The sequence below is a fragment of the Numenius arquata genome, chromosome 5, assembly GCF_964106895.1.
Source record: "Numenius arquata chromosome 5, bNumArq3.hap1.1, whole genome shotgun sequence".
Taxonomy (NCBI): domain Eukaryota; kingdom Metazoa; phylum Chordata; class Aves; order Charadriiformes; family Scolopacidae; genus Numenius; species Numenius arquata.
The window spans coordinates 54,343,150-54,600,982 of NC_133580.1; the positions used below are offsets into that span (position 1 = coordinate 54,343,150).

The 257,833-nt window shown below is 41.1% G+C and overlaps 3 protein-coding genes across 3 annotated transcripts; all 3 read right to left on the minus strand.

Annotated features, from left to right (window-relative positions):
* Positions 1–20,365: 20,365 nt before the first annotated feature.
* POLN (DNA polymerase nu) lies at positions 20,366–122,396 on the minus strand. Its single transcript, XM_074147885.1, has 24 exons — positions 122,264–122,396; positions 118,979–119,040; positions 115,514–116,002; positions 114,838–115,028; positions 112,898–113,010; positions 109,695–109,852; positions 103,931–103,999; positions 101,785–101,845; positions 101,517–101,581; positions 100,613–100,696; positions 100,096–100,185; positions 97,557–97,613; positions 96,690–96,743; positions 96,388–96,453; positions 79,148–79,205; positions 77,510–77,587; positions 76,965–77,079; positions 55,158–55,240; positions 50,865–50,996; positions 47,991–48,101; positions 43,712–43,790; positions 32,322–32,389; positions 23,348–23,409; positions 20,366–20,434 (listed from the first exon to the last, which is right to left on the minus strand). The coding sequence occupies exons 1-24, from the start codon at positions 122,394–122,396 to the stop codon at positions 20,366–20,368; spliced, it is 2,547 nt and encodes an 848-aa protein (XP_074003986.1).
* Positions 122,397–123,937: 1,541 nt separating this feature from the next.
* Positions 123,938–135,770, minus strand: HAUS3 (HAUS augmin like complex subunit 3). The gene is made up of 5 exons (XM_074148169.1): positions 135,558–135,770; positions 129,826–131,333; positions 128,267–128,703; positions 126,382–126,607; positions 123,938–125,265 (listed from the first exon to the last, which is right to left on the minus strand). Exons 2-5 carry the CDS (start codon positions 130,789–130,791, stop codon positions 124,999–125,001), a joined length of 1,896 nt encoding a protein of 631 aa, XP_074004270.1. The 5' UTR covers positions 130,792–131,333; positions 135,558–135,770; the 3' UTR covers positions 123,938–124,998.
* Positions 135,771–140,937: 5,167 nt separating this feature from the next.
* MXD4 (MAX dimerization protein 4) lies at positions 140,938–182,289 on the minus strand. The gene is made up of 6 exons (XM_074147512.1): positions 182,111–182,289; positions 181,377–181,476; positions 171,888–171,917; positions 147,954–148,068; positions 144,750–144,909; positions 140,938–143,741 (listed from the first exon to the last, which is right to left on the minus strand). The coding sequence occupies exons 1-6, from the start codon at positions 182,172–182,174 to the stop codon at positions 143,593–143,595; spliced, it is 618 nt and encodes a 205-aa protein (XP_074003613.1). The 5' UTR covers positions 182,175–182,289; the 3' UTR covers positions 140,938–143,592.
* Positions 182,290–257,833: the final 75,544 nt, after the last annotated feature.

Below are 257,833 nucleotides of genomic sequence, written 5' to 3' on the forward strand. Positions count from 1 at the left end.
GCTGCCTTTTGATTTGCCAGGTTTGCTGGCTGAGGCGCAAACGGGTAGGGACTGACTGCAGGGATCTCCGAATTGCCAAACACTCAAAGGCAGAAACCAGCTCCAGTTACCTCTGAATTAACAGTCTCATTTTCTGTGTGCTGGGAGCCTGTGTTTCATTAGCGCTGGTGTGATGCACTCTATTTAAAGCTTAATAAAGGCATTTTTAATTCCACGCTAACTGGAGTCATGCAGTGGAATATAGTGTACCGCGTAAAGCAAACAAAGGGATGCAAACTGTTAAATAAGCTTTAAACTGCAAAAGGATAATTTTCTCTTTTTTTCTCCCTCAAAATAGTTCTACACAGAATCTTGAGAAAAAAAATGTGTGCTCTTGCATCCTTCAGTAATGGAGACTATGCACAGAGATTATGCTTATCTCCCACCAAAAAACTGCTAGCTGAGTGGTCATTTGGAGTATTTTTCATTGAAAATAAAGTAAGAGAATGATTTGAACAACAGAGAGTTTAGTTAGAACACAGTATCATTTAAAACAACAGCTCTAAGTCAGCATTTGGAGTTTGATCACTGTTTAAAATCACTCTTCAGTGCTGTCTTTGTATAACAGGATGGTCAGCTGTGGGAGAGAATATACTTTTGACATCTAACTCGTAGAAGATTGACTTATTGAGACCAAGAGCATAACAAATACATAATGCAACTGTAAATTTATTTACAAGTAACACGTTTGAATGCAAAAGCAGCTACTGCTCTGTAAGCGTAATGAACATCTAGCTAACGTTGTTTTCAATTTCTTTTCCTCCAAAGCTTAGTCCTTTTGACTTGTAATATGTATATTTGCTTTTTTTTAAATATAATTAGGTTTAACAAAGCATCCGTTGCTTTGTGAGTTGTACTTATGATTGTGCTGGGCCGTTAGCTTTAAGCAGTTTGTGTGCTTGTGTTATTTTATTAAAGCAAAAGTCTTCTTGAGACAAATGCGGCAAAGGTAAAGGAAAAAAAAATATTTTTTTGGGTAGTGTTCAGCAGATGTGTGGTATGCATTTGGAAAATGTCCAGTGTCAGTTGAAAAACAAAACAAAACAAAACTGGGGCTAAATTGCTTACCAGAACTGCTTATGTTTATGGCAGTGGCTTTTTAGTTCATGGGTTACAGTCTAAACTCATGCCTAAACAGAAACTCAGATTCCCCCGAGCAGCCTCTTACTCTGCATCTCTTCACCGTTGTACAAGACCGATGTGAAATGAGTCTTGTGTTTTCTATGTTCAGCATAGTATGTACTGTACTTCGTAATGGGAAGTGGCTACAAGTCCTCAAAGAAAAATGAACATATTTTAAAACAGCAATAATTACCACTGTAAAGCAAATGAGCACGTGGGGGAGAGCCCAGGGAGGTAGTTAATGAAGATGATACCGTTAGGAACACGCTGGCGTCAGTGCTGCTGTTGCACCTGGGGAGCAGGATTAAGTACTAGGAAAGGCCGTGGGTCCCTGGGACTGGATTTCACCTTGGCAGAGAACTTGCCCACGCGGGACCGAATCGCTCTTCGGTGATGTAGGTCTCTATGCAGCGCAGGTTTTTCACCGTGGTTTTAAGGGCGAGTTTGTTGCAAATACCGTTCCTGGTGGGGGAGGCGGACACAAGGAAGAGCCGTCAGAGTCACACAGGGGAAGGTAAATGCTCATTGCCGCCGTCTCGTACCCCAGCGTACTCTGCTACTGCACTGCTGGGGCTCAACAATAGCGGGAAATAGAATGAACTAACCTAGTGATCCGATGGAGGGAAGCAGCATCGGCTCTGTTGGAAAGCTGTTTGCGTACCACCAGGGTGTACCGATACAGACCCGTTCCTCTAGCGTGGCAGGACGTGCTAAGACGTGTGCCCTTGGTGTGCTTTAGGCACTTGAGCCCCAGCTTACCCAGTGTTATCCCCAGGCGGCGTGGTCTCTCCGTCTCCCACCGGCAGAGCCCCGGGAGCCGGCCAGCTCTCCAGGGACAGCAGGGTGGCCTCGGGCAGGGCCGGGTGAGGTGCTCTGGGTGAATGACTTGTAGGTACTTAAGTTCTGTTCCTGATGGCCGCTGTAACTGTGAAAATTAACCAGACCTGCTGTGATAAATTTGGTTATATAAGGTTTATTTGGTTAATTTTTTATAAGTGAAAACTGAAAAGATGAAAGAGAATTGTAATATGAAAGCAACTGCTGTAAATAATGTACGAATGAATAAAATCTAAAACTTATGTCAGTTTTTTCCTAAACTGTATTGCTGTCGAGTTACTGACACCACGGTGCAGGCGGTGCCTCCATCTTTTCCAGCTCCCAATCCAGCACGGGCAACCACCGCTCATTCCTGTTTTCATTGATAAATAGGGATATCTTTATGTGTGTGTTGTGCATGTCCTTGCGTTTCCATGCTGTTCCAGCTCACTGCCTAATGCTAACACGTTTGGAAGCATCGATGTTGTCGGAGCTGCATATAGTAAATGTGGAGCCAGACCTGGTCCTTGCATTGCTGGCGCTGCCCCACGATGGGACTCTGCCCAGCCCTGGCCACCAGCCACGGGTCTGCCTGTGGTCACATGCCTCCGTTTGCACCCAAAATCCCACCTGAGATCAGAGATAGCTGAGAAGTGTCCCATTGGAGCAGAAGACAAACAAAACCAGGCCATGTCTTTTTTCTACCACCAAGACATGAAGTGGTGGAGCCAGCGTTATTGGTGAGGATGCTTTCATGGTGGAGGTGCATCTCTGGGGTGTCCCTGAGCCACACAAGCCCCTTTCTCTTCCCTACGTCTCACTGTTTGGACGTTAGAGCTGCATAAGGCTGTTTCTGACCAACTCTCGAGGATCTCCATGAGGCAGGGAAGCACTGGCCTCCAATGTGGGGAGGAGAAATGAGGCTCCAGCCTTTGGCCCAACTAGATTCAGTTGGAATAAACTGATGGCTGCTGAAATGGCCTCTGGGGACGTTTATTCCTGAAAAGCAGATTTTGGTGGCAGTCATAAGTGCTGCGAGGAGAGCCCTGCCAGCCAGACTCAGGGGCACTCAGGCAAGACACACACCACCAGCAAACTGTCTCTGGAGATGACCCAGGCAGCTCCCTCAGCAAGGGCACTGGGTGCTAGCACCTTCCCGGCGGTGCGGGCTGAGGCTTCGTAGCGTGCAGAGCTATCTGGCCAAGCAGTCAGGCAGCGGCATGGGGCACAAGGTTAATGCATTTGCCATATGGATCCAACCCCTGTCACTTGTCTGCTTTATCCAGATGTGCAGACACCCAACAGCAGTATCTAACTCAGAGGAGGAGTGTACAGTGCACCTCTGAGACGGATGGTGATGTGGGATTTGGGGGGATCTGGAGGGAAACAGCTGTAAGTTCACACATGCACACAAGCTTTATTTTATGCCAAAGCTACCAAAAAAATCCCAACCCACCCCAAAACTGCTTTAGTGAAATAACAGGAAAGTGGCAACAAAAGCTGTGTTAGTTTTAAAAGCTGTATTGTGGGTGTGCTGTGTGCCTTAAAGCACCTCAATTAACTGCTAATTGGGTTCTAATTCTTCACTAATAGGCTGCACATCCCTGTCCGGGTCTCCTTTTCTTTCCCTTTAAGGTGGCTTGCTTCAGATAAAAAATTTAAATTCCTGGGGATAAGGACTTTGCCCCCATTCCCTGCGTTCCCAGGCAGATGGCTCATGCTCTAGATAGACAGGACCTCATGATCCCCAGGACATCCACCACCTATATGCACATCAATGCCTCCTAAAAAGCCAAAGCAACCCAGCAACACAAACCCACCCCAAGCTCTCCCCCCTGCTGTGACTGTGGCCTCCCCTCAGTGACTCTGTGCTCTCCCAAGGACAGGAGGATGGCTGAGGCTGGAGCCAGGCAGGGAGGCCCCTGGGTCTAACAGTTGAGCCTGTCCAGCTCACAAAACTGCTTCTAACTTGGCCAAACAGGCACCAAAATGTTCCTTCTATCTACCTTCCATCCATCCTGGCCCACCTTTTGCCAAGAGACCGAGCTGTAAAGTCCCCACCCATAGGTTCCCAGCCACGCTCCACCACAAGCCCACTGCTCACCCAGGCAGCTTCTTAACACTGACTTGTTTTGTCTATCAGGTAGGCTGAGCAAATGGTGCTGTGGCAAGCTCTGAGGGCCTCTGACTTTCCTCCAGTCTTCCCTGTGCCCCGCAGCTGCAGGGGTTGGGGGTCATTTCATATCTAGGCTTCAGCAGGAGTCATAAACTGGACCTCCTTATGCTTATCTCAGCAGCCAGGGCTGATGAGCAGGAGGGAAGATTATGCGCCCCTGTTTTTGTTTCTTTTGGTGCAGGCTTACGTGTATTCTGAGTACATCAAGTGGGGTATATTTGGGATACGATGCACTTGCAGAGTGAATGTGGTGAGTGTGCTCACCATGGTTGGACACATGGTCTGGTCACATGGCAGGACATCCAGCCTCGCTGCTTCTGGCTGTCTTTCTACTCCATCAGCAGCTCCCCTTTACAAGCCATCCCACCACCACCTGCCAGTCTCACAGAAGGCACTCACAGGTCTACTTGGATTCAGCCAAAGGAGCCACTGCTAAATCCAGCCATAGTGCTTGGAGTGCTCCTGAGGGTGTGCAGGAGTCAATGTGAAGTTTCCTTCACTTGTCTGGAGTCTTTCACTCAACTTGCTGCTTCATTTCTTTCTCTAAGCCCTTAAGCATCTACCTTGTTCACAACACACAACTCCTACCCACACCACCATCTCTCCTACACAAATTTAAGTAAGTACCACCGTTACCAGCTCTTCTGTTTTAATAAATAGCAAAAACTTGTGTATTCCAGTGAGGGTGAAGGTGTCCCATCCCAAAGATTATTTTTTACTGCAGTTATTTACAACTGCAAAGAAGTTTGCAAAGCATTTGTCGTCTTCTTTGCAAAGAAGCAAAGCAAACCAGCTTCTTTTACTGCCCCATCATCTCAAGGTATGGTCACACTCCTCTGGGAAGCAAAGACCTTGGAGAAAGCTTCCTTTTGAAATGGACTGCTCATCAAGCAGGCGAAGGCACTACGGGATGTTTGCTTGGCTCCCCGAAGTCCTCACAGACCACAGTTTGGCACAGCACTTAGGTGTTACTGCCAGGCTGCATTCAGGCCCTGGCAGTTTTCGCCACCAAAGTTTTTCAGGTTGATCTTCCTGCGGGTTGAAATCTGTAGAGCTATCAGCTTTGTCAACAGCAATTGCATATAAAGTGTTGGAATATCAACTATTGATATGGGATGAAGATGGACCGTGTTTGTGGTCATTTGTGCTAATACAATTTCTTATAAAATTAGTCAAATTTGTCAAGAAAATAACCTGTTTCTTTGAGGTATGTTTTCATTCTTGACTGCATTTGCAAAGTCAATATAGTAAATTCAGCACCTGAGATAAGTTATAACAGAAGAGGAATGAGTGTAGAGAAATGAATCTTCTCATATGGATGTCGAAGGCAGGGTCAGATGAATCATGCTCTAGAAATGCTAATTTCTCTCGATTAATGATCAGTCCAAGGTGAGTCTAGACAAGCCCAGCCATAGATGTCCATCCTAGAAACTCCTAAGGTGAGATAAATCCTAACGTGGTGTCCCGGAGGAAAAGCTTACTTGTACCTGAGAACTCAAGGAAGCTGAAGGACACACAGTATCTTTTTTTTCAGCAAATATTCATTGGGGCTCTAAAGGTAACTAACTGTATCCAGTCACAAAAGCTTAAAGCCTTAGGAGTGTTTAACTAGGCTCCTGGTTGTTAAAGAATCAGAGGTTTGGTGCTGTGGTAAAGACAAATTACTTGCAAAAACTCAGTTGGTCATTAGTCTGGTCCAGTTCCTACTGCGTTGGTTTCATCTACTAGAGAGAAGTATGAAAATCAATTGCTCACCTCTAATATTACAATCTAATTACTTAGATTTTTTTTTCCCTAAACAGGAAAGAACTGGTAGAGTAGGAAAAGAATAAACAGCTGCTTTGTGTTTCTCTGCAGAGAGGTAGGTGGGATGGAGGAAAGGAAGACTACAGCAAACTGAATGACCTTTAATTCCTCTTTATTTGCTATATGTTATCACTCCTATTTTTTCTTGCAGCAACCCTGAATAATAGCCACTAAAAAATCAGGATCATTCTTTCAATTCAGCTGTTTAGGGACAACTTTGGTTTACGTCTTGTGGGCTTATTTGTAAAAACAGAAGCTCCTACAGCCTTCTAAGCTGAAGAGACCTTGTTTCTGAAGTACAGGAGAGAACGGTCTGTATGATGAGGTGGGCTTCCAGGATTAATCTTTTGTGCTCTCTTCTTTGTGGAAAGGTAAGGAAAACAAAGAAAAAAGTAGATACTTAGTCTTACAGGTTGGGACCTTTTTAGGAACATTTTAAGGAAAATAAGAAAAAGCTAGAAGCCAGTGGCCCGTTAAAAAAACCTTTAAGTAATTGTGCAGTAGGAAGGCATTTTGGCAGAGCATCAAGGGGAAGAGGAAGAAGGTTCAGTCCTGAAGCAGAACCCGCCAAGTGGGTCCCCAGGGAAGGCTGTCCTCACTAGCAGCATCTAAGAGTGTTTGAGGGAGGGATGAGAAAATGACTACAAATGCTTGTTCCTGGCCTTTTCCTAGTGTGTAAGGTGGAGAACCATCCGTTCCATTGTCCCATCAGTGATGAGCTTCTCCTCCCACTCTTAAAGGCTGGGAAGTCTCAGAGCTACTGCACTCGTTAGAAGGGGAAAGTCAAGCCTTCAAACCCAAGAAGCTTACACCAGAAAATGAATTTAGGATTGGATGTTTGCCTCAAATACGGATATTCTTTCCTTTTTTTTTTTTTTCTTTTTCTTTTTTCATGGATAGAGAGGAGCTGAGCAATCCAAGAGGTGCTTGCAGGGTAGTTAGGACTGCTGTGGTCTGTTTGGACTGCTTTGGTCTGACAAATGCCCCCTGCCTTGAAAAATGACCTTGTGCTACATGTAAAAACTGCACAAATAGCTTAATTTTTGCTCCAGCTCAAAAGGTAGGTGAGAGGAACCAAAACCAGGAGACTTCGTGCCAAGCCTCTTAAAGCTGACTGCATGGCATGTGCTGGGGGAGCAGGGTTACGTCTGCCACTGTGGATGCCCTAAGGCAAAGATTCTCCAGCTAACACTGTAGGTAAATCCCATCATGAATATACACAGAGACAAAAGCATGACAGAGAAGCAGTTGTTCTTTTTGTTTTAGTGCAGTATATCCAGCAAAACATCACTTAAAATAACTTTGAGGTTAACCACAGTGAAAAAAAACCACATTACATTGTCTGTGATTCTGCCTCACATTGCAAAGATTAGCTTTCTGTTAAAAATATTCTCTAATGCAAGAATGAGGCCTAAAACAGGCTTCTCATTATTATTAACCTATGTATGACAATTCATCTAACAAGTCCTAAAAATATGTGTATTGCTGTAAAAAAGATATCATTTTTTCTCTTACGAATGTATATTATATATACACCTCTCCCATTGAGTCCACTGTAAGGAAGAACCCAACTGGAGATATTCCTTTTGCATTGTGAAGCATGGTGAATGGGGTTCAAACGACAGGGAAAATCATATTGACCTGCCACCACCTCCATTCCTATTAAGTTTTGTGGGTGTTATACATAGAAGAAAAAAAATGAGCTCTGCTCATCAGATTCTATTTCAGATAATGTTGTGGGATGTCAGTGTCCTGGGAGCTGGGTGGGGAGCTGAAAAAAGGGTAAGCAAGTGCAAAGATGAAAAGCCTTGGGGGGGGGGGAAGAAAGAAAAAGAGAAAAAAAAAGAAAAACACACACTGAAAACTAATTTCTACAAATGCAATAGTGTGAAAACTTTCCAGTAGCTGTTGTGCTACTTTGGTTCCCATGCAGCAAAAACTTGCATGGCTGGCACTCGGGCACATTAAACTGCAGCAAAAATCTCCTTGATGTGCTATTGAATTTTCACAGGGCTGAGGTGTTTCTCACTGGTGCTAGATCTGAACCTTTTTATCATTGCAATATTAATCTCCTAAACATCAGCTCGTACCTGTGATCACAGACTCCTTCAGTCTGGCCACTGGGAAGAGGACTGCAATTCCCCTTCATGCTTCAGGTCTATGCAGTGTTTAAAACCAGTAGTTGAGATTTCGGGCATCCTGGCAAGATTCCCTCACTGTGACTTGCAGAAATAATGCATTTAGTGAAGGCAGATGCTGGTTTTTCACAGTCATTCTAACAGAAACACAATAGATTTTGATATGAATGGCAATGATCTCTAGAAATACAAAGGACGTGATTCAGCTGGCTAAACATAAGGATCTAGTATGATTTGAGACACCCTGTGTTTAGAGGACTTGAAGTGAGCCCAACCAGACTGTGTGCATTGCTTTGGGAAAGCTAATAAGCCGGAGAGGCGAGCAATATTGTTGTTTTCTCCCTTACTTTCACGCTGAGTCATTTAGGTTTATTATATGTTATGTTTGCATAGCAAATGTAACAAGTCACACAGATAGCTTGAGCACTTGCAAGTTATGCAGTCTAAAAAATAAATACCCTTTCCCCCTAAGGAATTGTTTGTCTTCCTAGACTCTGAATATGTCTGAAAAGCACAACTCAATCACATGATTATCTACTATTTTTACAATAGCCTTTTAATTAGTATCAGTGTCATGACACCTCTGGTCCTAGGTGCCCTAGGATTATGCCTATGCATAATTAGAAATTAAAGATATCTTTTAATAGGACAAATAATAGTGAAATGAGAATTGTACATGATAAAACAGTTCCTTTGTCATTCACTTAAGCAAAATTAATCAAAACACTTCAACATGCTAATAAACTGCAAAATTATTCATTGAGATGGTTTGTTCCTTCATCATGTCACAGTGTCAAAGGATTTGTCACCAGAGCTTCCGCACAGATTTTTCAGTATTTTTTGCATATGTAAAGAAGTCTTAAGGGAAAACAGCACAGAAGCTCAGGCCCTATAAAAGGCCATGTCAGATGTGTAAAAGCTGTAAATTTAACATACTTCAAGCATGCTAATATAGAATAATATATCTAACTCTGTCTTATTTTCCTTCCTGTACTTGAAAATTCAGCCTTAGAAAATTATTTTTTAAAGTTGTATGATTAAACTGAAGCAATACTTTTTCATCACTGTGCAATAGCCAAATACTCTTTGTATTTAAACCACTACATGTTTAATTGCAGGCTATAAAGCTCATTCTGTAGGTGTTCAGGTTACTGGCCAGAGGCTGCAGAGCTGTTGCTTGCAGTGTTGTAAATTACTGTATAAAATCCATATTAGGTGAAGAATGAGTTCAAGGTACGGAACAATGTTCGAGGTTGTTTCTTTGTTCTCCTTCCACTAAATTAGAGAATGTTACACACATATATTTACATTCACTTTAGCGCTAATAAGTTTAATAAAGGTTGCATGATTTACATGTCATAGAGCTGATGAAGACAAGTTCAAGCCACTTTCACTCTAGTGCATCCAGCTCTGAACAAGTTGCTCTAAACCAGAGCGGTCATAGCTGCGATGCACTCTTCAGAGCTCCATTCCCCAACACACGGTCAGGTTAATTCTGCCAACTGTACACATTTTAAGAGACAGGCCAGAGCATCTTTACCTCTCTTCCCTCCTTTCCTTCAGGAATACCCACCGAGTGCAGCTCTAAAGGGATTCCTCTGGGTCTATGAGTCCGAAGGAGGTGTTACAGCAGGGAGGTAACATGGTGCACAGCTTCCCACAGGACCTCTGCTGGAGTACTTAACCTTCAGGAATGGGTTTTGCAGCCCACCGCTGTGCTCCCTGCTGTTGCAACACCACTGAGCTAAGAATGAATTCTTATTATGAGCATGAGGGCACCTGTTGAAATTCAATATAATAAGTTTTTGGTTAGTTTACTGGAACGTGAAGGTCTTGGAAGTGAGATACCTATCAGTGTTATTTTTCTGGTAAAATGTTTTAATTAAAGCAAGCCATTTAGTTCCTACTTGGTTATTATTTCTAGGAGTGCTACCAGGCTTAGACATTTAAGTTGTAAATGCCAAGCATTTTGTCTATCCTGCTCAGTCTAATAAAACCTATTTATGACTTCTACCTGAAATCCATCCCAATTATTGCAAGTCCAGGTCTTCAAATGGGTCAGCTCATTTTCCAGCCCTCACTTATTTTACAAGGAGATGAAGCATTTGTTTGCCTCTAACACTGGAGTCCTTTGGAGGGACCATTAAAGGTCACGTTCAGTGCAGGTGGCTCCAAAACAGTCTCTAGAGACAGGGCATGTCAGAGTCTAAGGAAAACAAGAAATGTAGGACAATTTCCCATAAAGTCTACTTAATACAGCCTGCCTTGGTGATTGATAGCTTCATGCTTATGTCCTGGCTACCATCATTGCCAGTTTCTGCACTTGCACGGTCCTGTGCCATACCCTGATGGACCGAGAGAGCACTTCATCAGTCCACCAGGAACTGATCTGAAAACCTCAGTTTTCTGTAATCAAAAATCAAGATCTATCCCAGCGTACAATGGGTGAAGGAATGTCTTGACCTTTAAGCAATAAGGTGTCTGGAACAGAAGTAGTGTACAGACCTGATGGCTCAGATGAAATGCCAAACAACCTCAGGCAGAAATTGTGAAGCACTTCAAGATACACACTGGGAGGGCTGCTGTAAATGGTACATTGTGGTTCTTTTCTGAACCTCTTGCAGATGCTAAAGCTACAGAGCAGGCTAGAGACTTTGTATCCCCGATGTCCAAGTTCAAAGTTGTCAGTACCAAAGGGTTCAAAACCTCCCTGTTGCTTAATTATGGGAAGCAGAAATACAGGGGCTTCTTTAGCATCTTCGTGCTTTCTGAGTTGAGTCTTTTCCATGCAGGTTTCCTTTAGCCTCTGTTTTACCAGCTGGATTCTCTCATATCACTTGTCTTTGGGGAAGGGAACCCACACTTTTCAATTGCATCTCAAGAAGGGTTTTCAAAATTGACTTTTAGTCCAATAGCTTTATGAAGCAGGCAACATGATGGTTTGCTTCCCCTTTTCTCCAAGGCAGGGAAAGGAAATATCTGGAGGTTAAACACTTAATCTAAAATGCAAGGTTCATGTAGGCAGTAAAAGAATTTCAATTCCACTGTTTCCTCACTATTACTAATGTGTTTAACTGTGTCACAAACAGGACAATACATTAAGCTGGCAGATTTGGAAAAAAAAAAAGTATAAAAAGAGACTTTGCTGTTGCTGGGGAAAGAATGTCCTTGGGCTAACAAATAAAAAAAAAAAAAAGTAATTGGCAACTGTTAGGTACGGAAGTATCAATGAGCAAAGAAAGAGCAGGAAGTGGATTGGGACGGGAAGTAAATAACACCTACTGCTAAGATAATTTACTGAAAGAACTGAAATATAAGGAAACTAGAAATGAGTTTTAAGGCCAAGAGATCACACAAAACCAGCTTAAGTGCTGTAAAAATGATGTACATTTCACTGGCTTTAACCTATGGGCAATTACACAACAGAGTGTTAATTCTGCTTTGTTCTCCTTTACATACAACTACATGTTTAAACCGTGAAACATTGCCCAGATTGGAGAGTGGAGACAGGGTCTAGGCTCTTCTGTGGGATGCTGGGATGCAGTATTTTGGACAGCTGTGCCTTTTTTTTTTTTTTTTTTTTTTTTTTTAGCTCTCTCTGGCAGAGCAAATATTGATTAGTTCACATACAGTGGCCAGCCCCAAGAGGGAGCACAGAAAGCTCCTCGGCAGAACATCCCGGAATAGTGTGGTTTGGGCATTCCTGTGGGTGATGGATGTTGAAAGCCTTTCAGGGAGAAAGGTTTCCTACGCTTTGTAGGTAAATGGGCAGGAGCAGCAGCAACATCCATTGCTCTGGTTGCCTTTTGAATGAAGGAACTGCCTCCTCAGTGTTGGAACAAAAAGCCATGGACATCAGCCGTAAGGCGGTGAATCCCAGAAGGCAGCACTTAAATCCCGGAGGGGCAGAATCAATCACACTTTCCCGTGCGCGGGTTTTTTGTGCAGGCTACTTAAATGTTCAGAGGACTGGCAGACACGGAATAGGTCTTAGGCATTTTATGGAGTGCTAAGTGTATATCTGAGCCTAAAAATGCTACATGACACTAACAGTGTGCCAGCTCCTGCTACTCCTGCCAGGCTGAGTAATGCTGAGTAATCCTGTTATTAACAGCTGATAAAAAGAGGGGTCAGTAGTTCATTTAACCCAAGCTGGACTTCTAGATAAGCAAAGATAAACTGCCGAGCTCAGTAGGTCATTTACAAACCCAAATAGCTCCCTGCGTGGCAAGGATGGACACCCCAAATGCATCAGCAGGAAATAATGGAGTGCTGGGGCCAGGGAAGGATACAAAAATGCAGTTTATGGCTAACCAGAAGTGTAAGGTGGGCTGTATTGTGCACAGAGGAAGCAAAAGCTAATACATTTCAGATTGTGCCTCTCAGGTCCTGGTGGCTTTCAAAGGAGCCATCCTCATGCTCACCTTTGAAAACAAGTGTGTAGTTTTGCTATTTCCATGCTCCCAAAGGAAGTGACAGCAATAGTTCTGAATAGAGTCTTCAAACAGAAAAAGTTCAGTGTTTCTGGCTGAAAAGAGAAAAAAAATCAACATGTAGATGCCTCACAGTGATGTTATGAGTTCTACTAGGTGCAACACATGTAGTATTTGATACTATGCGCCTTTATGCTCATTTTGTGATTTGAGCTTGCAGAGGCATGTTTTTCTCAAAATTGAAGCAGGGAAAAAAAATATAAATCTCTCAAGTCATAATCATGTACCTTAAACACATTAGGATACATGGAAATAATATTTTAAGAAATTTTGGTGTTGCCCAACATTGAAGGAAACCCAGAAATTTCTAATGGAAGGCCGATGATCACAAATGTTACTCCTTGTCCGGTCTTAAAGAATCTGTCTGCAAATCAACCTGGGAATAGTGCTTTTTGTCTTTATGATTTACTGACCTTGTAACTTGTTTCCAGGGAAAAGACCCTAGTTTGTATTTAGATGTGTTTAAATAATTATATAGTTCGATGTTACATATGAAAGGGATGACACTGGGTAAGGGAATGTGTCAAAACCTCGACCAGCTGAACAGCGAGTCACGTACAAAGATGCAGAGAGAAGTTTCCAGTGCAGAAGTCTCTGGGAGTTTCACCTCACCCAGCTGAAGATGCCTCCTTGAGACTTGTGGAAGGGACTGTGGTCACCAGCCCTCAGCCAGTGACCACCCATCCTGTCCAAGAGCTTTTTGATCAAGATGTGCCCATTTCAGCAGCACATTGGTGCAGTCATTCCTGTAACACATTACCCATAAGGAACTGGCAACAAACAGTCACTGGCCAGTAGGGAGATGTACAGGGAAACAGGGAAAACACAAAAAAAAGAGGCCTGGAGAGCTTGAAAACTGCTATTTTTTGCTTGATCAAAAGCACAAGATCTTTTAAAGATCAATGGTGGGTCAGAAGAAAACCCTTAGTAATTACCATTAGTAATAAAGATCCAAAAGCTCTACTCAAGTCCATTCAAATGCTTAATTATTATTAGCATTCTTTGGAAAGGCTTGCTTAACATCTTCCCTAGTTATACCTTGCTGAAATTTAAGCCTCTATCTTCTCATTCTATCTCCAGCAGACCTGTAGAGCAGTTTATTACCATCTTTATGACAGCCCATTTCATACCGGATGACTGCTTCTAGATCTCTCCTCAGTCTTCTCAAGGTTAAATGACTTAAGTTCTTTCAGTCTTTCCTCACAGGTGATATTGTCTATAGCTCTGATCGTTCTTGTTGCTCTCCTACGGATTCCTGTTGCTCCACATCTTTACTGAAATGCAGTTCTGAAAATTGGGCAGAGACCTCAACTGAGCCCTTGTTGGGGCTGAAGTGAGTGGAAGGATCGATTATACTTGATATATTCTTGGTCACTGCTTATATTCTTGATCACTACATAAACACCTACAAATCCCCAGGTCTTTTTCTGAAATCAATACCTAAGTGGCTGTTCCCTACATTTTGGGAAATACGTTGCCTATCTTTGTGTAGCTAACTGGTTTTCCTTATCTGTGAAGCTTTGCACTCATCCTCACTGAATCACTTCTTTTTATTCATTTTATACTGTCATTCTACTGTGTTAAAATCCTTTTGAATTATAAACCTGTTGGCCAGAAGGATTTAAAGCAAGGTTTAAATTCTACAAAAGCAATATAAACAAGACACAGAAGCTTCCCAGAAAAGAAAGCAGTGACTCATTATCAGAAAAATATTTGGTTTATTGTGCAATTATAAATGTCTGAACAATGAATGGCCCAGACTGGAGGGGTAAGATGAATTGAAGAGGTGACTACCAGCCTGATTACCAGCGAATAGAACGTGCTAAGGCATATTGAGAATGCCAGGAGAAGGTTAAGGTTTAGGTCACATATGAGAAGAAGTGAAAGAACTAAAAAAAATACAGCTCCAAAAGAAAAAATCAAATGTATCATGAGCCATAGCATCAGAAACAGCACAACACAGTGAGAGAATTTGACTAAAGCCCAACATTTTACAACACTTTTTTAACCTCATCTGTGACCCACAGAGGCCCCAAGGGAAGATGTTGACTTCTCCCAGCTCATTTGTTACAAAAGCTCATTATATTTAAAGGAAAACCTCCCTGGGAAGCTTATTTAATTTAAGATCACAGTTCAAGTGAATGGATGGGAAGATAAACAGAGATGGGGATTGCTGGCAGGCAAGTAGTGTGGCCCAGCTTTCAAACTGCTGCCGGATTTATTCACTGTGAAGAAATGGAGTTCGTATAGGTGTCCCTCACATGCAGTTTGGAGTCAATCATCAGTCTGAGCTGGCTTTGGGGCACAACTTAGAGTTAAAAAGAGAAGGAAAAAAGATTCTGGCAGAAGTCCCAAGGAGGCTTGTCTTCCTCACCTATCCAGATACCAACAAGACATTTAGGATAAATCAGCAATGAACTAATTTCTGGACTCAGCTGGATGTGAACTAATGGATCAGTGCAAAGAGGCCAGGGAGATATTTAATTTTGCCTCAGCCAATTCTGTACAGAGATGCAGTCTAACAGGCAGCAGCCACTGGTGGAGAGGATGGAGGTTGATTCTCAGGAGCCTGTAAGTATAGTTCTCTGCTTAACACACAAACTGGAAAATGGGATTGTAATCTGATGCATGACACTTTCGAATAATTAGAAGTGAGAAATTCAGTGTGCACAGCAGATGAATCTGCCAAAAAATGAAGGGAGGAAAAAAAAAAAAGAGATAATTTCTACAGTCAATTTTTGATACCACAGACAAATGGATCATGAAATGAACAACTACAGTAAAAATACAGTTAGTCAGAAAATAGTCTCCAAAATGCCATAAATGCATAAATGCCATGCCAAATGCTAGAGGGAAGCAAGCTGAAGGCACAAAGGTTAGAGGTAGAAAGAAAGATAAGCAACTTTTTTTTTTTTAACTTGTGGAAAATTAATAGCAAGAGTTTTACTGCCAATAATAACAGTATCTATGAAGTGCAGGGGAAATATTGGTAATGGATTAAATTATCAGTGTAGATAGTAAAAAGTGAGGAAGAAAGAATCTAAAAAATATCCAACTAATTAGCCTTGAATAGAGAAGGTGACATGGAAAATGCACGAGAAAAGTGTAAACGTTGGCTGGAAGTTGGACCTCTAGAATTCAAAACATAAGCAGAGAGGAAAACAAATTGCTTGGACTTACCGTGGATAATAAAGACACACTCGATAACATGAGATGGTCTTACGAAGATGGGTGGTAGAAGTGCACTTCAAAGGCGTCTCAAGAGAACTAGCTGATTGTAGGCTGCTGTTTTGAGTAGAGATGAGCCGATCAGGCTGGGGAAGTTTCCCAGGAAGGCAAAGATAGGACGTGATTGAAACTTATTTTAAATCCCAGAGACACCCTGCCTACTAAAACTACTGCAGCATGGCAGAAATAAGAACTGATTCCCTTACATTCCCTGAATGCTTCTGACAACCTGCTAATACCAAAAGGAAGTGTGCCAGCCAAAAGTGAGCCCCTGAGCCAGGGAATATAGTAAATGCTGGCAGAGAATGAGGCAACACAGGTGGGAAGGAGGAATGAAATCCCAAAACATTTTTAGGGCTTCTGGTACGGCACCGCATATTTTAATGTGGTACAGCAGAATATTTGAAGGGAATTTCTGGTTTATCTTTCAACAGGATGACTGCTGTTGTCCAAATTCAGGTTGGATGGGACCTCAGGAGTTCTCTAGTTCAACCTCCTGCTCCAAGTAGGGTGAGCTATGAGGTCAAGACCAGGTTACTCAGGGATTTATCCAGTCTGGTCTTCTAATGGTAAAACGAGAAGGGACATTTTTGGCCATTGAGGAAATGTATCAGGAAGGCATAATACAACCTTCAGCACATTCTTTGGCTTCCTTTTCAAATCAGATTAAGCAAGAAAATGAGACATCAGGTTCTGTGAACTCCCAAAAATGAAATGAGTTTACTTTTAAGAGCTTTTTCTTAATCATTATCAGGGACAAATTATGTCCTAAATGCTCCAGCAGATTCATTCTCTTAATCTACTCTGTTTTCAAAAACTGAGGGTTTTTTTCCTTCCCTCATGTTTAAAATATCTTGCGCATAAAATCTGAGACCAGTGTTTGAACTATGGTTATTATCAAGTTGGCCCAACACTCAAGATCAGAGTCCTGCTGTTCCACAGTGGTATGTGGGTATTAAAAGATTCAAGTCCTAAACAGGTATGCATTGGTCATGCCATGTCCGTGCAAATGCCAGCAAATAGCTGTGCTGTTGCATTTCTCACAGACACCGAGTCAAAGCGTTTTTGAATAGCTCCCTTCCCAACTACTCCACATGGAAAATTAAAAGATTTACAGATGATCTAAGCAAAGATTCAGGCCACCAAAGACACAAATCAGTTCAAAAGGGGTTATTATTGAGTTCAGATAATCCATTAGTGAAAATTCTGCCCACAAAAAATAACTGAGGCTAAGCAGAGTCAGCTGTTCCCCATTCCCCATATATTCTGCGATCTCCCGCACGCATTGATCAGTACTTTTGGAGGGTTCTGCACTTCAAACAGAAATTTTGTTTCTTGCCCTTCCAGTACCTCTTCATAGGTTGTGAGGAAAAGGGAATAATTTTAGTGATCAAATTGAGAGTTTTAAGGACTGAAAAGGGCTGTTATGATTGCTTCCATTCCAGTCTACCCATGTTTTACAGTCTCTTTTGTACAGAACCAAAATAGCCTGAAAAGGTGGTCATTTATTATAATAAGGGTCTTGAATTCTCTGGTGTGAAATTATTGTGCCACCCAAAAGGAATTCCTGGCAGTCATCAAATACAGAATATTTTAACCTGTATTTATTTGGGAGGAAATTTGTGGTCAGGACTCGCCTTGCTTCCCTATAATGGCTCTTTAGATTCAGGCATGCTGCAGGGTAGCTTGCCTAGGGTTTGGAAAAACTGCACTGCCCTGATTTTATAGTTATACATAGATCAGCACACAAGTGTGGTAAAACTGATGCCTTGTCCTGAGGACCTCATTGGGAAATGAATTGCAAACACTACCTTATCTCAAGCAGCTTGTTCAAGGAAACTATTGCCATGCTAAAGAGATATATACTTCAGCAGTTCCACATTTTGAAAAACACAACTGTTTCCAAAACCTACATTGCCATGCAGGATGGAAGGCAGTGGGAATGGATTGCAAAGTAAAAGAAATTGCCCCAAAGACTCAGCACTCTTCTCAATATCTGTGATCTTACGAGGTAAAAACTGAGGAACTTTGAAGCCAAATCACTTCAGTCAGGTCTGAGAAATCTAATGTTCTGCAAAATCTATACCTTAACACAGTAGCACAGGGCAGATAGTGAAGACTGGATACTCACCTGGCTATCCAAAGAGAACAGAACCAAAAGATTGGAGAACACATCCCAGTATTTGTAATTCATAGTACAGCAGACACTGGTTACATGTACATCAAACCAAACTGTGTCATAAATCTATATATGGTAATTCACTCACAGGCTGCAATTAGAAGAAAACACAGTTTCTTTACTGGAGAATCTGGAGCACTGGAAAGATATCCTGAGTTCATGGTCTGCATCCTGCAAGTTGTGAGGACACAAACTGCACCATCTTGAGATCTTAGTCATCAACAATCCCCCAAAATTATGCCAGTTTGCCTTTTGCCCTTACACCAGTGTATGCAGAATGAGTCCTCAGACATGTGTGATAAAGCAGTGCCCTTATTGCTTGGTTCTCTTCCTTTCGTTAGCTGATGCTTTGGAAATTTAAAACCCGGAAGAAAAGCTGTAAAAGCAGCAGGGGCAACCCTGGTTGCTCCTGAGAGGAGCTCACAGTCCCTCTCTGGGACACAAGGAGAACAATATATTAATTTTGTCCAATGTATGACAACCGATACGAAGTGCATGCGTCTGGAGAACTATGACTGACGGTCTTTTGTGAAGGGCTGTGTTTGACAATTTGTTCTGTATGGTGACCTCTGCATTTCTGTAGCTTTGTATTTGAACAGATACCAGTTCTCAGGACAGGATCAAACTTTTTTGTATTCTTAAATGCGTATTTTTTTTTTGTTAGACAGAAGGGTATGCCCAGTATTGTTCAGGACTTGCAAAATACACTGTCTGTCTAGTTTAAAAGTATGCATCTTAAGAAACATACACAAGGTGGAAATCAGTTGGGAAACGTACAAAAAATGTTGACTTCTTTCATATAGTAGTAAGGTTAGCAATGTAGTCTTAGAGAAGCAAGGCTTAATTGTACAGGCCTCCTGAAAACAGCAGGTTTTCAAGACGAGTGAAACAGATGAGACAGTAGAACATTTCACACTTATTCAACACCATTGCAAACACATAAGGCTTGAAAATGGCAAAAAGCAGAAGAAAATTCATGCAACTTCTTTGTTGGAAAGGTGGAATCAGACCCTCTGCTCGCATGACCTGGCGCAGTGTCACAGCCATGCAGGCTGGACTCTCCCCCAACCAATGAGCTGACCCCCAATTAATATGCACAAGTTTCTGACTTTGTTTACCATGACCACTGCTAATTTTATAACTCTGTCACAGAATCACAGAATCTTCATGGTTGGAAGGAACCTTTGAGATCATCGAGTCCAACCATAAAGAATCAATTTTTAGAAATGACTGACTCACTTCAGCTGACAGGTTACGTATGATTAATATGCAACATAAGAAAACAATGTTTAATAGTTTAAAGCCCTTAAGCACAATGCAAAATTGTTTAATGATACAAATTAAAACTGCTGCAAAATGTCTGTTACTATACCCTTTTAAAATTTAAATTTTATTACTTTGATCATTTGAGGTCTAGTGCTGAAAGATACTGAACACCTCTTAAAAGTTTTGTGCTTGACTTCAACTTCTAAATAATTAGTAGACTTTGAGGACAGTTTCGTATTCCACAAGTACAGAGGCAGAGTGTGGCAACCAATAACGTTATGAAACAAACTCATATAAAGAATAAACTCTACAGAAAAGCAAAATATCAATAACAAATCCAAACATTAAAGTACAAACCTGAATCCTAAAAAGCAAAAAGATGAATCCTAAAATTTATCTAAACAATATTTAGCAATACATCGGTAATAAAAATAATAGATTAGGCAAAACTATAATACTTCCTCTAAAGGATGCTAAGGTTACAGTGTACAAACTGAGTTTGAAATTTATTGAATTCATAACAATCTGCTTATTTTTAATGCATTTAGGCATCCAGTTTTGTTTACCTGTTTTGCTCCAAAATCCTAAATGTAAATTAAGGTGGAGAGTCTTTAGTTCCAAAGAACTCTTTTTCTAAGTCTGTGGAACCTTCTACTCACAAAATATACAAGAAGCTGAACACAATATTTAAGCACTTGCTGATACAGTTCAAATAGTGCCAGATCAGAAGTATTTCTACACAAGCACTTCACAAAATATTTAACAGTAAAGTCTAAACATCCATCTAACTCAAATATATTTGTCATGTTCCCAAAGGGTTAATATTGTCTTGCTTCATTTCTTACATGTAGTAATTTAGCTCTGAACAAAAGCAGCTCCCTGCTGGTTACCTTGGCTAAAGGAAACACAATGAACTGGTAAAAACCAGTTTTATCTCACTGCTGTTGCCTAGGGTTACAGACGAAATGAAGTAAAAAAATTCACATGCAGAGTATTAGGTGCTTATGAAAGATCCAGCAGCGCTGTTGCCTAGTGATTCAGTGAGGAATCAGCACAGGCCAATGAGGTGTATGGGTACTGAATAACATCCCCGATGACTGCCTTACATCTCCTGCAATTCTGTCATACACCCCCATGATTTCCCAGTGGTAAGAATCACTTTCAAGGGAACCTGTCAGGAAAAAAAATTGAAAATTTAAACAAACAAACACATCACATATAGCAAGATTACTATTTTTGCTTTTCCCTTTGGATGTTGATACTGCTCTAATTGCATATCTATCCAATATGAAATGTTCTTCATATCTATTAATACTGAATTATCACTATGATTTTGATTAAAATACCTTAACAATTAAGACTAACCTTCAGTTTTGAAATGGCAAATACATGTTACTGAACTGCAAGGAATATGCTAAAACAAAATTGATCTTTTTACACTTTTCAAAAGAGCTACAAAATCAGAGTGTTTATAATCAGCAACTTTGTCCGTAATAAATAAAGATACCAGGTTTATTTTGCCATCCACTTTTCCAGTTCTGGGGTATTTTTGTTGTTACTTTGGTTTTATTTCAGTTTGGTTCAGTTACTGGTGCTCTCTTACACAGTAGATTTTCTGACATGAAAGCTACCTCATTAGCAAGGACTATATTTTGGAACAGAAGCTACTTCAAAGATAAAACACCCCTTTCCTCAAAGAAGAAAAATAAATCTCTCCCCACTAAGATTATATGTGTGCTCTACTTTAGTGACATTTTTCTTCCGTATTAAAAAATAGTATTCATATTAACAGAGCACATAATACATATTTAGTTGAAGCAAGTCTGTGAAGGACAGGAGGAGTGTTTCACAAAAATCTTTTCATCTTCAACATCTCTAATCCTAAAAGACATATTCTTTCTGTATAGAAGGGTAAACAACATGAACAAAAATACAGATCTTTTTTTAAAAGATCACTTTCAATTTCTTCTCTGAGATCAAGCTGTTAGTACTTTATGTTTTCTATCTGGCCTCTGCCATTGATCCATTCATGATGCTTCAGAGGAATATGAAGTATCTTCATGATGCATGTAGTCTAATGTGCAACAGGAGTAAAAGTATGTCAGGACTCCTACAGTAATTTGCTCAGGAAAAGGAGACCAAAACAAGGGTAATAAAACATGTATCTCCAAATACTTCTACTGTCTATTAAAAAGTCCTAATCTTTGAAAACCCCAGAAAACTACATATTGTCCAAGAATGTGTTTCTTTTCACCTAATAAAATGTAGCTGTCATTTAACAGAGAATTGCTATTTTCACAGGAATGACATACTGAATCCATTTGCTAATGCATCAAAATGAATTTGTCAGGGTATGATAGTAGACACTCTAGACAGATGTGAAAGAAACTGTGTGTTTCACAGTTTCACACTAAGATGGTGTGTCCCATTTTGTCCATAGGACATTAAAACCTTCTGCCAGTTAGTGGTTAGTCTGAAATGCTTAACACTAAAATGAAATTCTGCTCATGTAACTATGATCACTCTCATTAGTCATGTAAACATTTCTCTCTCTTAGAAACCTATTAAATTGTTCATATTTTATTTCATGGCAATGACTTCCTCAGGCAAAGTATGAACTATGTTGTCTCTGACAAACTTCCTAAAAAGAGTGTCCTAAAACTATCAAGGAAGGACTATAGTATTGCTGTTCACTTTATGTACTGCCAATAATACCATAATTGATTATTTTAATGAACCTTACACCAGCATGAGTGCCAGGTGTCTAATACTGTCATTAAAAATATTTAGATGAAGTATACCTTGAAAAACAGTCTTCCTTCTTTTTTCAAGGAATTTGTAACAAAAGAAGCCAGGCAAGCACAGGTGTACAATGTAGTCAACTGATAGAAATGCAGCTTATAAAGCTTGGGAGTGTCAGTGCAAGAGATGTATAATCCCAGTATGACCAAAAGGTCTCACTTGACCACATCTGTCAAATAGGAGTGCAAGTTCTTACAAGGGTTAAGTGAATGGCAATGGAGAGGGGTCCAGTGTGGGAAGAAGAAAGAGTAATTCAGATCTCAGATACCCCTCATTCTCTCCTCTCAGCTTTTGTGGGAAAGATGGACTCCACGAGGACCCAGAAATATGTAACTGCAAGACCTCCAGAGAAAACCTCACAAAGTGGCTGAGATGCTGAAATAAATATAGAACATCTGGAGGAATAAATACAAGCTAAAACTGATCTAGTAGTTTTCTTTTCAACCATTTCCATTAATGCGAGTGCAGTGTGTAGGTTGTAACCATTTCTGAAATAAATAGAATAAACTTTTTTCTGTCCCCAAATCTTACGTGAGTGATCTGGTAACACCAAGTACTCTGTTTCTCAGGAAACTGGAAACCCTTGGACTGTTGCTCACTTAATCAATTGGGATTCCCAGGAACTATAGTCCTTTATTAAGCAACAAAAGCTGAGAAGTAGACTAAGGTGAAGGAACCAGTCTTGTAGAGAGAAAAATATAATTATTTTATAAAATAATTACAATTAGGTCCAATACATAGACAGATACAATAGCTGTGTAGCTACCTACTCAGTTTTTACAGATGTTCTGGTAGATGATGTCCTACACTTTAAACAATGACCAATGATTTTGTCTGCTTTATATGTTAGGCATCCACATGGAAATGTTAAAAAGACCAATTTCCTAATTGAAAATTACTGAAGAAAGATCTTTTGCAATATTTTTTCAGCAGTAATGAATGCCTGGCGCATTTAGAAAGCCTATTAAAGGCACATATTTCTCACTCTACCACACCCAACAGAAATTTCATTGCAATGAATGAAATAGATTTTGAAATTACCGTACTGCATTGCTAAGACAAAGAATAGATAACAATCACACTTTCCAAAATGGAGGTTGAGTTTCTTTCAGTTATTTTCCTTTAGAATTTTTACAGTAATTTAAAAAAGCAATTACCTGCAAATATGAAAATGAAACTATTGAAGTGAAAGGCAAAATACTTGTCTCTAGATTCTTAGTATGATGATGGTAACATACAACGTATGCCTAGGACGCTAACGGAAATTCAGAATTGTCCCTACCTTTAGTGGCACTTCCAAGGCTGTGGTTTGCTGCAGGGACTCCATTGTTCTTTTCACCAGTACTGTAAGGTAAATTTGAAAACCTACAGCTTTATTTTCCATGTTAGAATTCTTATATAGAAAAAAAATCACATGCTTTATATTCTGTTATACAATAACTGCATTTCTACATAAAAAAAATTAACTGTTTATAATTTTTTCACTTTTTTTTTTTTAAAGTTAAATTTTATCTCTTGTGGAAGGTTCAATTTCTTATTTTAAATTGAATTTCAGGTGAAATTTGGATAATTATTTAACTTATATATTCTATAAATACAGAAGTACAGCACTAATATTTTATAGAGAGGTACAGCATGTCTGAGTGCTCTGTTTCTCAGCTTTCAAGTTCAGTACTCAACTCTATGGTTGGTGATATTTTATGTATTTTAACTTTCTCATGCAGCTGTCGAACTCAATCTAAAAAAAAAAAAGCTAGGAAAAAAATACTAGAAGTCTGAACTAGAAGTCTTATTCTTCCAAGTAAAAACATCAGGGCCAAATTTAAAAAAAATCTCTTCCCTGTGGGATAGTGGAGCTATCAAGAATCTAAATAATTAAACTTCAATATGATTTATCTAACTTAACAACTCATCATGTTGTTGAGTCTATGTTCACTATTATTATGAAAATGCATCTATAATTATTCCAAATCAATCATTTGGGACCAGATTTGTCATCCTTGGTCATGCCAATTAGTGTTTTGCTTGACAAAGCTTGCTGCTGCAACACAATATGGTTCTAATAAAAATCTAAGATTCAATGGATAAATTTTGGCTAGTGAAAGTGAAACAGGAATACCAGCCAACCCCAGAACAAAAGTTATTGATCAACCTCCATTGCTCTGACAGGACGGCTGACTAAGTAATATATGTCGTCACGTGTCTTACAGAACCAAGAAATATCAGGGTATGCAATATGTGGTGATAACTGCTAGACCAAAACCCACATGATTACTTAGAAGCTTTCTTTGAAGTTATCCCTTGATGCACATCACGGTTCTTTTGCAGCTGAGGTTAGATGCAAAGGAATGACAAGAGCTGTAAGAAGCTGCATATGGTTGTTTCTCTGGCTGCTACCGAAACCTTTTCTAATGATGCCAGCAATGAGGAGTAGTATGTAATGTTTTGTGTCACATCTGTGACACTGATGTTGGCTTGATAATAACGATGAGGATAACTAGCTTCTCCCTAAACAGAAGTGGAGCGCTCAGACTCAGAATTGTGTGCTAATGAGCTGTCATAAGATTTTTCATGAAGTCTGAATTATGCAGTAACTCAAAAGATCAGCGGCTGAAGTGCCAAGGCTGAGGAAAATAGAGACATTTGTTGACACATCTATGTACAACTACACCTATATAATTGCTTCATATTACCTCATTTGAGGTAGTTTATGGTCCAGCATAGGACACAGCATCATTTTTGGAGAGCAGAAACAAACACTGCAACCACAGACTGTGAAAGGGGAAGTGCTGGCCTAAATAATTATCCACTTAAAATCCAATCCAAGTTAACATGGCTATTAGTAGAGAAGTGTTGGACTGCCTCCGTCTTGAGAAGCCTACTCTGAATTTAAATAAGCTGCCAGCTCCAGGAGGTCAGCAAAACAGCAGACATTGGGGCACTCCAACCAGGTGGCAGGCCTTCAGAAGGCTGAGTGCATTGCCAGTCAGTCCCTGGGTAAACATTTTTTCCAGCAGTAAGTTCCCTACCAGGCTACAACTGCACAAAGCTTTTGTGAAAGCGCAACTGGACTCTGAACTTCTCATGCTCTGTATGTTCCACCAAAGCACTTATGAAGGGCACGCTCAACTCGGTGTGACTTAACATTTTTTTGAGCTGTTAGACAAATAAACAGCAATAGAGCATCAGGGCAATGGAAGGAATAGGTCTTTTGGACAAATAGAGCTCCAATGGACAACAAAAGATGGAGCACAAGTCAGTGGCATTGATTCATGGGTTGAAAGATGTGAGCAGTATGATAAAGGGCGCTGTTTGCATATGCACTGAGTCAGACCAGTTTTCCCCTAGTTCCCTAGACCTCTGAATCTGTCTGGTTCTCTCCCATACAACTGTTATCCCCAAAAGGGGACTCATGATGGCAGCGATGATTGCAACACCTTTCACTGTTGGTTCACAGAGTTTTCGCTTTGAGGCATCTGGCACAATCAGAATGCTGCTGCATTCTTTACTGCTCTTAATTTTAAAAAGCATAGATTAAAGTGGCCACATCAGTGAACAAACCTAATGGTTCCTCATTCACTTTGACAATCCATTAAAAACCTCTCCATGGTTTGCTCTGTTTTCTTCATTGTTTTTTTCTGTGTCAGCTCAGCTCTCTGTTCTGTTTCTCATGTCACACTGACTTCTTCTCTTCCCAGAGTTTAGTGGGTGGCATAGTAAAACCATTCATTTCAAGCAACCTGAGGTTGCTTTGCCTGCATTTCAGCCTTTTGAAATCATACCTTTGCAAGTGTCCAAAAGATTTGTCTACATTTACTTCACAACAGATTTTGAATGAAATAATAGATATATAATGATAACAGAAATATCAAGAAAAAGCAGCTGGATTACCATTCCTGTTTAGTAGTTTGCTAAGACAGTAAGGAACAAAGAAGGAAGCATTTAAACAAAATTACAGTCTTTGCACAAAAATAAATAGGTAAACTGGCTGAATAAATTTAGGCTGGAAATTTAAAGTTCTAGATTTTGGAGAGATGAAATTCTGGAACAGTCTCCCAGTGGGAGTAATTTTTCATATGGAGATGATAATTTATAAAAGAGACCATATGGCACAGTGGTATGTAATCACAGGAGAGGTCCCCTTCAGTCCTATGTATATAATATCTGATTCTCCTGCTACTCTCTCAAATCTCCTTGAAAACTCTTCCTTATTCTCAAGGCTCAAAATTAACAATCCAGACATACACAACTGTATCTTCTTTATCTCATACACATTAGAGAGTGCGGTCACTAACAAAAGTGACGACAATGCTTAAATAAATCTATCTCCACAGCTCTTAATTTTTTATTTCTTTTCTAAGATTTAGATTGGAGGCTTTTGGGATGATTATTTCTGTTCAGCCAAGAATCTAGTATATCTAGGGCACATAAATTATTAATTCGAAAATGTTTCTTTGCAGCCAGCCATATACTGCAATGGCATCTGTAAAATGCTGTTCTCCCAACCTTTGCAACTTATCTCTCAAAACCCAGAGTCAGCAATTAGGAGATTTGTTGATTATACTTATCCTGGAATGCTTTGTAAGTGCTAAATATGTCATGTTAAAATATTACATATAAGAAAAGTTGGTGACAGCAAAGTGAAGAGACCATACAGGAACTGAAATTTTAACAAATGCTTTAATATATATTAGATTTTCTTGATACTGACCAGAATAAATATCCTTATTGAAAGTGTTGTGAATAGGAGCAAAGAAAAGGCACGCATGCCTGCTGTGGAACAAAGGCTTATTTGTCCCTATTGAACTGAAGACATTTTTCAAGCTCACTCACCTATGAAATTATGAGTCCAGAAACATGTCAAAGCTGGCCAGGCATATGATCTATGGAATAGGGATTTTTGCAAACTGAAAGCTATCTGGAGGCATCTTTAGTTTATGCACCAGTGTTTTTCAAGTTAGAAAAAGGCAGCTCAGGGGACAGAAAATGTCACTAACTTGTGATGACCAGTTCATTCTTTTGTTCTTCTGTTACTTGAGTCCCCTTTTGAACATGTGCACTTTTTTATGCAGCTGCCTCAGTACCCATTCAGTGAGAAACTCTAGCAAAATAAAATGAAATTTCATGGAATTTGTACACGAGTCAAAAATTTGTATTGACAGATTTTAAAAAAATCTGAGATACTGTTCTTTAGGTAGCAATAATATTAATTTATCTCAATATCAAAATAAATAGGTTTAGTTTATTCTAAGGTTTTTTCTTAGACTGGTCCTTTCTGTGTTCTTATGTTTAAAGTAAGTATTTCGGCTGAAATATTTTATACCTGGTAAAAAATCAGAAAAATTGTTTCAAACTGTATGTTTTACACATAACAAGTATAAAAATGGATGCAGGAATTAACTTCTTTAATTCTATCAATAATGTACGATTATAAATGAATTCTAAAAAAACCACCTTTAAAAATTGCCCTAATGCACTGTGATATTCAGCACAAAGTAATGGAAGACACATATTTCTACAAAAATATGTTATTTCAAATACCAAGTGTCTTTCATTTATTTATTCTTCTCACTAATGGATGCAATTTAGCAGGCATAGTGACAAGGAATAATCCACAATAATCACCATTGGCAAAGTTCACCTTTCAAATCCACCAGGTATATATGGAATACACATCAGAACCCAGATCTTACAGTTGTAACTACAGGTATCTCTGTACTGTAAAAAAAAATAAAATTATTCTGCGTTTCTTCACCCCAAAGTATATTCCCCCTTTTAGCAGTAACATATTCAGAATAATCCAATGGCAAAGAGGCATTTCAAACAGAGCATGGAGAGGTAGTCTCAGAAATACTCTCCACAAAATGAAAAACTGGGTTCTGCAATTCCTGAATACACTTCCAGAGTCCCTGGACAGGTTCACAGCTTGATTTGGGGACAGTCTGTGTACCTGATTACACAGACTTCAGAACTCGGAGGTGCTGAGATCTCTCAGATCCAAGAGCCCAGTATTTGGCATTCCCAAAATATCATTTGCCTTTCTGCTTCCTGGGCTGCTGAGGAGCTCAGGATGTGAGGAAGCCAGACAGGCAAGTTGGCTGGAAACCAGGCAGATTATTGATGGTAAAGCTGACAGTCTTCTGCCAAAATCAAACCAACTTCTGCCAAATGTTTTGATTTGATCTTTCCAGGCACCCTCTAATAGAAATTGAGGAGTTTTGAAAAGCTCATTTGCTGTCTTGTTCTTGCCCTAAACAGAGAATTGAGGCAAATTATATGCCATATCTTTGTTGAAAATTACACAGTTCGGAGTAGTATATGCTTTATTGTATTTCAAAGTATGTCAAAGCTTGGACACTCAAAGCCTTGTTATAAATGATGTTTTGCCTTGTCCATTCAGAGCAAAGCGTATGCATACTATAAAACTGTGGGTGATGGATTCTGTTTGAAGGTATTCTGCCAAAACACAGACAACATCTAACCTAAGTTACATGCAGTATTTTGTGCAAAAGTAGATATTAGAAAAAAAGAACACTTTATAGATTGCCCCTTGCTTATCAAATTCAAAAGATTCAAAATCATCTGTTGGACATAGATTATTAGGCATATTATAAACTGGATTTCTGTATACTGAAAAGGACTGAAAATTCTTACTGTGGCCTGTGAGGGTCCTAAGCAGGAATAGAGAAAGCACCAGCATTATGATTGCCTTGTGGTAATTCTCAGCCTCCGCTCAGGAGAGCCTTAGAAGCAAATAGACATTTTAATGTTGTGAAATGATACAAAAGAGACACTTCCATAAGGGAAATGCTGCCGAGAAGGCTTATATTCTGTGCTGCGATCTAATTGAAATAACACTATTTACCTTTATGTTCTTCATTTATAAATATTAAAAGTATTTTAAGATTTCATATCTATTCTGCAAATAAGAAAACTGAGACATATATTTTCTTGTTGCTTTCCTGAAAAAGTAGATCAGAAGCATGACTGGAATCAGGATGCAAAGATGCTGAATAGTAGGTCACTGCTGCTTGGATCACATTAAATGCAGGAGACTAACACGGCACTGAAGTGTAGTCCATTAAAGACATCAAACACTACTCTTTAGCTTTAAGTCCACATCTTTCCCTTTTCTGAGCTTTGTGACTGTACAACTGAGATTTCTCTCTGGATCATTAAGCTGCAGTCTGGAAACTGCAAGTCAGCAGATTCTGTAATTTAAAGTTTCTGAATGGACAAAAGCTCATTAGGTATGTAAAGACAAAGCTGACAGCTAAAGAATATCAGCAAATAAAAGTAAGAAGAGTAAGGACTTAAAAAAAAAAAAAGGGAGAAAGAACTTTGCATTAAGGGATGAAAACCATATTTGGACTTCCAAAGCAGTAAAGTGAATTAGGAGTACACATCCTACTGACACTCCTTCTTTGGTTTAAAACTCACATACCTAATTTGCTACCTCAGTTAGCAGCTCCTGAAATAATTGGAAAAGATTAGGAGAAAAAAGTCATCCTATTTAGTTTCATCTGAAAAGAATTTAGGTCAACTGCTCTCAGACTGCTCTGTGAAGTGAACCAAAACTGTTCACACCATGGACTGGGGACAATAGGGAGATCTGCTTCATCATACTTCTGACTGGAAGTTACATCCCAGTGCAGATGCACCCTTTCTCTGCCTATTCAGATCAAGCAAAATCCTCACTAATGACACTGAATGAAGAGCCAGCTTCAGTCACTTTTAAGACAACTGGGATCAGTTCATTTACCAGTAGCAGCACTATTCACAAAACACAGAATCATGGAATGGTTGAGATTGGAAGGGATCTCTGGAGGTCAGCTGGTCCACCTGTGCCTGCTCAACAGGCCCATCTAGAACCAGTTGCCCAGGACCGTGTCCAGACGGTTTTGGAATATCTCCAAGGTCGGAGACTCTACAACCTTTCTGGGTAACCTGTGCCAGCACTTGATCACACTCACAGTAAAAAAGTGTTTCCTGATGTTCAGAGAGAACCTCCTCTCTTTCAGTTTGTGCTCATTGCCTCTGGTCCTGTCACTGGGCACCACTGGAAAGATCCTGACTCTGTCCTCTATGCCCCCTCCCTTTAGGTATGTATATACATTAATAAGATCCCCCTGAGCCTTCTCCTCTCCATGCTGAACAGTCCCAGCTCTCTCAGCCTTTCTTCATAGGACAGATGCTCCAGGCCCTTCATTATCTTTGTGGCCCTTCGCTGGACTTTCTCCAGTCAGCCCACATCTCTCTTGTACAGGGGAGCCCAGAACTGGAAGCAGCATTCCAGGTGAGGCCTCGCCAGTGATGAATAAAGGGGAAGGAAATGAATGAACAAAGAAATGAAGAAAGAAATTAATGTCTTAGGTTGGTCTTTAGTGTTAAGGAAAAGACATTTTTTCACTCTTCTGTTCTGAGGTGAGTATACCTGAAAGTTAATGTAATGTAGAATTTTCTTTTTTTTCCTTTGCCCCTTAGGGCAAAGTAGAGACAAACCTAAAAACCAATCTTCAGTCAGCAGAATGAAACTAGCTTCCGTCTTGATCACTCGAGCTCGACAGCCCATGTTAAGCCCATGTTACAATTTCCAAAGTATCTCAGACCTCTAGACTGCCCAGGTCCATTTCCTAAAGGTCACCTTAGCAACTTCAACTACATGGTGATAGCTCTGAAGCAGAACAAGGAATTTACAGGTGTGCTTGTTCTGCACACTGCAGCTAGACGTGGACATATATGAACTAGTTACACTGTGGTGTGTAGAGCAGACACATCTTGAGTATTTGAACTGGACTCTTTTTGTGTTTTCACAAAAAAAGCCTCTAATCATCGTGTTTCTATAGTGGGATGATTTATTACTATTATTCATACGATGGCTAGAGTTTTTTCCATTATACTGGAAAAGTATTGATTTTGTTGAATTTACTACAAATTCATACTTGTAAAGGAGATCAGAATTTGACCCGATAAGGGCAGAGTCTGTGATTTTCTATATGTATAAGCAACCATGAATAATTTTTATCTTTTGGGTATAATAGCAGCTCTATAATTAATGCAAATTGATATAAAATAAGATAATAAAAATAATTCTGTGATGTCTTACAGATCTTATTCAATATACTAAAACTATGGCACTTCTAGGTATTTGCCTTTTCTGAGTAGATACTGCAATCTCTGATAAATCGTATGGTGTTTTTCTAGTTTAAATCAGATTTGAACTTCTGTATTTAGAGGTCAAATGTTAATATATTAACCTAATTCATTACAATGCCCCTAATATATTGAACTTAAATATTTCCCAGGTTCTTTGTTTTGATTAGATGGAGGTTTAAGGTTCTCATTATGAACTAATACTCACAAGAGGGAACAGTGATGAAATGAGACTAATATTGCAAGTTGTACTCTTTAAATGAATGCAGTACAGGAAGGTGAAATTAGTTTTTTCTTAGATGTTTATGTTATAATGGAAGATATTTCTTGTATTGGTTCATTTGAACTATTTGTCACATTATGCTAATTGTTTTAGCCAAAGGTATTTTTGAGCTTCAAACAAGACCAAAGTTTGTGAATAACTGTTTGGTGCCTACAGAAAAAAATCCACTACTTACTGGAGAAGAGACCCAACAGCTTCCTATGTGCCCTCGTTTGCTAGCTAAATTTGTACCAGATGCTGAGACAAACTCTGGCTTAGGAAATAATGCCTGGAAGTGAGCCAGATAAGAGGACAAAAATGTAGGCAGGAACTTTTACTGACCCTTTGCCTTGAAAGTTCCATTATAAAGTTCTCTTCATATAAAAAAGCAGTAAACTAACTTAGAAATTACAGTACGTTATATTGTTACATTAAGAATTTCACACTTCTTTATGTAACAGGCCCTAATTGTAAGTATTTAGGAAGTTACTTTCCAATCCATTCTTTTTAAGCTGGTTTATTTCCTTCTTAAACCCCTTGAAACCTTGGAGAAAGTGTTACTATTTAGCTTTACAGGATTCACACAATGGATGAAGGAATCTTGATAAGAAAACTAAACACAAATAAGCATGTTGATGAACTCCAGATGAGAAGTGTATCATGTTTTATCTACATAAGAGCCAGTGGTGGAAAACATCCAGAAAAATCTGCTTAGTATACATTTTCTTAATCATGAGAATCAATGTGCTGCTTCTTGTTACATTAGTTCTTTACCCTCTGAGAAATCATATAGGGAGAAAAAAGGGAGTGGAGGACAAAGAGCAAGAGAGATTGTATTTACCTGAAAATTCCTGGATTTGAGAATCTTCTACTTCAAACAACAACTCATCATGAATCTGGGCAATTAACCTGAAAAATTTCAGAGACTTCAGATAACTTATGCAAGAAATTTTTAACAGTGCTCTCCATTCTTATCATCAACTAATTGTCACATGCACAATGGATATATTAAAGTGAAAATAAACATCCTAAGAACATGAAAAAATCATTAATGGAGTAAAAAGGATTGGCACTCCACATATTCTGAAAACATAAAGGCCATGGTCATAAACTCAAACTGTGCTTACTGGCTTATAAATGTCATTCAGGGATTTGATGATGTGACAGGGTATTACTTAAAACCAATGTAATTTGCAGCAAATTGCAAGAAATTATAGGGACAGGTTATGTTTTGTTAATACAGTTTGTTTCTTTCCAGTTGAGCCGGAATAAATGTGGTTGCAAATGGATGGTTTTACTAATGCAAGTTAGCTCAATAGTAAGAATATTTGGCTCACTAGTATATCAATATTAACTCCTAGTTGGCCAGTGACTTGAGTCCTTTCCACCACATAATCTTTTCACTTAAGTGTAAGGTAGATGTCCTCATGGAGACAAACAAGTGGGTTGAGGAATGAAAGCACAAAGATACACAACCTGATCTGTTGCCTCTGTGACCAGGACAGTTGCCTTCATAAGGACAGAGTGTACAGCTGAGAGCAGTTACATCTTGACAGCAACGCAACTACACATACCTGAGCTCTTCAGTTAGAGCTGTTTTGTAATGAATTTATACTGCTGCTTTGTTTTTCTCTTTGTCTGTATTAGTTCTATATTGATAGATCTCTTGCGTATGGACTGTGACTTAACTGTTCAGTGCTCACAGGAATAGCACCCTAAACTGTTCATTTGGGTGCAAAAGTACTTTCACAATGGAAATAATAAATGTATTTGACTGAATCAAGACCAAAATAGATATAATCTAACACATATAATCCATGCGTATAGTTCTCAGTCAGGAAGAAAAAATACTGCATATCTGATTAGACTGTATTCCTACTAGGTTTATTTTATTACTTCTTTAATTATTGTAGCTGGGAGTCTAAATCATGAAACTGTACCACCTATTTCCAAATCACTTTGCCATTTTTATATAACATTATATTAAATGCCCGTTGTACACTTCTCTTAACACCATGCATTTATTCAAGTAAATAATTCTTTACAAATGGCTGAAACATCAATATGGTTACTACTTATAATTTTTCACAGCTTTCAGGAAAATATCCTAAGATAGTTTCACACTGCCTTAAATTACAATGTGACATTGACTAACAGTGTGGTGAGCTCTAATAATAGATCTTAAATTATTAGTCACTTACAACACAGTCAGAAGCAGAGTGAAACAGATTAACATATTTCTAATAGGAAATTGGGACACAGGATACAAAAAGAAATAGATGAAAAGACCAGGATCATCTGTAGCAAGAGAATACAGTTACATGAAAAGTTACAATTTCCAATCCAAGTAAATTAATTAAAGCAGGAGATTCTTCATAATCATTGAAATGACATGTAAAAAGATATAAAGCAGCAAGAACTGTGAACATTAAATATTAATATAATGTGAATCAACGCAACAAGTGAAAATAATTGCATTGATTAAACCAGTTCAATAAAAATGGAATAGACTGGTTAGGAAAAATCCTTTCTTAGAAAAACTTACAATGTAGATTAAAAATTTTACCATAAATTTATCAAGATTTAGGAACAGAGAAAAAACAATTAGATTTTCAAAACCACTCAGCAGTGGATCAACTGATCACCTCATCTCCACGCTACAAGTAAAAAAGTTCAGGAGGAGCAGGGTTGGACCAGAGATCAGTGCTACCTTATGTGAACCGGAAAACCTGTGAACTGAACTTAAAATTTCTGCCTGGACACCACAATAGACTTGACACAACTCTACATGCTACAGCTCATCTACCAAAAGCATCTATTTTAGCTTGGTTCTCCACCTGGTCTAAAGGACCCTGTTTCTCAACATTTATCATCCTGAACAGCACAGCCTATCAGCTCCATTATATTGCCAGGTAACTGAGGAACTGCACAGTTGCAGAATTACATCTACCCCATCTTAAACATCTAGTGATTTATTTGAGGTTCAGGACAATATTCTGCCTGCTAAAACACAGAACTAGAAGTTAGCATTGCTGGTTCTCTTCTAGCTCTGCTACTCTCCTGCTAAGCAAGGCACATTCAGTTAGAAAATGGGGATAATATTTATCTCACAAGATATATCTTATCACACAAGATCTAAGAGGTAAGTACTTCTAACACACTTCTATTTTTGAATGAAAGATAAGTTTAAATTAACATTAAATATGAATTCCTAGCTTGATGCTGAGAAGTGGAATAGTATACACTATTTCCTCCTTAATGTTCGTCAAACAAGTTAGATTTTTTTTTTATGATTTCTTATCTCTTTTTCTTATCCATCTCACATCAACTTAATGTGTTCTACTCTTGCAGGTTTACAGTACAAGGACACCTGCATTTTTTCAGGGTTGTTAAATCAATAATACTTGCATGCGATATGCTGTTCCACAGAAGGAAGCATTCAATTTGACATCAATACAGATGAAAGAAAAAATCAAAGCAAATTATACATTCAAAATTCATAGCTTTCACCATTCCAGTGCATGCACCCATCTGCCCATTGCACACCTCGAGTGAAAGAAGTTTGAAAAAAACTCTACACTTTTGCTTAATAGCTTAACTGAATCATCTTCACTTTGAAGGAATATTTGAAATAGCAAGGCCCTCTCATTATCTCTTGCTAAAAGGTATGGCAAACTATACTAGAAACTGCAACCCAGGCAGAGACTAGTATTTTTGTTATTCTATGGATAAGAATGCCTTTGATTTACAAGCTAATATTTTATTAACTATTTTCTTGATTGCCTGCAGGTTAGGCATCATTTTTGATGAGTACACACAATTTCTTTTACTGAGAAACATGACCTGCATCTGAGTAGGACTGTTGTGTGGCATGGAGATACTCCTGTAATGTGCACCTTCAAATGCAGAAGTATTTCTGTGATTGCCAGTCTGAACATGGTTTTTGACATCAGTCAAAAATATCCTTCTTAAACTATTATGCTGCACTATAGAATTTTAAAAAGAAAATCTTTTTTATTCTCTTCAGCACTACAGTCACGATTCTTCCAGTTTCCTATGAAACAACACAGAGACTAAACTTCTCAGGCCTTTGATGCATTCACCTAGTTATCATTAGTATATCATAATCACATTATTGACTTATATGTGCCAAAACAAATTAAACTATCATCAAGACATTCTTTTTCATAGTATTCTATTTATGTGGCCATATTGCCTCATTATAGTATATTTTTTCCTAGTACCAGACCAGTTTGTCTAATATAAGAACAAATGAAGATTTTGTTTGTTACTGTAAAGCAATATATTCCAGGTCTGGACCTCTCTGTTCTAAAGTATAGAATTGCAAATTTTTCCATGACTACTTCAAATGCGTTGCCTAGAAATAAGTACACTATTGAACTGACTTCAGCAAAACAGCTATTACCTTATTGGTGAGCAACTGTATTTCTTTATGATTAAAGGAAACAACATTTTGTCTCAACTGCAAACGAGAGCGCTGTGGTATAACATGCTGCAGACTCTATTGTAGGAATATCCCATAGAAGAGGCCAGTGTAGGACAGGGAAAAAAAATACAAGATCATCATAAGTCTTTCTCAGAAGCTGTTTTTAACAGCCATGTGCAGTGTTTCAGGCCATTACAATGTGCCAAGAGATGCTCAAACTAATTAAATTCTTGCTCCTTCTATAGTCAAAGGACTAAGGTAGGCTCCGAGTTAGATGTTCTGAATTGAAATCTGGAAAACCCCAACTCTATGCATTAACTTTGCGGGGGTACCACCTCCTAAAACAGATACCTACATTGGATACCTGAAGTTAGAAAAAGAATAGCCTTCTGCACATTTTTGTGGTACATTTTTGTATCACCAGGGAAATTTTTACTGCTGTTAATGACACAACAAAGGCATAACATTGTCTAGTTTTCTAGGCTGGTCTGCATGAAGATAATACAAAACATAAACCACCAATGAATTCCTACTGACTAACTGTTGGTTAATTTACTCTGTTGTTTGGCAGCATGCAATCTGGACCCACCACACACCCATCCCAGACCCCTCAAAACTCACCTTAATCTCAATCACTGTCTCTATTCACTTCCCTCACCACAGCCCCTGACACTCCCATGCGAGGTCTAACTAAGCAGAAGCAACACAAAAGACGGGAATGAGACAAGCTAAGCCATGTCTAAGGTGCTGAGTACATTGCTTAAAGAATATCTGAGAGGAGCTGCCATATTACATCAAGCTGGCTGGTTTAAAGGTTTGAACAGAAAATAAATTAAAACAAGGTTTAAAATTGGGTAACTGGGAAGTTTTAAATAAGAGGGTCCGATTGTTATGCATAATGCAGTTGGACTCAATGATCTTATGGGTCTTTTCCAACCTAATTGATTCTATGATTCTATAAGGAATTAAGGGCACCTTATTCTGACTAAGAACCAGGCTGAGAGCCCAGACTAAAATAGTTGAAGATACTTCCTGTTGGTTAGCGCTACATCTTCAAAAAAAAATAATTCTGTGGCACCATCAGGTTGTCTGATTCTGAGCTAGAGTACTCAAGTGTAAAAGTTCCATGAAAAATTACACATTTTATTTCTAATTTGAAGACAAGCTGAGAATTAAATTGTAACTGAACAAGAGATTTCTTAAGTCAAAGAATTCTCTTTGGAGAAGGAGCAAAAAAGGTGAGTTATTTGGAATCCACCATAGCTTATTTGAGTAAAAATTCTAGTTAAACTTAAAAAAATCTTATAATGTATTACTTAAGAACATAAGACAATGTTAATAGCTAAGTTTTTACATAGGTACAATAAAAAAAAATGTATAAACATAAGAAAAGTTACTAAAAGCACACTACTTTAAAAGGGGTATTAATGATCACTTGGTAGTGCAATAAACATTTAGAAATACCTAAAAAAAAAAACCCAGTAATTTTCTATTTACACATGGTTTTCTTCTTATTGAAAAAACCACCATGTCTCTGATCATTGAAATTAATACCATTTTCTGATACAACAGCATCAGATTTTAAATCCCAAATATTAATATTGTCTGTCATCCTATGTCATCCCCTTTTTTGATGAATAAAATAATTATTTAACTAGTAACTCCACATTTTTTCATTTTGAATTTGAAACCTCTAAAAGTATAATGTGAGACTTCAAAATTACAGATAGGAAGGTACATGGTTAAAAGCTTTGTATATAATGATAAGCTTAAAAAAATTCCCAGAAGAGCATAAAAGCTGTTAAGTGGTTAGAAAAAAAAATGATAAATAGAATAAGATGTTTTGAAATCAGACAAATGGGGGCATGTGAAAAAAAAAAAAAAAAAAAACAAATGGAAAGATGTTTTATGTTCTGTAACTGAAAAACAAGAACTCAGTGACTTGAAATTTTGAGAAATTCACACTTAATAAAGTCATATTTAATAGAATATTGGTTTAAAAGGTATGTAATGAAACACATTGCCAGAAAAAGCCAGAATGGTTGCTCATGTAACAAACACTTGTATGGATTTCAAGAACAGTTAGAAATTATGACATACAATGATTTTGGGGGAAGACTTTTAAATTTTCTGTTTCAGAACTTAGACTCGTTCCCACAATGAGAGCAAGATAAAAATCTGCAGACAGACAGGCTATCCTGCTACAAATCTTACACCTTCCTCCTGAAGCATCTGCTGCTGGCCACACTCCGCAAAAAAGGACCAGATGGATGTTGGATCTGATTCTTCTTAGAAATCTCTATGTTCCCTACACTAAAGCTGTATTATATTTTTTCTGATACTACTAATACTACCTGTTAATTAATTGTGTCATAATTTCCCCCCAGAAGCACACAGATTCCAGTGGAGAGAATGCCTACTAAGTTGTCATATAACTAAGGAAGAAGGTTACAATAATTTTGTAACATTTTGTAGATTTTTCATCTTTCTTTTGAAGATGCATCTATAAGGATTTCTAATGTGTATAGTATAAAAGCTATAGCTTAAGATATATCATGCCTGCATAGATGTTACCTGCATTATTTGTTGTTACCAAGATATTTTAACTATAAAAATTCAGCTAACTTGTGAAATTTGTTCTCTCAGCAGCTACATCATGAAGAGCAGGAAGTTGAGCAGATGGTTAACTAAAGAGAATAGAATTTTCACATGTACCCAAAGTGTTTTAAAACATACCAATCTAAAAGGTGACCTACAAAACATTTCTATAAATGAAAATTATTTATTTATGTTGAATCATGCACATAAATGAACATTGAAAAACCTGAATGAAATACATCATGAATGTCCTTTTTGGCTGTGATATTTAAGCATATTAAATATATTTAGCTTTATCTATAAAGAAGAAATCATTCTGACTTGCTCTGGCTCACTATGCACGAAGCATTCATCATCTTGTGAATACATGCAAAATACTCCTTTGAATGCTTGAGGAAAGTAATGATCTTGCTAAGTCACAGCACACCTAGAATTACAATGTTATTTGGCTGCTTTGGGAAGCAAAAAGCTACATACTGGAATGGGACAGCTGCTATGGGGAGCTCACAGTCATTTCTGACACAGCGTATAGCTGTGAAACAAAAATCTTATTCTCCTCTCAAGCAGAATCCAAAGCTTTTATCTTTCCCTTGTGATTCTATTTCTCCAGTATTAGGCTAAGGCTAAAAGTTGGCAATCTTGCTAGAGTTAATCCCTTAAAGCAAATCTGCAACCATATACTGGGGAATTGTGGGCAGAGTACCAGAGAAATAAGCATTTTCTTGAAAATCCTGGATAACTGCTACAGAAGAAAGAGGATTAAAAACAATTATTTATTTCTTGAAGAAACAGATAAAGGGACAGAAGATTTATGCCCAGAATTAAAGAAAATCATCACACATAGCAGCAGCATTAAGCAGTTCACTGACTGTTGAAGCTATGATGTAATCAAGAAGCTGATTTTATTAGTATGTCCTTTTGTATGAGTCTGAGAAACAAAAAGCAGTCAATAAACTACTAATGCTTGAATCCCTACACACCTTATAAAAATACCTCTAAGTTCTCGTGTCTAACTAAAATTGAAGCCACTTCCAACAAATGAATTATTTGTGATTTATCACATAATTTGTATCTGAAAAAAACCCAGTTCACATAACACAATGATTGTTCCTGGGACAATTAGGGCTGTTTCTAACTAATGTAGGTATCTGTGAAGAAGCAAACTGCATTTACAGTTCACCAACTCAGAAAATCATTAGGTTGATTGAAGTGTTTGTTCCTTGAGGAAGACATACAAAACCTCCAACATCCATTGCTATTGAAAAGCAGCCGGGACCAAGCAAATAAGATCCTGCCTTTCCCTTTCATTTGCTGGTGGCTACTCCTTTTCGGATCATTCCTTTATATCTGGCCTGTTGCCAAACCTGTGTCTTTAACTAGGCTCCGGACATGCTGAGAAGTAAAGCTGTGTGTTTGTGGCACAGGTCCAGCGCTGAAGGAACAATAAATGGGTGAGAAAGCACAAATGCTGGATTCACACCAAATTACTCAGTAGTTCTGTAGACTTGTTAAATTTAATTTGCATGTTGTTGGGATATTATCATCTTTAATGACTTTCTGAGAAGTCCGTGTAGCACTAGGTAGACTTTGGGTAACATCAGTGCATCTTCAGCTTATGCAGTAATATACAGGCAGCAATTCTTCCACAATTTGCCAGCTTTCTCACCAAGTTTCCACGTGCCTGCCACTGCAATGATGTTTTAAACACTGAAAACAACTACAACTGTCCATCTGAGTTCATGGAATACCTTTCCACTCATCAATTCCATAAACCTTTCTTTCAGCTGCTACTGTATGCCTTGATCTCACTTCAGAAGTTTCTTTGCTATCAACTGCCTGCAGGAAACATCATATGGAGGTTCTGTGAATTGTATCAGACAGGTAAAAGCTGGCACTTGAATAATTTATGTCAGCAGCACATTTTCAGTAAGTAACTTGGCCATCAGCGGCAGAACAGCATCTTAACAAAGATCTAGGTAATGTGAAGGAAGTCTGAAGAAATCATTTTGATTACTCCTCAGTGCCACACAAAATGCAGAGATGTTAACACTGATGCTAGTAGCTAACCCATACTAATATCAGTTCCTTATCATATGTATTGCATCTAATGCTACTGTGCCCCATTTCTGTAAAATTATTTCCAAGTAACTGATTGACTTTTTATTATCAACAGCATAAATTGCTAGGCTGGCATTTGAATTAAAAGATGGAATACAAAATGAAAAATGAGACTGCTAGTTGACAGAACTGCCATTGATCAGTCACAGTGGAATACACTGTTTCGTCAAGAGGGCCTCTCTGATGAAGCATCATGATAATGTAACTTGATTATCTTTCCCCGACTTCCAAATGAACTATCATATGTGCAAGCAATAACTGAAAATATACTGACTACTAGTCCTACAAAAATGAAGCTTCATACTGTTGGGTAAGAGCTTGCTCACAGCTGAACAGCTTACAGCCTATGAAAAATGAATGCAGCGCTGTCACTGGAGATGACTGCAAACATACCTGCAAACTAACACTAAAAACTGAAAGCCTTATCTAGAACTTACTCTTTTTGTTTTTTATTTATTTGCAAGGTAAGGAAGACAAAATGCTGAGAGTTAGTCAATACTTGCCTATGCCTTATAGGAGATACTGTCTCATAGTGTAAACGTGGGGTTCATAATCACTTTTAAAGCACATATAAAATATATTTCTCTTTGATATGTTGTTCAAAGTGAAAACCCTGTTTCCAAAATTAGAAGTTCTAATAGGGAAAAAAAAAATTACTTACACGGGGCTGAAGATAGAATAGAAGAGAGTAGTGTGCTATCTTTGGAATGAATATGATCTGATGTGATGATAATAGGAGATTGATTATATTTTTCATTTTGGAAGAGCCAGTGTGCATTCCTACTGTTACAACAACAGCACCAATTATGTATATGCTTCCTTTTAACAATATTTTTCAAAGTGCTTTACAAAGGATGTTGGGATCATTATCCTGACTTGACTGATAAGAAAATCAAGAAACAGACTGCTGAAAAAATAACTAAACTGAATGTCACCTGGCAGACAAGTGGAAACATAAATTTTCAAGTTTCAGTCCTGTATCCTATTGGCAAGACCACAGTGATGCTTTCAAATGCCACAGTCCAACCAGGTGAGTGTTCATAGAATTTATAAAGGCATTGACTGTGCTTTTCTCACAAACCTGGCTTGTAAGTACCTACTAAATATTACAGCAAGGAGCCATTAGTGACTATTAAAACGTTCTCCTTTAGCAAAGCCATCCAGTTGTTTATGGCTGGTCGGAGTTCAAAATTCCAGTTTGAAACAGTCTGTCTCTCTTAGATGCCATTGCAGTCTTGGTCTGTCCCAGCTGTGACATTTATGATAGGAATAAGAAGGATAGGCAGTGCTACTTTTCTGATGTGTGGTGTAGCCATTCCCCTATGCTTTCACAACACAAGGAAATTCAACATGTAAAACTTCAGTACCTCCTTATGTCTGTGACCTCCTTAGCCATTTGGTGACACTACTTCTTTTAAAGAAATAGTTTTGAGAAAGGACAACTCAAGTAAAACCTTCTGTTGAGAGAAGAAAACATTGACGAGCTTTATCAGACACAGCATTAGTCGCAAAAAGTATTGGCTTTCTCAGAATTAAAATAAACAGCTAGTTATTGAACCTAAAGATCTGTGCGCTAGGTATGAACTGCAGAAGGGAGTATGTTCTTTGCCCTCTCACCACCTCTGCTTGCCCCTTCCGTTAAAGACTGCTGCCTGCTTGTCCCAGAAGACAGCTGCTCTATTGCTAATCTAACTCAAACTTACACCTGCTACGGAAATTTTCAACCAGGCCACAGCTGCCAGAATCTGGTCTGTTTGTACAACTCAGGCAGCAGAAAGAATTATAATCAGTGCAGAGAATCTGCCCCAAAATGTCCAATGCAGTATGTTATAGTACATCATCCAACATTTAACACATAAATGTATCATTGAATGCATGCAGTATCCCCACCAAAAAACCATTTCCTATTTCAGACTTGTACTAGCAGGCCACATATTTCCTTTTTTTTTTCGGTAATAATTCACCAGTATTTTCTCAAAAAGTTGCAAGAATACTTAAGAGTGTTACTCAGGACAAGTTTTATTTTTGGCATAGGAGTGACTCTACTTTTGAATTCAACACACGCAATTTATATTTGTAATTAAAAACTACATTTTGAAACATTGATCAAATAAGACAATGCTGCTGTGTGTAAATGACGCACACACACAAATATGCAGAGTATTTATAGGGTTGGATATTACACATAATTGTAAAGTACGTTTGGAAGGCCAAACCCTGTTACTTTGTAGTGACCTACACTCCCACGGAAGTCCTTAATACATGATTGCTACAGCTAAATTTTTATGATTTCCCCTTCTGGATGACAACAGAAACACTGATGTTCTGCACTACCTACTATTCCTGCTTTTATCAAAAGCAAAAATTCATGTTCTGCTGGATTGTTTACTACAGCATTACAAAATATGAGAACATTTGTTTGGGTTTTTTTCTGTATGGTTGCCTTCAAAGTATCTTTCTACTGCAGCAAATAATAATGCTCACTAACTCTCTGCACCATCCCCCTCCAGCCTTTATTACAGGAAAAGTAGACTTCATTCTTTCTGCCAGTGGCATAAAAATCTTGAGGACATTCTGTGATCTCCTACCCAACTACGAGCAGTCACAACAGAAGAGAAGCATGATGATCTAGCTTTCCTTTAGCAAAGGAAAGCCATCTATACAAGAATAAAAAAATGTTCATTTATTTTGCTTGAGCACTGGTTTCCTGATTCCTGTTTTTTTCCCAGCCCATTGAATGTTCAATTCCCATTGTACAATAGACTCAAAATACAGGAAGGATATGATCAGTGGGCTTGATTTCAAAGAGGCGGAACTACCACTGAACTCGATCTGAGTGAGTCTAAATGGCCCCAGGGCACTTCATCGCCTTGGGATGGATTTACAGATCCAACCATTTAAGCACAAAGATATAGCTTTGAATGTATAAAACCATCTCACAAGTCCTCACTTGTTAAAAGATTCAGAGGCATACATGATATTTCTACAGCTGCTTAAAATGCCAGAAACACATTAATTTCAACTAATTTTGTTTTAAAATCAAAGTTTTGCAGTTATTCATCACTAACCTGGCTGTTAATGTCGGAGAAATGACAACAGAGGTAAAAATCTCCACCATAGCCATTTTACAAAGATCAGCTGCAGATCCTATGAAAGCAAATGATATGCATTTAATTTAAAGCAAGCAGAAGGAAAATGTTCTTCTTGAAATTCTGGCATAGGAATGAAAAACATGAAAAGATTCTGAATTATGAAAATTTGCAGAACTAGCAGATTCAATTCATGTAATATGTGAAACAGATCATAAGATTAATAAATCACAAACTAAATAATTATATGTTAATTAAAACCAGAAAATAAAAATATGAAATTATGTGTTAATTAAATGTGAATTTTTCAGTTATGGCCATAAGTTAAAAAATTGCTTTTTGTAAAAAATTGACCTATAAATCAATTAAAATTTAAACGTCACAAAAGAAACTTAATTTTATGCTTTTTCATGTTTCCATGTGTATGCAATGTATATTCATCACATTACAGTATTAAGAGCAGTGGTGCATAAAACAGTGTCATGTTACAGAATAGATTACGCATTTCTGGTTATCAGAACAGAATGATTCTTTAGGCCTGCAATTTGGTGAAGGGGTCTGTTCTGAGCCATGCAATGGGGGATTAATAGATTTTACATAGAGATTTATCAGATAAAATACAGAAACACTCCTTTAAGTAAGGACTGGAAGCCATGATTCCCCTTGTCCCATCATATATCCTACATGTACTAGACTGTAGACATCTTCCTTTTTGCACCCAATGAATTTTCATTTCTTTCTTCCAAACGGTTCAGCTTCCAGAGCTAAAGAACAGCCAGGTAGGCAAATGGTAAGGGCACTCTACTGGGAGACAACCATAGAACCACAGAATATCTCAAGTTGGAAGGGACCCATAAGGATCACCTGGTCCACCTCCCTGCTCCTTGCAGCATTACCTAAAACTAATCTATACGACTAAAGAGCATCATCCAGATGCTCCTTGAACTCTGACAGGCTTGGTGCCGCAACCACTTCACTGCAGAGCCTGTTCCAGTGACTGACCACCCTCTCAGTGAAGAACCTTTTCCTAATGTCCAACCAGAACTTCCCCTGATGCAGCTTCATTCCACTTCCTCGTGTCCTGTCACTGGCCACCAGAGAGAGGAGATCAGCACCTCCTCCTCTGTGGCCTTCCTTAAGGAAGTTGTATACTGCGATGAGGGCATCCATGAGCCTTCTCTTCTCCAAGCTGAACCAAGTGACCTCAGCCACTTGTGAGTCTTGCTTTTCAGACCTTTCACTATCTTGTTTGCACTCTCTGGACACAGTCTAATAGTTTGATGTCCTTCTTATATTCAGATGCCAAAAACTGCACACAGTACTCAAGGTGGGGCTGCATCAGTGCAGTGTTGAGTGGGACAATCACCTCCCTCGATCAGCCAGCTATGGTGTGTTTGAGGCACCCCGGGACATGGTTGACCCTTCTGGCTAAGAGAGAACATCTAAGAGATCGAGGAGAGAGACTTATCACCTCTTCTTTCTTCATGGTTTTCTATCACAAACTGTCTCCTCTGAATTCCATACTGAGACTGTTTTACTAATTAACTATACCGAGTGCAGATCCACTGCTGATTATTGAGATGGCTATTGCAAATGTAGCCTCAAATATCTGTCCTGTTTTCCTTTTCAAATTATGTGTCAAACTGATTCAATACAACACATTAATCAACACATTGATATAAAAAGGAAGAAAGGATGTTTCAGCAAAGGTCAGGTAAACATCTTCTTAATAATTGTGAGAACAAAATTATATAATTGAGCATTTAGCCCATCACAATACATATATTCTGTATGTATTCTTCATAAAACACCACAAAGTAATAAAATATAAAAGGATTCTCAAGACATTTTTTTCTGAGATATAATTTTTAGAGATATTTTAATAGTTTATATTAAATAGTTTTCTGGTTGATTTTGCCACAATTATAAATAAAAAAAATTTTAAAATTATTTGCTCTATGCAGTTCAGTAGAGCTGAGTTATAACTGAAGAATATTATGCTGTACATTGGTAAAGACTGTTGAACTGGGAAATATTCAAAAATAGAATGAGCACTACGGAAGAACTGTGGAAAATCCAGTGGTAGAAAGTTAAAGCTGGAACTCTACGTTTCTCTCAATATTGTCATGCATCAGAAGTATTCTGCTATCAGTTGCTGCTACCATATCCAAAACACAAACTGCTTAAATTAATTAGACTATTAGATATAATTATAAAACACATATATTAAATGCATTTTAGTATACTGATAAAATGTTTTAGCATCATTTAGAAAGTTTTTACAGTCTTAAAATATTATCTCATATCTGAAATCCTGAAATTAAAAAATCGTTGTAATCTAGAATGATTTTTTTTTTTAAATTTGGGAATACTGAATATTTTAGTTTTTAATCCCTGCTTCATCACACCTTCTAATATTGCACATTTTGAATAATGGTTACATTACAGAGCGGGACTCTTTATCAGAGAATGTAGTGATAGGACAAGGGGTTATGGTTTTAAACTGAAAGAGGGTAGATTTAGATTAGATATTAGGAAGAAATTCTTTACTGTGAGGGCGGTGAGACACTGGAACAGGTTGTCCAGGGAAGCTGTGGATGCCCCATCCCTGGAAGTGTTCAAGACCAGGTTGGATGGGGCTTTGAGCAGCCTGGTCTAGTGGAAGGTGTCCCTGTACAGGACAGGGGGGTTGGAACTCAACGATCTTCAAGGTCCCTTCCAACTCTAACCATTCTATGATTCAATTTTTCATCAGATTTGTCCTAAACTATTATTTGAACTGACAATGAAATATTATAATCTTATTATTGTAGCTACATATAAGTGAGAGTTTCATAGACAGTCCTGTGATAGCTCTGCCTCCACTCCAAGCTCTTTGGACAGATGGACATAAGCAAGTGCTGCTCAGAAGGCCGTGTAGCTTTATTGATGCTACACTGTACACTCAGCAGGATCCGCTGGATTAGCTCAATATGTATGTGCCTTCAACTGTAGAGGGCTGCTGGCCAGCTGGACTGAAACCCAGGTAAACTGAACACAAGTCTCTTGAGAAGGTTGCATAGGCATGCCCAGTGTTACAAACATGCAAGCTTTGCTGCTGATTTTATCAGGGTATTTTAAAATCCTACATTTGGGAGCTTAATACAGCAAGGCAGCCATCACTTGAGCACAGCTATTATTTGAGCAACAGCATATATATCAGAATTCTAGATCTGTATGTATACTTGCAGAGACAGTACTTGAATTCAGTTACTAATTATAAGGATTGTCAAACATGACATAAATACTCAACTCATGTTTAAAAGGAAACCTTAAAATGAATAATTTTTCGAGAGAAAAAAAAAGAAAAAACAAACGAACCTTTCAAAAGGAAAATTCAAGTAACGTTATAAAAAGCACACCATCACTATTTCTAGAAAGCACTTTTTACTTGTCTGTAAATTGTACGCTTCCAATATAACTTAATGAAAAACCTGTTGGGATCATCCAGTTAAAAAAAGTAATTCTTCCAAGGGGTAGCTTAGTAAAGGGACCTCAGTCTTGGACTACCAGCTCAGTTTTTGGTTTTTATTTTAGGTAGTTAAATTCTGTACAAGACTGAACCCCAAGTGATTTAAACAGTTAATACATCAGATTAACTAATAACTGAGCACTTTACGCTGATTTTTACATTTCCAACCTATATGGCAAATTTGCAATGTTTTTCTCTGAAAAAACAGCTTTTTCTTGCTTTCCATAGAATTAAGTTTTAACATTCCTTACAAAGAATGAGTTGGATTTCAAAACAAATAATAACAATGCACAATTCTTGTGATATTGTATATTTCTTGAACTAAAGCTATCTGGCAAAATAAAAGCTGGAATCCATAAACAGCATAATCACAGAAACCCCTTTGGAGTAACAAGCTATCAAAACTAGGAAGGAAAATGTTTTAAGACAACGATACATCACTGAAGCACTGAATTCTAGATATTCTTTCTATATATAGTTTTTATCTATACCTATATTTAACTACCACACAGCACTATAGTGTGTTAGAACATTGTGTTTTATGATAGTTTACTGGCAACTTTCAAGGTACATAGAATACATCATTTAAACTTCTCTTTCGTAGTAAAACTCATGCCTCAGTAGTCTACGCTAGTAGACCACTAGAATATTCATTCTTTTGAGATTATCAGAATTGTTGTCCACCAAAGCCAAGAACAGATAAAGAGATAGGAAGGCAAGTGGGAATGTAGACAGGCAGTTTTTTACCTTGAACAACGAAATTGACAGCCTGCCTCTCCGCTTGAGTGCGTAGTTTGTAATCCTGTGCATTGATATTTGCCAGTGGTCTCTTACGCCCCATAATGGAAACCGCATAACCTTGTAAGATTTAAGTAGAAATTAGTATTCCTAGAGTGATTAAAATTAAATTTCAAAAAATCTTTTTTAATACAGATTTTTGTAACTATGTGCTGCCTGACTCAATTTAATATTTTGCCCTCTGAAAATAGTCAGAGCTTCTCTTATTTAAACCTTAAATGCTTATCGTATTTTTAGTCTAAGAATTATTTCATTCAGAGAATTGGTACTTGTTATACAAGGAAAATTTCTGTTCATTAAAGCTATATTTTCATTAGGAATGTCTACTGACATACCAGCAAACTCTCTCTGTGGGAGATGAAACTATAAATACCTAGCAGAATTAGCTATCTATTAGCAGCCAAATTAGAGCTTTCCATGCAATGAATAGTTTACTTGGGAATAGCAAAGAAAAACCAATTTGTAGAGCAATTAAATCACTAATGAATTTTTCCCAAAATTATAAAATAGTTATGGGGGAAAAAACCCCAAAGTTATAACCTTTTTTCTATTTTCCTTATGTGATATTTTAATGTCCCTTTCACAGCCAGACTTTCTTACGTCTAGTGTGGTGGATTTTTTTACCTTAAAAGAAACACGTGAAAACACAATAAAAGCCTTATGTTAGGCCTATTGATGTATTTTGCCAAAATAACTATTTTGGAGGGCAAGTGGGAGGAGTTGAGAGAGGAAAAGAGATGTGAGGATCCTCTTGTCAAAATAACACACACAAAACCTTTTCTCAGCTTATCTTCAAAACTAAACTTGTTATTTTAAGGAAAATGAAAAATCATCTATGTTGAAAACATATCTTCATAACATCTTTCATTATACTTCTGGTCACCTTGACTATCCATGAATTGTCATTAGACACCACGGAAATTCAGACCACCACAGAGGTTCATGTCCTCTTTGGCAATCAAGATACACAAGCACATGTGGTAAGGAGACCTCTCCAAGCAAAAAGTTATGACCTTGCTATGGACAACACGTACCCAGACTTATGTACAGAGGATGAAGATGGTTCTGCTGATTTAATACAGCTTTCTGCAAATTAGTGTATTTCCAGGAGTGCTGATACAAAAAGAACCAGTTTTGGAACAAGGAGCTGAATTATCTGGAGGTTAGGATATTCTTTGTCAAATCAGTCTTCCTAGTTTAAGTAAGGTTTTCTAGGAACGACAGTATCTAATGGATGGAATTCTTGAAACATTGGATTGTCAGGGAAAAATAGATTTACTGTAATATCCTTATTCCTGCGTAGTATGTTTCCACAACAGAATCACCTTTGCAATACCCATAGCTGATTAGCATCCCCAAACAAATACCATCTTTCATATAATAGCAGCAGAGTATGCTTCTGTGGTCAAAGATTAATCTGCAAATACATATTTGACTGAGGTCTTAAAATAGTCTTTTTATATGTTGATCACTTCATCAAATAGCAACAATATGATAACATATGTCCTAATAAAAATATTTTCATCACAAATGAATAATCTTTATCTGTTTATCATGTCTACATGGAGTATTGGACAATCAAAACATCTAAATAATATTAGTCAGGTGGATGCTGTTCACCTCTGAACTGCAGATAAGTAAAAAGAAGTTATCTTATAATGAGCTCACTGGGTTGGAATGTTTTTTGTTGGAAAGCTGAAATCTGAGGCAATGGGATTGAGAGGAGGAGTAAGTACTAATTAGACAAGTGTGTTTTGATGAGAATCAAGGACATTAGATATGACAGTCATCTCTACTAAACTCATAAACCCAATTCTTTTTCACCGAGGTTTCGTTATTGAAATTCATTCACCTTTAAGAAAAAAATGCTATGTTATTTTAAATAAATCAAAAAAATAAATAGTAAATGTGTAATATTTTTCTAGATATTCTTTATTAATATTAATAAATGCAGGAATGCAACTGTGTGACACAATGACAGTTCATGCTTCCAGGAGATTTTTTAAGCCCTAGAAAGAAGGAATGCTATTAATTTTCACTACTAGAAATCAGTTATAAGTTTCTATCATGACATTCACCCATACGATGATGGGTAAAACTATATTGCAAATTTACTTTCTTTCTGCAAAATGTCTTAGTACTGAATACCACCCTAAGAGACAAAACAAATCAATTTTGACAGTTCTCCTAATAAGCTTTTAAAAGAAAATATTTCAAGCAGCTATATTTTCTCTCCTCAAATTACTGCACTCCTAGGATTCACTAAATATAGATGAGTATGTAGACTAACAACAAATTTGATGCAAGAAGAGTTTGCAGCTGCTGGCTCCAAGCAGCACTTTGCACACATCTGTCAGCACAGATACCACCTGAACTTCAAGAACATAAATTCTGACTGATGCAAAGAAAAAATACTTTTAAAAAATTGGCTCTGCAAATTGACTCTCTGACTAAATGGCTGAACTTCCACGGTCCAGCAGTCATGTAGCATATTTATTAACTAAAAGATTCCCTAGTTCTTTGGGGGTTTTTTGTGTTGGAGTACATTATATGTCAAAATGATGCAGTGTAATTTGACATTAAGTAGGGTTCACTCTGAGAATAGATGTCTTATTTTGTTAGCATCTTTCTGAGAAAAGACAGACAGGTTTAACAAGCTCCTCTTAGGGTTAAAAGAGAAAAAAACCTGATTTACCACGAAATCATATTCCAACTTTTTTCTTTTCCTATAACTATTTGAATTTTGGTTAAGCTGAATCTTTGTCTTCACAGTCAAACAGTTCTGATTAATAAACAAAACTATGCTTACAGACTTTGGATTACCTTTATTTCGGCATTGCTCAATGGTTTTCTTTGTAAATTCATGTACTTTCTTATATTTTTGCATAAAACTCTCTATAAATTGACTGGCTTGAACAGGAGTAACTCCAAGGCAGTCAGAAAGGCGTTCTTTACCTGGTGGTAAAGAAATTATCTTTATTACACAATGAAGCAGACCAGAAATCCACTACATACAATAGCATTGTTACATTCACAATTAGTGAAATTAGTTAACTTCACTTACCTCTATGAAAGGACAGATCTGATATATTACAATCATACCTCAACAAAGCAGATGTTTAACTTTGAGATTGAATGTTTTACTGAAGTTACTAGATTAAGAATATACTTAGTAAGAGGTATGTAAGAAGTATATAATTAAGACATTCTTAGTTACAACTTATCATGTGATTGAAATCTCTTCCTGAAATCTCTATCCTGTTCACAGGATAACTTTGTAGCTTTAAGTATTGTCTTACTAGTTCAGCGTTGAAATCTGCAAATGTTGAGGAGCAGATAAAGAACCTGAAATCAATTTTAAATTAACACAAATGCGAATGAAGATCTAAAAAAGGATAGAGATGTGGATGGTTAAGCTAGAAGTCCTAGATTTGGTGTAGAAGTCACAGAAAAACTTAACTGCTGAAGCACTCAGACCAAGTAGCCTGATTTTAGAAAGGCCATTAGGAGTCTTAGTCCCACAGATTTCAAACCATCTTAGGCTCCTCAATATCTGTAAAAATTTGGGTCCAAGTTGTGAGATAAAAGCGTTGAAAAAAGAAAAACAGAAAAAGTGTTTCAACAGAGAGAGAAAGGAATAATAGCTTTCGGATAGGATATAGGTGCGAAATATATGTTATGTTGGATTTAAGAGCATTTATAAGATAAGGCGGGGAAAAAAATGAAGGCAATTCTCCAGCGTGAAAATATAAACTAAGAAATACAGTTTAAACACATTTATAAACCAAACAGTTCCAGTAAAAATAAAACATACATCAACATTAGTCATATGAGGTTTGAAAGACAGATATATTTATGTCAGCTGCACAGCAACACAAAACTAGCACTGTGTCTGCAGATAACATGAGAGGTGACGTCTCAAGGCACCCAAGGCATTGAACAGTTATTGCCACAGTTATACAGCCAAGAAAAATTATCTAGCATTTTTGAAAGAGAAGATTTCAGCCACCTAAATGCCATCACTGTCAGTCTGACGTGCATTTCAGAACAATTCTGTAGCATTTTGTTCTCAGTCATGCCAGGATCTGCACTGAGCTGCAGAAATACCAGTCTGGGCAAGGCGCTAGAAGAAGAAATCCACAAGACATCCAGGATGACTCCTGTTGAGCTATTATAGGTCTGTACTTTTATTTGACATCTAATTAATTTGGGGTTTCTTCCCGGGTCAGCAAATGACAAATCCATTTGCTAAAGCTCATATTGTTTACAGCTAGGAGACTGCTGTGGCTGACTCAGAGAACTGTAACATCTAAGTTTGTCCACGTCATCCAACTAAAATTTACTGATATACAGAAAAAAGTATTCCATACGACAGTAGGAAAATTAAGCCACGATATCAGTCAAGAAGTCTGAAAGGTTCCAGGGAAATTCAGTACCTGCGAAACAAAGAGAGGGGAATGTACAGCCATGTAATTGTGTTAGATCACGTTCCACAGTGCAGGAGCACAGGGCCATGCGAAGCAAGGCTCAGGAGCGCACTAAAGCTTCCCTGAGCACTCTGCATGAGGTATCTGTGCCAGGGGAATTGTTAGCAGCAGCCTGTGAGTTGCTGTGTTCTCCATTCCGTAATATCATCTTTCAAAACTGAATATATCATTAGTTTCTCTGCCTTTCATTTAAACACCTTGACATGCCTCTGTCAATTCAGGTCATACTGAACATTGAACATACTGCCATTGAATGGAATTAATTCCTTATTTTACAGATGTTTAAGCTGTCTTTGCTTTAGTTTTAAAAGATGATTGAGACAGAAGCAGGTGAATTGAATTTCTCCCAACCAAGCAAGAGACTGTAATACCATCATCCCTCTCAATATTTGGTGTATATATTAAAGTACCGACTCCTAGACATAATGAGACTCTTCTTTCTTTATTGTACTATTTTCTGTCCTCCAGAATTATACAAAAGACCTTGAAAACATGAACCAAGTGTAACCTAAAACTAAGAAAATAGAAAGGAACAAACAAAAAAAAAAGATTACTACATGAAAGATTTCCATTGACTCCAGTAAGCATAACACAGGCAAGCTCCTCAGGAAACGCTTCTGTATTTTTCAATCCCAAAAGAAGTGACATAAGTAAGTACTATTCAAACTCTTCAGTTGTATCAAAATGTCTCCTCAATGAAAAGTTACCCATTTCTTGAAGGGAGAAAAATGGTGGGTGGAATCCAGTCCATCAATTTCAGGTATCTAATAAATTGGTTTTTTCAGCCCAGTTTCCATTTAAGTAGCTTAGTGATAGCACTCCATGTTATGTCTTAATTAGGATCTGATCACACTGCCAATGAACTGAAGCATCTTACTATCTTTCAGGTGCTTCAGCTGTCCTCATTTGAGAGAGAAGGAGACAAAGCACAAACAAGTGGAGATACTTAAATCAAGCACTGCTGCACTGAAATTTTTAGTGCCTGGTACAGAGCAAGTGAGAGAGTGCCAATACAATCTGCTTAATCTAATCATCTGAGCTCTTTATAGCATGAATAGGCAGATGTAGGCTCTACTGAGGGAGGCTTTAGCCCCAGTAACTGAGGCGTTTCCTTTCCTCCACTGAGTGTATACAGACCTACAGGGCATTCAGCCTGTGGCGATTCAGTCTGATTAAGTCAGGTATCTGTCTATTTCACCCAGAGTGAAGGGAACAGGTAGGAAATGTGTAGCATCTGTATGGACTAGGGGTCGGGATGCTAATGACTGCATTTTGTAAAACAATCTAGTGATGAAAACATTAAGGTTGGAAATGGGAGATTTGATCCCAGTCTCGCCATAGGAAGGTCTGAATTTACATTGCAGGGAGCTAGTGCTGGGCTTTTAAATTCAGATTTTAAACACATACGTTTAAAATGCAATATAGCTTAATGTAAAAATGCATGTGTATATATATATTCTTATACGTGTGTATAGAATCTATAAACACCCCTATACATAAAATAGATATACTGGAGAGATGAAATTCAAAGTGTTTTTCTCCTTCTCAGTTGAATGCCCTAAACAATAAACTGAATGCCCTTGGCCACCTCTGCCTTTGGTTCAAAGACTATTGATGAGTCACAGCAAGAGAGGGTTTAGAAAGCCTTCTCACCCAAGAACTCAAGATGCAGTTTTAAGTTCCTCCAAGTTAAATAAAGTCTGAAATCTAGAGCTCTCGTTTCCTAAATGAGTTTTCCAAGTACTCATCTTCTGTAGAGCTTTTGGATTTCTGCAGAAGTTAGCTAATAAAGTTTAGTTAGCTCTTCACTAAAATAAATTCACAATAGCTTGTAGGCTGATGATACATATGCATCTGTCTACCCAGAAAAGGTAATTTTAAGCATGAAGCATAAGGAGAGTTAGGCATCATTTAGGAAATGGTAGGCAGTTTTGGAAAGTATGCAAACTGTCTTGACTTATCTAGGACCTGGGTGGGACTTAGGCAGAATGAGTAGCAGTGTGCATTTTTGCAGGTTTTCTGCAGCTGTGAAGAAATAGCAGCAAACATTGAGATCTAAAGTAAGGAAACATTTTCATACTGTGAGTGTGACTGAGCACTGGCACAGGTTGCCCAGGGAGGTTGTGGAGTCTCCATCCTTGAAGACAGTCAAAAGCCATCTGGACAAGGTCCTGGGCAACCGGCTCTAGACGTCCCTGCTTGAGCAAGGGGGCTGGATCCTATGACCTCCAGAGGTCTCTTCCAACCTCAGCCATTCTGTGGTTCTATAAATGTGTTTTGAGACAATATTGGAGTTCTTTTAATTTCATTGCGGTTATTCTAATCTCTATCGATATACCAACAGAATGCGAAGTCCACTCAAAATAAAACTCATTTTAGATAAAGACAAATGCTTCAGTTACATCAGCAGCAAATAAACAGGAAATCAGAATAATATTTGTACATGTCAATGTGGTTGCATTAACTTGATCATTTTGATACTGGGTGGATAATTTAGTAGTCCTTGATCAAAATAAAAATGTAATACTGACAAACTTTGACTTACCTTTAGAAATTCAGTCTACTTATATATAATTATGTATAAAGTACCAATCTACTGTAGCTGGGTTTTTTTCCTAAAAATGCCTACCTGCTCCATAAACCACTGAGTAAACTATACGTTTTGCTTGCTCTCTATCAGCGTGTTTCACTTGTTCACTTGGAATCCCCTTCCTAAACAAACAAACAAACAAACAAACATCATACATTTTCAGTTAAAACTAATTTAAGTTGCTATCCCCACAGAAAATGTATTTAAAGTCAATAGCCATTTAATAACAACAGAAGAGTTTAAGGGCCTTTCTCTTCGGCCAGGAACGCACAACTTCTTTACAAATTTTGGTGGTGATAGTCCATAGTAAATGAAACTATTTTAATCTTCATCTTCTCCTTTCCTATTCAATCAAGTTCTTGGCTAGGAGAAGTCCTACTACTATGTTATTAGTACTTTAGGTTGAAGGGGATTCATTATTGACTGATGAGAAAAATTAAATCTCTTCAGCAGTAGCATTTCTTCAAGACGCGACGAATATAGAAACTCAAAGCATAAGTCTGACCTAAAGCTTATTTAAACAAAGGTTATATCAGGGCTTCACTAATTGGAATATCCAATCTTTTATCAAGAATGATAACTGATAAAAGCATGCAACTGAATCTCTCCATACGTCTTACAGAGCTCCACAAGAGAGATGCTTCACAAAACAGCAGCACTGGCGGTTTCTTACACTAGAGAGTGTAGCTAGTTTACTCCCAGCAAAGCATCATCCTTCCCAGTTCCCATTTACTCACCAGCTGATGTAAATAGTGCTACAAAAGGGCTAATCGATTTAGCAGTTTGCAAATAAAAACCTAGGACTCTACAATCGTCAAGTACGTGCCACCTGTGCTTTCCTTATCCAAACATAGCTTCAGGAAGAATGACAATTGACAGCACTGAAGAATATTGATCATTTGGTTCAAATGGAAGTGCATCGGGGGAAATCTCAATCATCTAGTCACACTCTGAAAACAAATACCTACACAAATTATATTTGGAACATAGAGATGAATTCAATCATTCTGGTAGTTGGAGGCTCTTATAATTTGCCACCTAAGTTATGCCACGCCAAAAGTTCGTGGCTCTTGAATAAAGCAGGTTGAGATTCCCAAATGTACCCAAATTAGAGGACAAAGTGGCAATTGGAGTTAATAAGTGCAGAATTAGGAAACTAGACATCATTAAGGATTTCCTGAAGCAATTTCTGGAAGAAAGTTAGCAGGAATTTCCTGAAGAACCTGGCACTTGAGAAACATCTTGAGAAAGCATCTATCCAGAATCAGGAGGAAAAATAGAACCTGATAAGAGAGTAGATCTTACCTGAGGACCTTTCTGAGATGAAGAACCAAGACTGAAGAATGCTCAAACTAGGGAATCACTGCAAGATGTAATACTGCTTTGTTAATACAGCATTTATTTGAACTAGAGGCCTAGAGAAAGCAAGAGATAGAAGTACAGCAATAGAGTTTAGTTGAAGATTTATTCAAGTCTGAGGCTAGAGACAACTGAGAGCCAAGAGGTCAGCAAGGGGCGAGTATGTTAGCTGCTCATTTCTCTGAAAAAGGAGGACTATAATAAAAAGAACACAGTGGGTAAGAAGTCATGGAAATCTGTAGAGGAACATACATACTTATCAAATCACAATACTGAGGAAGACACAAGATGAGAGTCTTGCTGCGAAGGACTGGTGGTTCTACAGATGATTCAACAGCAAAAGAAGACACTAGAACGAACTTAATTATGTGCACAGGGAGACCCACTGCTAGGATTTTAAGAACGATTTTGCATCATCCAAGCCTTCAACTTGAAAAGGCTGACTGAGAAAAACAGAAATAGACTTATTGCTGTAATCACAATAGGCAGTGTCATGAGGAGGATCCTATGTTTCCATTGTAAGCAATCACAATAAAACCTTGCCTAACACAGTTATCAGGGCAGAAGTACACGCATCACGTGATCATGGCAATCGCAGTAGTCACTTAGCATTTCCTGATCTTTGGTTAGTCATGAAATACATGAGAAGCTATGAAAATTTTAGAGCTTAATGTCAAATATTTCTTTTAATCTAACGTTAAAAACAAAATGGTCAGTCAACACCTCCTAGTGTGTCAGAGTGGGAAATGTGAGCACTTGGCAGACTCATTACATCTAGCACTCTCTATATCTGTAAATTTATGTAGCACATTCAAGAATCCAGAACAAAAAAGTATGAAATTGCCATATAAATTACAAGTGCTTGAACAAACAGAAGTCATTTATCAAAACTATTCCATTTTTTTCTAATAATGAAAATGTTTTTTTCTGTTTGTATTGACAATGATTGGTTTCTATCTAGGATGCTTGATCCCTTCTGTAATACAGAGTGGCATTCCTGCAGTCTGAAGTGAAGGCTATTTATTCCTTTGAATAACAAAAGGGAGGCGGAGGGGGGGCAATTTCTCAGAAATGCAGCAGCTACATTAGAAATCCCCAGTGAGCTTTCTTCTTGAGCCTGTTTCCTCTACAAACAAATTTATATTTGTGATAATTAATTTTGTTTAGTGGGTACTGTGAGAACATATTTAAAGTTAAAACTTTTATTTTGGCTTTGGACTTATCATGAACATATCGCGTATCATGAACGTATCAAGAACATCATCACAATATTGAAAATTGATATTGATATTCTTATCCTCTTACTTGTGTAAGAAATTTTTAAGCTACAATCACTAAGCAAGCTACCTCATACATGAAAATACTCAGCACTGAATTGTGGCATGATGTAAAACAGATCTATAGTGGAGATGCATTGTTTTCAAATAAACTTGATTCTAGGAAAAAGGAAGCTAAATGGGCACAAGAAAGCCTTAGCTGCTGGACCCAGACAGTGACATGGAGGCAGACTTCAGTTCACCCAGTACTGTATGTATGTGTAGAGAAACAGGAAGAATGTTAATGCAATGTAATAGAAATTCATGCAGAAAAAAAGCTCAAGAGAAGAAAGAATTTGCTGCAGGTTTTGTTGTGGAAATTGAAGTCCTGCAGGAAATATATATGCAGTTATTAGTTCTACCATGAAACATATTTTTCCATGTTATGATATCTTTCTCATTACTCTCTCTCTCAAATATGCTATTTGTTCAAGTTCATAATCAATATTATCATCATCTTCAAATTCCTCCTGACTTACCATCTCCAAATGTGCAATATTTCACCTCCTACATTCTTATCCTTGCCTGTATACTTGTCTCAGTCTATTTCCACATCTCCAGTTTGTTTGTCCTTTACCTTTCTTCATTTAGTACTGCTTTGCAAGTACTTCACTTTATAGTACTTTATTAGATACACATCTATTAGGTAGAATGAAGAATGGACTTCAGTGCTGGAAGATGTGTACAGGTTAACAGAACTCATTATTCTTGGAAGGAGTTAGCAGAGCTAAACAATCTGGAAAGGTCTGTGAGGAGAGCAAAACAACTTACAGCTAAAAATTGTAGAAAATCTGACATACTGAGAGTAGAGATGTACAAACTCTTTGAAAAGGTGTTTCTGCTAAGAACTCGGTTGTATGCCTAAAAGGTAATATATGCCTAAATCTTAGAGTTTAAAAAAATGGAGAAAAATTTTCTAGCGAAAGAGTGAAAAAGTATAAGATCAAATTGTTAGTAAGAAACATACAGTGCAGATATAAAACTTAAAAGCAGGTATATGTAATTTTTTACTTTTTCAGAGATAGTATCTTGAATATTTTCTATAATTTCTCAAAAATTCACTGTATGTTTTCATATATTAATGGGGTCCAATGGACACCTCAAGGAATTTCTGCTGAATTAAGTCTTTAAAACATATCAACTTTCTTTATACCCAAGAAAAATATGGCAATCATATCTGTAATTTAAAAAAAGCTTAACTGTAAGCTAGAATAACACATTTAATACAGAGTAGAGATCTGGATAGATTTATTTTTAACCCTTACAGGAGTATTAAAAAGAAAGAATTAATGCAAATTTTAGTATACAAAAATGAGCACACACAGCATAAAGTATGTGAACACACACAGAAAATAATCAGAGGCCACAGGGCATAAAGTTTGAGCAATGCCAAAATAAAACTTTGAGAACAGGTAGAAATGGAAGGAAACCAGCCTTAAAAGAATGCGATAAGACATTTCAGCATTTCTGGGAAATGTTGTATGGTGACGGAAGTCGTCTGTTTATGTACAGGAAGAGGCAGAACAAACTTCTCAAACACAATATCTGGCAGACACGCGTTGCCTTGATCTGCATTACACTCCAGCCAAGCTAAGCTCAGTCATAACAGCCACAAAGCTCTTGGCCGCTCTCCTGCATCTGCCAATTAATCCAAGTCCTAGCTGTGAGTTGTTGATGCGGGAAATGAGATGGAGTGCCATTAAATTCATTTTATACATGGTCATCAGTGTCCAATAAATGAGTGGATATATGAGGGAGTACACATTCGTTCATCTGACTGCTTTTACAGCTTTTTTAAATTTCATCAGTGAACTATATAAATCTCTCATTTTTAATCACCTGTTGCTACTTAATAGTAGATGAGGGTTGTATATTTTGTAAGTTTGTGTCTGAAACTTTATGTTGGCATATGAAACTGGTACAGACAGTTTATATAATTAGTGACAACTGCAGCTTTAGAAAAGCTGAGTTTTACAGTGGTATCACCACTGGATATATCATGTAGGAGGTAAGTTCTGAAAGCTTACTTTTTCAATTACATTTGCCTTATTATACCTAAGGCAAGCAGAATATATACCACAATGTATGTGAGCATCCTAAACATACGGAAAAGATTGGCTATGCATAATCTAGTCTGCTAACTGTTAATGCAATGCACAAGAATAAGCACTTTTTTTTGAAAGCTGCTATTCCATGGCTAAAGGAAAATGCTGACAAGGCTCAGGCATAAGTTGTCTCAGACATTTTTAAGGTATCACGTGGAAGCGATCTTGGAACAGCTTTTGCCTGGCTCATCTGTGTTACAAAATACAGAAAAGGAAGATGATGGGAAACAGTTTCCCTGAAGCCACGATCATATCAAAATAGATCACTGCCTCATGTGTCAATCGAGAGCCAGGCATGAGGTACACACAATTAGCCCATCAAGATATATTTATCATACATAGTTTTAATGTATGGTTTGATACAGGATGTCCAGTGAAAACCATATATATAACCATACATATACACCTTCCGTAACTACGTGCCATTTACACAACTATGTTCTAAACAAAAAGCAGCTAGATTGTCTTCCTCATAAAAAGAGCAGAGACAACAGGATGAAAAATGTAATTTGTCTAGGCTGCACAGAAAAGTGGAAATAAAGTTAAGATGCTTTTCTAAAAAAAAAAAGGAAAGAAGCATCCACAAAGACTGAAATGCAGACTAATATCTTGTCAGAAGGAAAACAGCAGGGGAAACAGCTAACAAAGATAGGCCTTTTGTTGGTTGGACTCGATGATCTCAAAGGTCCCATCCAACCAAAAATATTCTGTGATTCTGATGTAACTTAAGTATACATTAAGTCATTTTTTTATCTATGTCACTTCTAAACAATTCTCATGTTAGGTTCAGATGTTATGTCAAATGCTTGTATTTGCATTTTTATCATAACCTGGTTTGCATAAGTGAGATATAAGGTTACAGAATAACACAAAGAAACTCCTTACCCAAGGATATGCACCAATAAATGAATCAACAAACATTGGGATATCTTAAGTAGTACACTGGATAAAGGAGGAGGAGATGTGAGGAATCTAAAGGGTAATATGCAGGGTCGGCATTTCATGTATATTTATTCCCACCCTGGCATTGGGAAAGGCAAAGCTGTCTTCCAGTGGCCACTGCATATGTTGGAGAATCTCTGGCAGGGATCTCTCATGCAAATATAGGGGTCATGTACATAAATACGGAGGGGAGAAAGTCACCAGCTCCCACTCAGGGAGTTTAAATTTGTGTTTTATTTAGTTTAGAGGTTTTTATAAGAGTTTTTAGTTGTGTTCAACTTCTTTGAATGAAAGACTACAGCACTGTCAGCTTGATGTCGTTCTTCCTACACTACAGCCAGCTCTGCAATATTGTCATCATGTCTCTTCTCCCTCTTAGTATAGTACCCTACCAAACTGCATTTTAATTTGTTTTATGTCTATTTATCACCAGTAAAAGCTTTATAACCCCTATAAAACTCTTTTGCAAGACTCCAGAAGCACTTTAGGATTTTAAGAGTCCTTCCAGTGGTTAATCATAAAATAATTTATTTTGTCTGAGTAACCTCTATAGTCCATTGCTTGAAGATTTATTTCATTAGTCCTCAACCTTCTTTTAAAGACCATATCTAGCTTTCATTTATTTTACAGAAGATAAAGACATGTCTTTGCAGTTTGCTCTGTGGGCCAGAAGTCTTCTGTTCCTACATTTTAAAGTAGCAGGGGATCAGATAAAGAAATAGTAACAAGGTCATGCATAAATTATAGCTATCATCAGTAACAATTTGTTGAAAGATTCATTTGGGAGTGAAGTGATCCATTATCTTTAGTAAGATATTTACCTACATGTTGATGTCCCAGATACTGGATATTGAAGAGCTATATTAGATAGTGATTATTTTCAGTGGTCTTAACAAAACAAAAGGTCACTTCAAGATTTTTCTTTAAAAATGCACAATCCTGGACATGTGTCAGAGCAGAAAGTCCCTGACATCAATGAAGGTGCTTGAAAGAGCACATCCTGCTCTGCAATCTGCACCTTTTCTCTCCTCCACTCCTACAGCAACAAAAAAATAAAGGGCTTTCTTCTCACATCCTCAGTCTCTCTTACACAGTGAATTACCACGGACAAGTGATATTTATTTCTGAGTTATGTGATTGCTGAAGGTATGGATTAACTAGAGGCCATTCTTATTCTAGGGTCTACGAGCACAGAATAAAAGGAAGTCAGGGTAACTAACTCCCAGCTTCAGGTGCCAGTGTGAACAGCAACAGCATGAACATCACTGAAGGAACAAATAAACGTAAACAGATTAAGGGGTCTATACAAATAGGGATGGCATAAAATTTGTCATAGGCCATTTGTATAAAACAATAACGTCAAATGCAAATGAATGCTCTTAGAGTTCTTCACTTATCACATCTACTTTTTAAGCTTTTCTGTAAGAGGCTTCAAATATCTAGGAAGGAACACAGTCCATTTTGGGAGATGGTACAGGTAGTTGTAGAGGAATATCAAATAATTACCCATCTTGAACTTGTTAGAAGTCTCATAACTTTATAAAGAAATAGATGCACCATCAGAGCAGCCTTTAGACAAATACCAGTGAAGTGAAACAGAAGGAAACAGAACTCTTAATATATAATCAAAAGATGATGTAGCTGCCATCTCAGATATCGCACAGAACAAAAACATGGAGCTTTAACACTGTTACAACAAGGTACAGTTTACTCAGGAAAAACAAGCAGGGAAAGAAGGGAGATGTCACACTACATTAAGCTGCATCTACATAGTTCAGAAAAAAGTAAGTAGCAGATTTTAAATATCTCGGTAGGGCCATCAAAAGAGGAAGAAATCAGTCATGCTATATATGAGGGTCTTGAACAAATGGGTTCTGCAGAGAGCGATGAGATACTTCATAGAATCATAGAATGGTTAGAGTTGGAAGGGATCTTAAAGATCATTGAGTTCCAACCTCCCTGCTACGGGCAGGGACACCTCCCACTAGACCAGGTTGCTCAAAGCCCCATCCAGCCTGGTATTGAACACTTCCATGTATATCCCATCTCTTTCAATCTTCACTAAAATCACTTCTTGCAGCTTAAATTTCTATTATGCCTAGGATCACAGTGAATTAAAGGCAAAAGTACAATTAAAGAATTGTCTTTGTATTCTTGATTTCATCAAGATTTAGCTTTACACTAAAGTTCAAGCTAATTGAGTTAAATGAAACAAATGGAAATATTTTATTACGCTCTGGAGTGTGGTCATAAAATGTAGCATTTTATCTTAGTCACTCTAGAAGGCGATGACTATTTGGAGACAGCTCTCCATGAAATTAGCCACACCAAATGTTATCAGACACCATAAAACAACTGAGGACTGTCCAGCCTCCTCAGGGCTTGCTTTTTCACTAGTTTGTGTGCTAGTTGTGGCGGTGACAATTCTAAAACTTTATTTTTCATTTGTTCTAGAATGCTAAGAAACCATTTAATGCGCAATAATAATAAGCTTCCAACGTGAGATAAAATTAAGCTGTCTGGTTAAACTTGTAGTTAACAACCTGGTTTATTTAAAGCTATTGTTTGGCTCTTCTAAAAACAAAAGCCATTATGCTTCCTGAAGACTTTATTCCCTCTGCCTTATTATCTGCTAGTCTAAACAAATGTCACAGCTGCACTTCTCCAACGGACTGTAAACTACAAGGTGAAATTTCTACAAGGTGCCATATAGACAGTTTGTCAGAGTGCAAAGCAAGACAAGTGTTAGATTTCATTAATATCCACTATTGCAAGTGAGCTTTCAAAACAGATAGAAATTGCTTTGCTGCAAAAGTAAAGCTGTTAAAATATTCCACACCAACACCCATGAGGCGTTGAACTCAAGAGCTTAAGATGTTTTAAAACTCTGATTCTGGGAAGCCAAACTGAACACCTTTGCTTTACTAAACTTCAGCATTTACAGTAGTTTTGTTTTGGTTTTTTTTTTGGAGGGGAAAGTGTGAACGGGACAAGGGAGCAGAAGGGAGTAGGTGGAGAAAGCGATAGTTAAACCACTGCATGAATGCTCGTTGAAAAAATATACTGCAACAATTAAACATCACAAGCAAAAATCTAGATCTGTCTCCTATATATCTCAACAGAAAAATTCAAATATATATACATATATATATTGAAATCCTCATTTTGGAGGCAGAGCTAGTTAACAAAGGTATTCCAAAGGCAAAACAAGAATGATTACAGCTATCATGCACATTATATTTGCAAATGCCATAATTTTCAAGTGTTTCCTGTCAGGATCTTTTGAGGAGTACCCTTTAGTACAATTCTTTTATTATGCAAAAATGTAACAGTTACTACAATCATTCATTAAGAAACAGACATATTTCACAAGTGATGTTTATTGAGAGAAGGATGAAAATCTCAATCTAGAATTTTGCCTAATGCAAACAAGCCTGATTTAAACAATGATGCTTCTTCAGAACAATGATTTAATCTTCTTTACAGAAATTTAAATAAAAATAATGAACTTCACCATTAGTGACATACCAGGCTAAATACCCCTAGGCCAAAACTAGAGACATAATCTGAAGATACAATTACAGCTGATTTCAAGATGTTTTCAAGCAGATATAAAACACTGACTAATTCCAAAGTGAGTATAATAATAGGACAGAAAAGAGAAACAGAAATGCAATATACAGAGATCTTAGAGCTTGTCTTCCAAGCTATTTCACAACAAACTCTTCTCCAACACAGCAGAGAGGAACAAAATTAGGTAGCACCCTGACACCATTTCCCCCCTCCAGACTGTACTAATTGTGAAGCTATCCCCTATGTGCTTACACTGCATGGGAAATAAACCCCTTCACAGAGTCTAAAGAATAATAGAGACTATTGCTTTTCTGCAAGCTATTTTATTTGCAAATAATTATTAAAGTACAGATTATTTTTTTTTTATAAAGTAGGGCATGAGGAATTAGAAACAGAGAAACAACTAGGAAACAGTGTGGTTTGGCTGAGGAAAAACAAATCCAACTTCAGGATGTGTCAAATGAGCTATTTCCAATGACAGGACAATATTAGTATTCCTGTACAATACACTGGTGAGATTTTATCTGGGGTAGTTAACATAATTTGGTTACCATGTTCAAGAAACATGAATTTGGTGGTGGTAAACTACCAGAATATTGAATAGGGGAAAAAAATCAACCATGTGAAAGGCGACACTGACTATTAATTTCTTAATATTAAAGAAATTAAAACAGCACTGGGACTAACTGGGAAGCAACACCACCTATCCATACTTTAAAACTCTCTTACCATCCAAACATGGTGCTGTATCCAGCAGCCTGGTGGAAATAATCCCCGGCGCATGCTAATTCAGTAACTCTGCCCAGGAACTGTTTGATCAGGAGCCATGACCCTGACCAATTTACCAACCCAAATTTTGAGTGCGAACAACTGAGAACATCTCTGGCACTAGATTAATTAGAATAAAGGTAGCCTCTCAAGTCATTATTTCTTTGTTTCATACATCACTCTGCTAGCTCAGATTCATGGCTGTTCCAAAATTAAGTTATGTTTCTGGACCATGATACAAGTATTCCTGAAGCTGTGCTCTGGTGCAGAGTTTTCAGACCTACCTAAAAGAGTTACCTTTGGTAACTAAAGCAGTTTAGTGAAACAGTCAGTGCCACAGAGGCTCAATTTCCTTGCCAAGAAGAAATACAAATTAATGTACATGGATTCCATGTAGTCATAACTAGCTGCTCCTAATACTAGCTCATTAAGGTATTTTGATGACAAATAACCTAAGAAAGCTTGTCTTGTTTTGTTAAAGAATGAAGATTGAGAACACAGTTGATTGCCTTCCTGAAGTATTTATACAAAGCAAACACTGGGGGGCAAGGAGAACTAATAGGCAACATTGGTAAGAATAATTTGGGTATATAAACTGTAGGAATTAATATAAGGTAGAAAGTAAAAGGAGTTTTCTAGCCAGAGGAGGAATGGGGAATTCAACAGCTCTTCAATAGCACTATGTAGGTTACAACTCGTTTTAAGCCAAGACCCTACCAATCTATAAAACGGACTTTATGACATTATCACCTGAAACTATTTTATGACCAAAAAGGTCCTTCTAGTCTCCTACTGCTGTGTCAGACCAGGCATACTCTCTTAGCAAGCATAAAGCACTGAGCAGCAGTGTGAGAGATTCTGCCTTACTTTTTCTTAGAGATTCTCTTCTGAATGCTTCTCTGTTTCTGCATAACTGCTGTCACCTTGTCAGCATCTTTTCCTACCATAAGAGACCACATTTATTCTCACAGGAATTCAAGCTCATACTATAAGTACCTCATAGGTTTAAAAAATTTCTCAAGAACAATCCTAAGAAACACATAAACAAAGAGATGATGGATAGGTACTAGTAATTATTCAGTCAAAAACACTGCAAAAATTGTTTCTTCAGAATCTATGTCACAAAAGAAAAATAAGCAGAAGCCTTGAAACTAATTAAAAATGATAACAGTATTACAAAACCAGGCAATCCAATGATAATGAAAGGAATCTTATGTTAAACCTTAGTGAGAGTCCCAGCAGGTAGCACCGAGTTTAGGAGCTCCAGATTTACAGCGAATCAATATTGGCTGAGTTCCATAGCCAAAATTCAGAGCTGAAAGATCACAATACAGTCATATATTTCTAAATAGAGATTCCAGCAGGGATATTCAGTTACACTTACTTAAGGGGACTGCCACATAACACACATGAAAACCTTTCTTCACTCTCTTCAAAGGCAGGATTCTAGATGTAACCCTAAGTACTAGATGGTGAAGAGCAGGTATGCTTGTAATGTGTCTTAATACTGCAAAACATAGTTTCAGGATCTCATATTTGGACATTGAGATGGAATGTCTCTTCTTCATCACAACTCCAAAACCCAAGGATTTCACTGTTTTGCAATGTACGAAGTGAACCACTCCAACCATTTAGGTTGCAAAAGATTTTTAAGATTGAGTCCAACTGTAAAACTAACACTGCCAAGTCCACCACATGTACATATCTTTTAAATACCTCCAGGGATGGTGAGTCAACCACTTCCCTGGTCAGCCTGTACCAATGCTTGATAACCCTTTGTGAAGAAATTTTTCCTAATATCCATTCTAAACCTCCCCTGGCACAACTTGAGGCTGTTTCCTCTTGTCCTATCGCCTGTTACTTGGCAGAAGAGACCGACTCCCACCTCACTACAACCTCCTTTCAGGTAGTTGCAGAGACTGACAAGGTCTCCCCTCAGCCTCCTTTTCTCCAGGCAACCCCAGTTCCTTCAGCTTCTCCTCATTTAACCCAAATTCATTTTAGACTTGACATTAAGCTCATAAAAAGGGGAGAAATAAATCCAAGAGACTACATGTTCTAATATCCGATTAGAAGTATATGAAAATGCCAGCCTGGACTACCTAAAAAGTCTTTAGACAGCAATGGAGTTCTAAGAGTCCTAAGCTGGTATATCTCATTATTTAAACAATGAACAAAACTGAGAGATCTCTAACTGGGGAAAAAGAGAGCTGTGTAACCCTGTGGCTGCACCTTGTAACCATATGTCTGCTAACAGGGACAGGAGGAGAGTTGAAGCTCTTCCTGTCTCCTCGTTAGAAGTCCACCTGGATAAGCATGATTACTTCATTATTCCTTAATCACCCAGATGACATATCTTGATTAATTGTTACTCTTTCAAGAGCTTGTTGATAGTATTTTCATAAAATTAATATAGAAGCACAAATATTCATATCTGTTTAAAAAACATTCAGCTACAGATGTGGTTTTCACTTCTAAAAAAAAGAGCCACTTCTAAAAAAAAAAATCTGTTTACCTCATTCCTAATTTACTGGCCTTTGCTCTTGCTATTTAAGGGAGTTGGCAGCTTAAGTCAACTCAATGTCTGCTACACTGTACATTTATATGAAGTAACTTAAAAAAAGACAGTGTTTTGCTGAGGATGAATCTTTAACCTATTTGATACAAAGAATGTATTTGAAACAAGGTTGTATAAAAAGGGTATTGTCAAGTGTATATATATTTAGTCAGTCTACCACCAGCATTTGTGCATACTTGACCTTATCTTTTTCAAACAGACCCAGTACACTATCTTTTTGTATAATTTAGCCCCTGAGGACTTATTTTCATTTATTTCAGGAATATTCAAAATACCTCTCTGCTTATTTCTGGGGTTTTTCAGAACTCAGCAGGATATCAACAGATAGAGCTATTGTCAGGAAGTATCCTGAATTGCCAAGTGGCTGGAAAAACAAGAGTCCCCATTTTGCCATAGTTCCTGCTGGACCAGTTGCCAGTGTGCAACAGTTTGGCTCACCTTGCCTTTATTAGATATAATCAGTTCTTTGAGTCCCCTGCGTGGCAGGTGCTAAAGAAATAACATTTCCCGCTTCCTGGAGGAAGATAGTCTGCAAAGAACAAAACAAACCTTTCTGCACTGTGGTGTTTTTATTCAAATCTGGTTAAATTTATCTTGTCCTTCCGATACAGCAATCCCAAGCAGTTCTGTGCTTCATTTCTCTCTAGGCTTTTTGTTGAGTAATTTCCAAAATTAGCATATCTGTCTCTTACCAAAATGGTTCAGAACAGATATTACCACGATCCCACATACACATCAGCTGAGGAAAGATGGACTTCTATGTTCAGTACATTTTGTAAACAGCCTGCGGTTTCCAAGATTATTGGAAATCAAGTGTTCAAGTTCCTCTGATTCTGACAAGGACAGTGTAAGCTAAAGACTCTTCCATGTCTTAAAGTGTCAGCCAACCAAGCCCACACTATAAAAATGGAAAGGAATGTTTTTCAAAGTCATGGGTGGTAAAGATATTTATAAATCCCTTGGAATTCCACGACAGCTACACACTTCCTTATTCTAAATAGTACCTGCCATTGCTACAAAGAAATAACGAGATATGTCCTATTATTCTGCAGCCATTTTTTATTAAACTCTCGGAAAGCCAGATAGACTAAGGTGAACAATTATTATGTCCAGTACTTACTAGAAGTTAAATTCAATACTTGGAAGAAGGACATGTATTCATGCTGTTCTCCATTATCACATAAAAGAAAGCACTAATAGCATGAATATGAGGAAGCAGATGACAGATGAGTGAGAAGGGAATATTTTGTGGTTTGGATTTCACAAAGCTCAGATCTCAAAGTGAGACAGGAGCAACTAGACTACTATAAAAATCTCCAGTCTTCTTTCAAGCATAGCCTTAAGAGTAAGTGTTGTACACAACTGTCACAAATTGTCCTTTCATTGGTATAATCAGAGTAAATATCACCCTTAAAGAATATCCACTAATTACCTTGTTACTTTAATTCACCATGAGAAGCTAATATGTACAGGTTAAATTATAGTTTAGAGGCAGAAATTAATAGTTTAAAGAGACTGCCTCTTTTCATACTGGAGTGGTGGCAGTTATCAGATTATTCAGGTAATTATCTTTTAATATGCAATACATCTGTATATTGAACAGTATTAGAGATATTCCTCTACTACATAGTAGTAACTAAGTATTTTTAGTAGAGATAATTAAAATTTCTCTTCTCTCTTATTCTTTAGCTGCAGAATATAACAAAAACTGATTGCATATGGGCAAACTTTCTGTGCATTCTCTGATTCATATACTATGATTTCCAAACTGAAAAGAGTTAGAGTACAAAAGCTAAAATACTAAGCTACAACTATGCAACAGTCTTATCCATAACAAGATTTTTCTGAGGCACAAACCAATATGGATTTCATTACACTGGTTCTACAGTGATTCAACAGACAACCTATGGCACAGAATATATGGCAGAAAATGCCTAGGTAATTTATCACTGCATGGAAAAGTTTGTGCACACAGACAATTATCTTTCTGCTTTCACAGAAATGGAAATACAGTTTATAGTAGTAATATGCTTGCAATTACATCATACTGTAAACAATTTACTAAAGACCCTTCTGAATTTCTCCCCTTCTCAAATAGTAAATATAAACTACAGAAAAGGTATATTTACCTTGAAAAGACAAAATTTAATGATGTTTCTATATTAAGTTTGCATTGATTTAATCTCAAAGAGATAATGTCATCAAGAATGACAGAATCACAGAATGATAGGGGGTTAGAAAGGACATCTGGAGATCATCTAATCCAACCTCCCTTCCAGAGGAGGTCCACCTAGAGCAGATTGCACAGGAACACATCCAGGTGGGTTTTGAATGTCTCCCAGAGACTGTTGAATGTTCTCCAGAGACAGAGAATGTTATTTGTTTCATATGCTAATATTGTTCCTATGCTAATACTCCTAGATACTCTAAATCACCCGGGTATTCCCATACCTAAATTTCTGGATATGGAAGTACTGGACTTTCACTTCAATCCATTTGTAACTAACCTACTTACAGAGCCTTTTCCTCTGAACCTCTTGATTTAGGAGGATATATAGTCTACATTTTTTAACATCTTAGTTCATAGTTACAATTTAGAAAGGGCAAAATTTTTCATTAATCTGCTGCGACATTTTGACACAAACATATCTAACTAGAAACTCAGACGACTACAGGCTGCAAACATATCTGTAATACCTTATGGGCGCTTGCCGATGTGTACCTTAGGAACCACTCACCAGATAAAAACATAACCCAGTAATAATCTTCTACAGACTAAAACATAAAGCAGACACTTGAAGCTCCATCTACTCACTTAGCTTAAGTGACTTGGCCACTGGGATGATGCTCACCTCAGAGCAGTAGCCCCACCTTTATTTTCTGGGCAGTTCTCTATTACATAATCTCAGCGGAAGTCCATCTCTCACGAATCCATACTGGCAGTTCCATAAGGGACTGCAAGACCTAAACAAAATTCAAGAAATGGATGTGGATGCCTATATCCAAAACTGCAAACCAACCCCTTTCACTCCACTAAGTGGCCCCTTAATCCGGGATGTCCTTGAATTCCCTGGGTACCTCAGGGAACAATTCCCTCCTGCCAGCTCAATAGGCTACCAAAATTCTACATTGTGCACATGCTCATCATAGACACACTCTGAGCACACCTGACCTCTGCGATTCCTGTAGGACCCAATCTAAGAAATGTAATCTGATGACATCATTATTCACGCTGATAGCTTCTGGCTATCAGGTTTGGATTTGTTGGCTTCTCCTTACTATAAAGTGGAAGAGGTACCACATCTTCTGCATCTGGAAGACGTACCAGCCTGGCTACTGAGGGACAGCAACTCAGTTGTCTCTTCACCTGATGGGATTCACAGCCACAACTCCCACTGATGTGCAATTAAAGCGTGCCACAAGCTAGGTTTGGCATTCTCCAAGATCACATGGAAATGAGACTACTGTGCAAAAAAGAGGCAACCAATCACCCAAGTCCCCACAAAACAAACAAACAAAAAAAGCATAATTCATGAGTTCAGAAGGAAAGCAAACATGAAAGTACTCACTATTCTCTTTAGAGTAGTCAGATGAGAGTCATAAATTTTTTACTTTTGTCCCTGTAGCTACTACTAACAAACAGAATTAAACAGTCACTACATAAAAACCAAATAATCACCCAAATGGGACTGAAACAAAGAAATCCCCTTTCCAACTGAATGCTCTACGCAATCTGCAATAAAATCATAGTGTCATAAAAACATGGTTGTGAGATACTGCAAAGTTACCTCAGCTATCCTTGGAAATATTTGTCTAATTGTGTCATTGTTTCCAGTGCCTTCCACGGCCTTCATGGGTAACCCATCATCATATTCATCTACCTTTAGTATTCAAAAGATTTCTTTAATTGAAACATCTCTTAGAACAGTGTAAGCCCATTCATTATGCTTAGCTCACTCTCTACCCGACTCTCTGCATTAACCTTTTCTATATTTGAAGACTTTTATCATGTTTTTCCTAAGTCATATCTCCTCTCAGCTACACAAATCCAATTATTTCAACTTTACAATATTTGCTGAATAGAATCTCAGCTGCAACATACAAATTCTAATCTTGCATCATATTTTCCTGGGAGGTGCGAGATGTAGAGTTGAATACTCTAAGATTTAAAAAGTTTCTGACAGGTTTCTAAGCACCTAGCTCTTACGTAACAGCTGGGCACCACAGCCACTTGAGAAGAGTGAATCCTGCTCACTTTTTTCAAAGAACACTAGCTATCTAGCAGGTATCTTCAGGTATGGACTTTGGACCACTCTCTGTCCTTGTCATTCTGTTGCAGCTTTCTGGAGGATGCAAATTTCTGTGATTAGAATTTATCATTGACTTCTCTTAGATGACTCTACGGTCAGCATATAGCCTTTTTCACCCTTTGAGATGCATACTTTGGCACAGAGAGCTTGGGTTTTGTATTCTATTTCAACTTCAGGAACCTAAAATATAGGAAGTAAATATAATTTGCAGATATCAGAGATGTCTGTATTAAACATTGGAGCACAGCGACAACATAAGATTAAAATGACCTAGTTCTGGGGCCATAAATAATATAGTTGCATTTGTATGGCTAGGCTGCCCTCAGGACCCTTGATGGCGGGTAGCACTACACTCTGATGGATGCAGCTGAACTCATCAGCTGATCTCCAGTTCTCTAAGGCAGATTCCAAAGAAGCAGGGGAAAGAACATATCCAAATATTTTAAAAGTATAGCTTAATGCTTGAGTCACAGGAACTCTGAAGCAGTACTATCGCAATTCAAAAAAGCACTCAGGCAGGAAAACAGGCATCAGTCAGATAGGATGAAATCACATATTTACGGTATGCTTAAGTGCTTAGCTAAATCAAGTTACTTTTCCTGGATTTTGACCCAATATGGTCAATATGAGCATATACTATGACAGAGGAACAACAGACTACTGAGAAGGGTGACAAATGAACAGTGTGAAAGAGATTGGTAGTCACTGCAGCTCTAATTAAGAAAGAAATCGCAGACTATCTAAAAGACTGTAAACTTATTTTTCGGCTTCTATCTTTGAAAGTGATTTTAAGATATGCTCATCAACAGCATTTTAAATATAATTATTTATTTTTCATTTATTGTGTAAAAGCTCGATTAAAGAAGTAAGAGTGATTTCATTCTGAGATTTGTTGTCATTTGAATGTCTTACGGCAGATAGGTCTCTTGGCTGGTCAGACAGCTGCCAAGACAGCTCTCATCATCTTCAGCACTGGGATGATGACTTGGCTTTCAAAAGACTATAACTGTCATAGGACATCAAGACAATATAACACAAGATGATCTTGCAGGTAGCTGGAATCCATTATATCATGAATTTTCAAAACTTCAGGCAAGCTTTGAAACTTTACGATGTGTTCAGTAGCAAGTAGGTCATTAATGCAATACACTCTTCATGTTCTTGTAATAGCAGGTGTTGACTTGTCATTTAAGGCTTAGGCTTCGTAGGCCATAACACAGTACTCGCTGTAAGATAATGTTGGCACTAGCGTATGATCATCATTACAGACTGGATAGGGTAAGAGTGGGAATAATACTAGGCATATACAAGTGAACACTGAGATCTATTTATATCATCTTAGTTTTAGCTGGGGTAACTATGTTAGGTGACCAGAAAATACAGTGGATGTACAAGGCAGCGATGATCTTGGACATTTCACTGACAAAAACAGCCAAAAGAAGCAAATATATTGCGAAGTGTGCAAAAGACACAATTTTTATTTTATTCCGTGAACTCTGTGGAATAAAATTCCATTAACTTTATTCCCATATGTAAACAGCACTTTAAAGATAAAACACATGAGACCAAGCATGACATTACCCAGAAACTCACATTAAGTGACTAGTTAACACCAGCTTCTGAGAGTTTTATCTGAATAAGAATTTCAAGACGGTTCTGTCAAAGAGAACACACAATACTTAAGAAACTATCTACAGCAAACAGGATCTACAGAATCTACAGTAAACAGTTGAGCACAGTGCAGGGAATCCCAGACTTGTGGAGGCTCTGTTACTTCTGAAATGAGCTATCTCTGTAAGGTAGCCATAGGAGTACACGATTACAACCTAGTCTTGCAGAGAGGATGGCCTCTCAGCCAGGTTTATTGGGTTGGGTATGGTGTTGCACATGACACTGAATTTTAGCATGAAAGTTAGTACCTCCATTCAGCCTTTTGCTGTAATGTATAGAGATAGTTTGGGTTGACACACACTTACACATCTCTACACTGCACTGTTGACCAGTGTGAAGATTCCATACGAATGATGTTTAATGGAAACATGGACCCAACAGGTTTCCAAGAGAGATGCATCTCTAGGGTCCCAGAGATACAGTGAGTCACAGTAGAGCATGCCTAATCAAATTACAAAAGGAAAGCTTTTATATATGAGAGATCTTAATTCAATCAGAAACTCATACAGCTAACCCCTTTGCAGAAACTGCCCACCACGTGTATTTGTTGCCAAATGCTATAAAAAGCCTGTAAAGGTTTTTCAAATGGCTGGATTTCAGATAGAAGGCTTTAGCCTGAAGGACAGCTAAGGAATAGAGGTACATTTCAGTGGAGAAGCAATGAAGCTTAAAAAAATAAAAGCGAACAAACTGGTATAAACCTTGGGTGGACTCTGGCATGTGACTCAGATTTTTGTCCAATAATATGTTATTTACTATTTATGATTTAATAGTCATTAGTCTAAGGATTTTTAGATGCAGAAAACCTGCTAAAAGATACCAACTAGCATGCATTCACAAGCTGGAATGCTATCAGACCCTGACATTAATGTCATTTTTTTCTTCCGAGGGAGCTTCAGAAACTAATTCATTCTTTATAGACCTCTTGGAGAAAAAAAAAAATTTTTCAAGGCTTTCCAATTGTCCAAAATGCAAGATTTACAAATAGCAACAATGTGCATGTGCAACTCCTTCAAACAAAATAAAACATACAGCATGCCACTTGGTATATCACTTGCACAGATTTTAAAGGATTAAGACCCAGAGAAAATCAGGAGACCAAGAGGAGATGAAAGGTTTGGTTTTCACTTTGCTCTTCCTTCTCATAATTCGTTTTAATACCAATGGTATGGAATCAACCACAATAAAGTCAATGAACTAATTGTTTGCCCTAAAGATTTTATTCATGAATAGTGGACTATGAGAGATGAATAAGTATTTGGAATGGGAAAGTATCTGTGAAGCTTGTGATTTTATCTTCTCTTTGGTGCTAAATAAATAAAGGACAAAATTCCAAAACCCAGGTGAGTTCACAAGGAACTGATCCACTAGGAGGAACTAAATTTGTCAGAACAAATACAGATGTCTACATGTGAGCTGGCCACTCCAGATCTACTTCGTTCTCAATGGTGAGAAGTCAATACTTTTAATGTGCAATTGATCTTATTACACAGGGGACATCAACAATGGGTCAAATTAATCTCTCCAGGTATATAACAGATACCCAAGGTTAGATGAGATTAAACACATTTTTTGTCTTTCTGTAGTTACTAACAGTCATATCATAGATTCAATAGAAAGTTACTTCCAAGCATTAGCCTTCCTGAAGCTTAAGAGAAAAGAGAATCATTATGTAATGATTTTGTAGACACACCATGACACTTCTGTCTGATAAAAATATTGCCTGTAATGTTTCATTAAATTTAATGTTACTGTGTAGCAACTATAAGAGGTTGATGGCTGCCAAGAGCTGTGAGGTTGCTGAATAGGATAGTATTTCTGGAGCCTTGCCCAGAGTTGAGACAAAATTTGACTCATCTTCATGCATACATTTGCAATATACCTCCAAACTAAAATAAGGATTTAACTCCATCACAAGGTCCTAGTGATATCATGTTAGAGCTAAGAATTGATTATAATATCAGTAGAAGCTTCTAAGTGACTCTGAAGAGAAAGGGGATCTTTCCTCAGCTAGATTCATTGGGATTTCGTGACCTTGAGTTGTGTTCTCCCAGAACACACATGCCTCAAGCATCAGTTCAGTTATTGGTAACAGGATAATTATAATTTGGGCTCCATTTTGTTTCTTTGAACTACTTCAGAGTATATTAGCAAATATTGCAGTTGGTAGGAAATACTGTGGTATGGAAGGCTATGCCTGCAAAAATTTAGAAACTGTAGAATAGGAATTGAGCTAGACCAGGACTGATGAATTCATCCTACCTATTTTTGCTTTCATTTTCAGCTAAGAATCTTCCAATAAAAAATAGATATAAAAGAGTGAAACAAAGAGAAAATACAAAAATTGCATGACATTTACATGACATCATTCTGTTCGATCTGGTTACGTTATAGCATTTTATTCCATCTTTTTATGATCTATCTGTTCAAACTGCAAGCTTCTTGACATTTATCCTGTCACTTATCGAATGTTCATGCACGTCTGAGTACAAGGGGTGTCCCAGTCTCAAGTAAGATTTTTAGGCATCAGCATTATACAAGCAGTAACAAAAAATACCTTCAAAGAGCTAAGTAATATTCCATCTTTTTTGATAGTTAATCTTTTGATCTGCATGCTGAAGAGATCAGTAAATAATAATCTGGGAATGGAGATATTTTTTTTTTTAATTACTGAAGTACCACTTTTTCCAAGTATTGCCCCACCCTTCAGAACATGGAAGCACTAAACTCTGTGAGTTTCAAAGGAGTCCCATGAGCTCTAGTCTCTCTGTTTCTTGTACATACATAATTTGATTCCAATACTTCTACTGGATAAACAAGCAGGTTTCAAAAATGCTTGTAGTTTTACTGAGAAAAGTTGTTCTGCAATTTTTCAGATGGATAACCTACTTAACTGCTGCTCTGGATTTTTAAAAACAACTGGTGAACAGCAAGAAAATTATCAGCATGCACTGTTACCAATATATTACCACACCAGCTTTAGTCACAAGGCTCATACTGGTCAGTTGGATTGCAAGGTTTTGATATATAGTAATTACCACAGTGGAGCAGAGAAAGCTTAGAAAGACAGAAAGGAATTCCAGTTCACAGTGTTAAAACAGTATTAACAATAGATACTGTAGCAAAATATTGTCTTTTGTTATCACTACACAGTAATACAATAGTTTAAGTCATACTTTCTATTTTGTCTAATTACTATCAAAAAATGCAACATTTACTCTTACCACTGAGAAGCCAGTGTGGAAAAGATATCAGTGGTTTCAGGTTCTTGGAACAGTTTCAAAAGTTCTGGTTCAGATGATAAGTCAGCAAGGATCCTTAACTCAATATGGGAAAAATCTAGAAAACAGAGTGTTAAAATAAATCTATTGCTCTAAAATAAAAACACACCTGCATTTTAACCAAACTATCACAAATTAAAACTTAAGCCTGGTCCATTCAGTCATTTCCTCATGCTCAAAAAAATCAAGATGCCTGTAAAAAAGGTCATCCTGAAGAAGTTATATTCCAGCTACAGATTGCAAAGTCTCTGATTCCTTCATTACCTTCAGGTGTCAATTAATCGTATTAGCTCATTGTTTCTACTGACAAGGCTTAAATATCATCCACTTCCAAAGCACGCTAAGGAGTATACATCATATAACAATATTAATTGACACTAAGGGATTTGACAGCCTTGTAAAATATGTCATCCAAAGGAGAGGAGAAAAAGAGATGACAGAACTGTGAACATTAATATGTATGAGAATAATTATACATACTATCTTACCTGCTGCTAAAAAGGTATATCCTTTTTTTGAAACAAATAGTGTTCTTGGGGAAATAGTTACTATTTCTTCTTCTTTTCCTAGGGAGGAGATAGACATTTAAGTCCCAAATCTCAGTCCAAAAATACCATGTTGCAAACCATAGGAGTTTGTAAACAACATACCAAACACATAATTAAAAACATAGAAATGGCAATGTAAGCAACTTAGCAGGGCATCAACCGCCAGCATCACAATTATTTTACTCTATCAGTCGTGCAACATCCTTATCTCTACTATCCTTGCAGTACCGCTTAGTTCTCCTTTTTCAAAATCCAAACCCTTCCCAAAACACTAGCTAACAAATATCTACAATAACTAATGTTATTCACAGATCACTTAATAAAGGAGGCATTCAGATAAGGAAGGGTTTGTAGAGATGAACTAAAAAAAGTACATTTTCTTATCTTTGAACATCCTGCAGCAATGTGTTAATAACCAAATTCTGAGTTACAGGTGGCAGGGGAATACAATATTGAGAATTTACAGCTGATATATGCATCCAAATTCTAATGACAAAAGTCCCCTATAATATCAAGGCAACAATGTACATTGACCAGGTATCAGAAACTCAGTGCATCCTGGGAAAACCACTTGTCTTGGTGTAGAAAGTGGCGGTGGTTTGAAATATAACAGAATTAATCTGATCAGCATAGAAGCAGAAAAAATAAGTGTGCCTTGATACAGGAACGAAAACCTTAGAAATACATTTTTGAGAAGCACATATTATAAGACCATTAACAAAATTGATTGGACTGTTTCGAGAAAGGCCTATATGCCACAGTTACGCACGGCAGCTCAGGTTTACACAGTCACTGCTCACACATTTTTTATAACAACTTTTTAAAAAAACTTATAAAAATTAATCAGGTAGATAAAATAAAAATGGTGTCAAAGTTTTACATTGTCTTCAATAGACTTCTGTTTTATGATCTGTATTATTTCAAACGCAGGCAGTGAATAGCTGCGAAAAGCCAAGCCAAGCCCGCCCTTATCTGAGAACCAAGTGCAACAAATGAGCAGCATTTCCCAGCCATGGCTGTAGGCGTTGAAGGAGAGTTGATGTTGGCAAATCTCTCTCTTATATTGGAGTCTACTATTATGGGTTTCTCTCTTTATCACTTGGGTCATGCTTTTCTAGACTTTACTTTGATTCTCTCTGAATCATCCGCCTTAAATCTGCTTCTGTTATCAAAACCAACACATCTAACTATCAGTTTTCAGTTGTGAGTTTGATTAAAACAACACAGCTTTAACACCTCCTCAGGAAAAGCCTTACGAGCTGAACGCACACAAATTCATCCCTAGGATATTTAATGGAGTTGAGATGCATAACTTCGTCTAGAAAAAGAAACAGTGAGACAGTCGAGGAAACAAAAAATATATAAAATTTTGTGACTATTTATATCAGTGCTGAAACAGCAATTTTTTTGCAGAAACAACCAACAAAAAGTAATTAGTTTAAATTATAATGTATAACTAAGCATTAATAATCTGTTCTATTCTTAAATGCTGGAGCTATCGGTCTGCTTTAAAATACTATAACTCAGTAAAATAATAAGATAAAATTGCCCTTTTATTTCAATAAAAATATAGTTTACCTTTTATGTACTGTTTCTTTGTAATTCTAATTGGATGTTTAGAGATACCTTGAATGTTCTAAAAATAAGAATAAAAATGCTTAGTAAGCTAAAGCTTATTAAAACATGCTTATGAACAGTTTATAAGCAGCATAAGAACATTAGTGATACTAATGCCAACAAGTTCTTCCCATATGAGATTAACCACTTTGCTTTTCAAAGGAATCTTCACACTTCTATAACAATAGATACTTTTGAATATTTGCTCTTCGTTGAAAATTGGAAGCTTGTAAGAATAATTTCTCACTGGCAGCCTTTCCAAATCCTGATCTCTGGATGCACCATAGAGCAAAATTAGTAACCCAATAGAAATAATTTTCTTCTGATTTTAACCTGTGTTTTTTATATATGGTGCATTACTTCCAAGACAAGAATACATGTGAACCCTCCCTTAAGCTAAGGGTACAGATTCTTCTTCAGCCTCTAGAAATTTTTCTTATATCTATTCCCACTTTTTGGAAAGGCATGATAGAATAAAGAAGGAACACATCAGTAAAGGTTAAAGGTGAGAACTAAGTTTATCAACAAACATGCAGGACTAGGAATAACAGAAGATTTTTCTTTAAAGATGTAGGTTCTTACACTTTCAGTAAAGCATGAAAGATGACACATGATAACTTCCTGTTATTTTATGTCATAATGCCTCTTCGTCTAGAAAGGTAACACATGACAAGAGATAATGTGTATCAAGCTCAATTTTCATAATTCCATGCAATTATTTTGTAAGTGGTTCAGGAATTAGATGAACATACTAATATTATGTAATACTGTGAATTCAGGAGACAGGAATACTGGTATATAATTTCCAAATCAGAATGATCATTTTCTATATAACTTCGAATTCAAAATTGTTATTTTAAACTTGAGGGATGTAATCAGACTGCAAAAGCTATTGAAATTTAAAGCAGATTTAAAAGAACAGAACCCCCACAGCAGAACAGTATAATTTTTAGTCTTAGTATCACCCTTAAAGATCTACCATTAAATGTATTAAAGTTGAACACCTGCCACACCCTCCCAGAGAGAGAGAGAGAGAGGAAACTACTACATAATATACATAGTATATTCACAACATGTGTAAACTAGGAATCCAGTCCTCAATACAAGTTTGACCCAGAAGATAAGCTTGCCATCCTTAATATTTTATTCTTCGGTTTCTAGAAATGTTTAAAAATACAGTTGTGGCAATGCTTATTGGAATGCTATTAACCATATTTTGAAATAAATGGTTATTTACCCTGTGCACAAAACTAAGTCCCCTTCTCTGGAGGTTTTCAAGACCCGCCTTGATGCAGTCCTGAGTAATGTGCTCTAGTCAATCATCCTTTAGCAGGGGGGTTGGACTAGGTGATCTCTAGAGGTCCCTTCCAACTCTGACAATTCCGTGATTCCATGATTTCTATTGATAACTACTGATTTCTATCAACAAGTTGAAGAGGATCAGAGCTTGTTTGTATGACTAATATGCAGTTTAAGTGGCCATGGAAGCTAATAGATCCTCAAAAGTTTAGAAAATTAAGTCATTTATTATGTACCTGGACACAAACGTAGGAGCGTGATTTTAGACACTTAAAAAACAAAATCACAACATTTTAATTCTGACTTGAATCATTTTAATGGTAGAGATCATTGTTTGGACTTTTCATTGTGCTCTATACTGGTATTGAGATATACTTAAGCTGATTATTGTTCCTTAACTCATTGACTTCAAAATCCTGAACAAAATGAAATTAATAAAAATTTATTTCAAAATCTACATACAATGGTAAAAATAAATCACTATATTGCCATCTTGTTTTCACAGACAGCATATGCAGAAAGCCTGTTTTTAATGCAATTGTAGAAGTATTCCTAATAAAACACTAGTAAGTAATTGCAAGTGCAAAATGTACTTTCACTTGTAAATTAGTTAACAACTAATAATTCGAATAAATCTTCAGAAAAGAAGTAACTCAAGAAACATGAAAGTGGTAAAGCTCATCTTTTAGCTATTTGAATAGCTTACTAGAATCCTCTCATCTAATTTTAGATGTCTTTAGGCTAATTTTTGGTCTATACTAGCTGTCTTGAATCCCTCAATAGTCTGTAGACAAAGACAGGAATCTCCAGTGGGTAGTTCAATCTATCTGTATATGACACACACTTACAACAAGTTGCCCTAAGATCCCCCTGGAGATGATGTTTTCTAAGATTTAGTCTATCAAGTTTGATGATCTAAATTTACTGTAGATATTTAAAAGGATGGAAAAATAAAGAGATAATCTCAGAAGAGTCTTCAAAATGGAAAGCTTTTCTCTGCTTGAGTTGGAAATTAGGTGACAGTTTTACTGTATCAAAAGTGGAAGATTGATGTGGCTTTGGTAAATGACTATTACCACCTTGGACTACATAACACAGCCTGTATTTTGCTTTTACATATTTATTTCAAGTATATTTCTGCAAAACCTTCACAGATCCAATCCAAGATGTGGCAACTACATCTTGTTAGAAGTTAGAAAGAAACAACATTGCGCTCTCTGAACAATTACACCTGAAGCAGTGTGATGGAAAAGTTGCTTGTGGAAGTTCACTATTAATACTTCTCCTCATTGTTTCTGAGTGGGGTGTGTGTGTGGGTGTGGGTGTGTCAAGTTATTCTAGTGATGATTAACAAGAAAATCCTAGCATTGGTTAAAAAAACCAAACTAACAAAGACATAAAAAACCAACAGCATAATCCAAAATTCATTTCCAGAGGTTCCAACGGATGAAGCCAAGGTCTCAGTCTGAATTAGAGTTGAAAGTTTGTGACAATCAGGGGAGGTTCCTCAGTGCTGGAAGAAAGTGTCACTGCTTTCTTCCAGGAGGGCAAGAAGGAAGATGTAGAAAACTACAGGCCAATCTACAAGCCTCTCCTCAATCCCTGGGAAGGTGATGGAGCAAATAATCCTGGAAAACATTTGCCAACGTATTAAAGTCAAGAAGATGATTTGGTGTAGTCAGCTCGAATTTCCAAAGGAGAAATCGTGTTTAACCAACAATAGCCTTCTGCGACGAAGTGACTAGCTCAGTGGATGAAGGGAGAGCAGCAGATGTTGTTTACCATGACTTTAGCAAGGCTTTCAAAACAATCTCTCATAAAAGCCTCTTAGACAAGCTGATGCGGTACAAGATAGATAAGTGGACAGTGAGGTGGACTGAAGACTGGCTGAACTGCCTGGTTCAAAGGGTTTTGATAAGTGGGACAAAGACCAACCGCAGGCTAGGCATTAGTGCAGTACCCCAGTGGCCAAACTGCTCAACACCTCCACTAATAACCTGAATAACAGGACTGAGTGCAACCTCAGCAAGATGGTAGACAATCCAAAACTGGGAGGAGCGGTTGATATATCAGATGGCTGCTTTGCAATTCGGAGGGACCTCAGGAGTCTGGAGAAACGGGCTACCATGGTCTCATAGAGTTGATAGTCTAGAAAGCAGCTTTGCAGAAAAGGACCTGTGGATCCTGGTGAAAAACAAGTTGAACATGAACCAGCAATGAGCCTTTTCACCTAGGAAGGCAAACAGCACCCTGGGCTGTATCAGACAGAGCATCACCAGCAGGTCAAGACAGGTGATCCTTCCCCTCTGCTCAGAATGCCTGATGGGAGAGTGTAAAGATTATGGAGCCAGATTCTTCTCACTGGCATGATTTATGTATCCCACTGCCTTCTCTCTACTTCACATGATTTCTGACTAAGATAGAATTGAAGCCTTCAGTGGTATGAAGCAGTGGAAAGCCATAGAAAGACCTCTGGTTTCATTGCCAAACAACTTAAAAATAAATAAATAAGAAGTACACTTCTAGCATAACACTTTAAAGATTAAAGACAGAAAAAAATATTTTGCAGAAATTAGTCAGTGCATCATGTCTGAAAATGCAAGCTCTGAGAAAAGGAACTGTATTGGCTTGATTAAGGGGAAAAGCATGCAAAAATGTACACCCAGGCTTCATAAAAAATTTTGGTAAACCTGTAACACAACGAATAAGAACTACTTGATCGTATAAATGGAATTTTCCATTTTTCATGGTTTTCATAGAATCATAGAATCATTTAGGTCAGAAAAGACTCAATACCATTGAGTCCAACCATAAACCTAACACTGCCAAGTCCACCACTAAACCATGTCCCTACGCACCACATCTACATGTCTTCTAAATACCTCCAGGGATGGTGCCTCAACCACTTCCCTGGGCAGCCTGTTCCAATGTTTGATAACCCTTTCAGTGTAGAAAGTTTTCCTAATATCCAGTCCAAAACTCCTGTGGCACAACTTGAGGCCATTTCCTCCTGTTCTATCACTTGTTACTTGGGAGAAGAGACCGACCCCCGCCTCTCTACAACCTGCTTTCAGGTAGTTGTAGAGAGCGATAAGGTCTCCCCTCAGCTTCCTTTTCTCCAGGCTGAACAACCCCAGTTCCCACAGCCGCTCCTCATAATCTTGCTCTCTAGATCCTTCATCAGCTTTGTTGCTCTTCTCTGGCACCTCGATGTCTGTCTTGTAGTGAGGGACCCAAAACTGAACACTATTTGAGGTGCAGCCTCATCAGTGCTGAATATAGGGGGGCAATCGCTTCCCTAGTCCTGCTGGCCACACTATTCCTGATACAGGCCAGGATGCTGTTGGCCTTCTTGGCCACCTGGGCACACTGCCAGCTCTTATTCAGCTGGCTGTTGACCAACACCCTCAAGGTCCTTTTCTGCCAGCCAGCTTTCCAGTCACTCTTCCCCAGGCCTGTAGCACTGCATGGGGTTGTTGTGACCCAAGTGCAGGACACTTGATCTTGTTGAATCTTAGGTCATGACTGGTAGAAATCTGAAAAACCCCACAACCTTACAGCTGCACCCTTTTCTTTTTCATCTTTTTGTTGTCAGTGAGACCCCCTCCTCCTCTCCCCAAGCATTAAATCATTAAGGATTAAACTTTATTATCAAACTTAAAAGAAAAAAGCACTGAAACTGATCTGTGCTAAAGTCACTTTGGATATGAAAACACAGACTGGCTGTCTTTTCCTGGCTGTATTCAAAGCTGACACCTTTCTTTGGCAGTGGACCTGCCATAAAGTGGTATAGCACTCCATCAATTCATCACTTCCTATACATTTTCAGTTACTTGACACATTTTCCCAGCATCTAGGTGGCTGTTGGATCTGTGTTTTTTAGATAAACTCTTCAGGAAACATCAGGCTGGAAAAGCAAGGAGCATACGCATGGCAGAAAAAATATATCACTAGGAACACCAGATTAAAACTGCACAAGTTGAATAAACGACTGCTCATTTTTTTCCTGCTACCTCCATAATGGTTTTTTTTGCCACTATAATCCATCCTGACTGATGATTCTGATGTGTTCCTTACTCTGGTGTTTTAGCACAGGTTAGAAGTCTGTTTTCTTGGTTCTGAAAATACCTCTATTAAAAGTTATTCTACTTTTTTCTGTTGTTTCAGATGAAGACAGTGTAGATTCTTGCCTGTTCTATTAGCTTCCATATATAGAGCCATTCAGAAACAATGACAGATTTCACTTTTGCAAGGAGACTCAGAATTGATGGACTCTTGATGTCTCTGTTAGAGCCTCACAAACACAGCTTTCTCATAAAGCATTCAAGCCTTGCAAAAAGGATGCTCTAATCCATAAGGTAAGTCATTGTATCAAAGAAGAGTAGAACTATCACTGAAAAAAAACCCTAATCAAAATCCAACAAGTAATATACAGTTCCCAGTTTGATGAATTTATTCTCAGTCAGTTACATTTTCTGTTGAACTTTCCATTTTTAGTATTCAGAATTCTACATCTATATTTGCAATTGACTTTTTATTCCTTTCTAGGTTAAAATCCAGTAGGTTATTTTGGTTCTTTCAAAGGATTACTGTATACAAATATATATTGGATAAATTACCTTTGAAGTCAGTATAGTTAGACCTAATCACAGAGGCTGGTGGTGCATTTTAATTACTTCTTACTCTATGTCAAGTAGGGTTGTTGATCATATTTCTTATGTTAAATTTCCCTTTCAGTTATTTATATTGATTCAGCTGACCCATACCTCTCTCTTCCTCTCTATATACACTTCCAGTAGCATAAATTGCTATTTTTTGAGCAAATAACCTCAGTCAACCCTGGTAACTCCCTAGAAACAGATGTCTATATATGCATATAAAGACATCTATAGCGATATGTATATTCTTTTTTACTAGAAAATGGCTCATTAATATACTAAATGTTCAGATATGCATTTCTAAATATCTATGGAATATGTCTGTCTGAAGACCTTCAAACTGCAGGGAGAGGAACAGGGGAAAAAAATGATCATTAAGTTACTGAAATAAATGGGAATGCACAGAGGTGGCTGCAGACCATTCTATGGACATTTGATTCTGAGCAATTCCTGCACTGATCTAAGGACTTTTAAGAACAAAGACAAAACTTACTACTGATATAAGAGTATCCATTCATGAATGTATACAGTATGAATGTGTCACGAGAGAATATCAAAAACAGCCAAGGAGTTAGACTGAACAGATACAAGGAAGCAGTTAGATGATGTACAGTTATAATGTATATATTCTTTGATGTGGCAACTAATCCACCTGCTGTTACAGTGAGGCATAGTGCCAAATACTAGAGCAAAATAAAGACAATAGAGGAATTAAGTATTGTTTTACTGTGGCTACCAACACCAGCAAATAGCAAAAACTAGTTTTTGCTTATAAGCAAAGAATATTTACTCATAAGCAAGAATATTTACTGGGATCATGACTTGTCAGATTTAATTACTCTAATAGCTGTTGCTTCAGGAAATCAATTATTTCATAGTACTTGAGCAAAATACAGGTTTTCTCTTCTGTTTGAAAGAAAGTTCAGAGCAGCAAAATTCTAGTTTATCTCATGAAATGTAGCACTAGAGCAAAAACAGAAGCATTATCAATCCAAAAGTTTCTGGTAGTTCTCTCAGTATCTTCTTCTCCAGAAAGTTTATGAAAACAATTAAGCCACAACTGTTCTCTTAGAACAAGAGCTCAGCTCTACACAATGAAACACAAAGTAAGCTTTTAAATTCACAGCATCTGTACAACGACTAGCATTGTATTACTTTTGAAGCAGAAGTCTTTGGTCTGTAGAATACTTTGGCCTGTAAGAACAGGCTTCATTACAATGATAATAGATACGTAGATGAGAGCTCCTTTGAGCTTTATATTTTATCTAATAATTTTTTCCTTTTTATTCTTGTAGTGGATTTTCCCTCCTGTTTATTTGCTTCTCAAAATTTTCTCACTTCTTTTGCCTCTTTTTCAGTTGTCTTTTCTTACTCTACATGGGACTGCATCTACTGATAAATTGTGCTCTCATAGCTCAGTTAATCAATTTGAGAAGAAATATAAGCACATTTTCAGTGAGCTACTTCCTTAACCATCACACTGTTTGCTCCTTTGTTAAAAGGCCAAAGCTGCTGGAGAAAGAGTGAGGAAAACTGCACACTGCCCCAAGTAGTATTTTTGCAATGCAGAATAACAAGACTTTAAGTCCTGAGGGCACTCACAACATCAAATTCACTCAATTTGTCTGGTACCTCCAAAGTTGGTGGCAACTCACTTATGAGAAACTACACAGCAGAAATAAAAAAAACCCAAAACACTTCATGATTTCTCTTTTGGAAAATTGCTGTATTAATCACTGTCCATAGCAGCATTTATTTATTATTGTAAAGGAATAAACAGTTATTTTCTGTGACTTCTATATGAGACAATTTCAAGAGAGTCTGAAGATCTATTTTTTAAAATACAGCATGTAGCTCAATAAATACAGAAAATATGAAAATGAACAAGATCACCATAGCAATACCAGCCTGGTATGTGTGTGTACAGGCACCCCTAAGCAAATCTTGACTTGTCTGCAATTGCCACCTAGTGGCTAGTTAAAAATTAAAGACATCTGTTTTCATTGTCAAAAAACCACAGAATCATACAGACTTCTGGGAAAGGATTTCTTCACTTTTGGTACTAGTTACTGTTTTTCAGCAGTGAACAATCATTCAAAGGTAATGCACTCCCCTCATGCCTTACCCAGCAGCACAGAATTATCAAGGCTTTAGATGTCAGTCAAGTGGGAGACTTGGAAGTAATCCATCACCTTCCCACAAGTTTAAGCAGCTTTCAAAGTGAATACGAGAGAAGAAGAAAAGGGCAACCAAAAATACTGACTTCTTACTTTAGAGAGTTGGCTGTAAGAATAATGTATTTGATTTCCTATTACTAATCCTTTCTGCCATATTCTTTGAAATTTATACCTGGCAATGACATCAGGTAATAATGGTGTAGGAGCACATGAGAAAGGACTCAATAAGTAATTTTTAAAATAACAAAAAATATTTTATTTTACTAACTTATTAGTTTGACATGTTCTGGGACAAATTATTTTGTCAAATCATGGGTTCAGCCAAGATGCGTGGTTATTTACTGACAGATTACTCACCTTTGCACAGCAAGGGAGTTTGTATATACACAGTTCTACTCATCTTTCAAAGAGATAAAGACTGCTTTTGTTTCCCATATATAAACTGGCTAAATTCAATTACTTATTTCATTTCATTTTCCTGAAAGAAAATTATACTTAGAACATAAGCTCTGTTAAACTAATGTTCATTGAGACAGGAAGCAACTCTGGGATGAACTCCAAGAAGAGACGATTTGGTTTTGGTGAAAAAACATTGCTAAGGCATAGAGATAACAATCCTTTGAGTGGCAGTTGGAGCTAGTAAATATTGTACTAGTTGTATATTAGCTGTATATTATAGCTTTAAAGTAAACAGTATCAAGGGAATATTGCCCAACGGTACAAATGCTAGACCTTTAAATACATGAAAACTGACAAGATTTCCAGACTGGAGGAATTTACTTGCTAAAGAAAAGGTATAACGGTTATTTTACAAAAGGGTAAAGTTTAGCATCTCAAACAAGACTGTTGCAGATACTGAGGAGCTTGCTGAGCATACGTTAGAGCAGAGAATTTCTCTTAAAAAGGCTACAAAAGACTGAACATGAGGGTGATTGAAGGAGTTAAAAGAAACTTAAATAACCAATGTCTCTTTCTTTGCACACAGTGAGGAAAGAGCAATTCTTGCTTTGATAGAAGCGGTCCTTAACTATAAATTCCTAAGAGTCACAGCCAGCAAATGATCATGTTAGTACAGGACAACTAAGGACAACAAGCCACGTGGGAGTCAGCAAGATGACCTCTGTCCTATTCTATCTATCTATCTTCAGTGACCCTTATACAAACCACTATTTTTTGTTGTTATTGTTCCAAACCTGAGCCAGTGCACCCAGCTTCATAACTCTGGGTGAAATTTCCTGAGGTTTTATGAAAGGATGCTGAGGAAATAAAGAATTGGCAAATTTCCACTCACTGACACAGAAAAAAAGAATCATCAGCAGAGAAAGCGGGATGTAATAGGGATGTAGAACTACAGAGATAATTTTTCTGAAATTCTTTGTGATGTCAATGACAAAGCTTTTGAAAATCAGTACTGTCTGTCAACTGGACAATTGAGACAAGAAATTCCTTTTGCTGTATCTAACTTTTGATCTTCCCCTATAATCCATTCTCTTTTTAACATTCTTAGTTTCTGTCTCCTCCATTTTTTGTCTTGTCAGAACTCCCAGTTTTTTCAAAGTAATTTTTGCTGATCAAGACACAGAATGGGAGAAGAACAGTGTACAGTAGAAGAACACTGTACAGCAAAATAAACTATTTAAAGACTTTTGTTATGTTAAAATATAATATAACCTATGCTGAGATCAGATATTTTGTCCTTGCAAAAAGGAATTCAGTCATTAGAGGAATATGCTGACATCCCTCAGTTTTGAGAGCTTGTAAGACAAGTCATAATTTGTGTGCCTGAGATTTTTATTAATTGTCCTCTCGGAACATAAGCCTCTAAGCTTTGAGTATTTCCTAAAAGCGTATATCTAAAAATCCGACTAATGGAATACTTCATATGAAGAATAAAAAAAAAAACTTCAAGAAGAATTTCTAAAAATCTTAATCAACTCACAAGGCGCCAACAGACAACCTCATAACAAATACGTACACAAATATTTAAACTGATATAAAGATCATGCATGCATTTCTGCACATTGCTGAAGATTCAACCTGAGCAACTGTCTTGTAGATGAAGACAGTAAAAATGAACTCAGTAGGACATGGGCTCTATTAAAATCCTCAGTACAGAGGTTGAACGACTGTGACCACGTTGAGACTTGAGGGGACGATAGCATATGCCAGTCTCAAGCATAAGAAAACTGCTCTGCCGGGACTTGACATTTGTATGGATAAGCAGCAGAACAAAGATTTTGATATACTACAAGTGAATTGCACTACTTGTTTCTTGTAACCAAAATACCATGCTAACATTGCTCTTAAACTGTGCTAGAATTACACGGAATCAGACTTAATGAAATTCCAAAAGACACAACACAGCGTATAGATTAACTTCTGTAACATTATGTTTCAGAATATCTAAGTTATAGATATTACTATAATTACTTCACTTTAAAACACCTTTTAATTTGTAAGGTAGTCAAAGCTACATAGCTAAAACAACCTACTTTTTTTGATCAAAGATGATGCCAATTTTGTTTCTTGTTAGCTATGTGCTCCAGTCACACTTATATTAGAGAAAAATAACCTGGCAGTAGCACTAACTATATTCGAGCATGGATTTCTAAAGCATGATCAGTGCCTGATTTTGGCTTCTACCTGCAACATTCCCAAAACATTGCTGGCAAAGGTCATTCAAAGGATAAAATGAATCAGCATATAACCAACTACCTTAACAAAGCCCACTCAACAGCAGTAGGCACTCAAGTGCTGACAATTTAATTTATACTTAGTGTATTGAAATATAGTATCTTTGAATTTTAATCAAACAAGTGGAAGTATGCATTGCCATCATCTCTCTAGTACAGGAAAGTTTTACAGGAACTTTTTTTCTCACATTTCTACAAGTCTAAGCTTCTGAGGAACTTTTTGCCAGAAACTGAAAGAGCGTAAAGGAGGAATTCAGCCTCCACAGTCAATATTTCATAATGTGCTAAAAATACTTTAGTTGATATTATTCTAAGTTCATTTTTGAGTTGTTAATTGTAATTGGTCTATATATTTCTGTGCTTATGTTAAGTTTGTAGAAGAATGAATGACAGACTCCCTATTTTATCCTGCATAAATAAAATGCAAGCATTTTGCATGTTGATTACTGCATAGAAGCATATTTATATTGGCTACACATTATTTTTCTTTAAATAACACACAAAACAATTATACATACAAAGATAATTCCAAATAGAAGAGAAGTTATATACATGATTGAACTGCTCTAGTTACTACAGAAATACAGCGCAGATGATGTTCCAAGCTTCACTGAGCCAAATGGAAAAGATTATGCTATAAAGCATAGTTCATGTATTGGATACACCACACACCATGAGATTAATGAATTTATACAAATCAGGAGCATTACTACAGAGAATACCAAAGACATGTATATATCCTAGAAAAGGGTACTATGTGTACTCGAGATGCTAAGAGAATAGAGGTCTATGATGCAGAAGCCTTACTTCTGCAGGTGGGTATTAAATCAATATGAATATGTTCTGAAGCATCAGACATGAGTGTTATGATATGAATAACAGTGACTTTTAATACTGTACTTGTCACACCAATAACTAAGAATCTCCTGTTGTAATGCTAACATAGTGTAAATTTTCATCATGAACACAACTGAACTAAACTCTCACTTATTTACGTATAATTTCCCTATCATAAAACAAACTGTGATAAGTGAGGAAGAGAGGAAATAGAGAACTTCTGTCTCCAATGCTGAAAATACAGAAAGCTAAAGCCTTCACTAAAATATACTTCTAAATAAATAAAGCAACAACAAAAGAGATTCTAAAAACATCAGAACTCTAAAATAAATGGGATACTATTTTAGTGCTATTAGTGCAGCCATAATTAGCGTATGACTCAAGAGTATCAGAATAAATATACTGAAAAGAAACAAAGAAACATGGCACAAAAATCCATTCTGAATGCAAGAGGGGACAGGGAACACAGACCAACCTTAACAAATGGCATGTGCGCTCCAACTTTCTCTAATAGCAGATCAGCTCATGAGTGACAGTTGTTTGTACTGACTAGAAAATGTGACACCAAATTGCTTTGATGCAAAGGTCCAAGAAAACACATAGACATTCCTATCTCTGTTAAGACAACCTACCAGTCCACAATCAAGTATACTTACGTAAAAATGATTTTTAGCCTAGATGACATTATATAGAAGACTTCTGACAAGATGTTTTATATGAACCTGTAATGTCTGACACTTCTCCATCCCCAGTGCTTTCCAATAAACATATTAAAAAAAAAAAAAAAAAGAGAAACCACACTCAAAGATCAATGAAAATGTAACCCATACTGTCTGTCCATTTTAAGTCAACATTTATTTCAGGAGGACAGTGTATGAAAACAAGTTTACAATAATTAGATTCCTAACAGTGCAGTTTCAAAAGCAGCCAAGGCATTGGTTCATTTCTGGGGGGGGGGGGGGGAAAAAAAAAAAAAAGGATATGATCACATCCCAGCTCCCAGACTCGGCATCTGGCTCCTTACACTGCATCAGCGCTGCCAAAGCCTTCTAAAAGATGTGAAGGAAAGAGACTGCAGAAAACCAGGACACTTCAAATTTGCACAGCAGCTCACCACTATTGAAATACCTCGCAGAACATCCTGTTTGTGCTGCAACCCAATTGTGGCTATAGACTATAACCTTTTTCTGAAAGAGTATTGGTAGTATCACAGATCACCCTGTGGCCTTAATGAGGCCTGGGACAAAATGCCTGAAATTTGAGAGCTGTCACAATAGTTCTGACAGCATGATTCTGACAGTCCATCTTGCTTGCTGTGTGCATGGCTACACCAAGGATGTAAAACCTACTGGGATAGAGTTATGAAAGGGAGACAAACAGGTAGCATCTCATCCACACTGTCCACAAGTGATCCCAAAACTATTCCAAAACTACATTTGAGTCTTATCTCTGAGACAATGAGTCCATTCAGCCCAGAAGACAGGGCAGAAGGGAAGTAATACAGATAAGTGTGGATAATCAGAAAAACTGGTTTGCTAAGTTAATTGACAGAACACATTCATTTTTGATGGCAATTGCTCAGAGGGGTCTCTAATTCAAGAGACTGTCACTCCCATTAGAATGAAAACCAGATAGATAATTTATTATTCATATTCCAAACACTATTAGTAACACACATTTTCTAATAAACAAGCATGCAATTCTCTATCACGCATTCACTGTCAGAAAATATTACTTATATCTGTTGGAGAGACTGAGGTAGAGTCAATATTCCAGGTTTTTCATGGTCCTTCTTTGAGCACATTGACATTCAACATACTCTAATTAGCTTCTCTTTCAAATTACATTCCTGCTTTCCAAATCAAAGGCTAATATACTTCTCTGATTGACAGGTTAAATTATTTTATTTCTTTGCCTTTTTGGACAAGCTGTTAAAAGCTGGGGAGAAATAGGAATGCTTTTTTTATTTATTTATTTTTTATTTATCTTCAGCATGACTTTTTGTTACTAAAAGGAAGGAAATGCCCCCTGAAGCCCACTACTTCACGCTTTTTAGTTTAATGATATCTGATAATGATTTATCTTCTGAAGTATAGAAGTGTACTCATTAGTAGCATTTCAGTTCTCTCTGTTGCAGAAGCCTGGAGGAAAGAAACCATAATACAGAATATCTGATTCTAGCACTGAAGTTTACATCTTAAACCAAGTTATAACACCTAATTATATGCAATCTTTATATCTTGAGTTAGGATTTCTTTCTGCTCATTCTGAAAGACACTTAATCTTAATTGGTTTTATGCCTTTCCACCTTTGTCATGACTTACTTTTTGCTCTAAAAAGTGAGAGGCTGGAAAGTGGTATTTCAAGGCAGGTTTGGAGAACATAAACAAGTCTTTATGAATGTAATAAATATATTTAATAGGAAAGTTTTCTATGAGCAATATAATAAAGGAACATCCCAATGCAGACAGGACTAATATATTTACACAAGAATTAATTAAAAATAACATATTCAAATAATAAATCTAATTAGTTTTCCCTAATAGTCCCCTAACAGTCATAAGCAGTCCATCACAGAGTGGAAAAATATAACTATCCTATGTATATATTACAAAATAATTTGACTGAAGAATTTTAGGGTTTATATTTACTTTTAGGTTTCAGATATGCAGGTTCTCAGGGAGTAGCAAATAGACAGTTACAATACTATAGCAGAAGACTACAGTATCAAATGTGTCCCTGTTTAATGACGTACTATATTATTCTATAACACTGTTATTTATGAAAAATGTATTAATTATGCAGCACACATTGTAGAAGAAACAAAATGAGAAGAAATGGAGTACACAGTTAAACTAAAATAGATATATAAAGGGAGAGCCACTGAAGTTCTACGAAGAGACCTGTTCTAAATTGCTGCAACACAGAAGTCATAAAAATTCATGTGAATAAGTTTATCTATTGGGAGAAACCCACATAACACCAAAAATATACATCATATATATATCAGATGTGGATTTGTCTGAAAGAAGATCACAGAAGAGTTTATCTGAAAGAGAAATCCTGCTCTGTACTTAAAGTCTGGTCATGTCCCCTTAAACCTATGAGTAAATCCCTCCTGGACTCCATTTAACAGAAAGGGGACAGACAGATCCATTACCTTTACAAAACAAATGAAAGATGAAACCTTTGTTTGGAACTCCTTCTCCCACAACCACTGCAGCAAATGGGATGTTTTCTTTATTTGAATCATCCCTTCATCCGATTTAAACATACATTTCACTTTAATCACTCCTTAAAGCATGTTAAAAATAAACTACCTCAGCAAATATTCAGCTAAAGTTTTACATAACATCATAGTAACTGCAAAAATATCTACAATATTTATGATTTCTGTTCAGAATATTCCCAATCCTTTAACACTTAGTAAAGTGACTGGGCACTGCAGTATATCTTCTTTATCAATAAATGATTCAGAAACAGATGGTATAAGTTCCATAAACATTTCACACAAAAAAAAGCCATGCCAATGTTTTTCCTTATAAGGAGAAGGCAGCCTTAGGCAACCCTGGATGCTAACTTTAGCAGCATTATTTTGGAGAAAAACAACCTTTAAGAAAAGTAGATTTTGTGTCGTTTTTAGCATGATGCATCAAAGGTCACCTTGTGTCATATGTGGCTGTTCAAGACAGCTGTCTGTTCAGCTCTGACTTGTAAATGCCTGTGCATCACATCAGAATATTTAGCAAACTGTGACCTTCGTCATCATCTTTTCCATTCTCTCCCATCACTTTCCCCCATATGGATGCATGAGAAACGGAAGCATCAGTAACACTCCTCCATTCCGTTGTTAATTCAAAATGCTAGATACTGTTTTTTATTCAGCAAAAAGCACAAGCAGTTCCTATAAATTGTTTGATGATAAATTGTATGGAAATATGTACCATGAGGGTAGGAAGATATAACTGATCAAGACTGATAAAAGAAGGGCTAAGGAAGTCACACATACAATGAGGATGAGAACCTCCCAGGACAGGTTTCTGTCAGAACTCCAAAAGTCACCAAATCAGTCAGGACTTGCAAGGAGCCACATAAGCCCACCCATGCAAAGTGGTCACAACATAACAGTTACGTCTAACATCTCTACTCCTAGATAGAGCTGTGGAAGACTGTGGCCTTTTTCCCAAGACTGCAGAAATCTTCTAATGCCATTTGTACCCATGAAGCTTAAGGCTAGTACCTGCATAGATAGATAAGCATTAGTCAAACCTGCATGGATAAGAACTGACAATACTTCTGGGCACAAGTTAAAAGGACAATAGCCTCATGGATTCCCTCTAGCCTTCACGAGACAAGTCAAACTTCTACATCTACTCCCTCTCTCCCACAGGGCCAGAGGTCAGGTCTTTGGTAAGAAAGGCAATGATTAAACCCAACCAGAACATTTCCACAGCTAAGGAGTCACTACTTTTCTACTGCTATTCATAGAATTGTCTAGGTTGGAAGGGACCTTTAAGATCATCTAGTCCAACCATCAACCTAACTGATAAAAAACCATCACTAAACCATGTCACTAAGCACTATGTCACCCCATCTTTTAAATACCTCCAGGGATGATGCTTCAACCACTTCCCTGGGCAGCCCATTTCCCTATTCCCTCACCTATGCCTTGACTTGAGCCCCTGAAGCAGTCTGCAACCCTGTCTCCTCCGACACCAGGTTCTGCACACTCATTCACGCAACTAAGGGCTGCGACAGAAGAAGAACACAAAAGGGCTCACCAGTCCCTACAGTCAAAGGTCAGCTTCCTAAACTCCAAGTAAAATGGTACAATAAAATATATTCAAATATACCCTTAAAAAGGACACTTTGGCAAAAAAAAAACAAAAAAAAAAACCAAAACAAAAAACCCCAAAACAACCAAGCCTCTAAAAAAGTCAAAAAAGTAAAATAAAACACATTCCAGCCACAAGGATGTACATGGAGATCATTATAGCCAAAGACAAGAGAGGAAGCACAAAGAGCCCAAGTGTCACAGCCATATAAGCATCGGGAAAGACTTCCAGAGCCACAGCATAGCCAGCTTAGACCTTTGCTGCTATGAGGCCTTAAGCCAAATTCCAGAAGAAAAGAGCTTCCTTTTTTTCTATAATCCCCAGGGTCCCCTCCAGGGCTCACCGATCCTTTACAAGGAGTGGTTCATAAATACCAGGAATTTATTACAAAGAAGTATTCAGTGGAAGTTTAGAGGGTGCATGCATGGCTCACAATGCTACCCCTCCACTTCAGGAAAACTTCAAGTAATAATATTAAATTATGATCCGCAAATAACAGAAAACATTTATAAGAATAAATGTTCTAGAGTAAAACACCCATTTAAATAAGCCTTTTCTGTCCACCATTTTCATAAAATATGGCAACTGCTAGGCTGATAAGAAAATGAACATTTTATATGTTAAAAATATTAGATATTTTATACAAATAATATTAAGTTTTAATTCTAATTAAAATGTAAATCTTTTAACAGGCTCACTTACTGGATGTTTGGCTGAAAGTCTGCCAGTCACAGTTCCTGTCTGATTCCACGTAGAGGAAATAAATCCCTGTAGTCACATAAAGTAAAAATCCCCCAAAAGAAAAGGATGAAGACATACATCTAAGTTGTATTTAATGTAAGTATCAGTAATAAAAAATGACTGCATCAGGACTACAAAATCAAAAAGAAATACTTTATAATTTTCTACATATAAAAGTTCTTAAACTGTAAACACTGCAATCATTTCACGTGCTTTTATGATTTGAAATACTATATTTTACAGGCTACTTTTTATATTTCTACCTTTCTCATGCATGTTCGTAGTCCATCCACATAAGTGGATTTCATCTTGTGAACCTAAATTACATAAGAGCTTGTATCAATACTTATTGATAAAAGAGATTTTTCAAATTAAAGAACTTATTTTCCAAATGTATATTAAATTGTTTTGTAGACTTTTTTTAAAAGACAGTTTTATCTTAGTAGATAATGGATGTATACTCACTAATAGCTTGACCTATTAGCATAAGCTAAGTAAGTGCTTGGTTATACCCTAAAGCCAGGTCTTTGCACATACTAGTAAATGAACTATTGGAATTTATTATTTTACAACTTGTATCCCCAGGTCAATAAACTACACAAAAAGAGCCACACACACAAAAAAATCCACCCCCACCAAAAAAAAAAAAAGCAACCCACACTTTTTTTTCTTTTTTAAATCTTGGAAACTCATCCACTGAAAACCCAAACATTAAGCTTGAGACTTAATGTTTGGTTGTTTTGGATTTTCAGGAGGCTCGTCACCTAGAAAAGCCCGTAACTAGTTATCTCCTTCACTTTCTGCAGAGTATTTCTTCAGAACCCAAAAAATAAATATTTTGCCCTACGACTGTGCTTTATAGCTCTAGACAAACTTAACAGTGAAGTTTTCCAATTGTTTTTGCAACTGAGTTGTTTGCTAGATATAATCTAACAGTGCAAAACAGAAGTATAAACATTAGATTTAAAAACTCTTAAGAATACATACAGTTTCAAAATTTAAATGAATGTTTAAATGAACTTACATTAGAGCCAGCATTTTTTTTTTAAATTTATTTAGGTGTGAATATGTTATATTTCTTACTATTTTTGCTTCAGTGCAACTACATTATGTGAAAAATATCAGCTTACCTGACGGTATTCTAAAATTATCTTAGGCAAAGGATGAAGATCTTGCAACTTACTTAGCTGTAAAATAAAGAATGTGAATTACTGGTATACTTTTCTGTTAAGTTATATTATTTAACAATCTTAAGAGACTAAGCTTTGGAGGAAGAAATTTTCTCGCAAAGCTGGACGGACAAAATATTTTTGCTACCAGGGAGAGCCAACATATTAACTATCTAGGTTTTATCCATTGGAAGGTTTCAGTCTACATTTCTCTAAATAACCAAATCTCAGCAGTTCTTGGAAAGAGAGTAGTGGACTAGATAAAAACATTCCTTTGATTACTGCAACAAACATGTTCCCACAAAAAAGATGGCATGCATTCCACTTCACTGACCCCTCCCATCTCCCTGTCACTCTCCAAGATTACATATTTGATCCGTGAAAGCTCCTTCTCCTTGAGTAGTGTCTGTTTCTTATGGTTATACTGTTGACATTACCTCAGAGATTAATTCTGGTAGTTCAGATACTTGGCCCAACAGTTGAATTTCCTCTTTCACACAAGAGAAACAAATACTACCTTTCTACCTTTCCCAGAGGTATTCATTCTCAGCAATGAGTTGTGTACTGTGACTCCCATTAAACTAGGGCAATAGAATTGTGGCAGCAAATCAGAAACAGGTGTAGCTACACAGAGGCTTCTTCTCTTCTAAGAAGGAAATTAATTACTATTATTATCTTAACAAAATGATCTATTAATGATCCGGACATGGGGACTGAGAACACCCTCAGTAAGTTTGCAAACAACACTAAGTTGGGTGGAACTGTTGATCTGCTTGAGTGTAGGATGGCTCTATGGAGGGATCTGGACAGGCTGGATAGATGGGCTGAGGTTCAACAGGTCCAAGTGCCAGGTTCTGTGCTTGGGTCACAAAAACCCCATGCAGCGCTACAGGCTTGGGGAAGAGTGGCTGGAGAGCTGCCTGGCAGAAAAGGACCTGAAGATGTTGGCCAACAGCCAGATGAATATGAGCCTGCAGTGTGCCCAGGTGGCCAAGAAGGCCAACAGCATCCTGGCCTGTATCAGAAATAGTGTGGCCAACAGGACTAGGGGAGTGATTGTCCCCCTGCACTCAGCACCAGCGAGGCCACATCTTGAATACTGCATTCAATTTTGGACCCCTTTCTACAACAAAGACATTGAGGTGCTGGAGCATGTCCAGAGAAGAGCAACAAAGCTGGTGAAGGGTCTAGAGCACAAGACTTATGAGGAGCAGATGAGGGAGTAGAGGTTGTTTAGCCTGGAGAAAAGGAGGCTGAGGGGAGACCTTATCGGTCTCTACAACTGAAAGGAGGTTGTAGCGAGGTGGGGGTTGGTCTCTTCTCCTAAGTAACAAGTGACAGGACAGGAGGAAACGGCCTCAAGTTGTGCCAGAAGTTTAGATTGGATATTAGAAAAAAAACAGCACTGGAACAGGCTGCCCACAGAAGTGGTTGAGTCACCATCTCTGGAAGTATAGATGCAGCATTTAGGGACATGGGTTAACAGCGGACTCCGCAGTATTATGTTTATGGTTGTACTCTATTTTAAAGGTCTTTTCCAACCTAAACGATTCTATGAAAAGGAACGGGCATCCACATTTTCCTTATGTTACCAAGAAGTCTGCAGTTTTGTCTTGACTTCACCATTTTTAGACAAATGTTTTTGGCAGGTTTCTGCCCTTGTATGGGATCTCACATGAATGTCTGTATTGTTGAAAATTATGTGCTCCAACACTAACAGAAAAAAGAACTAGAGCAGCTTTGTATGTGCAATATTTATTGCACTGAATCTAAAGATACTTTTGATCTCTTGTACAGATATATGAAAGTATCTAAACTGCTTGGTCATTATTGCTCTAGGGGAACAAGATTCTATCAAGATCCTGCAGCTCTGACTCCAAATGCAACCACTCTTACTGAAGACAAGCCTCTCCACAGAGGAAGAAAAAAAAGCCCGAGGAAAATTCATGCAGACAAGAAAAACACTGGACCACACAAAGAAACTGACAACTCCCAATTCAAACCACAGGTATCAAATAATTTCCTACAGACTTTTTTACCTAGCATGAATGAATGAGTCAAGGATCCATAAAAAAAGATGACGACATGATTTTAGCTCAAGTCTCCTGAGAGCAAAGAGAAAGTCTGGGTTGCTATTTTCTTCACCAGCAGATTTTACATGAATGTTCTTTCCTTTCACCAGTGGTCTCTTTCATCTAACCAAAATCTGACCAGTAAGAAAGTCTTCCTCCTTTGAGGAAGATGGTCATACAGGCATGCTGGTACTAAACTTTTTAATCCTGGTTTATAGCTAAAGTTTAGCTCCAGTAGCTAGTTTGTTTTTCCCCACCACGGACTGCAATTTTTATTTCTGGCATAAGTAAATTAAGTGCAATTCATACAATACAAAAATAAACCAGGATTTTTAGGAAAACTTTAGACAAATGACAATTTCACTGGAACATAACTTAGAAGTTTTGCTAAATTATGCAGATGGTTTTAAAACCCCTCTCCATCTCACCACAACTTCTGAGGTGGACACAAGTTGTTGCATTTCAGTTCTGTGAAGTTTCTCACACAGTGCATCTAGTTTCAACTTTCCAAATAGTACCTACAGTAAGAGAAAAAATGTAAGATAAATGTTTCAGTGTTTCAAGTGCTTAAACAGAAAGGAAAACTATTTGGTGCCTGAACTTAAGTCTAGAAAACAGATTTCAAGGAAAATAAGAGCATACCACAGCAAAGAGAACTAACACAGAATTGAAAAGATCAATATTTTTTTGAGCTATTGAAAAAGTAGCATATTTACTAAAATCAAATGCTGAATTTATGCGAATACATTCAAATACAGATTATAAAATATTGCCAGATTTATGAAGAATTAACATGTCCTCCATTAAAATCAGAAACTAAGATAATTAACGCAGAAAAAGAATTCTGAAGTTGTAAGGACAATTTTATATGTTTCATAATTCTTCTGTATCGATAACAATGTACAGAATTTACAATTTACATAATAATAGCAGTATAAATATTACCTCTCTGAGTTGACTACTGCTGGTCAAAAGGAATCGTTCTCCAGCAACCTGATGAGCTTCCTGTTCAAGCTCTTTGAGTTGCAACTATAAATTAGTACATCAGAATTATTCTGTTTACATTATTATTTTCTCCAAAATCGACACCTTCCCAGGTTAACAAGTATATTGGACCTCTATTTAAAAATAGGGTATTTGCTAATGTGTAATCATTGCTGGCTATGCTTGGTTTCGTAAATTGCTTATTTACTCTTTAATCTGTATTTCTTCATTATTCGAGAAGGGGATTTACCGCAGTAAAAAGGATCAAAATTTGTAGGAAAATAATTTAGGTTACTGAGGACTATCGAGATCTCTGAGAAACAGAGCTATGCAAATCATCCCAGCAAATTAACAATCTGTCAGACCACTATGATTATTTGGTCAGATTTTATGATATAAAATAGGATTCTCTTGTAGCTATTTTTATCAATGGGGAAATAGCAAACTTTGAACTCTCAGAACATATAAATTGTAAAGACTGTTTTATTTACAAAGAGAAAGACAGAAACATCTGTCTCTTCTCAGGAAGATGGTTACTGATAACTGTAGGTTCAGGAAGAGTCATTACAATTTTTACTCTACTATGCATAACCCAGAGGGACCTGTGCATTTTGCAAAGCAATCTCAGTTCCAGGGCAAGGCTAGTGAAGCAAAAGTCTGTTTGCTTGCCTAAATAGACATGGAAGTATCCTAAAACATAAATATCATTAGCTATATTTATAATAATAAAAATACTAGAAAACCCAAACTGTCATGTAAAACATAACAAAACAAGAAGATTCCTCCTCTTTTTAATCAGTTATCCTCAGTAAAAGCAGAGCAGTGTTATACAATATCCAAAAGAAAAAATAAAGACAAAATTTACCCCCAGAATCTCTGATGTTTTTTTCAGTTCTTGTTTGTTCACATGTATTTTGTGTGTTTCCATCACTGTGAATACAATTATATACTGAGAACACTTACAACTGACAAATTCGATTTTACATGCTTCTTAGACTGTAAAATGGAATCTCAAACTCACACAGCTGTTATGAGATAACATTCAGTATTCTGAGGTATGACATTCTACTTGAGTATAGTCAGCAGCTGTGCGAAAATAGGGAAGATTCATATTTTGAACTGAATTTTCATACCTGCCAGAATTTTGATAAGTGGAAGCTCTAATGTGCAAAATAATTTCCACAAACCTTGAACCTGTAAAGCAAGATACAAATAAATTCTTTAGTATCACCCAGTTTTATCTTAAAACATATAGCAGTGTCATTATGTGGATCTATTTTCTAGTAAGCACTATTTCACTTTCTCTATAAGCCCTTTTTATATGACAACACCGTTTGTAGAATGAAATACTATTTAGTGTGAATTATATAGTACCTAAATACCATAGTCCATTATCACTTCATTTTGTGGGGAACAGAAATAAGTTTTGTAATAGTAATCGCTTGTACAGGAATACTAATAAAGAACTATAAATACCTCATTTTTCTAAACGGTTTATTTTTAGAGCAAGCTCCATGATAATAGGACATACAGTTATCCCTCTTTCTTTATTCACTTGAATAATTAAGCAATCATTCAGAATTCACAATTTTGGTTTCCTTAGGAAGAAACTAAAAGATAATGGATGGGAATATGTACCGAATTTAGTTACAAACAACAGGAAGCCTGTTTTTTCTCTAACCACTGAAGCAACCAGACAGCAACACTCGTCTAACAGCTCCTCCTGTAGACTGGCTTTCAGTGTTTCTGTGCCTTTGGTGTTTCTCTCTTGCCTTCCTTAACAGATTATTTCATCATACTGCTGATCCACTTAGATACCCAGATTAATATGGCTCCATCAACTAACGGTCCAAGTCCTACACTTGCTACCACCAATTTTAAGAAAAACCTCGAGGATCCTATGATGTACCTTCCACCAGAACCTGTTATTAAGTTCTGACACTTCTCCATGGACGTGATTACAAGGAGAAAACAGACAAGAAAACCCACTAAAAGACTTCTTGAGATGCATTCTGAACTGCAATAAGGGCTAAATCAGGATAAAATAGTTCACTTGGAAGGGACATGCAACAATCACCTAGTCCAACTGCCTGACCACTTTAGGGCTAACCAAAAGTTAAAGCATATTATTAACAGCATTGTCCAAATGTCTCTTAAACATTGATAGGCTTCAGGCATTGATCGTGTCTCTAGAAAGCCCATTCCAGTGTTTGACCAGTATTTGGCTAATACAACCTATAGCAAGAGATATGCTGGATGTTTTTGTATGCAAGGAATACCAGGTGGCCAATAATGCCAACAGCATCCTGGCCTGTATCAGGAATAGTGTGGTGAGTAGGACTAGGGAAGGGATCATCCCCCTGTACTCAGCACTGATAAGGCCCCACCTCAAGGTGCCCAAAACTGTGTTCAGTTTTGGGCCCCTCACTACAAGACAGACATTGAGATCCTGGAGTGTGTCCAGAGAAGGGCAATGAAGCTGGTGAGGAGTCTAGAGGAAAAAGTCTTATGAGGAGAGGCTGAGGGAACTGAGGTTGTTTAGCCTGGAGAAAGGGAAGCTGAGGGGAGATCTTATTGCTCTATACAACTACCTGAAAGGAGGTTGTAGTGAGGTGGGGGTCAGTCTCTTCTCCCAGGTAACAAGTCATAGGGCAAGAGGAAACGGCCTCAAGTTGCACCAGAGAAGGTTTAGATTGGATATTAGGAAAACTTTCTACACTGAAAGGGTTGTCAAGCATTGGAACAGGCTGCCCAGGGAAGTGGTTAAGTCACCATCTATGGAGGTATTTAAAAGAAACGTAGATGTGGTGCTTAGGACGTGGCTTAGTGGTAGACTTGGCAGTGTTAGGTTTATGGTTGGACTCGAATTGAAAGGTCCCTTCCAACCAAGACAATTCTTTGATTCTATGAAAAAATCCAGCAACACTCTGTTTTAACTGTTAACACTTTTTAGACTGTTTCATACAGCTTTAAAATATCAAAAAAGCACAATATTTTGAACATTCCCTATTCTTAGAATTTTCATTTATATATTTAGTTAACTGTTGCAGAGAAAAAGTTTCTTCTAAAAATTAACCTTCAGACTAATCATTTTCCCCTTCTGAAAAAAAAATGACAAATTTGATGGACAACTTTAAGTGTTGATCAGCACTGTCAAACAGTAAGGATTCTATTTAACTTGAGTAGAGATTCTGATTTGAATGAGAAGCACATCACTGACTCTCTTTAATTCATAATACCTCAGAAGTCATATCTGAGTAATTACTTTTTATATCTTACCTGTAAGTCATGAGCAAGGTCCATCATTACATTATAAAGCTTCTCCAAGTTCACACCTAAATTTTGATACTGATATAAATAAATAAAACAACACCAAGAGTTTTAATGCTAACATAAAAATATCTAGAACACTTTTAAAAGAATTAAACTATATAAATATGTTTTTGTGTACGTCTCATATGTAACACTTTAGAAATCTTCTTAGACCTCTGACAAACACAATTCATGAACAGAACAGTACAGATCATGAATAGCCAAGATTTTACCCGTTCCTTTATTAACATTTTGCATAGACTGAGTACGGAGAAGTACTATACATTGCTATCCATTTGTTTGTTCTCCGTCCAAACACTGCCTTTGAAATTGAAGTCAGAACTACTCATAAAGTGAGGAAAAACGCCTCGCAATTTTCTTTCTCCTACCAGTACTGCCACTCTTGTGAACTATTCACTTCCTTCCCTTCTGTTCCAGAGGTGTTCCGCACAGAGCCATGCAACCTCATTCAGCTGGCTAGAAGACCATTTTGAAATGCATACAGACTGAGAACCTGATCCTTAGCTCCAAGAACATGATCTCATATAAAAATAAAATAAACTTAATAACAAATTTAATTGGTTGACATGAAGTTTGTTTTATCAGGCTAATACACAAAACGTCAACACTAAAGTCCTGCTTTTCATTACTAAATATCTATGAGGAAAGCTTAGAATGCAAAAAAAAGCTGCATACGTAAATTTTCTTTTCTGCAGCCTGTACCTTCAATGATGGCTGAACAATCAAAACTATGGAATAAATTTGCATCCAAGTCATTAAGTGCAAAACCACTGGCATTGTGTTTTTATTGTCGCGTAAAATTCCTGGGCCACAAACCATAGAACCTAGGAGAGCATTCCAGAGGACTAAAGTTATATGCTTGTCTGTCCATATACACTTCCGCAAGAATCACATACTGGTCTGTGTTGGAGGCAGGAAAACGTTACATGGAATTATGTATGATATGATGGTTCTTAGTTTATGTAAAACAGTGAAATTAAATGAAGGGTCATTTGTGTAAAAAGAAGCGTTCACTCTGTGTTGATAAATACTTCTGAGGATATAGTTGAAGTATTGGAGCAACTTGGCCACAAAACTTTGAGATATAAAGAAATGAATTAAGAAATGCAGAATGCAAGGTAATTATCCCAGACATGACGCAGTACTGACTGCAGATTCCTGTCCATGATAGTTTGAGGGGGGGGGGGGGAAATTAAAAAAAAAATTCCATAGCAAGTAGAACTGAAGGATGCATAAGCATACTATTTCACATTTGACAACATGAGTGTAATGTACATCATTGGAGGATTCATCAGAGCAGAAATCAGTCTTGAGGCCAATAGAATCCTAACCACTTTAGAAGATAACCTGGTAACACTGTTTCCTCTTCAACAGCCACATTGCTGGAGAATGACCTAGATCTGGCTAGATTCTGGGTGAAGAGGGTATTCCAAGATCATTTCTACTAAATTAATACACATAGGCATGGTTCAAAAGAAATTTAAGATCTGCTTCCCAAGTGAATTACATCTTTCTGTCAAGAATAGTAAAAACATTAAAAAAAAAAAAAGAATATACTGACAGTAAACCAAACAGCCATGAAATCACATTAAAGGCTTCTCAATTGAAAAAGCACAGAGAGCACCCCTGGGGCACCTTGTAAGCAATCCATCTTCAGTTTTGTCCTTCACCCTACATGTATTTTAAAGGAATCCTGATTAATCTATGCTTGCTTTATTATTTGCATTCTTATCTTGGAGCTGATGGAACACTAAGAGAGGCTCTCATGTTATGAGCTGCTGAAGTCTCTCTTTCCTCTACAGACCTGCAGCTATTCTACAGCTTTCTTACTTTACTGCTTTCATGAAGTACCTACAGTTGAGACAAAAAAAACGTGCTCCAAAAGAAATATATTCTGCTTTCTCCACTCAAACTGAGCTAGAAAGCATCTTCCTTCCCTGAGTAAGCTCTCAAAAGTTATGCTACCAAATTTGACTTTGCTGCCCATTTCACATTGTCATGGTTTTTGAAATATTCAGAAGCTTTCCTTTGGTCCTCTGTGATAAGAAGGAAAGAAAAGGATGATTCTACTTGTTATCAGGTATACGCCGTCCTCTAAGATTGCATAGAAAACAAAGACAATGCTTCAGTTTCAATGAAATGTCCCATATTTTGTGAAGAACAAAACCCAGATTCTATCATCTGGAAAAGCATATGCAATGTAACTAGATGTGAATATCTCTCTACTAAACTCGATGTCATTAAGCTATGAATTATGGACTAAAATAGAAAGATTGCCATTGAAATTTTTGCCAAGAATATTTTCTTAATAACAGGTCTGATGTCAGAATACTATGATCCTCCAGGGCTTTTAATTTGTCCAGCCAGAACAGTAGTTCTTTTGAAGCAAAAGCAGTTAAGAATAATCAAAGTGGTCGGGAAATCTTCAAAATCCTTCCTAAAGGAGTGTCTATACAGTCTAAACAGATCTCCAAATTAAGAATTTCTCTAAAATTTAAAAAAAAATAAATATCAAAGTTAATGGATAGGGAGCATCTTCCTCTCTCTTCAGGGAGGTAAGGACCCTTCTGAGTTTGAAAGAAGGTTTCTCTGGACATCTTTTTCCATCTGAACAGGGTCTTTTGCAGGAGTTGCTCCCTGAGCTGGATGCCATTATCTCCTCCTTGTCTTCAGGATGACTCTCAGAATCTCCTGGTTGTGTCTCTAGGGAGTGAGGGCAGGCATAGACAGAGACACCAGTAAAACTAAACACTTAAATCCTGTGTCCTCAAGTGCAAGAGTCAGCTGTAAATCAACAAGTAAACATAACCCATCCTCCAAACAGTGTATTAAAACCTGCTTTGTACATAAAACTCAATTTTGGCCTACTGTTTGCAAAACAGCCCGATTATCTGAAGAAAAACAGAAGTTTGGAACCAAAGCATTACAGCAGATGCAGACCGACAGGAGCAATGCTTCATCCATTATTTGATCCAAACAGAATGCAGAAGGAATCCAAATTACTTGTTGCTGCACAAACACAATAGAACCAGAACTGACTGACAATTAGTTTCTATTAAGACAAATTATAACACGTTATTGCTATAGATGCAAGCATTCTGGTATACATCTGGGGAAGAACCATCACAGGAACTTTTTCGTATTGGTCCAACTAATTTTTAAGATAAGTGCTGAGCATAACAGACCCATGGGAGACACCTAGTTACAGGAAGTTCGCTTCATGCTAAAAAGAGAATTACACCAGTTTTGGGGTAATCTTTGCTGCAAACACATTTTCCTACCACATGCCATAAACCAACGGAGGCACTAGTGCTACAGTCACTCAGAACACACTTAAGTCTGGACCATAGTTGCTTTTATCATGAAACGACCACATGACTCAAGGTAACTGCAGACAAAACTAAATGGATTGTACATAAGCCACTCTCTGTTAGAGGGAAGCATGTCCCAGCAAAGCCCCAGCAGCAAAGAGTTAAAATGGGGTAATGAATTCCACTGACAGCCCACATGGGTTCCCCATTTGCTCAAGAGCTACTAGTCTACACAACTTCAGCATTGTTTGTGTTGGTTGTTTGTGAGTAGACAATATGGTCACCTACTGTACAGGCTTCTCCCCTCTGCCTACATCAGACTTGAACACTGCAAGACTGAGAAACAGTGGGCCCTTGAAGGTAGGATGCAGAGGGCTCTCTTCAAAGCTGAAATATCTAGCTCCACTGGTGCCCATCCTTTGTAACAGTCTAGTCCTATCAGCAAGGACTTCTCTCTAGCCCAGACAGATTAATTTAAGCAGGCCCATGCTCCAGTGAAAAGCTATCAATCTATCTCCAAGAAATCTTGTTCATACCCACTGGTTCTGGAACAAATAAGCTGTCTGTGAAATACTATCCTTTCAGCAACAGGCAACTTGATCCCATTCGGGAGGTGGAAGTAAGCCCAATGACAGGCTTCAATTGACACCAAGATTCCCCATCAGCAAATGCAGCAATGACAAGAGCAGCATGATGTTTAGCACCTCTTCCAGCAAAGGTTTCAAGGTATATGGACTATGACCTCTTTTACTAAGCTTTTTGGCACCAAATATACAGACAAGAAACAAGTAGTACCTAGTCTGCGCTAGAACGTGTATGGGTGAGTAGTGGGTTACAGAATAAAACAGCAGTCATTCCAAGTACTATGCCGGGTGGACAAGACTAGCACAATACAGAAGGAGCTTAACTGAGGTAGTGAGGCACAAGACATGATATATCACCTGGCCTGGATCCATCTGGGAATACAGACAACTGTTAGGAACCTACCAGTAAAGTCAGAGCAAGAAAGTTGAAGAGATAAATCTGGCAAAGAGCTAAGATTCACAGGAAGAACTAGGACTCACTGAGCAAACAGAGAAGCCAAAAAGAAAGTGGGAAAGTCCAGGGAACAAAATAATTGCATAAGGAATAGAATAATCACAGGATGTTAAGAGGGAGGCATTAACGAGGACTTGGGTGAAGAAGTCAGCATAAAGGCACTGGAGATGGTTGGGACCAGGAAACAAACTAGACCTGAAATAGGGCAGGAAGGAAATAAGACTGCAATATTTAACTCAGGGCTGGGAACCAGCATGACAAAGTTGAGAAATTATAAGTAAGAATAGGTGTGATATATGAAGAACGAAAGACTGAGTCAAGCTAAGGAAAGAGACAAGATCAAGGATGCTGACTCACAGGAGGGGACATCGCATATAGAAATAAAAAAACAAGTTTGTAGCTTCTACCTGTTAGCCTGTCCATTCCCTACACTAATACCTCAATGCATGAAGTAACTTCTGAGCAACTGCAGTTTACAGTTAGTGTTTTAAAGTAAACAGGCTCTGTTTTCTCAGAAATGTCTGTACTGATGGGTGTGTGCTGATACAACTAACCTCTGTCCATACTCTCAACCCACTTGACATCAGTGGATTTGTATCCTAGAAGCCCTATAATCACATTACAATACTTGTGTCGGAACAACCAAGGCCTCTGAAAAGTTTTTAAAAAAATCCTCATCAGTTAGGTTGCTGCACATCTATTTTTACCATTCAAACAACCTCTGAAGGCTAATGTGGCCAGAGTAGATCACCACGGCTCAAAATACAAATACCGAAATTGTGTAACATTCAGTAAATAAGTTTCAACAGACATTAAGACATTTCTGTAGCATTGGAAATACTTCTCAAAAAGTTCATTAAGCATTCTCTCTTATTGACAATAAGAATTCACAGATTTTTCATATAGATGCTTGAAGGTTCGCATTTGACTCCCTACTGTTCCTCAGCCTACAATGTGGTATTTTTACCAGCTGTGAAATTCAGGAAAATTGTTAATTTTAAACTAAATACAGGCTACAAGTTCACAGGAATTAGAGAACAAGGCATTAGACAAGGAAAGCTGGAAATCAGTTTGCAGGAAGGTAGAAAGAAAAAAAGATCAGATTATATATTAATTAATATTGTTATTGAACTTTATGGTTTTGAAGCAGAATTTTACAGCTGTTCCTGGAGAATATGATCCCATCTTGGTAGAATGCAGCGAACCCTTCCATTCTCTCCTTTCTTTAGATTTCCAACAAATAGTATTAATATAATAATTTTCTTCCATCAAATAAGTATTATCTATGAGTTTTGTGAATTCTTTCATCATTTCTTTCCCCTTTTAACCCAGCCACAAACAATTTAAAAGAGACTACTCACTGATGTATTTCTCAAAGTGCCTGTATCTGTATTTACGGTTCCCATAGAAAAAGGTTTTTTAAAATACTTCTCTATTAAACATTCAAAAGAGGGAACCGTGTCGCTGGGGTTTATCAGCCATGCTGCAATCCTTGGATCTAACACGACGCTATCAGCAACTACAAAAAAAAAAGTTATTTCTGACAATCAAAATATTTAAATTATTTCCCATGAGAAATCCCTCTAAAGTTTTGCCCATCTTTCCTGTAGACATGCATCATAAATAGACAAACATTTACACTACGAAAATGTTACACACTGAATTTGCAGCTGTAACAAATGGTCAATACCATGACTACACAGGATTAAGTTCAATATTGAATATTTTTGAAGAGGGTTTTTTGTGGGCTTATTTTTTGTTTGTTCCCCCCACTCCCCCAAAGTTTTAAAATATAAGTAAACATCTGGTTCTTAAGATTGACTGTAAAAGCCTCTCTTTCTTATCACTGAAAAATTTCCAATTAAAGTTTTTCTTGTGTTTCCCTCTGATACAGTGAGATAATTTACTGTTGCTGTTAGCTTGACTGATATCCACAAAATTGCTACTGAGTGTTGAGGAAGATTTACTTGCTACCACCCTTCTGAGATCTTTAATGTATATACGAATTCACATATGGGTGCACAACACATTCTCAAAAATCAGAACCTTTTGTCCTATAGGATCATATGTGCTTACACTGCACTTTTTCTCCTGTTCACATAGATATATAGGATGGAGCATGCCTAGTGCTGTTTCTTTTCCCTTTTAACAACAATCTCAACATATGTAGAGAGGAGCAAAAAACTAGCAACTAGAATTCTTTAAGATATATTCAAAGATAGATCAGCAACCCCTAAATACATTCAAATGACAACCAATAGGTACAGTTACACAAAACTCCATGCTATGCAACTTTCCAGACTTAGTTACCTGGAAGCGAACTTTAATGTCCATAATGCAAGTTACAGCTGCAGGACTATTCTAAAGAGAACCAGGCTTGTTTACCTCCACTGATAAAACTGCTGCTGAAAAAAACTTCACATGGCTGCTCAGCAGATATTAGGGAAGGAGACATCTTGCCCCTGAATCATCTTGGGCTCTGCTGGAGTGGCCATATAACTGAAGGATACTTCATCTGCATGGTCTCATACCAGGATTTTATGTAGCTCGCTATCATTTTCTCTGAACACAAGCGGCTATTCACCTCAAAAGCTAAAAGATGTGAAGGAACAGCCTCAGAAATTGTCTCAAGGATACCCTCATGATAGTACTACTAAGAGACTTTCTGAGATTGGAAGGACAGTCTTAGCCTTAGAATCGTGCAGCTTAAGAAAGTATATCAAACTCCACATCCACTCCAAAACCAAACTTCAGACACATCCACAGGATTTCCACAGCTCTTTGCAGAAAATAATCCCTAGAGATATTAAATGAAACTTTGACAACTATAACAGATAGATTTGCCATGAACTTAAATGATGCATTGTGGAGAGGCAGACTAAGCAACGCAGCCACACTGATAGGCTGTAACATTCAGCAGCTGATGGCTGTTGGAAAACGCCCAGAGGCTGCAGGAAGGCTCTGCCTAGTGAGGTGCTGGACATTCACAAGCTCATGTGAAGACTGCATGAAATGAGCACCGATTTTTCTAATAACAACAACTGGAATTTACCAAGGATATATGGAAGAAGAGAATCCTGTTACCAAAGAGTGTCTGAGATACCTCAAAGATCCTTTTCTTACATATCTACTTACAATGAACTTGAGACAGTTTCTAGCTGAAAAAGGATAAAGAAGCAAAGCCAATCATCCATGCTTTCCTTCCCAACTAAAATTTTTACTAAAGGTGAGGGTAGCAGTAATGAGTTATAGCTACCAATTCAGTCTTGGAAAGATGATAATACCTTCAAGGTGAGGAGGCAGCATGTATGGAGCTGAGAACAAAGCTGAAAGGAGTGAAGGAAAACCATAAGCTGAGTATGAAGTGAAGAGTCTGTGCTGACAAAAGCATACTTTCCTCAAGATTGTGAAAAGGTACTCAATCCCTGTCCTCCTCCTACTCTGAAACATTAGTGAATCCCAATGGCAAAGCATGGCGTATTTTATGAGTCAAGGCTAATATATCAGTATGTATTCCACTGGTTAGTACACTAGTTTGAGAATGAGTGCAATCATTCAAAGTGATTGCAGTCAGTATGACATACAGAGACATTTCAGCTTTTGCTTGATCTACAATGATGGAATTTTTTTACCTTAAAAAAAGCAGGGGGGTTGTGGTGGTGTTGGTTTTTTTTCACCATAGCAGAAATAATGAGTGCGGAAGCATCAACTTCCAAAGTTTAAAAAAAACGTAGACAAGAATTCTTTTGGATACTAGTAACTTCAGATCCAAACCCTATGCATCAGACAGGATGTACTTCCTGTGTTGTGTACAGGTTACAAAATTGTCACTAGTGCCAGTGCCACCATGTTTCTTCACCATTTTTCCATTTCCAGGGCTAAGCGTCCTTTGTGTAGATCTCCACACCAGATTATGTCATCATCAGTTTACTGTGATTTATTGATGAAACTTGTCAGATGCTGAACACAAACTGAACATTCTCCATAGAGGGAGTCCTTCCTGAAAAGTCATACCTATTTTTGTAATTCACTTGGCAGTAATCCGATACATAGAATCAAGAAAATAAAAACCATTATATTTATATCTTATATCTTCTCTTTGAGGTTGCTTTTAAAACCATACAAGAGTCTTATTTGACCCTATCAAAAGAACAAGGACCCTTTCAAGTGATTCCTAATTCTGACAACTATGAGCACCTCTAGAATTCATTTCAGCCTTTCCTCTTGAGCAGAGAAAGTTTTTCTAGGGAACATAAAACATGAAGCAGTTTGACCTTTTCAGCTGTAGTCAGGACTGTGTTGAGAGCTTTTGTTTCCACTGGAAGCTGTTAAATTATTCATTGATACGGTTCCTACTCTGAGAAGAAATACATCATCTTGACATGTCAAGCCTCTGGTCACAACCTCCCTCAAGAAGGGTGTTCTTTTCCATGGTACTAAAACTCTGTTTTCCAATATGTTACTTAACCACCAATCTAGTTACTTCTACACCTAGTGATTTTAACAGAATCGTCAAAAGCACAGAGATTCTAGGATTAGATCATAGATTAGATCAGATAGTTACCTTGTTTCCAGCTAATTTCATTACCATAAATTTGAAGTACAGTCCTCAGGAAATCTTTTGCATTGAAGCAAATAATCGGAACTTTGCAATGTAGCATTTGAAACAACACTTGCCTGCACAGAAGTAGTTCATTAACACACACTATATTGCTACCAGATTTAGTGAATCTATTTACTTTCTTTATACGTTTAATTAGCACCTAATACTAAACAGTTAACATAAGACATTTCTTTATTCCCGTAAGAACAGAATACTGTATTTGAATATTAAATACTCAATTCAATAATACCTGAAGCTTCATTCTATAACAAATTAAATGTCCTAGCAGATATGCCTTATTATGCATTCACAAAGAAAACAAATCCTTGTTTGACACTCAAAAATTAAATGCAATCTTAATCCAAAACAGTAACTGGCATCCCTGTAATACTTTAATATACTCAAATAAGATCACAGAGGCTTCCTAGTTAATGTAGTATTGCAAAAATCATGATTTCAAACTTACTAGACAATCTAAATTGCCATTAATTGCCTAGTGTCAATATGCTACTTAAATCTAGTATGTTTCATCTCTGTAATATTTTTCCATTCCTTTTGAAAATGTTTATAGTTCCCACATCCATGCTATTTTACATATATTTTACCAGTTTATATATATTAGTATATAAATTTGACTAATTATTTGTGCAATTTTTGTTTATAAGCTCTATTTTGGGCAACATAGGAAAATAGTATTTTTTTATAGAGCTTTCAATTTTATTTATCTTTTGTGGTATGAAACCACAGTACCAAGTTTTGGACATAGTAGAAATTGTGTAGATCATAAGATATTATTGTATATGGTGTAGATCCACTATTAAACTGCACCATTCTTACAAGAAATAATTACCTATAGTTTTCATCTAAATGCTAATACACTTACCGTTCACTATTGAATTTTAACTGTTCATATGCACATGCTTTATTGATACGTTATTCTCAATTCAGAACAACCTATATTCAAATTAACAACTTATTAAACTAGTTGTCATATAACTCCAATTACAGTTGGAGAAGTAGAGACAAATTATTTGTTTCAAGTTGTAGTGGAGCAGTGGCAGAGATGCAACTAACAACCAAGTTCAGCATCTTGAAAATGAATGCTTTGTAATTTAATAACCCAAATTCAGCACCTTACAATAAAGCAGTTAGTACTGAAAGTCATAAAATATTCTAATGAAGTTTTAACATGCAACTACTATATCTAAGAACCAGATTCAGCTCTTATTTCTCCCTTTATGAGATACTATTTCAAAGTTAATAGTAAGAAATAAAAATGGATTCTGGTTATACTAACTGGAAGTTTAAAACATGATCCAATTTTTTTAAAATTTAGTCCAACTATTAAATGGATACATAAAGCATTCAGTTCAAAAATTATCTTGCAATTTTGATATAACGATATTACTGAATATTAGGAACACTTCATTTGGCATCTCAAAAGCCATTTAAAAAAGGTTATTGTTCTCAAAAAAAAAATGTTAGCAGAGCTCAAAAAGGATGGTTTACCATAATAAGGTCTACCAAAAATGTACTAGATAAGGAATGCAGTTCAGGAAATGGAAAATAAGATATAAGAAAGATAAACATGGTTGAATCATATTTTTGGTGCCATATAGCTGTAAGCTGTTCATAAAGGACTTCTAGGTGAATGTAAACAGCTCCTGCCAGAATGCCAACCTAATTCTGCAGGGCTGCAGTTAGTGATACACTGAGCCCAAAGGAATACTTCATTTTTATTTGGTTCATATTAGCCCAGGCTTGACACAGAACTAATACAGCTAATATGAAATTCAATGAGCTTGACATGAAAAGAGATTAAGTCTGTGCCATGTAACCAACATCACTGTTGCTAAAGGCATATGTAGAGCAAAACAGTATTTTTTCCTATTTACTCTCACCAAGCAAATTTCTTGTGAGCCTGATGTTCTTGTTCCCAAAGAGATGACGATTCCATTTTTAAATAAATTAATTTATCGTTTTCATTAGCAGCGTTCCAAGTATAGTCAGTTGAAGAGTAACTGGGGTGGCAAGGGTGATCAGTCTGACTCTTCAATAACACAACAACTCCTTTTACTGATGAGGTTAAGACCTGTTAAGTATAATTACAATAGTGTTTCCTCCCACAGATTTTATGCAATGCTATAATGAAAGTTTCCGAAATATTTTACAATATGAAACCTACTATGTACACTAGAGTTATTGCATACATACTTGACACAGTAGAGGAGCATGCAAGTTTCAAGGAGCATGCCTTGAAACAAAAAACTAGTGACAGACATGCTAGAAAGCAGGAAAAATAATCTAATTCAACAGTCTCACTTTTAAGTATAAAAATGCCTGTTTAGCCCGAGCAATTTCATTTCTTTTTTTTTTTAAGCTTTACTTGGTAACTAAAAATAAAATGTAGTCAGAAGTATTAAGAGTTTACCTCATTTTACATTTATATTTTGGTAAAGAATAATACAGAAAACTGGTCCGTATTCTAAGTTCCCAGTGAACATGGTTTTGCATTTATCAGTCATGTGCACAGTTCAAATGGTTCTACAAAACTGACTAAACACATCATTCACTAACCTGCTCTGAGTTGAGCTGTGAAGAACCGTCTTGAAATATCATAGTAGTTACAAAAGCCACTGCCTGTTCTATAGTTGCAAGCAAATCTCTTTTTTCCTCACATCCCAAACTCCTGATATCACAAGGACAATTGTCAGAAGACTCTGTTTGTCCAGAAGTACAGTTGTATCTTCTTTCGTGCGAAGAAGTGTAGGTCTTTACAGGTAATCTTCTTGTTTTTTCTGAACAACATGTAGGGACATCTTGCTTTCTTTTAAGGGGAGTAGCTATATTCTTTTCACCATCTTTCAGTTTTTTTCCTTCTACAGAAAGACTTCTTTCTCTGTATTTCCATGTTGGCAAGTCTAAATCCTGGTAATAGCTCACTATTTTGGTATCTTGACAGCAAGGCATTTCATCGGTATGTACTGTTCTGACTATCTGATCAGCAGTACTTTTTTCAGGGCTGGCAGATGTTTTTAGTAAGGCAATTGTGGAATCACGAATCTCCTAGAAAAATTGGAATTCTTTTAGGGAACCAATTATTCAACTTATTAGGAGAAATAAAAATAAATATATGTGAGCTAATTTAGATAAGCTTCGAAGGAAGTGATATTCTATGAAAAAAAAAAAACCACCAAAAAGTCAGTTCAGGGGGAATCACATTACATAAAACAAAAATCAAGTATTTATCAGTAAAGATTATACTGTTGATTTATATTGCTTACATCCAAAACCACCACTTCTTTTTAATCTAACACTATCTCATTTTAGTGTTTAGTCAAATACTAAATGTCACAAATTAACAACTGTAATATGCATCTAGTCCAGTAGCCCGTCTTCCATAGTGACTAGGTTATTAGTGACCTTTGTCTGAAGAGAAACCATTCGTTTTCATCTTTAGCCTCAGTATTCAGAGCTGTTTTTCATGACAGCTTAGTTTATTAAAGAACTTTTGGCAAGGGACCACAGTGACTGCTTTGGAAATTCAAGTACACCGAGTCAATCGGATCTCCACCAACTTCTTCAAACAACTGACAAGATTGTAAAACGTAACAAAAATATCTATGAAAGTTACACTGAAGAAGTATTATCAGGTACATGCAGAGGTATTATATTCTGTCTAATCCACTATGCCCAGGACAGCTTTCCTACTCCAGATAGTCCCTGGATCCCCTTACAGCAGCATGCTATTAAAAAGCATTAAGCAAGAAGTTGCATGGTAATATTATGATTCTATTCCTTCATCCTTGATTTCCTTCGGAAATTTCCTTGGTATGCTACCGGCCCTAGTATTTTCTTACTGTTCATTTTGCTGTGTCTTCTACAATCTCTTCAGTTGAGATAAATCCTCTATCTTGATTTCATAAACAAAGACTCTGGAATGGCAACTGGCAACCTTTCCAAGATTCCCCAAGGTAAACGTGTATTTAACTATTTACAAATACACAGTTGTATCCTCCCTAAATATTCCCCTTATGCCTTGCTCATAAACAGGTCTTACAAACGTTTTGGTTTTGGAGGGGAAATTCCATATATTTTATTTTAAAAGCTCCTTCACTTTTAGGTAATTTCCTTTTTTGAAATGAAGCATTACTGTAGTGACTTATCTTTTAATGCCTCGCAAAGATTAGTCCCTGTCAGAGCATCCTTCAGTATGAAGATTTTGAACCTGATCTCACACAGAATCAAATAAAAAAAAAAAAACCAAACAATTTCTCTTTTGAGTTCTCCAACTGTTCCACAAAGCAGTTGTCTCCTAATTTTTAGTCTCAGCAACATGCATACGCATAATATTCACCCACTCCATTGAAAAGGAACTGAATCCTCTCATAATTGCTGTATTTTCTGCTCTTGTAGAACAGCCAGTCTCCTTCAGTACCTCTGCTGTCATTACCATTCCAAAAACTACGGCCTCCTCACTTCAAAAGAACCATAAGTTACTGCCGTGCTGGGCTCCCATCCATTCCCTAAGACGACAGTTTTCACTGATCAAAGGATATCGTCCATGTCTATTCGATCTGTATTGACTAAGCAAGCCAGAATGACAAAGCCAATAAATAATTATTTTCTGGTTTTGCAATATTCCTCAACCCAGTTCCCATATTTCCAAACCTCAGAACTATGAAGTCAAAGGATGAAAAAGGCTTAGACTGCTTGAGATCATACTTCACAGGATCAACTCTATAGCAAAAGCACAATTAACAGGTTCTAAGTAAACAGAAAATAGGAGCTAATTAAGCTTTTGCTGCTACCAAAATGAAAAGTGGCTGTACTAAAAGACAACAAATTAATTGGACTTGCGTAATGCTAATCAAAAAGTGAACACTATAAAAAGTTACCATAAGTGGAAAAACAATATCACAGAAGGACCAAATGTTTAAAAGCCATAGAAAGACAACTAATCCACTCAAGTGTATTCTCCAGTCAAATTGCAAGTAGTTTTATTGTTTAACACAGCAGAATTTGAATTAGGACACTCAAGTAATTATAGAATCGGGAATAAGCAATTCTCTTTTAAAGGTTCAAAAATAAGAATGAAGCAATTTAATTATCAAGTCAGAATAATGCAGCTGGAACTACAATTAACCACAGAGAGAAGCAGCAGCTTCCAGGAAGAAGTCATCTTCTACTAGAAATAATGACATGGCTGGAAGTAGAGAAAACAACTCCCAGGATGTAGGATAATTTATGTGGATGTAGAAAGATTTCACTAGACGCAGCGAGTTCAAAATTTGCACCTCATCAACACAAAAAGGAGTTCCACTACTATCCATGTGCACCCACAGCTGCAAGTCTACCCATGAGTCAATTTAATTTGCAGGAAACTATCCCACCCCACGAAAGAAACCAAACCGTTTTCTGCATCTTGAGCAACTTGAATAGACTTGCTGAAGTGTGCAACATGCACCAGAGTCAGAGTAAGGAAGGCTGTGAAATTTGCAGCTGGGACAGAAGTACACCGGCAGTATCTGCAACTATTGGATCAACTGAGCGGGTCTTAAAACCACATCTGAGTCGTGGCTGCTCCAATTATCTACTCCCATTCTTGTACTGGCACATTAAACCAAATTCAGAGAGATGATAAAACCAAAAATTAAACTTCCCAATACAAAGTAATTTTTCACATGAGTAAGTACGCTTTATGATTATGTAATGACAAGTACCAGCCTATGGAAGGACCAAAACAAAAAGCAGAAAAGAAGGAACAGGTGGCAAGGCTGAGACTGATTTACAGTGCTGCAAACCCACAAATTAGGAGATTAATCATACAAGCAACACCCACAGAATAGAAAAAAAAGATGTGCCATTAGCAAGTCTGGAGAAGACTGAACAGTGCTGCTAACAGCCCTGGAAAGCAGCACAACCACCACGAAGAACTGTAGTGATATCTTACATTCATGATTTTTCATTTTTTTATTCCCAGACCATCTCCCTCCCCACTGCCCCTGTTGCTAGTGGTCTTCAATCTTATAGTATGCTTGCCTTTTCATTTTTCACATGTGCATCCTTGTCACCTAGTTTATTGTCCTTTGTAGTCTCTATACCTTTAAAAAAAGAATGGAAAACATTTTACAATACAAATGAATCTGAGAGCAGTGCGTATAACTTAAATTACATACAGTGTTACATTACTGACACTTCTACCAAACCTAAAATAATGGCAATAAAGTTTACCATGACAACCATTTTCCTCAAATTAATATCATTCACGCTTAAAAGAGCCCTGCAGGTTCCTTAATATGCATATGCAAAAGCATGCTCTGTTCCCATTAAGAAAAAATAAATTCAAATTTGCTACAAAGCAGACAAACATTTTCCACAGTATTCAGAAAAAGTGTTACTATAATACTGTAAATATGCACATTTCCTTCTTTCAAGAAAACACATCCCATCTTGGTCAAAGTAAAGCTGAGGGCACAGGCAAGAAGAAAAAAAAAAACACACCACCAAAAACCAAACTCTACATACTTCACAGAGTTTAGCTGTTTTCTTGGAATTAGGCAGCATTATTCCATGATAATTTTCACAGCACAGGTGTTAACCTGGGCCCACCACTGAACTACCAGTGATATTTAGCCTACCGCTCTGAAAGCGGACAGATGCTGTAGCTTAAGGAAGGCTTTGTAAATGCTCCTCAGGTCCCTGCACCATGCTAAATGAAATCGTTAAGACATGCTTCCTCTTTTCTGCCCTCAACACTGCCCAGTAGCCCCAAGAAGAGAAGCAAATGAAAACTGGAATAAAAGAACAAAGGGCAACAGGCTAGCAGCAATTACAGACTCAGTAGGCAGAGGAACAGGGAAAAAGAGAACTCCACTGAAGTGTGGGTGTCTTCAGAGTTTGCAATTAGTTAGGAATCCTTTATCTCTATATTCTTTTACTGCCTAGCCAAAAGACACCTCATGGGCAAAACATGTGTTTTGTCTTTTTCTAAGTCCCAGTCCATACCAAGTACAACACCCCACTGCCATTTTCAGCTATGAAATTTGCATTACCAGCAGCAAGACACTTTCTGAATCAGCGTTGATGACTAATGACAAAGCATAAGGTGATCTGTTTCCGTTTACTGTTTACCGAAACTGTTTGGGAAAAAAAAAAAAATGTCTAGGCAAACCACGATGCTGTACTTAAAATACTAAAAAAAAAAAAAAAAGCATTTTCAAAGACTAACTAGTTTAGTCTCCAGAAGAAACTAAGCTTATTGCTTTATAGTATTACATGCAGGTTCATATTTGTATATGTGTAAAATTTATCTCCAGCTCAGACTTCTAATCCGAGCTGTTAGAATAGCAAATATGACATAACTATATTTGTAGTTTCAAACATTTTAGGTTTGGTTTTCTTGACACTTCCTACAACAATAAAATTATAATTTAAGAATGACAGTATCCGAGTTTACATTCAGTGCTTTTAAAGTTTCACAGCTACATATTTTTTACTAAAAAATTCACCCTCCAGAAATTATGAGGATTACATTTCTCTCCTTCAGCACACAGTATTCAGTACAACAGGTATCTGAAAATCTATGTAACCTCAAATTTCTGGTTTATGAAAAAGTATCACCAGATGGCAGCAGAAACCCATCCCTGCCTTCAAACTCCTTCCTAAGACTAGATGGAACCATTACAAGCCCTATTACCAAGATACCCACAGAATTTCACCCAGAAGTTAATTTGTCCTATTCAAACCCAACATTTACCTTCTAAAGACTAACAGTTTTTCCAGTAAGTAGAATTTAATCTTCAAAGATCTATCAATAAAATACAGTTTGAAACAGAGTAACTGTTGTGCTCTGCACAGGTTGTGGTTTTTTAAGCAAGGCAAACTTCTTCTTTCCAGACCCAAGCTGATCAGCTAAAGCTATATATAGGGCAATGTCCTAAAAGCAATTTGTTCTTAAGCCTGTACAGTAGAAACAATTGTAATTACTACATGGAAAAATGAGAGCAAGAAAAGCTAGTCATGTGACCTGCCACTACTAAATGCTTACACTGTTCTTTCCCCGCAGTGAATAAGGTTTTAGTAGCATTACAAAGACAACAGCAAGCTCTTTTGGCTAAAGATACCAGACACCTTCATGATGTTTTTGAGAAGAGAGAATCTGTATATTTTACAGCATAACAGCAAGTGAACAGTAAAGAGAGGACATCATAACTCACTCTCTATGTATCACACAGTACAGAGTTCCCATCTAAGACAAAAAACATTACACAGGAAAATTAAGGAAGAGAAAATGACAAGGTAGCAAGAGAAGTAGAATGGCCATTAACCTGAGGCAGAAAAGAGATCTGATTTTCTTTAAAATAATCTGTGTTTTGTCCAAATGTACCATTTTAAAATGAACCCACTCCATATTTCTTCAAATGTGTACCACTGATTTACAGCAATGAAATTTCACTACCCTTTTCACTACTACCACTGATCCAAAACTTTACTACTGAAAGGAGAGCCTGAACTGTTTTTTAGAGAAAACAGGCCACAACAAACACCTTTAGTACAAGAACAAGTACTAGATTTAAATCCCATTGACCAGATAATGTTCCAGGATGCAGTTCTCAAAAGAAAATAGACAACTGAAATTGAGTAAAAACTTTAACATTCTCTTTACTTCTTTCCAGAGCTACAAGAAAGGCAGACTATGAAATACACAGAATTGAGAATAACAATTCCATCTTGCAAAACCCCCCTTGCATTCACAACATTCCGAGTAATATTTGCTCAACAGCGCCAAAGATCTACTAAAGCACTTTTACCATTACCTAGTTTGCTCTGCCACTGTGACTTTTGTTCACTCTTCCCCCTAGAATTTCACAAGGAGTGAGCTGCTAATGAATGTGTGTTTAAAGGACAGACATGAGTCTGGAGAGTTCACAGGCCTTCTGGCAAGTTCCTATTACTTCTAGTGATCTTTAACTTGATTCTGGACTAGACATTTAATGTATATATTTTAGTTTACAGTATTAGGTAACAAATAGTTAGAAATTCTTGTCTACTTCTATACCACATAGCAGGAACAGGAAGAAAAAAAAATAATGAAATTGAGGATACTGGTAATAATCTAGTTCCTTGCACTCACATAGCGTTATTTAATTAGAAAAGTCCCAGTAAATGTCAGTTACAGCTTAACTCCTGTTTTTAAACCTGGAAATCTAAACTCTCACCTGTTATTTCTTTTTAAATCAGGACTAGAGGTTTGATATTGTTTGTTTGAGTTTCAGTTTTTCAACTGAAAATAGAAACTAAAAAAATAGGCTAAGATTTACTTACTCTGGTTATTCTTTCTGCTAGTTTGAACTTCTCCTACAGGAATAGACTGCAAAGCTGTCATAATCCTCTGAGCAATATCAGATAAAGGCACTTTAGAAGTCTCACATTCTATGTATGATGCGTACTGTTCCATTTTTAAGATTAAGCCTAAACACAGAACACATAAATTATGCATTATATCAGGGCCACAGAACAATCTGCACTTACATTCTGTTGAAATTAAAGACAAAATATAGTGAAGAAGTTCAGTCATTCATTCTCCTTGATAGAAAATGACATCTCCTCCCTGACATACCTATCAGTATCTAAGCACTGCAAATAAAAATTAGCAAAATTGTAATAATTTACAAAAACCACTAAGTGAAACTTAACTGAAAGTGTTTTAATAGACCAGTAAAAAAAATATGAAGCAGTCCTATTAAGTAAAACTAGCTTCTAATAAAAAAAACCTGACAAATGAAACAAGAACTACTGTTTATGCCTGAAATACTTTCCCCCTCCTCAATGTCTTTACACTAGCGTATTTATATATTTACTGGTATTAGTGCTCCAATTTTATCAAGGAAAAAGCCTTTCAATTAATTGCCAAAATAGAGCCAAAACAAGGTGAAAGAAACAAGTATTACTATCATGACAGACAAACATTAAGGATGTGGTTTCAGAAAATATTGACCATAAAAGACCTCTGTACCCTAAGCTTTGCATAACTGATGTGCCCAATTACTATTCAATGTTAGTAACATTAAAATAGTTACTATAGTTTATCAATTTAAGAAGCAGGTCAGCAACATCTACAGTCTCTACAAGCTTTGACTGCAGCTATTGCTGTTCTAAATTTTATCTGTTTGAAAAATCAGTTGCTTTTTCAGTTGACCTGTAGCCATATTCTATAATACACAGAAGATACTTGGAGACCCCCTACGTTCCACATATGGAACAATTTTAAACAACAGCGTCCATAATCACGACTTTGTTGACTTTATATAGTTAAACCAGAACAATGCATAAAACTTACCACAAACACAAGATAAACACCCAACATTTTCAAGATATTTAAGGGGTTCAAGCTGTACAAGTCAACTGCTCTACCAAAAACTGCTGTTACGTAAATTATTCCTATACAAGTTAATAACTGGAGTCCTGTTACTCTGGTCTTTTCCCACTAAATCCAGTGCATGAGTAGACTTTCAAGTCAAGTTTAACCATCAAGTAAACAATATTTCCTCTGCTTACATGGAAATATTTTTCTTAGCTCAAGACCATAGGCAGATTGCAAGTTCAAATACTTACAAGTACAAACATTTGTATCCAGATTGGAAGAGGAACATCCGTCAAGCTGCATCAGTATTGGTTATATCTATCTAGCTCAAATTTTATAGTAAGCATGCAAAAGACAAAGGCACAGAATGGCTTCCTTTTCCATGACATTCCAGAAGACAGAAGTATAATCTTTCCCCATGCACAACTCCTCCTAACTTTTATAATTAAGAGCAACACTTCTTTCCTACACAGGGTAAAAACATTCCCTGGCTTCTCAGGGTGCGAAGGAGCAGTCTTAAACCCTCGGGTGCATATCAAAATGAGGACATAGCAGACTAAATATTAACAAGCCACTATGCATGAGAACACAAAACCAACACACAGATTCACCATAAATATTGACAACACTGAACTGAATTTATAGTGTTTGGCATTTAATAATAAACACAATGTACAGAGTTAAGCAGCATGAAATCCACATATAAAGACATCAAACCGCTAAGTTAAATTTTTTTTAAAACAGAAATAAGTTATACTCACATAAAAGTTATTTTAACACTACTGTTATTGAAGGTAAAGCTAATTTACTAACCTTCATCTATATGTACAACACTTGAAAGCAAGCACAGCTGATCCCATCAAAACATAAAAGACTGGAAGTTATCATACTATAAAAGTCTACTTAGTTCCACTGGTATATTAGAAAGCTATACAAAAATTTGATATACAGTCTAACAATTCACATGAAAGCAAGTATGAAAGCATCAGGACTCTGAATTGAAATGTCTATCATTATAAATTATAGAGCAAACTCAGAAGTCCAAAAGGTAAATATAAAATTATTTTTCTTTGAAGAGCTCAGCATGCACATGGCCTGGTTTCAACAGAGAAGACAGGCCATAAGTTAAATTAAGAGATATCGGAATGGTCTTAAAACAGATGGTCTTGGTACTCGAAACAGATTCCGGTACATATTCCAACACATTTCTAACAAACCCACATCTTCTTAACAGAGTATCTGCCTTGGAGACCAGTCCTCTTCAGAAGGAGCACATCACATTCATGTTCCAAAATCTGGAATGCCTTCTCTGCATTAATTTTTCAGTTGACATATCAAAGGTTCTTAGCATGCAAGAAAACGTATCTCAAGGGTAGGAAATGTTCCTTTTTGTGTTACACTGTGAGAAGTGGAAATCATAGTACAGGCTAGTAGAAAAGCAGCCTGAATGTAATTCATTCAAATAACCAATGTATTACTTCATATCAAAGGATTTTGACAGAATTGAGATTTGAACTTGTTGGGCAGATGCAAAAAGCCATAAAGCAGCATACAATCCAAACTTGAAATCGTGGCAGCTAAAGATAGATTGCAATGATAGATAAATGTTAGCCTCGATAAGCTAACACTTATCATTCCATAAACTTGTAGACAGTCTACATTAACATGCTTTCCTTTCTTAAGAGTATACTGAAGTTTAAACATTAAGAACTCCACTGGTGGTGAAATTCTGATCTTCCAGGACACTGGCTTTAGCCTCAGACTGCTGCTCAAGCTTCTCCACCATCTCTTTCAAGTGGTCTTCATCTTTGAAAAAATACACATACAAGTTTCTTTCCATCTGATGCAGTTTATTGGACTCTAGAAAGTTTCTCTTTGACTTCACATCAGCGATCAGATCCATAAGGAGTTGATTTAGTTTATTTAAATCAGCTTCCAGTTGATTAAACTGCTCACAAAGTTCCTAACAAAAAATGCAAGACCAAAAAAAATAAAAAAAATCACTTTTATATTGTTAATACACTAGTTGAACTAGAAATATAAAATTTTTTTGCTTTTGGAAGCCACTTTCATTTGTAAGTGAAAAGCCACCACAGAAAACTGAAACACAGGTAATAAGGGACTCCATTCAGTTTATGTAACTTTTGAGCTCCCTGTGACGGTGCTCACATCAGGTTATGAAAATGTAATTTCATTTACTTGTTTACTAAGTCAGATGAGTTAAGACCATAAGAATCTGGCTCTCAACTAATAGACAGTTGAATAACATTTCCAATCAATCACGAGTCTTCATAGCTAGTCAAATCTTAAAAGGGAACAAAAAAACCTCCACAACAAAAGAGCCAATTTAATTTAAAAATTAAATCATTAATTACCAGCTACAATTTTCCCAACTGTCATTGTTATGATAGCTCAGTGTAAGCAGGCTAGTCATCTACTTGCACATTATTTCCTTATTAAAGGAATTACTTTTCTTGATAAACTGTAGCAATAGAAAGAGATGTCACTGCATTGGAAGAGTAACTTGAATCAATAGCAAGGTATTTGATTGATTTAATAATGTGTAATCCTTAAATACGTATTGTTCCAATTACACAGTTTCAATTTTTAATAAAAACCGTTCTATACGTTGCAAATTCACTTGACAGATTGAAGTGTTAAATGTATTACACAGGTGTTACAGGGTTACAGGGAGGGAAACAGGTGTTTCAGGGAGGGAAAAAAGCCCATCTGACATGAAGAGAAGTTTAAAAAAGTTTTCCAGTGACACCATATCTAGATGACATACTTCCCACACCATAAACTTACTAGTAATACATGACTGTATATGCCTTTGAAAGAAATTAAGTTAGATGCAACGGTTTGCTCAGAAACAATAAGTTATTACCTGCCAACATTTACAAAATCCAACATTTGCTAGGAACAATGTAAATACTAAGCCCATTGTCATTATGCTAATAAATTTGTTCCTGACATAGGAGCCAGTTTATGCACCTACAGCCTTCATACTACATTTTTCTCAGTAAGAGAACTTGACACGCATTAATGTAATAATTCTAATAACTAGACATGGGCTTACCTGACTACTGAGTTGTATCTGATTTCCTCCATGATATAGAGCATCCTGAAGGGTACATACATCGCTTTCTAGCTTGGATAAAAGGAGAGATTGTTCTTGAGAAGATGCTGCTAGCTGATCTTGTACTGTAGCACAGTCCTGCTTTAACTTCTGAGCCATCTGCTCCAGCCTTTCATATGTTTTAAACAATTGCTGTGGTTTTTCTCCTTCCAGAAGCTGATATAGCCTGTAACAAAGTTAGACACACAAGCGTTTTTAAGCTAAGCACTCCTGTCACTATTAGTCAAGAGGAGATGTTCATGTTGAGAAGTCAGAGGACTAGTAAAGTACAGTACTCTTACTATACTGCTGTATCTCCCTCTGATTTAATGATTCTATCTATATATAGCTAGCGTGTGATTAATTGGACTCCAAACTATTTAAATATTAAATTAAGAGCAATGAAATACCAAAGTAACAATTAATAAGTACACAATAAATGCAAACAGAAGTTGACAACGTGCTTTCACCAACTATTTTCTGACACTTCAAGGAGAGCAAAGTAAGATCCACTTTTTTTAAGTGTTGAAAAACAGCGGACTTCAATGGCCAATGAGAAATAAGAGAAATTTTTGTAACATTTTCAAGCTTCCTGGCATATTTCCCATTTTCTATCTATTAAGAGTCTGCCAAGAAATTCTCCAATTAGTTATGAGTCATGCAAAAGACAGCAATACCTGCTTTACCAAACTGTACCCTTACACTGCATCCAAAAGAGTCAAATACAATCACAGATAACTTTGCTCGGTTGCTACTAGCACCTCTGCATATTAAAATCTTCAAGAGTTGAGCCCAAATAGAGAATAAGATTGGCTTTAATAAGAGCAGGAGTTGTATTTCAAAAGTAACAGTTTCTTTGAAGTGTCTTTTGCTTACAAACCCTTTAGGGTTTTTAACTTTTTCAACTTCCCTTCACAATCATGAATACACATGCCTTAAAAAAAAAAAAAAAGTGAAAAAGTAGCCAGACAACATTCTGATTCAGTGATTAGAGACTTAATAATAAACCTGAACAAAAATGTTACAAGTTGCCAATGCAAATGCACAATGGGAGCAAAATTAATGCTGCCTAATTCTTGCAGTTATTCACTGTGCAAGACCCTACTCAATTATCACTTAACAATTATTAAAAAATTCTTAAAGCATCATTTTAAAGAAGGAGGAAAAGTCTGACATTAACACATGAATCATTATACAATACACCTCATCAAAAGGTTCAGTCTTGAAGTGGCAGCAACACAGCACACATTCCTACTGCATCACCTGAGCTACAAGGAGACTTAATTACTTAGTCAGTGAAAAAACCACACTCCTACATGGGTGACAGGACATGGAAGCCAGATGGCAAATCAAGCAGTAAAAATGAGCTAAACACATTTCATATATTGAAGGAGTCGTTCCTCTCCTCTACCACAAGGGGGTTTTCGCAGGCTAAGCTGATGAGGCCATGCACATGATCTGGGAAATCACTAACAGCTCTCTACATCTATACTTCTAGAACAACTTTCAAGCCACTCTAGATCAGGACAACATATAACACAGGTTTGGCATTAAATATTCATTATATTCTAGATATTGCTTGGGAATGTTTCAGCAACACTAACAAGACTGATAATTGAACAGTTGTTCCTCAGGTAAACCTGAAAAGAATTTCAAAGGACAAGAAATAGGCAAATTTCGTATCTTGAAGGCTTCAGTTCTGGAGAATTCAAAATACTAATTAGCTATAGCAAGTAACTAGGAACTTAGCAATAGAAAAGGCTTAGGCAAGCTAAGCCCAATATTATTTCAAGGCAAGCTATTATTTCAAATTAAGTCAAAGTTCAATAATGACTATAACACTTACCTGCAAGAGAAACCATCCTTTGAACTAATAGTGTTCCTTGGCTTTGCATGTTGAGTTTGTTCAGTTATCACCTGTAGTCTCTCTTGCAACTCATTACTGCTCTGTTTCAGAGATTCTACCAAATTCTCAAGTTGAGAGCAAATCTCCTTGTGCTTCTTCAACTCTATTTCATAGGCTAGCTCAATAAGTTCAAATGATGCCTTCTGTCTTATCAAATGCCTGCATATTTCATCTTGTCTTGAAGCATAATAGTCCTGCTGAGCAATCTGACGATTCAAGTACCCTTTCACCACCGGTGCGCTCAAAATTTGTGCCTTCTCTTTCAGAAGGGGAAGCAGCTCTTCATTGTTTATCTGAGTTATTTCTTGTTTAATTGTTGAAATTTCATCGTTTAAACTAGATATTGTGGCGTCGAGGTTTTCTGTTTTTTCAATATCCTGCATTAAGAAAAATACTTGTCAATTTCTTCATGGTTCCCCTCCAAGTCATTTCCCCAACACATTTCTTCAGTTCACGCAAGGTTCATGTATTTATGTTACATTAAAAAAATCATTGCATCTCTTGGATCTACAAAATCAAATGAAAACTCTATAAAGCAGTTTTACAGAACTTTACAACATAAGGCAAATACAGATTTTAAAAGTAGATATCAAATAAATATATTTCAATAAATAGTAATTTCATTCCATTGCAGGACCAGAAAACAGTTTATTGTGGAAAAAAATAGAAGAGCTGTAATTTTACTTAGTATCCAGATTTCAAGCACCTCTAACTGAAATTTCACATGCAAAAATAATTTTTTTATATTCAGTCAGATGACTATCAGCACTGCTATCAGAATCAATCTTTTTCAAATTACTCTAATCAATCAAGCTCTATATGCTAGACATCTGTAAATGAAAATACACAAACTCACACTATGCCTCATGTTAGTCCATGACTGGAATAAGCTAATATTTTTCCTTCTGTTACAATTTCTTCACATTCTTAAAATCCAATAGTCATATCTGCCAGTCACTCACTTGTTGAGAGATTTCTGGGGCTTCAACTATACGATCTATTTATTTGATATTTAAAACACGTCACCATAATGTCACCATATTACAAATACTTGAGTTTCAAAAGAGTCAGTGAACTGAAACTTTTGAAGTTTATGCTAGGGAATATAAACAGGAATACATTTATCATATTAGCTACTCAATACCAGAAAATTTCAACCAAATTTAAGATTTTGTTTGTTGTACAAACAACTGATAGCCAGTTATAATTTGAAATTTCAAAGTTAAACTAAACTGAAAAGGTACTACTAAATTTTACGGTTTTTTAAGGCAGTAATTCTGGGAAGTAGAATTAAAGGCACTCTGCCATACCAAAGAACTTCTAACTACAGAGACTGGAGCTAGTTCACAAGAGTTTTGTGAGTAAGACTAAAACTTCATAAAAGCGCAATTTCACGATGTAAAAATAGTTGAAATAACAGACAATTCCTTTTACTAGATCCAGTTAAACACATCTGCCTGTTTAAAATTCCACTACTTCTATCACCTTTTGTGGCCTACCTTGTTGTTTAAGGACTGCAGCATGCTCTCCGCGCATTTTTTAGCTGAATTCATGCTCTCCTCTTTAGCTTGTATCTGAATTAGCTGATATTGAGCACAAATATACGCTGTCTGGAGCCTGGCGATCTCTTGACTCTCTTCACAAACTTCATTAGCCTCATCACAAGCGACTTGTTTGCTTGTATCTGCAAGCTGAAAGCTGCCTTTGTGTGAATTTTCAACCCATTCAGATATACCTTCAGAAAAATGTTTATTTACAAATGAGGTAAGTGCTGCAGTGTTTTGTTCTTCCTGAGACAAATACTTGTCCAAAGAAAGCTGGGAAAAAAACACTGGATGTGGACCTGACCCTTGTTCTGAATCTGAAGCAGTGAAGAAAGCGGCCAGTTTCTTAGCTGCATCCATAAGAGACAGCAGTTCATTACTAAGCTTATTATTTGCTTCAGTGAACACCTGCAGTCCTTCTTTCAAATCTTTATGTGCTTCTTCCTCTTTGTTTTTTAATGTTTGTAACATATGGCTGTTTGCAGAAACCATCATTTGAAGCTTATTATGCCGATGAATTTGAAGTTTTTTTAACTTCCGAAGAGTTTGAAGCTCATCCTCTAACTTCTTCAGCTCCTCCTCTTCTTCCTCCTGCTCTTGGCTACTGTTCTTTGAATCCATGGGGTTCAAGGTTTTAAGGGCTTCATCCAGTGCATTTCCTTCCAAAACGGTCTTACCAGATTCAAGAAGACTATCAAAATCGTGCAGTTCTTTTTCAGATACCACATGTTGCTCATTTACATTTCCACAAAACCACTCCAGAAATGATTTGTCTTCCAAAGACTCAAAAAGCCAGTCAAAATCTTCTCCATTAAGCTCATCAGCTTTTGGATATCCAATTTTCTTAAGAGTTTCCACAAAATCCTTTCCACAGCTCATCATTAAAATAACTTTTTTTAAGCAGAGAAGATCCAAGCACATGAAAAAATCTGGGGTAATATTCCAGTTGTAATTTTTTTTGTCATTTTAAATGACTATTCAGTATTTTAATAAAAGGAGTCTGCACAGGGAAAAGGAAGTGTCAGATCACACCAGAAAACTGAATGCTGTTGTGGATTACAGGGGCTATTCAAAGACTACAAACCATTTTTTATATCAGGGATGTCTTAATATATCTTGTTCATCAAATCAGGACACATCTTTTTTACACCAATTAAATCCCTGATCTTCACAAACACTTATGTTTTTTCTTAATTCACCTAAATTTACTATTAAAATAGAATACTGCCATTAATTTAAAAGCAATAGGAGTAAATAATGATTCATTCATTGGCCTGCAAATGTTATTTACTTATATACAGCTCTCCTCACATTAAATAAAAAAACCCACCCACAATCATTTTAACTCTTCCAAAATGAGAGCTTTCAGCTTGTTCTAAAAACAAAACTAGTGATGTTATACTGCACTTTTTTTACTTCAGCAGCAAGCAGAATGTTGACTTTAAATCTTCATTTTGTTTCCTCTGAAAACAGAGCAAGAAAGCCTTTAGCATAAAAATAGCTCAACATATTGCAGTTTTTTTATCAATTATAAAAAATTAAAATTATGATCAGCTTAAATACTCTCGTGAAAACAGTCACAACTTAAAAGTTACCAGAAAAAGGAGTTTGCTGTTTTGCTGTTTCCCAGCAAACAAATCATCAGCTTCAGGATCCTAAAGTGAGCACAACAGACAACAAAGAACAGAATAAATTACCAAGAAAGACAGGAAGCCTTGTCTGCAATACTCTGGTAATATTCGGGGGTGGGAGATGTTAATTTGGTATAACTTAATACTTTGTTTCTAGAACATACATTCCACCAGAAAACCCCACTTTGCCAGCCAGCCAGGAGGGCATGAGTGCTGAACAAGCCAACGAATCCTTCTGAAATTCCCTCTCTACTCAATTTAGCTTAAAATTACAGTTTATATAAGTTTGTTATGCAAGTTTCATGTCCCAGGGCAGCCTTCCAACTGCCCTCTGCCTTCAGGGCTAAAAAAAGGCTGTTGTCAAAACAAGTAAATAAAAAGGAGCGCACGTAGCTTTATGTACGTGTACGCAGCTCACTAAGGCACGCTGACACTGCCGCTCAAGCCGCCAATATATATCTTCGGACCCCTGAGGCAGCTACCCACGATCCCCGTCCCCAGCACGGGGCCGCCCGGCCGCCACAGCCCGCACGAGTAGGGCCTTCAGGGGCTTCCTCCCAGAGCTGACGAGCACAAACACCCGCCGGCCAGGTCCCAACTCCAGGGGGACAGCTGCTGCCTACACAGCCCCGAGGGGATCCCAGCTGAGAGCCCACCCCGGGCAGGACGAGGAGAGGGGAGGAGACGCCGCGGCGGCTTGTCCCCCTCCCGGTGCGAGCCAGCCCCGTCCCCACACCGGCCCATACTCACCACGGCACTCTAGCCCCACGACTGAGGGGAGGGGAGAAAATGGCGGGAAGGCTGAGGTAGCGCGTGGGCAGCGTCCCCTCCACGCGCGGGGGGAGAGGGGAAGGGGGAGGCGCCCGCCAGCAGTTAGAGCGCCCAACGGCTCGAAACGCCCGCCACGCGCCAAGTCTCGCGCTGCCTCCCCACGGCCACCGCCCCACCGCCTACTGCGCCTGCGCGACCGCGCCTCTCCCCCCCCCCCGCTCCGCCCCCGGCCTTTCGCGGGGTCTCCCCTCAGGGAGCGGGGTGGGCCGTCCGAGCCGCGGCGGTTCGTCAGGGCGGGGAGTGGGCACATGAGCCCTCTCCTCAATGGGGGTCGCGTCCGCCCGCAGCGCTACCCTGTTTCCCTCCGGCCTGGCCTGTGATCGTTGTGGGCGCAATGGCGCTCAGCGTGTGGGAGGGAGGGAGGGAGGGAGGGAGGGAGGGAGGAAGGGAGACCTGAAGGCAGTTGGAAGTTGCTCAGCTGTGACCAAAAGCAGGCCTCGGACCTGTCTGTCCGCCAGCCTCCCTCAGGCTGAGAGACGGGGCTAGTGATGGCCACCTGCCTTTCTGTCCAGAGTTGCTGTGCTACTGAGTCATCCCTGCCTAGTCCTTTTAACATTTTGTCATGGACTTTTATGCCTATGGGCTAATTTATCTAATGCCTTTGTTGAACCTGCAGATACCCACTAAAACCCAAACCTGCTGATATCCCCCAAAACTTCGTAAGGAACAAATGCCAAAAATTCAGTACCTGCTGCTTAAAAAAGTACTTTCTTAATTGTGTTTTAACCCACTCCCTAATCCCGTCAAATGACCCTCAGCTCTAGCATTGCAGGGTTTGGTGAATACCGCCTCTGCATTTACCTTATCTGCAGCCTTTGTAGCAATTTAGAAACACCAGTACATTTCGCTTCAGCTTGGTCCTCTCTAGGTTGGAGAATTCTGAAACTCTGCCCTCTGTAAAGCAAGTGCTCCCTTCCCTTGATAATGTCAGTTCTCCTCCTCCCTACCTCTTAAAACATCGCTGCACCTGGCTTGAGGTGCAGAGGTGGCACACAGACCTCAGGGTGGGGGTGTGCCAAGGTTTTCTACAAAATCCTTGTTTCCAATGCCCTCCCTTAAAATGCTCCCTGCTTTTCTGGCATTTTGGCTGCCGCTGCCCATGGAGCCACCAGGAAGCTCTCGGCAACGATTGTGGGACCTCTTCTGCATTGCGAGGGCTGGTTCTGAGTCGAGCATCATGTAAACTTTTCACTAACAGTTTGAGCATCCTTGATCAGCCACTCCTCGAGTTTAGCCATCTTTGTTTCCTGTTTACATTTTGCCTGCCACGTTTTTCTGGGCTTCCCTACTTGCCCGTCGACAGCCTCCTTAACTTTCTCATTGAGTTGTGCAGGGGGGAGGTTTGGGACACAGTTTTCTATTCCTGTCAGACATTTTACCTGGGCTTCTAGTACAGTATTTTTTAAGCCTTCTGGGTGTTCGTAGGCTTCTTGCTTTTGAACTGCTCATTTTGGGTTTTCTGGCATTTTTCCCCGTTTTTGCATAGGTCGTGTTCTTAAAAAAATTAAGTATCCATTTGCTTTATTTGTCTTGCTGTCTTCTCACAGTGTTAAGCTTAATTATATTGTGGTTGCTACTATGGAGCAGCTCACCCACTAATAGCTCTTGAATTAGATCTTCTGCACTGCTGAAGACTAAACTCAGAATGGCATTTTTTTTTTATTGTGGTTTCTAAGGCCAGTTATTCTAGAAGGAAATCATTTCTTGCATCCCGAAATGTTACCTCTACATTTCACCCTGATGAGGCATTGACCCAGTCTGTATGTGGGTGGCCGAGCCCACCCACTACATGTCCTAAATGTGCAGCTTCTGTAATCTCATTTAATGCAATTGTTGAAATGAATCAACACAGGGAAATGAGCAACCTCACGGCTCAGCGCAGCTACGACTGACTTGCATGAGGTTTTCTAGATCAAAATCAGCACCTGTATCGCCTGCAAAGTGCAGTTTGTTGATTTCTGGAATAACGTGGGCTGTGCAAGAGACTTTTAAATTAGACCCTGACCTGGCAGTGAGTTCTCATGGGTAAAAAAGAGCTGTAGTGTTGAATTCCTCTCTGTTAGCTTACAGCCTGATATGCAGCTGCAGTTTAGGCTAGCTGAAGTTTTCAAATCATCTTGCAGACAGAGCGCATTGCGTCTTTCTGACGGGGAAGGAACAAAAGCATTCACTAGCTTATTTCATAAGATGATGCTGTTTCTGTTCAATCAGTTACTTGCACTAAAATCAACTTGTCCTACAGTAGTATTTTGGAGGCTTGTGCTTCACAGTATTGTGGGGTTTTTTTAGAAAAAATCATAAATGTCATTAATACCTAGAAAACTTTCTAAAATTCTGCTGTTCTGAGAGCAATTCAGCTCTGTGACTGAAGTCCCCATCCTTGACAAAAGGAGACACATCGGATAAAAGACTGTCTATCTTCCGTCTATCTGGATTGCTGCAACTAGTGCCTTCAGTTCCCTGTGCGACCGGTTCCTCTCCCTCTTTCCAGGCTCGCACGCATACGATGTCCCACCTCCCCTGTGGCCTTTCACAAAACCTACGTCCCCATCTGTTTAGCTGGGCAAGCAGGACTATATGCTTACTCTGTAGCTGGTTTGGAGCTACATACATGCTGGCCAGTAGCCACCTCTGAAAACAGTGAAGAGCTCAATTGGGCCAGCCTTTAGGCACATTCAGGGCAGGAAATATATTTTATTTCTCTTTCTACCCAGACATGGAATTTTCATGAAAGTTTTCACCACAGATTATCATTGCAGCCTCCATCCTATCTCTGCTTTGTCAAATTTGGTGAAAATTAGCCTGAAGGTTCAAAAGTTATCAAGGAAAGGAGGAGGGGAACAGATGGACGGAAGAGGAGTTGACAGACAGCATGATCTCATAATCCCCGCTGGCATAGGAATTCAGGCTAGAATTGAAATATTTTAGGTCAGAACACTGTGCACTTAGACTTCTCATTTTGAAAGGACAAGCCTCTAATGTGAAACAAATTTTCATTTGTTAGATCATCAGTTGGCTTTTAGGGCAGAGATTAAACAACAGCCTTCCCTTACAAACATGTTACAAACACCTTCAAAATTTCTTACAGCCCCTTTCCCCACCCAACCACAGCCCCCTGTGCTTCAGTGTTTGCTTTTGCAGCCCCTTATGGGTCAAGATTGTTTTCTCTGATTCATTTTTTTCTTGGTTGTGTTCAGTCAAAACATAATTAAAGGCTTACCTTACCCTTTTTTTCCATTCTAGGAGCAGTTGTTTTGCATCTGTGTCTGAGAACCAGAGAGGTTGCTTAGATAGCATATTGCCTTTACAAGCCACTTTATGGTGGATTCCAGCAGATTAAGACATAGACATTTCTGGAAGGATGTCTGCAAGCTCTGCACTAGTCCACCGATGCCACGTTGCGCTTGTTCCACTGCAAAATAAGACACTGTTGTGCCTGATACCTCAGAGAGAAGCTATCGGTTACCCATTGGCCAAGGCTGTAAAAAACAGGCAAGGAGTGCAGTTGCCGTCATACAGGCATTGCAGCTGGCCAGAATAAACCCTCCCACTGGGATACATCTGTCAGATGAAAAACTCTTATAAGTGTTTTGTTTATTACTGCTTTAGGGTTTTGTTGTGTGAAAAGAAATAACGAGACATGGAAATAAGTTTTTAGCTGATGAACTGTAACAGCGTAGAAGCTTTTTTCATTTTGCATCATAGTGCACGTCTTCTCACAGCGGCAGCAGGATCTGAGAGGTCCCTGCTGCAGATTGCTGGACTACCAACCACTCTTTGGAAACACCCTGTCCTAAAAGGTAATTCATTACCTTAAGCAAATTTATATTCTGAATTAAGTACAGCTTTTGAAGTGCCATGTGAACTTTTATTATAACAAAGTCAGCAGACAGAAATTTGTCACCAGCTTGCTTTCTCTCCCAAGCACATGTATCTTCTCTCTAGAGGAATGGTAGATTTCATTCTGAGACCTTGTATTCCCAGAAAAGCAGGTCAAAGTGATTAGTTTTCTTCAGCTTCTTTGGATTTGATGCCATAAATATAAAAGAAGCTCATACACGCTTGGGCTAACTCTCCTAGTGTATTTAGACATACAATATACAAGGTGATGATTTTTTTCTATAAAATAGTTTACTTCTCTGACCCTGTTTTGGATTAGAACCCAGAGCGGGGCTCATCAGCTGGGCGGTCTGCAAATGGGGTCTGTTTGTAAGAAACTGAACCCCTGTGTGGGAATGTAGGCTGGATCTCAGCGGGGGCCTGGCCAGGGACTGTGAGGGGTCAGCCTGATCCCTCCCGCTTCCTCTGTCTGCCCCCCAACTCCCAGGAAACTCCTGCTGGCTCATCTCCAGGGGGGCTGTGGTTCCCTTGCACAGCAGTGACACAGGAGAGCAAGCGTCAGGGAAGGGGGGGGCTTTTACAGAGCTGTGTTCATAGCCTGGTGAGGACAAATCATAGTGGGCAAAAGGAATCAGCCTCCTACCAGCAGCAATCTCTGCTCTTCCAGACCCAGCTCTCTGGCAAGAGTCCACCACACCATCATTATACCTTTCTTGTCATGCCACGGTCCTTAAAAACACCGGGTAAATCACAGTTTCTAAAGCAATAACTGAGAAGTTTGCCATTGAAACCATTTCAAACCATCTCTTAGAGGAAGCTGATGGTTATATCATCATGAATTTAATTATAATTTAAGGCTCTTTTCCATTTAAACAGGCTTTTACAACACATCGTCATCCTGATAGACACGGCAAGCTTCTGCACTTTTAATACTAAATTTGCAACATCTGTCATTGGCACAACGAGGAAAGTTACTTTTCTTATAAAAAAACCATAAAACATCACAAATGTCAGGAAATAAACTGAACAGGTCATAAACTGTACAGGATTTACAAAAATAGCGCCATAACATTTGTCATAGTTCTCTTAACCCATGCAATTCTTTCTTGTGCCAAGAAAAGTGGTGCTGTCCCAAAATACAGCACTGCTAAATGTTTATTATAGCTTTTTTTTCTGTTTCAGAATAATTTATAATAACCTAGTGATGTGCTGGATTGTTTTTTGTGCTCATTCTGCGATAGTGGTAATTTCAAAGAAAGCTTTAATAAAAAATAGTTTCCTATCTTTGTGCATAATTATTTTTACTGATGCAGCAGCTCAGCTTATTTGAATCAAACATAAACATATCAACAAGCTGCTTGCCATGATTTCAGCTTAAAACTGCTATTTCTATATTTTTAAGACATCGCTGTATTTAAGTGCAACTTGCTTGACAAACTGAAAACCCAGTGGCTGTCATGCACCACGGCTGAGAGTGTAACGACGCAATTTGCACGAGCTTTTCAGTTCTGTCCCCCCTCTCATCTCCCCCCTCATCTCCCCCGGAAACAAACTAAAATGCTCATTTTTGTCTGGCTGTACGTCACTCGTGATGCGCCTTTCATATGCGACAAAATACACATGCAGAACTTGTAGGCTGCCTTTTAATGCTTTTTTTTCCCTGTCTTATACAGAGCTGGAATGATTTCAAGTATAATTACTTAAAACAGACACGCATGCATTTCAATTTGCACGCTGTTTTACAGGTTGGTTTGTCTTCAGCAGTCTAATAGTGGAACTTTATACAGCACCCATGGTTAAGAGACAAATAGTGTTAATGACTCTGGGGGTAGCATTGGGCCAACATATGTAAAAGAACTTTAGTTTAAATAGCACTCCAACCTTCCTATCATGCTATTAATTTGAATTGCTAAAACTCAGTGAGTTCCTTGTGAAATAGTCATTAAGCCTACATGAAAAGATCTGCAAAGAGAAGGAACGCTAAACACCAAATAAACAAATGAGGAAAAAAAAAAAGAAAAAAAACCACAACAAAAAGGTATAAAAATTTGTATTTATATTATGAGGAGATAATGATACAACACAATATTCTGTGTGCTACAGAATGTAGCAAGCACCCTGTACGTGCGAACAAATGAATCTGTACAGTATAATACATCTCACAGACCATGGACCATTCCTTTGGCTCTGGGACTCAATGGCTCTGGCACAGAACCCTCTCCCTAACGCCTGTAGGTAACAATTTGACTGGTAAACAGCAGACAGCTCTCTGTCAGCGCCTCACATGCACCAAAATTTCATCGCTTAGAAATCCGTATTGCACAGACCCTCTTGGTGACATAAATCGCATGTGACTACATCTCACACCTCTCGTGAGAAATGGAAGGAAGGAAGAAGTTCTGAGACTGGAGTGCCTTCACCCTGCTGTGCCAACGGGTGAGTCTCTGGCTGGATGTGCCTCTCCAGGAATCCTTCGCTGGCATTAATTGACAATTCTTCAGGTAGAAAGAACAGCCGAGGTGACCAAGAGGTTTCTGATCTTTTCTGGTTCAAATCTCCCCTGCGTTTTAATCCCAGGCAGTTACGCAATGCACTTGGGTGTTTCTTTTGCAGCTACCAATTAACAACAGTGCGTTTAGTCAGTCACTAAGCAAACTGGCTCATTTCATTGCTGGGTAAATTAATTTCAGAGTGTGTTTGCCCCATTAGTATTTGTAGGGAGTACAGCTCTTGCTTATAGAGTACCTAAAGGGATTCAGTTCTCCTTCCACCAATTTTGAAAAGTGCAAGTTAGTGTCATCAAGATCATCAAGTAATCAGCAAGGTTACGTATCATCACTGCTACTGGCTCTTACCACACACAAAACCAATGGCCTCTAGTAGTAAAAAAAATAAGTAACAGATTTCTGAAAGAGTCATCTGTATTGCAGACATTCCTTTGTCAACACCATCACGAAATAAATGTGTACAAAATTAATATTCCTTGATTAAAAGCTGTGATGGTGCGGTCCTTTTTAAAAATTTGTTCCTTTTCCACAGGGCTGATCTGCGAGGATGAAAAATGTCACCGATAACTATGGGTCTGCTGCAAAGCTGGTGAAACGGTGCGATGATCACTTGTCCCGGTAGCAGAGGCTGCTGTAAACGCCTCCATGAAAAGCAGCAGCGTATCCTGCGGCTGAACCCGCCCGGTCTGCAGGAGCAGCTCACGCCGGCGTAACGCCAGCTCTTCCCCTTTCCCACTCCTCTTCTTCGGGCATTTAAGTTCATCCACTGAAACGGGTTATGCAGGGCGTACAGCCGGATGCTCAGAATACTGGTATCCATCGCAGGAATTTATTTGCAGATCAATAGAAGTAACTTTTTTTTTTAATACAAAACGATGCTAGGCAGCACGTGGTATAGCTGAACCCATACTCATCCGTGTCAAGAAAAATAACACTGTTTAAAATCAGGAAAAGTTAGATACCAGTTAGATTTTAATTCTTTTTTTTCCCACTCCAAATCTTACACTAAGAAATTAGAAACTCATCTATAAACACCAGATGACAAACTCTGTCCTTCTCATGGATTTGGGGGGACCTTTTCATTCCTGCTTTAATCTGATAAAACTCGCTCTGAACAGAATTTGGGTTTTGCACAAGCCAATCGGGATGCTGGCTGCGGGCTGTAGAGTTTCTGCTGGCCAAACCCCGCTTTTTGGAAGATAAATAAACCAACCTCAGTGGGCCTGGGGGGGCTACAAACTGGGTAGAGACAGGATGGGAGTGAAGGAGATTCATCCTCCAAATTGCAGCAGAAAATCTGCAGTAAAAGCTAACAATTTCACAATTTTAGGCTGTTTCTTTTTGCCTCTCTCCAGCGATGGCACAGTGCCCTCACAGAACTAGAGGAAGAGCTAACCCAGGCGCAAGGGAGAGGCATCATGTATCCTCTCGACACCTGCGTCCTGCAAGGGGAAACCCTTCCTTTCTTCTCCCACCAGGAAACAGGCCAAACCTCTACCTCTCCATAAAAAGAACTTCTCAATGACTTCATCTCTCCAGAGCCTTTTCCACAGAGGAAAAGGCCAAGCAACCCTGTAATCTTGTCCCTGCTCCGTTTTTTCCCATGGGGTAATTGCAGAGAAGACGGATAAACTTAGCAGGGGTGTCTCCTCACCTGCCACAAGCACGGTCGTGACAGAACAGGGCAGAGCTGCCGGGGGGGGCTGGCAGTGTCTAATCCCGCAGCGAGCGGGACGTGCTGTGATGACAGGTACAGTTGCGCGGGCACAGGGGGATGCATGCACGCAGGCACACACACCAAGCACACACACCAGCAGCCAGCTTAAAAAAAAAAAAAAAAAGAAAGAAAGAAAGAAAGAAAGAAAGAATAAAAACTATTGGCATCCCAAGGCGCTACTGCCACACGTAGGGCTGCGCTGGCTGCTCAGCAGCAGTGCGAGTCACGTCCCTAAAGGAGTGTCAGAGCCCCGACTGTCACTGCAGGGGCAGGGCTGGATGCGTCACTGCTTGGGGGGCAGGTGCCCAAACCCACCGCCAACCCCGACACTTGAAAGGGTTGTGCTGTTGCTTTCAGCTTGGGCTGCTTCTGTCCCAGCCGCAGGAAAGGGGGCTGTGCCTGAAAACACCACCTTAAACTGGGCTGTGCTTGAGGGAGAATGACACAGGTGCTACGGTGTCATTTTTCTTTACCGGCCTAATAGCCCCCAGCTGTAATAACTGAAAAAGTAAAAACAAATAAACCCTTTTTATTTCCACTCAAGATTATTCGAGTAATTTTTATTGAAAATATAAGATCTACAAAGCCATGGATACCCAGCGTGGAAGAACTCATTAAGTTAGCACATTCATCTTTAAAAGGAAAATTTCAGGTCGACCTAAGGTACAATAATGTTCAATTTAAAATCTCGGTTTTCCTTCTGTAAGTTTCAAATCTCTTTTCATTAGGAGGTTCTGTGCAAGAGCTGCTTGTCATGAAAGGAAACACTTTACAATTCATGAGTGTGTTCATTATATAATAAATGAACAGCAACAATATACTAGCCGTTTTTGTTTTTTTTTTTTTTCCTGTTAACAGTCGTGTGTTAAAGTAAACTCTTTTTTTTTTTTTTTTTCCATGATTTGGAAATTAGTTACATATGCACCAAAGGAGCTAGTAATTTCTGCTGCTTGTCAGCTACACACAATGAGTATATTGCTGTGTGCTTTCCCCAACAATGAGGATTTTAGTAATATGCAAGGTGTATAGAACATAATACCAAAACCTGCATCACAGAAAAGGTTAATTGTTTTCTTATTCAGCTGCCAGAGTTTATAACCTTAGGCCCCTCCCCAGAGCCAAAGTAGGGGTGGCCGTCCATTAGGTTATGTAAATTAAACATATACGTTTTCCTTGTTGGCAAGTTCCAAGCAGTAAGCGAGAGTGCAAACAAGGATCTGTAAGCTGCCACAAAATGTATTCGTATTTCTACTCCGTGTTGTAAGAGCCAAAGGGAGGACACGTATGTCAGATGTTGAAAGAACAACTGAATCTTTGTTTTTGATCATTATGGTCAGTCTGTCATGAGGTCTTGTATCTGAATGCTAAAAATGGCACCACACTTGGACATCCCATAGCCTTACACAGTACATTTGTGTTTCCCTAGCCGCTGAGCGCTGGTCTCACGGAGACCCTGACTTTATAAGCTAACAAAATATAGATTCGGGTGCTGACGAATCCAAGGAAGGGCTTATACAAAGACAATTAACCCTCGCACCAAAACCTAATTTCATGATTTTACTTAAAGCCACACTGAATCAGTTGTGAGAGGGTGAAGATATAAATACACCTCTCTGCTTCATCGGTAAGAAGGTGGACAACTGACCATTCAAACAGAGGGTCTAGAAACAAAGCTTAGTTGTCCTTTGAACAATGAAAAGGAGAGGCATACATAAATGGTCACCAAGGCACAATATGACAAAGGTGAAGAGTCCCTGAGACTCTGGTCTGGGTCTGTACCATTCCCCTCCCTATACAAGTAAATGAGAACATTTAGGAAAATATAATACAAAATCTCTTACAGGAAATATAGACTACACTTGCTAAAATCACTTCCCTAAAAGTGTTTATAGCTTTTTTCTTTTTTTTTTTTTCCTTTTTTTTTTTTTTTCTTCTTTCTTTTTATTTTTTTAAAAGACCTTCTTTAAACAGATAATGCAAAGACTGGTCCATTTTTTTCTTACCCGGCAAGCCAAGCTCTAATGACTTCACTAAGCAGAAGTTGTATTAAAATACATCTTCATAGTATTGCTACAATTTGGGTAAATATATTCCGAACAGCTTGATGAGTACTAAATAAACTTTGCTGTTTTACAGCATACATTTTAAATTTTTTGCACTTTTTTAAGAATAGAAAATGCAATTATAGTGTGCAAAAGAAAAAGATTAATTAACTTCTAGCTGAATACTGTAATTTTAAGCCATGCCTTCCATAAAAATGTATTGACATGTGTAAATAGAAGAAAAGAAAAAAAAATACAAGCAAACAGAGATTTCATTTCCTTGCAAGAAAAGATTAACTATCACAAACTGGATCACTTGAGTTCTGTATTCTTCAGGCAAAGAAATGAAAAAAAAACAACCCAAAAAGCCACTGAAATGCTTCAAATGTCATCCATTCCACAATAACAGGTTAAAAATCGCAGTGTTGTTTTCTGCTGCTCCTGTTAACATGGATAGAATGATTTGCTGCTGGTTGGATATTGAATACAAAAAAGCAAAAGAAAGTTGAGATCATCCCACATGAAGTCATTATTAGAGCTGGCTTTTCCCCCGTTTTGAAGTACAGTAGTGACTTGTAAATATGACCTTTTCTAAAGATCATCTGAGATTTTAAGATTTATCTGCCTGCTTCACCCAAACGACAACTGCTGAAAGAATTTATTCTATAGAGCCTGCTATGCAGCGTTCAAAATGGTTTGGGTATTTTTCATGAAAAAAATGCCACAAAAAGTAGTTTTAGGTTTTCGTATCTCCGAATCACTAACACATTGCAGATTCCATTCATTCTTCCATGTTTGAAAATGGTTTCTGCAAAATCAAAATAACTGTCAAACTCCCTTAACGCCATGCTTCCAACAGCTTGGATTTAATACTTCTTGAATGGAATGACATAATTTATTGTCTTTAATTTGCAGTATGGCTACATCAAGCTAGCTTTAAGTCACAACTGTACCTAACCACAGTTCTCTGCAGCAAACCCATGATTTACAATATCTAATATTGTGGTTACAGTGCAGGGAACCGTGGGTAAGAAACCTCCATGTCAGAGTACTGTGGTTGGGGTTTCCCGGAAGAGTGGCAGTTGACACCTCTGGAATATTCATATATAAGTGCTTCAGTCAGATGGTCCTGAGTTGAACGGGTAACTCAGGCACTATGAGAGCCTGGCATTCAGTCTGCGGGAATGTGTGTAACCTCCGTCACTTGAACCGCTTTGCAAACTGTAGTGGTCTTCAGCATCACTGGCACTTCCAATACTGTCCATTTCACCTGGAGTAAACTCCATTCCTTCAATGTCTACTTCTAAAGGAAACACAAGAAGGCACATTTTCAGAAAGGCAGCAGTTGTAGCAAGGAATCATGGGCCAGTATTGCCTCTGTCAATCAACATGCAGGTGAAACCTGAATCACACTGCGTTTTCTGTACTTAAAAAGAACTGGAACAGTAATTCCTGAGGAAAGGATCATCTTTTCCACCTGAGAATTAAGATCCCTCCTGTCCTCATCCACATAAATATACTGCATGACATCACTACCAAATGCTGTCCCAGAACTGTTCCAACCTGTGCATAGACACTGATCTTAAAAAAAACCCCAAGCCTCAGAGGCCATGATACTGCAGCACCGTTCATGGTAATTCCAACCTATACAGGCGTCGGCTGGTGGCAACCGTGGTGTAGCCATCTGTCCACCAGTAACGGCACCATGACCGGCAACTCATCTGTCATAGGCCCTGAAAAAAGTCAGCCTGAGCGAGGCTTCAGGTGCAGGAAAACTTCAAATGACAAAACAAGAAATGGTGACAGGCAGCTTGAACAGCTCTGTCTTAAATGAGAACCAAACGCAGAGACCACCTGGTGATCATGACACAGAAAATATTCTGAAATTTCACAATAAATGATGTGGAATTAAGTTTTTTTTCACACAAATGAATTAAGACCAATAAGTTGGGTTTTTTTGGTTTTTTTTGTTTTTTTTTCAAAGAAGAAAACAGCCTTACCAATAATTACAATAAAGCTTCGGAACATGAAACGGTAATTGTTTAAAAAACTGGCAAAAAGACATGCAGTATAAATAGCTTAAAAGATATATGCAGTATTAATAGCTTAAAAATTGATTAGAAAAAAGACGTTTTTCAAAGAATGTAAAAAAGATGCAGTAGTTTTCTATTCTGCAAGTCGGTAATGGAGCAATTTTGTCTGGGTTTTGTCAAAAGCTTGATATTAGTTCTAAATAATGTTTTCTTGCTTCCCTATTTTCCTTTTCCTTCCTGCTCCTGCAAGTCCCTTTGGGAAGCTCTCATTCAGTTACCTTGTTCAGAGTCAGTGGATATTGTTGATCCCATGCTGTCAGTGCGGATACGCTCCATGCCCTGCACGGATAGCTGCTCCAATCGGCGTTTGAGGTAGCGGTGTTCCCGCTGTAATTGTTCTTTAATATTTAGAGCTTTTCGGTCCTGTTCTTCCAATTTCTTAAAGGGAGAGAAAGACAGTAAGCTGATAGCTCTTACTCATGTTAAAACATTAGTAGCTTAAGAGCTTCTCATAAACAGTAATTTTAAAGCAATTTAAATATTTTAATTTTAAATTAAAATTTAAAATTAAATTTAAAGCTTTAATTTTATTGTGATCATTGTATAGAGTTCAGTACAATTTAAGCAGGCTGAATTTGTTGGACAATAAGGTACATGGATACGGGGCCGGAACTTTTGCACTAGCAGATGTTCCTCAGCTAAGACCAAATTATTGTTGCCTTGGTTGTGGGGAATATTTGAATCATTTTGTCAGGCAAAAGTGGCATCATCTTTGATAACTAGAGCACAGCTCAGGTTTCAGTCGGAACATAATGCCTCTTTAGGTGAAATAAGGGACTTATCATCGTAAAGGAACCATTGCAAGCCTCCTGAATGCTCTCCCTCCTACCACAGGCCATGGAAATTTTTGCCATTTAAAAAGCTTCATTAACAATAAGCTGTTTTAATTATATATAGTAGGAGGAATTTACTAACAATTGTCTTTATTCTTGCTTTTTTTTCCCTTGAATTTCTGCAGAGCAAATATGGTAATTCTGTGATAACCTCGTACAAAATCAGTGGTAGCAATCCAAAACTTCTCAGCAAACAGCCTCTGAAAGGATCCTTCTGCACATCTACCTAAAATCTCCCCTCTGCTTGAATAAAAGAAGGTATTAATTTTGGAAATAAAAAGAATACTTGACACTCAGTAAAATGTACTGCACTGTTGGACCAAATACAATAACAGAAATAATATCTTTTAAGATTTCAACTGAACCCTCTTCCAAATCACTGGTAGCCATTTAAAAAAAATGACTATATGATTAGGGAAGAAAGTGTAATGAGTATGATGGGATTAAAAGCAAGAAGGACACACAAATCAAAACACCTTGTATTATTACAAAAAAAATAATCTGATAGAGTAAATTACAGGTTGTAGCAGTAAAATCACTTTTAAGATCCAATTTCTCTGTGAGCTGTGTTTACACGACCACTGAGATTTAGGAGATGTGCAGGGAGTGAGTACAGCTGCTGACAATTCCTCCCTATCGTCTGGATGAACCTATGCTTGGTTTTCTGAGGAGAGCAGGGTGGGACAGTGCACAGCAACCCACAAACAAAAGGATTTCAGAGATTTTGCTGTTCCAATGCCAGCCTGAAAGCAACAGTATTTATCTTTGAAAAAAATAATTGACTCTATTGAAGTGGGCAGTTTCCTGGCTGAATGAAATCTAACTTCTGCAGCCTCCTGTTAAGCCCCCTCCCAGGCAATACACTGCATAGATATGCATCATACGTGGATACACAATGTTATAATAAGAAAAGGAGTTGGTACATCCACGTACACAACAAACCAAATGTGCCCAATTGATCAGATTTCCTTTTCCTGTATTTTCCTGGCTGCAACCCCAAACTGCAACAACTATTTTAGGAATGAACTCAGTGATTCATATCCAGGAGACTCAAAACTGTCCAATCTTTCAGGGTAAGTTTCAATATATGGGGGGGAAGGGGGGGGCGGCGGGCGTGAATAAGAAATGGCAGCCAGGCACTGGCATGCTCTGGCACTGCAGCAGGGAGGTTGCTGACCTGATAAAGAGGACCAATTAAGTGGCAACCCAGTTAGGGTAGGTGTACTTAATATCTTAAAAAGAAAGCTAAACTTCAGTTTCAGTTTTCAGAAAATGAGTACTTGGTACCATGCACGATGGACTGGGAACGAGTCGGTTCCTAGGGGTTTTTTTGGTTTGTTTTTTTTTTTTTTTTTTTTTTTTTTTTATCAGCAGCTGAAATGGTAACTACATGGCTAATCTCTCCCACTTGCCACTTGTAAAAACAGTTTTTCAATTTGTATGCATAAGCCCATGATAGGGGGGCAGCCCAAGACAAAAACCACATGCAGTGCCTTTCACGCATGTTAGCCCGAATTATAAACAAGAGGCCAAAATCTCAAATGGTAAAAACAGGGGTTGCCCAGCTGGAGTAAATGTGCTTACAAGAGCTGAAGAAGTAGCTTAGTAAACTTGTTCACAAGAATGGTTTTGCTTAAATTAATCTTTAATTCTTCACATGAATTACAACCATTTCTACAACCGCAGTGAATCTTAATACTGTACAACAGCAGGCTGTTCTCCAAATATTCCAAGATTATTGGCAGTGCTCAGCCTCTCCTGACACTTTTCTTGACCTCTTGAAAAAAGTTACAGCACTGGACACAGCAGCAGAAACCTGTTCTTTAACTTTTGCATTTGAATACCTGTTTGTCTTATTTCTGCATACAACCCCATTCCCCTGAAAACAACAGTAAAAACAGGAGTGAAGGTGTCTTTGGAGAGAGGAGGCCTGCGGAATAATGCCCTTTGAATTACCTGTGCAAATGTATAACCTGCAATGCTGCTGGATCACAGGTGAGACTTGGGGTTGGTTTTTGTTTTAAACTTGTTATGCCCATGAAACACGCAAGGGGAGGGACAATTAACAGGAGGCTGCATTTCATTTTTGGTTTCTTTTTAAATGATTGTCAAATGCTTCAGGATCTGGTCATCAAGATGTGGGATGGGGATATAACTTACTAGTAGCTATAAACCCTTTGACTCCATTAGTTTTTTTGGTCATGAGTGGATCTGGCTTTTTACATTGAAATCCATACAGTACAATGCTACTTTGCTCAGTCCTTAAAACCTAAATATAGTAATCGAAGAACAGCTTTGATACATATGTATTAACATATGTGTTATTTTTTTTAAATACAATATAAACCACTAGTAACTAAGCAGAAAGCACAAAATCACTGTTTTATATATCTGAGACTGCAGGGTAAATTGCAAAACACAAAACCTTGATACTATGACTGAAATCCTTGCAACTAATGAAGGCCAATATATCCAGAAGATCAGACATATGGATACGGATTTTGTGTGAAAATTAGTTTCCTCTCTATGGATACACATTCTGGAAGATTCTGCTGTAAAAGAAATAAAAATACGGAGGTATGTTTTTACCTTGATATGCATCTTAGCTCTTTTCAACAGGCTTAGAGTGGTGTGTCTGGTGCTGTCCGGCCCAAGAGGCACAAGCTGTTTTAGCTGTTCCAAATATAGCCGGAGTTTAGCCCGCCTGAAATTATTAAAAATGAAAAGCGTTGTAGTAAAATTGCACCCGAACAGCATATCCTATATGCAAACACCATCTGTTTGCAGGATCTCTGTGCAGAACTCGATTCAACGGTGGCTTCCTTTCCCCTCCCTTTGGCAAAGTTTCAGACCGAAAGGTCACTTGAAATGCAGTAACGCTGCTTGGCACATTCAGACAGTAGCTTCATACCTATGTTTCAAAGCAGTTTGCTCAGTCTGGTTAGTCCCATCTTAACGAAGTGGGAGTACGCTCAGAGAGCTGAGAAATTCAGGCAATGCCCCACACTGAATTCATGGCTAGGTAAGGAAGAAAAACTGGGACTTCACTCCCAGTGATTTTTGCTGGCAGAGATGGAGCTGTGGGAGGGAGCAGGGAGGCTGCAGACCCCAATTTCTCTCTCTCTCTCCCCCGTTAGCCCTGCCTGATGAGATAGACACGCTCCTGCTATACAAGGCAAGGGCATCCACGCAGCTCTGCACAGCTCCAAGCTGCTTCCAACCATGGGTTATCTAGAGGAAGGTCCTGATCCCCATTCTCCTCCCACGTACTGACCCACAGTCCCCCTGAGGAGGACACATTCCTCCTCTCACCATTCAGTCAGGTCAACCTTTACTATAAACACACAAGAGAAAATACTTCCAGCCATACTGGGTGCTGCTTGCTCTGCTACTCCTTTGCAAGCAACACTACTACCACTGTCAACAATCTCTCTTCATGGAGTCACGGAATTGTCGGAGTTGGAAGGGACCTCTAGAGATCGTTTAGTCCAAAGCCCCTGCTAAAGCAGGATTGCCTATAGCACATTACTCAGGACTGCATCCAGGCAGGTCTTGAAGATCTCCAGAGAAGGGGACTCCACAACCTCCCTGGGCAGCCTGTTCCAGTGCTCTCACTGTAAAGAAGTTTTTCCTCGTATTTGAAAGGAAATTCCTATGTTCCAGCTTGTGCCCGTTGCCCCTTGTCCTGTCACTGGGAACCACTGAAAAGAGTCCAGCTCCATCCTCCTTCAACCCACCCTTTAGGTACTTGTAAGCATTAATAAGGTCTCCCCTCAGCCTTCTCTTCTCCAGGCTAAAGAGTCCCAGCTCTCTCAGCCTTTCCTCATAAGGGACATTAAATACATCAGTAAAAAGAGGATAAACAAAGTAGTATTTCTACAGATACTTCGTTTCCAAACTTTGTCTCTAAGGAAGAAGCTGGCAAACACAACAGTCCTTGAAACAGTTGCTTCGTCTATCCAAAACAAGGCAGTGGCAAACCGAAGAACAGCGTGTGAGCAAGTTTCTACAGTTAAACCCAAATGAAAATCTCTCCTGGTTTTAACGCACAATTCTGGAACAGGAATCCATACAAAGTCACCTTTTAGTTTTGCAATGAGATAGAAACAGACGCGGAAGCGCTTACACGAGGAACATCTCCACTGTCTTCTTCTCCGCCAGCCTGTTGCCCATTGAACAGAGCCCTGACCTGGAGCACGTCGGCACCCCCACAAAGCAGCAGCAGCAGGAGGTGAAGCGGATCCCAAGTGTGAGATGAATAATCACCTTTTTCAAATCTGCTTGATGCTGCATGAAGGAAACAAACTTTGCAGGAAATCTACCACTTCTGGTCAAGAATGAATTTTCTTTTTGAACAATCCGTTCAGAACCAGAAATCAGCATCAGTGTTGGAAATGCAGCTGAAGAGGATTTAATATGCACCAAATCACAAATTACACATGTGTAATAGGAATGATTAGTGTAATGTGAAAACAACCTGAGAATTAATGGGGAAAAACCCAAAGCAAAATAAAATCTAATTACAATACAGTACTGTAATGACTACACACTCCCATGTTTAGTACTGGCTGCCTATAAATCAGCAATATATTAGCTAGGAATTCAAAGAGCATTTCTATAAAATTGTTTATTCTTTCTTCAAGCCACTTAGGAATAAAAGAGTATTGGTGTAAATATGATTCTCAAGAAAAAACTGATGATAGACTCTTTGTTTAGGCCTGGGGTTTGTTTTTAAATACAAAGCATACATATACAATACAATATAAAACCATCTATATGCTATTACTTAAACAAGAGCAACAAAGATTGGGGTAAATAGTCACAAAAATAGCCCCATCAGATCGCAGAGCACCTCTGTGACTGCGAATTAAAACTGGAATCCAATTTAAATAGATCCTAGAGGTGAAATACCAGAATAAGGGACTACCGATATTTATACAAAAAAATACTGCTAAGGTAAATTTTTATTTCTGTGTCTGTAATATCTAACAACTATCTGGCGGGTTTTGTGTTTTAAATAAAAAAGCTTGCTTCAGGGACTAAATTCAATTAATCTTTTTGGTTTTTAAATGGCTTCTAAACACACACGCAATCATCTGCGTCACTCAGCACAACTTGGATGCAACTGTATTTAGACAGCTGACAAGAAAGTGGGGACTGAAGATAAAGGAGGATGTGGCAAGGAAGAGGACAAGAATAGTATCCAAGTAGTACATAGAGAGTTAAATACATTGAAATAGAATGATCAAGATACTTGCAGTAATTAAAAGTCTGGTAAGGAATATACAGAACTGTTCATCTGAGATCTACTTAATATTAATCCTGGAAAACCTTAATGAAACCAGACTACACACTCAACTTATCTGCCTCTATTACTTACTCTCTGAAGGAAGTCTGCTTACTGCAGGGAGAAAATAAGGATTTAGTGCACTTCCTTACCATCAACTGGGGAATTAACAGAAACATTACTAAGATCCAGTGGGCATGGCTCTGTGTCTTTTTAAAGTGCTGATTCTTTTATGATACCTGCCAACCAGGTAAAGCAGGACTTCACAGAAGTACCACAAAGAACACATGACTGAAGCTAAGAATAATATTTTAACTGACCTACAAGAAGAATTAAAAGGAACTAAATATTATAAAAAATTGCTTTAAGGCATTCTCAGCACTAAGTTGATAGCTCTAGATGTAATAAACACACTTGCTAAAAGACCTAACTTCACCTTTTTTTTTTTGAAGGGACTTTTTCTTTAATTTATTTACTCAGCACTTATGAAACCATTAAAGATTTTAAAGCATAAGCACATAGATCTTTACATTAATACAGGCGTGTTTATGTGGCTAATTCATATAACACAACAGCATAATCGATGGCATAGATTGTGAATGCAAAAAAAAAAACGAAAACCAGCCCACCACAACTCCAGTGGTACTGCAGTAAATATCTCCACATTCTTCAATTTGCACATCTTAGAAAAAAACTGTAAGAATGTAAGAAAACATTTCAGGCATGTTATGTTAACAGATCACACCAGCAGGAACAGGGGACTCAAACTTCACAGCAGATAAGTTGTCGCGTACAGGCTCTGCCAGCACTAATTTCTCTCTTTTTCTGCAGGGACCTGACAGCTTTCGCTTCTCCTCGGCTGACTGTGACCGCCGGAGGAGGGAAAGGCACTCGCAGAGGTAATCGCAGCCGGAGCTGCTTTGTGTTTTGCAGCTCATGCTTTAAATTCCACCTAGAAAATGAGCAAAAAAAAAAGCAGCCTGGTCTCAGAGCAACGGGGTAACGATCTCTGTGCATGAAATGTGGTTGAAGTGGGGTAATTACACTCTGCTCCAGCTTCGAAACCCGACTGTTACACCTTCGCCCACACAAAGCGTGGTGTCAGGCCAGGACACCACTGTCTACAGAAGCGGGCACTTTTCTCCTCTCATGTGGATGCACAGAAATATCCCCCTCGTCACTGCTACTGAATTTATCAGAGAAGGTAAGGATCTAAAAAAAGCCATCCAAAATCCAAATCCACAAACCTGCACTTTGTTTTGGGTACAGGCCCACACACGGAGAGAGGCAATGGGTGACCTGTCTCTGATTTACCACATTTTCCTTTCTGCCAGAAAATAAAGGGGTTTCAGATGTTCAAGACTTCAGTGTTTCCCCATAAGTAAGCTCATGACCCAGTCCTATAAATCTGCATTATAGCTCTTATAATGCTTAATAGAAATTAATTACTAAGCCCACAGACCTGGTCAGCGTTCCACAGCAGTGGCCACATCCAGGAGCAGTTGGGTGGTTCATCACATTCACATATGGAAGAACATAATTTGCTGACAACTAACATAACAAGTACCAGCTGGAATTCCCTTGAACTGGTTTTGAATCCGTGAAAGCTGTGATGGGCAATACTGGCACGTATTTCAGAACCAGTACCAAAATGAACCCTGGAGACCCACAACTTGGAAGGACAAAGCAACAACACAGCATTAGTAGGAATTTCCCTGTCATACAAGGACATCCACCAGAAGTTCATCTGAAGACCACTCACTGACTCCAGTCCTCAGAGATTCCAGTTAGCTCCAGTGCTCAGCTATAAAAAGGCAGGAGCAATGCTGGCCAGAGAAGCTACAGTTCACCACTTCTCCAAAAAAGGCTGCCATGCAAAAGTAAATTAACATCTTCGACTCTAACCGATTTCAAAATTAGGCTACATGAGTCTATCGGGTAACGGTCAATAGGCTTCTCCACATGTACAAAATCCCAGATGCAAATCCATTTTAGGACACCAAGAAATGGAATACTAAGATGCAGAGGAAAAAAAACAAAAAAAACCAAAAAAAAACCAAAAAAGCCTATTGTTCACAGTGGATAATCTGCATTCCAAGGAAACTCCAACAATTCCAAGAAATTCCTACAACTACTTGATGAGTGGTTGCAAAGGGAACAAAAATACTTCTCAGTAGGGCCAAATGATATAACAAGAGGTAATGATTGTGGATTGGGAGGCTCAGGATGGGCACCAGGAAACTAATTTTTGACTAGGGCTAGGGCAGTGGTGCTCAATCAGAATAGGTTGGCAGAAAGGCTGCAGAAGTGCCATCCTTGGTGGTTTTTCAAGATGGACCCAGACAAAGCAATTGCCATTCAGAGGTCCCTCCAATCAACATTTCTGTAAGTATGTAAATCAGAGATGGTTTGTAAAGCTGTAGCATTCAATTCACAATATTGCTTCTGTTCACCTTAACAGTAAAAAAACCCGCCCAATTGTGCCACTTCAACCCGTGCCAGTCTGACCCATTCAGTGCTGGCAGGTTTGTGGAGTCACCTGATCCACCTGCAGTCTTTCCATAGAGACTCTCCAGATTTTTTTTAGGTCCAGCGTAGCAGATAGAAATGGCCTGCAGCTAGTCAGACAGCAGACTCGGCTCAGGCAGCAGTTGCAGTTTTTTGATAGCAGCGAAGGTGTGTTTTCTAAACCATATAGGTAGAAATCTACAGACCTTATTTGTGGGAAGGGACAGCATCCACCGTTTAAGCCACTGATCTGCACAAAGCCAGCTGGAAAGGCAAAGCCTTCCTTTGGCAAGTGCAAGTCTGAAACAAGCTGCTTAGTCCTCAGTGCATCATGCCTTAACCAGGCCTCGGCAAAATGAAATGGCCCCAGACACTCATGAGAGTTTACAGGGTGACAGTGGAATGCATGCGTGTCGATCCCGCCACCTCAGCTGGGCAACCCATGGAGACAAAGCTGCTGACAGCCTTCCATGCCTTTATGGTAGGTAACTTGGGGCTGCACCCGAAGACATAAAGCACAGTTCCTGCTGTTGACATTGAGCCACCAACTGCCAGAGATCACTTGCAGAATGAGTCAAAAGGACCATGCTCATCTGTTTCTCAACAACTGTGGGCAAAAGCATAAAACTCACTAGTGAGAAGTCAAATTCATGACAGCGTTCACCTTGCACATCCTCAAGGTCTCAGTCCACAGCCTCCCCAAATTAGAAGAATGACTCTCATATACCCATTCTCAAGCTGGCTGTAAAAGGGAAGGAACAACTCTATCAGTTTGTCATCCCACAGGAAGTCCCAGAACAGCTCTGGTTTGCACTCCTACGAGCAGATTGCCCAGTCAAGACATGGAGTTGTCTTGGCCATACTGGGAGGCATCTCAAGAGCCCCAGCATCTCCAGCTGATGAGCTGCAAGGATCTGGAAGGCTAGGACATGGACAAAATGTCACTTAATGTCCATATTCCCATACTGCATGCTCTGAGTTTCCCTTCATGCTGGCTCCAACAGAAGCTGGCTGGGTTAGACAGGGTGCTGTTGCTTCAACCCCCACAGCCCAACGTACCTCTCACACCACAGTGCATCACTGAAGCGTGTATGGGCATGAAACAATGCTTGCCTCAGAAGAAGGCTCTCACTGTGCTTTCTGCAAGATGCTTTAACGCTAAAAATGCTTGCATGGCTGAACATGTGTCTGTATTTCAGATGTCCCAAATTTAGTCTACTAAACTAGCTGTGTGCACAGGAGGTTGAGATACTCTTGAATCAATTGCTAAATATACTTGTCTGGTGATGTTCTGAAAAGAAAAGGACACTATAGATCGAACACTCAAGTGACACTGAAAATTTCATCATTACAAGTTGCACTAGTGAGAACAACAGATAGATCTGAAATAGACGCAAAACCCAAAAATTTGTCATTTCTATACATTAACCATTTCAGTCTGAAAAAGACAGCCTCATACCCTATCGCAAGGCAAATTTGGTACAAATTTAATACAAACAACCCCCCCACTTCAAAGAATATAAACCAATTTGAAATGACTGTAGAAGACGACACATTATTACAAACTGGACAGAGTTACCGAAGCATTTCAGATTCCTTCTCTCATGTTTCACATTTTTTTTCCACATTCAAACCTATCCTGGTCCTGGTGCTGTGCAATGAAGTTAATATACAAAGGTTTAAATATAGAGCAGCTACTAAATTTTTCATTGTTGCACAATGACTATGTCATCTGGCTTAATAACATACACAGGATAAAGTCAGAGAAGAGACTCTGCACCAAAAATTCACTTCTGGAGTCAAATGTTCTCCAGGTACATTGTGAACCAAAGTGGTCTGGGCTGAGCCCACAACTCTGGGGTCAGAGACCCCTGCAGTGAATTAATGGTTGTGTTTTCTTGCTAAAGAAAGTGATTTTATCTCCCTACCAGACATGAAATTCAGCATAAAATACAGAAGTGAGCTAACTGTAATTGTAAGATGCTTATGTTTTTACAGGAAGACTCTTCACAGTTTTATTTATGAAATGCAAATACTTGCGTACAGGGAGCACTCAAGTTTTAGATAGGAGGATCAGCAAACACAGAAGCTTAGGATTCTTTGACATGCACTGGTCAGGATGAACACAAGCAGCACCGTTCTTCATAAACTTATCATTATTTGAAAGTTTTTAAGAAATGCAGACCAGTAGTAAAAACTTCCCCATTGCAACATCAGGATTCACCTGCCACCAAGGTGAAATCAGAGGGAGGAACTCTGCCTGCCTTCTGACTCCAACATCAACCCTTTCTTACCAGAGCTTGACACAGCAAGTCAAGATCTCTTAAGGGCTTCAGCTCTTTTTATTTTGTGCAGTCACACTCTTGAGCAATGACAGAATTTTGCTGCAAATGGCTTCAATGGCACTGAAAATTAAACGTGTTCATATTTTGTATATTCCTGGATATCATGGCCATACATATAATGTAGATAAACATGTAATTATATACCCCACTCTGCTTAGTAGAAGCTGGTACTCAGGCATGCTTGCATCACTCCTCCTTAAGGTAACACTTCTCTTAAAAAGTGTCAAGAATGCTGTATTTACAGCTATACAATACTTTTTATAAGCTATCAAAGGTGATTACTAATTCACGGAATCACGGAATTGTCAGAGTTGGAAGGGACCTTCTAGAGATCATCTAGTCCAACTCCCCTGCTAAAGCAGGATTTCCTATAGCACATTACTCAGAACTGCATCCAGGCAGGTCTTGAAAATCTCCAGAGAAGGGGACTCCATGACCCCCCTGGGCAGCCTGTTCCAGTGCTCTGTCACCCTCACTGTGAAGAAGTTCTTCCTCATATTTGAGTGGAACTTCCTATGTTCTAACTTGTGCCCATTGCCCCTTGTCCTGTCACTGGGAACCACTGAAAAGAGTCCAGCTCCATCCTCCCTCAAACCGCCCTTTAGATACTTATAATCATTGATAAGGTCTCCCCTCAGCCTTCTCTTCTCCAGACTAAAGAGTCCCAGCTCTCTCAGCCTTTCCTCATAAGGGAGATGCTCCAATCCCTTAATCATCTTTGTTGCCCTACGCTGGACTCTGTCCAGTAGTTCCCTGTCTCTCTTGAACTGGGGAGCCCAGAACTGGATGCAGTATTCCAGTTGTGGCCTCACCAGTGCAGAGTAGAGAGGAAAAATGACCTCCCTCGACCTACTGGTCACACTCTACCCTATGCAGCCCAGGATCTCACTGGCCCTCTTAGCGACAAGGGCACATTGCTGGCTCATGGATAGTTTACTATCCACCAGGACCCCCAGATCCTTTTCCTCAGGAGTTCTTTCCAGCAGGTCCATCCCTAACCTATATTGGTATCCAGCATTCTTCCTCCCCAGGTGCAGAACCCTACACTTGCCTTTATTGAACCTCATTAGGTTCTTCTCTGCCCAGCTCTCCAGCCTGTTCAGGTCACGCTGGATGGCAGCAGAGTCCTCTGGAGTGTCTGCCGGCCCTCCCAGTTTGGTATCATCAGCAAACTTGCTGAGGATACACTCTGTCCCCTTGTCCAGGTCATTGATAAATAAGTTGAACAAAACTGGACCAAGTATTGAGCCCTGGGGGACACCACTGGTTACAGGCCTCCAACTTGACCCTGCTCCATTAATTACAACTCTCTGAGTCCTGTCACACAACCAGCTCTCAATCCACCTCACTGCCCCCTCATCTAGCCCACACTTCCTCAGTTTCCCAATGAGGATGTTATGGGAGACAGTGTCAAAAGCCTTGCTGAAGTCAAGGCAGATGACACATTAAAACACATTTGTTTACAAAGGCATTTAAAGAGATTATATGTAAACTTCTATCTTAAGAAAACACAAATTCAATCATATAAAAATGGTTCTAAAGAAACCTATTTATTAATGGCCTAAACGGAATTTAGCATATCTTCAGCAAAATATTAAATACAATGGAAGATAACAACCCTCCACTGAAGTATAAAATCCTGCCTCTTCTATATTTATTTGCCAGAAACCCTTTCAACAGTTTCTACTCCACAAAGGATATCTCAAATATATTTTTTTTCTAAAAGAGGCTCTAGCTCATGCTTGAGCTGCATAATCTATTTCAACTACACAACAAATTTGCTTTAGTGAAAAGGAAAGAAAACCTCTTAGTATTAAAGCACTGTACCATAGCAAGGCACCCAGTGTGCCGATTGCTACGAGATGTGTGAAACGCTTGCTCACAGCTGAGTGCCTCAGAGTCAAAACCAGAAAATTCAGTAGTACCCTTACAGCAAACCTCTTGGCTTTTTATTATCCAAAAAAAGATAATCCAAACACCAGCGTTCTGCAATAGATGCCTTCCTCCCCGCTACCCTCCCATGAAGTTTGTGCTGCAGGTGAAGATTCCTCCAAGGATTGCTCCACGTGTCATGTTTTGCCCATGTCTAACAACTCATGGAGGCCTCTGCAACTAAGTTCCCAGCAAAACCTGGGAAGGCACTGTGGGAACCAATAGGCAGAAAAAGCTGCAAGTATCTAATTGCGGTGATTGTTAGTGAATTAAATGCAACAGCCCTACAATCAGTGCAACCGCCTGCTTTATTTACTTTAGTATTAATTGAGAGTTTCATCCTCTATATGCATTTTCAGTGTGCTGAATATTTTGGCCCATCTGTTTCGCTAAATCGAAACCAGCCAGAGAGCTGTAGCAGCCAAGGAGCTGGTAGCCTTGGGGTACCTCTGAAGTACCCAAACACAAGACATCAACTGCCTACGAAGGTAATGGCTGCAAGTGTATCTTGCCATCACTAGCTTTCAAAGAGCCAGTGCTGCTACGGACTTACGTCATCTGCAAGTTTTCATGTGACTACCGCTCAGAAGTGTCTGGTGCTGCTCTTAATACTAAGGAATATGGAAGAAAACCTCTGCTGCCCATTATACAGCTTACCATTTTTGTTTTGTGCATTTTATCACTCTGAAAAATATTTAAGTTCTCTATTTCACTATATGTAACTGCACACTGCAGCATTCACAGTGCATTTTATTTACTTTCACTTAGTGCCACTTCAGCCCACTTGCTGAGCCAAGACTCCACACTTCCATTTTGCCTTTTAACCTTCCAAAAGTTACAGCTTGTTCACATTTTAGAACATATGCACAAAACCAGAACTTATTCCTACATCTTTCAGCAAACGTTAAGGGAATTATCTGCAGTGCCACAAACGTATGCATATTTGGTCAGCTAAGCCTCTTGGCAGCAGCGTGCAGAAAGCCAGCTGAGATGCAAGCTGGGACAGGTGAACACTGACTGGTCTGCGAGAGGGACACTGCTGACTCCCAAGACAGGGGATGTTCTCTTCCCCTCTCCCACCTTTCCCCATCCCTCTAGTAGCTCCCAGCTGAGTGCAGTGACAGCTGCCTGTCCTAAAATACAAGCACTCAGCTACATCAAAGTTTCTTCATCTCTCAAAATGCCTACCAGCCAACTGGATGCTTTTTGTGCTCCGGTTCCCACCGGAGGGTGAGCTGTGGTGGCCCACATATGGCTGTAAGCCAGGGGCAGCAGCTAAGATGAGCGAATGACAGCAACCCCTAAGGCTTACTTTGGGCTGGAATGACCCCATAAAGCAACCTGGACAACACCAGCATGAGACACCTGAGTGGAGCCTCAGCAGCTGGTGGCTGGCCAAACCATCCACGTGCTGTCCCTTCAGGAGCGTATCTGACAGCAGAAGCAGACAGACTGATGAGGGTCCCAGAGTCACGTTTTACTTCAGCCAGCAGGAGAAACACAAGCCCTGTGGCACAGCTAGTGCCTCTTGACATACTGTTCCTCAGCCTTCTCCCACTCAAGTCCTCCTGCCACAGAGTGAGCACAAGCTGTCAGAGGCGTGTGAGGTGTGACACAGGCATCCCCCCAGCTGCTGCCACCCCACCGCATGCTCATCTACGTGCCAACTGCCTGCAGATCAACCCAGCAAGATGATAAAACCAAAATACAGTGGCCAGTTTCCAACCAGTCCTTTTCTTCCATGGGCTTGTGGCAGGCACTCAGAGGACCACTTGTGCAAGGCAACGCACAGGCAGGACCGTGTCAGCAAGGACTCCAGGGCGGGTGGGACACCAGCAGCTCTGACTGGTATCTGTTTTAATTGCTGGGGGACCATAGCCCCAGACTCCACAGTATTAAGAGCTGAAGGACCGACATCTGGTCACCCTCATCTCCTCTCCTTGTTTTTTTTCCAGGCTCCTCCCTACAGCCAAGCTTGTCCTCACGGCTATCCCCAGACTTCAGCCATCCCACTCACTTAAGCTGCTCTTATTTGAAGGGCAGCCATGAGAGGTTTAACAGCCCTTCACTGTCTTGGGTCTCAGAGATAAGCAACAGCAACACACAGAAATTTGAGACGTGTTTCATGGGAAATGTCAATAGGAATACAGAAGCTACACAGGGATACTCAAAAACATCACAATCAAACATAATGGCACCTGGATACCATTTGTCTTTCCTGGATGGTGACCACCTCAAATTTACGTGTATAGGATTCTCCATCCTTTGACCAGAGACTATAAAATCTCTCACGTTTCAAGAATCTGAGGCAACAGAAATCAAACATTATGGAAACAGTTGAAATCCCCTGCAGTATGTTTTTGCCCTTGTATGGAATTCTTTTCCTCTGGGGAAAGAAAAGGAGATTCCAACCTATATTTTAGCACTTCAACCTTCAGGTTGTGCTCATCTATAAAGAACAGTTTTCTATATTTTAAACCTTCAAAGTCAATGTCAGACATATATGAACAATTCTTACACGTACAGAAAAGGAATTTCTGTTTCAGGTGTCTTCTGTTTTTAGCCCTGTTATTTGCTCATTGTCTTTTAACATTCACCTCTCAAATGCTTTGAAGCAATAGGAAAAGAGGTATCACCTAGTACCACAAGCTCAGCATCACACAGTGCCCAACACAGGCAGAAGAACAACACTGCCTTGCGGGAAAACACACAAGTGATGGAAAATAACATTGTACACACTTGAAAACAGAGTCCACAAAAATATAATCAGCCATGCTTTTAATAAAATTATTTAATACTTCATTCATCCAGCCTTCTACCCATTTGTTTCGCACATTAAAATGCACACATTGCAATTTAGCAGTCCTCCTAAATTAGGCCTCTCAAACCCATCTGTCTAACTGGCACCCAAGTTTCTTAGATTACACTGCAGGGAGACTTAAGATTTGAAGTTTGTCTGTTACCTCAGAATAGTGTCAGACCCAATTAGATAAGGGAAGTGCCATTGCAAGATCATGCCATTCCAGTATCAAACAGTTTTAATTCCCACTTCAAGTTACACAGACGTACACATGTACTTACACATGTTCCCCATTGAAACCCTGAGAGTGGGTTAGGACTCGCCACCATTTACATGAGTGCGGTAACACTTCGGTCCTCACCAGCAGTGGAACACCACAAAGGAAATTTGCACGGCAAATCCAAACCCCTGACATGGGTCTGCAGTTCTGTAGTAGGTGTGTTTTCACTCGCCACCTTTTGCAGTGCTCTTGCAAGTAATTTGTTGAGCACTGTTGGGCGTAGGTCAAAGAGAATTGCATTTATTTAAACAAGGAAAAGCTGCATAACAGCAACAGGTTTGCACCGGGTTTACAGAGAGAGGGGAACAGGATGATAACTATAATTTTCCACAAATTAACTATTCACCAAGGTGGCTGAAGAGGATGCAGTCAGTCTCCTCCACAAGTAGCTCCGGGGAGCGTATATGCCCCTCTCACGTGGCGCTTAAAGGCACAAGGTGCAGCGTGGCTCCGTGCACACAAGCTACACATTTATCGACTGACAACACCCCAGAGCAAGTCACTGCTTACAAATCAGCTCATGGCTTGAAACCGGCTTTAATTATCAGACTGTTTCCCCACATCAAAATGCTAAGCAAGAACATCGTGTCTCAGGACAGCTGCCAACAGGAAGGATCTTAAAAAAAAAAAAAAAAAAAAAAAAAAAAAAAAAAAAGGGGGGGGGGGAGACTCCCATGCTTAGAGAAGCCTAGAGAAGCTGAGCTGTAGCACAGCACTAAGTGAAAAGCACAGTACAAGGCCTAGCGAGCTTTTTCTGCCTAATTTTAAACTCCCCTATAGTCCTAATTATTTTATACATATGTCAAATGAGGGGAGAAATGTGTTCAAGATTTATTTGTTTTTTACACCACTGTATGATGCCAAATTAAAGGAGAGGCAAGTCAAGCTGAATTATTTTAGCTAAATTAAAAACATGCATTGCTGTCACACACTGAGCGCGAGGCCTTGGGATGGCAGACAGCTGGAATTAAGCAGCCTCTTCCTGCATCAAGTTAAATGAAGAGTGTGAGGCGTTAGTATCTGCAACAATGGATACCTGTGACTGTGGTTTTATTGTCTATTGTACCTCTACATTCAAATGCCAAGTAAATACCAAGTGTCCAATTTAACTAGCCTGACAAATGCTGTAGGGACTCCATGTTCCCATCTGCACAAGGCACCAAAAGAAGCACCAGCAATTCACAACACTGATTTAAAACCTAATCAGAGTGAAGGCAACTATATCTCCAGTTCACCACCTAAACAATCACCTTCTTCTCAGAGGTAGGAAGTTTTAAACTCTGACTAGGAAATTAAGCATCAGAAAGGGATGTTCAGTGCTATGTCTCACTTCTGGTTTTGCTTTTGCTAATACTTCCTCAGCACCTGTACCTACCAAAGGTTTGTTGGCCATCTTAGAGGGAGTAGCTAGTGGTGGCAGCTTGAGCACGCACAAATGAAGTTAATTGGCTTTTGGGGGAAAGGAGGTCATGGGTGTTGCTGTCTTTTATCACTGTAGATATTTGAGATGTCCTCCAACAAAACAGTTGGGGTGCCCTGGAATAACAGCAAGATGCCTGTTCCAACCAGCCAAGGGCAGGTTCAGACCCCAAGTGAGAACACCAAAGCAAAAGAAGAAAAGAAATCACCCTGAAGTAATTAAGAATACAAGTCCCCAAATGTCTTGCTGTACGTCTCCAACTCCATCATTGAAACCTTGTAATTAGAGCTGAACTGAAAAGACAGAGCGAGGTGTATATATAAACAAATTTAGGGGAAGGATTAAATGCACTGACTGTAATTAAAGATGGTCTCTTCCACGGCTACAGTAGTTACTCTTACTTTCGTATGAATTAGAAGCTGAGAAACACTTATTTAATATTTTCCCCCTAAACAGTGACAAAATCTGACATCACAGGACAGTGGGGAGTTGCAGATATCTGACAGTCCTGCCTCAAAGTTTAGATTTAGCTTGCCACAGCACAGATAGTGCCTTGTTTATAATTTAATTTCCGTCCTATTTCCCTTTCCATTGAACAGCACAAAGCTGGTTGTCTCTGTGCCAATCAGGGTGCAGTCTAGCACAATCTGAAAATGATCCATTTTGGGATGATAAGGTATGGAACAGCTTTTTAGAACTCTCTGCCCTTTCCTTCTTCTTCTCCTTCTTTCTTCCCCACAGAACTCAGCCCTGATTTCTTAAGCACAGTGTACAGAAGTTATCTGGCAATGGAAGGAAGAGACACAAGTTTGGACCCACTTGCCATGTGAGTATGTAAAGTCAGGCAGTGGGAACCAAGACACATGACAGTCTATTTCAAATACCTGCTAGTACCTAAACCCAGTAACTGCTTCCAGCCAAACACACACAACAAGCTCCCAAATTTCCCTAGCAGAAATTATTTGCTCCACCCATGCTGTTCATTTCAGCAGTCAACACAACAGCATTTACCAATTGGGATTAAGTCATCTTATTTGGAGGAATTACAGGGTTTGCTACCTTTATGTTTTGTAAATACCAGCTAATGTGGCATGTAAGACACAAAGTGTCTGCGCAGCCAGTATTTGCAAACACTGACAGTACTCCCAACTTCAACAGGAGCTGCTAAATTCTGGCAGCAATTACATGCCAGGCAGGCCCCTCATTTAGCACCTTGTATCTTCATTTACTTACCTAAATTGAACCATCAATGAAAAAAAAGCTGATAAATTTGTTAGGCATTAATCCCAAGGTAGCAGTTGGAAGGAGAGGACTCGCAATAGTTCTCCAACCTTTTAGAGACCTTTTACCACATTCAGATGTAGTTTTCGATTGTTCCCCAATCTTCTGCTTTCTTGCTATAAGGTAGAACCTAATATAGGGTTTCTTAATGTAGGGTATGTATCCTGTAACTAGAGTTATTATTTTTCAAGTTAGAAGCACTGCAACAGATGACCTCATGCACATGCATACAAGCGCACACCTCTTCTCTATCAGCTACAGCAATCTCCAGGCACTACACAATTACATTGATTTGTATAGAGAAAAAAAATGTGTAACAAACTAGAATTAAACAATAATATTAGCCACTTGACATCGTTTGACAAGTCCTGTCACTCTGCTCTATTCTAATAGGATGCGTACATAGCTCAGCGTTTCAGTTTCCATCTCAAAACACATCACTCCCATGTATGAAGTCCCAAAATAACCCTCTCCTTCCAAAAATAGGGAGGGGCTGGGGGGAAGGAATACCTAATCCATTCTTGTGAATTGCACAGTTCTTTAGGACGAGAAAAGTCAGTTTTAACTGGATCACATGCATGGAGTTTTCATTTGTGTGGTTTTTGTTTGGTTTGGGTTGTTGTTTTTTTCTAGAAAGGCCCAAATTAAGCTGCTGTGAAGGAAAAGCATTATGCTTTTCTCATTTGTGATCTGATGGCTAAATGTTCATGCTTAGTACAGTTTCTGGAACCTTAACTACATCCTCTGTAGATGCCTGGATGTGATGTGGTGTTCAGCTTGCAGGCAAGCGGGCACAGCTCCTACTGAAATCCCCTGAACAGGGTGCAGAATTGGGTCCACAGCCTGCCACGTGCCAAGCCACCGAGCGTACCACGGGGAAAAAACAGATTAAAAATTACTTGACCTGCAAAGGAATTCTTTAGTACATCTGTCCACTGACAGAGACCACGAGGGGAAAGCAGCATGGGCTGTAACAGGAAAGTACACATTGTTCCATCCAGAAAGAGACATTTTGGATTTGGGACCAGGCCACAGTATATCCAGTACTCAAATGGGGTAAGCAGCCCATGGAAAGGAGCACTGAAAATAGAGCTAGAGATGCCAATACAGCATGGAGGCAGGGACAACAGGGAACAGGACAATACTCTGTGTGTTGCTTGTCACCTCCTCCAGCCTAGGTTGCTCCCTTACTGTCTACTCCAACCCGGAACACTGGGTCCTCAGAATTTTGCACTCGTGACATACTAGGGAGAAAGTAAATCAGCCTCCTGCAGGTTTGGAGTGAATCCCGAGTGCAGAGCCAACCGTGCCTTGAACAGCCGGAGCCACACTGCTAGCTTTCAGGTGCATTTGCCACCTCTTCAACCCATGGCGGGTACTACTTCTGTACACCCAGTTTTCATCTGTGGGCTGGCTGGGACTCAGCCAAGGATTCCCTATGCCTTATGTAAGACTCATTTCAGAGACCAGCTTCTTAAAGCCCATTAGCTGCCTAAATACATTTAAAAAAAAAAATAAAAAAAAAAAAAAATCCAAGTTCCAGCTCACTTGCCCAGATGTAGCTAAGCAAGCTTAAAAGGAAAACATTTTTTTTTTTTAATACCTAATTCAACAAATCTTTTTCTCCTTCAATCAAGACAGCATTCACCACTAGCCATCTCTTTCCCTGTCTGCAAAGCATCAGCACCTAGCTGTTGTCTGTATGGTCCTGAAAGTACCTGGAAGTCTGGCACATCTATCTCCATTTTGTACAAGACCAGTCCACTCTTTCTACCATGGCGGGTAAGAATTGGCCAGGTCAATTAGCAGATGCTGAGAACATAAATCACCTTTCACGTAGTCCATTAGAGGCCGACACACAATGGACTTGTTTGGAGAGAGGGATGAACAAATTCAAGTGGAAAAAACGCATGCGCTTGGTTTCTCGCCCATCTGCTTTCTGCTGGCTGTTTGGCCGGCCAGGAAGCACATGGCTTTCTGGAGCCCAGACCCAAGACTGCACTTAGGCTCTGCAGTTCAAAGCTGACTTCAGCAGGAAAAAGGACATTACAATTTAGTCAAGACTGTATTTTAGTCCATTTTTCATTGCTGAATAAAAGCTTTATCCAAAGCACGAGGCTGCGTACATCTCTGACACCTGGAATATAACTTCCCGAGCAGATTAACTTTCAAGTTTCTTCTGCTTAATATACCCCTTCTTTCCAAACCAGCAGTTCAGGTGAGAAGACACTTTTGTTGTGAGTGCATAGTCAGGTGAGCTGCTGTGTGCACTGAAAAGACAGCAGTTCAGTTCACAGGCATTTACAGTATCTACTGCAGCATGTAGTACAGGACAAACCACAGGTCCGGACGATTGCTGACTGCCTACAGGCAGGAAAAAGTTGAGGAAAGAACAGCGTTTCAGTGCAAAGCTTTAAACCTTCTAATTTCTTTTATTCCATGGATTCATCAGACCCAGACAATGCTTTTCAACAAAAGCACAGAATTAAATTTACAGTTCTGTGGGTGCACTACTTTACAGACTTTGCTAAACAAGTTCCACAAAAAACCTTATTACAGCAATTTGAGACACAAATGTCACTATATATTTTGCCCCTCTGTTGGAAACTTGCAGTTAAATGATAGGTAAAAGAGGGTTTGAGCTGAGACTCACCTCTGCACTGGCTGAGGCAACCCCCTTCACCTGACCACTAGAGCTCGCATCCTCAGAGACACAGTAATAGCTGGGGAGAAAAGAGGAGCTGATGCCTAAACCATGGTAGCTGTCTTCTCACAAAGGCAAGTCAGACTCTTAAGACGTTACCTTGCTTAAGCGGCGCAAAGGTATGTTTATTGCAATTCACTTGAACTGCAATAAACCACTTCACACCAACTGGATGGTATAAAAAGTTCCTTACTTGACAAGAAAACCAGAAGAAACAGATATAACACGGAGGTTAAGTTCTGCTAGTAAGACACGGTGGTTCCCACCACTAATGTAGCAGCCACATTATCTAGATGGTTTATTTATAATCAGACATGCCCTAGAAATGGCAGCAGGTTTTATAGACCCATTGTAACAATGAGATCTGTACCAGGTCAGTCAGACCCATCCAGTGCAGCACTCCCCAGGCAATAGCAGCCAACACTGGATGCTTAGGAGCAATATTAAACTAACAAAGAAGTGAGCTGTACTATTCTGTACTGTAAATTAATACCATCACTCAAAGAAGCGATCCTGCCCTCTGACTGCAGTGGCCTTCAGGTGTGCCTGTGACAGTGAGCTGGGTCAGGAAAACCAACAGCTGGAGAAGCTGCTCCCCTCCCTTCTGTGCCGGCAAGAAGCAGGACCCAGCAGTAGCAGCAGCAGCGTGCAACCAGGCTGGGTGAAACTCCCAATGGAACCACAGCAGCCAGACAACACTGGGTGATCCCTCCCTGGAAGTACTTAACCTCCAGCAGCCGGTTAGGGGAATTCCTCAGCTCCTGGCTGCACCGTAGCCATTCAGCGTGATGGATCAATGCATCTATATCTTTACATTGCATAATAATGCAATGGTAATTTGTGATTTTGAAAAGGCATCATAAAAATAACCATTAAGCATTGTTTTGGTATGCTGTTATTTCAATGACCTTTCAGTTCTGTTTCAAGACTTCCAAGTTTATCAGCAACTGGCGATTACATGCTTTTCATTAACCCTGCAATTTAGTAACATGAAGAACCACAGACACAATTTCAAGACATCCATCTATGCACTCTCTCAGCTTATACAAACTTTAAACTCCAAGTACCCTGGTGGGTGAAATTAATGTACCAAGGAATGTAACTGTGCTCCTGACAAGCTCATCTGCACTACTTTCATGAGAAAACTGGTTATCTATTAGAACTTAACTTCAGAGGCACCTACTCTATTTACTTTATCAGCTAATATTGTACATCATAATGCTCCCATCAAAAACTTACTTATTTTTATCAAAACCTGCATTTATATACAGACATCTGCTTCATACACATGACGATGCACTATGACAACCTTTTTTCTGGCAAGATTTTAGGTTTAAAGAATACACAAAGCACTACCCAAAACTCAGGACTGTATTGCCTTCTGCACGCATGGGAACACTTTCAGTTTCCGCCTGATCAGCGCCGTAAACAATGCATACATTAGGCTCAGTTGGGAAGAAGGAAAGTTCATTTTCTTCTACTAAAAGGTTTTGCAAGTCACTACGTCTCATGTATTCCCCAACCTGGTCTTGTACTTCTAAAAACTCAGGGCCGTCCCACTCAGCTGATCCAAGCCATCTCCACAGCAGTCTCGGCTCACTGCAATACAAACTAGTGAGCCCTGAACAACAGACAACTGCTCCCTGTCCCACTCAGCACCCAGTGGCTGAGCTAAACACCTGTGCACTTCTCGGAGCAACTTCCATAGGAAAGCAGGGAAATGCCCCTAGAGCACAGCTCTCCCAACAGCAATGCCTGGTTTTTAACCTCCACCCAGCTCAGTTCGCCAGGTTTTGTCAAACTAGGGACACAGCATTTTGCTCAGGGACGTGAGACAGGATCTGCTGATTCCTCCAAGCAGGAGAGCACTTACAACTCAGATGCTGCACTGCTGAGCACTGCCACACTCCAGATCACCAGTCCATCCTGCCCAAAGGCATTCATCATCTCCCTCTTCTAATTATACTCCCACTGCTTGCCAGGTGTTTACCATTTTGTGGAATACAGGTGGAACAGCTTTTACCCCTGCTAATCTACCCCTTCCCTCCTTCTTGACTAAAAAAAACACCACCAGAGAATAATACAAATGGTTTGAGAGAAGCAGGAGATAACCATCCATCTGTATCAAGCCATGCCATGGTCACCCAGCCAAGGCACTCATTAGCTCACACAGTGCCAGCCTGGGGACAGCAGCATGCAGCTTGCTGATTTCAGGGCACACTTTTATTAATTTCCTCACTAATTCTTAAAAGCTGTTCTTTAAAATTATTCAGTTTCACAAGCTATTTTCAAAGACTTGGCCATAGAAATGACAAGATCTTGAACTCCTCCTGCAGCAGAGCTCCTCACAGCCAGGCAGGAGTGAAATTACTTTCTCACTGAAGAAGCCCTGATGGGTTGGTCCCAGTATCCCTCATCGGGGCTCCATCTGCTTCCGACAAGAAAGGATGGACCACGGCAGGGAGGTGTCGCTTCCTCCCGCAGCCCTGCGCAAGCTGGGGGGACAAGTCCACACATGAATAGCAGAGGGCAGATGACTCACTGCCTTTACAGAACAGCTTGAAGATCTCAGTACAATCTCCAGGGGGATATACCTTGGGCTTTACATTGTAATGTACAACTAGTATAAATTGATGCAAATAAATGAGATTATGCTGCATCTTTTTAAGAAGCTTGAGCGTCTCATGGATTCTCAGGGTTTTTTTTTTACACTATGGAAGTTGAATTCCTCTGTACAGCTGTCAGGTTAAGTCGATTTAAAAACTGCCTTGCAAAAAGTCATGATTACCAATGTATTTGATATTTACGTTGCTCTGTGAAAGCCAATGCGCAGGCTAGAAACAATAACAGAAAATAAATACATGAATACACACGTATATATTTGCCATTAGGAACTAGTTACATCCGTGTGCCATTCTGATTGACCTGTCTGTAGTTATTAAAATATCTTTTAGGTATTTTAATCATCTGTCCTTAGGACAGAAGATTTCGTACCTTCCTCCTTTTTATTCAGGGGGCTTCTTAACCCCCTAAATGTTTCATGGCTCTGAGATGCAAACCTTGATCAGAATGGACCAAAACAGGACCGGCATTAGAGGGATGAGTTCTTACAGTTTCACTATCATGAACACACATGGAAGTTCTGAGCAGGGTATTCTAGGGAGACTTAAAGCAGAGAAAAAAGGAATTTTAGGTATGAATTGCTATCACTTTACTATAATCGTAGTCTGAATTCTATCACGTAACAAGAGTTTTTGGTGGAATTATGTCTCTACTTGCATTTGTCTTCCTCTGAGCATCCCCTCAGGAGCATACAGAAAAGAGACCCAGCAGTAGAAAATGCAAATTGAAGTGGTGCCAAATGTCTGAATCTGCACACACAGAGAGATCAACCACTACCATTCCCACTGACGTCAAAACCAGAGATAAAACCTCTTATGTGCAACACCAACGGATAACCTGAACAGCCCCCTGTACCACTACACGGCTACTGTGGCTTTTTGGTTAGTGGGAGCTCTGGCCATAGACACAAAGGCCCTGTAAATGAGGAAGCCATTTCCCTGCTCTCCAGCGCTCAGTCCAGCCCACAGATACCACGTGAGGGACTGGGCAAGGAGAAGGATATGAGCAGCCATCTCCTCTCTTCCTCCTTGACAGGCTCCTTTGAGATAACCACATGTATCTCAGCCAGAAGCATCATGGCAGTGGTGAGTCAAAGGCACTGGTCCTGGAAAGGATTCACCTCCAAAATCAACATCCAGAGCTTCGCAGCCAGCAGGGCAGGGCAGTGCCGAGGGAAGAGGACAGGCTCTGCTGCAAGGACCAGCTGCTTCGGGGACTCACTACGGCTGCGAATCTTGCATTAAACTTTACACAATGCTCAGTAGATTTTAATGCAATTTTAGTAAAACAGAGTGAAAAACAGTACAATCAGTACTATCACCTCATACACCCACAGCACTAGAGGAGGGGGTTGTTAAAAAAAAATTAGAGTCCTTTGCACCAATGCATTTGTTAACTACAGTTGTGCATACCTGATCTGCTTTTGTGAACCCGTGTTTGCACACACAAGGATCTTGCACTAATTTGCAGGTTCCCACCAGGAATAATAAAATCTGGCTTCGAGTACAGTGTAACTGTAGGAGGTACAGCAAGCAGCAGCGGTTACAATTATTAGTTGTATAATCACAAGACATACCTTGCAGTTTACCTATTTTGACCTTGAGATGGCAGAAAAAGAAAAGCTAGCAAGGCAAAGACTATATGGTCCAGCTACTACAAAGATACAACACAGAACTGAAAGTGAGAACAGAGATTGAACAATTAATAGATCCTTCTTCTGCTCCTGCATCTGCTGCAAATGCTACTGTGCCTCATTTACTGTGCTGCTTAAACACATTAAGGCAGAGCAGGGGGAAGAAGATGCAACTCCATGCTTAGGTTATAAAAATGACTGGTAGAAAAAAGAAAAAAAAGAATACGTAGTTTAGATGGTGACAGGTCAGTAATGATGGAGCAGGGGAAAAGGAAGAAATGGAACAGAGTATCTGGAAAGAGGATGGGAAAAAAAAAAAAAGAGTGAGAGAAAAGCACAGTTGGGACTAAAGATTTTTTTTTTTTTAAATAAAAGTGTGACCAAGGAACACAATTTTGCATGAAGTTATTTTCCTGAAGACTCTGTCAGCAGAACTTCTGCCAGCTGATTTCACTGCCTCAGCCAATGCACTGCATTCTGCAGCCCAGGCCTGCGTTTGTGAGCTTGAGCCTTCCCCAGTTCCTCTCATCTTTAGGACAACCACGTGGCTATTAGGCAGGGCTATAGTTTACTCATATTACAATTAAACTACAGGAAAGCATGTAGGCATGCAAGGGAAGTGATGGTCTAGCTGCTACATAACTGCGGCCACAGAACAACACACACAAAAAAACCCCCCCGAGTCCAATCTTGTTGTGCCATCAACCACGTTTCATGTATTTAGAAGCATGCAAAGAGGTTTAAGTCATTTTCACACATACACCCCTTGCTTTCTTTAGATGCATGAAACCCAAAAGACCACAAGCTACACGAAAAAGAAGGAAAAAGTACCCGAAAGAGAGTTTGTCCTGCTGCCCGAATGGTAAGTGAAAGGCAGTGATCCTGCAGCGAAGGTGCCATGGTGCTGCCCAGCCGGGGCACTGAAAGCTGGAGTGAAGATGGGCACCTTTGGCACCCAGCAGCTCTCTCTGTGCACCTTTCAGAGAGGCAGACCCCGGGGGACTTCCTACAGCTAAAAAGCCCATCTGCAAACAAACTCTGACAAGATACAATAGACAGTAAAGGCTGCCTCCAAAACTGTGCAAACATGAGTTCTTTAAAAATCAGGTCTTCAGGGTCTAATAAATGTCCTTGGTAAGTAAGTGCAGCTTTTCACAGCGCTGGATACACAGGGCTGCAGCTCAGGAGTTGCTGATTTCTATCCCACACACAGCTCTTTGGACAGGACACATACCAGCAAGGAAGCAGACGGAGGGGAAAAACGTATCTGTGGGTACTTACATGCAAGATGAAAATTAACTGCACTTTAGGCATACTTTAAAAAAAACATAGAATAACCCTGTGTGACATATTGTTCCCCGAAAATCATCCACCTTAATCACAAAATACTCTGATCGTACTTATAGCATTTAGCACCTCTAGCAAACAGTTGCTGTAATCAGATTCTTTATTAGTAACAGTATGGTTAACCAGTTACAGCATTAATCAGTCTAAAGCTAATTATCAGTGGTGTTTGAAAAATAGCATACCAAACAACAGAAGAAAAAACAAATAATATTTTACCTATTAGATTTTAGTTGATAAAAAAAGCCCAACTTAATAAACTATTCAGTGCAGAATCAAAACAATTTCAACAAAATATTCTTCAATAAGCATTGTAAATCTAATGTCAGCCATACATCTTTTAATTTGCTTTTTTCTCAAGACTTACCTATGTTTTTCTAGCTCGTTGTGTGACGACCTATTAAAAAGAGAAAAGAAGTATTAGAGAAAAGGACAGATACCAAGATATAGAATATTTAAAAGCCAACACCTGCAGAAGTTGCAAAAGAGCTCTCTAAAACATGTATTTATATGGATTATGAAACAGCTTTGCTGTTAAATTGGTTCACTTTTACATCCCTTAGATACTTCAGGGTATCAACTTAATTTCCATGAGTAAACCGTGGGTTTGGGGGGGAATTATAATAAATTTGCATTTATTAACATTCAATAGATTCAGAGACAGAATTGGACATAAAAAACTGCGCAGGTTAGTAATAAAAACAGCCCACAAGATTTTTATCTGTGAAGAAAAATTATGAGGGGGCAGAAAGTGTTAGAAGATCTAAATGGCAGCAGGTAAGAGTAAAAAGCACCCAAAAAGCCAGCTTTCAAGCCCATGGAGAAGCAAAAAAAAAAATCAGCAGCTAACCACTGCTGTTGCTGTTGACATCTTAATGGCAAAAAGAGAGGAATCCTCTTAATTCTTCTGAGTCTACAAACAGAAAAAATGTAATAAAATGCCGGTCCCTGAAATGACCACATCAGTATGCTATTCTCTTTCAATCTACTATAATTCAAGATTTTTTTTTTCCCTCCCCAGTCAATGCTTCAGGTTTTTTGCATTTAGAAGGCAGCCCTAACTTCTTGAAGATTTCTTTTTTTAATTGCCTCAGCTGGGAATATTAATTTTATTTATTTACACAGCTTAGAGTAGAAATTTTCCTAAAATGAAGTTATTGTCAGCACTTCAAAACCAGCAACTTCCCAGACTTTCAGTTTTGCCCAACTGAAAACATTGCCAGTACGTAAGGATCAAAAAATACAAAGGCAGCAGCAGCTTTTACGGCTGGCAGATTACATCAAAGCAGCTCTCCTGTAACGTGCTGTAACCCCTGCCTGCATGTGGGCACGATGAGCTGACTGAGACGGCTTTGTGGAGGTGCAAGTGCACAGTCCATCGAGTGAGCAGAGAAATCCCAGGGTAAGAAATTCTTCCTGCACAGATGCAGGACCTGCCCAGTGGCAAGCCGCTCTGCCTCTCCCCGCACAGGCGCAGGCAGCTGGTTGCTGCGGCATACCTAGGTGTTACTGATGACGAAATCTCTCTGTCCACAGAGAGGGGAAACAAGAAAGCAAAGCTCATGCAAAGAGATAACCGATGAATAAATCCACAAGCAATTTACTTCAGGCCGGCACAGCTCCTGATCCTGCAAGGAATTAAGCAAACTGCCCCTCCGCAGGTAGAAGAAAACTCAAATGCGTACAAAGTTCAGCAGTGATGTTAACCCATCTTCACTGGAAAGCATCCTAGTATTGTTACCAACGCATCGGCTATGTCAATCATTACCTCGTAAACATTTCTGAAAAGCCCATGATTTCAATATTTTTTAACTTGTTGCATCAAGTGAGTCACAATGTTTCTACTATGCCATGCTCCTGACCAATGCAGGAACACCGAAAACTGTTTTACACATATTCTGTGCTACAGTAATAGGTCCAGGTGGGCTGGGTTTGCTGTGATTTACTGCCTTTGCCATTTGACTGTAATAAGGGAATATTGTTTTTATTTTCTACTCCTACACACACAGAGATAGCTCAAACCTTTTCTCCACGAAAAGTGACAAACACTACGCCAAATCCGCCAACGTTTACAAAAACACACAGAAAATTTAAGTTCAGGAGGAACCATTCTCCCCAAACACCCCCAGTGGGCCTGTCAAAGGCACAAAGACACCGTTCGTAGGAAGCTCTCAGAGAGAGGAAATACAGGCTGGCCTAGATTCAGCTCCATGGCATGATCTCCCTGAAATTTTTGGCAGTTTTACACACGATGTATACACGATCACTCTAACAAGCCAATTCCAACCTGCCTGCTGTAGCTGAGCTCACACCCAGCACCCGTGAGCATGCATGGTGGCCGGTGCACCAGCAGGAGAACGACTGACCAAGAAATTCAGCCTGCACAGAGTATTTTGCTGGGTTAAGAGAGGATGCAGTGAGCACCTGGAAGTCCTTCTGCGCACAGCACACCTACAAGGCACCTCTGGCTTATGAATGGTGGCCCTGATGTTCACCTGGTCCTGCCAGACCAGCTTTGGAGGGGTGTAGCTGCCTGCCCTGGTTATGCCAGCTACCAAACAGAGCGGCAGCAAATGCGTGCCTCTTTATAGAGCTCTTTGGGACGCAGGAGCCTAACCTATGTGTGCAAACATGGGCATCAGCCACACACTTCAGGAGGTGCAGGAAGGCTGACTAATGCCTCAACTGTCAGGCTCTATCCGGGAACCAAAACTGAGAGCTTTGACATTTACCTGAAGGTTTCTCCATCTGCAGAACAGGCTATATAACCTATTACAAGCGTGATGGTTTATTTTTTTGTTGGGTTTCTTTTCAGAAGAGATGATATTCTCTCTAAATACTATTTATTCTCTCCTTCACTGTCTACACCACAATATATTGCAAGAATAACTATCTCCTGCTTTTCATGCAACCTGAAGCAAGGAAAAAACCCGTAAGAATGGGTCTACGCACAAACCAGCAGCCCAAGCACTACCTCTGTTTTAACACAGAGTCTTTTATTACTTCATTAAAACGTAAGGTGTGGGCCTGGACTAAGAAGATATCTGGATATCGTACATCTGTCTCTTCTATATAAATGTAGACTGTGGTTTTCAGTCAAATGGTCTGGTGGAGGCCTTCAAAAGTGGCTGCAAGAGAAGGAAGACTTTGGTATTTAGCTTAAGTTCCGTGCATTAGGTTCTGTATCTCAAGGCAAAACCTGAGGGAGCTGGGGGTAGCAGTGATGAAGGAAAGGTGTCACTAAAAGGTTCAGACAAAAATGAAGGGAAAAAGCCAACAATAAAAAAAAAAAATCAGCAACATCACAGATTCAGAAGGAGGAGATCGGCATTGCTGCTGCTTAGACTATATTGTTGACCTGAGACAGCTCTAATATCCCTTTAGCAAATGCCAAGCAGTTCACAAGCTATGAAGTAGTAGTTCGATTTTCTTTGAGAATAAATTGTCAAAAGAAGATTTGAAAGAAGGGGAAGGAGCCAAGTGAATGCAGTTGATAGTTTGCAAGGTGCTGTGCCACTTCCAACAATTAGTCCCTAATGCTGTCCCCTTCCGCCTTCCTCCCTCCCCTAAAGAAGACTTCTAGGTAATCGTATTTGAGAATGTGGTTGATGCAACATTCATCACAATTAGGACAGGTACTAATTGAGATAATAAGACTAACCCAGAAAAGACAAGCCCCCCACAAAAGAATAACTTTCTACCAGTTTACAGGTAAGCCATCAGGAACTGCCCATATGTACCAAGCTGAGATTTCACCATACATGTGACACGCTGCCTGTTTGGTTACTAAATCATCTTCCCTTACTCCTCCTTCCATTTGCCCCACCAGACACTGTATCTTGTTGGAAGGAAACCAGCACCAGCTCCTGACAAAAGCAGGGACATATCAGCAAGGCTGCTGAACCTTCTTCCCCAAGGCTAATGGGAGCCAGGTCCAGGCTGCAAGTCACTGATACGCTACTGGTTGCCAATGCATTCTGAAGCGCTATAGGGAGCAGAGCGGGCTAGTTAACAAAATATTTAGAACGGTAGCAAGAGCCTTGCCTGCACCAGGACTAGCAGGGTGTTGTACAACCCATGTGCAGAAGGCACAACTGCATCTAAAGCCACACAGCACTTGGAGGGTCATATGCAAACTATGTTGCCTGCACTTCACCTTTTGTCCAGGCCAAAAGAGCAAGAACAAACGGAGCAAAAAATTTTACAAGGTGCTATACACTTAAGTGTCTGCATCTGATTCCCACTCCCAAGCGTGCCAGTGCGCAAGAGCACACAGTTCACAGACATGCAGTCTTGTCTGGATGTGACTGCGACACAGCTTAAGGCTGGAAAAGATCCCGATTCGCTTCCAGGGAATTTCCTGTCCACACACATAACCTGCCGTGGGATGCGCCTGAAAATATTACAGCCCACCAACCGAATCACCCAAGATGAGGAGTGCTGCAGCAATAAACCTGCACATAAATACACATCCTGCCCAGTGTACACTGCTCCTGGGTCATCGGGTTTTTTCCCTTTTTTTATTAAACTGGACACATCACTTACAGCCTGTCGAAGAAATAGTCTGTATAGAACTAATCCACTAGAAATGATTTGCATTCTCCTCTTAGCAAAATTTAACCAGCCCTGCAGATTCAGCTGGGATCTGGGAACCAGGCATCCTGGCACAGCCTCGATGCAGAGCTCTGGCTCCAGTACCTCATTCAAGTTTGTGCTGCCACATGTTTGCAGCGGTGAGGCCCAAACACGCTTCTAATAAGGTGGCAATTTGCTTTCCTCAATTGCATGAACACTACAACTCCTGGGCATTGCAGACCTACTGCAGTTCCTCAGGGGTGACAGACCAGTTGGTGAGATCTATTATATCAAGACTAAAATGCATCAGTTTTAAAAACAAGCACGGTGTTATTGCTGTCCCTCTGCCACCAGCTTTAGGAAAGCAAACCCAGAGGGATCTACCGAATTCAGAGAGCCAGGCAAAAAAGCAGAGGAGCCGTGTCTGCACAGTCTGGTTTGCAGTGCTTTATTCTCGGCCTCCCACCAAAAAAAAAAAAAAAAAAAAAAAAAAAAATTAAGGAAAAACAAAATAAAAATCGGGCTGTGATCCCTAAGCTGGTTTGTGTGGGCACAGAATAACATCTGCACGGAGCAAGGGGCTTGCTCTGCAGGCCACAGGTTGACCCTCACTATGAGCCAACATTAACAGAGGAATTCGGACATTAGGCTCTGTTTTTATTTGAAACACCAAATGCAGCTTTCATCTTTTTCTAGATATAACCCTTTGCCAGAACACAGCACAAAGTACAAGTCTATTTATATAACACATGAGCAAAAATATTAATTAATAGATACAGAAGATATATTTATAAACCTGCATTTATTTTGCTCCCCCTTCCTTCAATAAACCAGCTCCTAAATTAACAGGCCAAACACACTGCACCACTGACGTCCAACTCCTTGCTCTGCAAGTGAATTTAACCGTGACCTCAGTAGACTGGCATCTAACGCTAAGATTTTAGTTTTCCTTTTACCTTATTTCTGACCCTTTCATGTCAAAGCAGCTGCCTGAGCTCCCCTGTGCATGGGCGGACATGCACCTCACACCCACGCACAGCTCAAGCCACCCCGCACCTGGTGGGTATCATTACAGCCAGGGCACGGGACAACCCAGTTATCTGCAGGCTGGCGTGGTTTTCTATCAGTGTACCCTGCCTCGCAAGCAAACGTCACTGAATTTCAGATTTGCATTGTATTCCTCCTCGGCACATCACACACGTGTTCCCTCTCCATTTCCTTGGATCAAATGGCGAACTCGGGGGGACTTCTGAGTATTTGTTATTCACATTTCCAAGGTACAACTGCACTAAATCCAGCTGTTCAGTTTATGCCTTTTCTTTAATTCCAACTACACATGAACAAGAATTATTAGACTGTATGGCACTGCTTGAGAAACTACAGCCACTGCTCTGTGGAGACATTTATTATACTGTGGTCAAGCACCTGATAAGTATTAGTGTAACAAGAAGATGTGACCTAGGCTTATCCCCCTCGCCCCCCCAAAAAAGTCAATCTTGTGCCTTTGTCCAATCTCCTGTCCTCTTTGCAAAACAAGAATCCAGCTTCATTTGCCAGAGGATTTTGGTCAAAACCACTGGAGGGGAACAAGTCTGAATCTCAGCTGAGGACACAGTACAAACGGCAAATCAGAAAGACAGAGAAAACAAAGCAGTTTGGTTCATGTAACATGGGAAAGGGCACATCACAGGAAACTGAGTGAGAAGAAAACACATAAAAATCAAGTAATTTTTAATGTAGAAGTGAAAAAGAAATGGCTAAAAATTGTGTCTGATTGCTACCAGTAATGCTGAGAATATTGTTTAGCAACAAACTGCTAATGTTCATTTCCAGTTTTGATCCAAAGCTATCAGTGGACAAAGCAAAAAATGTTAAATTCCTGTGGTGGACAGAAAGCTTATAGATTTTGGTTAATTCAATGCAATTCTGTTGGTATTTTTCCCTGCGTGAATCCAAACCTGTCAAAATTACTTCTCACTTAATTGCAGTCGAGAGGCTGACAAGCTTTTAGCCTGGACTTGAGCATCCTGTCCAAAGGGCGGGCAGCCTTCCTCCCCCTTACTCTCCTGCAGGTCTGGGCCTCGCCAGCCTTCAACAAGAGGACGGAGGTCTCAAGATACGTGTTCTTACATGAACATCACCCACCACCTCGGCAGAAGAAGGAGGCATCCATCAGCGCCCTCGCTGAACACCAGGGCAGCTGTAATCCATCCCTGCCCAGTGCCCGGCCCGCAGCCGGCTGCTCAGCACCCCGGTACTACACGGGGTACACTCCACAGCCCCCGCAGCCGCAGGCAACATGGGGGAGAATGTAGAGAACAAAGAAGGGTAGAGCACACCAGGCTTCCTCACATCTGACAGTTTTTCTCCTCCTCTCCTCTTTTCCGATTTTCCAAGAATGAGGAGGAAGATGTTTTTCATGCTTTTATAGATGTATAGCTCATAAAGCAAGAAAAAAAAGATGTATCTCACTTTTTAATCTGATCAGATGCCGCAAGCAGCAGGATACAAAAATAGATAATGAAAACAACAACAAAGCCCCTGCAATTCTGAAACGTGCTGTTTTCTGCTCCTTTCCTACTCCTCAACCTAAAGTATATATTTTTATATGTAAGAAAAACAACACAATAATAAGGCGTAAATTTCAGACACGTACACAATCATGCCTGCCTGCATCTGATGCTCCAAATCCAGCACGTCTGGAAAATGGTTAAAGTGGAACAATATGGACAAACACTTTGCCCAGTGGTTCACATCACCCACAACCACTCCAGATCCTCTGAACTTTGGCCAGTCGTCTCCCTCGGTTAATCTTTGAGTTGCTTAGGAAGATTTAACTGTATTATCAAAAATTCAGACTCTAGTCTGGGGCTCAGAGCCTATAGCCTATAAGCTCCAAATAGTAACAAACCAGTGATGCTAGCGTACTTCATGCATTTTAGATTGGATGTTCAAATGTAAGGATAATTTCTCCCCCTCAAATCTAATCTCGCAGGCAGCCTGAGCAGCGATTGCTAGGTGTGGGTACAGAGTCAGTAGGTACAACGCAGAGGTGCCCCCAGGGCCTTGCTGCTGCACCTCCATCCCTGAAATAGCAGGATGCTGCATTAAAGCAATGCGCATCCGTTTCCCTCACCAGCAAGCAAGCCCAGTGTCCAGGCAAAGCACCGTCCTGCTGGTGGCCACCCTTGAAACCGCTTCTTGACAAACATTACCCTGTCCCATAACACAAACCACTCATCCCTAATCCACTGCAGCTAGAAGAAAAGAAAGTGTAAGTAAATGTATAGGTCATGTACCACAGCATGGCATTTTTGAAGGTTGCCACTGCTACAGAGTGAGAATCCAAGTGAAAGACTGAACAGGTAAACATAAATCTGCAGGCAGAAAAAAAGCAGGAAGGTAACTGCAAGCAGAGGTGTATGCCTCAGCTTTAATAACTGGTTAAAGCTTTAATAACGCTAGCAAATCTGTAACCAGAAATCTTTTAATTCTGCTGTATTTGATAGATTACAAATCCTCTCCTAAAAACTCCTGAAAGCAGCTTACAGTTCAGACAAATAACTATTTTGCAGCGGATGACAAGAGACCTAAGAACGGAAACGATGGAATAATAGCTCTGTAAGTAACACAGATTTCTTGAATGCAAGAGACAGAAAAGAAGAAATCCGCACAATTCAATGAGCAGTTTTACAGCTGCAAGTCCTATGAGACCTGTCTTGGTTTACTGTGAATTTTTTGTAAAGGCAGCGAGCATATTTTATAAGAAAATAATTAAAAATCTTCAGGAGCAGAGTGTCTCAGTAAACAAGACCCGCCTCCCGCTCCTGATGACTTTCTTTTTCAAAATGAACTGACGTCTTCCCTATGCTCCAAGATGAGACAAAGAATTCAACTAAAACAGAAAAATGTAGGAGTACTGCAATTAATGCCCGCTGAAATGGTTACCTTGCTTGGAGTACGAGCATAGGGGAACAATTTGCTCCCCCTCAGTTATCTTCAAGACACATTGCTCAGCCGCAGTAGGCATGAGCAGGGCGCTCAGCAGCTCATGTTTTTCTCAAGGAGGGAGCTCGTCAGCTTTTGATTTCAGTTTGCACCTCCGGTGCCCCAGGAGCGGCCACTGGCCCTCTGCCCCGCACCTCCCCAGTGCCAGCAGACCCAGCTGCCTGCTGCCCTGCGGGATGCCCGCTGGAGGAGCAAGAGCAGAGCGGGCCCGCCGAGACTCGCTGCTCGTTTGGAAAACACATCACGTGCGAGCCGAGTTCATTTTAGGCTATTCTACAGGAGCCACCATCCAGCCACGACCGTGCAGAGCGGAGCCTGCTGTGGGGAAGGGCATCCCCGCTCTGGGGCGAAGCAGGCCCAGCTGGGCACGGTCTTCGGTCCTCTCCGGAGCAGCCCTGGAAGAGCAAAGCAGAGCAAGGCAGAGCAGAGGGCTGGAGGAGCTCCCAGGCAGGCCGGGGCCGGCACTGTCCCTGTAAGACAGCCTCCTGCACGTACACAGCCGCTGCCCCAGCAGCAAACAAAGCTGCAGAGAGCCTGCGCACAGCAGCCCTCCCGCCGCTCATGCCATCGCAGCACAGGTAGCGGCTGCGGGGAAAACAACAAAACCACTGCTACCACGACAAAAAGGCGGACCATAATCCCGATAAATAACCACCGAGCCGTGCACTTTGAGGGATCCACGTGCGGCGGGCAAGCGACCCAGCAGTGCAGCAGAAGCCCCGGAGAGGTCAAGTTCACTCCAGCACCTTCTCACTTAATACCTACAGGAGAAGTTCAAGTGCAGGAGCGGTTCTTCTCCCAACGCCCCGCACACGCTCCCCCTCCCAGAGCCCGGTGCCGCGCTGCAACCGGAGGCTGCTCCGGCTGCGGTGGGGGAGGCGGCCGGATCGCTGCCTGTGGTTTATAAATAAATGCCGGGAGGGGGGGGGTGGGGGGGTGGAAATTAGTGCCATGCAAAGAGAAGTCTGGGTGGCGATTATGGTGTTAAGATCTGCAGTAAAAGCCACTGTCGGTGAGTGCGGAGCAGAAGGAGCGATGAGGCGGATGGTTTGGAAGTGCAGTGAGTACTAAGGAGATGGTGTACGCGTGGCAGTGTTTATATGAGAGATCAAAACAGAGCCAAGCCCATCCAGGGGAAAAATGGCGACTACCGGGATGGGGGAAACTAAGACACTGGATTAGTTATTATTTTTAATAAATGTATGCGCTGCACATAAGCTAGACACGTTGGAAAAGCTGCCGATTCATTCTGAAAAAGCGGTGCGTCTATTACCTGTTATTCTGGGATTTTCTGGCCATGGTGCCTGCCTTTGTTTTCTTTCTGGAATAGTCACTATCGAAGGGTAACACTGATGCATAGCCATGTTCTGCTTCTAGGGACAAAGTCAGCATTAGTGGCAATATATTTTTTTCCATGCATTTTTTTCCTCCTTTGCAGGAACGCTAGGGTAAAGAACAGAATTTTTTCCGGTTGATTTGTTTGGATTTTATTCTGGCATCTCTTAAAGAAGCGAGACAAATAAAAAAAAAAATACAACAACTCGGTAAACCGTTAAAAAAAAAAAAAAAAGAAAAGAAAAGAAAAGAAGTGTCGAAATGAGGAGATTATTGGAGTGCCCAAGAAAAACGAGGCGGATCATGCAAACCCTTGTCACGCTGCGCTGGGGCGGGGGGGGTGGGGGGGGCACTGCCATACAATTACCCACTGCCACACACAGAGACGTGTGAGGGACCCTGAGCGCTGCAACACACGCACCATCCCCACCCGGAGCTTGACAAAAAAATAACCGATTTTTTTTTTTTTTTAAATAAAATTTTTAAAAAAGGCAAAGAGAAGAGCACCGTTCCTCCCCCAGCGCCGTGCTTCTGGCCAAGCCCGGCTCAGCCCCGCGGGGTTGGTCCCCCCGGCCCAGCCCGGCCCGGCCGCCACACAACAAAGGCCGGGAGCGGCGGGGAGCGCCTGCGGGGGACCGACCGACCGCCCGATCGTCCGCCTGCGCCCAGTACCTCGGTCTCTTCTCTCCAAGTACTCGGCCGCTTCCAGGAGAATTAACAGAGAGTTCAATTCCATGGCTGCCTGCACCGAGCTGAGCTGAGCTGAGCTGAGCTAAGCCGAGCCGAGCTAAGCCGAGCCGCCCCTCGCCCCCCACCGCCCCGCGTCCGCGCCCCGCGCCGAGTTCACGCGCGGGGGGACTTCCAAGCCCCCGGTTATAAGGCACCTCTCTCAACCTACATTTGACACACAGGCGACGGGCGGGCCGCCCGACCAATGGGGACTGCCCGTTGGGCGCAGGGGCGGGACGCACGGCGGCCGCCGGGCCAATCGGCAGCCGGAACAACCCCCCCTTTTCCCCTGGCTGGGGCAGGGAATGTTGACAGATCCCCATCGTCCCCTCCGATTGGCTGGCCACTATAGTAACAATTTAGAAGCCGAAGCTTAGCAACAGCACGTGGTGGCCCGGCCCCCGCGCTCGCTGAGTGGCCGGTTTCTTGCATGTTAAGCAGGGTATCGGTCGCCCATTGGTGCGCGTCGCGCCATGCAAATGAGAGCGGGGGAAGGGGGCCAATGGGGTGGGCGGGGCGTGCCGGGCGGCGGGAGGCGGGGCGGCAGGAAGTGGGGAGCCAATGGGGCGGGCGGGAGGCGCGGCGTTGCCGTGAGGAAGAGGCAGAGGGGGCGGAGCCTGAGGCGGCCCCCCCCCCCGCCGCCCGCCCTCAGAGGCCGCCGTGCGCCGCACGAGGAGCGGCACCGCCGGTTGCTGGAGCTTTACTGGTGTTAACGGGGAACCTACCGCCGGGAACGCGGCTGGCTGAGCCGGGGCAAAGAAGAGAAATAAAAAGAAGGGGACGAAAAGGAAAAAGGCGGGGGCAGAGGAGCCCGGGCGCTCCCGCAGGGCTGGAGCCGGGCCCGGGGAGCCGAACCTCACCCCCGCTACCGGCCCGGGTGAAGCTTCCCCTCGCCGGGCAGGGCCATTCGCAACGGCTCCCTCCCGGGGCCGCCCGCCCCCGCGCTGTGCCAGCCCGCCCGGTCCCGCTGCGGCCATGCCGGCGCTGCTGGGGGAAGGCTCGGCTCCCCGCCTCCTGGGCGGGCTGCGCATGCGCGGCCGCGGAGGGGCCGGACCGGGCCGGGGGAGGGGTCACGGAGCCGCTTCACCGGAGTAGAAAGCTGCGGCGTGGAGGCGCGTGGGGATCAGCGGGGCTTCGCGGGTCCTTTGGGCTGTCGAAACCGTCGCCTTCTCGCTAGTGAGAGGGTGCCATGGTGCGAGGAGAGGGACCTTTGGGCCTTGGCAGCCCCCGGGCCTGTGCCTCAGCGCCTGTTGTCCCCTCGGTGGCGGCCAGTTTTCACACAGAGATTGTTATTTTTCTGCGTAAAAAATAACAAGGGAGGGAAGTGTGGCCTGGGGTCCCTGGTAGCCCCAGAGACCCCCTGCAAGGAAGGCGAGGGAAGTGGAGCAGCAGGTGGTGAGGAGGCTGTGCCTCGTGACAATGCCCAGGGAGCTTAGCAGGCACTGGGGGTGAAAAACCAGCCTTCTCCCCAGGTGTCGTCAAAGGGAGGGCCCCTGGGCATCACCAGGCTACTGGGTTGGGCCCTTGTGCATGTTGCAGCAAGAAAGGGGCTCTTGGTGTGCACAGTGGGATTTCTCACCATCGCCAGTGCACGAGGAGTTTCATAAAGCTTGATGATATTTCCAGCAGATTTCAATTCTGTTTCTCCTTGCCACCAGGGCTGTAAGTTAGAAGATTGTTGGCAGATGACTACGATTGAAGGAAAAGCCTCCTGCTCTTGTAGTGGCAAATATGCCAAGAATTGAATTGGAAGAAAAAGGTGATACAAATGGGATGCCAGAGATGCTGTAAAAATGTGTCTGGCACATACATGCGTGACCCCTTACAGCGGGCAGGCAAGAGGGGAAAACAGCAGTACTGCAAAAGCATGCACAGAGATTCAAAAGAATTACTAAACTCTACACAATAGTCTAACCTGCTGAAAAAAGAAACAGTGGAAAGCTCTCAGAAACACAGTCAGAGCTACTGCCAGCTTTCCAACCCTGCCAGCACATTCAGCTGCCTTTCGTCATCTGGATACACAGAAGCCATCTACCAGAATAGTCCAGCTCCTGGCATGCAGGCTGAACAGGAAGGAGCTCAGCACCTTTCCTGTCTGCACCATACTATTTGCACTGCTAACTTTGCATCCTTATCTCAGATAGCTGCTGCACAGCTGTTGCCTAAAACTGGTTGGTTTTAACACGAGCAAGAAATTTTAAAATAGGCACATTTTAAGCTGTGCTGTGATCGCACATTGGTACATCTTCAGGCTAAAAGTGCTGAAGCCTGTAATCAGTCCTCCTGCAGAATAGCACTTATACACACAAGTGGTCCCATTGATTTTAATTGAACTATTTGAGTAAGAGCTATTCAGCATATAGGAGGGTTGCAGAATGTTGTTCTGTGTGCTTATTCCTCGGCGAAAGATGTCAGCCACAGTTTCCTTTTAAGAGGATAATAGCAATTCAGATTAAAATAAAGATTATGCTTTACTCTTTTTACAGGTTTGTGGTAAAACTATGTGTAAATTATACCTGATAATTTATTAGTCTGTATCTTGTTGCCTCAGATACGCAAGTGCAATGTGGCTCTTGAACATTCCTGAAACACAGATCGCATTTTACTGCCAATTGGTCCAGGCATCAGGGATGAGAAAAAATACAAGGCTGTGAAGAAAGCAGCATTGTGAATGTAATGTAAGAGAATTTTATATCTACTTGGAAAAAGTCTGACTCCGTGAATTACAAGGCAGAAGAGAAGTTGGTGCATAGATTGCAGCAGTGAAAAAATTGCCGTAACATTTTCCACTTGCTGCTTGAACTGTTGAAATTCTTCTGCATGTGGGTGAGATAGTACTGTTTTCACTGTAAACCAATAGAAATTTATGGCAGTTTTGCTGTTGACTTAACTGGCAGTAGGTTTGGACACTATTTGACATTGCTTTCTGTTACAAAACCCTATATGCATAGATCTGTGTTGTCCACACAGGAAAGAAAGTTCCCTTTGCCTGACCACGTGCGTAGGGCATGTAGTGCAGAAAATGCAAAGGTACACAGATAAGGCAGTGTTGTTCTGTGCTGTAGCCACAGCGATCTAGCAGTATTTTCAGAGCACCTATATTTCTTTGTATATGTGTCTAAATGTATCTTAAACCTGTTTTGTGCACACATTGTGGAATCAGTCATATGTCCAGAAAGGAAGATTAACATGCAAGGTGTATAAATGCACCTGGGTGAAAATGGGATACGCTTGTATGAAAGGCCAGGGTTCAGGTATGGATTGACTGAGGTTCTGAAGGCCTGAAGCTTCTCCCCCTTCTCCCCACCACACTATGAACACAGGAGCCCAAACAAGGTTGGCACTGCGCAGGGGCAGTGCTTCGGAGGGGTGTGTAGCCTGTGCTCACCCCCCACCAAGCACTGCCTTCACCGCATGCTCCCGCAGCACTCGGTCTGATCCAACTGCTGGGCAGAAGCCACCCTCACTGTCCTCATTTGAGCAACACAGGACTAAATTCTCTTCTAATGCCTGCAAAACCTGTACTTTTAGAAGACTCTAGTGTCTGAATTTGTGAAAATATTTACTTTATAGCCTGCTATGGTATGCGGGTTTCAAGGTCTCAGTGTTTCCAAGCCTTGCCAGGTGCAAGGATGAGGTGGAGCAAGACCCAAGCGCTTGACCCAAGCTGCCAACAGGATTATTTCTTACCATGAACATCCCATTCAATATAAATTAGAAAGTTTGCTGTGTAGTTCACTCCTTTGATGGTTGCGATCCTGAGAACTCTTTGCCCCAGTGCGAGACCCCTGAGCCCTTCCTTTCCTCCTGAAGCTGTAGCACTGGCAGCATCTGACACTTGCTGTCCACTGCTGGGAGTCACAGAATCATAGAATGGTTTGGGTTGGAAGGGACCTTAAAGATCATCTAGTTCCAACCCCCTGCCATGGGCAGGGACACTTCCCACTAGAGCAGGTTGTTCAAAGCCCCATCCAGCCTGGCCTTAAACACTTCCAGGGATGGGGCATCCACAACTTCCCTGGGCAACCTGTTCCCGTATCTCACCACCCGTGAGTGTACAGCTTCCTGCTGATAGAACGGGCTGAGTATAATGCTCGTATATTTTATATTGGTACTGGGATCAACACGGGTTCTTTATTATTATTAATGTTAATTATTCAGTCATATTCTATTAATTCCATTTCTATTTCAACCCTCGAGTTTCCTTGTTTTTTCCAAATTTCCCTTTCCACGTGGGGAGGAGTCATCGGGTGATAGAAAAATTGTCTAAATGACAATAAATTGTTGTGGGTTTCTCCAACCATAACACTCGCCCTCCCCTGCACTCCCTGGGGCCCAAAACCAGCACCTCTAACCACTCCTGGGGTAAAAACCATCAGACTCAATGTGATTACTCTTTGTGCTTTTAAACATGGACAGAAGTATTTTGAAGACAGCTGTTTTAAGGTGACTGAGTACAATTTCACATTGATAATTGCCACTTTCCAGGGCCCTGTGCTTCCACTCTTCCCTCCATGGAAGGGGTGCTTTGGGAAGAGAGGGGCTGCTGAAGCCAGCTGGAGCGTGTGTGTTGTGCAGCGCTGCTAAGGGCTGCAAAACCGGGACCAGTGCGGTCACAAAAACTGTTCATGGTGGGTCTCGACCTCAGGAGTCATAAACTGTGTTAGTCTGCTTGAACTATGAGCATGTGTGTAACCACACACACACACACCACATATGCACAGAGCCCCCACTGGCGAAATCCCGAGTAAATCCACATGGATTTGGGAAGGACAGTGTGTGGGTTGGCTCATACCAAACAAGCACTGACACACATTTACCTGTAGTTGCATCAAAGGAGCTTTCTCTACAGCGTGCAACAATGTGTTAGAGAAGTTTGACCAAGATTATTTCTCCTAGAGTGTATTCAACTGAATCCTCAGGAGGCACCATAGAAACTTCTAAAATACCTGGAATGAATTGTTCTGGATCTGTTTTTATTTGTGTCAGTGAACCAGGACTAGCTTTGGTGGTGTCAGCGTGGGTGCAGCAGTGTAAAATGGGTGTGAAGGAAGATCAACTGAAGTACTTTAAGAACTGAAGGATGGGCTCTAAGATATACATGTGCTCAAAGGCTTTGCAGATTTGCGTCTCTAAATAGCTTTTTTCCATTTCTACGGGCAAGCAGCAGGAACAGCTGAGTGCTCAAGAAACAGCTGGCCTTCAGTGATAAGGGATAGCTGTCACTTCGTGGTGAAGTTTGAAAAACTTTATATTTAGAAGCAGAAGGGAGAGCCATCAGCAGCCACACCCCAAAACCTGTGCTGTTTGCAGTTTCTTCATTGCCTGCACTTTATGATTGGAGTAGTAGTATTTACATTTTTAAATGTTACAACACCATTCTTTTCCAAAAATCTGTCTTGTGGTGTGACATGGCATGTGAGATCAGTGACATCGGAACTGCTGACTGCCCTGAGCTGTGATGAGGGCAGAGCTCTGAAGCTGAGGATTCATAATTCAAGAAACTTCATTAACTCTTCCCCATGTACAGTCTTAAAGAAACAATTAGGCCTTCCATGCTTTTCAGATTTGGCTCATTACAGCCAGTGTTTCTTTCTTCCATCTTTTAAGATTTCTTACTGTGTCTTATCCCTATGTCCAGAAACAACCTCCTTCACTGTGTCTTGGAGTCCACCCCCCCATTTCCTTGGGTGTTGCAAGTCTTAGGTAATTAGCAAAGAGTTAGTTGTCTTCCCACACAGGAGGGGATCTGCACTCAGAGCTGGCACTGACAAGTTACAGCTCCCTGTCTCAGCATCTCAAATCCCATTTAATTTCTAATCTCACCTGTGATTCAGATCGTAACTCTGTTTCCTAGATGCAGAAACCAAAACACCTGGAAGTTGAATAGAAAGAATTTTCAGAAGTAACAATTTTGTCAGTTCCCAGCCCACTTTGAGACACTTTAACTACCTCTACCCTGCCAAATAAAGCAGGGCCAAAGAGCATTCTCCATCCATGATCTCAAATGGCAGATGTCACTGCAGCCGTTTGGTTCTGCATCTCCTCTGCGCTGCTACTGGTGCACATGTGGCTTTTAGCCATGGCTTTATTTTATGTGTGGTTTGCTTTTAGTTTGGGGTGGTTTTTTTAAGTTCAGAGTGCCTGAAGATGTGTGGCAGCCCATCAGAGAGCTGCTTTCAGAGCATGAAACTGAGATTATGTGATATGAAAGTATGTGGGCTGTTGGGGGGATGAAGTCGCTGCTACAGTGTTGAGGGACTGTAATGTGGAAGAGTTGTGTCTGTGCAGTCTCACCCAGTGTGCCTTCTGGGTTGGTCCTTGGCCTGTCATACCCCTTGAACTGTACCCAGTTGTAGGCTTGGAGAGTAGCTTGATCCAAGGACCAAGACAACAAATAAACGGTATAGATATCAGAGGAACCTATGGACCTAAGTGAATAGAAGAGACTATTTCAGCTGGATGGGACCTACAATGATCGTCTCGTCCAACTGCCTGACTGCTTCAGGGCTGACCAAGCTAAAACCTGTTACTAAGGGCATTGTCCAAATGCCTCTTAAACACTGACAGGCTTGGGGCATCAACCACCTCTCTCAGAAGCCTGTTCCAGTGTTTGACCGCCCTCTTGGTAACGAAATGCTTCCTGATGTCCAGTCTGAACCTCCCCTGGTGCAGCTTTGAACTGTTTCCACATGTTCTGCCCCTAGATCCCAGGCAGAAGAGCTCAGCACCTCCCTCCCCACTTTCCCTACTCAGGAAGCTGTAGAGAGCTATGAGGTTGCCCCTCATCCTCCTTTTCTCCAAACTAGACAAACCCAGAGTCCTCAGCTGCTCCTCATAGGACATTCCTTCCAGCCCCATCACCAGCTTTGTTGCCCTCCTCTGGACGCATTCAAAGACCTTCACATCCTTCTTAAATTGTGGGTCCAGAACTGCACACAGTGACTCCTGCACATTCCGGTTGGTGTGCTCTGTCTGTGATGCTCACTAGCCCAGCTTGCTGCCGGTTCTTGACCAGTTGTTTGCTTCAGTGGGTCTCTGGCTTTCCCAAAACAATTTAATTTCTCCCATTTTTTGTTTGGGATTTAGCAAGGCTTTATGAGAACAGACATGCTTAAAAGTAAAATCTGAAAAAATAGTACTTCAAACTGAGTGCCAGTCCCTTATAACATTCATTTATTGTTAATTGCTGTATTATGAAATACAACATTTGTGTCTTAGCGTCCTTGAGAGCTTGGCTGCAGCAACCTGGAATGCCCCTCTCCGCCAGCACTCCCCGGCCAGCGAGATGTGCAGTACCCTGCCGCCAGGCCCTGCAGCCATTTCTGTGATCAGGCATGAAATTATTCTTAACTGATTGAAGTGAGGCATAGATTGAAAAGCTTGAGAGACACTGATTTACTCCACCATCCTTCTCCGCCTCACCTCTCTTATACCTAAACCATGCCTGGCAGTTTTGGATAGCGTCATCCTAAAAATCTTCACTGCTGCTGTGCTCAAAGCACTTTCTTTACAAAAGGCAGTGGTAACACTGCTTTCGTTTTAAAAGACAAAAAAATAAACGGAGATGTAGGTGCAACAACTGGCCAGTGTCACTCAGCTGGGAAGACGGCTGGGCGTCCCCATCCCCAGTATGGCATGTTCAGCATTATGAATGAAACACTGAGGAGGGAAGACTTATTATATGATTTTGGATCTGAATCTCAGATGTGTCATAGCCTTGTTACATTCCCTTGGTGTAGGAAAGGGGACCATGTGTGCATTTGTATTACATTAAGCTTCCACAGAATACATAGACCAGTGCACTGCAAGGAGGCTTTGAAAAAAACATGACTCAGACTCACTTCATGTTGGAGTTCTTTTTGGGGACCTGGGCATCTGCCTGGGGTCACTGCTTGAATGACCTGATAAATTAAACATTTCTCCTTTACCCAACAAAATTTGCAGTTGGGCCTTGTTGTTATGTTACTTTGATAGAAGCACATCATATAGCAGTATACAAGTATATTCTACCTCGCTGTGATCATCTTCTAAGCCGCCCTGACCCTTCACACTGCTGTTGCAGACCAGGACAGAGAAAGAAACAGAGCAGGGTTGTGCACATGTGGTAGCAAATGGGGCTGAAACCAGTCTGCCTTTGACAAACAGAATGTCCACTTTAAGAGAGCAGGGAGGCAACTTCATGAATAAAATGAGCCAGGGGTGACACAGTCTTAGTGGTACTTTCCTCTGAACATAAGAAAAAAGTAAAATTTTCTTACCCAAGGTACTTGCCTCCTGTCTATCTGCTGAGTTTACAGGAAGAAGCTCCAATGAATTTCTATTACTTCTCTGTCTGAAAATCCATCTAGATATGTAAAAAGGAGCTCATGCATCCTATGGAGACAACAAAATAGTTAGCTGCCTTTAGTTTATATAATAATTACAGATGAGGAACCAAGAAAGAAAAAGTTATATTTACAAATTTAAGCATGGAGATCACTCACCTGGGTGCTTAGACATCCGAAGTCAACTAAGTTGTAAACTAGGGAAATCAGATTTTGAGAGGAGAAGAAAATTGGAGGTGAACTCCTTATGTCTTTTCATACAGCCACTCTTCAGGAGCCAAGCTATGTGCGGACGTATATGGGAGAACAGATTTTTGTTTATCAAAGAATGGATATCTATAACATATTTACAAACCTGCAGTAAATATATAAGCAAATTGTTTTGTTTTATTCCCTGTTGGAAAAAAATAATGCTTAATGTGGCTGATGCAAATATACGAGGCATTGGATTCTGTCACTTACTTGTATTAGCCATGATGGATCCAAGTGAATCTGTGACGGGAAGATCATAGGTGCATCCCAAATTGTACAGTAATGATAATACTCTGCATTTCTGTAGCATGTCAAACTCGCTCATTTTAGACTGCTTAATCGAGATTTGCCAGTTCAGGCCTTTAATAGATATTAGTAATTAGCTAAGTAAAATGCTGTTCAGCTGAATGAGGGAGGAATCAGTATTGATCCTGAACTATACTGCTAGTATAGTTGTAGAGATAAGAGGGCTCGTACATCAGTGCACACATTTGAGAGAAGATCAAAACAGCCCAGGTGGTAAATAACCTGGACAATTGCCTGCAGGACCTAAAATTAGAGATCAGCACAAAGACTTGGCAGGTGAATAGTCAGCAGATGCTGTCTTATCTCTCTATTTGCTTTGGAAGATTGGGTTTAACCCAAAACATGTTGAAATCAATTTGTATCTTCTCCTTTATTTCGATAGGCTATGCACCAGCCTTTAATCAGTTGTGGGCCTAATTAAATGATTTTCCTTATTGCAAGCTAATTACTCCTATGGAGAAATGAAACTGAATGTTAAATTAGCACTCGATAGGAACTGTATCTGTAGCGTATAGTTTCGAATAAAAAATGATGGGCTTGATTTCACACCGTCTTACATAGTCTCTTATTCCACATAAAGCAAGTACAATTTCCCGCTCTCTTTTATTGGTATAAGTACGGAAACCGAGTGAAGAGTCAGGCAGAATGACTGTAACAAGCTCCCTTCCTTATGCAAAAGAAAAGCTAGGGCAAGCAGGAAGTCATCAGCTTTCAGCATCCAAAAGAGGAGGAAACAATGCATTTAAATTGCAGCGAGGAGATCGGATATCAGCAAAATGTTCTGACAGTGAAGACAGTGAGGCACTGGGCTGGGTTACCTGGGGAGCCTTTGGCACCTCCAGAGTGGGAAGCCTGCGGGAGGTTTGGCTCCAGCCTTGGGCAGGGGATGGAGCACCCAGAAACATCCTGGACCACTTTTGCTGGTGACTGGTTGGAGTTTTGCACCAGTCCTGGGAAAAATGCAAGGTACAGGAAAAAGACACATTTAGTGCCATCACCTGAATGGCAAAGCAAGTAACGTGAAATGTGAAATCTGCAGTAATTAATTAGATAATAGGAAATCAATCAGGCTAATGAGTATTTAAGTGTTGGCAGACTCTAACCATCGCTGTGTGAATGGAATTGATTTAGTGAATACTTTTTTCAGGGATCGCAGGTGGGAGGCCGTGTAGGTCTGGCTAACAATGATTGTGATTCCCTGTAATATATCCCAGCTAAACCTTCAAGCTGAGTGTTGGTTTTGGCACTTTGCTTGAGGTGCTGAATTCCAGCAAAGGGAAGATCTTTGCTTAACAACCCCAAAACACTTCTGTGATGGGGTGGAGGGGAAAAGGGCCTCCAAAAGGCACAAACTAGCTGAAAGCAACCTTGAATGTAAAAAAAGCATCACTTAGGCTGCTCTTTCTGTTTGGGGGCTAGAATCTAAGATTCTGTAGCACGTAGTGGTTAGGACCCAGCCTTATGTGACCCACACAGCACTGTGTTTGCTAAATGTGGTGTCTGCTAATTGTGGTGTCTGCACAATGCCAAAATTACAGAGGGAAATCATCCTCAGGCAGATGTTTACCATGCAAGTGTCTCATGTGGGGTGCCACATCCTTTGTGTTGATGTACCGATTTTAGCATTGGGAGAAAAATTTCAGTAAAAAGGTGCAAGTGAGGTGGAAGAAACTGGGGGATGGAGAATTTAACTTACTTGGTTTATTTGTTTTCCTTCCGGCTTTCCACATGTCTTTTTTTTTTCCTTGTACTTGGCTCTGTCTCTGATCCCGTCTGTCCTGTTTTTGTTCTTCTTCCTTTGTTGCTGGTGGTTTCATGCTGTTTCCATTCCTCTCCTTTCGTGAGACACAGATTCTGCGCCTGAGCCACGTCCAAGGTGTGGGACTCCCTGCAGTTACGGCACAGAGACTCGATGCCGAGGACACGACTTCCTGCTTCGCTGACAGTGTCTGAATTGTGTAAGTGAGCGTACGCTTTACCAGCCCACAGAAAAGAAGTTTCAGGGTATTACTTAATGGATTCTTCTTTTCCTAACTCATCAGGATATTGGCAGTGCTTCATCTCTTCTTCATTGTTGCTGGTCTCTTGGTATCTACAGGAGACCAAGGTCCCACTAATCTAGATGATCCACACAGGGTGAGAGCTTTTTTTGATATGAAGACCTTATAGTCAACATAGAGAAAACAGACAAAGGTATCAGAAAGTTGTTATGAATAAATCTTCCCTGTGCAGAGGGAAGTGGAAACAGAGAAATCCCCAGATCTCACTACTAGAAGTGATGAGATACCTGTAGTAATTTGGATATCGTGAGTCCAGCCCAGGGTTTTCACCACAAAACAGTCCTTCTCTTCACTGGGACCAGTGTAACACAGGGATGGATTGTCACTTTTGCCCCCCATTCTGATGTGCTAAGGGTGGTGTAAGGTGGATCCATATCAGATGACTGCCACCGTAGTACTAGGACAGGGCATTTCACCACTCACTCACTCACCTGGGGAAGTCTAAGTTATGCCAAGTCTCTCTGTCACATCTCTGTTTTTGAATGAAATGATGAGGGTTGTTTAAAAGTGTTATATTGGCAGTTATCCCAGGGGGTGAGAAGATTAGTAGAAGTATATTCCCTGATATAAAAAGATAGGTGTAATATTCAGAGATGAACTGATGAGATTTAAAGCTTTAACTTCTAATGCACATCTATCTGGAGTTTGAAGGCACCCCTGGATCCACAGCTATAAGGGATTGTAATTAACATCCAAACTCCTGTGAACTCACAAAGTCCCTGAAAGCAGGTAAACTGTGATTGCTGAGCAATAGTACTTCTCACTTCTGAAGTGCTGTCATAAACTGCTCTATAAATGTGAATGAACGAAGGCTGACATGACCCATACAAAAGGTAGCTTTTGTTGAGACTCAGGTAGTTGAGAAGTGTGCAAAAGGAGACTGGGGCAGGACCTTGTCATGCCTTTGTGTGAAAAAGAGCAGATCTTGCACCCAAAGGGAAAGAGTTGGTGCTGGGGTACTTTGGCCCTACTGTGTGGGTCAATGGTGGGGCAATAGCTTGTGCCTGGTGGGGGACAAAACCCTTAGGAGATGGCAGGTTCTTGGTCCACCCCAACTTAGTTCACTGTGATTGGCCGACGACCACACTGTAAGTCTGTCCTGACATCAGGTAGAAAACCCCTATCTTAGGACTTCTTCCTCTGTTTACAGGCTTGCCTTTGCTTCCCAAAGTAAGATATATGCTTTACACTAGACAGGCAGTATGATGGCTTAATGATCTTCATTCAGAGGTAGGAAGTAATACCTGAGCATGACCTCTGCTTTTAGGGTCTGTAGCTTTGACATTGAATCGAACATATTAAACTAGCCAAAATGCATGCATCTGGGCTCTTTGTAGAGTACATTTTATTTTTTTAAAGCTTTGCTTACCTGTGGAGTCTGCTATCTATTGTATGATGCTTTTTGCCACTTAGGCCCTATGCTTAATCAGATTTGTAAATTAATTCTCTCCTGGGGTTTCTCTTTGTGTGTTCAGAAAGCATAAAAAGTGTTCATGACACGCTTCAAAACACACACTGGTTACATTAGTCATCCTCTCAGCATAATAGTTTTATTGAGAGCACTTTAGGTTAAAAAACAGCACATTTCTTTTAATCCAGTTTCTTTCCCCTACTTTTGATCCCTAGAGTTACGTTACATGTTAGTAAACAGTTACACATCACGCAAAGGCTGTAATTGTGGTTATTATTTCTTTTTTTCTGGAGGAAAATAGCCTACTGTTTACCTCTTGAAATATCTATTATTACTTTTTATGATATATTCAACTGAAATCATTTTCATACAGGAATTTCACCACCTTCTGGCAGCTGGAAAGCTGGTTACAAAGATAAGCTCTGCTGCATCATGGCATGCCTTCCACCTGCCTGCCAGTTCCCCAGCTCAGCAGTCCCAGCCGAGCAGGGGGAATCCTGGCAGGGCTCGGGGACGGATAGGAAGGCACAGCTTGGACAGGGAGCACCAACCTCTCCATCCATGCTGCCCACATCTTCATGGACAGACCATCCCTCACACCCACCATACCCCTTCTTTGTCACAGCTGTTTGAGACACCTCCTAGTCAACAAAACACTTCTTTGGCAAACACTGCATCATCGGAAAGGATTTGGATGGTGGAAAATATCACTGACGTTGGTGAGGAAGAGAGGGTGCTTGGCAGGCACTGCAGTGCCCGTTGGCAAGAGAGGGGGACTGCTGTGGCCACTGAACCACAGCCTGAGAGCTACAGTGACAACAAGCTGTGGCACATCACCTTGGGTGTGAGGGGTACTTTCCAGAAGTCACAGACAAATGTGGCTGCGGTCTTCTCTTTACGCCAGTGGGACCCAGGGAGAATCTCTCCTCATGATACTGCAAACTCACCCTGGTACTCTCTAAGCAGCCTTACCTACCTCTGCTCCGACCTTACACACACACCATACACACACACACACCCCCCAATCTCTCGGGCCCTTTGTGTTTCACAGGAAACGAGTAGATAAACCACAGCTCTCGATTTCCTAATTATGCAAAATGTAGAAACTCCTAAACCTTCAGAAGCTCAAAAATGCTGAAGTGGTTGGAAAAAAAGACAAAGAGAAGACCTGAAACCGACTGGGGATTTCACACCGCGGATATTGGGATCGCACAGGCATTACAAAGACGTGAGGTACTCTCACAGCGCGCTTACTCCTGTGTGTGTTTGCTAGAAGAGGACGGCTGTGCATGGTAGAGAGAGCCCCATCTTTGAGGAAGGACACGGCAGCAGGAAAAGCTTTTGTTTTACAGAGCAATCCATGATCCTGAAAGGAGAAAACATTGCATTTTCTTGCTGCAGAGAGGAACTTGCTCAGCTCAGCAGGGAGGAACCTGGCTCTAGCGCTGCTCTCCAGTGGGAGCCTGGGGATTTCTAGACAAGTTTTTGCCCAGACCACTTCTTCTGTCTCAGCCTTTCTCATTCCCTGGATCTGTGCCTGTCTCAGAGCTGTGGGATAACCAGACCCTCCAGGACTTCACCCACTCTGCACCAGCGCAGGCACATGCAACTGCAATAAATGCATATGACGGAGCCCCAGCAAGAGGCTGAAGGGCAGCTATGCCTGTGCCATTGCTGCCCCGCTTCCGAGTGCCGCAGTCACTGCCCATCCCACTGCCTTCGCCGTGGCTGGCAAGACACGCGTTCATGTTCCTGGGACACCTGGAGGGGCTGAGCTCATCCCATCAGAGCAGCTGCTCCTTCTCCTTCTCCCTGGTTTCACATGTTCACTCTCAAATCTTCTCCTTCTTGCCAGTTGGTTCACAGCACAGGATTTAACCCCTTCCAAACATTCCTGCATTCAGAAACAATTCTGGGAGATGGGAAGGTCATCCGAAGAAAGGCACCTGCAGGGTGGGGTGGGCTGGTGTACAGGCAATGCTGCAGCTCATGGTACCGGTACTGACAGAGCCTGTTTTTCCCCCACTTCCCTGATCACAACAGCCTGTACATGTCTCTAGCTTCTCTCTTGCTCTTTCCTTGATGAGACGTCTGTATTTTTTCCTTTCCCTTGGGGCACAGCAGAGTGACGTGGAGGAAGGAGGATTCCCCGATTCTGTCGAGTTCTGGGAATGAGTGCCCCAGTGTTCGGCCAGATGCCAAGAAACCCATGTCATTCACAAGTGTGACTTGCATTTGCTTCCTTAGAAGCTCTTTTGTTCGCCAACGCATCACCAAGGTCGCAGGGAGGGGAGAGGTTCATCAGGCACTGTTGGCCAGGCTTGCAGGCAGCTTTGAATTTTAGGACCAAATCACGAACCATGGAGGATTCACTGGCACAGCAGGGCACAGGCAGGACTTTCTCTTTGCAGCCTGTGCTGCTGCCTTCACATCAAACCACTCACGTCCTGTAGGTCAATATTGTTTCCATTTCATATATGTGAAAAATGTGCTAAAATACCAGTTTGAAAGACAGGACCATCGTGAGGACCTGAGCACCTTCCTCTTGAGAAGCATCCTTGACCTGCGAGAGCCTGAAACAGTTGCAAGTCTGGCAGGTCCACGCTGTCTGCAGGGCAGATGCACCAGTTTGTCCTGGGTGAGGACCTGCTGCCCATCCCATCCCAGCTCTGCCCCAGCCTCCCTCTCTGTTCCCACACAGGGAGTGGAGCATGCAGGTGGCGTCTGTGGTTTTCCAGTCCCTGCTTTATCCAAGAGGATGTTTGTTTCCTGCAAAGGAAAGCACAGTCGGATGTCACGCTAGAGGAAAATAAAACAGATCTGCAAGGGGCCAAATGGGTATTTTTTATGATTCTACGTAGAGATTTCATCAGAGCTTACCTTGGCTCATCAAACCAAACTCTAATTTTGTCTATCACTAGTGGACAAGCTCAGGAGACTAACACAGGGACAGGAAAGTGCTCAGTTTGTTCACAACATTGTGTGTCACGTGAGGCAGTCCCAGTCAGAGTGAGCACTGGTTACCGTCTATTGAAAACGGAGTGCTGACACTGACGACACAGAGCTCTGGGGATGGAAAAATATGATATGAATGGTAGGGATGCTGCACACTCCTAGTGGTCTGCTACTGAATGGTGCCACATGGCATCGCTGTGTGATGCTTGTCCAGCACGTTTGTCGCTCCAATGGAACTTCGTTCCTCCCAACACACCACATATGCTGAAGCGGTACAGGTTGTCCTGTATGGCTGTGAGAATCAGAAAATCATGGTAGCATTAGCTGGATCAGGAAAATGGGCTTTTTCAGTAGGGAGGGACCTTACCATCCCCTCCTAATGGTGGTCTTGGGAGTGACTTGGAGAATCACCTGTCAAAGCATCTCAAATCCACTGGGCTCTCTCTGTTGTCACTTGCAATTGCTTTATCTGTATCTATTGCGGAATGGCTAATAGTGCCCATTTCAGGCTGAGATTGTCCTGTTTCCTTTTGGTTTCCCCTTATATTACATGTGGCAAACATTTTTTGGCCATTTTTTTTTTTTAATTGACATATTTCTCATAACAAACAGCTTTCTAAGTCTGGTTACTGTTTTCCCTTATTGGGAATTTTCAGTCAGCAATTACCTTTGCCAAAGATGATGTAGTGCAAGCAGGTGTTACAGCCTTACTTTCAGCCGTATGGAAAATACATTTCACTTCTGACAGCAATCCTGCTGTTTCAGTAGAAGGCTACCCCATGCAGAGATAGGCTGGTTAGATCAAACTGTACTAATTGCAGAGTGATTTGGAAATCTGTTCCACTTGCAAACAGAATGAATCCAACACTTTGTAACATTGAATTAACAAAGGTCACATTTCATAAATATTACAGAGCAATTTTCATAGATAATGCAGCAGGCTAGTTAATGATTAGAGCAGTAAACTCCTGACGTAAGCCATGATGAATAAGGGATGTATTTTTACAGCTTCTGTTAATATTGCCTCAGGAATCTTAACCAAAGGCAGCAGAAATTAATAGGGTCCAACATACCTTTAAAATCTAGCCCATCAAACTATATCTGGTCTTCCAAGGGCTTTTGGATTAGAAACTAGAAAATTTAAGAGATTTTAGAATACCAGTCAGATTCTCAATGGGAAAATAAGCGCGTTGGTTTCAATCCAGTTCTACTGGATTCTGCAAAGAAAAAAACACCCTCAATAACTGGTGGGAATTGGCAGAGCTCAGGCTAAGCAGGGATGCAGTTCTCACTCTTGCTCCAGCTGCTGGAGCTTGCTGGATCAGGGCAGAAGATGATAGTAAAGATCTAGTTCTGCTCCTAAGACTGACCCCAGAGGCTAGCACCTCTCCTGAGACTGGGTCCAGCACCATTTCTTAGATGGAGATGTATTTTAGCTACCGGAGCAGTAATCTTGCTGAAGTCTATGGGATTAGCTCTGTAGGGAGGCAGTATTGTATGTATTATATGTAAGAGAATCATAGAATGGTTAGAGTTGGAAGGGACCTTAAAGATCATCTATTTCCAACCCCCCTGCCATGGGCAGGGACACCTCCCATTAGAGCAGGTTGCTCAAAGCCCCATCCAGCCTGGCCTTAAGGTGCTGGAAGGAATCCTGGGATTACTGAGAGGCATAAAACCAGAAGTCTTGGGGCCATGTACAAACAGAGGCCTTAAAACCAGAGAATGTAATTTTCCAGGATTTAATTAGGCATGTTTTATATTCAATAGCTGCACACACATAGACAATCCATATTTCTCAGTAGGGTTTTATCTACTGTGAGCCATTCGTGTCTGAATTTGATGGGCTAGAAAATCTTGATATAAAACTGTGGGACAATTGTCATTCAACAGTGCTTAAGGGTGGAGGGCTTGGGAATCAGCAAAATTCTGGTAGGCATTTTATATTTCCTTCATCCAGAAGAAACCCCTCAGGGGCAGAAAGTGGCTAGTGTCAATCTGTAATGCATTATTGAGAGAAATGAAATGTGAAGCCCATTGTGGAACATACAGTGATGTCCAGGAGCTTCGAAGAAGAGGTAGAACCAGCTCCATCTCCCTTTGGGAAAGCTGTTTGAGGAGATGAAACATGAATTGTCCGCACAGTGATGCCATTTGGACATTTCAGGTTTTAATTTTCAAGTTTTAGATGCTCATGCTTTGGGGCCATTCAGAACCTAAACCTAAAAATATAATTTCTTGAAAATTTAGTGTGATTCAAGTGGAAAACAAAACAAAACAAAACCAAACCCCTACATTCATGCAAGTAGCAGCTCAGCTAAACATAAAACAACCCAAATTGTGAAAAGCAGCCCAAAATAGCATCAACACCAGAGTCAGAAGAAACCTAGAAGGCTTTTCCCACAGCCAGATGTGGGGAACCCTGACAGGCAGAGGTTCGCTGGGTCCCTGCTCCCTGGAGGGCTCGCCCTGCCTGCAGCCAGCACCTTCTCCAGCCCTGCCTCCATCCCAGCTGGAACGGGCTGAAAAATAACTGGAAGTTTCTTGTCAGAGCAGACACATGGCATAGCCAGTTCTTCCATTGACAGACCAGCAAAAAGAAAACAAATTATCACACTGTCGTTTAAAAATAGCTTCGGTAAAAATGCCTCAGGGAGTGCTTTCGCTGAGCAGAGATTGGCGACTGATTAGGGAGGATTATCAACGCACCTGGTGCTGGCTCAAACCCGATCCCACTGCAAGGCATTCTCACGCAATCGGACAGGTTGTGGGTTTGCCATGAATAGCTGCGAAACTCTAGAAGTTTTCTGATAACACAGGAGTTTGAAACAAGGGTTTTCTGCTCCTCGCCTGCAGTGCAACTTTAGAAAAGGTGCAGGTGGTCTGACGCTGCAAAGTGGCATTCTTGGAGATTGGTGAGACTGGGCAGTTCGGAGGCAGCAGAGCGGGGTGTAGGTGTTATTCCTTTCCCATACCCATTCCTTGTTCATGCCAAGTGCGAGCTGGCTGGGTCCACTGCCAGTGTGGGGTGAGCAACCCTGTGCAAGGGTGACCCCATCCTGCAAATTAGAAGTGAAAGCATTCATAAAGGCTAGGCATCATTGTAAAATTCAGCCTAGGTTTGGAGACTTCCATAAGTGATGTCTGTGCCTTGTGGCCATGCTCTGCAGCGTTATATTTTGATCACAGACACAGATCTTCCCATGTAGACTTGGGAAGCAGATCCATTGAGTGTTCTTGCAGGGGCCTCAGTGTCATTTTTAAAACACAGCATATATGTGCAACAGTTTTCCAATGGCAGAACACAAATGGCATGACCCAAGATTTAGGGTCATTTAACATTCTTTCTGGTCTTCAGCCTCTTGATTCTGCTTATACAATGAATTCAGGTGTTTAAATGAATGCATTTTCCTTGCTCTGTTTATTATAGAGTACTTAGAGCATCATTTAATTTGCAACTGTTACTTGGATCTATTTGTATCATTCCAATTATTTCACCCAATAGGGGAATTAATATTCACTAGCTGAAGAAAATCAAGCAATGAACCAAAACCCACTGATTTGTTTAAGGGACTCCTGAACGTATTTCAAGACAAAAGAAGAAATGGATGGAAAGAGAGCAAGAGCATGTCCTGAGCTCTTCTGGCACAGTATCATTTGTTAGTTCACAGCAGTCCCCTCAAGACCTACTTTGATCCATCACTTGTCTAAAACTTCATAGCTGGAGACACCAATGAAATCGAGAGGCTTGAAGCGCTGTCAGTACTGAAGAAAAAACAAGTACATTAGAAGTAAAGCAACTGTACAAGTAGCTTTGCTAGGTCAAGCGTCATTCTCATGACCCTAAGATTAAAGATCTTTCCTGTTTTTATGTGGTATATCCTGACTGTTTTTTACACGTGACTGCATAAGCAAAGCACATCACAATGAAAATATGTGCAAAACCCATAAAAAACATAAAAAGGGACAAATCAAGTAACAGAGTGACATACCCCAAAGCAGGGAAAGCCTAAGCTGAAGCTTCCCTCGCAGCCAGCACCTACCCACAACAGAATGTGTCCTCTGATGGTCAGATCATATCACGTGCAGCGTGATCAGGAGGGCAGAGCCCTTGCCTCCATGCTCGGAATTTGGGACATGGGGTCTGCTGGCTTGCCATAGCTGCACAAAGTGGCCACTTCACTGGTCAACACCCCAACAGCAGGGTAGTGCCCGGGGTCAGCGCGGCGCTCCCCTGCTCTGGGGGTACAGTTGCGTACAGCCATGTCATGCAGCAAGTAGCCCTGTTGTGGGTCTCCTGCTCCTGGGGTGCACATCTGCTCATGGGGTCTTCTTGCACCTCACCTTTCCCCTCCCTTTGCCCCATCCCCAGGATCTCACCCACCGCTCCTGCTCTTCTAGGCTTTCTTCCAAACACTTCCTGGGGTGATTCTCAACTCTCCCGAGGGAGCCGCGTTTCAGAGATTTCCCTTCCTATGCAATGTCCATTCCCTGGTGGGATCCACATGGGTCATTTCTGAGGGCAGCGACAGATCCGTGAACGCTACTGGGTTTCCTGCTGTCCTGCCTTGAGGCCAGTTCAATAATAGGAGGTTATTTGGGACTGGTTCTTTACCAAAGCAGTGAGTTCTTCAAACTGAGGGGACAGCAAGTGACACCTAAGACCTTTCACTCCCAGATCTGTTGCTGTTTCCAGACACCACCTAGAAGGGAAAGCAGCTGCCCCCAGCTCACCCAGTAAACCAGGAACAGCAAAAGTGGGAAACTAAAACTCCTACAGCACAGCCTGTTGCCACATCTTCTCAGCCTGGACCAGTGACTCTGACCACTTCGCTGCTGAGATGCCCTACAGGAAGGATACTACTTTATGCATGTTGTCAAAATGCCTTTTCGCAATAGCAGGATGCTCTCTGCTCCGAGCAGAGGAGGATACTTACCAAGCCTTAAGCTTTTCCAGGCTTCACAGAACAGCAGACAGCAAAATACACGTGGCTGCACTGGGACACATTGTTTTCAAATCCCTGTGTGATAGCACCAAGTGGCATAAATCAGAATTACCTGTCACAAATCGTATCCCTCCACGGCCATTTCTCCATCCAGGCTGAGCGGCAGCTCAGACTCTGAGCCAGTGACTGCGCTAGAAAGAAGGCAAAGAAGTAGCAATGTGTGAGATGGAATGTGAAGATGGTAAGAAGGCATTGATGCTTGAAGAAAATGTTGAAATGCATCCCATTAGAAACTTGTGCTGAGGTGTGTTAGGGCAGGAACACAAGGGGCTTTCCTGCTTCCTGAGAGCCCAGAACTGGCCTGAGAGTTGCCTTTTGGAGTCAATATTTTGGGTTTTCTGTATGGATAAGCAGAGGGCTCTACCTTGATGTGCACCTTTTGCAGACCCAGGGTGTCCAATCTTCCTCTAAAACAGTCAGCAAAACTTACAGCAGCTTTCAGTTAAAGCTCAGACCATACCCAGGGATCCTGTGGAGCAAGGCCAGCAGCACATCCTCCTGAAGCCGGCAACATCCGTGCTGCTAAATACTTCAGATTCCTCTTGGACACCAATCCAGACTCTAAGATGTACTGGAGACCTGACACAGAGGTTACTCAGACATTTTCCCCGGAGAACTCTTCTGACTAGCAACAAGTCAAGTCAAAGCCTCAGTCCAGATCTCACCTCTGAATCCAACCTGTGTCCAACCAGCCTTAGCAGCCTAGATGTGGGGAGTCACAACCTGGGGGCTCTGCATGTTTTCAAGACTTGCCATTGGCTCGATATCCCAGACATTGAGCTATTGCCATGCGCGGTATTTAAAAGTCTTTTTACTAATTTACCTCTGTAGTTCATGCTTCTGTTGTTATGCTATCCTTCTCTCTGAGAGTCGGCCTGCCTTTTGCAAGACACATCTCATCGGGGTGTCTTAAAACATAGGTAGGTGTTGGTTTCTTTTCACACTGCAGTCTGGGTGAAGTCACCCATTGCCTTTCGGTATGTGACCAAGTTCACTGCTGAACAGCTTCTCGGCACTGTGCTAACTCAACAACCCTGCCCACATCTTATGGACCTAAGTATTTCCCATACATGTGGTCAAGACATTAAAAGCTTTAGAAGAGTTCAGCATCAACATGTCCTACTGAGAGGAAGAGGGGTTACTGAAAAATAAAGCCAAAAGTCATTTTTCCATGAACACAGGGTCCAGCACTGGCTGGGATCAGAGAGCCAGAGCTCGTAGTTGCTGCCCCATCCCACTGCTCTAGCATTTGGGGCTCAGAGGCAGAGATCAGCCATATTTTTGGAGGGAAGAAGTCCTGTTTTTAGCTGGACTAGAGCATACAGCTATCAGGACAATTTCATCAATTTATTTTGTTCTCCCTGCCTCACTCCTCATTTACTTGTTCCCACACTTTTTGGCAGCCCCTAGCACCATTTTTGTTTTCTCCCTCAGACTCATGTGCTGCTTCCATACAGAAATAAGCTTGTGTAAGAGAGGCTTAGGCAAAAAGAATACCAAACATTCAAGGTCTATATTTTAAGAATTATTGAAATAGATTCTAGACAAGAATTTCTTAGGACAAGAAATCATTTGTATATGTAAAAAGCAAAAGAAAGCCCTGAAGTGCTGAGTTTCCCCTTTCTATAATCATAGTTATTAAAAAGAAGGTACCATTTTCCATCTGCTTCTGATGACACCTACACCCAGGCGGTCTTTCCACCTGTGCCAGAGTTTGTTCTGGGGTGCTCCTGGGCTTTGCCCATTACTGCTAATGTTGTCAGTTTGCAGGGTTATGGGAGTTGCAGCAACAGAAAGTTTTTCAAATCCAGGTTTTAGAAAGAAATAAGAGACATGTATCTCTCCAGTCTATTGGGGGAAAGAATGAAAAATAAATTGTGCTGGTGACATGCAGTTGCTGTGTATTAATTCCTTGGAGGATTTTGTATTGCTTCCAAGGCAAATATGAGATTAGCTGTTGGAGCAATGGAGAAGTATGGGATACAGATCTAGGGGTCCTTGTAACACAGATGTTATTTATTTAGCCAATGCAGAGCAAATCTACTTACAGCTGTAATTTTGTGTTTGTATGTTCACCGTGATGTCTAGCTGCCCAGTAGCCCCCTGCTGTAACCTGAGAAGGCAGGGTTCCTGCCTTCGTGGGCTAACCCATATACCCCCCTGGTATGCCCACCCCTGCTTGAGCAGGTGCCCCATGAGGGCATTAGCCCTTTTGGCGCAGCCACTTGTAAATGTGGGGAGGTGAGCAGGGCAAAAAGCAACCCAGCTGCAAGAAACTGAGTGGAAAGCAGGTCTCAGTCGCCTGAAACCTTCCTGGCGATTCACCCAGCTGCAGGGGCTGCCCATCCCAGCTGCACCAGTCAGTGGTGGTGCTTGGAAGAAACGCCGCTGCTATAAGAATGACGCTATTTTGTAAAAGCATTTTCACGACCTTCCAGTGCCAGATATCCAGACGTGCTAATGCAAAATGCATTAGCCCAAGCAGCAGGAGCTCCGGGGCTGCTGGCGCCATTGAGTTCCACTCATTTCATCTTTATTATAAATACTGCATTGTCGTCTCATTCTTTTCTCTCATCCTCTCTTTAGAAAAGAATTATAAGGCTCTAGTTGACTGGTCCCTTTGACTTAGTACAGTTGTTAAACTACAGGCAGTAAATACCTCTTTCAATTGTTTAAGGCGGATGTATTTATTTCATTGGAACAACTGAATGAAATCTGTAAGAGCTAAAGAATCTCCCCTTTCATGGCATCTTCACTTTTCTACCTCCAAGCTGAATGCAAAAGAAACTCCTCCTAAACCTGCCCTGTGAAATCAGCCCACCTTCAGGCTCGCTCCCACTCTCAGATTAGTTTTTAGCAGTTCAAGAAGTATTCCAGCCTCAAAAGACTGACCGCCGGCCTCCTTGTAAATAGTGATCTTTCACCAGGCAGATCTCAGCTGACAAATGTTAATTGTTATGCAAACTATCCAGAAGATGAGCTCTTCTCCCAGGACTGAAGGGCAGCCACCTCCCAGATGAAGGCAGGCAGCTGTTTAAACAGCGCGGGGCTGCCCTGCCCCGGCTGCCAGAGCCGGGGGAGAGCCGAGTGGTGCGAGTGGAGCTGGAGCTGTGCCATGCCACCATGGTTAACACCCCCGCTTTTGTGGAGAAAACCTCCACAACGCAACTCAAGAATTTTAACCGACCCCACACGATCAGGAAAACGATGCTATGCTTCAGCGGAAACCAGATATAAAAATTATTTCTTTGGATTCATGCAGCAGGGTGCTCCCCCCTGCAACTGAGGAAAATGGATTCTGGTCGTCTTGGAAGGATAGGGGTGGGAGAGCGTTGCTCTGCCAGCCCAGAGGGTTTGACAGGGACCCAGGGATGCTTAAAATGCTGTGCGAGCTTTGTTCTTACCTGGAAGCAGGCAGGTTGATGGCCGGGGCAGGTGGTGCTGCTCCTACTGGAGTTACCTGGGGAGCTAGGAACCATCTCTCCTTGCTTGGGAAAGGCAGCGTTCCTGCTTGATGGATGCTGCTTGCAACTCCACCGTAGGCAACAGCTGAAGGGAAATTTGGACATGCAGTCAGCTCATTTTTCCTTCCAGTCCCGTTTAGTCCCTGCTCCTTCCCTTCTCAGATGGTCTTGATGCAGGGCTGCTCTGCCTGGTGCAGGGTCTTTGTGATCACTACGAAGTATGTGAGTCACCCCAGAGAGACAGAGTGACTCACGACAGCTGCTCATAAAACCCATCCTGATGAGGCCAGTGGGAATTTGTATGAGTAGCAAGCCTTGCTCTTCACCTGCACTTGTCCAGCCCTTGGAGAGCACAGCCTCAGTGAGAAGGAGATGGCTCAGTGGTTCAGAACAGCTCCAGGAGAGCAAGCTCCCACTTTCTGCTCTTAAATCAAATCCCAGAGACCAGGCTGACTGTACAGAAAATTTACATTTCAAGCCCTGTATGAGACATGCATGGAGCCCACTAGTGGGTGTTGCCAAATTCCATCTGTATCAACCACATCATTGCTCTTCTGGGTTAAAAACCACCTTTCTGTCCATCAGATAACAGAAAAAATGTGTCTCTCCTGGAGATTATTTAGGATAATTTAAAGGGGTTGCTGTGCTTCCTGATGAACATGCGGAGAACTGTCTAATTCAGTATGTGGCTGTACTGAATTTCTGAGCACTGCATTTAACCAGGGCTTCATCCCACCCTGTAATACTTGTAACTGGTTTTGGAGGGTTTTTGTTTGGTTTGGGGGGTTTTTTTTTAAGTTTTTAAGACAACTTTGTGTTACTGCACCAAGGAAATTCAGGGGTTTTTGGCTGTGGTTTTGTGGTTTTTTTTTAAATAAAATGCTTTATCCCAGCTGTACCTGCATAGTCGTCAGCTGTATAGGACTTCATAAGTTTGACCCAGTGCATTTTGAGGGGAAAATACATGATAAAGGAGAATGGATGAAGGATTACGAGTTGAAGATTGAGGCAATAAGAAAAAGTTTTCACTGATTCTAAGGCCTAGTATTGCTTACTTTCTTCAAATTTAACAGCAACATTTTCATTGATTTCAGTGGCAGCAGGGCTGCAGTCTACTTAAAAGGGAAAAAATGGCATTTAGCCCAACAAATCTGTTCCACGCTCACATCTCCTTCCCTGCTTTTACATCACTTCCCAGTATCTGGCTGAGCAAAACAGCCATGTGCTATCTCCATGCTCCACTTTCCCCTTCAACAGCTTTGTCTGGCAAATTATTTTACACAATATGGTAAAACTCCTTCCCCAGAGGGCCATAGAGGTGTGGATTCAGTTGCCAGGGAAGGCCACCGATGCCTCTCAGCAAGGACATTTGGCTTGGCTCACAGTGTCCGTGGTTGTTTTCATCTGAGACTGAGCTGATAAGGGGATTTCCTTTCAAGTGGAAAAGCATAAACCCTATTTATATGCAGATAATTTCCCATTTGTTGGATTTAGTGTAACAGGCTGAATTTCTGACCTGTCTCTCCAGCACTCTCCGACCACGTGAAACATATTCACAATTGTCTGAGTTGGAGATGATTTGCCAGAAGCTGGAGAAATGCCACGGTACAGCTGGCTGTGGAAGGCAGAGGTGGAAGGACACGACCGCGCTTCTTTACTCTGCTTTTTCTCTACCAAGGTAACACAGGACACAGCACCCGCTTAACATTTGCTACTGAGTTCATTACAGATGCTTGTGCCATTGACCCATCATTTTATCTGGGCAGATTGTATACATTTTGATCAAAATTTAAAAAAAACAACCCAACCCAACAAATCCTTACAGTGTAACTAATGCCCTCTGAGCCATCTTCAGGACCTAGTGATTTTGCAGGGTGCAGGCAAGTAGGACCCCGCTCAGCTCAGGAGCAGGAGAGACTGAACTGCACGTGTAGCAGAGGAAGGATTTACTGAAAAACCTGGTATAAGATTCTCAAGCTATTCATGCCCAGGAGGAGGGGAATGTAGAACCAGCATTACTTCGTGTTTATATGGGAAACCTACTCCATTCCTCTCTGCAGGGGTTTCCAGAAGACGAGACACCAGTTCTCAGCTAACTGATAATTATTAGCCTTCTCTGTATCATTTTACAGTTGCAAAGCACCTCAGGACCCCTCTCTGCAGGAATCCTTCATGTTTATTATACTATCTTGGGGTTTTAGCTTGCATTCACTTTAGTGTTTGCCTGGGAGTATGCTCTTGAGGTTTTAAGATTATGCTTTTATTTAAATGCATATTCCCCTAATGTTATACATCTGGTTTTGTTTAAAAGTAATGTTACTCATTTTAGAAATCCTTTATTTACTGGGTGCTTTATTACAGGTCCATCTAACTCAGGCTGGGGATGTTACCAGCAGTTCCACCTGAGCCAATATGCTTTCAAACATCTGGGTTCCGCCAGTTTCACCCTCCTGGGAACTCATGTGTGTGACAGATCAATGTGCATGAAGGCTTTGCAGAGGAACTTCTCAAAATCGCCTTTGCTTTGTACTTAAAAAGTCGAGCAAATCTTAAAAACATCTCTGAAAAACAGTAAACACCCAAATGCCTTTCCCTTTCTGGGAGTACTTACTGCTTCTTGAGTCCTTTGAAGTTTGACCAGTGTCTTTCAAGAAACAGGACATGTCCCTGGCCCACCTGTTTCTAGTCTTCCGGTTCTAGTCTTGTCTTTTTGGGGGGCTGTATGTCCCTTCTGCAGTAGGGTGTGATCCCTTCGTGTCTCTCGGTTTTGGAGATTTTCTATTTTATTTTTTTTTCAAGTATCATCTTTAGAAGAGATCCATGAAAAGCCAAGTGCTCCAAGGACAGCGCTGATGGTCCTTGATGCTTTGAGTTGGAGCTAAGATCATTACTCTGCTGTGAAACGGACATTATAATCAGCACTGAAAGGTAAAGTTAATAGAAGCAGAGTTTAGAATTCAAATGGCATTTGTGCAGACATAGGCAGGTCCCCCAGGCCATGTGTAAATGTATGTATATATAAACACGTACATATGCATGTCTGCATTTATACACACACAGAAATATGAATGAAAAAATATATATGCTGCATTCTGGTGAGAGGTAATAGTGAATATAGGAAGTAATATCATAGAAAAAAATCCAGTTACCATCACAGAAGAAACCATTTTCCTAGTCCTGCATCACCCTAACTGTCTGCACAATGCTCACATCACCTAAGAGTTTAAATGATGCAAAATAGCAACATCTGGATTTGAGGGAACTTTTCTGCTATGGAGTTTCTCAGCATGAGAAAGTGCTAAACTGCACAGTGGATTCCTGTACCTTGTGCAACCATGCAAATTACAGTCTAGTTTTCCCATGCCCAGCTTGAAATACAGCTTCCATCTTTCTCCCACTTAACCATATCCTGGTGTGAGACAATGCAATATGGAGAAACATTTCATACCACAATAGTAGTAACACAAATCTTTTGTTTTATCATTAAGTGGAGTGAATCCTTGAGGACTTGAGATAACTCCACAGAGGCCTACATGTGCAAAAAGAGAGGCTGGTTATGGTAAGCAAGGTTAAAGGTAACATGCACAACCTTTAACAAGGTTAAAGGTAACAGTCAACATGCGCGTTCACGCAGTAAGTAGACAAACACCCAGTATGATGGGGATTTGGGTGAGGGACAAAGGGATAATATCCATCATCATTTATGAGATCTCAGGATGGAGGGATGTAAAAATATCAATGCTTCAGCCATTTGAGGCTGCATATGAACCTGACTGAGCCACAGCAGAGACAAGTCTTTCACATTTAGCATGTAAGATCGACAGTCCAAAGTCGAGTGTATTGTGCCAGGTAAATGTTTCTTGTCCCTTTCTGCTATTGGTGAAATGTTCCTTTACAGAGAGGAGCAGGCATGTCCTAATAGTGAGAGCTGCCCGGCATGAATGCCATGAGGAGCTGGGGACAATCCTGGATCCAGAGCTCTGCCCAGGGAGAGCAGCAAAAGAAGGTGGCATCCCACAGAGCTCTTTGAAATAGGCAATGGAAATCCCAGTAATAGGACCAAGGCCACCACATTCAGACAATCAGACTGAGCATAGGAGCAGAAACAGGTCCAACCACAGTCTTTGAGCCCTTCCTTTTCGAGGACAGCAGGTTCGACTCTTCTGCATTGACATCAGTAGTAAATACGTTTCTTTCCAAGTGTCTCTAGTTCAAGAAACCAGTCTGCAAGATGCCAGTGCTCCTCTTCCATGAGAGGTAGATCAGTCAGGTTGTCAGTTAAAAGCACTTGCTGAAGGTGAGCTGTGGATAAATTAATCTAATAAGAAAGCTCCATAGGTCAACAGCTTCGTGCTAGGGATGGGGGAATGTCACAGCATATTGCTCACTGGTATTGCACATGATGGTGGTACTGTCTGTCGACACCTGGAGGCAATGTCCCTGGATATGTAAACAACAGCTTTGCCTGCAGCCTGCATGATGCTGTGGTTCATCATGTTTGAGCTGAAGGTTTGTTTCTGTAATGACCAAAGACCTTGTGCTACTGAAATGCCCACACGAGCACACCATATGAGCTCTCTGGGTGGCTGTCTCTATGCTTGGGAAGCATCTCCTCCTCATACACCAGAAGAACAACTGTTGCACGCCCAAGAGGAGATTAGCATGGGTCATTTTGTAGACAGTACTATATGGAACCAAGATTACAAGTGGAGAAGGTGCAGTCTGACATGGGGCATTACCAAGACACAAAACACTGAAGATTCTCACAGAAGTCAGCAGGATCTGGCAGTAGCTGTTGGCTAAGCCTCCAGGGACAAGTGGGTCCTACATGCTCTGCAGTCTGCTCCAGGTCCAAAAGCACCAGCCATAGAGTTGGAGTTGCTCCAAGGACCACACAGGCCAAAGAGGTGGACTCTGACCATTCATAGTGAAGTCCTGCCCTCTGAAGCAGAGGTGGCCCAAGATGACTAAGGATCTTTTCATTAGCCAGATATCCAAATAAGGAGGAATAAAGATTTCCTGTCATCTCTGATAAGCTGCAAAGGTAGAAGAACCTCTGGTCAGAAGTGACAGGGTGGAGGCACACTTGCCTGCAGACTGATGCTTGAAGGGAGAACCCATTGTGCTGGCCATGACCAAGATAAGAAGACGACCCACATCAAACATGGCTGAATTTGGGGGAATATTCAGCCTGCAGCCACTGAGTTCACAGGTCATAATTTGAAATTACAGGAAACACAAAAAGACAAGATGTGAAAGAAGCAAATCTTCACACACACAATGTACCTCAGAACTTCAGGAGAAGGGATGGAAAAATCCCAATGCTCAGCAAAACACTCCGCTGGCCACTTCTCTTAGATGATGTTTTCTTGCCTAATATAATGTTTAAAACATCATATTATTGGCTGATGTTCCTCAGCCAATCAGTTCACATCTGTTTTTTTGTAAAACTTCATACTTATCCTTCCAGAGACTTCTAAGCGGAAGTAAATGTTTTCAGAGATGCAAAAGGAATTCTGGATTAGTTCAGGGTTTTTTTCGAGCTGAAGAGGAATTTGAGGGCAAAAGCAGATTATATTTACTCACCGAGCCCTTTATTTTGTAAAACCAGACATGAATATGGAAAAATAATGTAGGTTTCTCTTGTGAACAGAAAGGTAGCTTTTATCCATAAAACGTCTCAAAACAATTACAATCCAAGTAATGAAAAAAAAAAATCCTCTAATGGGAGACAGTTGGTTTGTCACAATTCAGACAAATATTTGTTATGCAAAAGCAATTCTTATTTTAAAAAGGCAATGCGAGACATTTGTGAATGTTCTCAAGAGCTGTATTCCCATCTCTGCAGAAATGTAAAATGACCCGATAAAACCCTTTGCGTGGCAGGAACAGGTCAGCTGCTCCGAAGGCACGATGGCTGGGTAGAGGAGCTGCTTCTGCCAGAAATTGTAGACATTTTACGTCATGCACATTCTGGATCTCAGTTTCCCGTTACTGTTTTCTTTCAGTTTAGGGATAATCCAAGATGTATGTTTCTTGCCATTTAAAACCAAGAGAAAAACCACAACAGTATTTTCCATGTAAGCCAAAATCTTTCACATGTGCCAACTGTCAAAGCAGACAAAAGAGCTTTGATCATAGTCAGACACCATAACTAGCTACTTGTTTTAATTACAGAAAGTTTTAGCTATTATTACATGACAGGCTGGCACATTCAGCACATGACATAATTTTATGAAAGCTTTTCATTTCTCTCAGCACAGCTCCAGCCCTAGGCTATTCCACTCGCAGCAGAAGCATCAGTTTGAATGAAGCCAGGGAGATATCTCAGACCGAGACCTACAACAACCCGATCATGCACCAACCCTGCTCCCAGCCTGGGTGGCAGACCATCATCCTCAGCCGGGGCAGAGCTGTGAACTGCCCACAGATCATGTGTTTTCTTTTGTCCTTTTAATTTTTCAGCATGAAACAATTCTAAACCCCTGTTTTTTGGGATATATTGCGTATTGCTTTTACTTGATGTTTTCCTTCTATTTATAGTACACTAGCTGTTTTGAGTGACTGATGAGCTAAGCCCCAAAATATTGTGTTTTTCCTGCCTCGATCACTGTCAGACCACCAGAAAAAAACAGCTATGGCACAGGACAGTCCAAACATTTTCACAGGTAATCCTGGGCTATTACATGTTTTCACCTCTCTTAGCAGTACTTCCATTTTGGCAAAGCTTTCTGTGAACAAACTCGCAAAAGCACCAGTGAAGAGCAAATCAAAGGGGGTATGACAGTCATCTGAAAGCCTCTGTGATTTCTATTTGAACAAATGCTTATGAGGACTCATTTTCTCATAGCTGTGGCGCTCTAATCCTCATCTATTCAGCACATTAGAGAAAAATACCAAATTATATCCCCTATCACTGCATTTAATTTCTAATGAAATCAAATAAGCATAGTAAAGAGAATAAACACAAATAATTAGTGACAATGATAACACAGGAATTGGGCTGAAATAATCTTTCCCTTGGAAAACACTGAAAAGCAGTGTCAGAGTTGTTGTTTAATTTAACAGTCATTAAAACATCTTATTAACTCAAGTGCTAATTGAGTGCTTGGCAGGAATAACAGAGCAGTGTCAACCATACACATACATCAGAAATGCTAAAATTTGAAGAAATTCTGTGGCTTAATATTTTTATTACTTTTATGACTTGCTTTTATAACATGTTTGGCTGGATTAGGTGGCTTTACCTACCTCCTTTGCTCCTCTTTTGAAGATACCATGCTCTGATGGCACACAGCCTCAGCTGTCCTTTAAAAAAAAAAACAACTAAGTCCATTTGCAGTCCTTTTGGCTGCGATCTTCCAGATCTGAAACATGTGCCTTGCAGCAGTGCCTGAGTTTGCAGGCTAAAGGTGCAAACTGCTGAGCTTTGGGAAGTCTCAGTGCTGTGACTGCTGACATGATGGGCACCAAGGGAGGCAAGGTGGGCACTGAGAGAACAACTGCTCCAGCCGTTCCAGGAAAGGACCCATGACCATGCTGACTGCCACTCAGGACTGGTGTTTGTTTTCCAGAGTACCAGATAATTTTTTCTTTCTTGTACGCGGACATCTACAGTTTGTCAGGAGAAGTCAGACTAACATTACCCCTTCATCTAAATTTTCCCCCCAGCTGTGATGGTCTGTGGTTGCCACATATTGCTTCCCAGGTTCTTTCTTCCCTTGCACCGATAGCCTGTGAAGGCATCCTACCATGGCTTCTAGATGGGGAGAGGACAGCCACATATTGCTATACTTTGTTTTTGCAGAACCACAGAGGAGATCACCTCCACTCCCTTCCCCACCATCACTCTCAGTGGGAGGAAAGCAACTAGTTTTTCCTGTCCAAGCAAAGCCAAGACATCATATTGCCTGAATTTTGCTTGGGGCCTCAAGGGAAGTATATCCCACTGCTGAAAGTGTTGCAGAGACACTCAGCCCCAGACCTCTCCCCTTGATGACTACAGATGGAGGTGGGTGGTGGGGAGCTCAATCCTTTAGGGCAAGCCCAAACTTCAAGTCACGCAGTCTAAATTAGTTGGGCACAAGCAGGAGGTATTTTGAGCTCAGCACATCCTAAACACACTACAGATACTTTGAGACCAAGTGACAGCCAGCAAAATGGATGAAAACTTATTGGTCATGAAGTTTGTCATGCATAAAACTACCTTAGGTCTGTTTTCTAGCCCTCAGCACAGACACACCCCAAGTGATTTGTCTTTATGTACACAGAAAGCAATGAACGAAGCCAGAATTTACACCCAGGCTATAGCTGCCCTCACTGACCCAAGATCCTGGCTTGCATGTGGCTTCAACATGTGCTCCCATATGCTGGGAGTCTTTGCTGTTCATACAGTATCTGCAGTGAGTGTGACTTCCTCCAGCTCGGCAGCTCCAGCATTAGTGGTTTTACACAGCGCTGCCTCAAGCCTGTAATTAGGAGCCCCTGAAAGATTATTTAGCTATAGCTTAAAAGCTACTAAACTGCCCTTGATGGTTTGTTTGCAGCTCCAGCGAAGCATGGGCCAGCAAGCATGAGCGACCAGGGCAGGGTTGGAAGCTGTACCTGGGACAATGTTTAGGCTGCCAGGCTTGCCCAAGTACCCAGTAAAGGTTATAAAGTCCTTTGAGAGGTCAAATCCACTGGGAGCCTTGTTCAGAGGAGGGAGGGAGGAAGGGTGCTGCATGTATCGTATTCCCCAGCCACGTAGAAATGACCAGCCACCAACCGACTAGCGCTTATTAATAAACTTGCTTAAGGAAATTGGCCGGAGTCTTACTTTTCATTGTGCTGAATGAATGGAGCTAAATATAATCCAGAGCTCGTTTTGCTGGATAACAATGCAAGAGAAACTTCCTGTTCTAGCAGAAATCCCTGAGTTTGGAAGTAGGAGTTTCTCTAGGCTGGGCGAAATTCTTCAAATCTCAAGAAACATTAAGGTCACTCTCTAAATTCCTCTCTCCTCCCAAATAAAGATATTATTTTATACTCTGTGTGAAGGGTAATGTAGTGTCTTTATTAGAACCCAGCTGAAAGCACAAGATGTTTTAATCAATGAGTACTCAGAAACAAAGGTACTTCTTGGCTTAAGACCCAAATTCAATAATTATTTTTTCAGCTGAACTGGAATAAAGACATTATTTAAACATGTATCTGTCATCTCACACTGCCTGCAGCTTGCTGTTGGATATCTATTTCTCAGGAGCACTGTGGCAGCTCCTTATGTAAAGGGAAAAAAATATAACCATCTCCTTGCATGACTTCATTTGGGATTATGTCTCCTTACCTCTCCTTCTGTGGAGCACCATGTCAGGAGAGGGTTTCAGGTGCTAACAAAGCCTGTGGTGCGTGTGCAACGTACACTGATCTTTGCAAAGAGGCCTGTTTGTGTTGCAGATCGGCAAAAACAAGGGCACCTCAGTGTCTGATTTTTCGCTCGGTGCTAAGTGAACCAGAGGCCGGCTGGGCTGCAGGAGAGAGGGGATCACTGCGGAACCAGGAGCTCAGCGGCAGCACCGCTGCCAGGGCTGGGACTCGGGAGATTCAGGGATGTAAAAACGCTTTAATCCTGCCAGGCTCCTCTCCTTCATTTTGCCGTTGGTTACGCTACCAACACATCAACCTCCCTGATGAGCTCTCCAGGAACAGCTTCGATCCCGCAGTGCTGCCAGCACAAGCAAACTCTTCACAAAGACCTTTGCTCTAGGAGTAAAACAAGGAGCTAATCTGTGAGCCCTTTCTAGCTCTGCAGGTGCAAAATCTAGTCTTTTCCCTTTGTGACAGTGCCATGCATAATTGACCTGAACCCGATATAGCCAATAAATACTGACTGTTCTTCAGCTCAGGAGGTTGCTGTGTGCGTAGCTGCAAGTTGGTGATGGGTTGATGAGATTCAAGCCCCGCTTGGCTGCGGTGATTCCCGATAGAAGAGGTGTTCAAGGAAGTCAGGCAAACCACAGTTGTTGTGGGTGGGGTAGACACTTAACGCCTAATGGGTGGTAGAAGTTTTAAGAGGCTGCTAAGGCCAAAGTCAGAAGCTTTGGCAGAGCATGGTGAGGCCCCCTGGGCAGAGCTGATTTGGTCCTGTTGGGCTCCACACATCTGGGGCCAAGGCAGTGGGGCAAGTGGTGCAAGCAAGGAAGAGGCAGAAGCTGGTGGGGTGTAAAGGGAGGTATGTGTTGGAGGTGAGGAGGAGAGAGGGCAGGAGGCCATGACGTTGGTGTAGGAGTGAGAGGGGGTCGAAAACAAGAGACATGTTTGGTACCTGATGGGTATCTGACGGTGATCTCTTTGGTGTCTGCTGTGCAGGAGCACTCCTGGGAGGCCATGAGTTTGCTTTGCTACTGTGCCACATCTGTAGCACTTGCGTAGATGGGTTCTCACATCAGGTCTGCAAGATTGTACCACAATTGCACAACAAACAATTTGCTAATCCTTTGCTTCTGAAGGGCTGAAGGTATATACAGATGACAGACAGATCACTTTACCTCCACCAGTGAGATCTGGGGCACTGCTGGTCTTTTCAAGGCTGGGCAATAGCCACACCATGACAGAGCACACTGCTTAGAGGAGAAAACACCTTGGTGGCCTTCAACCCAAGGCAGCAGCACTCAGGTGCAAACTACTGCCTTCACCGGACCTTGAGTGTAACTCCACGTGACCTGAACCTGCAAGAGAAACTCAACATTATGAGTTGTTCCTGCAACTCCAGTGAGCTGGATAGTTAGGAGCAGTTTTGAAAAACTGCACAAGTGCTCTCTACATCACCTGCCCACCAAGTGGTATTTGGCCTCTCAACCTAGAGCATCACCATGCGGCACTTTCCCTCACTGTCCCATGGCTGTGGTTTTCCACAGGGGACCCACCAGGCAAAGCAGCCCTGAGGAGCTCCTGGCACAGGGTATAGGGTGTTTTTCATGGGGAGGCCATGCTGTGGAGCTACCTCTGCCTGCTGGATGGTGAACACATGGGCTGGAGCTTGGGTTGTCCCCTTGGACGGAGGCTAAGATGCTCCGGCACAGCCACGATCCTTGAGTGTGGAGACCGGACTCAAAAAAGACAGGGCACGCTTCTGTCCATGAGCGTCTGAGATGACTTTTTGTACCTCAGACAGGCCCTGCAGAAACCACCGAGCTGCAAGGAGCGGCTGGAGGATGCAGGAGCAGATTTCGTGCTCTCTCCCTGCGCTTTGATGCTCTTGGCTAATGAGTTAATCAGCTGCTTGTTGTCGCGCCTGATGGGAAAATAACAACAAACACAACCAGAGGATGAACTGAAGAGAGCAAAACATTTTCTGGCATGTGCTCCTTTGACTGCAACATCAAAGATCACATTAAGATTTTTGTAAAAGATTATTTCTCTGCATTTCTTTAGTTCTGAAATTATCAGGAGTGTCAAACCCCATTTGCAGGAAGACCTTCTGGGGAGGAGGATGCTGCTGAAAGGGCAGAGATGTTTAATATTTCACAAAGGGCTTGCACAGACTAATGTGCAGTTCTCAAAACATCCTCATTAAAATGCTTTAATTAACATTGGTTCAAGTACAAGCAGACATGAAGCTTCGTGTGTCTCTCATACATCAGGGGTGCTGGGTCCCTTCGGGAGCATCCTTTCCCTCTATCGGGGGAGGATGCATCTCAAACCCCCTCACAACCTCCTTTTAACACCGAATGAGTTTCCTCATCTCGAAGGGCCAAGAGACTTTTTTTTTTACCCAACCACATGCCAGCCCAGTAACCATTCATGCAAACCAAAGTCAACAGTGTAAACGGAGCAGCAGAGATGACCTTTTCCCTTTCAAAGGCTGTAGTTTCAGTTCCCCCATGCTGTAATCTCATTAACCGTCTACCCGGCATCCAGACCAGGCACCTTCCTTCTCTTGCTCCAGCACCAGGAGCGCTCCTCTGTCCTCAGCCGCCTTGTCTGTCTTTTGGAGAAGGGACAAGAAAACTGCTTCAGACAAAGCAAGGCAACAGAAAAGCAGGGGAACAACCTCATTTCCTTTCTAAAAAGGAAAAAAAGGTGCTTCTTTTCACACCCAGAAGAGACAGAGCACCTTGCGTTTTCTGAAGAACTGGGCTGATGCACTGAAAAAGAGATGTAAGGAAAGGTGGGTGGAAAAATATCCCCTGTATTTATTATTTCTTTGGGCCAGGCAGGGTTTTGGGGCTCTATAAGTCAGTGCCCTGCAAGGGCTGCACATCCGCAGGGGCTGTGGGATACCTGGTGCTGCCCTCCCTTTCCCCATTGAGGACACTCGCTCCTGCCCGGGAGCTCCAGCCTGCCCCAAATTTCTGCATCTGCACAGGCAACAGGAAAGGTTAAGGGCTAAATGTGCCACCAAGACCGACTGAATTTGCCAACAACAACATCCTGTGAGGAAGCACCATTTGCTTTATCTGCGTGGAGATAAGAGAAGGGGTCTGCTCACCGGGCGGCGAAGTGCTGCCCTTCCCAACCACTGCTGCCACCCCCCAGCAAAGCCACAGAGGAGCCAGGCAGCAGCTCATTTTGCAGTCTTTTGCAGTGATTATTAGCCCGGTTTAGAGTCACATTCCCAGCAGCTTCTTTCAGTCAGCGCTGACATGGCAGCAAACTATGGCGAGTCAGGTCTGCTGGACTGTGCATGCCGAGCGAGAGGATGGAGGACGGCATCCCAGCCTGCAGACCAGCAGGAGGACAGCATCCCAGCCTGCAGATCCTGGCTGGAGGACAGCATTCCAGCCTGCAGATCCTGGCTGGAGGACAGCATCCCCAGCCTGCAGACGAGCTTGCACTTCAACCTGCAATAGATACGAATCTCCATTCCAGAGAAAATGCATTTTAATTATGCAAACTCTATGCGCATTTTTAAAGTATATGGAAAGAAAAACAGGACCCTGTCTTATCTTTTTGTGAAATCATTATTTGGTTTGAAATACATGGATAATTAACAACATTATCATGCAAATTTAAGTGAACTGAGCTGGGTGAATTCAAGTGACTTCACCTACCTGGCCATAAAAATTGCAACACGAGCTGTCGCAACAAAGCTCTGAGCACTATTTTTAGTGCAGCGCTGCAAGAGAGGGCCTGTGGGAGGGCATCTTCCAAAGGAATGCAGATGGTATCTTTTAGGAGGAATTAATTCTTAGGAAACCATTACTAGCTGTCATGAATGACCAAAGGATATTTTTCTGACTGGGCTGGAGTTTATACACAGAGAGCCACGTGTACCAAAAGAAAATCATGAGTCACTGAATTTAAGGAACAATTCACTGAAGCCAAATTTTCAAGTGCTCCTCCCTCTGCTTGCTGTCCTTGGGGCACACCAGCCCTTTATCACTGGTAAAAACAAAGTAAAAGACTCTTATTTATTTCCTCTGAATGGGAGCAGTCAAGCTCTTTCAGGATTGCAGCTCTGCAAAGCTCCCATGTCATACTTTTAGACACATGAAAAATACCCACCTACTGAGATCAACTCATTTCCACTTCCTGCACTTTTACAGAGTTGCATCTTTGACCAGCAAGATGGTTTCAGACATCAGCACTTGAAGAGGACGTGCACAAATATCTCCCCTTGTCAAAAAAGGCCACATCAAGGCTTCTTGGAAAACAACCATCCAAAACAGGCCCTGAGCATTCCTGTGATTTTTCCATAGATATTTTGGGGTTTTTTTGCCTGTCCGTGTGTAATGCTGGATCTTTGTAAAAGCGTTACAGATCATGCTTAGAAAATACCTCATCTCTTGTTCAGCTGCAGCTCGGCGTGGGGTAACTCCTCCTGGTCATCCCTCCTGGGTATCGATGGGGATTTCTGGCACACTGGCATTGCAGAACAGCAACAATCACAGGGACACAAAGTTGTGGTTGATTGCAAACATTGTGTTAATGAAAATGTCCTTAGAGATTCACAAACACCTAAACCTGGCTATTACACACACACACACACACACACACACACACACACACAAAATACCTGTAAACACATAAACTGAGCAGAGGCCTATCTAGGCTGAAATGTTTTGTTAGTGCATCTAGAGCACCAAAATCATCGTCACATAAACTCACATTTTACTGGTATATAAAGTACTTAGCAGCATCACCTTTGAAAAAAGTCATAAATGCCATATAAATCAACAATTTTAGGTAAAGCTTTGGGGGCTTTTTTAGGCACATCCCACTCATTCTGCTCCCCTCGTGCATATCTTAACTCAAAAATATTTGACGCCAGGTGCAGTATTTGAGAATCTTTAGATGAAGGCAGAAACAACGTGCTGCTTCTTACAGTAGCAAAGGGATCCAGGAGTTCCCATCTCCCTCAAAGTCACGGGGACTTTGGCTGCCCAAGTGACTTCAGAAAACAGGACTTCAAAGCCTTTCAAAATTGTACGCCTGAGAAAAATAAATAAATAAATAAAGGCTGTAGCCAGCCTAAAATTTTAAAATATTTAATGACTTTTTATGGAGTGCATTTCCATTTATCAGCCTTACCCAATGCTTCAAAGGGCGAGCAGAGGTGGTCGGTTTGGCCGCTCATCCATAGCACCAAACCCTTCCTTCTAATTTTGCCTCCCACTTGTTGGGTCTTGCCTCCGATTGCACATCCATAGGGAAAGACATTTTCCTACATGTCTGCAAAACACCAGCCACAATGCCTGAGCCCTCTAGATAGTACTAAAATAATAATATTAATAATTATGAGCATGTTTCCCAGTGTGCAGGGTGTGCAGCGAGGTGGCTGAGAGCCCTACCACAACCAGCTTTGCAGTCTAATTACAGTGAAGAGGAGGGTGGAGGAAGACCAACTAGAGTAGGGGAAGAGGGAAAGGCTTTTGGGAGAAAACCTGAGTGTTTTACAACAAGGTAGAATTGCTCTCCTCACCTGGACTTAATGAAGATGCTGCAGCTGAACACCTTTAAGGTATCACCCAGGAGAAACACCTTTTCCTGCTGGGGAAGTTTCTCTGGGTGGACTTTGAGGTCCTTCTCTGCTGCTGAGGGATTTCTACAGGCAGGCATAGACCTGGAAACACTCTAAAGTGCCAGCAGAAATCACGGGAAAGCAAATGTACAGGGACTGCCATGCCGTTGGGAAAGGCCAGGAGATGGAAACGGGCTGCACAGCAGGTAAAGGTAGGCACAGGAAACCTGCCAAGTCCTGAAACCCTCCAATTTATTGCCCCAGTGCAAAGCATCTGCCCAGCACATGGTCAGTCAACATGACATGCCTAAGAAATCCCGCATGGAAATCCAGCAGCCTGAGACATAGGGCGAAAGGGGCTATCCTGGTCATAAATACAGCTCTGTGTTTGTGCAGGGAACTGAGCTGCATATTTCACTCAGAAGGAGAGCTGGGAGGGAGCCAGGGCTGGAGTTCTTTGTTTTACGGGAAAAAACTGCAATTTTGGAATTTGTTTTCCACTCCGAAGCAGATAGTAAATTTGGATAAAAAATGGGTTGCAATTCCAAAATTGTTTAACTTCAGGTAGATGAAAGTGTTTGGTTTCTACGAAATCTGACGCAGGTCTGTGAAGTTATTACCTTCTTCCATAAGGCTGAAAGACATTGAACCAAAACATTCCAAAATGGAAACTAAAATTTCTCTTTCTTGTTACCAGTTTTTCTATTTAAATGAAATTTTGTCCAATTCAAAGCATTTCCACAAAAGAATTAATCTCTCAACACATTAGCGCTTCCAAGCAGGAAAACCACCTGTCCTGAAGTTCCCCATCCCCAGTGCCGATATCACACTGCTGCTAGAAAAGCCCCGAAGCATCCGAAGCCGGAGCATCCGGGGACCTGCAGCCGCTCGCGCTGGTGGCAGCTTTCGGGAACAGTCCCCGTATGCTGTCGCAGGCTCTGGTCAGGACATGCTGGGATCGCCTGGGATACCGGGAGCAGACACCTAAGCATTCAGCTGGAGCCCTGTCAGCGAGGCACACGCAGCCGGCTGGTTTCTGTCACCGCAGGCAGAGCCGGAGGGCGTCGCACACGCAGCTGCCTCTGCGCAGAACAATATCCTGCCAGGCGTCTTCTTGTCTTAACAAATTACCCCGAAGTGCCCCTAAAATAATCAGTTTCCTGGGAGGAATTGGAGACGTGCGAAGACGTAGGATGCTTTTCACTGAGCTGACCAAAAACTGTTTCTGCAAAAAGTTATGGTGTGATCGGGGACGGCAGCGAAAGGTAAGAGGGAGGCGAAGGTGCGACGAAGCAAACCTTTTGAAGTGACACATTGTCCTGGAGTGTAAATTAGGAGCTGGAAGGGCTCAGCGAGAGACCAGCACACACCAACAGTGGGGTCTGTGTGTGCATCAGGAGCCAGAGGTGACAGCCCAGCCTGCAGGACCAGCTGCCGAAGCGATGCTAAAAGGTAATCTAAAAATAAAGCGCTTATCAGGGCGAGAAGGGCCAGGTATTTCATCACTCTGCCTCAGTTGATGACTAGCAAAGCACGGGCTAGGAGGATTTCTGTTTTGTTAGGAGCTGTATTCTGATTCACAGTTTGCTGGGCTTGGGCAAATATCTTCTGTTGACTTACACCTTGTGGGAATGTTGGTGCGACTGCTCAGCTGCACCGTCCCCCATCCACTGGCGTCTCCGCTCCTTATGATGCAGGACAACAAAACACAGCATTTTATAGAGAAAGCACATAAAAACCACAGAGTCATGGCTGGACAAATGCCTGTAGGAAGCAACAGGTTTGGGGTTTGGCACTCAGCTCCCCCTTGCCCATCTGCCCCGCAGGGAAAGGCAAGCAAATCTTCCCCTGCAAGGGAAAAAAAAAGCTTCTCCTCATCTGAGCAACTTGACTGACTGTCTCAGGCAGATACATTACTTAAGGGACACTTCATTGAGCACAGGGGTAGGTTTGATCCTTAGAACCTCGCATCCCTGGGAGACAGGCAGGGAAAGGGCAGGGAGAGATGCCTGGCCGGGGCAGAGCAGCAGTGGGGCAGTTGCTGGTGGCAGCACTGGTGGCAGTGTTCGCTGCTGGACCCACCACCCCTGTAGCCCCTCTCTGCGGGCAGGGCTGGCTGCAAACCAGGTCCCGACCACACGGTGCAGCTTCACACCCACGTCTGCACCACACTGGGACAACCCACATACACCTTGTGGCATCCAGTGACAGCAGCTCCCGCAGCTTGGATCCTCAGGCTGCTTGCATAGAAGCTAAGCTGAAGAAGAGCTCTTCAGCCCAGCTGCACTGGGGTGTGCAGGGACCCCAGGGGCCGGCGCGGTGATACCCTCACCGCTGCCGCACGAGGCACGTTGCCGCCGTGCTGGGAAGCCCTCACCGTGGGAAAGCCTTTGATCTAACCAGATCTCCCAGGGCCGCCTGCCGGACTCCGCTTCCACTTCGGTACCTGATGTTGTAAACACCAGTGCCGCCGTGCACACAGAAGCCACATCCTGTCGAGCCCTTTTGCAATCTGCAGGGCCATCTCCTTGGCCACAGCGCAGAGGCGTTGCGACACCCGGGGAGCAACTTGTCTGCATGGAGCAATATACCGTCAGGGTGCGGCGTTGGCCCTCTGCACTCGCACGCACCCGAGGTTTTATTTTTCAAGTGACTGAGGCAGGCTACGTGCATCAGTAGATGGTTTCTGCAAGTAATTCTCCTCTCCGCGGGAACATATATCTGACTTTATAATTCATGCATGCCTGGGAAGTTCAATCCAGTCCCACTGGAGTAGCAAGCTCAGTGGGAGTTTATTTATTTAAAAGAGTGCATGCAGTAGCACGGAAAAAACCCAAATCTATCAGAAACCATAAGTCTTAATCCTAAACCACCTTTGCTTTTCTTAAAATACGGTCTAGGGAAACTGCTTTTAAAATGTGGCTTCCATGGAGCCTTGGCTTTAGCATTGCAATCCCTACAGAACAATATTATAGCATAATAATTAAAACATTTACAAAATGAAGATAATCTATGGCTGATCCAAGTTTCTATGGAAATTTGGAGGCTATGGTATATGCAGCTGTTCCCATCTAATGCAAAGATTGGCTGTCGCTCTACTTCTGAGCCCGTTTGTAACTTAGGGGATAATTTATCTGTTCTGTTTACACAGTTCTCAGCTTGCACAGCCCTAGAGTGTAACTTTTCTATGGTTCCCAAGAAAAAGGGTGTCTTACCCTCTCTGCTCAGCCTAAGCAATTAGTGTTCTCAAACTCAATGAAATGTCTCTGCTGAAAGGTGTGGGTGCTCACACTGGTGTTGCGGATGTTGCACTGCATGACATCTATCAGAACATCAGACACCCCAGCAGAGAAATGAAAACACTTGCTCACGCTGGCCTGCGGAACCCACAGATACAGCCCCACGGAGACTTGCCACGATTGCTCTGCTTTATGTCTGTGAGGTGTTTACCTCCATTTGCTCCCTTTTGAGCTCCTGCAGCCCTCACCTGATGCTGTTGGCGGTGCTGGCCCCGTAAGGCTCAGCTAGCAGTGGAAGGAGCTTGGAGCTGGCACAGCTGGCACCAGAGGTTGTGCCAGATGTTCAGCTGTGAGTATGGGCCCATCCCTGTACCCCTGTTCCTGAGCTGCTGGTTCCTGCTAACAGGTTTTGGTGAGCCCACGCAGACAAGAGGAAGCTGAAAAGGCAATTCCCCCAAAGGGTGAGGCCAGCAGCTTAAGGGCAGTTAAATAGTTTTTTGTAAAGCTGTGGCCATCTGTATATGAGTCGACGTATTAACACTTTCCAGACACACACAGATAGGGGAGGGTGTTGGGTGACGAAGCAAAGAAACACCCAAGGAAGGACCCTAAACTTTATGATGAAGGACTTTTTGGGCTGATAACACTACTTAGTAATTTATAAACCTGGCTGATAAAAAGCTGGCTAACCTGAAACTGTTTGTGGGGGAGCAGAGAACAGATATTTGGTACCTGGTCATCATCATGACATGATGATTTACACGCACAAACTTATCTTCAGCAAGTCCATGGCTGATGTAAGCAGTTTTCATTTTGCAATGTTAAATTGGTAATGAAGAAAGTATTAATAACCTCTAAGGAGAGAAATTTTGCCAGTAGAGCAGAGCTCCAGCAGCTACGCAATGGCCCCAGGGGTGCAAAACCTTCAAGTCTCATTGAAACAACAGCATGAAAATCTGATTTTTACAAAGGGAGAGGAAAAGTCTGTCAGTCAGGAGTGCACAGAAGGAAATCTTTCGGCTGAAGCAGTGCTGGAGGTTCCTATCCTGAACAAATATTTAGTAGCATTCACCAAATGATCCCTTAGCATTAGTTTGAACTCGAAGACAGAAAGACATAAAATCTAAGTGCTTCACAACGAGAATTTAAAAAAAAACACAACCAAAACCAACACAAAACACAAAAATCCCCAAAACCAGTATTTTAATTCCTGGTTGTATTTAACCACTGCAGGACAGGTGAGTTGCAGTTGGGATGGAGGCAGTGATGGCTCAAAAGTGTCATTGATTTTAGAGAGCAGCTGTATCCAGAGGCCCTTAGTCATTTCTCAAAGTTATTTGCAAATAATGATACACATCCCAAGACATGAAAAAGCCAGTCAAAACCTTTTATGACAGCGTTACAGCATTGGTGGATAAGGGAAGAGCAACTGACATCATCTATCTGGATTTGTGCAAGGCATTTGACACTGTCCTGCTCAACATCGTTGTCTCTAAATTGGAGAGACATGGATTTGATGGATGGACAACTCGGTGGGTAAGGGATTGCCTGGGTGGCTGCACTCAAAGAGTTGCTGTCAACGGCTCAACGTCCAAGTGGCGACCAGTCATGAGTGGTGTTCCACAGGGGTCGGTAGTGGGACTCGTGCTGTTTAACATCTTTGACAGAGACATGGACAATGGGATTGAATGCACCCTCAGCAAGTTTGCTGATGATACCAAGCTGTGTGGTGTGGTCGTCACACTGTGGGGAAGGGATGCCATCCAGAGGGACCTGGACAGGCTTGAGAAGTGGGCCTGTGCGAACCTCATGAAGTTCAACCAGGCCAAGTGCAAGATTCTGCACGTGGGTCGGGGCAATCCCAAACACAAATACAGGTTGGGTGGAGAATGGATTGAGAGCAGGCCTGAGGAAAAGGACCTAGGGGTGATGGTTGATGAGAAGCTCAACATGAGCTGGCAATGTGTGCTTGCAGCCCAGAAAGCCAACCGCATCAAAAGAAGCATGGTCAGCAGGTCAAGGGAGGTGATTCTGCCCCTCTACTCTGCTCTCGTGAGACCCCACCCAGAGTACTGTGTCCAGCTCTGGAGCCCCCAACATAAGAAGGACACGGACCTGCTGGAGTGAGTCCAGAGGAAGCCCACAAAAATGCTCAAAGGGCTGGAGCACCTCTCTTATGAAGACAGGCTGAGAGAGTTGGGGTTGTTCAGCCTGAAAAAGAGAAGGCTCCAGGGAGACCTTACAGTGGCCTTCCAATACCTAAAGGGGCCCTACAGAAGAGACGGGGAGCGACTCTTTATCAGGGAGTGTAGTGAATGGATGAGGGGTAACAGTTTTAAACTGAAAGAGGGGAGATTTAAATTAGCTATTAGGAGGAAATTCTTTACCCTGAGGGTGGTGAGACGCTGGAACAGGTTGCCCAGGGAAGTTGCGGATGCCACATCCCTGGAAGTGTTCAAGGCCAGGCTGGATGGGGTTTTGAGCAACCTGATTTAGTGAAAGATGTCCCTGCCCGTGGCAGATGATCTTTAGCGTGCCTTCCAACTCAAACCATTCTATGATTCTAAAACACAAGGAAACTCAGAAGCTGAGATAAGTCTCACTTTATGACAGGCCTTCACTTAAGAAAAAATCATTTTGCTCCATGTCGTTGAAGGAGACCATCTCTCAGACAGCCTCAGCTCGAGTGGCTCCTTCAGCCATGCTGATGGCCGATGGCCAGAAAGAGAAGGCCAAGTGGGGACCCTGAAGTCACAGAAGCAAGATCCAAAATCACTTCTTTCAGGAGACAAAAAGAAAAAAAAGGACATAAAATGCTTGCAATTGCATGCCCCAGCCTTCAGCCAAGCCACATATGAAGGAGATGAGGAAAACTGTTCCTTGTGCTCAGGCCTTACCAGGGTCGGCTGCACCACTGGAGCCTCCCTGCTCACAGAAATACTTGGAGGAAAAAGCATTTCCTGCCATCCCAAGAACACTAATTCAGCTCACGTGTGATAGTGCAAAGGATCTTGCCAATGGAGAGGAAACTCGGTGGATAAATTTGTTTGCGGGGCTTGCAGTGTGAGCACTGATTTGTATTACTGCAAGGGAATGGTTGTGGCATTATTCATGGTAATTACAGGGTATGTTTACTTTACACTGATCTTCAATATTTATAAAAAACATCCTGAGCAGAGGAGGAGTATTGTATTATTTTTTTTTGTAGACATCTGAGTATAGAAGACTTGAATACACATATTTGGTAGTGCAAAAAGATGTAAGCCAAGCTGAGACCTACCTGAACTCCTCTTCTGCCCCAAAGCCCAGGACCACCGCTCGGCTTTGCCACAGCAGACACAGACACCCAGAGATGCTCCAGTGGAGAGCAATGCCCTATTCACCCTCTGGCATCCACTGACTTCTGGCATTGGGAGTAAGGAAGGGTTTTTGATGTGACAAGAGTGATTCCCTAGAAAAAGACAGAATTTGCTGACCTGCCTGTGCTGAGGGGTTGTTTGCAGGAGTGTGGATCTCTGTGTCCATGCCAGAATTTGCAGCAATAAATCACTGGTTTGGTGGGATGCATTCCTTATTCCCCATGGGAGCCCTCTTGCTAAGTCACACAATTATGTCACCGTGGAGCCTCTATGATTTTTTGTAGCTTGTTGGGTTTTTCTGTTCCGCAGCAGACCTTCTGGGCATTCGTGTTTACTTAAGCCAAAATATTAAATTTCCAGTTGTATGTGCTGGAGCGAGTGCAGAGGAGGGCAACGAAGCTGGTGAAGGGCCTGGAAAACAAATCATATGAAGAGCGGTTGAAGGAGCTGGGACTGTTTAGTCTGAGGAAGAGGAGGCTGAGGGGAGACCTCATCACTCTCTACAACTACTTGAAAGGACACTGTAGAGAAGTTGGTGCTGGTCTCTTCGCACAGGTAATTAATGACAGAACAAGAGGGAATGGCTTCAAGCTCCAACAGGGTAGGTTTAGACTGAACATTAGGAAAGAATTTTTCACAGAAAGAGTGGTCGGGCATTGGAATAGGCTGCCCAGGGAGGTGGTTGAGTCACCATCCCTGGCTGTGTTTAAGAGCCGTTTAGATGTGGTGTTGGGGGATATGATATACGGAAGAACTTTGTAGTGTAGGGTAGATGGTTGGACTCGATGATCCCAAGGGTCTCTTCCAACCTGGATGATTCTATGATGATTCTATGATTCTATGTTAGCTGGATTTTGGTCACTGTCTTACCTGCAGCTTGGACAGGTCATGGAAACGTGTCTGCATGTGGTTCTGCTGCTGGGTCATAAGATCGGTCACCTCTAGAGCTGCTCCCTCTTCTTTTCGGGACAGGAGGGAGGACCGGGCTTTCCGTGAGGCTGCCATCCCTCCTGCATCTCCCAGCTCTTCAAGGGTCCGAGGGCAGGAGAGCAAAACCTCATCCATAAGGGATGGTCACAGAGAGGTCTGCACAGAACTCCGGGCAGTGGGAGGGGGCTATAAAGGGGTAAGAGACTTCGCTGTCTTTCCACACACTTAGTGCTCGGCTTGTGCCAAAATACTGTGCTGGGTCAGAGACTTACCCTGGTGCCAGTTCCTGCAAGAAGAGAACCAGGTCCTGATTGCAGCTTGGCTGTTAATGTCCTGATCCTGTGCTTAGGCAAATCTAAGATGAAATATTACAGGTTTTAGTAGCACTTTATCCGCTTCCAGCAATCCTACATCAGCTCCTGATCAGCATCATAATAAACTGTAACAAAACAAGAATTAAACTTAGATTTAGCTTAGCTTAACCAACAAGTCTACTTCAACACCTTAAGAAATCCATTAGAAAGCAATTTGCACAGTCTGCTTGCTTGTTTGCAGGACACCGCTCTCTTGCCCTTATGGCCAATTTTCCTGTTTCTGTGATTACACAGTTTTAAACCCAGTGCCTAAAAAGCTCTGTGCCTGTTTAAGTCTCTTCCTATACTTATGAAGGCATCAGCTATTCTTTAAAAAATTATTTAAATTCTGGTAGAGTATTTTCTTTGTAACTACTACTGCTACACACATTAAACCAGCTCTGAAGTTAAACAGCAATTAGAGCAAATGTTAAGATCATCAGCCACTCAGGTCTATTAAAGCAGAAAACTATTTTTGAGTCAATCCAAGAAACACAGCCCACCCGGCCAACGACAACACACCGTCCTCATAAAGGCACAGGTTTTTGTGCAGTTAACGAGCAGCTGCATCTGACCGCAGAGCTCAGAAGAGCCCAAGCGCCCACTAATAACACAGCAGCAATGTAGATGTATTCTGGGAGCAAACATTTTCTGCTTTCCCCCCCCAAAAAAAAAGGGTGTGCACAGTGTCCGATGGTGCTGCGAGCACCTGCCCCCATCCAGAGAGACACAAGGAAAATCTGCTAAGAATGAACCGGAGCTAGACCTGAAACTGTGACAAGATGGGTGCGAGTTGAGATCTGGGAGGACATGGAACTCTCTTGAAGAACCAGCTGTCCTTGCCCCATCTCACTTTGGTTGGGATTCCACTGAAAGGGAAGATCCTTTTTCTGTTATATATGGAAAACAGAGCATGTCCTTCACCACGCTGCAGCACTTGCAGTGCAGAGTGCAATCCCTGTTAGAAGTAAATGCAAATTTCCAACTAGTTTACAGATAAAAATGAGTTTAAGGAGAACTTTAAGATGTCTTCTTTTTTTTTGTCCCCCTCCTGCTTTGGTCCCTTGGAAATGTAATAAAAGAAAAACCCAGCTTAAACTTCTAGAGTGTTTTAACTCACTTTAATTCTCAAATATATCCCAGACTTCTAGGAATAATTGCTGTTGCCTAATGTTCATCCCGACTGAAAAGGCATCTTTCAGCCCAGGCTGCAAAATGCAAGGGTTCGTTAAGGAGATGTCTACAAGAACAGCCCTTCTTCGGCTCTATGCCTGGGCAGGAGCCACTTGGCGTGAGCTCTGTCAACACGGCAGGAGCCTGTGGCCATGGCGAAAGAAAGGAGGGTTTCTGGTATGAAAACTGACCTTTACAAATTCTGCTGGTACCATAAATACATCTGTAGACCCTCACAAGACGCCTGTTGGAAGGAGGAAGGAGTCGGACATGTGCATGCATCCAGGGCATGCCAGGAGGGCTGGGGGCTAATGTAAACACAACACTGCTGAGCATATGTGTTTAAACATATATCTGCATTTCCTGAGCTTTAAGCACCTGCCTTTAAATAATTCAAACCATGTTCTTTCAACTCTACCTCTATTTTAACATTTTTTTTAAATCAAGGAATACAAATGTAATAGAGTGCAATATTTGAACCTATTTATTTCTTTACCCGGGTCCCTGGATTTGCCTCCTCCTGCCTCAGGCAGACCCCTGTCATGCTGCCTGGCACCCCCACACCAGCTCCTCGGGCTTTAGTCCTTCAGTCTGCATCCATCTTTCCCTCTTCTGTTTAATCAACTTTTTTCTTTTCTTTTTTTTTTTTTTAAATGCTCGTTCTGCAGCGATTTTGCCATTTTTCTCTTAAATGAAACTGTTACAGGGAAAGGAGAACTCATCAGTTGTACCAATGGGCGAGATAAAAAGGATGGAGATCACAGAACAGCAAAATAATAAAAAACAAAGACATCAAAATAATCCTTAAAACAGAAGAGAGCTGCATTGGGTAGGGAAGAGATAAGTACCTTGTCCTATATACTCCTCAACTATCTTTTCATTTTGGGAGGAAGAAAAAAAAAAAAGATATCTGGATCTTAACACTTTCACAGAGACAGTAGAAGATGATTACACTTGTAGACTTTCCGTCTCCCCCAGTCCATTAGCATCCCATCCCCACCCCTCATGCAAGATTTCCCTGGAGATGCCACCTTCTTTCATCACATCTGATATCTAATAAAGACATTAGAGAATTTAATAACAGACTGCACAGGGGAGACTGTTCAAACAGCCGAGGTTGCTGCTGGTGTGTTGTTTGTTACTAGAGATGCTAAAGAAGGATAAGAGTGACCAGGAAACCATGGGTTGGTTAGTTTTGGAGGTTATATTGGTGAATCCACTAATGTCACCCCAGCCAGCCCAGACTTTGCATGAAACAAGGCACAAAAAGCTTTTCCAGCCTTTCCAGCTTCATCTGATGGAGTCCAGTTCCCCGTCACTTGGATCTACACATTTACACAACCTTTTGGAGGGGGGATATTCTGTCCAAAGGATCCTGACATAACAGAGCGAGTAAAGAACACCAAAGTGGTCAAAGTGAGCTTGCACTCATTTCAATCACACTTGCTGAATTTAACAGAACATCCCCTGCCCTGCTTGAGAAACCAGCCCCAAAAGGTACCTGGTTGGTCTCCTGCTGGAACAAGTACTTGCATGAAGAGCACACTGCTTTTATGGCCCCTCTCTCCCAGCCCTGATATAGTTCCCACAGCCAAAATTTTCAAGAATGACCAGTGATTTTGGGTGCTCAAATTGGAACATCCTTAGAAGCTAATTCTTTTTTCTCATATGGAGGTGAAACAGTGTTTTCACAACAGTGGTCTCGTACAAAATTGTGAGAAACTGAAAAATGAAGGTTGCAAAAATACCATGTCGCTTCTAAAAATTGTGGCAAGCTAAAATAAAGCTCTCTGACCTGATGGCTGGGCCTTGAGGTTCTTCTGTGGCTTGTTCATGCGGTGCCTGCCAGGTCCTTAGTCATTCAATTCTAGTTCATCTTTTACAAATCCATGTTCACATATTCATTTTGCAGACATGTACTGGAACACTTTCTATAAATGCTTTAATTGCTGGTGATAGACAATTGTCTTCACTGCAAATTGTTGACGATTCTTCTCAGGTGTGTGTTTAAACAGAGAAGGGAATAAGCCAAGTATAGACAGATGCTTGGTTACAAATATATCATATATATACGATAGGGTAAATATACATGAGAAATGGAAAACATCTATTTGCTGAGAGCTGAGGCAGGCACCCAGGGGCGATACCAACTGTGCCCTTTAGAGTTCAGTTCCCAGCTTTGGCGACAGTTTACTAAGGAGAGCGTGTATTCGAGATATTGCTGGTAGCTGCACCAAAGTTAATGATGAGTAAAGAACTCGGGACCCTTTCACTTCCTTTTTCTCACTAAGTCTGTGAATTCAGTTTTTACTACACTAAAAACACCTCAGCTTTTTCTTTTCAACTATTTAATGTAAATTGCCAGATTTCTTACATGCTTCAGGAGATTCCCTCCAAAATGGAGTAGGGTTGGGATTCATTTCCAAGCTGTTTTCTTCCAGCAATATCACCATATTTTTCTTGCTCCTGCACAGGCTCGTTGCTTCCCTCGTTCTGGGCTCCCTGCGCTTGGTGTCCTCATCCTGCCTTGAAAGACCCGTCCTCACGGACCTGCTGCGTCACCCGCTTCTGCGTCACCCGCTTCTACAGCTCCAGAAAGTCCCCATCGCTTCGCTGCCGGAGCACTGAGCCACAGGGAAGAAGAGGTTTGCAAAGTCCAGAAATAATCTTAGGGAGAAGAAAGGAAATGCTGTGTTGGCTACTTGGCAGAGGCTGCGTGTTTGCTGCCGCTGTGGAAAATGCCTGGGAGGCACCATTAACTCATTGCTCATTGCTACAGGCTGGTTTGTGACCACATCGCTAAGGACCAGCACTCTCTGAAGGGCACTGGCCACCTTCATGCTGTGCAGCACTTGGCCTGGGATCTCCTCTGAGCTCCCCACAGAGCCCCACAGACCCTGGGTCAATAATTATTTTGATTTTTGAATTCTCCAAACAATGAAAGGACTGGGTGGCATCCTGCCAGCAGGATGTTTTTGCAGCAGGACGTGAAGGCTTTTTTGGGTTCTGCAGCACGGCACGGAGGTCGGTGGGCATGAGGTCTCCCAGGACAGCTGGAGGACTGTCCAGGCCAGAGTCTGGTCCAGCTTACGACAGGTTCGTCTGTCTGGGCAACCCTGGAAAAAAGCACTGTCAGTCGTGTCGAGGTTTCTCCTTGGGTGAAACCAGTCGGTTTGCTCCAGCGCGGAGACAGGAGGGAGCTCATATGCATGCCGCGGAGACAGCCGGCGAGCAGGGCCCTGGGGGGAACAGAGGCAGCCAAGTTGGCTGTGCAGACGAAAGGTGCTTTCATACCCCCACCGTGGTCTCACCGAGTGAGATGCTAAACACAGAACGAGCAAGGCAATTTTTCCTCACCCATCACCCGCAGGATCGGCACGGCTGGTCCCCGCTCGCCCACCGCTGTCACGGCCATTGGGCTGGAGGGGTCCCCGACACGTGGGTGTTCAGCCGCCGTGAACTCCTAGAGCTTTGCCAGATGAGGATGATCTTTCTACCTTGGCTCTGCAATTTTTAAAAATTAATGCAACTAAACAGCAATTCTTATCTCTTTCAATTGCCCCGGCCTTTGATTTTGGGCCTTATTTATAGGAGTTTAGGCTCAGTTTTATCCTTAAGAGGTAAGATACATAAAACGCTCCCATAAAACTAAATTAAATAGCACACAACTGACTAATGTCAATAGCTCCCCTGTCCCATTTACAGTCCATGTTTTCAATAATGCAGCTCAGGCTGAAAAGCAGTATAAGAAGTATTATTCTCTATCATACACAGTCTATTTACAGCAATACATGAAAATGTTTACTTTAAAATATAAATGTAATTATAAAGGTATAATTACAGATAAGACTCTGCCTCTTTGAGCCACCTCAAATTATAGCTTCAAATTATAACAATGAAACAGGATCAAATTAATGACCTTGATTAATTTCATTACGGAGAGGAGCGAATGCCACTCGGCACGGGATAAGCTTGTGCTGCCTGACCTCATTTCATCCCTGCTCTTCCCCTGCAACAGAGGAGCGCCCGATAGCGCATCAGGTGAGCTGTTCCTCCCCAGGATGTTGCTAAGCAATCAGCTGCAGGGTTATAAATGTTGAGTGCTTAATATACAGTACATGGGAGTGGAGATTAACTTTTCTTTTTTTTTTTTCTTTCCAGGTATTAAAGGAACTAGGATGGCTTAACTGAACCACACTGAAATAGTCTGGAATCAGAAATTAACCCAGATTTAAAGCAGTCATCAGTATTTGTGTACAGACTGAACTGATTTATCGTGCGTGTTATGTGCTGAGTTGCAAAACCTTGCCATATTAGTGATTTAAACAGGAGGAACAATTTGATTTGTCATTACTAATAGGGATGTAACTAAATTAGTCTCCCACATACTTTATGCTGATGAGGTCATGCTTAGATTTCCCTTTGTAGATTTACATTCTCACTAGCTTTAATCACAGCTAAGAAACATATCGTATGAGTAATACTATTATGAAATGCTGAAGTATTTTCAGAGGGGTTTAGAAACCCAAGAAAATCATAGAAGTCAAAATCAAAGATAAGCTTTAATATTCAGCCCTATGTTGTACATTTGATTAAATATTAATTCACAGCAATGTGTTGGGTACTTACAGCCAAGCTCCCTTGACCCATTTGAAATGCACGGTCACGTACATAAACCTGGCATTTGAAAAAGGACGGGTCAACCCCATAGATCCCACTTAAATCTTGCCTACAGTTGTTGCTTGATTAGTGGCCTAACCCTACCCTCATAAGTTGTTGACTTGATCGCAGTTGTGGAGTTAGGAAAATATTGCTGTAAGACAGGTATGCAGGGTTTGAAAAAGGCAGAATCTCTCTGCAATGCTTTATTTTTGGTTTGGTTTTGGTTTTTTGGGGGTTTTTTGTTGTTGGTCTTTTTTTTTTTTTTCTTTTTTTTAAGCAAAGTATAAAGGGATGAAAGGATGGCAACCAAATTCAGGTTTATTCAATGAATTTGACTTTTACTACCAACGGCAGAACTGGTGTCTGGATGGTAACGCTGGGAATTGGGCTGCTTTCTAGTTAAAAAAGAGGAAAAAAAGAAAAAGTCACTGGGTAGAGAAGCTTCCCAAACTACTTACTGGGATACGATATGTGAAAAGAAGCAGGTAGCTCATAGGGCAAGCTGGGGATGCTGAAACATCCAAACTACAGCAACACACCATGGATCTTTGCTGGGGAACTTGGGAGAAGACAGCACAGGTTAGAAGAACGCTGCCTCTACTTCTGCCCTGCAGTCTCTCGGATGGTGAGTTACACCCTTGACCACGGCCAATGCATCCACAACTACCAGGCAATGATTTGCTGCCCTCAACCCCTGCTTTGACCATCAAATAAATTCAGCACTGGAACGGAGCCACCTTTTCCCCATCCACAGCCATTGCTCAGTTCCAGCATCTTGCACTGAAATTTCTTGAAGAATTTTGCTTGCGAGAAACTGTTAATAGCATTTCATTTGGTATCAGTGCTTTGATCTCCCCGCTTAAATACCACATTAATTCAGAGTTCCCCTGGGTGGATGAGTTCACAGTATTAGTTAACCTCTTCTGCTGGAAGTCTTAAATATGATTTAGAAATAATTCTGTGCATTGTGACAGAAACAAAAACTCATCCTTAATTAAAAGTATAAATAAAAGGAATTTCTATCCTTAGACAAACCAGAATTCAGACACCAGCTCTTTCACTGCTTTTTCACTGCATTAAAGCAAAGTTTCAAATTCTGCACAATCATCCTACCAAGTCTCCTTTCTGGTCAGAAAACTGGACATTTTTCTGAATACCATAAAGCATCTGTGAGCAATGAGCTAGCCAGATCCTTGAAACATTTAGATTTTGATCCTTCTTTAGGGAATAGAAACTGAGCTGCAAAGTTTGGGAACACCCAAACTTCATCACTCCTGTCAACTTGCAAATGGTTTATTACCATTTTAAACCCCTTTAAGAAGTCCTTCAAGGTATTATTGATTGGATCCACATAAGGATCAAGCTCAGGTTTTGCAAAGAGCCTCTCAGCTCTTACCCACAGATTTCTGACTTCTTACCAAGAACGTGCTTGCAGGCACCCGACCACCTAAATCTTGGTGGTGCAGAACTGGATGGAGCCTGAGCTTTCCACCCCTCTTCCCAACAGCTGTTAGGTAAGCCCCAAGCAAAAAAGAGGGTAGATGGTGACTTTACCACCCAGTGCCAGAAGACTTTTTGCTACTGGTGGTGATCACTTCTATGTAAGGCTGCAGTCCATAATCCTTGGTGTTTTGGTTTTGGTTTGGTTTGGGTTGGGTTTTTTTTATTCTAATTACATTTTTATGTTATATTTTGAGCTTCCTACCTGTAACCAGTCAATTGAATGCTGCAATCCGTAAGGCCTTTGCTTGGTTTCATGTTTTCCTTTCTGCGCCCGTGATTCTTGTGAGCATGGCCCTAGGCAGGACCAAAGCTGCTGTGGAGGCTGTGGGGTCAGTCCTGCAATCCTCCGACCCTGTCATGGGCTGGCAGAGCCTAGAGCCCGCATCTTCTGGTTTGGGACAAATCCTGCACCACTGTATGAAAGCAGGGACCATCACCACCAGCGCATACAACATCATCCTACCACTGTGCTGCTACGGTGGACTAAATTCCAAGTTAATTTCACTCTAGTGTCTCCTTATCATCTCAAGGGAAAAACAAACCCCTCTTTTGAGTGGACAGGGCTGCCACCTGGAGGCACCCCAGTTTTCCTACATAGTCAGTGGAGACATAGAAGCGCCTGTGTGAGATGGACTGCAGGCTCCAGAGATGTCTGACTGGTCATGTAAGACATTTATTCAGACATCTTATGCAGTCAGGAGATGGCAATTTTGGCACCTCAGTTAAGCAGAGGCTCTACGCTAGAGGCCTCTCTGGGGTTAAGGATTTAATCAAGGAGCAGGATGGTTATTTTGGTTATTTGCTCCCAAACTGAGCCAAAATACTCTCAGGGGGTTTCTCTCCAAGGCCCAGGTGCAGGCAGGACCCTACATCCCACCTCCCCACTGATGTAACACTGTTAAATAAATAAGGACCTAAAGCACTTCCATCTTCCCCGCTGACCACAGGCACCTCACAAAACCCCTCATCCTCAACTGACTTTTCTCCAGTCAGTACCAGACTCTGGTTTCTTTTTCAGCGTGAGTCTTGCAGAAGCCCCAGCGTTACCCAACGGCGCCGGGTTCCCACGAGGACGGGCAATGAGCACAGCAGGGTTGCGACAGGGCTTGCGGCACCGCCGCGCTGTGTCAGAGCCCGCGCTGGCCAACGTCAGGCGGTTTGAGCAAGAGGAAGCAGCCTCACAAACACTAAACTGCTGCAGATTTCCTGAGAAGTCAGTGGCGAGGCAGAAATGAGAGAGGCAACCGAGGACTCAGAAATCCCCCTGTCAGCACATAGATACCTTCAGCCCACCACCCCTCTGCTGCCCACTCTGAGGGATGATTAGTTTTGCCGTGCACAGACCAGCTCTTTTTTTTGCACGATGCTCTGGGCAGCAAATTAGTAGAATGAGGAGGTGAAGGGGAGTTGTGGCGGGGCTTGCTGCTCCTGCCACCTCACCTGGTGTGGTGGCCAGGGTGCTTTCCCCACCTCTGTGACCACTGTTGAGTCCTGGTCCTTTTGCGATACCTGGAAGCACAGTTCAGCAGCGCTAAGGAGAAGGGCAAGGAAAGGGGGGAGTCTCCCAGGACCGCACAGGAGGTCTGTGATGGGAATAAGAAACCCTTCAAACATTCACATCCCACCAGAAAGTCACCTGTTCAGAGGGCATTGCTGGGAGATGCACCTGGCGCAGCTGCCTCTAGCAAAGGGCTGTTCCCACAGAAACATGGCTCCGGAGGTTTATTTTCTTTTTCCTAATAACTGATGTGGGGAAAAGACAAACACGACTACAGGATTTCCAGGGTCTGTGGAAACACCACCACTTTGGCAGCATATGCGCATCCATTTCTGTTTCACGTGCAACATGAGGAGGAGGGGTCCTCACACCTTCACGCCTTTTGGGCTGTGCCTTACTCCACAGGTGACACTTTGGGCACTGTCTGTAAGGAGGTGCTCCACACGATCAGAGTAGTTGCAAGCCATCAAGGGGCGAACAAACAAGCAGCTACTTTTTGTTTGCCCGAAGAACAGATTGATTCACCCACCCCCAAAATACTGGGCGAGTAAAAGGTTTCCCCAAAACCTCAGTTAGCATCACTCAACATGGGCCTATTCCCAGAAGAGAGGCTGTTTTAACCCATCTCCTCCCAGCCTGGCAGTAGGAAGCCCTCCCACAGGAGGCCTGGGGTAGACCACTACAACATTAGCAAAACTAGAGAAAAATAAGGATCTTTTTCCAAACCTGCCTCATTTTATTTTTTCCATAAAAATTATGAAGGACATGAATTTTTAGGCAGACATCAAATAAATTCAGTAAACTGGTTATAGGACTCAATTCTAACTATTTTATTTGCCTTATCTAGAGCAAATCTTACCTCTTGTCTCCCCTGTCCCTTGCCTTGCTCCTAGTTTTCTATTAGCTTTGGTTTCACCAACCATGGGAAATTTTCCCTCTCTCCCTGGTTGGGTGTCTTCAGATTGCCAAGGCTTCTGCTTCTTGTGCTCTGTGCTTCTGTGCTAAAAGATTAATGTGGAGATATGGGGCTGAACTCAAACCAACCAACCTCATGGGTTGGTTGAGGACTCCAAACCCAAATCTTCATTTGAACATTCACTGCGACATCTCCTCCTGCAGAAGCAAAGACCTTCTCAGCCAAAATTTCTTCTTGATGTCCCCACTTTGCACCTCCCGTGGAGGGTCAGGGGTCAATCTGATCCCCATTTTAATGGGGGAACTTCAGCTGAAGCCAAGGACATCAACTCACAAGGTCAAACAAGATAACAGACTACCCCCATCTCAGTCTCAGCTCAAGGTGACAGCATTTCTCCATCCCCTGAAAATCAAAGGTTTTGATTAACACCATACATATTACACCACAGAGCAGTGAAGACTGTGCTTTGCCCACCAAAACTTCCTCTCCAGCTGGTACTTCGCTACCCTCTCAATATACATTTCTATGCGCACACTTCTGCTGAGCAACAATCATATATAGTTTTTATGGCACGGTTCTTCCCGTCTGTCCCAGGGTTTATGCAGCATTTCCACTGCTCATGCTGATGGTATAGCTCTCATTCAAACACACACCTCTTCCTCACTCGCCTCAACGCCATCCCAGTCCCTCTCCCACCAAGCAGCTGTGTCTCTACACCCGACGGCAGAGTAAACCACTGCCGGCAGGATTTTACCACCTTATGTTCACAGACTGTTAATGTGCAAAAACCAATTTTCTCCAGTTTGTTTGAAAACATACGGTGCCTTTCCCCACCCCACTCCTTTTTTTTTTTTTTTTTTTTTTTTAAATTATTTCATGTGATTTGTGGCTCACTCCTCACAACTCAGTTCCAGCATCTCACGGGGGCTGGTTCCTCTCCCTTCACTGGTGAGCTCCGTCTTTGCAGCCAGGGTCTAGATGTTAAGGCTAAAGGAGGGGAAGTTTTAACTCCCTTTCCATCTGTCCTGATGATGGGAGATTATGGAGGTACAGAAGCATAAAGCGGGTGTAGTACAGTCAGCACGCAGGGATTTCAAATGCCACCACTGAAAGAAACCTTATGCTGAAATATATTTACTCAGTCCTCCTTTTAAAAGGAGTGAAGATTTCCCATCCCATAAGGCTGGGAGCTTTCATTCAGCACAGACAGGCAGCAGTCCTCCGAGGGGAAATCAGAACATAAGTGGCAAAAGAAATCATATTTCTCCACTCAAAATGGGACAAAGATAAGAAAGATATGCTTTATCGCATCCCGGAGGTAAAGGCAGGTGCCCAGCCAGTACAGACCTGTGCGTTCAGGGGACAGTTGTGCCATTTAACGTGGCTGATCTGGAGGTTTAGTCATTTCTCAGCAAATGCAGTCACTTCCATAAAGTAAAAAAAAAAAAGTAAAAGAAAAGGTGTCATTTTATTCCTGCCTCAGTTTGAGGGATGAGTGATATAACGCTGTCAAAACGGCCCCATTGGGTTTTGTCGAGAGACAATTTCTTCATCCTTTCAGTGCACTTCGGGGGTCCCTGGGACAATCTGGCCACATTAGGACAGCGCTGTGAGATGAAAACCCTACTGCTATGCAAACACACTGTCTGGAGCTGGGGTTTTACCTGGCAGTTTTCCACCATTTTTAGTGTAACCATATCTGAAGGTGTTAGGAAATCCAGCGTGAAACTTGCCTCCATGGGATGCTGCCTGCTTAGGCCATATTCATTGCTCTAAGTGCAGGGATGTCCCTCTCGAGTTGTCCTTGCAGAGGGTGTGCTCGCTGCTCCAGGTTTCCATGGGTGGGAGGAAGAGGGGATGCTCTCCCAGATGTGAGTTGGAGACTTGCCTGAGGAAGGGCAGCTGCGCTGGCCGTCAAAGGCTTCTTTTTTAAAATAACACATCAAGATTAGTTGTTTTCAGCTCTGTCCCCATTTTAAAGAGAAGGCCCTGTGTAATTTCCACGCTAATCAGATGAAAGCTTGCAAAATACATTTCCTTCAAGATGTAGGGGCATGTATTAAGTTAACTCTGGGTGACCTGTGACTCTGTCAGTGACACACACCATTTAAATCCATGCAAATGAAAACCCTGCCCACGCCACAGGCAAATTCCTTGCTTTTCCCATGCTGCTCGCATGGAGCTGAAAATGTTTGATGAGTGAAGTCGTAGTGATGCATTTCAGCAATAATTCATACGCTATACATAATTCAGGACCTCACTGCAGTCGTCCCCCCCCATAACACACGTTGTACAGCATGCACACACAGGGCCAGACGGCAGCTTTAAGGAGGCTCCAGGCATAATCCACAGTAAGAAGTTTGATCCATCTCCAGTTTGCACCTGCCAGATCATGAAGGGAGCTAATTGGATTAAAATATTGTAATTATAATTTCATTTACGCACGGTAAAACCTTAGGGAAACATTTTAAATGGCAGAAAATTTGAGGATGCAGTCTCTGAAGTCTGCTTCTTAAAAGCCTAATGCTCTCTCCCTTACCCGTTGCCTGAGACTGGAGCTTTATTCCTAGGAAAAGGTGAGCTTGATGAGCGATGTGCGTGTAGCTAGCACAGTGCAGAGACCACAAAACACTGCTTGGCTTGATCATGATCATATTTATCAAGGTTACTTGGATATCTTTGGTACCACCAGTCCACAGTGACAGTACCCAGCTCTCTCTGCTGCCCCTGCCCAGGCAAAATTAGCCGTAAAACACCCATACAGGACTTGACCCTGGAATCCAATGGACAGCCTGTTCCAGGGGTGATTCTGAGTCTGGAGGAGGATTGGAAAGACCCTTTCTTGGGTTACAGTAGCAGCCCCTGTTTCTTCTCCACAGGGAGAGAGTCCTGTGTTCTGGGGATGAGAAGCTGTGGATGCCCCAAGGAGTTAAACTGGGATCAGCACCCAGCTGACCCCATATGGAGCTGGAAAAGCAGCGATGTCCCGGTGCATCCACTAGGTCCATGGCAGCCTGGCACTGCCGTGCCCTCTGAAACAGTGGGGAAGAGGGATGACGTGCTACACCCGTGCTGATGACTGTCACCAAAGAGCAGGAAAAATACATACACGTGGTGCTGTGCAATCAATTTCAGAGGCTAATTAAGCAGAATAGAAGAAAGGTGAAAAATAACCCAAACCCATGTCTCCTCACACCTAGTGGGTGCTCTCTAGGGGAGATAACTTTGTATGGTACAGCAGATTTGCTTGTCAGATTCACAAGCAAGACCTGGACTTTCCCCACTTCCACACCAGTTGAAGACCTCAACCTAGATCAGGTACGAAGCTACTGCTGTTAACCGGGTGCTCAACAGCAAGTTCTGTGTCAGAAGACATCTAATTAACTTCTGTATTTATTGTGTGACACTGAGTCAGGAATAAACAGCCACAGCCATGATGAGAAATAACATATGATGTTGCAATGCTCTTGTTTTCACAATAGCCTTAGGGTGTGCTCTGGTCTCCTGTGGAGCTGACATGGAGCTACCAAGACAACTTCAAGCTTCATTGAATGGCCAGGTCTAAGCATGTAGAAATTTTGTGTGTTCACCAAGAACAGTGGGGTGGCAACAGAAGAGCAAAGATTATTCTTACAGGAAAAAAAAAAAAGGAAGGAAATTCCATTTTAGGGAGTGTATTAAGCCTTTACATGAGGACACGAGGCTTTGAAAAGTCTAGTTTGCAATTCAGGCCCTGCTCATGTCAACGATGAAGCATGGGAGCACACGAGAGAAGCTTCAGTAGCTGCCTCAGCACTTTGCAGGACTGTTGGCAGCCTGGAGCCTACCGCTGACACACTTACCTGATCTCAAGGTTACGGTTTTGTTTTTGGGGTAGCCAACTCAATACACAATACATGGATCTGATTTTCAAAGGGCAAGCACCCCACCCAGTCTGGAAACTGGAGACTTTGTAAGACATGTCCCATTAGACAGGAAGAAATCAATGCCTGGTTGGTCATTAGTCATTCTGGAAACCTCCGCCTTGGTGAGTCAGCCAAGCCGCCTGGCATACCTGGCAAGCTGGAAGGGGATCCAGTTTGGGGATTATTTTTTTTTCCACTACCCCAAAGTTTCCAAGTTGAGCTGCAAAGGCAGCAGTCAGCCTGCCTGGGAAGCCGCTAGGCAGGGAACATGACATGAAACCCATTTCTGATCTCACCATGTCATATCTAACAGGTCTAAAGAACATTTGGCTGGCAAGCTCCCTCTCTCCAGAAAAACAGCAAACGAGCAAATCTTACCAAAGCAAGTTATTTGATGATCTTCTGTTAAATGCACAAGCCCAAAGAAAAGGAAAAATTCTCTGAAGATTAGAATCTGGTATCTACCCATTTCTTGGTAGGATATCTCCAAGAAGGGCAGCACCAAGGACACTTGTGCAGAAACACACCAAATGCAGGTGATGTTGGTTCAGCTGGACCAGAAACAGCGTCGCTATTCATGCAGTTCCACCAAGCTTTAAGTCAGCCACGACAGGTCTAGCCTGGATTTTTATCCTCCTCCTGGTCATCCCAGAAAGTCATCAGGTCTGCCCATTTCCAACAGGTATAGCAACAGAAAGCTAAGCAGTGGAATTCTCGTTACGAGAACAACCACGACTGCAGTGGATGTATGCAACACGTAAAGGTGTCTTACAGCTGTGACTGCTTAGTGCTGACTTTGCTTGCCTGAGCTGGACATCATGTGAGAACTTCAGCCTTCCCAGGTTTAAGCCACCAACACATCTCTGTGTGCAGTCAGTGCGTTCTCCCCAGGGCTGGAGCATCCAGACATCAGCAATTATTTTACATCCCCTCTCGACAGGCTTTTGACAATTCTACGTCCCACCTGTGCTATGAATGTGCATTCGGTCTTTCAGGTCTCCGCACTCTAATGGTGTTGCTGTAAAACTGACTTTGCTACAAAAGACAAAGCAGGTCAATAGAAGTAAAACTTTCAACACTTACCTGTCGAATGCACGCTAATTAGGATTTGTAACTATTGTGTTTCTGTAGTCCAAGGGATATAACCTCCAAACTTTGGAGAGGAGAGCAGCCCATCAGCGTAACTGCTGCCTTAGGTTCCTTGAGACACAATCGCAAGTGTCCATTTCCATAGTGCAGAAGCTTCTGATTGCCCAGCAGAGTGCTCAGGTGAGCACCAAAGCATATGAGCAAGCTGACAAAACCCTGGGGAATTGGGGAGCTCAACACGTCAGGGCTCTCCCAGCTTGGCTCAGCATCACTGCGTTGGACCATGCAATGGCAGAACTGGCTGGGAACCATGGTACAGCTGACTCACCCTGATCATTGATGGCTGTGAAGCCAAAGGCTGTAAAACTTCAATGCTTTGTTCTTCTAGAGATCCCAGCACCAGTGGTGGTGATCTCCTGGGCATTGCGCTAGGGAGAATACAATCGCTTTAAGGCAGCATCTGAGTTTTATACCATGATACAGTTTCCACCACCTCTGGCTATAACAAGCTCTGAAGCCCCACCATAGCCTGTACCGGGATCAAGGGATCATCTATTTCATGGATGTGTTGATGTGGTGCAGGTCAGAGCTTCTTAGCATGTGTTGCTTTGCCTCATCAATGACACAGACACGCCTGCTGTGCTGGCTGCCGAGGGACACTTCAACAACTCTTTAAACATCATTAAGCCTTTAGCACTGCTCCGAAGCAGCCCAGCCGTTTCCTTTGTGCTGTAACGTAGCTCAATATTATTTTTTACCATCCATAGCATTTACTTGGCAATGGGACTTTCCCACCTCCTCTCCTTGGAGGGTATCGGGGGGATCCCCAGGAGATTGCTTCCCCAGAGAGGTGCATTTATATGGCCAGCCGTGAAACGTGCCCCCCTCTTGTGATGGGACAGGGAAAGGAGGGGCATGCAACAGGGACGTGAAAAGAATATTCTTTAACATAGGAAGGAAAACGTGACAGCTAGAACAAGACTTACCCCAGCCTCCTCCTAGGGGTATGCCCAGCTCCACGCTGCATCAGACTCTTGCTATTACACAGGGAGGGACCAGCAGGAGGATGAAAAAAGGCTGGTCAAAAGGACATAGATGGCCAGCCCTGGTCCTCCATACTTCGGAAAGGACACAGACGTGATGAGAAAGCCAGTCTGCCACCCCGCAGAGGAATTTTGCTTGTGGTGTGAACTGTTTGCCTGAGCACCGCGGAACGGATCGCTCGAGGTTAAATTGGATTAAACTGTTACAGCTCCACTTTCCCACGTGTGGTTTAAATTTAAAGGCTATAAATTTCATGGTGAGTTATTAAAACCTTCTTGGCAAACAGAACTCATCTCTGAAAGAAAAAAAAAAATTTCCTCCAAGTTTGCAAACCCACAGGGAGGCCTTAAGTCAAGTTAACGGTGAGATTTCCAAGCAGAGGGGAAGGAAGAGCCGAGGTATTTAGTCAGCGGCGTGTGGGAGCGGAGCCCTGTGGAGCAGCCTGGCTCTGCTCTGTCATGTCAGCTGCTCACCAGCTTTTCATGGTCAGCGCCTTGGTCCCACGTGTTGTGCCCAGCAGCGCAGATGCTTCTGGAGCAGAAGCCGAGCACCGCGCCGTATGGCACATCCAGAGACAGCAGGATGTTCTGGGCTGGATGCATGGAAATTTTTGTCAATACTTATCAGCATAAATTAACCAACGAGCAGCACGGGAGGCCTTGAAACATCATTCTTCTGAGAAGTCCCATCCTTCCAGTTTCTCCTGGTATCACCCAGCCAGGTGGTGATCTTGGCATGAGGCGGGTGTAAAACGTCACACGGGGTTTCAGTAGAAGCCACACAAAGAGGATTGCAAGTACCATGCACAAAGATGGCTGGTTCTGTGTGGTTACTGCTCCTCGACGGGCAGGGAAGCCCTCCAAGAGGAATGTCTGGCCTTAGGTCTCCCTGAACCTACTATCAAAAGCCATAAGGCAGGCCACTGGCAAATACAGTAAGAGAAACAAGTGCAGAATTATAAGGTAAAAAGGCCAGGGCAGCAGAAAAGCAGACCTTTCTCCTTTCCCCCCACCCCAGGGGAGGACATTAAACACCAGCCCTGGCAAGGACAGCTCAGCAGACGCTCCCTCATTCTGTGCTCTCCAGGCTCCACATTAAGCCTCAGAGGATGGAACTGCAAAACGCTCAGAGCTGGTTTCTGTCCTCAGCTGTCACAACTCAGCAGGAGCAGCACCGGCCCAGGCTGTTCTGCTCCGTGCGCTTCCAAAACCTGCCTCGTATGTGCTGCTGTCGGAGCAGATGTTCACAAGCCGCTCGGGTATTTTTGGTGGCTGAGCGGTTTTCCAGCCTGAAGCCTCCAGCAGGCTCCCACACCAGCCCAGGCAAGCGTAGTCACCATCTTTCAGAAAGTGAAGCGCAAGTCTTCTGCCTTTGCCCTTACGCAGCCAGCGAGGGGATGAGGCAGCCATGCACAGCCAGGCCATGGAAACCAAGGAGCAATCACTGCCGGCGCTGAGCCTTGGCTCAACCACCGATTTCCATTTCAAGACTTTTTTAGACTGGGAGCACCCAAATATCTCTCTTCTCCGCCTGTAATTCCAAGGGGGTTCAGAGGCCCACCTGCTTACAGGACTCGTTGCCGTTTTCCCCTGTTAAATGCCGCAGCCAGGGCAGGGGACAGCAGGTCAAATGGTGCTGGAACCTCGGCTGATGGAGAGGCACCCGCTTGTGTCTCTGCAGGCTTGGAGGCTGTCGGCAGGACCCAACTGAGGGCTCAAATCCAGAAACACCAGCGTCCCTGCACTATGCAAGCCATGATTATTTGGGGGCCACCGGTCCAGCCCCGGTGCCTGAATTCACACCACAGAAAAAAGACTTTCCCTTCCCCCCCGCCCAAGGCTGGAGGTTAACTGGGCTAAAAGCTATAACGTTTCGGAAAGGTGGCCCTGGCCTGGTCCCCCGGGGAGCGAAGCCCCGCCGGCCGCCGCCGCGCTGCCCCCCCCGGCCCCGGCGCTGCGCCGGGCGGCCGCACGGTGTCACACCGAGCCCGCCGCTGCCTGCTCCTGCCTGCCCGACTCCGCACGGCTGTCCCGTGCCTGGGACACCGGCAGCTGCTATTTATAGGGACAAACCAGCCATCTCCATCTGCGGGGCTGAGGGACCCCCGGGGGGGGGGGTGATGCCGCCGGGGAGGGCAGGGGCTGTGCGGAGGGGACAAACAGCGGCTGCCTTTTGTCCCGGAAGGGTTAGAAGCGAAAATGAGAATTACTGCTTTTTACCCCACCCCGGGGAAGCTGCTCCTTCCCCAAAGGGCTCGGCAGCTTCGGGCCGCGGCTGGTGCTCTCCGAGGGGTTCACGGGGCATTGAAAAGCTCCGGGAGCAGTGAGGCAGGAGCACAGGGGAGGGCTGCCCAGCCAGGGCTTCCTTCGGGGGCATCGCGGGGGGAGCGGAGGCTTCCGAGGTGCCAGACCCTGCAGCCACACGGCTCGAGTGCCAACAGGCGCCCTAGGGATGGGGGCTGGCGAGAGCCCCCGGAGGACGGCGTGATCCCTGTTAACGGGGGAGGTGGGAAAGCCTGGGGGGCCGAAGCACTTGCGCTTGACCCGGATATTGTGCTTTGTGGGGGAGTACAGTACCTTTAGCGCTCCTGCCTGAGTGCTGAGCAGGGAACGAAAGGAAGGACCTGGCACTCACCCCCCGACGCAATCAGCTTCCACGCAGCTCGAGACTTGACCTAAAAGTATAATTGACTCTGCAGAGCCAAACCCTGGTGCTGCGACAGCAGGTAAAGCAAGCTCCTTTGTGAAAGCACTGCCTTCTCCCCGCCATTAAAGGAGGAATAATTAGGATTTGGCAAGGCGACATGGAAAGAACAGCTTTGCTGCATTTTAAATATGAAATGTTTGTTTTGTTGGAAGATGACTTTGGGATGCCAGGCCAGGCCTTAAAAATACTCAAAGGCCCCAGTAGAGAAACTACAAAAGAAAAAGAAAGCAAGCCAGTAGCTGTCGAATGCAATGCAAAAGCTGCAAGAGCAGCAGAACGGTGGGACGGGGGCTAACAGTGGAGGCGGGAAGGATGGGAAGCATTTTAGCATGTGGCAGACATGGAAGGGCTGGTGCAGATCTGCGAGGGCAGCACAGAGCCTCCGTACCCTCGAAACACCCGAGGTCAGCGAGGAGCAGAGGTGGGAATCACGCACCGCAACAATAATACACTGACTCGGCAGCACAGCCACCCGCTCCCGAGGGTATGGGGCCACCCAAGCATGGTCCTGTGCCAGCAGCTCTGGTGCCCGGGCATCTCCAGGAAGAGCCCATGCTGGCACAGGCATCTCATGCTGCCAGTCGGTCCAGACAACATTTAGCACGGAGGGCTGGTGAGGTGAGAAGGTAAAACACATGTTTGGAAAGAACAAACCAAGCCAACAAGGGAGCTGGGAAAGCTGAGTGGCCTGGGAAGAGGGAGATGGCTCAGATGCGCTTACACAGGCTGGGATCCATGGGGCAAGCCTCTGAGATGCTTCCCTGAGCAGACAGGCAGAGCCAGCCGTTCCCAAATGCAATTAATTGCTTCATTACCATCTAAGCAAACCAAAACAATCAGTCTCTGCTGTGTTTAGCCAGAGAAGAGATTAACACAAGACACAAACATTGTCCTCCAATCTGCCGCTGTGGCCCACACCCTCCAGCCTGGCACAGCAGCTTTGCTCCACAGCCCAGTCCTGGGAGCAGATTTAGATGTCCTCTGCTGCTTCAGGTGTGCTGATGCCACACCAGCGAGGAGCCAGCACTCAGAACCCTTGGTGCTGAGCTACCCCCATGTCAGTAAATACCTGCTGAGATGGAGCTGCTCCTGTAGTCCCAGATGGGAGCGATGGAGATGACAGCAAAATTGTCTTTAGAGGTCCACCTTGACCACCGGTGCCTCTGCTTGATGTGTCCAGCAGGTCTGGGAAGTTTAACAAGTCAAATGAAGGCCAGAGACCGCTTTTAGGAAGAGAGCAGCCTGCCAAAGGGAAAGGCAACCTACATCATACTGATCACTTTCAGAGGACCAGGAGAAGCTGTGATTTTCAAGCTGGAGCCCATAGCCACCACAGGCCTCAATTTACATGGCATAACACCTTTCTTTTACAGCAGCACAGACTCTCCTACAAGCTCTCTTCTTCCCAGACACATCTCTAGATAAGGGTCTAGGTGACAGGCAGAGAGCAAAAGTCCCCTTGGCATGCAGGAAGAACAGAGGACTGACTGCAAGATCCAAGGTTAAGCTTCAAAGGGCCACTAAAATATCGCGGTTTGGAGACTTCAGCATCTCTAAGACCTTCAGTCTACTGAGAAGATTAAGGTCTGAGTACAGTAAAGAAAACTGCACTTACCTCTGCGACAAAGTACAAGCAATTTATGAAAGGGATTATTCATGGCTGTTTAAGATAGGAGGATGGGACGATCCGATCTTGCGTTCCCAAGTCTTTTAATAAGCTCTTCTGTAGGATAGAGATAACATACCTACAGTGGTGACACACGCAGGACCCGCGTGATGGTGCATTTATAGCACGCTGGTACCGTGTATGCAGGGAAAGATAAGGGGCACTGTGCAGTTCGCAGGTTTGAGGAAGGAATTACTATACAATATCCTATAGGCCACTATAGCACAGTGCTGCATCACCTCTGCTGTTGGGGACACCACTCACAGCAGTCCCTTTGGCCTGAACGTCTCTGAAGGGATGAGAAGTGCCCTTGGGCTGGGATAGGGGCTTGGCAGAAGCTGTGGGGGGCCAGCAGCCCACTCCCCGTGCTCAGGCAGGGGAAGGGCTCCCCCGCTCTGGTCCTTTAGGGCTGATGCGCTCTGTGAGCAAGAATACGAATGAATCCCTTCAGTGTATGGTATAACTTACATCCTCAGTTGTACCTCACCATAACATCCGTGCAGGATTGGCCACTGTGTTCCATGCTCGGTTCCTCAGCAAACAAGCATCCTCCCCACTCTGCAGTGGGGAAACTGAGGCACAGGGAAGATTTTGGGGTCTGATGCATGCCCTTGGAAGTGGCTGCAAAGGCTCTGCCTGAATCCCAAACCCCAGAGCAGGGACACGACTCCCAGCTCCCCAAATCCCAGCTCACTGCCTCCATCACCCAGGGCCCGGCTACAAGGGCTGGCTCAGCTGAGTTGCCTCCAGCAGTTGTGAGGGAACACAAAGCGGAAGCACGATTTCTTCTTTAGCCGCAGGCTGGGTTTGGGAAAGCAGTGATTTTACACGCCCAGCCCTGCTCAGTTCCCATCCACGGCACCTTGGAGATACCCACAGCCCAGCCTGGTCATTTGCAGGAGCGATGCTTTCAGCATGATACCAGTGTTGACAAGCGCTGCAGGAAATCACAGCCAGCTCACAAGGACAGGAGAACTGCCGTTGGCAAACCAGGATGCGGTTCCTTTAGCTGATTATGAATTGTGCATAGGGAAATTTTTGCGGTCAGGGATTTTCCTTGCCTTCCTTTAGACACCAAGCCCTCAAATAGCAGCATATTTGCCCTTGCTTCCTTCTTCCTTGTGTTTGATCCATTACCTTTCTTTCCCTGCTGCTTATAATAATGCAATGCTGTGTGACTCCAGTCCTGGTGCAGGATTAACTGCAGGGGAAATGGGGAGCTGGGGAGTGCTGAGAGGCTTTGCCAGTGCTGCTGCATCCCTCCTGCACATCAGCCCACAGAGAAATCCCTCTTATTGGTAATCCTTGAATTGATTTATAAACTTGAGACCACCGTGCTCAAGGCACCTCCTCTAGCCTCCAGCACAGGGCAGCCCTGCTGAGCGTTCATTTCTGCCTTAGTCCCAAAACAGGCGGCTGCAACCGCTGCGCCTGTAGGAAGCCCGATGTCATGTTAAAAATTCTGGTGAACATAAGTCAAGAGTTCACCACAAGTATTAGTTCCCTCTTTCAACAGCTGATTATCCTTACAAGAATTAGCCCTTTCTTTCTCACATGGATTTGTTCAAGCTGGCTCAGCTTTTGGCCACTGGTGCCCATTAGACACCTGCCAGGTAGGCGGAGGAGCCCTGCTTATCAGATTTGCATGTCCAGTGTAGGCATTTACAGGGAAGCATATTGTGTGTGCAGTTATCCTTCTCTGATGGTTGCAACCCCAAAGATTTCAGTGTAAGGTGCATTTTCTAATCCCTTAGTCTTTCCCATGGCTTTTCCCTCACAGCAGAACACACCAGAAATGTTGTTTTTAGCGGTACGCTAGCTCAACACCTTCCCCCCTTCAGCTACATCTTCCTTTTTTGCCAGGTGCTTAAGCCATTTTACAAATATCACAAATAAAAGCAGCCCTGCAGAGGCTCGCAGAGCCTTCGGCGCTGAACCCCAGCAGCACACAGAGCAGCAATGAAGATAGGATTTGGCAAGAACCGATTTCCTCTGGCAGCCAACGCCGTGACAACATCTGAACCTTGGGAGGGCACTGGAAAGCCTCCAGGAGCAGCACGCCCGGCAGAGAGGGTTTTATCACACCGCACTGGTGTTCTCGATGGCTTCTGAGCTGTTTGTACTCAGAGGAAGCGCTTTCATAATTGCTTGATTTGGGGTTAATGATTTTTTTGTTTAAAACCAAACTAATGTTATTTAATGATTGGTATTTATTTGCATTATGCAGTTAGATCAGGTTATGAGAATTATTTGTTGCATGAATGGGAACTTGAGATTTTTAAAAATGGAACACTTGATTTTTATTTTTTTTTTTCATTTCTTACTGCAGTAAGCAAGCAGGAAAAAAATTAAAAATACAAACAACAAGCAAAAAGACAACAGCCTCTCAGTGTCCCCCTCCACCTAACACTGGGTGGGAATATAGAAGTAGCAACCTACCTTGAAAATACCTTGAATGCAGTAGGTAAGAAAACATCTGTCTTCCTTCTAGGATTTGATTTTAGCAAAACAATGGGGAAAAAAATCCCCTTGGGCTGTGTCCCTTGGGCTAGCTGCTCCTCGGCTTCTCCCTTCAGCCTGGCCAGGGCTCAGCTGCTCCTGCTGCCCCACCAGGTCCCAGGTCACTGACTCAGGGCTGCATCATCCAGGCTGGGTCTCTCCGCAGGTGTTTTTTAGTAAGCACCATCAAGTCTCTTCCTAAGAAGCCCTTAAGCCTCCCCACTTTACACCAGCCTGACTTTTGGTTCCTGTACTGCAGCAATCACTTGGCTCTTGTTCCAGTCCAAGTTGTGTAGAAGCAGCATCTAAATAAGTTTGCACCCAGAACCTCAGCTTTTTACAATGTAAATTTTTGAGACTGACTCTAGTCACAGTTGACTTTTTAAGCAGGAAAACCAGCCATGTTTCAAACACTCCCCATGGGAAAGAAATACAGAAGTATTTTTCCTGAGACTCAGTTTAAAGTCTAACACCAATATTATTCCTTTAAAGAGAAAAACTAAGAAGAGACAGCAATTCGAACATGAGGAGCAAATGTGATGGAGAAAAACTTTCAGGATTACAGCTGGCCAAGGTTTTCCTACTTTATTCTCCCAGTAAGGCTGATGTGCTGACCTGAAACAAACTCCCAAAAATGTGGAAATTGGAGGCTATACGCTGAACTGAACGTGTGGCAACTTTATATTCTGTTCCAACACACTTGGACCGATTTAGCTGGATTTTCTTATTTGAACTGAGCTTCTTTGCACGGGGACTGCAGCATATTCCCTTTTTGTTTAAAAGAAAAAAAAAAAAAGTAATTTTAGAGGAAACATTTACAATTACTAGCTAAAACCTTTCATTTTTGTTCCCCACTAAAGAAAACATCCACCATTTGTTCCCCCAGAGATCATCCATCCACATCACCCTTCCCACTAGCTACAAGAAGTACAAAAGACAGAAGCAGGCAGTTCAGAGACCATCAGCCAGGACTTTGGAACTACTTGGGATTCACTTCTTTCTGCACCATCTTCCAGTGTTTGAGAGCCAAGGGATCACAGGGTAGTTCCCTTTTAAATGCATTTATGAGCTTGCAGAAGTGATTATTTTTCTGTTTATATCTTCAATTATTAATTTCCAGCTTTCTGCAGATAAGCCAAAGAAAGTGAAATTTTCAGAAATAAAATAAGTGAAATTTTAAGAAAACAAACCCACCCCAAACCATCAGGTTCTACTGCTACATAATAAACAGAAAAGCTGCTAATGAAGTTACAATCACAAATGGTCTTGGCCAGAAAAAAAAAAAAAATATCTATTAAGTGCCTCAAAATTTGATTTCAGAGGCTCCCCAAAGGCAAAGGAAGATGGCACAGTACACGTCCTTCGCTACTCAAGCCAGGACAGACTCTCTGCTCAGGTCATTGCTCCCACACAGCTTCTCACGACTGGGGATCTTGGTCTGGGACAGCCCAAGGTGGAGCCATTGTCCCAGCCCCTGAAGGAGGAGGAATGGTGCTCTCCAAACTGTCCAAAAGAGGCTGAGGCGCTTCAGAGTCATTTTCAGAAAAATGGACATTTTCAGCACCTTTTATGGGACATCAGAGAGAAGTTACCAGCACAAATACTATTCAGGACTATTTCCTCTCAGCATCTTCCCCTGTGCTGACAAGCCCATCGGTACCACAGCCTAATTCCAGCTAAAAAACTGAAAGCTAGCCACTGCTGAAGTATTACCTAGAAAGCAGTCACCTTCAACACCCTCTCTGCTGCAACTTTAGTTCTTTTTTCTTACTAACTCAGTGAATAAGAAAGCCATGGCAGGAACAACATTTTATTGCCCTGTGAAAAACTATGTAAAACTACAAAAATATGTAAATAAGACTCTCTGCCACCCCCAGGCACGGCCGTCCCTGGGATCCTGGGCTGCGTCAGGCATCTCACGCTCGTGAGGAAGAGCAGACGCAGCATCGCTCAGCAACTGGACACGAGCAGCAGCCCCCACAATGACCTCGTGCCCAGGGGCACACTTGGCCACCCGCTGCTGCTGCTGCAGTGTCCCCCACCATCAGATGCAGGGGAATTTTCTCTTCTGCAGACAAGCTCAATCACGGCCCTAACAGGCCGGCTGTTGTTTGCAGAGAAGAACCGAACAGAAGACAGATCAACTTCATGCCTTTGAGTGAAACACGAGGGGGCAAAAAAATCGTACTTTATACTTCAGAGCCTTCATGTTTAGTGAAAACAAGAAATGAAATGAGTTCATGGAAGACTAATTGGCCAGTTTGTTTAATGCATGAGCCCCAGCATTCCTAGCACATGCAGGTACAGCTTGTTTTCAAAGAGACCAATTATTTCATTAAAACATCTTCACACTTCCAGATTTGCTATAACAAGTCGTCTCCTCTTCATGCTTCTGGCCTAATATTTTGCCATTTTTTGGGTTAAGACCAAAGAAAAGAGAGCCAAATGAAAAAAAAAAAAGAAAAAATCAGTCTTTGCAGTATCTGTAATTTACTAACAGCTATTAAACCCTGGGATTTAGGATCTACCCTTTCTCCTCCACAAAGTAAAGGAATACTGCAGGACTTTAAACACCTTGGTGCAAGACTCATGGCAGCTCAGGCAGGCAGGACAGACCTGTGTGGTTGGATGTTCTCCCAGGTACAAGGACACCAAAGGAGGGTTTGAAACGAGCCTATGCCCGAGAACTTGAAGGACAAGATCAGGAAGCAATAGGGATGAACGCTCCTTGAATTGTCTAATATTGCCTCTAATATTTCACTACCTGGAAGATACCCAAGGAGGCTACATCTATTTTAGACACAGCAGAAACTGAAAACTGGGTGATGGGGTGGGGTAAAGGGTGAAAGAAAAGAAGGGAAAGTACCTGAAGAACCCTCAAAAGTAGTCAAAAGGATGCCCACAGAAGAGATTTCTTCCAGACAAGCAACATAAATAAAGCATAATTCAGTAAGATGTTCTCATCAGAAAATAGAGTTCAGAGTAAGCATCTGACTCTGCAGCGTAAATCGCCGTTACAAATAAAGATGTTTGAGCAATCACAATCCCTCTGACGAAGCAGAAAGCAGAAGCCTCCCTGCCTGCCTGTGCGGGAACGGAATGCTGCAGGCTTGGCACTCGGTAGAGAGATGCTATCAGGGGTTGCCACGGAAACCGGAGGATGCAGACCCAGCAGCTTTGACTTTGCACAAACTGACAGCGAGTTCAGCTGGGGACGAGACACTGAGAACGCTGGTGGTTTCCTCCGGCTCCCAGGCTGGATTGTGATGGAGCTGTATTTGAATATTTCCTCCAACCAAGTCTCTGACTTCCACCACTTCCCAGCCCACCTTTCCTGTCCCTCCACCATGCATAGGCACCGCCACACCTGGATGCGCACCATTTTCCTCCTCCTTCCTCCCAGGTTAGGCAACACACACAAGGTCATTTTCCTCTTCCATTGCTTCCACCCAGCTTCTTCCTTACTGAGCCATGTGGCCGCTTTTAAGTATTTTTGAGTTTTCTGGACAGGAGTATTCTCTGGAAACAGAGATACTTTTTTTTTTACTGAAGTTCCTTTCATATCCCACCCCCCTTTACAAACCTGGAGAGAGCAGAAAGTGCTGTAGGATTTGTACAGTTCTAGAAAGGATCGCTTCAGAGTTTAATGTAAATTATTTTTTTTCTGAAAACCACCTTGATTCAGAGGGAAGGTGTCACGCAGGAGAGTCCAACAGCAGGTGCATTACTGGTCCCTTTGGCAATGTTGCTCTTACCTTATTATCCCCATATCGCTCCCATTGCGGTATTCCCAACAGGAAAACTGCTGTGGAACATATTGTTGTGGTTTGGAGAAAAGAGATCCCCCTTCTTCCCTCAAAACCCTGAAGCGATGTAGATTTCATTTAAAAAGTCCCTTTAGCATAAATTTCTACTGTTCATTTATTTATACACACCTTAAGGCAGCATTCTTTGCCCATAAATACTATGTATGTTAATTCAAATGTAACCTTAAACTTGTGTGCAGGCTTCCCATAAAATTTTCCTGTTGTTGCACCACAGAAGCTGAGACCCTGATGCGACAGAGCTGTAACATGCTTTCTCTTCAGTGAAATGGCATCCCAAAGCCATGTATTAAGTCCTCTGGAAAATAAAAATAATTCTCATAAATACAAGAGTTCTCTCTCATAACAAGGAGGAAAGCAAACCAGCACTGGGCATTTATGCCTCATAAGAATAACTGTGCAGGTAGACCCAAGGAGCGCTATTTTCGCTGCAGATTTGTATCCCCCACAGAAAAGATTATTCAGATTTGGCACAGGCAGATCAAATTTGCCTCATGTATGAACTGGTCACTGAGACAAGGTATTTTGGGAAGGGAGATTCGCCGCCAGTGGCAAGAGATAGCACAAGGCAATGTTAAGTGACAGGTTAGTACTCCAGCTTTGATTTAACATCCCTTCTCCATATGGGAGACTTCCATTTTCAAACTTAAACTCATTTCTTTCACATTATCTGCAAAGTGAGAAAGACTTGAGGCCAGCATGTTTGACAGGATGGCAGCTGTCACTCCACGTAAACAGACCCCGAAATGAAAGAGCAATCCAGCACATGGAAGTAGAAAGTCCTGACACTTTAATTATCTGAAGAGATTACAAGATGAAAGTCTTCCTTGAGGCAAATGTATATTAGTATTGATATAGTCATTGTGCTTTTCAGTAAGAGAAATAGGAGTCTGTATTTACATAAGAAACTATAGTGTCTGAGATCTTTAAATATCATATTTATGGAAATGATTCTGAATTACAGCATTTACAAAATAAAAACAAGCTAGAATAAATATTCGGTCCATTAAATAAGATTCTTTTTTTTTTTCCACAGAAGCAACTTTTTGTGCATATTTATTTCACAATTGAAGTTTGTTGTCTTTTTTATCCTATAAAAGAAGCATTAAATTTGTTTGGTTTTTTTTTTTTTTTCTAAAAATAAAACTGCAATAATCATTGCAATGTGAAGCCTGAGATTTAAGCCTGAATAAGTATCATTGCTTGCACCACATTACCCACCTCCCACCAATCACCCAACCCCATGCCTTTCCAAACTCAGGTGAATGCCGACACTCCAACTCAAGGATCCCACAGGAAGGATCTCAGGGAAATAATAATAATAATAAAAAAAAATAAATAAGCTGAGGATAACACATCATAGTTGACATTGTCTACAGACAGCATCATAAGGCTTGTGCATTACACATAAACTAAGTGAAGCTGTTTCATCTGATTCAAAACGACAGTAGTGCCAAACTGTTGTACCATTATATGGCTCATTAACGCCGAATATTAAACCACTTAAAGGGAATGTCCCTCCAAAAATAAATTAAAAAGGAAAAAAAAAAAATCAACACTGGCCAGTTTTGCTTTATCTTTTTGAATGACGACCTTTCTTGAGCACGATACCGCAAACAACTTCCTCATCCTTTTTTGTATTTATCACTTTGAAACACAGCATGTAACACTGCGAGGCAGGAAAGGGGATACAGCGAAGAGCTCTTGATCTCGCTTCCTCTGTAACCACAGCACACACTGTCTTGCTTTTCATGTGGCTAACTCAAAGCTTGTCCAAACACCTTTGAAACCTCAGCGCTCAGGGAGCTCTTACTGCAAATAGTCTGTGCAAGATCATAGCAGGAATCCACGTGAGTCTTATTTCTTTCCTCTCCAAGTGGAGATAAAAATTAATCCCTGGTGTTACAAATAAATACAAACGTCTTCTGAGTTGTTAGCATGAGTGAAGTAACAGTATGCGATATTTTACACAGTTACTCTGCCAAATGTGGACAACAAGTACCCTTCTCTGGCTGACCACGCTGTACAACCTTTTGAATATATCATTACGTATTTGCCTTTTAAAAACCATTTAAAAAACTCAGTATGGGAGAAATAATTTGTAACATCTAGTGAACTTTGCCGCTAAACTCTTTCAAAAAAATATGTATTTTAATATTAATTCATTCATTTGGTAACCATTTCTTCTAAAGTGTGTTAAGTTTTAAATGCTGATATAGACAGCAAAGCTCTGTGTTATAATTTTATTAACAGGATTTAGCATAAATGATGCAGATTATAAATGCCTCCAAAACTCCAAAATATGGAACTGGAAGTTGTAAAACTTAATTTTTAGAAGACAACTTGGGAATTATTGCTCTGCTCAGTAAATGAAAGGCAACAGAAATATACTGCTTCAGGACCCTCAGTGCTTCCTATGTGATTCACAGAAAATTTTGCCTTTGTAAATAACGAACGTGGATTTGAAGTAGTTTTTCTTTAACTAATCCTAGCATAGGTAGCAAAAATCTATTAATGGGAAAGTTAAACCGCAGCAGGAGGGAGAGAGCTGACATCCACAGCCATGCTGGTATTCTAG

Excerpts from the sequence above, each read along its gene's own strand:
- POLN (XM_074147885.1), bottom strand. The coding sequence starts at position 122,396 with ATGGAACAGTACGCATCATACATAGAATGTGAGACTTCTAAAGTGCCT. Across the intron at positions 113,011-114,837 it reads GCTCACAAGAAATTTGCTTG|GCAAGTGTTGTTTCAAATGC; the intron begins GTGAGAGTAAAT and ends ACTTCTGTGCAG. Across the intron at positions 109,853-112,897 it reads TGAAATTAGCTGGAAACAAG|TTGCTGATAGCGTCGTGTTA; the intron begins GTAACTATCTGA and ends TTTTTTTTGTAG.
- HAUS3 (XM_074148169.1), bottom strand. The coding sequence starts at position 130,791 with ATGTGCTTGGATCTTCTCTGCTTAAAAAAAGTTATTTTAATGATGAGC. Across the intron at positions 128,704-129,825 it reads TGCAGTCCTTAAACAACAAG|GATATTGAAAAAACAGAAAA; the intron begins GTAGGCCACAAA and ends TTCTTAATGCAG. Across the intron at positions 125,266-126,381 it reads AGATACAACTCAGTAGTCAG|GAACTTTGTGAGCAGTTTAA; the intron begins GTAAGCCCATGT and ends ATTTTTTGTTAG.
- MXD4 (XM_074147512.1), bottom strand. The coding sequence starts at position 182,174 with ATGGAATTGAACTCTCTGTTAATTCTCCTGGAAGCGGCCGAGTACTTG. Across the intron at positions 181,477-182,110 it reads CTTGGAGAGAAGAGACCGAG|AAGCAGAACATGGCTATGCA; the intron begins GTACTGGGCGCA and ends CTTTGTCCCTAG. Across the intron at positions 143,742-144,749 it reads ATCCACTGACTCTGAACAAG|AAGTAGACATTGAAGGAATG; the intron begins GTAACTGAATGA and ends TGTTTCCTTTAG.